The sequence below is a fragment of the Temnothorax americanus genome, unplaced genomic scaffold (assembly GCF_048541705.1).
Source record: "Temnothorax americanus isolate GAGA-0224 unplaced genomic scaffold, ASM4854170v1 Scaffold91, whole genome shotgun sequence".
Classification (NCBI taxonomy): Eukaryota; Metazoa; Arthropoda; class Insecta; order Hymenoptera; family Formicidae; genus Temnothorax; species Temnothorax americanus.
The window spans coordinates 1-288,358 of NW_027509814.1; the positions used below are offsets into that span (position 1 = coordinate 1).

General features: G+C 40.4%; 11 protein-coding genes and 1 long non-coding RNA gene across 91 annotated transcripts in view; 6 read left to right on the forward strand and 6 right to left on the reverse strand.

Moving 5' to 3' along the window:
- Positions 1-11: 11 nt before the first annotated feature.
- LOC143908286 (RNA polymerase-associated protein CTR9 homolog) lies at positions 12-3,003 on the reverse strand. Its single transcript, XM_077425814.1, has 8 exons — positions 2,897-3,003; positions 2,380-2,478; positions 2,067-2,306; positions 1,426-1,998; positions 1,220-1,339; positions 828-1,138; positions 226-751; positions 12-164 (listed from the first exon to the last, which is right to left on the reverse strand). The coding sequence occupies exons 1-8, from the start codon at positions 2,936-2,938 to the stop codon at positions 24-26; spliced, it is 2,052 nt and encodes a 683-aa protein (XP_077281940.1). The 5' UTR covers positions 2,939-3,003; the 3' UTR covers positions 12-23.
- An 817-nt stretch (positions 3,004-3,820) lies between these two features.
- On the forward strand, positions 3,821-9,597 carry LOC143908289 (RNA polymerase-associated protein CTR9 homolog). The gene is given in 15 exon segments (XM_077425843.1): positions 3,821-3,972; positions 4,391-4,489; positions 4,563-4,802; positions 4,871-5,191; positions 5,193-5,444; positions 5,531-5,650; positions 5,732-6,042; positions 6,120-6,645; positions 6,707-6,901; positions 6,981-7,097; positions 7,179-7,489; positions 7,555-7,892; positions 8,011-8,185; positions 8,409-9,035; positions 9,122-9,597. Coding segments are annotated over 15 exon segments (3,735 nt in total). The 5' UTR covers positions 3,821-3,930; the 3' UTR covers positions 9,183-9,597.
- Positions 9,598-10,263: 666 nt separating this feature from the next.
- On the reverse strand, positions 10,264-16,123 carry LOC143908292 (solute carrier family 35 member F2). 3 transcript variants are annotated; one of them, XM_077425846.1, is made up of 9 exons: positions 15,866-16,121; positions 14,816-14,928; positions 14,518-14,711; positions 13,538-13,709; positions 13,292-13,448; positions 13,008-13,218; positions 12,649-12,788; positions 12,361-12,556; positions 10,264-11,790 (listed from the first exon to the last, which is right to left on the reverse strand). In XM_077425846.1, exons 1-9 carry the CDS (start codon positions 15,997-15,999, stop codon positions 11,755-11,757), a joined length of 1,353 nt encoding a protein of 450 aa, XP_077281972.1. In that variant the 5' UTR covers positions 16,000-16,121; the 3' UTR covers positions 10,264-11,754. The 3 variants fall into 3 exon arrangements, with proteins under 3 accessions (XP_077281972.1, XP_077281971.1, XP_077281974.1); XM_077425845.1 differs by having other exon boundaries at positions 10,264-12,556; positions 15,866-16,123; XM_077425848.1 differs by lacking the exon at positions 15,866-16,121 and adding an exon at positions 15,624-15,849 and having other exon boundaries at positions 10,264-12,556.
- Positions 16,124-16,552: 429 nt separating this feature from the next.
- Positions 16,553-57,699, reverse strand: Ryr (Ryanodine receptor). 26 transcript variants are annotated; one of them, XM_077425822.1, is made up of 62 exons: positions 57,138-57,699; positions 54,203-54,605; positions 46,308-46,412; positions 46,131-46,229; positions 45,240-45,254; positions 44,355-44,432; positions 44,196-44,271; positions 43,820-43,932; positions 43,525-43,724; positions 43,212-43,394; positions 42,942-43,113; positions 42,444-42,613; positions 42,161-42,285; positions 41,717-42,087; positions 41,251-41,582; positions 39,943-41,051; positions 39,383-39,591; positions 38,261-38,360; positions 36,465-36,663; positions 36,012-36,385; positions 35,612-35,834; positions 35,501-35,530; positions 35,169-35,307; positions 34,695-34,990; positions 34,068-34,601; positions 33,723-33,955; positions 33,388-33,490; positions 33,158-33,313; positions 32,811-32,926; positions 32,184-32,729; positions 31,260-32,078; positions 31,017-31,171; positions 30,375-30,558; positions 29,909-29,929; positions 29,547-29,824; positions 29,163-29,383; positions 28,929-29,019; positions 28,472-28,794; positions 28,031-28,334; positions 27,803-27,956; positions 26,889-27,683; positions 25,731-26,749; positions 25,252-25,623; positions 24,873-24,985; positions 24,252-24,345; positions 23,913-24,158; positions 23,763-23,780; positions 23,459-23,479; positions 22,821-23,232; positions 22,345-22,749; positions 22,058-22,274; positions 21,103-21,958; positions 20,836-21,032; positions 19,875-20,121; positions 19,518-19,732; positions 19,327-19,390; positions 18,873-19,159; positions 18,729-18,789; positions 18,335-18,619; positions 17,914-18,070; positions 17,674-17,839; positions 16,553-17,551 (listed from the first exon to the last, which is right to left on the reverse strand). In XM_077425822.1, the coding sequence occupies exons 2-62, from the start codon at positions 54,254-54,256 to the stop codon at positions 17,389-17,391; spliced, it is 15,420 nt and encodes a 5,139-aa protein (XP_077281948.1). In that variant the 5' UTR covers positions 54,257-54,605; positions 57,138-57,699; the 3' UTR covers positions 16,553-17,388. The 26 variants fall into 26 exon arrangements, with proteins under 26 accessions (XP_077281948.1, XP_077281944.1, XP_077281943.1 ...); XM_077425818.1 differs by having other exon boundaries at positions 30,375-30,546; positions 33,158-33,328; XM_077425817.1 differs by lacking the exon at positions 24,873-24,985 and adding an exon at positions 24,435-24,544 and having other exon boundaries at positions 33,158-33,328.
- Positions 57,700-58,862: 1,163 nt separating this feature from the next.
- Emc6 (ER membrane protein complex subunit 6) lies at positions 58,863-60,151 on the forward strand. Its single transcript, XM_077425849.1, has 5 exons — positions 58,863-59,024; positions 59,340-59,500; positions 59,562-59,654; positions 59,746-59,765; positions 59,970-60,151. The coding sequence occupies exons 1-5, from the start codon at positions 58,985-58,987 to the stop codon at positions 59,998-60,000; spliced, it is 345 nt and encodes a 114-aa protein (XP_077281975.1). The 5' UTR covers positions 58,863-58,984; the 3' UTR covers positions 60,001-60,151.
- A 471-nt stretch (positions 60,152-60,622) lies between these two features.
- Eaat-2 (excitatory amino acid transporter 2) lies at positions 60,623-65,243 on the reverse strand. Its single transcript, XM_077425844.1, has 9 exons — positions 63,990-65,243; positions 63,828-63,921; positions 63,381-63,579; positions 62,960-63,173; positions 62,603-62,884; positions 62,129-62,362; positions 61,675-61,869; positions 61,386-61,520; positions 60,623-61,306 (listed from the first exon to the last, which is right to left on the reverse strand). The coding sequence occupies exons 1-9, from the start codon at positions 64,070-64,072 to the stop codon at positions 61,102-61,104; spliced, it is 1,641 nt and encodes a 546-aa protein (XP_077281970.1). The 5' UTR covers positions 64,073-65,243; the 3' UTR covers positions 60,623-61,101.
- Positions 65,244-67,112: 1,869 nt separating this feature from the next.
- On the forward strand, positions 67,113-69,986 carry LOC143908297 (U7 snRNA-associated Sm-like protein LSm10). The gene is made up of 3 exons (XM_077425911.1): positions 67,113-67,333; positions 67,584-67,701; positions 69,785-69,986. The coding sequence occupies exons 1-3, from the start codon at positions 67,194-67,196 to the stop codon at positions 69,959-69,961; spliced, it is 435 nt and encodes a 144-aa protein (XP_077282037.1). The 5' UTR covers positions 67,113-67,193; the 3' UTR covers positions 69,962-69,986.
- On the forward strand, positions 67,708-69,712 carry Nt5a (5' nucleotidase A). Of its 5 annotated transcripts, none has more exons than XM_077425906.1 (2): positions 67,708-68,120; positions 68,198-69,712. In XM_077425906.1, exons 1-2 carry the CDS (start codon positions 68,086-68,088, stop codon positions 69,516-69,518), a joined length of 1,356 nt encoding a protein of 451 aa, XP_077282032.1. In that variant the 5' UTR covers positions 67,708-68,085; the 3' UTR covers positions 69,519-69,712. The 5 variants fall into 5 exon arrangements, with proteins under 5 accessions (XP_077282032.1, XP_077282033.1, XP_077282034.1 ...); XM_077425907.1 differs by having other exon boundaries at positions 68,201-69,712; XM_077425908.1 differs by having other exon boundaries at positions 67,708-68,083; positions 68,167-69,712.
- Positions 69,733-73,391, reverse strand: Acat2 (Acetyl-CoA acetyltransferase 2). Of its 2 annotated transcripts, none has more exons than XM_077425909.1 (8): positions 72,729-73,391; positions 71,979-72,100; positions 71,734-71,846; positions 71,412-71,611; positions 71,117-71,346; positions 70,862-71,050; positions 70,621-70,783; positions 69,733-70,553 (listed from the first exon to the last, which is right to left on the reverse strand). In XM_077425909.1, the coding sequence occupies exons 1-8, from the start codon at positions 72,913-72,915 to the stop codon at positions 70,435-70,437; spliced, it is 1,323 nt and encodes a 440-aa protein (XP_077282035.1). In that variant the 5' UTR covers positions 72,916-73,391; the 3' UTR covers positions 69,733-70,434. The 2 variants fall into 2 exon arrangements, with proteins under 2 accessions (XP_077282035.1, XP_077282036.1); XM_077425910.1 differs by lacking the exon at positions 72,729-73,391 and adding an exon at positions 72,565-72,722.
- A 401-nt stretch (positions 73,392-73,792) lies between these two features.
- Positions 73,793-229,535, forward strand: LOC143908294 (uncharacterized). 48 transcript variants are annotated; one of them, XM_077425862.1, is made up of 20 exons: positions 167,488-167,612; positions 169,101-169,702; positions 172,763-172,813; positions 192,366-192,419; positions 206,775-206,843; positions 211,674-211,730; positions 213,729-213,797; positions 214,625-214,814; positions 215,070-215,416; positions 217,756-217,938; positions 219,400-219,858; positions 221,373-221,552; positions 222,027-222,343; positions 222,517-222,751; positions 222,853-222,974; positions 223,052-223,293; positions 223,373-223,496; positions 223,636-223,973; positions 227,113-227,366; positions 227,542-229,535. In XM_077425862.1, the coding sequence occupies exons 2-20, from the start codon at positions 169,510-169,512 to the stop codon at positions 227,553-227,555; spliced, it is 3,498 nt and encodes a 1,165-aa protein (XP_077281988.1). In that variant the 5' UTR covers positions 167,488-167,612; positions 169,101-169,509; the 3' UTR covers positions 227,556-229,535. The 48 variants fall into 48 exon arrangements, with proteins under 48 accessions (XP_077281996.1, XP_077282004.1, XP_077282009.1 ...); XM_077425860.1 differs by lacking the exons at positions 167,488-167,612; positions 169,101-169,702 and adding an exon at positions 73,886-73,946; XM_077425861.1 differs by lacking the exons at positions 167,488-167,612; positions 169,101-169,702 and adding an exon at positions 137,870-139,599.
- Positions 100,868-106,784, reverse strand: LOC143908299 (uncharacterized). Its single transcript, XR_013260096.1, has 3 exons — positions 106,478-106,784; positions 106,291-106,402; positions 100,868-101,354 (listed from the first exon to the last, which is right to left on the reverse strand). It is a non-coding gene; the product is annotated as an uncharacterized LOC143908299 (long non-coding RNA).
- Positions 229,536-239,959: 10,424 nt separating the features above from the next.
- Positions 239,960-288,358, forward strand: part of LOC143908304 (protein Fe65 homolog) — a 171,798-nt gene continuing 123,399 nt past the window's right edge. The window contains exons 1-2 of the mRNA XM_077425922.1: positions 239,960-240,294; positions 273,538-273,926. Of these exons, the coding sequence (XP_077282048.1) occupies positions 273,626-273,926 (301 nt within the window). The 5' untranslated portion in view covers positions 239,960-240,294; positions 273,538-273,625. The remainder of the gene's footprint in view (positions 240,295-273,537; positions 273,927-288,358) is intronic.

The window sequence follows — 288,358 nt, forward strand, 5'->3', positions numbered from 1 at the left end:
CTCCACATAGATGTGCGCAATATTCAGCCAGACATCACAGAATTCTGCGTTGCTTCGCGCACCTGAGCAAATATATCTCTAGCTTCGTTTACGCAGCCCTTGTGCGCGAGTACTGCGCCAATACCATTCGCAGCCCAGATGTTCTTCGGATCGTTTCTCAGAACCTAGCAAATCATATTAATTACAATCACAAGTGTCTCAATCAACTAGACAGTGCTGTATTACCTGCTTGTACATGGCTAATGCTCGATCCTGATGTCGCTTCTCCCTTTCCTTGTCTTTTCCACTCTGATGCAACGTCTGCAGCCAAATGTTTCCCAACGCTATTAAAGAATAAGCATCGGTGCTTGTTGTCGGATTTTTCAGAATTCTCTCGAATTTCTTCTGGCCAGGACCCCATTCCATCTTGGCCAGATGCAAATTACCCAGCAGTGACCATGCGTCCGGATGTTCGTTATTGATTCTCAAGGCGTCCTTGAACCAATCAGACGCCTCGTATATTTGTCCCTTATCTCTAGCCATGCACCCGAGTCTCAAATAACAATCCACATAATTTGGATGCTCCTTCAAAATATCTTTGTACAGTTTCTCCGCTCGGTCGAATACACACAATGCCTCGTTAAGTCGCGCTAAGTTATACGTCGTGGTCACTGCTATCGAATTATAATAGACGGAATCATGCAGGGCGTCTGCTTTTGAACGCGCCAAAGATTCCTCTAGATTCTTCCTGGCTTCCTCTAAGTTACCGAGTCTGAGAAGTAAAAAATAAATTAGTAATATATAAATTAAAAAAAAAAAAAAAAAAATATATATATATATATATGTACCTATAATGTAACGCTCCTACGTTGTTCAAGATTTCCGGCGGTATGTCCGCTTGAACTTTTTCCTTTAAAATCCTGGTTGCGGTTCCGTAAGCATTCAAGGCTGCGTTCAAATCACTTTGCTCCAATATCTGTGCTAATTCGATCCAAGCTTCGACATCATCGGGAAATTGTTCCGTTACTTTTCGCAAATGATTTTTTGCAATGTCGCGTTTTGATTGGGAACTTGAATTAGCATAAAGCGAGCCGAGAATCTTCATGGTTTCGTAATTTCCTGGTTGTGCTTTTAAGACTTTCTCGAAGCATTGAGCTGCCTTTTGTTGGAGATAAATTATTATTTTGCATGTCAATACACAAATAATTAATTTTAGATAACATATATTGCATTTTCTTACATTTTCCGCATCACCGCGATAAACATACATTTGTCCTAGGCCAAAATGTGGCAGTACAAATACAGGCGGAGCAAACTGTGTCGCCTGATAGTAATATTGAAACGCTTGATCGTAATCACCCTGAAATATTTTCACTTGGTTATAATTGAGCAATAACAAAATGTAACGTTGACACAAATAGCATTAATTGCTACTTTATAACTTACTTGGACATGAAATGCTCTAGCTAGTTGATAGCAACTTTCTGCCCGCATGGCTTCGTTTTCCGTGTTGTGAAACGCATGCAGCGCTAAATGTTGAACTTTATTGTAATCTTTTTTGAAGAAGAAATGGTTCGCTAAATGGTTCAGCACCATCGGATTTGTCGAATCGATCGTGTACGCCTTCGACAACATTTGCACGCCAGTTCTTATACTGTCGGGCTGCTGCTGATTTAGTTTCAAGACCGAAAGGCCAACTAGTGCCCCGACGCATTGTCCATCCAAATGTAAAGCTCTCTCAAACGCAAGTCGCGCTTTTTCTTGATTATTCAATTTCATGAAACAATGTCCCATTCCCAGTCTAACAGCGGCTGGACAATTTGGATTAGTTCTAAGAGCTTTCTTATAAAATGCAAGGGCACCTCTGTAGTCTTTTTTGTTAAAAGCGATGCACGCTTTGCCGAGCAGAGAAGGTATATTATTCGGCGACTGATTTAGCACAAAATTAAATTGCGCATCAGCCTGCTCCATTTTGTCGCCTTCGAGCAGGCAGAAATAAGCTCGGCCAAGCAAATGATTCTGGGAAGGAAAAAAAAAATTTAGAAAATCGTGGATATTGTTATTAAAACTCTATGGTAGCTACGTACCTGGTCATACATGATAATCTTGTCGGCTGTTGTATACAATAACGTAGCTTTCGTAAAGAGATCTCTCTTTTTATCTTTATTCTTTTCTTTGTTGGCTTCCTGGACATAATAGGCAGCCAACATGTCAAGAGCTCGCATCTGATCCTTTTCATAGTCACGGTAATCAATATTTGCATCAATACGAGAAGATTCGAGTATCTTAATGAAATCTTCAATCTTTTGCTGCTTATAATACTCAAGCTGAAATGAGAAACAAACTTAGATAGATTCTGTTAACACATAATTTTGAATTAAAGCTGTCTATTCTACATACGGCCAAATTGACCCAAATGGTAAGTTGGGCATGTTCTTGCCGCAGAATCCCCAAAACTTCATCTCCGTCTGGTAACTGGTCTAAATAAAGTTCTATAACCTGTGAAATTAAAAAGAACAATTAAAATTTTATCTTACATGAATATCTTGCACTTTTATCATTTTCCAATGTTAATGTTGATATCTCAATAAAGATTAATACGATTACATTGTGAATAATATCAAATTATCCATAAGATGGACAAATAATATTTGGGTCATAATGTATTGTAGAAATAAGGATAAACAAAAGGAAGTAATCTATTAAATTATGTTTTACATACAAAATCATTACAATTATGTTTGTTATTACCCATGTATAAGATACAATTAACACAGGAAAAGATTATTTAAAAACATGTATAGGTTACGATTAGATTGTATCCTAAATACAAAATCATAGACGTGCAATTATGTCTGATATATGATAAAATTAGCAGAGAAGATAACGATATAATTAGCAGAGAAGATATATTCACCTCGTCTGTGTCGCGGAGTGGTATCTCTATAGAGCCCGCCATTGTAAACGTGTATTTTCACGTTAGCGTTAGGGCGGTCGACTCTCTCCTGCTCTCTCTCCCTCGACCCTTTGGCGATTTCGAGACGAGCTTCGAGCCCGCGCACGCGCACGCCAGCAAATTTCCCCCTCCACTACGCACACAGAGTGACGCGAGAGGAAGAATGGTCGCGTTCAGCAGACAGTCGCTCAATAGCAAACGAACGTGATTGGCTCTTACTTTTAGAACCAACCAATCAACGCGGAGTGTTGATAATGTCCATTTCTATCAACGCAGGTTAATTTTAATCTTGGTTTAACTTACCTGTCATCTTTCCTAGTTCTAAAAGTTATAGCGTTTTTTCTTGGCTGCACTATTGCCCACTAGTGCAACACTAGTGCAACATTAATGCAACGCTATTGGGTAGTGCAGGGCAGTGCAGGGCGATAGTGCAGCCAAGAAAAAACGCTATTAGAAAAAGATAGAAAGTAAGTTAAACCAAGATTCAGGCCGTACAGTAGCGCCACACATCCACTTTCAGGAATTGGAACTACGAGTCACATCCACTTTTCGATGCTGTCGATGAGAATTTGGTTCATGTCCATGCTATGTATACATCCACTTTTCGATATTGTCGGTCTTTGGTGGTTCGTGTTGTCATAAACCACCAAAGACTGACAATGGCGACAATATCGTATTGACACAAACCACCAAAGACCGACAATATCGAAAAGTGGATGTATACATAGCACGGACATGAACCAAATTCTCATCGGCAGCATCGAAAAGTGGATGTGACTCGTAGTTCCAATTTCTGAAAGTGCATGTGTGGCGCTACTGTACGGCCTGCAAAATCCCAATCAAAGTCCCAAGAAAATCGCCGTCATTGCGCCTCTCATCCTTTTCTCTGCTGCATCCTGCATTGCATTGCATTGCATTTTGTGTGAGGGAGTCGAGGGAGAGAGAGCAGGAGAGAGTCGACCGCCCTAACGCTAACGTGAAAATACACGTTTACAATGGCGGGCTCTATAGAGATACCACTCCGCGACACAGACGAGGTGAATATATCTTCTCTGCTAATTATATCGTTATCTTCTCTGCTAATTTTATCATATATCAGACATAATTGCACGTCTATGATTTTGTATTTAGGATACAATCTAATCGTAACCTATACATGTTTTTAAATAATCTTTTCCTGTGTTAATTGTATCTTATACATGGGTAATAACAAACATAATTGTAATGATTTTGTATGTAAAACATAATTTAATAGATTACTTCCTTTTGTTTATCCTTATTTCTACAATACATTATGACCCAAATATTATTTGTCCATCTTATGGATAATTTGATATTATTCACAATGTAATCGTATTAATCTTTATTGAGATATCAACATTAACATTGGAAAATGATAAAAGTGCAAGATATTCATGTAAGATAAAATTTTAATTGTTCTTTTTAATTTCACAGGTTATAGAACTTTATTTAGACCAGTTACCAGACGGAGATGAAGTTTTGGGGATTCTGCGGCAAGAACATGCCCAACTTACCATTTGGGTCAATTTGGCCGTATGTAGAATAGACAGCTTTAATTCAAAATTATGTGTTAACAGAATCTATCTAAGTTTGTTTCTCATTTCAGCTTGAGTATTATAAGCAGCAAAAGATTGAAGATTTCATTAAGATACTCGAATCTTCTCGTATTGATGCAAATATTGATTACCGTGACTATGAAAAGGATCAGATGCGAGCTCTTGACATGTTGGCTGCCTATTATGTCCAGGAAGCCAACAAAGAAAAGAATAAAGATAAAAAGAGAGATCTCTTTACGAAAGCTACGTTATTGTATACAACAGCCGACAAGATTATCATGTATGACCAGGTACGTAGCTACCATAGAGTTTTAATAACAATATCCACGATTTTCTAAATTTTTTTTTTCCTTCCCAGAATCATTTGCTTGGCCGAGCTTATTTCTGCCTGCTCGAAGGCGACAAAATGGAGCAGGCTGATGCGCAATTTAATTTTGTGCTAAATCAGTCGCCGAATAATATACCTTCTCTGCTCGGCAAAGCGTGCATCGCTTTTAACAAAAAAGACTACAGAGGTGCCCTTGCATTTTATAAGAAAGCTCTTAGAACTAATCCAAATTGTCCAGCCGCTGTTAGACTGGGAATGGGACATTGTTTCATGAAATTGAATAATCAAGAAAAAGCGCGACTTGCGTTTGAGAGAGCTTTACATTTGGATGGACAATGCGTCGGGGCACTAGGTTGGCCTTTCGGTCTTGAAACTAAATCAGCAGCAGCCCGACAGTATAAGAACTGGCGTGCAAATGTTGTCGAAGGCGTACACGATCGATTCGACAAATCCGATGGTGCTGAACCATTTAGCGAACCATTTCTTCTTCAAAAAAGATTACAATAAAGTTCAACATTTAGCGCTGCATGCGTTTCACAACACGGAAAACGAAGCCATGCGGGCAGAAAGTTGCTATCAACTAGCTAGAGCATTTCATGTCCAAGTAAGTTATAAAGTAGCAATTAATGCTATTTGTGTCAACGTTACATTTTGTTATTGCTCAATTATAACCAAGTGAAAATATTTCAGGGTGATTACGATCAAGCGTTTCAATATTACTATCAGGCGACACAGTTTGCTCCGCCTGTATTTGTACTGCCACATTTTGGCCTAGGACAAATGTATGTTTATCGCGGTGATGCGGAAAATGTAAGAAAATGCAATATATGTTATCTAAAATTAATTATTTGTGTATTGACATGCAAAATAATAATTTATCTCCAACAAAAGGCAGCTCAATGCTTCGAGAAAGTCTTAAAAGCACAACCAGGAAATTACGAAACCATGAAGATTCTCGGCTCGCTTTATGCTAATTCAAGTTCCCAATCAAAACGCGACATTGCAAAAAATCATTTGCGAAAAGTAACGGAACAATTTCCCGATGATGTCGAAGCTTGGATCGAATTAGCACAGATATTGGAGCAAAGTGATTTGAACGCAGCCTTGAATGCTTACGGAACCGCAACCAGGATTTTAAAGGAAAAAGTTCAAGCGGACATACCGCCGGAAATCTTGAACAACGTAGGAGCGTTACATTATAGGTACATATATATATATATATATATTTTTTTTTTTTTTTTTTAATTTATATATTACTAATTTATTTTTTACTTCTCAGACTCGGTAACTTAGAGGAAGCCAGGAAGAATCTAGAGGAATCTTTGGCGCGTTCAAAAGCAGACGCCCTGCATGATTCCGTCTATTATAATTCGATAGCAGTGACCACGACGTATAACTTAGCGCGACTTAACGAGGCATTGTGTGTATTCGACCGAGCGGAGAAACTGTACAAAGATATTTTGAAGGAGCATCCAAATTATGTGGATTGTTATTTGAGACTCGGGTGCATGGCTAGAGATAAGGGACAAATATACGAGGCGTCTGATTGGTTCAAGGACGCCTTGAGAATCAATAACGAACATCCGGACGCATGGTCACTGCTGGGTAATTTGCATCTGGCCAAGATGGAATGGGGTCCTGGCCAGAAGAAATTCGAGAGAATTCTGAAAAATCCGACAACAAGCACCGATGCTTATTCTTTAATAGCGTTGGGAAACATTTGGCTGCAGACGTTGCATCAGAGTGGAAAAGACAAGGAAAGGGAGAAGCGACATCAGGATCGAGCATTAGCCATGTACAAGCAGGTAATACAGCACTGTCTAGTTGATTGAGACACTTGTGATTGTAATTAATATGATTTGCTAGGTTCTGAGAAACGATCCGAAGAACATCTGGGCTGCGAATGGTATTGGCGCAGTACTCGCGCACAAGGGCTGCGTAAACGAAGCTAGAGATATATTTGCTCAGGTGCGCGAAGCAACGGCAGAATTCTGTGATGTCTGGCTGAATATTGCGCACATCTATGTGGAGCAGAAACAATTCGTCAGCGCTATTCAAATGGTATAAATAATAATATATATAGTTGTCACATGAGACATAATTTTAACTTAACTAATTTATTTAACATTTTACATTGCAGTACGAAAATTGTTTGCGCAAATTTTATAAATTCCATCATGTTGAGGTCTTGCAATATCTTGGAAGAGCTTACTTTAAAGCTGGCAAGTTGAAAGAAGCAAAACTGACGTTATTAAAAGTAATTAACCATATGTGAATATTATTCAGATTATTCTCTTATTTTAATGCTTTAGTACTTAATTTATCGGTATGTTCTTAGGCACGCCGAGTAGCCCCGCAGGATACTGTATTATTGTACAATATTGCTCTCGTACTTCAACGATTGGCCACGCAAATTCTTAAAGATGAAAAATCAACTCTGACAACTGTGCTTCAGGCGGTTAACGAATTAGGTCTTTCGCACAAGTACTTTCAGTATTTGTCAGCGCACGGCGACAGAATGGAACAATTGGCTGAAGCTGAAGCTCGGAGGTGTCAAGATTTGTTATCGCAAGCGCAGTATCATGTTGCTAGAGCTAGAAGATTAGACGAGGAAGAGAAGATGTTGAGGCGGAAACAAGAAGAAGAAAGGTATGCCACTTTTGCCAGAGATATTCTTTTTTATACACTTATCGCTAAATGATCTAAATTTATAGGCAAGCCTTCAAAATGCGTCAGACGGAAGAGAAACGCAAGCTGGAAGAGATGCGTCGCCAGAAAGAAGAGGAGATGTTGCAGAAGCGACAGGAATATGTGGAAAAAACTAAGAACGCGCTGGTATTCGGCGAAATGCCGTCAGAAAAACCTGGAAAGAAGGGCAAAAGGCCTCGAACTGACCAGTATATCAGTGATAGTGGGGGATCCGAAAGAGATGAAGGCAGGGAAGAAATGCCGAAAGAAAAAAAGCGTAAGAGGAAACCTAGCGGTGAAACTAAAGAAAGGAAGAGCAAAGGTAGAGGCAAACGTAGGAAGGACGCCGGAAGTGGCAACAGTGGTAAGAAAATTATTATTTTTTTCCCCATATAGAATACTATAAAATCTCTCATTTTAATTATCGAGCTTAACACTGTCATAAATTTAAAGCAGCAATTTTGAAAATGTGTATTTTACAGGATCGGACAGTGATCAGCCGAAACGCAAGCGTGGTAGGAAGAACGCGAGGACTAGGAAAGAAAAATCGCGTAAGGGCGCGGTTGAGATTCTTAAGGGTAAGCTGGTTAAATCGAAGGAAACTATTTCGACGAGTGAGTCAGATAGTGACACGGGTGGCCTTAAAATCGCTAGCGGGTAAGCATGATATCTTAATATTACACGATTATCTCTAATTTCATAGTCCAATAAATCAAAGATTTAATTTACGAGTCGATATCATATTTACGATTTCTAGACTAGCACTGAATATTAAAACATCTTATTAAATGTATGTGTCTTACTAATTTTTAGTTTGGTCCAAAATCAACAAAATCCAAATTAATCGTGTTAAATTTTGCAATAACTTTTATTGTTACAGCGGCGAAAGCGGCAACGAGAATCAACCACGTAGCAGCAAACGAATTGCGTCTGATTCCGAAGCCTCTCGCGCCTCACGCTCGAGATCTCGTTCAAGATCAAAGTCTGGAAGCCGTTCAAGAAGCAGTTCGCGGTCGCGTTCTGCTTCCCGTTCGCGTTCTCCATCTCGATCACGGTCGCGTTCTCGATCTCGATCCGTCTCGGGATCTAGATCTAGAAGCGTTTCGAGATCAAAAAGTCGCTCGGTATCCAGGTCAAGATCAGGGTCAGCCAAAAGCAGGTCAAGATCGAGGTCAGGTTCGCGTAAAAGTGGCTCGCGATCAAGGTCCAACAGCGGTTCGCGAAGAAGTGGATCAAAGCCAAGATCAAGGTCGAGTTCGAGAAAGAGCGGTTCTAGGTCGAGGTCACCGAGCGGTTCAAGGAAAGGCGTATCACCGTCAAGGTCCCGATCCAAAAGTGGCTCGCGTTCAGGCTCGGAGGGACGCCAGTCGAGAAGCAAGAGCCGATCGCGGTCTAAATCGAAGTCCGTCTCAAGGTCTAAATCAAGATCGAGGAGCGGCAGCAGATCGCGATCGCGCTCCAGATCGAAAAGCGGTTCTCGAAGTCGGAGTCCGAGCGGATCGGCACGGTAAGTTTATTCTTTTTATAATACAATTGTAATATATAAAATTTTTCGTATATATGTGACATTAAACATATTACTTTCTTTCGCAGTTCTGCATCTCCGGTATCAAGAAAATCAGTTTCGGGAAGTGGCGGTAGTGATAGCGAATAAATCGGTTGATCTTGCAACTGTAACACGATCGATGTATCATGGTTAAGAAAGAAAAAAGGTTACACGTGAATAACGTGTATAATTTTTATAAAGATCACTTTATGAAGTTCTTTCAATACAAAACAGGAACCATATTTAATCATCTCCGCTGGATTAATTTCTTTTGTAATTTTTAAAGAATTTTCTAATGTGATGCAGATAACCAAAAGTAGTTACATATTTTGTAATTTGATTTTTCCTCATTAATAATAATAAGGCAACAGAGTTTCGCGTATTATCTGATGTACATATATAATGTATCAGCACTGCGACGGTAACAATGTATGAAAAATACAAGACACAAAAATTTTATCTATGATCAAATAAAATAAGCTTTGTATTATATAATACAGCTAAATAAAACCACGAAATTGCACATTGGATTACTTCCTTTACCTACATCAGGCGGAGAAATTTTTCTTTTAATCTAGTCGCGCTTTTCGAAATAACTAATGATCTCTCACGAGACTAACTGCACTCGATGAGCGATTTGTGAAACGTAAATGTAAAATAGTCAATACTCGCTTAGTCAGACGGTCGACGCTCCTAGGTTTCAACATATTCGTATACGTTATTGTGCAAATATAATTCGCTGTCGTGCGAGGAGCAGTGTGCATATCGATCTCACACAAGCGGTATAAAATAAATTATTAACGCTCATTCTCGAGGTGAGTGACACATTCACATGACCTGCGACGGCACTTTGCGTACAAGTTGCTGGTGACAACTCGATTTCTCTCGCACATTTCGCTCTAATTTTTTTAGCAATAAATTTTGAAACCACCGCCTTAATTAAATTCTTTCTAGAAGCTCGAGCCGCGAAAAATTAAAATCGCAAATTAGCAAAATTATAGAGTAAGTAAGGTAATCGATAGCACTTATAGTTTATAAAAATCGCGATTCCAGGAATTTCTAAAGTTTTAAGAAATTCGAGAAATTATGCTATCGTAAATTAGCGATATTATTTATAGGATGTAATCAGCAAGAAAAATTTAAAAGGATTCTCAACACTTAAAGGTATAATACTAAATTAGAAAGAAAATAAGGTTTCAGGAAAGAATTTTTATTCGTAATAGAGGGAAAAATTGTTATTGAATCATCACACTTTGTCTCCTGATATTTTTAACGTTAATTACGTAAGATTAATTTATTGATTGCATAATAATATAATGAATTAGCATAGTGTAACAACAAGGTAAAGTTGTGTCGAGTTTTGATCTTCTGCACCCTGTAAATGCTCTGTGATTCCGATTAATTTTTTTTAACAAAAAAAATTGATTAATGACGAATATAAGTCATAGATTTAGTCGCTATTATTCGATACTATATTCGCTTCGATACTATATGCGCGCAATAGCGGAATACAAATAAATGTATAATATCATTTTAAGTGTAAGTTCGCACTAGTGATGACAGTTTGTTCATTGCAGCCGCAAATCGCACTATTGTAATAGAAGAATAGTATAGTGTGTAGCATAATTACGTAGTCGACTTACATTGACTGCATTAATTAGATCGATCGAGTTTGTCGGAAATTGAATTATGTAAAGTTTTTTTCTATCTCGATCAGCCCCCATTATCTCAGCGTAACTTTATAAATATTTCTGTATATACTACAGTATATCGATCGTAATAGTCATAACAAACGTCCACGAAAGTGTAATTCGTGTTAATATAAAAAATTTAAGTGAAAATGAATACACGATGTGTATTATACATAAAACGAGTACATGTTTTACATTCGCATTCTCCTAGTTTTACGATCTAAGTGTTAATAGACTTCGACATTTGGCACGTTTCGTTCTTATAGAATTAGTTCACATCTTTATAAACAATTTTTACTGGGAATGGTTTTTGATTAGAAGATAATATCGATACCCAAATCGATATATATATTGATTTTATGGCCGTCTTTAAGTTTAATCCGATCGTTCAGTCGAAAATACGAAATATATATATATATAGTAATCTTAAATATTAAATATATTAAATTATGTATATACAATGTGCATATCGGGAAGAGACCAATAGAGATAAATGATCCTTATGTTCCTTATATACTATAATGAGATGAAATTATCTACAAATGAAATTATTTGTTTTTATCAAACAGTTATTATGCTACCCAAATTTATTTCGTCGCGCGCGAAGACTATATAAAGTTAAATATATATGTGTAATAATTAAAATTATTAGAATAATTAAGTTATGTGCTAACCTAGTAGTATTTTTTCATATATAAATTATACTTATTTCTTAAATAACATCTAAACATATGATCGAATTACAACTCAAAGACAGCCGGATTATTTTACCGTTAAGTACAATTAACACTGCGTAATAATAATTTCACACAGATATCTAAAAGAAGTCTTTAGACTTTGTGCTAACGCTCGTAATTAGGACGTCGATATACAAACATCTTTTTGTGCTTTCTAAGGGCCCCGTTTTGAGAAGTCAAGAAGTTCGCAACGCATTTCGAACGAATGAATTGGACAGTATTCTATTCTAGGCAGTCGTTTCCTTCCGCTTATTAATTATAGGCAGAACCACTGTTCCCGTTCGCAGCCTGAAACCGTCACAGATTTCATTTATACACCTCCAAGAGCAAAGAAAGGAGTACGGGGAGATCACTCGTTATCGGAGGCAGATGGATCATCGCGCGAATGAAAAAGTTTCTTCGTGCAATCATTCAAATTTACGCTATTTAACAGAGAGAGAGAGAGAGAGAGAGAGAGAGAGAGAGAGAGAGAACCAAACCTACCATCAAATATGTAACGATATCTAAAACTTATACATTTATTAATTTTTATTTGTCGTTTGATTTTATTGCCTTCGTACGAGTCAGTTACATTATGCGATTTCTGCATGCTCCGAGGCTATTGTAAAATAAATGTTACAAATTTTGAAGAATCACCGTAATGTCGAGTCTCATATCGCGACGCCGCGACGCGAAGTTGCATTATCGAAAATGGGTAGATTTCGAGAGAACGTTCAATCGCGCGGACTCCATCTGCCTCGGAATATCACGCGAACCCTGCGCTCGCGTTAAGTTCATTCCCGATAGATATCAGGGCGCACCGGTGCTCGAATCGAAATACGAATTGGACGAGACACGCGGCATCGATCTCGATGCTACCTTTAAGTTTGCCTGACTGCCGTAGAAGGAGGTGAAGGCCGTGTCGGAACTGACGCTAAGTGGTAGACTTGTCGCGTCCATCGTTTCTCTCTCGCTGCCGAGGGTGGACGCCCTTATGTCGAGGGTGCCGCTCACGCCGGACATTCCGGAACTCGTGGCCATCTCCACCTCGCCGACGTCGGGATGATATATGTGTCTTGAGATTGAAATAAACGTTACGTTAATGCGTGCTCGATAAATCATTTCGAAAGTCGACTCGCATAACGTTTAATATAGGATTATTTTTACCTATAATCTGGGATTGGCGCGCGCGGATCCGGGGCCATGTGCTGCCTCCGTGAGTTTATCGACATCGGTGTTCTCTTTATTGCGTAAATGTATATACCGGTCATCGTGAGCGTGTACGAAACGAAGTACAATGCGTGAAACTGGAGGAAACGAAGAAAGAGAAATATCAGTATTGATTTTCGTCCAAAAAAGCTAACTTTTATTTTGAAAAATAAAATTATATTTTATCAATTTTCTGAGCGTACTGGATAATACCTTATATTTAATATATTTAAATGTGAAGCGATATCACGATGATCGACGAATGAGAACACGATCGATCGCGTAGCGAATGACGACACTCGTGATCAATGGCCTACCTTATAGTGGTGATTAAGCATTCCGCTCAATGTATTGAAGGAGTCCGAGGTAAGCAGCGCGAGCTGCAAGGCGGTAGCGCCCGATTCAAACAATACTACCGGCAGAAGAGAGAAGAACATGAATTGCATGACGCAGTAGAGCATCAGGATCGTTATTACTGGTACGTTGTCCCAGTGAAACGCTTCTATTTGAAACCTCTGGAGCACGGCGCTGTAACGATCGTTACAAAAATATCACTCATTCACGGCATTTTCCTATGACAGCTCTCAGTATTCGTACTTACGTTTGCATGCAGCTCAATATTGTACCGAAGAAACCGATCATGCCGAGGTATTCGACAATATCGACCGTTTTAACGGCAAATTCCTGCAGAACCGTCGTTACCGAGAACAAGACCGCACCGCCGAGACAAAGCATATCGCCAACAAGTTTGTTCTTTTCTGAAACGTTCAACGTCAATTTTTTTCCTCGCTCTCTTCTATCGCGCGCGCGATAGCCGTCTATCTTCATTCTACTCGTCGATAATTACCAGTAGCCGTGGGATTACCAGTAGGATTATTGTCGTCTATACCAGCCCAGACCAGACATCCGACGCCCATTAAGCAGACGGACACGCCGACGATATGCACCATTCTGTATCTGACGCCCAGTACCAGAAACGAGAGCACCAGGGCGACCGGTATCGCCACTAAATCAAGAAGCTAAAATATTTTATAGCTTTTTATAGTACTTAGTTTATACATCGGTAATGTTTATATATGTATACAAAATATAGTAACGGAGAAGAGAGTTAGGAGCCGCGGGGCGAGCATGTATGGAGCGCGCAATAATGGATAATTTAATTCATAACGCGTCTGCAATGTGTTTGATTAAGAATGGGGGTAGCTCGGACAACGACGGAGTGAGCATTGTTGGGTCGAAGACCCAACATCCTTTTCAGCCTCTTCTCCGCTATGGCCGTGCAGTTACAATGCCTGTTCCGTGCGCCATTCACACAGTTGATACGAGTACTACCACGCTCGCCAGATAATACAAATTCGAACTATTATGCGAGAGCAGGAAAGTTACGTGCTCGAGTAGGAAATCGTACATTAAGCAACGCCAGCAGAACTCGTGGTACTTCAATGGGATTTAAACGCGGATGGATCGACGTAATCGCGAGACATGCAACTTTCTTACGAATCATTTAATGAAGCTTAAAAATCGTAGACGCAGTCAACATAAAAAGTTTACGAAGGGAATAAGTATCGAAAATGCGATGTAAAATAAGAATTACTTAAGTCAATGATGATATATTTAAGATTTCTAGAAATCAGAGATTTACTCTAATCATTAAGTACTTTTACACGCGCGTAATGGGCCACTTTCCACGCACTTGTAATATAAAATAGGATGTGTAACACGTGTGAGGCGAGTGCGATCATTCGCACGTCCAATTTTCAACTTCCCGCACTTGTTACACAAATAACTATACTGCGTTCTCAAAAAGATCTCTGCATATTTATATACCTGTATACTAGCAAGGCTGGTATATTGGTGCGACGATGTAATAAGCGTGCACGCCTCAACGTCGATCAGTGCTAACAACAGATACCTCCAACCACGGGCTCGTATGACGGAAATTAGGCCATTCCCCGCACCCCTGCAGGACATCCACGTCGTGTAGACTAAACACATCATTACGTAGTGCGGAACGTTCTGCCCTGTCTCGCAAAAAAACGATGATAATTAATTAGCCGCGCAAAGTTTCGAACTTGAAATTGCTATAGTTCCAGTCAGCTTAATTTTTTTCAAATGAATAAGTTACCCGTTGGAAGCGAGACCTTGTAGGAACCGGTGTTTATGTAATGATTTAGGAACGTCACGAAGGACAGCATCACCGAAAGGAACTGGCCCATTATTATCGTTCTCCATACCGCCCTATTTTGCAATACATCGACAAGTTGATTTTTATTTCAAGAATGTACAAATGTGTATTAAAATGTATCTAACAATAAGTTACATAATACTATATAGTAGGTATATAATATTATATTTATGACTAAATTGAAATGTCTTAAAAATGTTAATAATTTTGTGCCATATTAATTAATTTTAATGTCAATTAGTGTAAAATTAATGTCATAAAAATTAAATATTTTATTGAAAGTAGATTTATACATTATAAAAATAAGGAATCGATTTTCTCTAAATAGAAATTTATTTAGCTTAAACTTAGAGAGAATATCTCATATTTGGTACCGGAGTACTTTAAGTAGTAACGCCCGGCGCTGGTCAGACTTGCTTTCGAGCCGACTACACGACATTAAGATACAAAAATGCCACATAAATAAACAGCTTAATTTAATATGATAGAAAATACTTTAAATAAATTTTTATATTAGTCAAAAAGATTATTTATATATATATATATATATAAATTATTAAAAATATATAATAAATATATTATTAAAATGCACAAATCTCTCAACATAGAGTCCTACGAATTTTGCACACACAAAAACCGTGCAATAGCTCCACCAACACTAGCGTATTCTGAATTTCCGAAACCGCGGTATTATCACATATATTGATTCGTTATCAATTCTTATTGTTTTAATTTTTAAAACACCAACCGCGATTAAATCATATTGCACCGTGATGACACTCGTCGTCCCAATCGCGAGAAACAATACGACGAAAGCGTATATAGCTAAACACCCGCCACTTTCATCCCTGGGTCGTTCGCCCCCTTTCGCCCGTCCCCAGTCGTCCCCACCGACTCTGCAGGGCGGCACAGGGCGGAAAGCACACCGCACACGCAACGGCTCCTGCGAACGCCTAGGGCGGCCACCTCCACGTTTACTCATGCACGTACCATTGGCCCAGCTCGGATATGTAATTTTCGATTTTGTCGCAGATCCCATTCCTGGCCCGCATCTCCCGCCAGGAAATATCTGGATTTTGAGCGCCGTGACGATCGCCCGCCGATCCTCCCATGCCATGGTGCATTTTCACCCTGAAGGCTCCTCCGCCGGCGACTCCGCGGCGAGCGAATATACTGATCCGAGGCGCTTGCGCGACCTCCTTCCGCTCTTTCGGTGCGGAGGGACACGCCGTTACTCTTGTTGCTCCTTTTTCGTTTTCCCTGGGATGCGTGCTACGATAGGAAATACAAAATTTTACTATGCTGCGATAGACATCAATACGCAGCGTCCGGTAGCGTCATAACGCTGCGTAAAATTCCAATCAGCGTTTCATCGATCTTGAAATCGATCGAAAAAAACTAAATCTCTTCTAATAAAACTCTATTATTTCGATTAAAAAAAAAAATTAGGTAGTTTTCTTTTAAAAGAAATTTAAGATCGATATAGTCTCTAAAATTCTTTCGTTATTTAATCATGTTATTTCATCAAAAAAGACTAAATTGAATAAGAACGTAATGTGTAGATCTTAGACGTTTTTGAAGTCTCTCTTTGAAGTTAAAGCTATTTAAGTTCTAAATTAAATTTGCAAAAATCACACAACAGGGATAAGATTGAGGAGAGATCCTGGGATAACGAAGTAAAGAAGTATGTCTTTATTTATATTACCAGGTAATCCTGCTATAGAATTTTATTTACAATATATTGACATTCTCGAATATACTGTGAGCTCACGATCAGTCGTATACAATGTCCAAAAGGTTCCCACTTTCGTCAGAAAGAGATTTGCACATTATATAAACTTTAAACATCTTTAATTTAACTTACACTATGTCATACATCTCAAATTTGTTATCACTGCGATACAGCATAAAATTACGCACAAGTATAGATTATCCGACGTATGAAAAGAAGGCAATATTGTAACGCTATATGAATATGTAAATTTGTGCAGTCGGTTCCGTCGTTTCCATCGATTCGACGACAATGTACCGCCGGTCGATGGAAATGGAGCTTTTGTCAATGTTTGCCTACATATCTAATAGAGGAAATTGCCGGTTTTGGTGATACAGTTCATTTTTACAAAGTTGGAAAAATATTTTAAATTTCACACATTCCCCCGATATATCAGACGCGAATTTCTCCGTGTTCGAACATCTTCATTACACGCAGTACGCAATTAATGCACTACATTCACACGTCAGAAAGTCTATTAGTTAGTCGGAATAACGATAAATTGTCAAGTGGAAAACGGAGACATAAGTTTACGAGATAAAAATCCTCTCTTCGTCGTTATGAGATAAGACGTAGAATTTGCGAAATTTGATTTTAAACGAGCGCTCACCTCGCGCTCTCGTTCGATGAGCAAAAATTTACGCTAAGATCTATCGAAGACGTTGCTCGATGAGGAAAGTTCTCTTCGTTAAGTAAGATCGATCGTTTCTATTGGTCACTTTAATTAGGATCAGGACTAATTTTACTTCTTCTTGGCCTCTTCTTCCACCGTCTCGTTTTGCTTGCGGAAGCAATCGCCTACCGGAAAGAAGTCCCAACACCTTTGTTGGTACATATTCCACACGTAGGTTTCCTGACCAGTGTATTCGGTGTCTGGTTTGTTAATCAAGTGCATAAGGAAGAACCTGTCGATCGAAAATCACGTAATTGGTAATATAATAAAGTATGTTCTTTTATTAAAAATATTTCAGATATTTTTTCAGATTATTCAGATAATCAAAAGCGTAAAATATTTGTCGATATTTACATGTAATTTGCTAGATTATGCTCCTGTTGCACGTGAGTGTCGAACCCGTGCGGCACCGCGTCAAAATATTCTTTTCCTAAGCCGCATATAAAGCAATTGCTCTCCATATTTGTCTTCACGCTTTCAAGTTGATCTCGAAGTTCGCCAAACGCGTCGATGATCAGACCTGAGGACCAATTGCGACGTAATATCGTAATTCTCTTTCTGCTACAAATCATAGAATCAATCAAGTATACTCACCTTGAATGATAGCCAACAGAATGACAATTACGAAGAAGAAGAATGTGATGTCGAACATTATACGATAAACCTCATAATCGTCGCCGTCGGGTTCACCGATCTCGTCGCCTATGCCGCCGCCGGCTCTTACGCCTTTGTACAAATGAAAAACGAAGCACTGCCAAAAGAAATAAAAATATACGTCAACATATAATGAAATCTAAAGTTATGAAATGCGCTATGACCAGATAACTAAAGATTCTTCACGTATGGCTGAGTTTCTAATAAATTCATTGCCAGCGCTGAACATCTATAGTATACGTTACGTGTACTATAGACTTCCAGTGCCGGAAATCTATAGTACACATAACGTATACTATAGATTTTCAGCGCTGGCAATGAATTAAGGAACTCGGCCTATTTCTGTGTACCGTTAGCATACCGTTAGCATATGGTGACATTTTTTATCCGACTCGTCGCCGTCGTCTTCCTCCTGTATGTAGAACTTTCTGAAGAAATTAAAAGCTATCACGGTATAGATATATACTATGATTGTCAGTAGCATCACTGTCAAGACCAGCTGCTTGCCGTTATGTGTCACCGATTGCAAAATTGTTCGTAAAGTTTTGACGGCGACCGCGACGTCCAGCAGGTGAGCGGCGAAGAAGAAATTGTTGTAGTTGCCGAGAATCGAAAATGTGAAGTACCACAAACTGTATAAAAATGCCTGGAAAATAAAACGGCGCGCGATTATACATAGATATTTAATTTATATAATATACATAGAAATGAATTAGTCTCGCCGAAAATTTATTATTTATTATAAAAGAACTTACGTTATCAGTAATGGTGACTCCGGCCTTCCATACCTGATATCTCCAATCGATGTGTAGAATGCTACAAAAAATTATTTTTTGCATTACAAAATTTCAGTTTTGATAGTAGAAAAAAGTTGAGATACTATCACGATATCTACTTACAAATGTATTAAGCCAGATCCTTCCTCCTCCTGCTGGCTGAAAGAAGTCTTTTCCATTCCGAGTAAATTGCTGATGTAATCGAAATCGTACGTCTCGCTGTATTTTTGCCGAACCTTTTTCTTGACGAATTTGTCCCAGTAATTTACGGGAAAAGTCTTGGCCGATATCACCATTTTATCCCAGTGCGCTTTAATGTCATCCTCTTCCGGCATTTCGGCTATGTACAATCCATCGAATTCTACTCGTCGTGCAATTTCCTTCTCTCGTTTGAAGATGGCCAATGGTACCTGAAACAAACACAAATATTTACATGATTTAAAAATCACGATAATTATATATCCGTCAAATTTATCAAAATATTTTGTATAGAAAAACATTATCGAAAAAATGTTCGATTTTAATAACTGAGATTAAATAATTGTACAGTTATTGTTATCATTCGCGTTTCAAGTACCTTCAAGTGATAATACGCGACCAGCATAGCGAGTGAAACGATGGAATGAAGAGCAGCCAGTAGCCTGAAACAAACACAAATATTTACATGATTTAAAAATCACGATAATTATATATCCGTCAAATTTATCAAAATATTTCGTATAGAGAAAAACATTACCGAAAAAACATACATATATATATATATATTACCTCATAACGTGAGCCATATAATAATAATCCTCAGACACTTCCACGAATTCCTGAGCCTCCTCATCTTCCTCTACCGAACCATTTTCACCGCTACCGCTGCCTAGTTCCATGCCACTACCTGCCAAACCCGATGTCCCTTCGCCTGATATTTCCGTTAACAAATCCGTCATTCGTCCACTACCTTCGTCGTCCGAATCGTCAGCCAAAGAGGAAACCTGGATTTAACGTTAACATGCGTAAGAAAAAACGACACATATACGAAACGTGAATTTATAGAATCTTGGATTTTTATACTTTTTATGTTTGTTATGTATGCTGTGTGTTCATATGGAAAATTATTGCAAAGTTCTCACGTACTTTATAAAATAGCAGCATAATGTTGATACAAAAGGCGAGAACTAGCGCGACGACTTTCAGATTATAAAAATTCCTGGCCAAGAAGGATACCACACGATGACTGTATTCTGACAGATCAATGCTCGATCCTGAGGAAGGTTCGGCGATGATTTCTTGCTTTGCTTCGGCTTCAACTGCTGCCATAGCTGCTTGTTGAGCCGCCGCAGCTTCTGCTGCAGCAGCAGCTTGCGCTCTGGCTTGTTCTCCGCTAAACAAATGTAATTTAATTAACGAAAAAGAAAATAATTTTAGCTAGCTTAAGCCTATTATATTTAAATTCAATTAGCAACATGTGCTATGAAATCAAAATATTCAGTATTTTACTTTTACCAAAAAAAAAAAAAATAATACTCGATTTTGGTATCGTTATAAACAAGACACTGTGCCTTTTTCAATGCAATCTGTTTGAAGAAGTTAAAAAAAACCTTTTCAAGCCGAGATTTAAAGATATATAGTGACATCTGCTTTATTTCAGGATGGTAATCGTCTCAGGTCGAAATCAATTTTATTTTTATTAATTAATCCACGATATCTCTTGTCTCTCGATCTACTTATCCAAAATAAATGACTCTGCGCCCATTAGAAGCGTTAAAGTTTTAGCTTTCCAACGAGGTCAAAGGCATCTCGCTGCGATTCTTCTGTGCAAAGATATTGACGATTATATCGATTATTCGTGATCTGAATATCTGCCTAAGGACGATGCCTCGCTCACCCCCTTCCTCGTCGCGAAACACGATTACTGACAAACGATTACTATTGATCAGCTGCTTATCAGCTGATTGTAGTAGCATAGTAACGCAATACCGTAAGCGTCACACGTACGATACGCACACATACACGCGTCGCGTTTATTCATAATTGGGTGCACGCCCGCCAGATTTTCGAAGCTCCATTTATATAAAGTTTACTGTACTCTACTAACCCGAGCAGATCAGCTAAAGTGACAGGCGGCTCGCCCTCTCCTTCAGCTCTCGCTCCCTCTTCGCCAGCACCTTCGTCGGGTGTACTCTCGCCCGTCTCTTCGATACTAGATTGCGGCGTAGAGGTGGTCGATTCGTGTGGTGCCAACTTTATTTGCCCTCCTTCCTCTTTCGTTATATCCATTCCGAAGGCTTGCACCTATATATACGAATTTATAAAATATTATTTCTCAGTGCCGTGCTAACATAATTTATTGAGAAAATTTTACTTGTAAATTCGACTCATCCGGCGTCGGTGGCAAAGCGGGTAAATGTCTCGACGGTTTCTCTTCCTCCTCCTTGATTACAACGGGTTGCTCCACTTGTGGTCCTCTCATTAACGTTAACAAAAGCTTCATGAAGTATTTGATCACGCAGCCGACACCAAAGCCGGAATAATAGAAGGCGTAGAAAATCATCTTGAAGAAACCGATGAAGAGCTCAGGTATCGTCATCTGTTGCATCTCGGCGATCTTGTTCTTGATATTGGTCGGCGAGAACATGTAGAAGAAGAAGTAAACGCCGTCCTTGATGGCTTGTATACCTCGTCTGATTGGGTCTTTATTTCTCTCTTCATCGTCCTCGGTCATATACGTATACGAGGATTCCCTCGCCTTGCCGATTCCGCTGCTTTCCTCGACGGTCATCAACGCGCTCGCGTGTTGCATTTCAAAAATAGCGTCCTCGCAAAAGTTGATGAAGGTTTCGAGTTTCTCTTTCTCGCCAGCCTCGACCACCGTATTGTAGAAGTAGGTCCTCTTCGACTCCTTGATCTGCGGCTTCTCCCATTGTTCGATATTCGACTCTTTGATCTCAAAGTAAACGCGCTCGATCTTCTTATTGCCACCAAGGATCTCGATTCTGCCTAAGAACGGCTCAAAGTAATTTAGAACTGAGCCAGCCGTTTCGAGGAACTTGGCTAATCTCGGTTCGTTAGGCATGTGCTCGGACAGATTGGTGAGCAACACGGCCAGATTGAAACCAATTTCCTTCGCCGGCTCGTGGAAGCGATCCATGAAAGCGATGTAATTGATCTTGCCGTCGTGATTCGTCTCGCAGCAGGCCAGGAGGAATTCGATTTCCTCGCTGAAAACATTTGGAGAATTAAATTCTGATATTTTAAATTTTAGTTTTTAGATTCAAAGTATTTAATTCGGAGAATAGTTAACGGCAGTGTAAGCGTACTTGGTGTAATTTTTCTGTTGCTCCATCTTCTCCTTGAAATCTTTAGGATACACCCAACCATCACTGTTAAGATCGACTTCCAGGAAACTCGGCGATGCCACAAGATCCTTCAGTTTTAAGAACATATCAAAGTACTTCAAAATCAGTTCCACGTTACTAGCCGACTCGACTAAAGTGTCCACCATCTGCTTTCCAATCGTTCCATTCACGACGTTTCCTTTAAATCGCATGAATATTAATTATAATCTTCTTCGTTTCCTTGAATAAAATAGAAATTAGACACGTACCTTCGAGCATAGAAAGCATCATGGTAATCATGTCCTTTTGCAAGTTAAGCAATTCTTTCAGAAGATCTACCTGACTTGAGTGCTTCGATAGTTTGTCTTGCATATGCGAGAATAAGAAAAGAAAACCTCCTACTGCGTCCCACAATCTAGAATGCGCTAAAGCTTGTTGATTCTGTGCGCATGGGCCTTGAATGACCTCGGTAAGGGTGTTGAAAACTTGGCTGGCAACGCCAATAGCCTTAAAGAAGTTCGCTTTACCGGCGGGGTCGATGAGTTCCTTACTCGAGTAATGCCAATAGAAATCCATGATTGACTCTTGCAATCGCAATAGGTAATCAACGGTGCAAATGACCACGTTCACCGTCGTCGTATTACCAGCCTGTGTCCTCAGGTAGTTTTGCCAATCTGTTGAGCATAGGATAAACTTATTCAATCGAGTCAAACTCATCTTTCAATAGTGATAACATAATACTTGCCGAGATTGTGACCCTCGCAGGTGAGTTGGATAAAGCGGAATAGAACGCAGGTGAATTCAGCGTCGTGCATATTCTTCTCGCCAGCTGCACCCTCGGAACCGACACCGAGACCCTCAGCTTTCGTGTTTCTCTCGAAAGCGTCCAGATCCAGTACGCTGCAAGAGTTCATTAGACCCGCGATGGATGTGAAGAAACCGACGTCTTTCTTCTCCTTCAGATGGTTCAGCATCCCTCGCTGAATTTCGATATTGCCGCCACGCAGGATCGAAATTCCGAGCTCTAAAGTCTTCATCACCATTTCGCTGGGAATGCCCTTGCACGCCGATATGTGCAGGAGGACCATTTCGGCGACGCCGCGATTTGCTAGACGAGCTTGATGGAATAAGAGCTTCTGCTTCTCCATTTCTTGTTCCTATATTGTAGAACGAAATATAAAAATATTATGTTAAAATAAGATGTATATATATATACATATATCTTATTTTATACATTTTATATAAGCATACAGTAATTTATATATTATAACTTATCTAATTAAAAATTTTATGTAATCATTGTCATTTCCGAGATTTAAAATACGATTTATTGATTATTAAAATACGATTATTTAAAAACATTTTCATAATGCAATATCTTACCATTAGTTTATGCATTGGCCTCTTGAGAATTACGTTAAAAGAAAAAAAAGGCACAGATTAATTATATATTGTTAGTAATGGATCGGCGGGAAGAAAATAATTTCGATAGCCTACGATGCTTTGCTTGCTCATGAATAATATTATACACGTCGCTTTGATTTCGATGAATAACACAATGTAGTACAATTCAACGAATTCGGGGTGTCACAACATGGAAAACATATATTATACATATATGGTTGACATCTTGGACTGCGAGCATACATTAAGCGGATGGATTCTCGCACTAACTACTGATTCTTACCGTAAATTTATGTCTCCGCTTTTAGTAAGTTAGAAAAAGATAGGGAATTCGTTAATGCGGTAGACAGATTTTGTGGGAATTTAGTGGATTCGATTTTCTCGCTCGAATTATCATCTATGTACAGACAAGAGCTTATCAATCGGATCTTACATGGATCGAAGCTTGTCCTTCTTCCTCGCCTCCGCCGCCTTCTTCTTCACCTTCCTCCTCTTCCTCTCCACAAGACTTAGATATTATTTGGGCGTAACTCATGTAAAGCGGATCTTCTTGAAGAGCGCCTGATCGTTCAGTCATAGCACCGCGACAGAAAGTCGTTACCAATTGTGTCAACGGATCGGGCTTGCTTTCATCCTCAGCTTTATCCATTTTCTTCAATTCAGCATCCTCGAATGATTGCTGAAAGAAAGAAGTATAATATTATTTCAATATTATTTTAATTTTACGTGAAATTACATTTCAAATAGATGAAGTAATATAGGCTGTAATTACCGTAAGATCCTCGATCATCACTTCTTGACCAACATTTTCATCTTGTAGCCACAGCTCGTAATACGTTCGCGCAAAAATGTTTATCGCTCGATGCCTAAAAGGATAAATTTATACGACTATGTTAATATTACTTCGAAGAAGATTGTATTGAATATAGTAGAGATTAATTTGCGTTATTCGTACCTCCTCAATTTATACAGAGGCTCACTACGCAAACATGCAATCGCCGCTCTTTTTCTAGCAGCGCACAACACACGTTTCCATCCGTCTCGCGATGGCGGTGGCTTTGTCGCCTGTTAGCGTGTACGTAAACAGCAACCGCACTCATTAAATCATTAACAATAATTTTCATTAGTCATTGCAGATAATAATTTATAGTATTAAACACTCAAAATTAATCGATTCTTATCGCCTAATTATTTCTCTCTTTGACTAACAGACAGTAAAATAGCTAATAAATTCCACGCAAATCAATATAACACAAAACACATCGGCGGCACTCAATGTAACTTAAAATAAGAATGATTAGTGATATTAAAAGAATTAATAATGTGTGAGATCACAATTGAAAGATTAACGATCCAATGAAGCGAAAACGTAACTAAATAGCGAGAAGGATACCTGGGCAAAGAATGTAAAGAGAGTTGGCGGAAACAAGCGATTACCGCTCGTTTACGCTGGATCGACACCACTGATCGATACTGACTCTTGCTCTGCTGTTGTGGATGATCTATCTACTCGAGAACAAAAGTACGGAGATGAATACGATGAACATTTCGACGCGACTTAAAGAAACAGAAAAATGATGATGACATGATGAAATGATTTCCAGACGACAATGGCGTTTTCAATTCCAATGATCCCGAAAACATTAATATCAATAGCAAATTAAAAAGAAGGTCACAGAGTTCCGAACATTTTTTTCTTCAATAATTTAAATATCCACAAAATTTTAAAAATTACAGCTGTATTAACAACGTTATACGGTTTTATGACTAACCATGTGTAAACCATATAAAACTTTAGCCATATCGGTGATCCTAGCGATAACATCTTCCAGCTGTTGAGCCTTTACAGGCTCCATCGCGTCCTTCTTCTGACCTAATTGAGAATACAGGTAATGCTGCCAGGACATTTCGTCGGCGGGATCGATCTTGTCCGGCAACGTTAGCTGAGTCTTGGCAAATTCCGATATATCAGATTCCGGCATCTTTTTCAGGAATCTGTCTTTGCAATGCTGCACCAATTCCTGTTCGCGACCAGCGAAGAGATTCAAGCCGACGGGTAGCAATCGCTTCAGGCAAGCGACCATCAAGGATGCTTGCACTTCTTTGTCCTTGTCTCTCTTTTTGTCGCGATGTTTTTTCTTTTTCTGTATACCGAAAAGATACTTAAGCGCTCGATCTTTTGACTTTTGAGACAAATTATGTATATTAATTGACAAGATTAAATAAAAATAAATGAATAGCTTGTACGAACCTTGCCTCCACCGGAAGGCGCGGTGCCATCAGACACTGCAGTAGGTCTTCTCGTTGCGGTGGGCATGATGAGCACCATGTTATCGATCTCATTCGCGGATATAAAATTCTGCTCTTCACGCAAGAAGTACTGCGACTTGGACCAGATGTTAAATATAGCCGCCACGTGATTGTACAGATCCTCGGCTTCGGGAATATTGTTCCTCAGCCAATGATTCCTCTGAAGATCGACGTACTTTATCAACAGGGGATAGAATGAGTAGATATCGCGCACGAGTAGCTGCCAATCTTCTTGAATCTGCGCCTCGACTTGCGAGGTATCCTCGGACGAAGACTTAATGAAGCCCCGAAGAGATTCCTCTTTGTGGAACATGGTGTCCGTTCGTTTTCTGACGCGTTCGGCGAGGGGCAAAAACGGATCCTTCAACAATTCCTCGGACGAGTTGATAATGATTTGCTGTGTGTAAGCGGCGATGCGCGTCATCCACGGTGCATTCTCGTTGCCGATGTTCTTCTTAATTAATTTCAGCACGTTCTTCAGCAACAGATTCATGTGATCGCTGGTTACCATGCTGACGTAGGTACCCTCGGTCGGATTCACGTTGTCAGGACCTTGAGACCACCAGAAAGGCAAATAAGAACAGAGCAGAGGTAGAATTACGTCAACGACGTGAGGAGCGTCGTTGTAAGTCTTCTCGGATTCGACGAACTGATCGACCTCACTAAGAATGGTCTCCAAAGTTGGCATACTTGATTCCATCTTTGTCATGATGTCCTGAGCTTCCAGAGAATGATCCGCGATTCGATTTAGGAGGGAAAACTGATTGTGTTTGTTTAAATGAGGCTCTAAGAAGGCTACCGGGAAGCAGCTCGAAAAGGCACCCAGGCAGGAGCCTAGATTAGGTTTATTTCGCTCGATCTCAGTCTTCAGGTATTTTCTGTCGTGTGTCAAACTGGCGTCTACCCCGAGAGTGTACAGAGACGCCAACATTTTGTACGAGGCTACTTGAATTTCGTCAACTGTGTAAAACAAAGACGAAAATTTTATTAAATCAACGCACAGATGAATTTAATTAAAATAATTAAATATTAATCCTGATTAAATTAAAATAATTAGTTATTTTAATCTTGTCACAATTTTAATACTCTAAATACTTACGTAACAAGTCGCTGCCATATTCGCACGCGGCAAGATGGTCGAACATCGCAGTGAGCACCGGTAGAACTACACTATTAATGTACGATAATGACGTGGAGGTTTTCAAATGAGTGCCTCTGAGATGACTGTATTTCCCTTCCTGAAGGTTCAGGATCGTGTGACCTAGATCATCGGCGGTGTTGTTAAAGAAAGTCAACATGGACGTTCGGATGAACTCAGGACAGTTCTTCACGAGACTCTTGGCGTCTATGCCCTTCACTAGCACTTGCAGGCAACGAACTGTTATCCTCACATCCGCGCCAAAAGCGGCGAGTCTCGATCTCAGCAAACTCGCTAACTTGCAGAAGAGAGCGGCCACCATCTCCTTCTCCTTCAACGATGCTGCACCGACATTGTTCGTAGCAGTAGCCACAGCGATGAAATAGTTTCTATGCGTGCTGAAGTATTTTTCCATTAGCGGGAGGACTACTTTGCTGAAGAACTTGATGTCTCTTGTCGAGGTCTTGAAACTGTTTCTTCGGCTGAACGTGTCGGAGGGTTTCAAAAGCTTCATGTTGATCGTTGCCTTGTCCAGGTAAGCTATCAGTTTCTCTAATAATGAGTAAGCGAATCTTAATTCTACCGCAGCAACTGCGCCAGCCACTTCGGTCTCCGTACCGCCGCGATTTGGTTTGTGAAACTTGTAACCTTGATACTGCAAGTACTTGAGAAATTCTTGCGATCGTTCACGATCCTTTCGTTTCTCCTTATCGGTCAACAGATCGTAGGGTACCAGCTGAGGATGAATGCCACCTCCTGTAGCCATTAAATATGTTACAAAAAAATTATTCAATATATATAAATTAAGTATTAATGCGGAGAGAGAAGGACAAGAGACGAAACATTGAGATTATTAGATAACAATTTATACTAACCGCAAGTAATAAGTTCTTCCTTCTTCTTCTTTGCCCAAATGTCATGCGCATTGTCCGCTAAACGTTCGGCCATGTTTTGCATTTCTCTGCTTAGCGTCAGATTAGTCATGTCCACCGGGTGAGGATTGTAATTAAACGGATTTGCCGAGTCGCTCTAACATATTTAAAAATATGTAAATTAACGTCTGTTTTTAACGAATATCATGAATTTCGCGAATAATTTCTTACTTGACTCTTGGAAGACCTTCTCATGGAACTGCGATTAGTCGACGGCACATCGACCTCCGCGTGTTCCACACTCCAGCCAATCGCCAAGAGAGCTTTCAAGCTCTCTCTGACGGGTTCCTTGTATCGCTCTCGTTCGTAATCACTCAACATGTTATACGGCTTCAATCTGGGATGGGCTTTATTCATATCCGACCATTGCTCGCCGTAAGTCCAACCGTTCTCTAATTTACGGCTAGCCCAAGCATCATGGTAATGCTCCGAGAATTTTTGTACAATTTGATTAAGATCGTTATTGAGCACCACGCTAAAACAAAATTATAACGAAATATTAAAATCAAAGTCACAGAGAGATTTTTCGTATCTTACAATTACTATTAAACTTTTGTTTTTTGTAACTGACATAATTATTGAAATTTCTTATAATAAGATCTAATAATTAACCTGGAGGTGTTGATTGGCTGCGGATTGTAAGGACCGTCGGGTGATTGAGTCGAGGCTGACTTGCTGCCGTACCACTCGTCGTCGTAATTTTTCGAAAGAGAATAATCTGGCGGCAGGGCGCAACCGATGGCCGTCAGGCAAGGCAGCGCTTTTCCGAATAATTCCGGATCGTAATCCATCTTAGACAAGGAGTCGAATATATTGCTGAAGAGAACCATCGTGAGACGTTTCTCTTCGTCGCTTGACGCGCCGTAAGTGCCTTGACCGCTGGAGCCGGTGGAACCGTAATATTTCGCGCAACGATCGTAATGCAACGTTAACAACTAATAACACAAAACATCAATTATGCGGTAATAAAATTGAAAATAGGTTTTCCTTATTAACAAACTACGATTATTAATTTTATTTAATATCTGTATTAAATAAAAAAATAAGTTAAAAATAACAATCGACGCACTCTGAGAGCCACAGTAGTATACTCCGACAATTTGGACACATCGACGGTCAGCTTTCGTAACAACTTCAGCAACATGCTCGGCTGCATTTGACTGTAAAGGGAAATTCGAGTTAATCGCTATTTAAATGATAATATTGAAACTTATGAGACGTTCGACGAATAAACATATTTTTCTTAAAGAATGGCAAAAAGTTTCGGTTAATCGACTTAATATTCGGGAAATTCTTCGCTTACCTAGTCAATGCGACGAGGAAATCAGAGACAGCTTCGCGTTGACCCTTCGTCAGCATCCGGTTCTTGCTCAATCTATAGACCGTGTGCAACGTGGCGTCGAGTAAGCTCGCGTAATTGTCCGCCTCGTTGTAAAATTTGGAATGCTTGATCAGCAGTGGCAGAATGCTGTTTCCTATGTAACGATTCATGGCGAGCGCCATGTCGGATTCGTAGCCGTCGTTCTACGAGAAATTAAATCAGACAACGGTATGAATTCTTAACTGTCTCAATTCGTGGTTTTTCTTCTAATTGTCGCCTTTGTTAAATTAATAAAACAACAGATTTGCGAATAATAAAATTTAAATGATATTACGCGAAGTATATAGAGCATAACGTGATCCGTACTCTGTCGAGCATGGTGGCGGCGCGAAGATCTGGCAGAAAGGCTTCCTCCAAAATCTTGTAGAATAACTCTTGCGTTTCGATGCCGTAAACGCGCTCGAGAAACAGCACAACGCTTTGCTTGTGCCCTGGTATCAAACCAGACGGGGTGTCGCTTTTCGGTCGTTCCTCGCCGGCGGCAGGATTGAGCAGCGTGAACCGCAAGGACAGCACACCCTGTAGATCGTCCAAGGGTACTAACGATCTCAAGATTGCCCGGGCTCGGAGAGACTCGTTCTTTCCTGAAATAATTGTGCGACTTCAGGCAAACGAGCGTTGTTTCTGATACAAATTCTATCAAAACAAAATTTCATTTCGTATATTACCGACAGATTTTGTAGATGCCTCTGTTGCTCATTAAGAAAGAAATAAACGATTGTTATTAGATAATTCGTTGTCGTTCGAATATAGTCAAGTTTTCGAGTGATTTTATGTCGCGGGAAATATACAGACAATGCAATGATAGTGCGAGGTATGAAATATGATTCAAGAATTTAATTATTTTTTTAAGAATCTTATATTTTTTATATTTCTATAAAAAATTCTAATAGTGTGTGTGTTGTCCGACTATTTCATTATCTACCAATCGTTTAGATTTGATGAAAATTATCTACTAAAAACCGTTTAATATTATTTACATTTTTCTTACATTTTATATTGATATCAATTATCTTAAGTAACTGGTATGAGAATTATATACGAGAGTGATCAGTTTTAAACACTATAAGTGCAACAATTTTATTGTGAGTTTTGTATAATGATGATGAATATTAAATTCTTCCATTTTCTTACCTTGCTCTATGACTGATGAATCTGGAGCACAGCGGCCTAACAGGTCAACGAGGGTGCAATAGAAGTTTAATATCGCCGCACCCGTGTCAATGTAATCTTCGTCGTCGTCCGATTCCGGGAGTGGATGCTCGAATTGCATCACCATAGCCGTGCCCTCGGCCTCGTCGTGCACCTGTGCGAGGTACTAAGTTGACACCGTATTAATGGAAGGTAGGGTACATGCTTGCGGAGAATTCACTTTAAGATTGTCGCATAGTCATATTTTATGCCATATTTAGTCATATTTAGCGAACTTGATTTGTTTTCGAAACTTTTATCGCGTGGATTACGAGAAATTAAGTTCAGATTAATTCTAAGATGTTGATAACATATCAAGGTACAAGAAATATGAATCAAATCACACGAATTCTAAGAATTAAAAAAAAGGGAAGACTGAGTAAAAATTATTAAAATAATGAAATTTAAAGGGTATATTTAATAAGAATATGCAGATATCGGTTTGCTAATTTTTGGGAGACATAGGATTGATAATTCACACGCAATCTGTTTTTAAACAACAATAAAAATAAATGGTTTTTTACTTACAAAATAGTTTGCATATAGTCTTTAGCTTTAACTAGATAAAAGAGTGAGATGTCTTACTTTTCGTCTATCGGCAATGCGTTCAGACATCTTGTTAGCTTCTATAATGGCTCTCAATAAACCTTCACCCTCGCCTCGAAGGGCTGGGCCCAAGCATTCTGGTCTTCTGATTAGCAGACGGATTACCAAGTTGGCATTTTCCTCCACGCTTTCGCCTGCGATTAAGATTGCAATGTTTAAATGTTTCTTTCGCAACAGAAAGTTAAATAATAAATCAAATTAAAAAAAGATGGTAAAATTTACCGTTGACCCAGACACAAAATCTCAAGAAATCGAGATAGCGTTCACCCTCGACTGGATCCCAGCCTAAATCAGGATAGCCCTTCTCGACTAATTCCGAATTGGACTGCAGGCCGCATCGCGACAGATAGACAGCGATTTTCTCCAGATAATGTTCTCTCAGGGCCAGAGCTAACTCGGTGTTCTCCATCAGTGAGGAATACGCTACGTCCAATGGCGTCGATCCTCGCAGCGACGGTCTTGCCAGCAGAATATTGCTGTTCTCCAGCAGGAAGTCAAAATGGTCGAACATGGCCTTCTGATTTTGTCTGGATGTCCGACAGAAGTAGCACAAGAATCTGCAGCAAGCCACGACCATCTCGTGAGAGGTGTCCTTCTCCTTCGATGCTGGCTCACCCTCCGCCGCTTGGGCCTGGGTTTGAGCGTCGGACTGTGCCTGGGAACGTCTTCCCAGGGTGTTAATCATAATGGCCATCACGTTCTCGTGGATCCTCAATATTCTAATGAGGTCGGGATGTTGAAAGAAAGTGTGATTGTTCACCAGCTTCCACAGTCGTTCTCGCACCAGCGCTTCCTCTTCCTGAGACATCTGTACTGGCAGCAAGGCACGGATCTGGCTTAAACCGACCCACATCAACGCGACATCGTCCTTCGTCTTGTTGTTAACGACATAAGTTTTCTCCAAGGCTCTGATCAACTCGCCGACAGTGTCGTATTGCCTGACCAATAGGCTGAACATCTCTCGCACGAGTTTCGGTGTCTCGATTTGCGATTCCTCGGCCCAGCTCACGATTGTTGATATTAGCACCTTGCGAAATACCTCTAAACAGAGTCAAATTTAATTGTTTATAAATATATTACATATTAATATCTATTTATTGTAATTGAAGATATAAGATTTAATAACGTGATTGACGAGAGATTTACCTTCCGGAGTTTTTTTCTCGGGTTCAGGTTCAATTTTAGATTCCTCTTCTAGTTCCTTGACAGCATTAATAAAATTGAGGAGACGTTTCATGGCGCCAGGTTTTTGAATTTCCTCAATTGGTTCGTTTGCGGCATTGGCTGCTTCTTGAAGAGCGGTTAGGGACACGTAGGACATTAACTCGCCGTGGAACTCGTTCATCTTGACGATGAGTTCCTCACCGCAGGGACAATTGTCCGGATCTTCCTCGGCGTCCAAATTCTTAAAGCTTAAAATGGCATTCATTTGCTCGCGCGGGGGACACCTGAATTCTCTGGTCTTCTTGGCAGCGACGGCCGACGGCAAATCCGACTGCTTGATTTCGATGTAGCGTCGCAATTGATCGGCCTGCAATTCTCCAACAAAGTCGGAAGCAAAGGCGATGATGGACTCGACGCGATGGCGCAACTGAATGTCGTTTAAATGATGAAGCAGATAGCACATTTGTAATTTTGCTCCCTCGGCCATTTTCATGTGCAGCAAGCCTTTCTTGTGCTCGTCTTTTCCTTCTACAATATTTTGATGACGTTGCATTAAATTATGTTTCTCACTTATTAATATATTTAACGCTACTTTTCTAATCGACTTGCCTTTATCGAAAGTCGGGTCCCAGGTTTCGGGATTTACCATGATGAGCAGCTTGATTATATCCTCATTTCTCAGCATGCCGACTAAGAGCAATCTATCTACCAGCTTTAGAAGAGGTCTGCAATTTTCAAAATCGCACCAAGATGTATTTGATTGGTGATTGAAACATTGTAAGCGAGAAGCAAGAAATTAGAAATCCCTGTTTAAGGAAAAAATGTGAAATAAGCTTGTTTCGCTTTCGCTTAAATATTTGAAAATAGATACGACGATTATCTTTGCTCCGGTAACATTGACGAAGGACATTAGTTGCAGCAGCGGCAGCGGCAACAGGACTTATTATCTTACATACAGAAAGAGATTCTCATTGCTGCCTCCAATTGGATCTCGGTTGTGCACCTGATTCACTTCGACGGCCTCGTTGAGCGCCATCATCACGTAATCCCGCACGACATCGAGCGGAAAGTGCGGGCTATATAGGTTCTTTATGTTCTCAATCGCTTGGTCACTGGAAGGGACATTCCTTGATGGCAACCGATTAGTAAAGGATCTCACATCTACTTGGAGAAAAGTTTCACTTACCTGATCTCTGTCATCTTCATTTGCGGCCGGATAGATTCGGTCTCCAAATACCTGAGGCTATGTCTCATCTCGTAGTCCTCATATAAATCTTTCAATTCTTGACCTACGCAATAAACAGATCATTATCACACCGAAATGCATATACAAAAATGTATTTTGACATGGGCAATAAAAACGTTTTTATTAAACTTTTAATTAATGACATTGAAAAGAATACGGCTGTCATAAATTCTTGAAAAATATAAAAATTAAATACAAGGCAAGCAAAGAATATATTTAAATGATTTTGATAAATTTTTCGTGCGATTTTCTACTTTTAAAATTCAATTTCTTACCAAGCGGTATTATAAATTCGTTTTTGCACACTTCCATCGTCGTCGCATGTGACTCAAGATGTAGGGCGATAAGTAAGTCGTAAAATCCTTGTCGCAGGGGCCCGGACATATACTCGGCTCGTATCGCGTATAACAATTGTTTCTGGTCAACATGTTGACACAGAGCGTGCGCCGCACGATAATTCGATTGATAGCACAGAGCTGCGTACAATGTCAGCGTATGCGCGTGGAAACTGTGCAAGAGAAGCAGATTATTTTATCAATATAAGAGAGAGAAGTTTAGGTAAAAAAGAGGAAAAGATTTTTCAAGTTTTTTTTACTGTAAATTTCTCGACGTTGTCTTACCTGAGCAGCTTGTCCATCTCGATAAGCTCCAATATGTCAATGCATCTGTCTTCTTCGGGTATATGAAGAGCCAGCATCGAGATAGCGTCCTCGCATAGCATCGACCAGCCTCTGATGTCGGACAGTTTCAGGGCGTGTACGTGAAGAGACTGATTCGGCACTCTGGCCCATTGGTGCGGCTTCAGACATTGCACCTTCAATCTTGGCGGAAACTGCGGTATCACGTGTCGTTCGGAATTCTGCAGCACGGCGGCCGATAGTGGAAGAGTCGTTGAGGTCCTGCCAAGTTCGATTTGCAGGATCTCCTTGCTGGTGGCCTCGACGAAGATCGCCGGGAACAGTTTCGTGTCTGGCTCCATCTTGAATTTGTGACTCGTCTCTTTCCCTTCGCAGGTGAAGGACACCCAGCCTGTGGCGGTATCGACGAAGCATCCGACGAACATACCCTGAGATGCACCCTTGCCCGATGCATCTTGAGTGACTTCGTTATACAGTTCATCCGCTCGGACCATATAGCAGCTTTGTCTGTCGACTCTGTAAGGTTGTAATATTGTTTTTTCAAGCGAGCATTTTTTACAATTATGCATTTAGTAAAGATTGTATAATAAGTAAAATACTGAAACGCACTGCTCCATGAGACGATCGTATTCGTCTATGATCGCAACAGAAGATTTTCTCACGCGGGATAGATTGAAGTCCTTCGTGTGCAAGTGATATTGCGAGGTAACCCAGCCAATGTAAACATGAGTCGGATCTTGACCGGGAAATATCCTAACGCCGTAGAAGTATTCGTTCATTAGCTTCATGCACTCAGCGTCGAAGATTTCATTGCCGATCGCTTCGACACCACTTCCGGTTAAAACGGACATCGTTTTGGGAACGTTACGCTCCGGGATTTGTGGCGGGACGACTTTCAAGTCCGTCTACACACAAACAAAATTGTATATATAAATTATTATTAAGTTTTTAGATCAATTTTCTCAAAAGTTACAAAATGTCTGGTAAATTCTAAAATTTTTCTCATGACGTTTTTATAGAAAATATCTTCAAATATTTTTATTTAGATATGTTGCTCGATAATATGTTGCAATATGTACTCACAGTTGAGACACGAATTTGTGGAGTTTTGGCACTTTTGCTTCCGAGTGTTCTCGTACTTTTATCCGAGATATCCGCGCGAACTTGCGGCTCGGGTGTTTTCGACTTTGCGTCCGGTGATTTCGCTTTGCGCGAGAAGAACCTGCATACGCGATAAAAATGAAAATGAAGTATAACTTATTAAAAATAAAAATAAAATCTTAATAAAATAAAAAGTAAAATAAATCCAACAAGCGTCCAATTCATTACTGATATATTGATTAGGTCATTGAATTAAAAATAATACTGAAATTATATTTCATAGTAACGCTGGAAAATATTTAAAAAAAACTTACGGTACATCTTCCATCTCTTTGCTAAGCTTGCTAACAACGTCAAAGTACCGAAGTCAATTTGTCTTTTGCAACATTTATAAGAGACGATAATCATTGACGATTCATGCTTACCGGAAAGGCGAACGGCCGCGTTTCTTCTTGTCGTCCTTTATGTCACCGTTCATCTCGCCATATCCATTCATTTCGGCGTCGCTGATCGCGTTGTCTAAACGCGATCCATAAAGTGAACCTTTCCTGGGCGGTCTGGCAGGTTTACCTCTTTGCATAGGAAGCGGCGATTCCTTCATCATCTCGTCCGCCTCTACCGCGTCTTCCAAATAATTTCTTTGCAGCCCTAACATTATTAGATATTGTAATATTTTGGCAAAAATTGAATGCTTTTATATCTAAAACTTTTCTTAAAATTTTACATCTGGTGGCAAATTGATTTATTTCTTCGTAATTCACATATATATCTTGAATGTAAATTGTAAGATATATTTTTAAAGTAATACTTTTTACATATTATTACCTTTGATATCGCTCATACTGAACCCGGACTGCATGATCTGCTCCATGCGAGCCGACGGTGCTGCCTGTTGCGCTTGCTCAACTTGCTCGGCTAAAAGTCGGTTCTGTCGCATTTTAATCTCCTGCCACCTCCGCAATTTTTCACCCTCCGTTACGAAGCTAGATTGGCAAATCACGGGCAACGATAATCTTAGAAATTCCCAATTAGCCTTCTCCATGGTCTCGAACGTGTTGTGGGAAATTTTTAGACACGGTGGCGTGTCGGAACCAGCTGGTATCCTAGCCACGTCGATTCGCGTATCGGCCATGTCGTCGGTGTTCTCGAAAATAGGCTGATCCTTTGTGTACCAATACGTGACCAAACGATTCATATTTCTGCAAAAATTAATAAGCGACATTGACTTTTCTGTTACTTGCCATATTCCACTTTAATAGAGAAATCGAAATTACTTACACGCAGAATGGTTCGTAGCCTTCCTGCAGACCGCAGGTAGTGAAAAATTTCAGGGTGTTCACATCCTGGCCGAACGTTAATCTTGCCTTTTGACCAACACCAAGGGTGAACGCGGGTACGAAAGAGTCGCCCTGCACGTCAGCGAAAGAAGTCTCACCACCGAGTGCGTCCATCAGCAATTCTCCGTTTAAGGAGAAACCTACGTAATTCGCAGATTTGTATCGCGGTGTATTTGCATCGAGTATCGCGAAAAGTCGAAACAAACAACATAATCAGAAGGTTGTAAATAAATGAGTAACAAATTATATCTTTTACTCGGTAATTTGAACTGTCAAACATTCGTTTCGACTTATTTAAAAAAAAAATCCAATTAGGCAATAAATAATTACTACAATTATTCGAATGTTCGAGTATTATACGACATGTATATGACATGTAAAACACAAACTTATGGTTTCTCTTTATAAAAAACAATCGTGCTAGGAATTTTAATCTTTTTTAATAAGATATTTAAGAAGATTTTCTCTAGTAAAAAATACTTAAAACATTTTGCATATATAATTACAGCAAAGCAGGTGTTGAAACAAGCCATATGAATAAAAGCTTTTGCTTTAGTGTTGTCTATTGCTTAAAAAAAAAGTTGGATGGAAAATATTACAATATTCATCCAAGTTCGAAGATAAAGCATTCGTTTTATTTTTATTCATATGACCTATTAACACAATTCAGACAGAATACGCATGCAAGCGGCGTTATTTGAAGGTGGTGTAATGAAAATAACAAATATATGTATTGTATTATCACACACGGACAATGCATTAGAATAGTAAACCGTACGATAAAAAAAAAACAAAAAAGAATAAAGATTATAACAATTTAAACGGAAAATCTGAGAGATCCCCCTTAATATTTTTTCTTCGATAGCTCAATCTAGACGCTCACGTGCGGTATTTCGCATTAGTTTGAAATTAATAGTTTTGAAAGTATGTTTAGAAAGATGAAGATGCCCCGTTACATTTCCAAAAAACTTCATTGTATTTTGTGTTCGTAAAATACTGTATATTCGGGGATTGTTGTTTCAAAATGTAATATGATACAATTATCCGGGGTCACCCTAGTGTTAGTGATTAGTAGTTATGATTTATGGAAGCACTGTTGTCGCTGACAGTATAAACACTGAGTAGAGTACTGGATACCGGAAAAGACATTGGGCAGACATGTGATTTTCATCGCTCGTGAACATCGTATTATTAATGATGATAGAAACCAGGACTGTTTCTGGTTTTGTAGTTAACTCCATACAGAAAGATATGTTAAAATGACAAGATGAAATATCTTTTGTGTCAGAAATGCATGATTGCTCCTCTTGTTCAAGTCACAACGGAGTTTTCTTATCGAGAAAGCTTAAATGGAATGATTCTTCGTCGAAGTGCGTGACGCGAAAATTTGGCTTGACAAACGTCTATTCAGATTCTAAAGTTATATGGTCGCGTTCTGTATTAAACATTATTTTAATTTTGTACAATGATTATAATTAGTTATTCAATTTTTACACCCCGTTATGTTTTTTTTATTCTATAATATTCTATATAACTCGTATAATGTCTATTCAGTTAATATTATACTAAAGACGCGCAACTATCTAACGAATAAAGTATGCAAAAGGACAATTTGTTTTCAAAATCGCAATGTCTGTATCCAGTAATCTATCACCAGAGATCAAATCAGATCAAATTGTATGTGTATAGCTTGAGATAATAGGCAGCTGAAGCGTTCGCTTAAAAATTCCGTCTTACTAATCGTTCGGTCAATTAGATCCAGGAAAACACCGACAACGTCTCCGACCTGCCATTGTTTGCCGAACGTTTCGGCCGTGCCCGAGTATACTTTTTCCTCCTTTAAAAACAAAATTTTCACCAGTTCAAGGTTACTTTCGCTCGAAATAAGATTGGGACAGACCGGTAAATCGAGACGCGCTTTATTTTTGCAGCGCGGACTAAGATACATCTTGTACACACTTGTCTTCCATCGCTATTAATACGCATATCGATGTTGTGCGACATTAAAAGTTTCGGCATGGTGCACAGTTAAGTAAGATACCTCGAGGAAATTACACGGGTTTTTGTCCTTCCTCGATATCGATCAAGATAAAGCCACACTTTGCCGAATGAAATTTCACCAACGATTTTTTTTTATCTGTCTTGGGTCAAAGATGCAAGATATAAAACCAAGGTCAACATGAAAAGAAACATATAGAGCGAGACAAAGACAATAGTAGTAACGAGAAAACTCAGGAAAAGAGAAAATGATATGTATACGTATAGTGGGGCCTCTAAAAGATCGGCTAATTTGGGAAATGGGACTCTTACTGATCGTTCGGTCTGCCACGTCAATGAAACATCCAACTATGTCGCCCACTTGATATTTGTGACCAAATGACTCGTGGGTGCCAGCGTGCACTTTAGTCACCTGACATTCATGTTCTTATGGATTATTCATGTTTCACAGATCGCGAAGAGCCACGTGGCGCTTAATGTTAATATTCGCATTCGTCTTGCAACACGAGGACTACCTTGTATAGATTGCTTTCTGATTGATATTTTTGTAAAAATAAATTGAGCACGAACATTAAGGTTTTCACCCCTTTCATGGCTATAATACTTCAAAAGTTACCCAAAATAATATTATAATAGATAGTTTTTTTTTTTTATAAAAGGCGAATTTGAATTTAATTTGCACAAAAATTATTTTGTCATTTAATCATTATATTAAAATTAAAAATCTATAATACGGTTTATTGAAAGCTAATGAAAAATACTGAATTATTGTTTCAATAAATTCCATTAAATGTTTTCTGTCGTCCTATTTCGATTTTCTTCGATCGTTAAATTACGAAAAGAGTAATTATATGCACTTACGTTATAACCATCGAATGCCCAAGTACTTTCATCACTGCCCAGCATACTTCCCGGCATGCAATCGACTTTCGCCCAACCGACTCGCATAGGTCCGGCTGTGAGAACTTCGAACTCGAAATACCATTTTCCGCTACTGACCGCGTAATGCTTCTCGACTCTGTAAGTCCTGAAGTATAATTGTCGTAACCTGTTGGCCTCCAAAAGCAACGCTATAAATATAGAAAGTAAATACATTATTATATATTATGTGTAATTCATCGAAATCTCAAAAATATGTTCAAAACAAGTAAAAAATCGCTACAATTATTTTAATTTAATGCACACGCAATTAAAGCTTTATGAATAACCAAATGCAAATTAAAATTTGAGAGTATAAAAATAATTTTTATTACATATGATAAATAATTATTATAAACAGTAACTAATATCAATAATATTTTATATATGCGTTTTGTAATTATTCGAAAATAATGTGCAGCGTTATCTTCAATTATCAGTGAAATAAAAAGATCTTTTTAAAAATAAACGAGTACATTTAGAGCAAGAATTAAAGGTCTCACCCTCGTGCTGTTCTCCAGTAGGTGGATCGAGCATATATCCGTAAACCAACAGGGTCCTAACAGTTTCGCTCGCTGTATCTCGATTGGCTTTTTTGATAGCTTCGTCGACTTTCGGATACGGTACCAAGTGGGGACTTCTCCTCATCTCCGAGTCCTCGTTTAACCCATACGTCCATCCTTGACTGATCCTTTCCTTCGCCCAGAGACAGTGCGTGTTCTCCGCCAGTTGGTCAACGAGCTCCTCCATCTTCGGGGTCAACGTGATCGCAGACAGATCAAGCGGCGCCGGCTTATATCCACTGCTCTGCAGAAACGGTTCATTCGGCAGCCTCAAGGTTTTTATTCTAGACGGCGGCTTGTCCATGGTGATATAATAGCCCAGAGCCAAAATGGTCTTCAAGGTCTGCACAGCCAGCTGAGTGTCGTAGCGCTTTTCCGCGGCTGGAAGTCGCTCAAACTGAACTATACAGGGGTGTATCTTCCTGAGGTCATCCCTAATTTCGCCATAGATCCAACCGGCCTCGATCTTGTTCATCGCCCACATCTCATGAATGTTCTCCGCTAGCTTATCTCTGATCTGCTCGACATAGGCGGGTAGGTTGACCATGGAAGTGTCGACTGGAGCCGGAACGAAGGCGGTGTCGTCCTCGACTGACCACGGACCGGCCAGGACCACCTTGTTCATGTTACCGAAGTAAAAGCACGGATCCAGCGACAGAATTTGTTGCGGCAGCAGACTCTCTACCAGCGGCGAGAATTCTTCCGGCGGCTGGAACTTCAGTCGGCCGTGATCGCCGCCCAGCAGAAATCTGCAGGAGAGTTTGGACGAGCAACTGATAACGGGAAAGAACATGCCGTCCAGATTAAAGTTCCGAAAAGAGCCCATGATGTGAGTGCCATTAAAAGTGAACGTTATCACTGGCACTGTCAAATCCAAAGCGCAACCGATCACGTCGCTCTTTCGTATGAAAGGCTCGGTGGCATTCTGCACCACCTGCGTCTTTCTGCCACCGGTCCATAGATAAGCGCCGTCGAACCCGAACGAGTACAAATCGTCGCCGACGCCATTTCCGCCCCACTTCTCGCCACCCCCAGGATACGGCATGTAACTAGAAAGAAGCAAGTTTTTTTTTTGCATTTGTGCATTATTGAATTTCTCGATAATGCGAAACTTAAAACTTAATAAACGCTAAAGATATATGTAACTACCACCTAATCTAACCTTAAGAAACTATAGCCAACTTTTAACAAATTTTAAGACTCTAATTGTAAATGAAGGCCTAGAAAACGCAATCTAACTTAATTTACCCAGCTGTGTTCGCCCATCCGATTCTCAAATGCGGCATCATGTGGGTCGTCTGTTCAATGTGATCCACTGTCACCTCAAAATACCACTTTTGATAAAGAGCCGAGCCCTCGACTCTGCCGACAAATATATTCGGTCTGACGCTCGCCACGTGATCCACCAGTTGCGTTTGGAGGAGCAAATTTTTTCCAGGCAGTAGAAAGTCGCAAATGTTATTTTGCGAAGAGCGTACCGCGACGCCGTTACCGACGCATAGCGAACACAAGACATCCAGAACCTTCGGATCCCTGCCGTGTTTCTCCAGCAGAGAGATAATTACTTTTATATGCTCGTCCTGAAAAAAATCAAATTTATTTTACAATTTAAAGTTTGATTACAAATTATTCCATAAAATTTTTATTTGCGAGGATATTTTCGTTTGCCAAATAGCTAATCTACGTTGCAGAGATTGCAAAAGATGTCACAAACCCTCATCATGTTCAAAGCCTCCGGTGAATCAATTAGAACGCAGTGAAGTACGTCCAACATTCCAGTTCCCTCGCTGGAAGCCTGCGAGCCCAACCGGCTGAATAGCCAATTGAGACGATTGCTGTTGGCGAACTGGGCGCAGTTGGTGTGATTTCCTTTGATAATGGCCGCCAGTAGTTGATAGAGATACCCGGATATCTGATCCCATGCCTGACCACTCTCGTCGCCGGAGAGAGCGACGAGAAATCCTTGCGAAGTGATCACGTTGATCTTGTCGATAGCTTCGAGAATCAGATTCAGTATACCCTCCTCTTGAAACAGATCCTGACGATTTCTGAGAGCTCGAAACTTGTTCTGTTTCTCTTCGTGTTCTGAAAGAACAAGTATCTATCGTTAGCAAGATAGTCTATAGAGGCTTGTAAGAGAAGAAGAGTATTCTCTTACCCATGTCGTCCTCGGGTTGAGCAAAATAATTAATCAAGTCTTCGAGACACATCACCATCTCGTTGAGGTTCACGTTTTGAAAAAACATGGACGCTCTTCTATTCACCTGCAGTGTTTCTAGGCCTCTAAAACGTATTATATATTTTTAGCCAACTCTTATCCCGTTTTCTCTCTACTGATATCCGATATTTTTTTATCTATCTCTCGTATTGCTATATATAGTTTATAACGTCTTTTTATCTCTTTTTACGTTTTAAAAATATTTTTAATTGCAAAAACTTACGTGATGAATTGAGTAAACAAGCTACTGCACTTCCTGATGACGCGGGCAGTGCGAGATTCCTCTTCTTGGGATCTGGAAAAGTCTAAACCGTCGTCCATTTTACCCTCTTCGTGGAGTACCGCCTGTTTCTCCTCGACTTTCCCGACCCCCTTCTTTTTCGTCTCGTATGACTAAAACAATATCGCGTGATAAATATCGTGAGAATTTCTATCGCAACTTTTACCATATCTAATGACTTAATTATTTAAACGTTTTATTTAAGTCTCAAAGAAGTCAATCAGCTAAAATTCTTTTTCTTATTTTATGTTTTGAGGCGATATTCACAGTCAGATCTTATATTTAAGATCGTCTCAAGTTTATCTTTAGTCGCTGTACGTCTCGTTTCATTGGCTACGGAGTATCTGAAGATGAACTTAAGACGATCTTATATATGTATATATATAAAATCTAACTATAAATACCTTGTTATTTAGAAAAAAAATGTATTCTCTTATTTACTTTATAAGACACCCAGAGGCACGTGGTGGCATGTTGCATAATAACGGTAGAATCACCATATTTGATAATCGGCATTCCGATGACCTCTAGATCCTTGTCCTCGAGAACAATCTTCTGATCGTCCTTCTCTTGCCGCAGCCAGAACGTCGAGGTTTCGATCGTCGCCTCGTTCCTTCGAAAAAGAAAAAAAAATCCCGGATTTAGGAAACATTATCACGAGCCTCTAAGAATCGCCGTGACCCTTGAACTTTTCTAAAAATAAGTATCAACCTATCGACCAGATAGAGCTCGTTGTTCTCCTTTACGCCGAGATAGCGTCCGGTTGTCAAGTGTCTGATCCTCATAGGATGCAGCCAGTTGATGAAGCCGCCCGCCCATTTCGTCCTGGCGAGCTCTAATCTCCATAACGATCTCGCTTGGCTCATTACGCTACCGCCCTCGTAGATTACGAGGCTGTAAAACGACGAAGAAAATATCTGTAAAACGATTACTTCTATCCTCTCTCCTATTTTCAGGATAACGATAATTTAAAAAAAATCTTGTTTTATTGGGACATACACAGCATGCATGATCAAGAGCTTACTTTTGACCGGGTGCTGGACTCCACGTCGACGGTATCGTCAAGCACTCGTCGCCACCGTGGAAGAACCTCAACACGTCGCCGCCGAAAACGTAACCGACGTACTTCATCCTGCTGATACCGGTGCCGTATGGCTGCACCGACCAATGCGTAACGTGAAAAGACGCGTTCACCACCGACAGGTCATTTTCTTTTGTCGTGTGCTGAAACGAGAGAGATATGAATGTATTTTTTTTTCTCATCTCATACGAATTATTCTGCGAAACATTTTTATCTTTCGACAACGTGCTAAATTTACCAAATATCGTTCGGTGGCGACAGACACCAGGATAAGATCGTCACCCACGCGCACCTTCTCACCCTCGGATCTCTGCTTGGAGGCGGGGTGCACGGTCCACCAACACGCCTCACCTTTGAGAATAAAAACTTTAAGAAATTCCGAAGGAATCACAAGGTTCCATTCGTGCTTCTCGACCCGTGAAAAGTTTATCAGCTTTACACGTCAACTTTAAACGTCCAATTTAATTTCAATTTGGTTAAAAGTTATAATTGCATTTAAGAGGTACTTATTCATGAATGTTCAACGCGGTATATTATGTCGGGGTAGAGAAAAATAACGTTAACTTCGATAAAAGAATTTGTTGAGCGTCGAAGCGTAATTGCGTTGCACCGACCATGAGAATGTTCCTGTAGACCGACGTCGAAAGCTAGCTTGTCGTTCGACGAACTCGTGGACAGGCACGCCAGGTACTGCGACACACGATCACAGGATTTACGTAACCATGAAAAATTAATGTAGCATAACAGCGTTGTTATAAAGAAAAGCAATTTACCATGTCGCTGTTTAGATGTCGCAATAATATGGCGTTACCGTATAACAAGGTCCTGTGCCCTGACCCGGTGCCCTTTCCCTGGAAGCATCAAAGGATTGGTCAAAGCCCTTGCAACCCCTCGTGCTCGATAGTATTCCTCACTACGTATATACCGTATACGAGATTTTAATAGTTCGCAAAATAACAGAGTTTCTTAGACAACTTCTACAAGCGTACTGATAAGAGAAGGCCATAAAATGCTGCTACGATGCGAAGCTCACGAGGCGTAAATCGAAGACACAGATCGCTAAACGTGTTTTTAACGTAGACGATTATTACATTAGGCAGCCAAACGAAAGAAAGCGGTTGCTGTTATTAGTCTCAATATGTTCGTTACATTAATATTAACTGTAATTTTCAGGCATGATCGCTTAATCGATCGATGGGTGAAATAATGTCTCGATATTTAGAGAAAAAAATATAGGAGAAACTAAATAATTCTATTAAAAAGAAAGTTATTCTTAAAATGTTATTAAACAAGTCTTTGAATCTTTGCTGTTATTTAAATATAGTTATTTAAATATATATTTAAGTATACAAGCTCGTTATTTAAAAAATTTTGACTATTTAATTTAATTTATAAGTATATATAATGTCTGTATCACGCGTTCGATCTTCATATTGGATAAAACTCAGCCTTGCTCTAAACTAGTAGTAAATACGGCGCTAAATAGAAATATGAGAAGAGACTTGTATATTTTAAAATTTGGCTGAGGCGCGAAGTAAACGGCTCGAATCTTCACCCAAATTCGATCGGATATTACAACGTTCTAGCACACAAACAAATGTCGTTTTACCCAAGAGCACGTTACGGCGCCTCGCAGATGGTATGTAAATTGTACTTACTAAACTGTCTTGTTGCTGCAAAGAGAAACATAAGAGGCAATGAATCTCGTTCGTCAAATGTCGAATTCGATTTGTTGAAAGAGAAAGAGAGCGAGAGATAGAGAGAGAGAGAAAACGATAAAATAATACATCTTGCGATTGATGATAACGGTGAGTTTCGATTAAATTTTTAAATGGTGTTCTGTTCTTTTCATGACTCAAGCGACATGTTTCGAGTGACAAAATCACAGATGAAAATGGGAATGATGAACAAAATGAAGAAACGTGAAATTGAAATCTTTGTACACGACTATGGACACATGCCGCACAATCATATGGATAAGGGGTACGGTGGCGGCAAGGGGGGATTGCGTGCGGATGCATTCAAGAAAAGCTATTCCGATGTATCAGGAACTTTTCGAAAATTATTCGGCGGAGAGATTGAGAGCAGACCTAAAGGTCTAAACAGACTGCGTAAAGATGTCTATAATCCCAATCTTTCTGCATATCAGTGTTGTTCGGGGATTTGTTTTTACATTTTACACAGAAAGGCAATGGGGCGCGTTTTATGGCCCACTCCTATGCAGGTTGAGCGCGTGTAGCAGTCCAATATTTGACGACTAATTTGAAATGTATAAAGAACGTCGTAATCGCGAAACGGATGATTGTACTATTCGCGCGGATTACAATTAGCAAATCGTATGAGTCGAGCTCGGCTGTACGAGCCTTGTAGTTCACAGTCCCGTGTTCGAATTGTTCCCTCCCTTGAAATGAGAGAGTCGCTGTTTCTTTGATGGCACGAATGTTGAACAGAAGCTACAACTATTCCCTGGATCTACGAGTTTCATTGGCGAAGCTGAAGTCATACGAGTGTACGAGATATTAAGCAGATGTTATAATCTTATACTTTACCGTCTCGGAGCCGGCAGCGGTGACCAATTCCTGTAAGGCCCTCACCGAGAGGGCCTGCTCTATCACGAATACGCATTGCGACAGGTCCGGCGGTATGTTCTGTAAGAATTGGATAATTAATGAACACGAGAACGAGATGAGAGAAACTGCCTGCTAAATTCGCGGGATCGCTTTTACCTTATCTGCGATATTTTCGAGGAAGCAATGTCGATTACCGAAACCCTCAGCTGCCAGGCAGACCCTCTCTCCTGTTGCGGTACAGGACAGGCATACCATATCCTCCTGTAAATTTTAGATGATATCTTTACATATATTCTGCATAAGGGCTCATGTACAATGAGAGTCGCAAGATCCAATTATGAATTCTCTCTATGTTTAATTCCTTGTTCCTTATTCCTCTCATTGTGCGTGAGCCCTAATAATAATCTATTTCATTTTTTTAAGAAAATCGATCGTAAAACTCAAAATATTAATTTTAAAATAATTTTATAAAATTCTTAAAAAGAGATGATTTATTATTAGAGTAAATCTCTTTAACAATTACCTTAAGGATGTTCTAAAGGCACCATCCCAACCAAAAGTATGCAGGAAATATTAAAAACACCGATATTAATTCTCCAGGGATCCAAAGACAAAATAATGTATATAAATAGCTAGGGCAAATCTAATAAAATGTAAAAATTTTTGTAAATCGTTTCAAAGTTGCTAAATTTTTGATTGTTGAAGATATCTACTTGTGTGTAAAATATCATTATATCGGTAGAATTGTTTAATGTTTACACTTTTTCTCTATAAAACTCGAATATTCAAAAATTGATAACTTTTTATCTAAATTGTGAATCGATCTGAAATTTAGCCCCAAACTTTGAAAGAGGATACAGAATATAATATTAAATTTTCATCAACTTCGTAGCATTTTTACCAACTATCCAGAACATCCTTAACATTATATGTATAATTTTATATGATTATTTCAAAACGATGTAATTTACAGTAACATTTATATTTTCGATTTATTTTTATCTTGTAATATTTCCATCGCTTTAGCCATTCCGAAATTTATGATCGTAGTGCAGATTAACAAGAGACCTCGGTGCGAATTTCTCTCGTGATTGCATCGTGTAGATACTGTAGATGTTTGCTGTGCTGCAATAGTGCGCAATACTGCTCAACGATTATGCAATCCACAATAGATGGTCCCACGGCGTAACGATGCGTACGCGAGTCTTATGCATCGGAGGGTCGACGAAGATGCAGCCGTCAAACGACCGACGGGCTGATATCATCGATCGAACGATGTCGTTTTGAAAAATGTTCACCGCGGTAGTTATAACACTTTTGCGAAATCGCGTGAATTATGGTGCCGGCCGAACGACAGAACGCGCGGCCGCCGTGCCAAAACCAATTTGGACGACCTCAAGAATGCACGAGGACAGCAGGATATATTATACAAGTATGCCGGCTTCGAGCGTATACCTCGTAATCTTTGGACGCGTTGCGTTTTGCGTTGAGGAGTCGATGGCAACGTTATTTAACGCAGACTCGCAATAACGTCGCGCGACTCGAAAAGCTCGTCGAGTGAGTCACTCGATTTTGCGTCGCTCGATTTTGATCCTTGAATGCAGGAACGTAGATTCTGTTCCTTTATACTGAATTTTATTCCAGAGAAAAGTACTTTACCTTCATCTTATTTGTTCTTCCCTTTTATTGCAATCTCAAAAATGTTAATCTCTTATATTTTTTCTTACACTTAAGCTAGCTACTATAATCAAAGAATTATGTATTCATGCCCTTCAATTTTAAATGAAAATGGAAAAGAAAAGAAAGAAAATGGAGCCAACTGTATATGCATCCGTAAAAAATTTATGAGCGGCTATAGAAACTGAGTTGAAAGTCTCACGGGGAAAAATTGTTTTTTATCTCGTTATTCTGTAATATATGTTTAGGTCGGATGACTTCATCCTTCAATCGGTACACAGTACACACCTATATATAAATTACGTGGTGATGAGTTCCTATAAGATAAGGTCGCGGTTAACAATTTCCAAGCCCAGTTTTAATGATACGTGGAGAAAATTAATACCGGCGGCAATTATCTAAGTGCTCTCTTTTTTAACATTGTTCTAAATAAAGTAATATGCGTAATCCAATTAAAGTTCTCATATGAAATTATTTAACTGTTAATGCAAATATGTAAGACACTATTTTTTAGAATTTTAAATCATTATTTTACTAGAAATTATTATACAGTACGTTATATGGACCGGAAACTAAAATAGATTAAACATGTTACGCGCGTTGTCAGTCTTTGGTTAAAAAAGTGGATAGGACCTGCAAACAATTTATACTCGAGATATTCTCCAATTTGTCACGCTAATCAGCACGATTTATTGGCAATCAAAAGAATGTGACAACAACGCAATTAAGGCAATCAATCGATTATATAGAGTTTTGAAATCGATGGCAGAAGCTGGCGGGTCGTAGGACGCGTTCGTGCAAAATGAAATTGTTTTACACGACCATACTAATTGTATCACCACACCACATCCTCTTTTTCTCTCTATATATATACTCGTATTTTAATAAGAATATAATTTGAATGTTCTCAATTGTCGGATGCAGTTGGCGATGTGCGACGGTGCGCGTAACTGGCTGTGGACGCGCACGCACATCCCCGACTTGCTCAAGTTCGAAAAAATTAAAATGCAACGGAGAGAGAAATGTGGGTGTGCATAAGTAATGTTATAGGACACATTAACATAACTTCCTGCCGGGTTAAACGGAATGGCACGCGATTCGCCATACGTGAGCTCGTATATTTGCTTTTAAGACACGCGACAGACCGAAAGTTTCCGCTGGAAATTTGGCAAGAAGACCGAATCTTGTTTATCGAGATATTAATAAAGTGCAATCGGTTAATTCGCTGACGCGAATAATTTTATAAATTGTCGGATTTTACCAACGTTAATTATGAAGTGTTTATCTCCCCAATTCTCTAGTTCGCGACTATGTTTTCATGTTAATTTACGCGACAAAAAAGTTATAAGTATCTTCTTTTCTATATCATTTTCGTAACTATGTTTACGTATATCTTTCTTTGAAAGTACTATTATAATTTTTTATTGTTTTATGTTAGCAAGTGTAATATCGAGATTATGGAAACATACTTGTAGAATTTTATATTCAATTTTATCTTTTGAAATATAATTGTTTGTAATTTGACGGATAGACGCGCTACGTATGCGTTGATAATTAATGAACACACACCGTTTACTTCCGGCGTCCAGCGGACGATCGAAACTACAATATTGCGGTATAGGTCAAGGATAAACCTTTATTTTACAAGCAGACAACCCCTGCAATTCTATCAAACCGACAAATGATCATAAATCATATTTACCTTTTACACATGTTTATGTTGTCACATATATTTCTAGACTTCTTATTCAAATACATAAAAGAAAAAAACTGCATATGATAGGAGAAAATTTATGCGTGCAGGTTTATCACATTCCACGATTGAAGATATTCAGCGGAATTAAAATCTCGTGATAATCAAAATCCTGAAAATTCGAATTGGCTTGAATTAACCCTTTCGAAGAGTTCGAAGCTTGACTCAATCCTTTCCAATTCAAGTTCACTCAAGTTAATTTAACAATTCGTTGTTTCCTTAATTTGTAAGAAATATCGGCGTGTAAAGTGACGGGGCGTTCGATAAACATATCGCTAAAAAAGCGAGCCTCGTGACGGCACCACTGAACTGGAAGAGGCTTTAGAAAAAGGTGTTCCCGTCGTGCGTGCCGCATGCACTGTATCGTTTGTTGTTCGATAGTCGGTGTGCATCCGACGATCCGACGCACGCTGCATCGCGTTGTATTAATTATAAATTCATCACTTTTTGATGCGACATCACTAATGAGAGCTACGCGAGCCGTATCGATCAGACAGAACAGCGTCGCATTAAATTCTAAAATTAACTAAAAGCGACTAGCTGTATTAAAGAAGCGATTTTAAAGAAGAACCCCGATGTCGGAAACTTCGTTAGATTTCTATGCAAGCGACATGCGCAGCACGTGTCGCAAAGTTCCCCGTCAGCAAACTGCACAATGAATCACTCGACTGTAATTTAAGTCTCCTCGAAGACGTCGAGAGGCGAAATGTAACTAATAAAAAGAAATATCTACAATTTTAATGAAGGAATTCAGATTACATCGTTACACATATTTCTTCAATTTATATATATATCTACAAGAAAATTTAAATAATTTATCTTTCGTAATTCGAAAATCAGTTGTTTTATTCGAACTTTCTACATAAATTAATAAATCACTGTAAATTAAAATTCAGGATGATACTTATTGAGTTCTTATTTTTGTTAGGAAGCAATTCCCGCGACAAAGTTGAAATGATCGCAATTACGAAGTTACATACAAATTTAACTTTGCACGCGGCTAACTTTATCTCCGATGTCGAGCGTATATTCTTTTGATGCTCTGATCTTATTATATCCATTTCTACCAACGCAAATTAACTTTATAATCTCAGTTTAACTTACTTTTCATCCTTTTCTAGTTGTAAGAATTAGAAAAAAAATAAAAAGTAAATTAAATTGAATAAAATAAAGATAAAAAGTAAATTAAAGTTAAATAATCCGCGTTGATAGAAATGGACATTACAAAATTACTGTTATCGCAACGTCGCTGATCGATAGGTCCCGTCGACTATTCTCGATCTCGATTGTGCGAAGTTGAGAGAATTAAGTTCGTGAAACTTCAGATGTTTTCGTGCGGACGACATTTCGCTTTCTTTTCGAAACCAAGTCAAATTATCAAGTGAAAATTGTGACGGCAGACAACGGCGGGAGATGGATGAGCCTAACATTTACGAAAGCAGATCCGACGAAGGCAGGTAAGCGATATTCCGTGCTCCGCTGTCGTGTTCGGTTTCACAATCCGTCCGCAGGAAGGGTGGCCTGTCGAAAGGTGCGCATATGACGTTTTGTGTAAGAACGCGAAATGATCCATTTCCTCGGTTCCTCGGCCGGTTCTGCACGATACGTTATCGCGATGCGAATCTAGCGGAAATGTATTTTCGCACGCAATTTCGCCACAGTCTTTAAGGCCGTTTAAATCCACGAAGACAGGCGCGACCATATCGATGATCGAAGTCATTCTCCTAGAGAACAATCGACTTCTTTGCTCAACGTTCCCGCGTGCTTTATGTATATATCGCGCCAAGTACACGCGGAGCGAGACCGACCGTGACTCTTTTACGCGACGCGACGGATTGCGAGTACTCGAGATGTTGAATACGTATATACCTCGTGGTCGTAAAAGTTTCGCCGCGAGTCATAAAATGAGTCGAACAGCAGTTTGCAAATAACTTCGAAGAATTAAAGACCGAAAGTTTCGCGAAAGTCGATTCCAATCGTCTTAATTGTCCGTAATGCAATATTGCGCTAAATGCATAATACATTAATAATGCATTTTAAGGGGAGATTGTAGATGTCAATTAATTAGGATCTATTATTTATAATGAATTATAAATGAAGTACACAATAAGATAAACCGGCCGAAACTCTTCGCAGACACGTTATTGAAGAAGCGGATAAAGATACGAGCGAGCAGACAAAGCAAACGGATACTGAGAAAGCGCGTTTGGATCGTTGTAGACGAAGAGCCGAAAGAAAAGCGCCGTGCCAATGCGGTCAGGGTTCCAGAAGGAGATCTAGAACTAGATCTAGAAGAAGGAGAATACGGAAAATTCTCTCGCAGAATCCCTTCATCATTTTCTATCTTGAGATGTATTTTAAGAATCCTGAAAAACGCATAACAGAAGTCGCTCGGCAAGCCGGCAAGGAGTGGTGCGCCTTGCCTCAGGAAGCGAGGATGAAGTATATACGTTTGGCAGAAAGAGAACGGAAAAGACGACGGAGGACCGGGAGGATAAGAAGAAGAAGGCGCAGACGCGGCGTCGGTCGTCGTTAGACGCTCCGGAAAGAAATTTCGTCAGTAGCACAAAAGAGAGATATTACACGACAAATATGGAGAACTAGACAATAAGCTATGTTTGATAAAACATAAAACTTCTACTAACAAGCTTGTTGAAATTTAAATTTACATTTTATTAAACAAATTTAAATTTTTATTTCATGTCTAAGCCGTAACACGAAATATTGTCAGTAACATATTCTTATATGTATACCTTACCAAAGGTTATTATGCGTACCAATACATAATTTGTATATTTTAGAATTAATTTTTAAGTATCAAGTTTTTTGGATAGAAATTAAAGAAAATAGCGGAACGGTTGTAACAAACACAAAGACGAAATAGAATACAATTCTGTACAATTTGTGAGCAATTTTGTGTGACGAATTGAATATTTTTGAAACCATGTATTTTGTGATTAGTTTTTAATTTTTATACAAATATATATTTATTTAAAAAATTGAAACTTAAGTGCAATCGCTAGTTGAGTATTAAAAATAAAGCATGATGAGAGATTAATTATGGAAAAAGAATACTTGCATTTGCGACTGACTGGAATATTCCAAATGTCTACATGTAAATTATTCGTAGCAAAATTATTATTTTATTACTCGACTAACTGGCAACAATATAAAGTAAAGGCAATGTAAAGTTGTTGCCAGTTAGTCGAGTAATAAAATAATATTTTTGGTTTTAATCACTGGCGAAGGAAGTTATTTTTTTTTTAATTATTCGTGGTATAATTAACCACAGGTATCGGACAAATAAATTAATATGAACAGAGCATAAATTAAATGTCATGACGCAATGATGAAAGCACAAGGTTGTAATCAACGCGACCAACGTCTGAGCTCTCTAGGTCGAACGAGGTCAAGGTTGTGCTGCACTCTTAAGCGCTTCCACGTTTCTAAAATCACCTATACAGTTTTTTTCTATATAGTCATGAGTTTCCATACAAGAAATTGCATACGAGCGTTTGTAAATCAGAAATGCTCAGGCAGCTTTTAGGTAATTTAGGTTATTCTTAAATTCACTTAAAGTTGAACACGCTGTATCAATACAAGTTACTAAATTATTTATTACAAATTCGTGAATTTAATCGATTTTTAATTTAAAAAAATGCATCGTAATTCAATTTGATTTGAAAATATAACGTGTTATGTAGTCTTAACTAAGATTTCTAGAATTACATATTCCTCACATTATTATTACATATGGCGCGTCTGATCGATATTTTCAATGAGGAGCATAACAGAAATCATAACCGCGGAGCTATGTACCGTAACGTTATCACTGTACTGCATCAATGCAATATGCGTAATGCGCCGGCTCGCCTCGTGCAAATGCGAGTCTGCCCACCGCCCAGCTCACCTCCTGCGATGTGGTGCGAACAAAGTTCCACTAACTGCCATCGGCATTCATTCATTTTCACACGTACACATCGCCGCATCATTGAACGTGAATCACCTCCCCTGTTCACACTTGCGCTTTCAGCGGGCACACTTGCTGGCGTATATATTACACACTCGGCTCATTTTAAATTTATCGATAACCATTACATCTTTTTCATATCACATGCATCTTTCACGTGAACCTTGCGGAGTTCATCAATGAAACTGTGTAATCTACGTCTGGTTTATCGCGGATAGATTCGTTGAAGCAAAAAGACCATCGACCCGTCGGTATCTATTAGCGATTTAAATAGTTTTATTTTGTTAAATAGTAGATTTAAATATAGCTTTATTTCGTTAAATATAGAGATTGGTCGAGAAAAGAAAATAATTTGTAAGTAAGTTGTTAATGAAAAATGCGATAATCTCTTCTCACGCAAACTCGAACGATTTCTCCGCCCTTGATAATAATCTTGACATTTCTGGACCATTAATCACGAGAGATTCTTATTAGCATTGTTTTCCTGAGTTATTATCCTTCGCATGCCAGAAGATAGCAATCTTATATCGTCGCACTGACATTACGCGAGCTTCCTGATCACAATCTCTCCGACACCCCTTTAAACTTCGAAGCCAATGGCTTCATCTATCACGCGATCTCACAGGTCCCACATAGCGAAGTACGACTTACCGTACGGAGGAATGATACGTCGTCCTGCTCGGAACCACCCTCGCTGTCGGCCATCCCTTCGGCGCGCTTTCACGCGACGAGCCTCCTCCGTCTGCGTCGCCCCTGCGCGCTCGTGCGTGCGTACGCGTACGCAGGTGTGCGTGCGTATCTCGCGTGTCACTTCGTGTCCGAGGCACCCTTGTCGATGCTCGAAACGGACGCGGTGGTCATGCACGGTTCTGCGTGGACGGCATGCTCTCCCTGTCACGCTACACACGGACCCCTGGCCTCTTCCGTCTCGTCGAGAGAATCGACGTCGACGACGCGCTGAACCGTCGTAGGGCACCGACGATCACCCACTGCTGATCGGATGGCACCCAGACCGCTCGCCGACGGCGACGTCTCTCGCGCAAGCGCCCGATACCTTCAATCAAATTCCGCATGCTCGAGATTCCGTTAATGCGAAAAATCCCACGGCTGGGTTTACGCGGCTTTCGCGTTACGCAGCCATCCGTCTCACCGCGAAATATCGTTGGACAGTTTTTCCTTCCTTCCTTTTCGAATAAATCTCAATAACGCGATGAGGGTAGTTTTCAAGAATGAAAACGCGCAATCGTGTTGCGGTAACTTAAAGCAGAATGGAATAGTCTTCTATATGAATGGCTTTCTTTTTTGACAATTTAAGTCTTAGAATTTTATATATTTTATTTTTAATTAAGAAGAAAATCTGGAGTCTTTATGTTATTTGGATTCATCAAATCTTCGGAAATGGAGTAGTGTTGTGTACACGTGTCGTAAACAGCCTCGATTATTAATGCTCTCATACGCGTTATTAAAATTCCAAGTAGCACATGACGAGACGGGTGTGTTTCAGCGATTTTGCAGACGTGTAAAAATAGTTTCGAGCAAACACATCTCTTCACTGATGAACGCAAAGGCGAGGGTTCATGAATGAGTCATGTGTGAGTGCTCCGTCAGATTATGTTACAGAATTAGAAAGTATCTCTCGGATTACGAGAGAATAATTGATTCAGTCCGCTTATGTTACGTACAAAGCAGTTGGTAATCGTCGATACTCCAGTTCCGATTTGCATATTAGGGCCAGAAGTACCAGTTATTGATTGACAAACGATATTATTATACATTACACTGAATGCGAGCGATGAAGGAAATACAAGATGTTAACTATAACATTAAGCTATAAGCACTTAAACAGTTTTTAGCCTTTACACAAGTAGTAGGTATAGCACTTCGTTAAATATATGACATTTTAATAAGTACATGTATATATATGACATAACAATCGTTCGCTGTAATTTGAGAATGTTACAAGCCAGATATTATCAAACGATTTATTTGACGCAACAGTTTTTGCGTCAAATTAAATTCTGCTATTTTGATTTAACATAATACATTCACTGGTAAGGCAGCTTAAAATTAGTTCTTAATAATTGTCGTAATTTATGCACAAATTTCTTATGCCTTTCTTTGATTTTCATTACGATAAATAGATCACACGCAATACAGCACGTAGAAAATAATTTTATGATAAATAATAACGTTTTTAAAAGTATGAAAAATCAATATCTGCTATGTATCAGAATGCTTTGCTAAGTTTCATTTATTTTCGAATTTATAATCGAAATCGTTGAAAGTGATGTAAATGACGTCCAAAGATATTGGATGCATTTCGCAATATATTTTAATATATTGTTTATATAAAAAGTTTATATTTCAATTTGAAGTAAAAGTTTTATACTCTCTTTCTCTAACATGGCAAAAAAACTACAGTTTTAGCAGCGACGATGCAATGCATCGACACAGAATTACGCCTGGTTGATTTTACCTTCTCTGAGAGGCTATTTCCAGCAACGCGGCAGAAATAGATACATCCGCGATGGCTTACCGAAATATCTCCATACGCTTAGCGAAGCTCGTCTCCCCGTTGTCGCATTTAATGTGTTAATCAGTTAATCGAAGGTTAAGGATGGTTCTCGAGTAGCACGTGTGAATGTCTATCTTTAGAAAAACTCGCAAATATTCAGTTATAGTAATAAGAATCGCGTTAACTGTGGGTATAATCTACGTCCTACGATGCTCGCGACAAAATAATCGCTTCGGAATGAATGAAATAAAAATTTCATAGAAATCAATGAAATCTCTACCTATATGTCTGACATACGTTCTATAAATATTTCTTGTATCTTTATCGTTCGCGATATTGAACGTTTTATATCGGAAATGACGATTTACTGTTGCTTTCAAATATTATTTCGTAATGATACACAGTATGTGAGATTTAATTAAAAAGATTCTTGAGTCAATTTAAAATTAACAGATTCCAACGATTCCAACTGAGAAATGTCCTTTAAATAATTTTATAATGTCTTTCTGCCGTTTCTGGCGAAGCTATTCTAGAAAGCAGCATTGTATATAAGAATATAAAACGGAGTTTTTAATTTTAAGATTGTCTGCTAAATTTAAAATCGCACGAAAATGTGAAGTATAAAACGCAAAACACATCAAACTTTTTTCAGGTAATTAAGCATCCATTTAACCAAGCCTGTCTCTGAAATTAAATTAATGATTATGTAGCATGCGTTAAAGCTACACGTAAGATCGCTATCGTGAGATGCATGATATTTTTTGGATAATATTCCTAATTTATCGTACAGAAGTCACATTTATAAAACATTTCTAGGAAACTACTCCGGAGAATTTATTAATTAGTTAAGAAAGTTGGATTACCACGCAAAAAAAAAGCACCACGATTTTCGAGAAGCACGTCACATCACACACGCGCGTACACAGTCTCTCACACACACATGCACACCCTTATATGTGTAACAGGGTGCAACCGGTGGTTTCGTTCTCGAAATCCACATGCGCGTGTCCACGAATGAGAACAAATGAGAATTAATCGCGAGTCGCGACGATTCACCGAGAGAGAACTCACCTCGTCACAAATCGGCGAACTCTTAGTCTCGCGACCTCGCGTAGAAATCACGACTTCGCGAACGCAAACGCACCAGGGTCAAGGGATCGTGTTTTTTCACTCTCGGCCGGAGGGATTCTTCGGGGAACCGAGCCTCCTGCTTTCCTGACCGCGCAAGATCGAGCCCCCGCGACGGAATACCTGCCGAAGCTCGCGGAGCTGTGCCGAGCCGAGCGGAGCGACGGCTATTTTCAGCCTCGAGCCGAGCGAACCGCTCCGCGCGTTTCTTATCATCCACCTGCGGAGGAAGCTTCGGGAAATCGCAGTCGCGACGTCGAAATCATCTGAGGGTTGTCAATGATTTTTAAATTAATACGTAAAAAATTGACAATTTTTTTATGGTTTTGAAATTTTATTATTCGATATTATTCTTTGATACCTTATTTTTTTTACAAATTATTTTTTTTTTTTCCATTGTTCTTGAGTAGTTTACATATATCCGCGACAGCGATGCTAATTGTAAGATAAAGCTCTCGGTGTGACCACAAAATTCGTAGTAATAAATAGAACAATAGGAAATTAAATTATTATAACTTGAATTTTCTATATTTCGAAAGTGGTCATTATTGCACTCATTACAATTAATTTTTTGTTCCGTAAGATATTATACTCATTATTGAATTGGTTTCAATTTCTACACAATGTATATCATGTAAGAAATTATTTATATATATAAATATATACATTTAATTTATACATTTTGAAAAAATATGTTATTTTTATATAATATATATTGTGTAAGAAATTATATGCATACATTTTGTCAAAACAATTTATCAAGAACTTATTGATAATTTTATGTATCAGATTCATATATTTTTAACAAACGAACATATTGTATTGAATTAAAATTCAGAATTTAATTTGACGCAAAAGCTATTGCGTTAAATAAATCATTAGGCGATATTCGGTTTATAACATTCTCAAATTTCAGCAAACGACTATTATAATCTTGTAGGAATCTCGCTTTTGTTGCCACCGGATCCTTGCCAAGATTTTCAATGTGATACATCGATACATCATTGTCACAGGGACACGTGGCGGAATGGATTCTTCGGAAAATAAATAAAGCACAATCTACAATGTGCGTGCTCTATAAACCTTTCTTTAACGATAATTATCGAAGAGTATTAATCTGACCCAAGTTCACTACATACTTACTGTGCCATTACAATTGTTAATAATCGACTGATAGTTGATAGACGGTTGACAGGCAATTGTCTATCGTACAGCTGCAGGTTTTAACCTTAGAACAACTTATATACCTGGAAAAGGGAATTGCCTATTGAAAGATCTGTGTTCAAGTTGGGTGCGCGAGAGGGAAAGGTAAATTGATAACCTTTGCTCGCAATACGCAAGCGCAGAGATGACATCACGTCATAATATTTAATCCCATAATTTACTTTACTACTGCTAGGTTTACGCGAGCGTTACTTCTGTAATAACTTACGATACGTCCTTCGCGTAAACGGGATTTTGTAGTAACTTACGATAATTCACTCCGCGTAAACGAGTGATATATCGTAAGTTACTACAGAAGTAACGCTCGCGTAAACGTAGTAATATATTACTTACCTATCGTCTGATAATTGAGTTATATGACGATCTTTGAACTTGCCGCCATGCGTCAATTCCTCGAATGCGCAGAAGCTGACGTGTCTCGAAACTCTCGAGTGGAGCAGCTGATTTGGCTGACTGGACAGACTGGAATGACTGGATTCTGGATTAGCAGGATTGTTGGATTGTTCGTACACTCGTTCCTTTATTTTTTTCGCTGTTAGGTTAACATCCCGCTAATTAACAAAGTAATGTTGAGGAAAATAAAAACGAAGCAGGAAAAAAGCGGCGGTAAGTGAGATAATTACCTTGAAAATTAATGCAACTGCGATAAACGCGAGAAAGTCGAGAAACACCGTGGAAATCTCTTAGAGGTTATGTTTGTTATTTATTTATTTGCCGTTCAGACGCAGGAGCTCATAAATTACTGAAATCAGTCGCAGTTTATCTGATTAGTCCGCGAAGTAACATAATTAGCTCGTCACGGTCGATGAGGCTGAATTGTAGATTAATTTTCGAAGTTCCAGAGAAGTTTCGATAATTTTTTTTTTTATATTTAGTCGAATATTACTGAATAAAGCTATTAAACACGATTACGTGTTGCAGAGATCGTCGCATACAGCGAGGCGGCAGTTGCAAACAATTCCGCGGTTGTGGAATACTGTAAGATCTCAATGGCAGCTTTATCGGGCGGTACAGCTGGACTGCTAGGATTGACCGGGCTGTACGGATTCGGATTTTACGTCTTTGCGGTTTTCGGGCTGTGGGTAAGAGCGCCGTGATGATATTAGAAACTATTTTACATAATGCCACGAGCCATCTTCGTAGGCGATGCTGTTGACGAAGGCCGGCGGCCAGTGGAGGAAGTATTTCATTAGCAGGCGGCATCTCTTAACCAACGGGTTCTTTGGCGGGCTTTGCGTATCCTTTAGAATGATTCCTGAGGAATGATTATTAATTTTCAGAGGCTGGTCTATATTGTTTTCCTTAACTGTTGTAAAATCTTCTACAGACGTACGTGTTATTCTGGACGTATCCTTTTTCACAATACAATTGATACAAGTAATATGTTTTTACAAGCCTGTTCTTTTCAGCTGAACTTCTTGCTCGGTTCATCTTCTCTTTTTTTCTCTCCAACATGAAAACTGAACTGTGCAAGAAGTTCAGCTGAAAAGAACAGGCCTTATATATTGCGCGATACTAGAATGCGGTACATTTCTTAATGATTGCGATTAGATTTTTATATGGGATGGTTCACGTCTATTGAGAAGGGAAAGGACGGATGGCTCGCGGCAATTGTGACATCACGCAGTTATTTAAATATATATAAAGCTACATAATTACTATAATAAGCCAGTCATTGTATTTATATTATTTAAGCCTTTCGGATACTGAGACCAAATAAACGATGAAGCGTTCACGTGATGTTGTACAAATATGTCGATATGTATATAGAATGCACTTTTCACACATCGCGATATTTATTATCCAATATTTGAACGTAAAAGTAGAAAGACAAAATATATAAGCAATGCAATAGAGATATATAGGAGCCATATTGTCTTTATTGGATGTATGATATATATATATATATATATATATATATATATATATATATATATATATATAGACATAAAATATATATATTTGCATAATAAATTATTAATTACTGAATTACAATTATTTGATGAAGATTACTCTGGTAACCATATACAAATGTATACTTATACATGCAACGACTGTGAACACATTCGTGCAAATAGTTCACCATTTTAATCACCGTTATCAACAGCTATTATTTTAATCAATAATTAATATTATCCTTAATCATTGAAATAAAACGCTTAAATTTATTCATGATATAACATTTCTTCTTTATATGTCGTCGATCGCTGAACATCTTAATAATTTATTGCATTTTATATTTTTATTTTACTGTACATGATTATTTTTCTACGTACATTCTTTGATATTCTAAAGTAAAAGAATCTCTCACTCACTAGGGAAAGAAATATGAAGTCGATACACAATTTCCACTAGTTTGTACTCAACATGCTCATTTTCTACTTCAGTGTTTTTAATGTTTTTATCCACTCGCTATTGGCTAACGTTGTCTACAAAAATGGAAATTGATTCATATCATTAAATAAAATCCAAGTCATACCTACGGCATCCTTAATAATGATATGTATAGCTTATTTTAATGGGTGTTAAATTTAACTCACGGGAATAACTCGATTTCGGCAGTGAAAGTCAATTGCATTACACAAATATATACTTAACACAAGGACAAGTATTGGTTCTTGCGAACTGACGGATAAAATTCCTGGCGAAACAGCGCCACTTTGCTGAAATCTGCGGGAAGACCTCAGATTTTCGTTTCGGAGGTTTGCTCGTGTGCTTTTGTTTCTTCTCGACAGATCTCGGTGACGATCTCGAAAGGCCTTCCGGTTTCCAAAGTCTCCACTTTCCTTTCCTCGTCCATCTTATCCAGCTCCGCTTTGCTTAAGTGATAGACTATTCCAGCCCCATAGCCATCGCCCAGAACGTTGATCGAGGTTCTGATCCGATCCCTTAAAACAGAGCGATTAAGTTTACTCTTGACTCTATAATTTTATCGAGGCACTGTAATAGTAGGCATGTAAAACTTACAACATCCAGTCGATAGCGAATAACAGAGAAACGTCGTCCGTAGGGAGACCCAAGGCAGTTAGCACCAACAGCATGGTGACCAAGGCTGCGCTGGGGATGCTTGCGGCTCCAACGCTCGCCAAAGTAGCCGTAAGACTATAAAAAGAGCAAATCTTGAGGCAAAACATTTTTTTAACGATGATCAGATACATCATGATCCTTTTTTCTTCAATTGTATATAGCTTAAAGTGAAATAACTAGCAATTTCAAGAAGAAACGAAATCGTACTCCATTCATGAAATGCGTATACCTGACGGTAATGACTTCAACGAATCCCAATGAGATTCCATTCATTTGTGCGATGAAGATCGCGGCCACGGCTTCGTAAAGAGCTGTGCCGTCCATATTTACGGTGGCACCGACCGCCACAACAAAGCGCGTCACTCGCGTATCGATCTTGTTGTTTTCTTCGAGACAACGGAAAGTTATAGGCAAGGTAGCCGCACTATAAACCCATGTATCGATTATGTCATTGTCATTCATTTAAGAAGTTATAGCCATGCCAGAAAATGGAATTTTATGCACAATTGATTTCATGAATATAAATCCGTGTGAGGCCATTTTTCAATTAACTTTGAGATAATCTCTGGATTAACTAATCATTGAACGAACTTTAAAATGATGATCGCAAAGAGTTTAAATTAATTTTAAAAATGTTTCTATACACGTGTATAAATATGCGTGCTGAGCAAATCAATGATTACCTCGAAGCGGTTCCCAGGGCCGTCACCCAGGCTTGCATCATGCCTCTAAAGAACACCGCTGGATTCTTTCGGGTTATAAACCAGTAGATCAACGGCAGCGTGATGATCGCGTGGATCATCAAGCCTAATACAACTGTCACCATGTACAGACCTAACATCTCGGCGGTTGCCGCTAGATTTGTGATCGACATGATTTTTCCAGCTATCAGACACATAATTCCAAACGGAGAATACCTACAGCGATTACCAATTTCATTGTCATAAAAAGAGAAAAGGGGATTTTATTTCCTTTATATATATAAGCTTCAATATATCTCAATTAATTAAAATATTCAATTAATATTTGAAGTTTTATTGATTTATATATTCCAGAAACTTGCATGAAAATAAAATTGAATAATGTGTGTAATATCAATTGTTCCTCGAACTTGTACGCGATGCTAAGGTGAATTATTTAGTCGTATTGTTTCGTACCAGATGACGACGATCGTGACGAGTTTCATGATAATATCGTTCAACACCACGAAGAAGTCCACCATCAGTTTGCCGCGTGGTCCCAACTGGCCCGCGAGCACGCCAAAGATGATGCAAAACACGATCATGCCCATCACGTTCGTGCCGTCCTTATAAACCAAGGTCGGCTCCAATATGTACTCGCTTTGATTCGCGCTGCCGATCACGAACACTTTCTTCTTCACGTAAGAAGTCTGAACCTGCTGGAAGCACGCTTGCACCAGATTCTCCGGCAGCATGTTTCTGGGAATGAAAGAGAGATTTCGGACGCGTATATTGTGGCCGTCGTGGTGCTACACAGAGGCTGCTTTTCCGTACCGAATTATATCGAGGATCGCGTCTACGGTCGAGACTTTCGTCTCCTCGGCCTTCACCACCGCCGCGACCGTACTTTTGATCTGTGGATTACCCGGATGGATCATCAGCACCATCGCGATGCCCACTATAGCGGCGAGAATGGTCGTTATCGAGTAGTACGTTAACGCTCTGATTCCTATCCTTCCTGATCTTTGAACGTCCAGCTGTGCCATTCCTGAAATAAGCAAGTGATCGCTCGTACCTCGCCAGAAGAGGAAAGACAGAGGCGAGTCGGAAAGTCTCAAGCGTATATATAATATCCCTATTGCAATACGAAATTCAATTTTTCGTTTTTATTAATATTTACGTAATTGAATTTTGTTTTCTTCTTCTTTTCATTCATTGTCCGCTCGAGATCCAATTGTCGTTGAATTATAATTACCGGAAATTAACGACGAGATGATGAGTGGCAGGATAAACATCTTCAGCATCCGCATAAGAAGCTCTCCCGGAAAGCTGGCGAGGGTTATAAATTGCGGCGTGGGATTGGCCAATCGACCCAGAAACCCGAGACCCAGACCCATCAAAACTCCAGCGATGGTCAGTGCCAGAAGCATGTTACTTCCCATCCATTCTATCACCTACATTCCCCATAACGCGCAATGAAATCTTAATAGACTCCTAAACGCACGCTGCGTGACATTTTTCTCCCGTAGAAAATAACGAATTTAATTTTAATCACAATGCACCCTCCTTCGTTCTTTCATCGCTTATTTTGTCGCGAAGATAATTAAAGAATCAAATTAAGAGTACCGAATACTGAGGGTCGACGCACTTAAAATTTTATCAACGCTTACGTAAATTCGATCCTTTAAAAAAGTTTACTGACCATCTGTAACCTGTCGAGCGCCGTCACTTTGTGCTGCGCTTTGGCCTCGATCTCTTCCTCGGACGTCATCTTCTCGATCTCCTCCACGCACGACCTGGAATATATACTCCAGGTGAGAAGCAGCTCGGAATTTTTTCAGTAAAAGCATAAGAAATCTTTTACGTGTGGCCGCCGCCCTCCTTGGCCTCGGTCGTGGCTCCCCGGAGAACCGCAACCGCGCCGGAAATACGTTGCCCCAAAGACATCCTTTTAAACCTTCGAAGATACGTCGCTTCAAGATTTCAGGTGAGACGTAGCACGAGGAATGTCGGGATAGGCCTCGCGAGTCTTCATCCCGCGGCCTTCATAACTGATGCGCTGTGCCTCGTTTAACGATCATCTTGATTTTATTCAGACACTCTGACGATGACGCGTCTACAATTTTTCTGGATTACCAGGTGTAGAGGAAACGTGTATATTATCCCCGTACGATATTTCTCGCACAAGTTTGTCTGTGTGGGGGAATTATTAAGAAATAAAATTATTTTTCTTTAATGCAACTAGATTATCTAAAATTTTACAACGTTAAGAACTAAAGAATCCTATTTTTAGCTTCGCTTCAGAGAGCGAAGTTAAAACGCTTCCACTGATGTCGTAGAAAAATAAGGTGCGTATATGTGAAAATCCGCGATTATCTCTCCCTGGATTATCACGATAATCCTTCGCTTCGCTTTCTTCTCTTGGGGTTCTCTAGAATCCAGAAAATCAAACTCGGCGGGCGAACACCTCTTCTCGCGAACGATTATCGAGGCACGTGCAAAGCGTTTGGTAGCGCATCTCGCGACACACGACGATCCTTTCGCGCGAACCACCGGGAACCATCAGGACGGGCTGCACAAGCGCACGCACGGTGAGCTGAACGCTGGCCCCGACGATGACGGGGGGGATTGGGGGATGAGACGACACGGAGACGGAGTAAGGCCCCGAAGGAGGTCACAACCACCGGTCTATTACGTTCAGGATCATTGCACCGCGCCGGTTGCGGGCAGGAGTGACATCCGCAGAGCTTCCGACGATGCTTTTTCGCGCGCGCGATCGACTTGCCGAGAAGATCGGATAGATCTGCCGCCGCGCGCCGTGCCCGCGCCGCCGCCGGTGGGCTAGGTATATCGCGCCGCGGCGTTGGGATCTGCCTGCAATCAGGCCGATAATGTGCCCCATCCAGGAAGTTGATTAGTGCGCGCGTCGGGGGAGGACCCGGGGAGACGAAAGGCACGCACCGAAAGGGGAGAGAGGGGCGCGTGAGGCAGATGAACGGAGATGTGTCGCGAGGAGAAAGAGAGACCGGTAGATCACAGGAAGGAGGCACTCATCACGGCGGGTCGCACGGCACCGAATAATAAACGCCGAAGGGAGCAAAAATGCCGCTCCTGCTCGATGAGTTTCGCAGAAACCGCCGACTCGAGAGATCGACGCTGCATCATATGCTTATTGATGAACGGCAAGGCACGTTGAACTGGTGGAAGGTAGAGGAAATCGAATGAGAGCGGGATAGGAGGGAAGAGACTTCAGCGGTGATGTTGGAGCAGCGACATCGCGAAGAGTGCTGAATCGTTATCTCATAACGCGTAAGAGCCCGCATCAAATCCGAAACGTGTGACGTAAGGCCAGGGTACGAACATTGATAGACAAAAGATGAATATAATTATATTGATCTATATAATAACAATAAGACTTTGGATGATCCTACTATGTGGGATATGCTCATTTATAAGAAAAATGTTTCGTATTGTTAATACAGGTTTTCGTGTTGCATTTTGAAAAGTTACAAAAAATACGTATTAAGAATAATTATATAAAATTTTCTTTAAATAGATATTGAATTGGATCGTTATCAAAATTATACGTATATTAAATTATTAATTTACCGATTTAAATCAAGCAATTTTTAGCTCTTTTTGTTTACAAATGTATTTTTTTTTTACTGTCTAAACAAGATTATTGAAATTACGTACGTCTATAAAATTCAAATGAGACATCTTAAAGACATCTTAAAACAATTTCTTAAAAGCGTTACAAATTGGGACATTAGATATTTTAAAAACATCTTACAAATGTCTTTGTTTTTTTCGATATTTTCATAAAACGTCTTAAAAATTTTGAGACGACTTAGATGACTTACAATTAGACACCATTCTCTGGAATCATTTTATTTATTGTGAAACGTATGTTATGATCAATTATATTCTACTCGCGGCTTTCGCAAGAAGATTTCAATCGAAATCATATCGGTTTCCAATGTTTCGCGAACGGTGATAATAAGAGGTAACAGTTACACGGAAATATTTGCGCGTGATTGTTTTAGATGCATGTAGGATACGACCATTTACAAGACCCCTTTGTATATCCGTTGGGAAGTAACCTAATTCCTCTAGCAATGACGGCTATATAAGTGACTATATATAGACATCGGGTTCACGGTGGTAGTATAATACGAGGACAAATCGAATCTCCCCACGATAACGCGTTTAACATCCCGTAACTTCTGAACGAAAGAGCGAGATGAGCCATTCGCGATGGAATTAATTAATGCGTTCGAGAAAATTGAGTTACAATTGTCGTCGCTCGTGTATTCCATTTGCATAAATTCAAACTTTGTTTCCTATCTCTGCCTCGTGCACTTCGTATTGCACTTTCGTATGTGTGTGATGAACGTTTCTTTTTCAAGATCCATATCTTGAAGCAAATTGATTGAAGTTATTATAATACGAAGTCGCGTTTTCACAATTATTACATTTTGATTTACTAGATACAGGAGCTAAATGTTTAATAATAATTATGCAGAGTAGAATTCATTTGATTGGTTGCTCGACTCTAATCTAAGCGAGATAAAAATATGAATGATGCTGTGAAATTTATGTGTATGAAGGTGAATTTAACAATTTTCAGATAAAGAAAATATAATTTTATTAAATATAATTCAGATAAAATAAATATAATTTTATTCAGAATACAAAAAACGTTTCGCAGTAAAAATGATCGAGTCGTTTACCACGATTATGTTACATATAACAATGCAACTACGATGAAAGGGATGACAAAGTTAATCAAAAATCAATTAAACCGAATGAAGGGTGCTAAATAATTTTATAACAATACCCTAAACGCGCTACAGTATACGTTCTTATACGAACGCAAAACGCTCGTTCTTAATTAACGCGCGCTTCTGCGCACGATTCACGATGCTCACGTAGTCCGTCACGTGATCCGTCACGTGATCCCAGTTCGCTCCGCCCACCGCGCGCCGGCGGCGACGAAAGTTTCGTGCGTACTGCGTACTACTGCGTGCTGCGTGTCACTCGCTCCGGTTTCACGCTCGCCTCCGCGATGTCCGAGGACTCGAAACGCGAGAAACACTTCTTTTACAACACCCTGGCGATCGTGCTGAAGGCCGTGGAGAGTCACCGAACGACGGTGGACCTGCGGAACGAGGCGACGATCGTCGGCGTCGTCGATCATGCCGACGCGTAAGTAAAAACTGAAGCGCAAACGGGTGAACGTTCTCTTCGCGGTGCGACGTGCGATCGTTCGAGCGATCGTCGTTGTATTTGAAAATCTGCGTCCCGTCGACGGTGGTGCGCGACATTTACGGGCGAAACGGGCATAAAAAAATCGACCGGACCCCTGTGTCCCTCTTTTCTCGAAAATATTCGCGATCCCCCGACGACTCGTCGCACACCACTCTGAACATGCCGTGTTCTCGCTCTCGTTTTGCAGATACATGAACATCGTGATGCGGGACTGCGTGTTCACGGATCCACGCGGCGACTCCTTCAAATTCGACATGTTCTTCGTGCAGGCGAGGAACATCCGCTGCGTCCACATCCCGTTGAACGTGAGTGCACCTCTCATTCGGAGCGTACAGCGATTTGGTTCCCTCCGTTTTGACCTTCGGAGTGGTGGTAAAGCGCGCGGCCGCGAGCAACCGTCCGTTTAGGGTTATGTCGCCGCCTCGTGACTAAAAAAAAAACCGGCTCTCGCTCGCTCGAGGTGTTTAGGACATTTTAGGGGTCAGGGCATCTGGGGCTTAGGTGGTTTTTTTATGTCGGAGTTGCACGGTCTGGCCCTGAAACGTTCTTGCGTCCATTGTCGACTCGCTGTATAGTCTATATTTACGCAAAGCTGCCGGGGTTACTCGACACACGCGATGCCAACACCTGCCCGTCGCGCTTGGAAATGATCAGAGACCTGGGTCTTTACCGTCACACCGTCAGATTGTATGTACGCAGGCACTACTACTCCGTACATAAACGGGTAACTGATAAAGCAGAAGTACCTTCCGGTACGACCGTATGTACAGTTTTTAACAGATACGATTCCACGGCGTCTAGTAGACTCGCCAAGAACGACATGGACGTGTTCAGATTCACGGACTACGACTGCGTCGGCTTCGACCTGGACAACACTCTGCTGCGTTACAACGTCACGAATCTAGTCCGCATGGAGTACGAGATGCTGGCTAGATTCTTGGTGGACAGACGGGGATACGGCGCGAAGCATCTGCTGAAACTACCGCTGACAGACGACGATCTGGACTTTATGCAGAAGGGATTGTTGCTGGACATGGAGAGGGGAAACGTGCTCAGGCTGAGCCCGGACGGTGTTATCCGCAGAGCGTGCCACGGCTCGCGTCTGTTAAACGTGGACCAAATAAGGGAGATATATCCGGAGCAAAGATGGGAGGCCACGGATGTTTTCTGTCGCGACGTACTGGCAGCCTGGAACGGTGCTCTGTCCGAGAAATTGAGGAGCACGCTGGATTACTTCGACATAGTGGCGGGTCTGGCGTTTGCACGGGCTGTAGACACTCTCGACGAGGAACGCGGATCACCCTTGGACAGATATAATATCTGGCCCGACATACTGGCCGGACTGTTTTACATGTTCTCTAGAGAGCATTTCCAATCGAACAAAGGGATCTTTGGCCATGTTAAAAGAGACCCGGAGAAATATTTGCGTAAATGCAGCTCAGACACGATCTCCTGGTTGAGAGAAGTAAAGAAAAAATCCGCGACCTTTCTCATTACCGGATCGAATGCGGACTTTGCGAGTTTCACCGCGAGTTACGCTCTCGGGGAGGACTGGCGATCTCTCTTCGATATTGTAGTGTGTTACGCGAGGAAACCGGGGTTTTTTATTAACAATCGGCCGTTCTTCGACGTCGTAAATAATAACGAAACCGATATCGCGAGCCGAGATTTAAAACGAGGCGAAATGTACAGTCAGGGAAACTGGAATGATCTGTTAGAATTTCTCGCTCGTATAACGGGGAAAATTAATCAGCGATGTTTGTACGTCGGCGATAATCTCGTACAAGATATTTATGTACCAAATGCATTTGCACGTTGCGATACGCTGGCCGTAATCGAGGAACAAATGTCAGAAGGGATGCTCTATCACTCTTTGACACACCCGGACGAGAAGATTTTGAATTCGAAACTTTGGGGGTCTTACTTTTGTCTGAAAGATTCGACGATCAATGTAGACTCTTTATGGGGGCATATAATAAAGAAACACGCGAAGCTGTGCATACCGGATATCAGTTTGGTAACACAGAGACCGTTAGGGGAACCTATCCTTTGTTTTGATAAAGATGGACAGTCATATCGCGGATATTATCCTGCTGTACCACTCAGTTTGTCAGCCATGTAATATAGGAATGCGAATGACAATATTAGAATTTATTGTGTTTACATCGTTTGTAACGAAGAGAAAATCTTACAAGTATTTTAAAAATTGTAGGTGTGACTTTTTAGCTTGTAACTTTTGAATATAAATGTGCTTGTATACATATTTAAAGACATTGAAATTTGCTTAACGTTATTGCTGAAAAACTATCAGTTTCTCTAATAAAATAGAGAAACTCATTTTTATACTTGCCCGTTTTATCATCTAATTTAGGCATGTTATAATTTAAGATACGGATTATCCCAGCTATCAAGGAACAATTAAAACGACTAAGCCGACCTTCGAGGGAAATGACGAGTACAAAAACAACTTACAGAACAAAACGTGCCCAACAGAGACAACAGGAAGGCCTTGCGGCTGTAGAACAGATTTTAGAGAGTAAGAATATAACAAAAACCGAAACGTAAATAAATGAGACTTGTAAAGATCTAATTTGTTTTGTGATTTTAAATTATCCGTCTTACACGAAATCGAATAATATTTAAAATATTATTTGTATAATTTTTATTTTATTATGTACGTCCCAAGATTATCTTTCTTTTTTAATGTTTTATACTTGACAGTTCAACATTATTATATTTCATAATACAATTCACATTTCAGTATCTTTACTTAAAACTCTGTTATGTGAAATACACACATCATAAAAATATTTAAATTATTTCTAAAAAGGGATTGAATAATCAAATACTTGTTGTACGACACAACTAAAATGAATGGACATTGTACAGAACATAGTAATAAATGTCCCTTTATTCAATGTATAACGTAAAAGAAAGGCCATTTTTAGCGAGAAACGTTTTAATAAAAATATAATAAATTTTATATAAGATATATATATATATATATAATATATATATAAATAAGAGGAAGACATTCGTTATGTTCTTTCAATAGCAATGGCAATGCCCATTCCCCCTCCTATACACAAAGATGCGACACCCTTTTTCTTTCCCGTTCTCTCTAAAGTGTGTAACAGAGTGACCAGTATTCTTGTTCCTAAAAAACACAAAATTTTATCATAAAATGAGAATTCTTTAGAGAAAGTCCAAGCATCGATACATACCTGACATGCCAACAGGATGACCTAAGGCAATAGCACCGCCATTTACATTAACTTTCTCGGGATCTAATCCGAGTTCTTGAACACACACTATTGCTTGAGCGGCAAAGGCCTCATTTAGTTCATAGATATCCACTTCCTCTTTAGTCCAGTTCGCTTTTTTTAACTGAAATAAACGTGTATTTTCAATCGTAAGACTTAACATCATATTAAAATTGAAATAATTAAAAACAAATATACTAACGACTTTTTTAACAGCTTCGATAGGTCCAATGCCCATAATTTTAGAGTCAACTCCAACATGTGCGAATGCAACAATACTGGCTAATGGTGAGATTCCTTTACTTTCTGCAGTTTCTTGGGACATGAGAACTACAGCAGCCGCACCATCGTTTACACCGGACGCATTACCAGCAGTAACTGTGCCGTTGTTCTAAATACAAATGCGTTATATTCTTTTCATCTAATTTACATATGGAGATGTATAATATTTACCTACCGGTTTAAACGCCGGTTTTAATTTTGCAAGTTTCTCCGTGGTCGTTCCGAATTTCGGGAATTCATCTTTAGACACAACAACCGATTCCTTTTTGCCTGCAATGGTAACTGGAACTATTTCCTTGTCGAAATATCCAGCGCCGATAGCAACCTCTGCCTTCTGCTGAGATTTGCTCGCGTAATAATCCTGCGCCTCTCTGCTTATCGCATACTTCTCAACAAGATTCTCAGCTGCCAATGATAATAAAAATGTTAAATTTGAATTTTTACAGTGCAAAAACTATGTCCAGTTTTACCTGTGATCGCCATGTGAATATCATGGAAGGCATCTGTTAAACAATCGTCCAACAGTGTATCTATTAAATTGCAACTTCCAAATTTCACACCAGTCCTGAGATAAGTGGCATGCGGCGCTCTACTCATATTTTCCTGACCACCAGCTACAACTATTTCGCTGTCCCCTGTCTTTATAGCAAGGTAACCAGTCATTACAGACCTGTAAGACATGTACGTAACACGTTATATCGACCATTCGAGATCATCTTATTTGCAAATGTGCAATTGCGTATGCACAACGTACATTGGAAATAAATCACGCACGGACCAGAATAGACGTACCTTAGACCGGAGCCACACAACATGTTCTCTAGGTGAGCAGGTACATGAATAGGTATGTCAGCGCGTATCGCTGCTTGTCTGGCAGGATTTTGGCCTTCGGTTGTGGTAAGTACCTGAAAAACGACCAATCAATAAGAATGTATGTTCCACACGTATATAAATCTGATTGGATTTTGAAATATATATATATATATATATATATATATATCATTTGGTTCATTTATTTCTTCCAGAATTATAAATACCTGTCCCATAATGACTTCGGAAACATCTGATCCTTTCAGTCCAGCTCTTATCAGACTCTCCTTAATAACGACACTTCCCAGCTCCGATGCTTTCAATGAAGATAAGGCTCCGCAGTACGACCCTATATTTACAGAATAGTAGATATATAATTTGTTATAAATAATAAATATAAAACAAGTTTTCTATTTACGGCATTTATTATAGAAATAATTATTCTGTAGGAATAATTTAAATATAAGATGTATTCGTTTGTTCAGTGCACAATTCAATTTTTATTATTAATGCATTGTTTTACAAGATATATTTTTTATTCAACACAATTGTGACAGTTTTTCACATACTCGTATTTCTGTGCTGTTCGTAAAAAAATATATATAACCTGAATGAACGCCCGGACGAAGGCTCGCTGAATTTTTATCGCTTACGAGGAAATTGTGCGCAAAATACCTTCGAAATTTACCTCACTGACTCATTCGAATTCAAATTTCGCATTTGTTTAGACCTCGATAATTTAAACATTGCATTGCAACATTGCTACGCGGGATTTTATCAGCCAGCGTCACGTATCGTTCCTCGTTTCATTACCTATGGGTGTCCTAACGGCGGACACTATCACCACGGTGCGATCACTCATTTTGCGAGCCGCGTACAAGCGCAAACCGAACTTGAAGAAAAACACACGAAGACTGCCGCGTCTGGATTGCCTAACGGAATTATATTAGCTCGCGGACGACCGACGTGTACCGTACCAGGAGCGGCTGCATGTGAAAGTGTGTCATGCCGAACGTGTATGTATGTACTTGCGCGGAAGAAAAGCGGAGGATTGAAGGAGGGGAACTTGGCATCCGTTTCCGAGCCTATTTCGTAATTTCCTATTAATTTTTTTTTTTTTTTTTTCCCGGAATTTCGTGGATCGCATATTCGGCTGTGACGCATATTTTATACGCCTGAACGTCAAACATTGCTAAAATTGCGATAACCGAGTGGGGAAAAACGTACATACGTGATACGAAGGATGGGAAGAATGTACGACGCAAAGCGATATTGTTTGGGAAATTTAACGTTGGCTACATTTGGAACGTGGAGAAATGATAACGTGGCGAAGAACGTAATGACGCAACTGCATAAATTTCATCACTTCATACAGCAAGTTAATTTTGTACGATATTCATGTTATAAACGCAGATTAACATAATGAATTAAAATAAATTAAAATATAGCTGATTATCATTATTTTTATACATTTAATCATTTTTAAAGGTATGCATTTCGGTTTTTAAAGAATTTTATCTTAAACTCTGGAGAAATAATTTCTTCCTAAAAACTGAAATATAAACACATTTGTCGTGATCATTTGATTTGTTCATTTCTCAGCCGTAAAATTGACGTTTTCCGCGAAATGCAGTCCTGTGTTACCAAACGTACAAACCGAATACCAACAACGGTTTATTATTACAAAGAATTATACCGCAGTAAGTAGGTGGGTCAAAGATTAGGAATGAGAGGCTGACAAAGGAGCTAAGGCAGCACTGGCAGCGCGGTCAGATCGCGATTGAAACACAATATTCGCGCATTAAGGAAAGTGAGAAAGAAACTAATTTTAATTCAGGATTATCATTGAGAGACGGGGAAAAAACTCGGACAATAAGACAACGCATATAGGAACGGCGATAAATGTTGTCGACCGACGTTCGGACTCTTTCGACGTCAACGACGCACGTGCCGGCCGGAACGACAGGCAAACATGACGTCAACAACACGGTCCACGGTCCTTCGCGAGCCGACTGACAGATGCCTCCGCGTGCGCGCGGCAGGTGGCGCTGGCGCGGCGCGTCCCGGAGCGCCGCGACGGACGACGGACGGCGACGGCGCGTTTGTTTTTACCCAGCGTGCATTGTGGGACAGTGTGACTGGTGCTAAGATGGCCGACAACAGGGAGGAGATTTCGGAGCTCGTCGAGAAACGAGGTATTTGTCGGCGCCCTCGCGCCCCTTGCTCGCCGCGATCGCGCTCGCGCCGCGTACGCTTCGGGACCGGGACGGCGCGTCGCGGCTCCGCGCGACGCGTCGCCGTCGCCGCGACACGTCATCGGTGCGCGAGTGCGCGCACGACGTCGGGCCGCGCGCGTGCCGCGCCGCGCCGCGCCGCGCCGTGCCGTGCCGTGCGCCAGGCCGAGAACCGTCCGCTGGACGATCGCGGGCACGCCGAGCGCCGATCTCGCGGGTGACTCGGATTTCCGGGACGTCGCCGCGACCCCCGCGGCTCCTCGGCGACGGCTGTCATCGTCGCCGTCAACATTCATCACCGTCCTCCAGGCCGCTCGCGTCCAGGCCTCCGCGCGCGCCCGAAGAGTTTGACAGCGCGCGGTGTCTCGCGCGGCTGGCCGCGACCGAACGGGGACGGCTTTTCGCGTAAATAAGGCGATAGTAATTCCGCGGTCGCCAGGCCGATTAGTCATTAAGGTCACGCGTCGACGGCCTTGCAGCTTGCGTCGTCGCGACGACGTCCCGTCCCGTCCCGTACCGTCCCTGGCCAGCCCGCTTGAGATAAACCGTTATCTGTCTCCGTTCTCCGTCTGCCTTCCCTCCTTCCTTCGCGATCTGTGGCTTTCTTTTTTTTCCCGGTTCTCGGCCGCGCGGCGCGTTATCGTGCCCGCGAATTCCGCGACGATTCGTCCTCGCGAATTGAACGCCGGCTGAATTCGCCTTTGTACACCTATACGCGGATACTGCTGCTTGTCCTCGAGGGTGCTGTCGCGCGCGCAGTCCGCAGATCGGCACGTCAACGGCGGCGCGACGCTGCAACGTGCTCTCCGTCGGCCGTTCGCTTCATCGTCGGATTCGTCGGCGTGCGCTATTATTACGCTCCGTGCCGTTTTAACACGTCGAATGCCTCGCCGACGTGGAGCATCTTTTGCGAGAGAAATAAACAGTGTGTACACGCGCCAGATAACCGCGTGCCTTTTCACGAATACACCTGTTACCTCGCCTGTCTGGCGATGACTCATTACTCATTTGACTCCCCGAACACCGTAGATTCTTTTGTCGAGAAGTGTCAAGGAGTGTCGAGATCTCAAGCGTATCCATATTCTCCACTCTTTTTTATTGATAAAAGCGCGCTTTTATTTCTCTAAAATGCTCTAGTATATGTAACGTGAACCAAAGCATCTCAGAAATAAAAGCTTTTATCGATAAAAGACAGTTGAGAATATGGGCCATAGTAAGTATTCAACGTGTTGATTAGGAACATTTGTAGAAATCTGAACAGCTACGAGGTTGATAAGTTTAGAATTTTAATTTGAATTTACATTAATTATTCTTGCCGATTAGTCTCGTATTTTAGTATTTATCCTATAAGAAATCCTATTTTTAATAATATATATATTAAAACTATTGATATTTTATATACATATAGTTGCATATCTTGATTATTATCCGACTGCTCCAATATTTAAGATACTATCCAGGTCATAATGATTCAATTAAACGTTAATTGTAAAGATGTTTAATGTGTTGTATATTGAGGAATGATGACATGTCGCCTCCAAATAAATTTTTATAAAGGAGAACTTGTGGTAGACATCGTTGAAATAATTTTAACGTAATTGGAGGAGGTATAATTCGAGATACATGTATCGAAATAGGCGGAATGCTCGATATCGAGTTTCTTAAAAAGTGTTGATATAAAAGTTCTCGAATTTCGTAGGGATAAATTGGTATTGCGTTTCTTTATTTTTGTTTAGATTACAATAGCTATCGAATCGATTATTTTAAGTGCCATGTGATGTCTATATTTTTTTTTATTCTAAGGATTATATTAAATACTAAACTTCTTTTTTGCTATCCATATTTTTAAAAAATTTTTAACTAAACTGGACAACACACGAAAAATATTGAAAATGAAGTCAATTTAAATGTTCAAATATTTTCAAAAATAGTAATCATATCTAGGAACGAGTCTAGGAATATTGCATGTATTTTTGTCCACATTATTTTTTAATTTCTAAAAAATTCATACGGAAGTACTGAATTATTATTACCCGGATAATATATTGGAGTATTACCAGATATTCGGTAATATCTACAACTAAAATATTAATAGTTCTAATATATACATTATTAGAAATAGAATTTGTCATAAAATAAATATACTAAAGTACGAGATTAATCAGCAAGAATAAGCGAGAATAAGCTAGAAAATCATCGCAAGCGCCGACGATATTAAACGGAGCGAGCGTGTCGAATCGAATGAACATTGCCTAGATCACTTGGTATTTTTGATACAATCCGTTGTATACCTACGCGTAACAAGATTAACTGTAATACGCACGTCCAACGATGCGCCGGCCGGGCATCGTGCGTTCCCGCAACGATGCATGCCTCGCTCATCGGTTCGGTGCACATTCGTGTACGCGATTCATACTCGGATCTCATAGCTTCCTGAGCGAACATCTGCATTCCGCACTCGTCGTACAGACCCGATGTCTAAATTACGCAACCGCGAGTCCTAAGTGATGCTAATCAATTCGCGTGTTTTTGTTGCATTGCCAACAACATTTTCCAGGCAAGTCGAAGACGTCGGATTGATTTTTATCCGCGAATATATGTTGGAAATAGTATTTTTTAAAAAAGCAAGGAACTTTCGAGTATAAGTAGCGCGACGATTCACTTTGGCGGATTTCCTCGATCGAACGAAGGATATATTGACTCAACTTGATTGATACATACATAAATTGTAAGGTTATCGTGCAAGGAGCCGTATACGGTTTTCTTTCGCGTGATCGCAACCCAGATTCCCTTATCGCGCTCTCTGATATCCACACAATCTACTATATCTATTATACACGTTCCGCGAGTTCAGTTTCGTTGCATTATTGCGCGATGTCAATTAATCACTCAGCAGTAACAAACGGTTTCCGGATTCCGCGGAAAATGCTTTGCTACGATATAACCGATGTCTAACAGAAATTTTTTTTATAAGGTATCATATTCACGCACGAGCCTCTCGGAAGTCAAACTATTCGTCTGCACTTTTCGTAAATTTCTTAATTTTAACACTAGAGCATATAGCTTAACTTTATCAATCTTTACTATTTTTTTTATTTCACACGGTTGTTCAGTTCAGCTTCTGAGAGACTTGTATAGGAGAAATAAAATTACTTGAATACAAGCTATATTTATTGATAATATTAATATTACAACTCTCTGGGGGACGAAATTAATGAGAAGAAATAATACCCGATTTTACGAATTCTGTATGAAGTAACCAAACTCGCTTTGCTTTTGCATGCAAAATCAGATAATACAGATTACTTATCTAAAAGTTATCTGCGCATTTAGTGATGTAAACTTTCAGCAATGGTCTTGACGCAGAGCGCATTCAATAATAATTCTGACTTATCAGCTAAAAGTTATCTGCACATTTAGCGGATGTAAATCTTTAGCGATGATCTTGGCGCAGAGCGCATTCAATGATAATTCTGACATCACCCATAATAATGTTCTTAATTGACGTGATGACCATTCAGAAATAATATTAATAATAACACGATCGAAAGACATAGAGAACACCGTGTGCGTGTGGTTTCCGCGTTGTAAGTAAGGCATCGGCCGCATACGTATCCGCCAGATGGTTTCACGTTTGTCGGTATATGGTTCAGCGATTTTTTAACGGAAGGAAGTCGGCTGATCGCGCGTTTTTGTGCGGGTACCGAGCACCGAAATAAATTCAGTAATTCCGTCGAGATATTCTTATCTATAATCCATCTCACTTTTGCAATGTCATAATGATCCTGCAATTCGCGTTCTTGTTAGGTATGTTCGTGACGTTAATGACGTAACTCCGCGTTACATTTCAATTGCTCGAAGTTCACGGTCAGGTTTCAATATTTTCGCGCGAATTCTTCTCTGAATACAAAGGCGTTCGTATATTTTTATGTAAAATAGCACTGACTTGTTTTTTACGTTTATTTTTGTTATCTATTTTTATCTCTCCTCGAAAACATTCCTATTTTTCCGTTATGTATTGTATCAAAGATAGGCGTGTATATTGTATGTATCTTATCGTTAACTGCAATTTTGACAATGATTTGTATCTTGCAAATCCTACAACATTTGCATATTCCCTCCATTGAGAGGGAATATGCAGAGTTCTAATAAACCCATTGAGATGTGAAATGCAGCACTTTGTTAAACTTTTGTACGTAACATGAGGGTGAAAAGGGTAAAAATAACGTTTGAAGAATCTTTTTTACCGCTACTTTGAATCACTGCGAATATCTGTTTTCACAGCATTAACGTTCTTTTAAATTAACGTTGTTTTATCTCCGTGTCCTACATTTCTTTCAAATACGTCGATTAATCTTTGTTCAGAAAGATGAGGTGGTACACGAGAGGATAACATTGACAATGTAGTGTACCTATAAGTACAAAATTTGTAACATAATTATAAGATTTCGACAAATTACGATTCAGAAACATTGGATGTTTTTTTAAATTATTCCAAGACCACAGCGCTTTACATGAATTGTTGTAAAGTATGTTGTGACTATTGGAATACATAATACAAATGGTAAAATATAATACAGCGTGATACAGTATGATACAAATGAAATGAAAGGAAAAATATCTCGGTAGAACGATTCGCGACGACGAACTTTGATTTCCTCAAGCCTCCGCAGTTCATTATACCGAGTATAGCTGACTTCATCTCTTTCGTCGAGACGAGTGCAAGGCTGTCGATTCGATCACTCGTATACACGGAGCACGCGTACGCGCCTGTGTTTCGGATTGATATAGTTCTTTGGCATACGGAGTAGCGGCGTGTAACGAAGGCGCTTAAGTAGGTTGCAGTTATTTATTCTCGTAACACCCGTATGACTGCCTTCTCTCGCGGTAATGGGACGACATTGTTGCTCGCTTCCGTCTCCGAAGCCGCGTTTCAAAATCCGTCCGTTTATTGTTGGCTTTGATAATTCTATCGCGCGTCTCCAACGTTAATCCTTCAATGTCGAATTCCCATGTCGCGTATTAAAAAAAAAGCGATTTTTATTAATGATTACGTATACGCGCGAGAGTAGCCAAAGTATGAGAGTATCGGCTCCATTCTCGTGCCTTTCGTAATCTCGTGCATGCCACGTATATTCTCGGGTATCCAACTTCATTTAGATGAAGAGATTGATACTCGGCTTTAAACGATGCCAAAATAACTCTATTTCTCGTAGCAAGCTTGGAACGTCGTTTCAACATTGTACAATTGCTTCATTCAAGAGACTCGAAGGTATCGCGTGATATATACATACATATAAGGTATCGTGTACATATGCGTGCGCAGGCAACGGCTCTCGCGCGATTCTCTTATTGCCAGGGAAGTACTAATGACAGCCTAATTTTTGGAACGGAGGGGTACATTAGGCTAATTCATAACTAACGAGCGCGATTTCGCGTGATATTCCGCCCTCGTCAGGGTCACGTAACCATTGATCGCGCTGACATTAGGGGCGTAATAAACAGGAAACGATGTGGAACGTTTTAAATTGGCCCGACGTTTGCCGACCACCAGTCGAATCGGCAGCGGGAAGTGGCTCGTGGTGTCGCTTTAACGAATCGTCCGTTTCGTGTCTCGTCGTCCTCGTCGTATCCGATAGGTGCGAGTTCGCGCCGCGAACTCTAGAGTATGCGCTCGCACGCGGATTGCTCAATGTAGGCGGATCGATATTACACACGATGACTCACTGCTCCTCGAATCTCGTTGCCTTGGATATGCAGATATAATGTATAAATTTTCTACACACAGCGCGACTTTATTGTCGGTGACGCTAATCGCGTCACGAAAATCTCCAGCCGCGGAGATTCGTTCTTTTTTTTATCTTCATTTCTCCCGTCGTTCTACCTTATCTCTCAGATATTATATCGGACAGTTTGTAACTGTCTGAGCAACAATAGATAATGTATCGAGTAATAATTTATTTAGTGAAGTAGCTTTCTCGTAAGATTCGATACACCTTTGTGTGTGGTTTTGCTCGTCTTGTCTTATATGTATAAAATTATTTTCATCGCGCCACTGGAATAAATTGAAATTTATTTTATCATTTTATTAAACGAGAGCAGATCCGCGATCGGATCGAAGTAGCAAGCTCGCGAGAAGGCGCGACGAGAAAATTTGTCTTTTACGTTCAAAGTCCATCCGTTTCATCGCGACGCGACGCATATCGTGGGTTCGTAACGTGGCCCGGATTCTCGCCTGCCGACATGCAGCGCTCACCAATTACGACCGCGCGCAGCGCAACGCTACGTAATACGCACTAATTATTTTAACACCGTTACGTAATCGCGTCAGCCGGATGGTAGTTTTCGGTCGGTCGACGCTTCTCACCGCAAAAGAGAGAGAGAGAGAGATGCTTTTCGCTCTCCTCGAGCGTTGACCAACCGAACAGAAGAAAACGAGTAAACGATCGAATGAAGATTCCGCCTCAACTTCGCTTGTCGGTGTAATTAAGCACAAGACTGATCGATCAATCAATGCTTGTTCCCCGATTCTCTTATTTTAACGTTTGTCGGTGCAGGGCTTGAAAGCTCCTTAAACCGGATTCGGACCAAGCAAGCGCGAGTAAACATATACGAATCACGAATGAACAACTTGCTTACGGGAAGCACACGCGACGCCGCACCGTTCGCACTCATTGAATCAAACTTATTCATTCGTGTTTATTCACGCTCGTTTGTTTGGTCTGGATAGAGCGCTTCATCTGCGCCGAGTTATAACAATCATCACAAAATTACGTTACCTTATCAAAAAATGAGTCGCGCTTCAAGTGATCTATTATTACAATTACAAAAAAGAAATGATATCTCTTTTTAAATTACAGCGCCAATTACAGAGAACATACACTGAGAAAAAAAATTTGTCAATCCCAAGAAATATTTAGTCCGATACGTTCAACTAAACATTTTAGTTAGTTAACTAAACATTAGTTGAATTAATTAATTCTTGATTAAAGAAACGAAATAAATTGTTGAAACAACTAATATTTAGTTAACTAACTAAAATGTTTAGTTGAACGTATCAAACTAAATATTTCTTGGGATTAACAATTTTTTTTCTCAGTATATTTTTCGAGATACAAAGATTACGTCTGCCACTTGTTACTTAGGTTTTTTCGAGGTATAATATTACTACTGCTTTTCTTCGATTAGAATAAAAAATTGAATCATGAAGAATTACACAGAGGTAACAGTACAAAATACAAATATTTTATTAAAATATTTAAACCCAACAAGGGAATACAAGGTATTTAAATACAAAGTTTATATATGTATTTTAAAAGATTTAATCGCATCGCAAAGAATTACAGAGGTAACAGTACAAAAAATAAAAATATTTTATTAAAATACATAAATTTTTCTTGTCAAAAAACTTGGCGCTGCTAGACCTTAAAATTAGGTCAGCTTGGTGTGTGTGTGCGAGCGAGTGGGTGTGGGCGATGTGTGTGTGTGTGTGTGTGTGTGTGTGTGTGTGTGTGTGTGTGTGTGTGTGTGTGTGTGTGTGTGTGTGTGTGTGACGGTGAATAATGCGGCTTATTATTAAGTATAGGATAAGTTAGGATAAGTTTAGATTTTTAAAGCGATTAGAATTAAAAGTATAGAATAAGTATAGAATAAGTAATATTTACATTTGTAAAAGGTCTCTCTCTCTCTCTCTCTCTCTCTCTCTCTCTCTCTCTCTCTCTCTCTCTCTCTCTCTCTCTCTAGCAGCGCCAAGTTTTTTGACAAGAAAAATTTATGTATTTTAATAAAATATTTTTATTTTTTGTACTGTTACCTCTGTAATTCTTTGCGATGCGATTAAATCTTTTAAAATACATATATAAACTTTGTATTTAAATACCTTGTATTCCCTTGTTGGGTTTAAATATTTTAATAAAATATTTGTATTTTGTACTGTTACCTCTGTGTAATTCTTCATGATTCAATTTTTTATTCTAATCGAAGAAAAGCAGTAGTAATATTATACCTCGAAAAAACCTAAGTAACAAGTGGCAGACGTAATCTTTGTATCTCGAAAAATATACTGAGAAAAAAAATTGTTAATCCCAAGAAATATTTAGTTTGATACGTTCAACTAAACATTTTAGTTAGTTAACTAAATATTAGTTGTTTCAACAATTTATTTCGTTTCTTTAATCAAGAATTAATTAATTCAACTAATGTTTAGTTAACTAACTAAAATGTTTAGTTGAACGTATCGGACTAAATATTTCTTGGGATTGACAAATTTTTTTTCTCAGTGTATGTTCTCTGTAATTGGCGCTGTAATTTAAAAAGAGATATCATTTCTTTTTTGTAATTGTAATAATAGATCACTTGAAGCGCGACTCATTTTTTGATAAGGTAACGTAATTTTGTGATGAGATTTTTGGAGATACAAAGCTTACGTCCACCACTTGTTACTTAGGTTTTTTCGAGGTATAATACTACTACTTTGTTTTTTTTTAGGTGAAGATACCACTGTTTAGGTTTTTTCGAGATTTTTCAAGATACAAAAATTTCGTCTACCACTTGTTACTTAGATTTTTTTAAGGTATAATACTACCACTGTTTTTTTTTTCGAGGTAACAACATATACACTACTATGCGTGTACTTGGCGCCTTTCTTTACCTTTTTTTTAAAAAAGGTAATTTTGTACAGATATCACGCCTTTTTGTAGTATTACGCATTGTATAAACAGTATGTACAAGGTGTTATTTCGAGGTATAATACTACCACTTTGTTTTTTTCGAGGTAACAACATAATACATATATGTACTACTATGCGTGTACTTGGCGCATTTTTTTACCTTTTTTTTGAAAAAGGTAATTTTGTACGGATATCACGCCTTTTTGTAGTGTTACGCATCTTAATCTTAACAAAAAAAATTACACCTTATAAAGAAATGTGTCTGAAGTTGTAAATATATATATATACACATTGCCGGACATTGCTTTTATGTATAATATGCATGTATATTACGTTGCTTGTATAAATTATTTCTTACCAACTTTTTCCAAAAATTATTTTTACGTCAGACATAATTTTAATTCATCCAATTTTTATTATGTCTAAACATAATTTTTGTCCAATTTTTATTATGTCTAGACATAATTTTAATTCAGCGATTTTTATTATGTCATGACATAATTTTAATTCTGCCGCTAAGGAAATTTTAAGTCGATTTTTATGAATCAAGCTTGAATTCAATGTTTAGGTGTCCCAGGTTGCCGATGACGAGGTCCACATAGCGCGCTCTATAGTTTTCGGTGTCCAGGTGTATTAATACCTTGAATTTGATGGCCACGTGTTCCAAGTTGCCGATGACGAGGTCCACATAGTGCGCTTCGTAGTTTTCGGTGTCTACATGTATTAATACCTCGAATTCGATATCTACGTGTCCTACATTGGGTGCGTTCAGCCGATACTTTGCTAGCCTAGCAATCGTGAGCAGTCGCTCGTTTTCGCTCGTTTCCTCTTTTTTGACTTACTGGATTAAAAAGAGAAGAAACGAGCACAAACGAGCAACTGCTCACGATTGCTAGGCTAGCGGAGTATCGGCTGAACGCACCCATTCAGATTTAAAGTTATTAATACACCTAGACACCAAAAACTATGAAGCGCATTATGTGGACCTCGTCATCAGCAACCTGGGACACCTAGACATCAATTTCAAGGTATTAATACACGTAGACACCAAAAACTACGGAGCGCACTATGTGGACCTCGTCATCGGCAACCTGGGACACCTAGACATCGAATTCAACGTACAATTACACCTGGACACCGAAAACTATGAAGCGCACTATCTGGATCTCGTCATCGGCAACCTGGGACACGTGAACATCAAATTCGAGGTATTATTACACCTAGACACCGAAAAATACGGAGCGCGATATCTGGACCTCGTCATCGGCAACCTGGGACACGTGGACACCGAAAACTACGGAGCGCACTATGTGGACCTTGTCATCGGCAACCTGGGATACCTAGACATCGAATTCAACGTACGATTACACCTGGACACCGAAAACTATGAAGCGCATTATCTGGATCCCGTCATCGGCAACCTGGGACTCGTGGACATCGAATTCAAGATATTAATACACGTAGACACCAAAAACTACGGAGCGCACTATGTGGACCTCGTCATCGGCAACCTGGGACACGTAGACATCGAATTCAACGTATTATTACACCTGGACACCGAAAACTACGAAGCGCACTGTGTGGACCTCGTCATCGGCAACCTGGGACACGTAGACATCGCATTCAACGTATTATTACACCTGGACACCGAAAACTACGAAGCGCACTGTGTGGACCTCGTCATCGGCAACCTGGGACACGTGGACATCGAATTCAAGGTATTAATACACGTAGACACCGAAAACTACGGAGCGCACTATGTGGACCTCGTCATCGGCAACCTGGGACACGTAGACATCGCATTCAACATATTATTACACCTGGACACCGAAAACTACGAAGCGCACTGTGTGGACCTCGTCATCGGCAACCTGGGACACGTGGACATCGAATTCAACGTATTATTACACCTGGACACCCAAAACTATGAAGCGCACTGTGTGGACCTCGTCATCGGCAACCTGGGACACGTGGACATCGAATTCAAGGTATTAATACACGTAGACACCGAAAACTACGGAGCGCACTATGTGGACCTCGTCATCGGCAACCTGGGACACCTAGACATCGAATTCAACGTACGATTACACCTGGACACCGAAAACTACGAAGCGCACTGTGTGGACCTCGTCATCGGCAACCTGAGACACGTGGACATCGAATTCAAGATATTAATACACGTAGACACCAAAAACTACGGAGCGCACTGTGTGGACCTCGTCATCGGCAACCTGGGACACGTAGACATCGCATTCAACGTATTATTACACCTGGACACCGAAAACTACGAAGCGCACTGTGTGGACCTCGTCATCGGCAACCTGGGACACGTGGACATCGAATTCAAGGTATTAATACACGTAGACACCGAAAACTATGGAGCGCACTATGTGGACCTCGTCATCGGCAACCTGGGACACGTAGACATCGCATTCAACATATATTAAACTGAATATTACACCTGGACACCGAAAACTACGAAGCGCACTGTGTGGACCTCGTCATCGGCAACCTGGGACACGTGGACATCGAATTCAACGTATTATTACACCTGGACACCGAAAACTATGAAGCGCACTGTGTGGACCTCGTCATCGGCAACCTGGGACACGTGGACATCGAATTCAAGGTATTAATACACGTAGACACCGAAAACTACGGAGCGCACTATGTGGACCTCGTCATCGGCAACCTGGGACACCTAGACATCGAATTCAACGTACGATTACACCTGGACACCGAAAACTACGAAGCGCACTGTGTGGACCTCGTCATCGGCAACCTGAGACACGTGGACATCGAATTCAAGATATTAATACACGTAGACACCAAAAACTACGGAGCGCACTGTGTGGACCTCGTCATCGGCAACCTGGGACACGTAGACATCGCATTCAACGTATTATTACACCTGGACACTGAAAACTACGAAGCGCACTGTGTGGACCTCGTCATCGGCAACCTGGGACACGTGGACATCGAATTCAACGTATTATTACACCTGGACACCGAAATCTATAAAGCGCATTATCTGGATCCCGTCATCGGCAACCTGGGACACGTGGACATCGAATTCAAGATATTAATACACGTAGACACCAAAAACTACGGAGCGCACTATGTGGACCTCGTCATCGGCAACCTGGGACACGTAGACATCGAATTCAACGTATTATTACACCTGGACACCAAAAACTATGAAGCGCACTATCTGGACCTCGTCATCGGCAACCTGGGATACCTAGACATCGCATTCAAGCTTAATTCATAAGAATCGACTTAAAAATTCCCTAGCGGCATTTTCTGCCAAGCGTAGAGAATCTTCTTTTCCGTTAACTCAATATATATTATTTATATATATACCTAATTTACCTAAATAGAAATCTTCCTTCTGACCGATAAGTCTATCGACCTAATTTCGAAATACGCGCGCGATATCGAAACTAGCGATACCTGCGCCGCCAGCGTCGAAAAAGTGAAAGTAACGTTTCTGATTATGACGTCATCATATCAGACGTCGGCGTTAGTAGAAGAAGAAGTATCTTAAAAATAAATTTTCACATTTGGACTTTGCGTCGCAATATCTCCGCTCGTAGGGCACGTAGCGGAATATTATGAGAGAAACCCCCCCCTAATTGGACCCCAAGCTATCGATCAAGCCTACTTAGAACTTGATCCGTTCACTCGTTATCGAGATCTCAACATCTCGGGTACTCGCAACCCGTCGCGTCGCGTAAAAGAGTCACGGTCGGTCTCGCTCCGCGTGTACTTGGCGCGAGACACTACCGTGTCTCTTGATCCGCGATCTTGTGCTCCCATATTTACATACTCGCTTACTACGCGCAGTTTGTACAGTTTTCTGTCTCTTTCTCCTTTGCCCCCCCTTTTAAACGAGAATCTCTTTAGATTTCAGATTGCTCCTTCGTTCCTCGTGCTTTGAAACCTGTTTTTATTTTGTTAATAACATGCATAATAAGTAAATAATATCGCAAATTACACAGTGTGTACACGTGCTCATGGTACATGTGCTCATCTATATTTTTATTTATATATTCCGAGTTTTAATTTTTGCCTGTCGCGTTTCATAACAATAACTTTTATTAAATATTTTATTTGTTGAGAGAACTTATATCGCTTTTTCTTTTTTTTTCCAGGACATTGCTTTCCGACTTCTTCATTGTCTCACGATAACCTATTCCGAGTGACGTCCCGTCACATGATAACCGTATCTTTTTCGTAGGATTTTTCGTTTCGTCATTATCGCCAGTGTCCGTTGGTTTATTGAACCTCTTTGCGAAATGAAACTACTATCTAGAATAGCACGAAGGTACCGTGTACATTATCGTTAGCATACGTTTTTTTTTTTTACGTTTATATCTTCTGTCTTTATACCGTCTGCCTCCGATATTGGATAATCTTATATTTCACCATTGCGCAACGAACAAAACTCCGAAAACAATTAATGATATAAATATAACACGCAATTTCTTTTCAATATACATATCGCGTTTGAACAGATTGACGTTTATACATATATTCATCCGATATTCGTCAGAAAATTCCTGCCAAAATCTGTCGCGATAGTAATAGTCGTCTCTTTCATGTCCATTTCTATCAATGCAGATTAACTTTAATCTCGGTTCAACTTACTTTTTATCTTTTTCTGGTTTTGAGAATTAGAAAAAAGATAGTTAAATCGAGATCAAAGTTAGTCTACATTGGTAGAAATGGATATCAGATTTCCGCGTTTGCTTGAAAATTGTCGAAAAGTGTCGCGCCGCATCCGTTATGCAAATTGAGAACGATCTCTCGCATCGCTGCCGTCAATGCATTTATATTTATACATCCGACTTAGAAATCGGCTGGAAGGAAAGTCTCTCTCCTGTGCCAGCGCTAACGCGAAGAAACCTCGTCTTGCAGTCACGTTTCCGCACGTCCGTGCGCTAAACGCAACGCGCGATCGCATGACGAACATCGGTTCGATCGACCAGCCCCCCGTTCATCCGATTTCTATACACGCGTCAGGGCACCATCGGTCATTTGTTGTCCGCATCGCCGGGCAATTCTGCCCGTGGCCGGTCTCCGTGAAAGTTGTGCTCTCCGTGCATCGTTCGTTCGCGCGGCATGTGGCACGCTCGTGCAATATGAAATCGTGACTTATGTTCGCGAGCATGCTAATTATCCGCGCAGCGCGCCACGGCGAATTTTTTACTCTTTCCGGCACGGGGACGTGGCACGGGTCATTTCTTTCTTTATCGCAATCACGTCGCGTGGCAAAAGCACGCCTTCTGTTAGCTCGCGTCGAGATAGATGGATAAACGAGTGACTAATTGTTCGATGAAGTAGTCACCAGCGGCGAAGATAAAATTGTTCTTCCATGAATTTTTTGAGTTAATTTAACGTTAATTTTTTGTAATAGAAATTTAATTAACGTTAAGTATTTTAAATAAATTATAGGCTTGCAATATTAAGATCTTAAAATTCATAAAGAGTTAGGGAATAAGTCTCATGATCGTTTCTGGATTTTAGTTCGTGAAAAATTATTTATTTTTAATCCGACAAAGTTTGGAAGAACATGATAAAATTCTTGATGATTTATTCGAGGCATATGCTCGTGTGCCTCTACTGAATTGATTCATTTAGCTTTTTACGTCAAAGTATTATATTTCAAGTGATTTGACTAGGTGTTACACCGTGAAGATAGGATTAAGATTCATCCAGGATTAACATGGATCTCGCGTGCACTCTTGACGCGCTGCTTAACTCAGTCCGTTGGCATGTTGCCTATTTAATGCCGTCACACGTCGTTTCGAACTTGCAGCTGAAAAAGAAAATGTTTAACCAAATGGATGAAGTACAGTCCGCGCGTTCCTCGCCTCTTCCTTGTCTTTCTTTCCGCCACTTCGACAACATTATTCACTGCACCTTCTGAACATCAGGCGCGTGCGAGTTTGAGCAGCGCGCTGCATTTCCTCAAGAATTGGCATAAATCATCGATTCGCTTTAATATTCCGCGAAGTTCTCTCTAATGCTCCGGGTTCTCCCGACTATTTTCAAGTGCTATAGTTATCCAAGATCGTTTTACTATAAATCGCGTATGAATGCTGGAGCGTGTGGCATAATAATTTCGACATCTCCGTCAAGCGAAGCGTGTCTAAAAGCGTTTGATCATGCATTTCGAGATGACATGAATTCTAATATGATCGCGACCAATCTGTTGCATCGTTCGCAACCATATCTGAAAATAGAATTCCCGACGTTTTTCTAACGTCTTCTTCCTAGGAGGCCGTCGCGACGACCGTCATTCGTTACGTTATTTTTCGCCAGGGCAGAAAAAGAGATGCAACGGAAGAGACGGGAGGCGGTATAGGGGGGTGGGAGAGAGAGGGCCGCGGTACGTCGACTCGGGATGAAACGGGGGGCTTGATTCATCGCGGAGGCCGCACACTCGGCTTCACGCAGCCGTGGAGCGAATCTCGTCCGTGTCCCGATCCTGGATTCGAGCGCGCACGAGCCAGCCAGACAAGCCAGTTGGTGCTATGCGTCTTCCGCGCGAAAGTCAAGGACGCGCGAACGAGGTTCCGTAGTTCTCCCCGACCTTCGCGAGCGCGCGCGCACAAGCAATCACAGTCGATCGTGCGATTCGCCGAGGTCAGTGCGCGGTGTTTTCGTTTGACGAGAAAAGAGAATCCCGCGATTGTCGGTCCCTCCCCGTAGAGACTTTCCCAAGTCTAGAAATCTCGACCTTTCCCCCGCGTTTCGGTGCTTCGACCTCTCGATTCTTTCCTCAGCGAGGCACTGGGCAATCTCGCGCGAAAATTCATATCTCTGCCGTTCACACTGCCGAGGGAATGAAAAGTTCGATAGTGTTGTTACAGTGGAACAGTGCGTGCTGTAGAAAATCCGGTCCAAAATATACGTCGCGGAAATAAGAATTGAACGAAGCCTGTGGCGAAGAAGTTTTCGAATAGAAAGTAAATTGATGCTAAAATAGAAGACACGGAGAGAATGAATTTCAATGATCATGTGAATCACGTCCGCGTTGCATTTCAATGTTGCCTACTTGTCAAACTCCATTACATCACCGCATAAAGTGATTATCCATGCGTCACTTCGTGAATTTGCAAACTGCTATAAAGTGAAACGTGATTCTATGTATGTCGCGTGTTCTATTTTACATAACTCTATTCACATAAATTTATTCAGAATTTTACAGTACGTAAATCTCATTTGAAATTCTTCGCCATTTGCTCCGATCGAAAACATATACATCGCACTTCAGTTCTCTTCTTCATATATTTCTTTGCGTCAATTAATATTATTATCATATATAGCAAAACATTTCGATATCACCAATTTTGTCGATATTTTTTTTACATTTTACGTATCGTCAAATGTAAAGCAAAGCATAAACTCTCGTTTGCAGGTTCAGTGTGAGGCTTACGTGAAATCAGTCCTAACACGACGACATAAATTGCTCTCGATCTCTCCGTTAACGAAGTACGTGCCTACACAGTGTCCTAAATTGGTGATTCACCGCGTATACCGAGGGTTTGTAACACTCGGAATCGCATCTCGTTCCGCTCACCTTTCACGGTTGTTCACGATCGAATAATTTCGGGATTCCTCGATCTCGTGATTCCCCCCCCCCCCCGTGAAAACCTTGAACACACCCGTTGTTTCCGGTGGTCAGTGTGAACGACACCGAAACGAGTCACAACTCAGAATGGTAGTCGCAATGGTCGCAAAATATGGACAGTCTGATCTAGGTATGTCTGATTGGTCAATTACAACAAGAAGATACTATAGAATTGCTCACGTGCTTAAATCTTAAGGTCCAATTATTTTTCTGCATCTTGTAAGAGATTTTTATCACATTTATTACACAACTAGTACTAGAATTGCTCGCGTGCTTAAACCTTAAGGTCCAATTACTTTTCTGTATCTTGTAGAGATTTTTATCACATTTATTACATATTTATTACATATGCTTATATCGCTTATATTATAAGTCATATTAATCGTACAATCGCATAAATCATGTAATCTCCTCCTAAGTTTTTAAAATTTCTTATTTAAAAACTTCTTGTTCACTCTCTCGCACGAAACAAACCACGTTCAGATTTATAACCAAGAAGGAGTCGGCAGTTACGCGCGATTAGCACACATGGTGTTAAGTCGAGTCGCATAATTATTGCGCAATGATATTTCGCGTACACATGTGGATAATAATGAGTGGTATACGATACAGCACGCGTAGAGATGCAATTTATCTCGGCCACGCGAAGGAAGCGAGAGATTTGTTCTAATGAATTGTGCACACCGCTAAACAAACTCGAGCGAACGACCTATAATTACGAACGAGTGTATTACGCTGTAAGGCTGCAACGAGCCAGGATGAAAACGCTGGATAAAATAGATCGGCCTTAATACTGTAATCGATTATTACTTCCGCTCGGCGAGATGTTAATATTGATGAAATTTATAAGAAACGTCAAAAATTTAAATTTATCGCTCATAATCCTCAACTAATGATCGAGATAGAATATAATCGTTTATGTGAATACCTATGGATAAAACAGTGCGGATCGAAACGCACTCTCGTTAGTCTCGATGTACAAATAATCTCTTTAGTAAAATTAATTATTCTTCACGGAAAGTTTTAATCGTCGATTATGATATCCTTTAGCCGTAGTTTTATCACGAAACTATAAATTAATCTTGTGCTCTATATATCTTACAATTATTTTACTATAATTACCCATGAGAATTAGGTTTATATACCTAGGTAGGAATCATTATTAAATTAATCGCACGTGTACAGAGAAAATTTCAGAATAATGGTTCAAGTATACGATTCAAGTTTCGTAAGATCATGGTATAATATCCTTCTCATTCATTTATCATCTAATCATCTATACATAGCAGTTCCATGATTTCGGAGCGCAGGATTGTAATTTCCGCGATAATTTCACCATTCGGAGCACGTTTGCCCAGTCTAGCGCGAGGCAGGTTGCTTTATTTGCAGTCGAGTGCCATAATTGCAAGGTACACACATACACACACGTACGGCGTCGCGCGCGTTCGTCGAAAAGTACACTAAAGTCTCCGGAGAGGCCGGCTAGAGTGCTATGCGTTCGCGCGCGGTTGAAAGTTCTCCGCCATCGATCGTTCGAGAGAACTCGATCGTGTTGCGCGATACGTAATCGTTCGACGGCTGAAAAACTGCGGGAGAGAAAGAGAGAGACGACTCTCCCGTGGTACTCGAGATGGAACCGGCTTAATGGCATTCCGCCGGTCTGATGCCCCTGCAAGACTCCGCCTCACGCCGGCCGGACCGAAGGCACGGTGGATTGAAATTCGTCGCGGCGAATTCCGCAATCAGCTTGTCCGGCATCATCACCCGTCGAATCGCGTCATTAACCCCTTACGTCTTGTGGCGTCTCGCCTGCGGCACGAACCAGATTCTTCCGCGATACAAAGTATTCGTATATTCCGCGGCGTAAAAAGATAGGCGCGGTGAAGAGATCACGTCGCAGCTAATGGAAAATCTCGGCTCGGAAATGATCTTGTAAAGAAACGCGTGTTAATTGCACCCCGATGTCAAGGATGCATTTTGTTTCCCAGAAGGCAATTTATTTTATTTGATAAATAGGACAATCGTTTTTATATTGAAGATTTCATATCGGAGTTAACATGTATTGTTCTTTAAATTTACCGTAACAATATTATTAATGTCAGATTTTTGCTCTTTTCGTGATTAACAACCTGATGGCACTGACCGCATTACGGTGTATTTATAGTGAGAAAGCCGCAACGCGAAATATCATCCCGGCCAACGTCTTAATTAAGCGTGCGCTATTCTCGGCGATGTCGGTGATTAGCCACAGGCATTCTTAATTATATTGGGCGTATAGAGTAAATTGGAAAACGCGAGTCCTCGTATATTACCTAACTTCACGCTTTTCACAATGGAACATTGTTCAGGCTGCTTATCAGTAGTTTCTTCAACGACAGATTGTGTTTCTCAAATCTCGGCGCTAGAAGAGTCTCACGCACACACACACACACACACACACACATCTACGTGAGAAATTTAAATAAATAGACATGAGAATTTGACGACAAAGAAATCAATGCTTTTTAATAATATACAGATAATTAACTTCATATTTTATTATATACTTATATATTTATATATATAAAATGTATAGATATGAAATATAAAAAACACAAGATTGAAAAATAATCATGTAAAATATTGCATTTTCATCTTAAAATAGGTAGACGAATTCCGGTACAAACAAATTTTGTAATCAAGTTTTGTAAAAGAATTATTTATTGTTTGTAATAGAATGTTTCTTGATTATTTGAGTTAATTTTTTATCGCTATGTGAAACACGAACGAAATTATAGTACATTTTGTTTCGTCACGAATCGAACGTCATGCTAACGCAAAGGCATTATCCATGGCCTAGGTCAATATGCATTTCAATTTGATATATAGGCTGAATGCGAACAATATGCTTGTTCTCGCTCCTTTCTCTTTCCGGCCACGTGTACGAAAGGGGAGATCTGTAGTGCATTTGCATTGTGCACACCCGCGGCGTGTTCGCGCGATTACTGCCATTGTTTTCGGTTGCTTTTCACAGGCTATTCGGAAAAGCACAGCTGACTTTTCCTTTCAACATTCGTTATAATTAAAAAAATAATTCGCTATTTATATGTTATTATTTGTCTTTTGCCAGTTACAATGAATCCGAATATGTGCTAAAAATACAGCGATAAGTCGCAAAACGGTCCAATTATGTTCGCGTAAATTGCAATAGTAATAACTGATATTGGCATCATTATTATTAAAATCTTATATTTAACTACGATTTAAAATTATGGCATAATAATACATTAAAATATTTTATATTTAAATTACTTTTGCCGCATGTGTGTGTTCTTGTACGCGCACGTCGCGAAATGCACATATTCTTTTGGAAAATCTTGATTTTTTGCGTAATGCGGAGTGGAAACATTAGGTACTTGCTGATTAAAACACTTCGGAGAAGCTACGCATGGATATCGCTGTGGTATTTCGTGTTCCCTGTCATGGGGCAAAAGGTTGAATTGAAGCATTTAAGTCTTCCTCTCGTCGATATAGTCGTCTAAGTTACATCAGGACTTTCTACTCTTGCGACTGGCACGGCAATAATTAACGTGCTTGAAATATCCATGAAAGAATCCAAATAGAATTCTTTTTTGAAATATTTGAAAAGAACGGGAATGCTATTCATTTTATAATCATCGAGCCTCTTTCGGGGGGAATCTTTTGTTACGTGCGAGCAAAATTCAATCTTAAAATAGCCAAGAATGTTAAGAGCGAAGAATCGATATTAATTAATTATCCGATTTCTGATGGGAAGACGGTTCTCAGGCCGCGGTTCACAAGGGATAAAATTACACCTAGTGATAAGACCTTCCTCATCCTCCAAACATAAAGACAAAAGAAGTGGTGAGAAGCTCACGCGGGGGGGGGGTTCTTGCCACTTGAATATAAATAAGAGTAAAAACTAATTTACACTTAAAACCTTTACGTCCACAACCCTTAACTGTCGCTGCCAAATAGCGTGCCAAATCTTTAGATTAATCACACAACCTGGTCCAAATCCCGGGTAAATTACTTAAATGTTTTGACCCAAAAACGGACGAACCAACTAACTTTTGACAGAACGTGACACTTTATTCCATTTCAAGTTTTAATAATACGTCCGTGCTCGTGGAAAGGCATTCCCACTCGCTTTGATTTATTAATGTCTCGAGAGGAAGATGTTCGCGGAAGCCGCCGAGCGCGAAGCACGAGTCTAAAAGCGTGCCGCATTTAGCGCGATTTTTCAGCGTAATGAGTGTAACATAACCGTTAAATGCTGAGTATTCATGATGGATGCAAAATGTAGGGTATACAGCGAGACGACTTGCCGGGGAGCTTGAATGTGTTTTCTTCTATCTTTACCCGCGGATCTACCGCGAATTCTGCTTAGCAGCAGCTTGCGTGCTCGCGCGATATATTATAGCGCGCATAACGAAGTAGGAGGAAGAACGAAGAGTCGCGATAATCGTCGGCTTTGTGGTGAACTTCGGAATTTATCTTCCGCCGTGCGGCGAGGCCGCGCGCAGATATCACAGATCGATATCTCACCGACCATCAATTGCAGCGAAGGCATTAATCGCGGCAGTTTTCGCGGCGACCTTTTGCTACTAGCATACGCTTCCTGCAATAATCGTTGTTAATTAACCTTAAGGTAAAAAAAAACTTAAAAGGAAGGAGAAAAAACACGTGTAATAACATGGAATATTATAGGAAACGTTTTCGCAATATTTGCGCAGCATTTAAATTAATTAATGTATATTTTTTTCTGTTTCAGGTAAGTCGATGCAAATGATATTTTCGAGGCAGAATACCACACTTTCATTCGTCATTGTTATTCGCGCCGAAAAGTGAGTTCATGCTTTTCTGTAACTAACATTGCTTTCTATCGTAATGCTTGCGGAAACGGCGCGTTAGTTTCGATTAATTAACACGTCGATTGAACGACCTGCGCGAGTTATGCGAATTAATTGAAGCGAAACTCTCTTGATATGCGACCGGTTCGAGCGATTAAGATAACGTCGAGAGAATTGCGATAGAGAATCGTAATATAAGAATTTGACACGTTTCTATATGGAAGATCCGTATACAAAATCGAACGTTCAACGAGATTTATCGCCGATTCTTCTCACAACTCAAAATATTATTATTGTCGGAAGAGTGAACGTCGATATGATCATCGTCGATGTAACTATTATTCGAAATAAGAAAAAAAATTCAAAGTGGGCTCCAAACAAGTGCACGCATGCCGCTAGAACGCGTTGCGGGGAAAAATGCAAATTGCATAGTTGCAGCAACCACGCGTGTCTATTTTTACGCTGAGTTATTTAGCATTCAATGCTCAATGAATAGATGTCTGATTCATCGGTGTAAGAAGCATGCGGCGGCGAGAAGCGGGGTTAAAAAGTGGCGGCGACGGGCATACCCGCTTGGGCTCTCTCGCATTCAGGCCTCCGACACGCGGATTAGCGGTGTATGCGTTGCGGGTCAGCAAGAGGCAGGTTCGATCCACGTGATAGATTCCCACGATAGGTGGGTCGAGACGAAGGTGCATTGCGTTTCTCGATCGCCGGATCGAGGAATCCGTGCCAGGGAAACGATCCCGCGGAAAGCGCTCGCTATCACGAGGCGAAATCGTTTCTCGCGGGCGGATTTATACGCGCCCCATACGCACGAATCGTTCGTGTCGCCACAAATCCGCGTATCTTTCCTCGCGGATCTGCTCGAGCTATCCTGCTGCGTTAATTTTCCACGCATGCATGCTACTTTTCACGATTTAGAGGAGAAAGCAACCTGAATATCATTAGGGCCACCCATAGATACAGCGCAAACGTGTCTTACGAGTGCGAATGCTTCTCCTTATTCACCGCCTCGCTTAAGCGGTGAAAAAAAAATATAAAATGATAGATTGTTGTACAAACACACGTTTGTGTATATCACAGTTAATTATATTCGTTAAAAAGAGTTAGGCGGCGAAAGGGATGAGAGATTCTTCCGCTTGATTTTACCCTTTTAAACGAGAAGTTCTGACAGCAAATAATATCGAACAATATTTCGACGTCTTTTCTGTGATTCTATTTTCATATACGGCCTAATAATTGAACTTAGGACCGGTTCTGTTTCAACCTGTTGGTAAACTAACTAATAGTTAAATCATATATATGTCTTTGTTTATCCTTTACATTAGACAAAGATTTAACTATTAGTTAGCTTATCAACAGGTTGGAACAACTGGCCCTTAAGTATTTAACTAATTAACTTATTTAAAGAAATAATTTGGCAGCATATATATAATATTCACATTTTCTCCGTCACTTCATAAGTATGATATCAAATGTGCGGAATCTTCGCGAAAGCGCGCTATTGGTACACGCGGGTATCTTATAGAAAATATAATAACAGTTATTCTCTTGATACCGCTAATTTCGTTTGCCCGCCCTCGCGATCCCGGATCGCGGTGTCACGCCGTCGACCCGGGTGAAATCGAAATTCATCTTTCCCGCCGTATGTGTTTGTGTTAGCCCCGAACCGCTCTCGACGGTGCGGGCGTGCGAATTGGCATCGGCGGCAAGGCGCGCGGATAGGGCCGGCGATAATTGCGGAAGACGCGGACTTTTGTTACGAGGTGCGTCCCTCTCTCTCGCGCGGCGTGGCGCGGCCGAGAAATTCCCGACGGCGAGACGCGCATTAATGCGAGCAGCAAACCGTCTCGCCGGCTTCATTAGCATCCGCGAATCGGACACCGTTAATTATTTCCATTATCCCGTGCCATTCATAATTCAACGGTGCATAATTCAGCGGCGCGTGGCCGCACGCGCTAGCGTGTTCGGTTTGTATGGTTAACGGAAGGAAACTCGTGACCGTTTTTTGCACGTGTCTTTGCGCGCGCATCAAAGATTATCTTTTTCACTTAATAATATATGTGATAGCATTATTAAATGTTATAGTATATAGCGTTGCGATATTAATGGCGAGTTTCTGCGCGTTTTTGCGTAAAAAAACGTCGTCGTTTCTTGCTTAGCTAGTATCCGCGAGTCAAACGTTTAATCTCTTAACGACCACCACCATCTCGCGCGTTATTCATAAATTCAATGGCATTCGGCATGTACAAACGCGAGCAGAACGGTTATATACGAATGAAAGGAGAGAACGGCGAGATCGCCGTGGCGAATTCTTCGATTTCGTGGTAGAAAGAGATTAAGCCCTCGCGCGGAAACGATGAGCTTCCTTGAGCGTGTCCGACTAATTTTCTGAACGGCAAGCCTGGATAACGATAAGAAGCTCGTTAAATTTTCTTTAATTGCATTCCAAGTTCGTTCGTTGACTCGCGTACTTTTTAATCGCTCTCGCGGCCGCGCGGTATTTTATGCTATTCTATATGTATTTTTTCTCTCGATTACCAGGCGCACTGAATTAAGAATAATGTCGTTAATTTCAATGTTAAGAGGAGAATAGCTTCTCAGTTACAAGCGATTGCCAATTAAATTGCTCTCGATCGAGCTTTAAATATAGAAGTTGATTATAAAGTTGATTATAAAATCTTTACTTGAGATATTACTTGCTCACTAACGTGGATTCTTAGCTCGCGTTGCTCTAATTTACGTGTTCATGTTGATTGTGAATCTACGAGATGTAAATTTTATTAATTTATGAAGTTTTATTTAATTTTACACAGTCTATTTTTAAAATTTGATGTGATTGTTTTGTGTTACAATCATCCAAGAGGTTTAAATCTAGTATTTAAAAATTAAAAACGACGAAAATAATATAGCATCTGATGGATAATGGACGGTCGTGGTGGATCTTTATATATTGGAAGCAATTCCGTATTTAGCAGTCTTCGAAAGAATGATATTCTTGGTTCCGTTCCCTTTTCATAATAGATTGATATTTTTATCGAACGATGGACAGATAAACACGGTTTCATTTCCGTATTGGGCGCGGCATAATTTCAGGAAAGTGGATTTTGCCTATAGCAGCCCGACGCTCGAATGAAAACTGATACACATATAGGCTTGGTCGACAGATTTCTTAGCGGCGTGATAAACGATCGTGGAATGTGTTCGCGGTAATTCGTTTCTGGTCGTGATGCTGGTCGAAGATAAATCGTCGGTCGTAACTCTAATAATTGTAGCGAGATAATTCCAAAGGATACACATTTGTCAATATGGAACGCGCTCATATAGTTATATCGGAGCGTAGTTATATCACGTAACTAATTGTGAAAAGTTAAAGAAATCACATTTCGTATATAAGTAGAAAGATGTTTCTTCATATCTTTCTGACTAGGAATTAATTCGAGAGAATTTTAATAAGCAATATCCGCTTCTTTTATTTTTGAAAAGAAATGTATTTACTTTGATTGGAAATAAAGTTCAAACGAGACAAAGGAAGTGCGCATTCTTCTCGAGAAGGATGTTGACAAACGCTCATCGGCGCATGTCGTGGCAAAGGAAACCTCTTCGTTTACGAAATTGCCGGGTCTTTTTTCATTCGAAAACCACCCACGTACCTCCCGTCTCGCCTTGACGTTTTCTTCTCGCGCTGGACCGTTGTGCAATCGTCATAGCGAATCAAACGCCGACAAATGAGGTAATCGTTCGGAACGTTTTGTACACGAGCGCGGATTGTTCGCTACGCTCGTTTTCCCCGTCGACTTTTGTCAAGCTGCACGATTGTTCGCTTCGCAACCTATTGTCCATCAGTATTAAGATAAAAAACTCGGTGAGCAGCGATAACTGCGGACAAAGCCTTAAAACACCTGAGTTAACTTTAGAGCTCAATATAATTTTTATTTAAAGTTTTGCTACTAACAATAAGATATACATATATGAAAAGTTCGCAGCAAATAGCAGATCCAATTTATAATTTATGAGGTCCATTTTAAATATGAAATTTTTAAATAAATTCGATTTCTAGCATTGACTTGTATCCAAATTTTTTCTCAAAAATTGTTGATATTTACTAATTTGTTGCTCGCATACAATTTCTATCACAATTTCTCTATAAAAATTGTTTTTTCTTTTAGTTGCGCGGTAGATTCTTCCAGATTCGCGTATCGTCCCAGAAACGCAAATGAGGAAGAACGAAATAGACGTTCTCGCCCACGTCTCATTACGCGATTACATAAACACGACAGACATAAGTAAGCCTGCACGGTGCGGCTGAAACGAACAAGTTATCCGGCGCGGCCAACGCGCTTGACGTGCGGAGGCCAATGATGTTAAATGCGAAGGCCCACTTAACGTCACTTTAGTCAGTTGGGTGTGACTGCCTTCGCGGTATACTTCTGGCCTCTATACCTCGCTGCGAATTGCGAAAATTGACCGTTGCGTGTTCGAGCGAGATCAATTAATGGAAAGAGGATGTGCCGAAACAGCGTTTTCGAGACCGATTTTTCAAGACTGTTCTGTAGGGGATGTCGTTGAACTTACGTCGCGAAGATTCGGTTCAACGTTAAGATTCTTCACGAATATGGACGTTGGAAAAATTTCCAACGAGAGATAACACTATCGATTGCGTAACATAAAAGTGAAGATCTGACGTAAAGGTGTCATTCGGACACACGTAGAAGATAATGCCGCGTCGCACTGTCGTGTTCTGCGTGGTTGCACTTGCATTTCGTGGGAAGATACATACAATAGTGAGAAAAGATGCAAGTCGGAACACGCAGTTTGCTATACGGAAAGGCGCGATGCGTCGTTCCTTCTTACTCGTCTCGGTCGTCATTAGCGCGAACACGTGCTCTCGGCGATTGATAATATCGCGTGAAACAATAGGAACGCGAAATGGTTTCGCTCGTCACACGGGGAAGATTTTCGTCAAATAAATCGTCGTAGTTGTTGGCCTCCAATCTTTGTATAAGCATCGTAGAAAAACTCGAGATTTATGATAAAAGGTTAACGATTGTTAGTGATTTTTTCAAGATACAAGATCGTGAAAATATGAAAGAAAATTTTGTTGGCATCAAATAATATTTATTCTTTTTTTTTGCTGTCCCTCTAAAATAATTCGTTATACTTTCGAGTTTGATACAGATACGTGGCTTACGCAGCAAACCGGTAAAAATTATGAATTTTTCGTGAAATATTTGCACAAACCGGGTAATATATATATTCTGACCTGTCCGCATCATTAATTATTGCGGTACATATACGATTGAGTTCCCTTTGACTTGTTTGTCCGGTTTTTGCGGGTGGTCTCTTATAATTGCGGCGGAGCGTACGTTCAATTCGCACGACTAATTATACGGTAAAGCTCAATTTTTTGGAAATAAAACGTACGCAAACTGCATACGGCGCGAAAGACGTGTGCTCAGAAAGTGTGACGACTATATTTGCACGATCGTTCTAATGGAGACCACTTTAATAGAGATCGCGCCAACTGACCCGTGAATCATCTTCGTGATTAATGTCCGTTAGAAATTAGATTACCTCGCAAATTTTTCTCTTATCGCGCAATTAATTTTATTAACGGATAAGTAATAATGAATAAGTACCAGATATAATTACATAGAAAGGATTTATCTTTAAAATATTGAGTTTAAAATATTGAGGCTTCATTCATTCTAAGAGTGATAAGAAATAAAATGTTATTCGTCATAATTATTTAGATATAAAAAATAGAATGTATATTTAATGTAATCTCGAGACAAAAATAATTTTATTTGTTAGAAAATTTGATCCCAAGTCGTTACAGCATTTCCAACTGAAGTCAAATAATAACAGGATTCGACATACTGTATGCGTGGAATGTGATTCCGTGCCTGATATTGTTATGCACCGACGTGTCTCGGTATCAGATGAGCGGATAAAATGACGGTGAGATCAGTGCCGATGCCTGGACGTGTCCGCAAGGAAACGTTCGGGCTTACATAAGCTCGGAAATCGTTTATTATTCACCGTGGAACTGGGTGAACTACTCACGTTGTTTAGCACCTCGTCTTTTGTCTGGTTCACTTTTGCTAGGACGATCGGTGCTCTTCAAGGTTAAGGTAAAGACCTCTCGTGAACCTGTCGCTTCCGCCAGATCTAGCTGGTCCAAATCGTGGTTTTATCCTGTTTCCTGCAAAATAATTTTAACGTGTTCGAGATTATTGTCATCAAGAACATATAAATCAAAGTTAAATCGAGATTCTTATTAGTCTAAGTTACGGGATATCCTTTTTATAACTCATCAAATTAGTTCTGATATTTTTTAGGAATAAAAATACAAAGTATAAAAATATTTAAAATATGTAAATCTGTTGGGAAAAATCAAGTCCTGTTCTCGGAAAGATTTTCTGTCTATAATGCTTTCGCAGAGAGCGTACCTATATGAAGCCTGTTTGAATGTTATTTCGGAAGATATACACGAGACAGCTGGAGGAGGCGCGAGCATCCCGACGACAATCCAGTTTCGATATGATCTATACGAGGCGACATTAATCTTGCACCGTTATTACTTCGCACGCATCAGCCTTTATATTGTCTCCGAAACTGTATACTCAATCTTCGCGTTTCCGCGATCGGTTGTCTCACATATTTTATCACACAGTCACTCGGCCCAACTGAACTCGCGCGGACTTCTAGTTAAAGCTCTCGCGTTACTTGATCCCGCGAAGATTGAGATGAGGATATTGCGCGATACAAAGTATACACTTGTGCAGTTTCACGCGCTTTACGGTTATTTTCATTACGTGCGATATAATGGAGAAGCGAGGTGACATTGAAATATTCCCGTCGCTGCGGTGAATCGCGGTTTCTAATGAGTGATAATTCGCGTTTAAGCAACGCCTAAGTTGCATTCATCAGAACGACAGTCAGGGAGCGAAACCGCTAAGTTGCGCATACCGCTTGAACTGTGTTTTATTTCGCGAAACGGAGTAATAATGTAGAATTTATTCGACGCGACCTCGAGTACCGTAAAACATAAATAACATCGCGTCCAAAGGCCTGATAGGATTAATACGTTGCCTGGCGAACACTCCGGAATTTCGCTATTACGTTTCCGAGTTACCGATTCGCTACGCTTAAACATCTCCGATGACTGCGCGTGCTTTTACGGATTAATTACGACGGAAAGCGTTTGTATGAGGCTTGAATAACGTGAAATTTAATCTGGCGCACGCGCCGTCATTAGACCTGTCTGTAAAATATTAATAAGGTGTATTATATTGTGTCGATTTTAATGGGCACATTTTGTGCGCCATGATTATCGATTTAACACGCTTAACGGATGTCTGTCACTGCTAATATCTCCGTATACGATTAAAAAAAAACCTGCTCGATGAAAGTGAGGTTTCTCTTTTCTTGCCTTTTTTTTATATCGATTCAAAGCTGAGATATCTCTCTTCTTATTTTTTCGCGAACGTATTGTCGTATAATTATCCATTCTCCACACTCGCCACCACACCTATCGCGATTCGAAAAAAAAAACCCCGAGATAAACGGCTGGCGTATTTCTCTCGACAAGTTCACCGGACGTGTTGCACCTAATTATCCATTTCCCACGCCAAAGGTACGTTTATTTCCGCCTTGCGTTTCGCGCAAGGATGCGAAAATTCCTGTCGAGGTCACCTGCCTCGTATTAATTTTACTGAACAGCTCCTAGCATAATTATCGATTTTCCTCGCTCGATCCGCCGGCTATCAAGGGACACATATACGTTCAATCGTATGTCGGCTTCGTGCTCGCAGGTGTCGGTTTGTTTGCCATCAGGATCGATGGAACTTGGGCGTACGTTAACCCTACGGGGACGTGGAAACGACCCCATTTACAAACTCGCGGGGAATTCCGACACTAACGGTGATGATTATCGGTCTTCGTCGCAGTTTTTATACGAGCGGCAGCTCGAAACAATTCACCGCCATCTCGCCGCATCGCGCTGCGACATACCATAACTTTCTTGCACAAACGAGTCCATTAGGAAACATATACCTGTCTGCCGTTATGTTGATGCACCTCGATGCCGTCCTTTTTCGCATGCTGCAATTTTCGTTGCTATTTATGCCTCGCGTGCGTCTGCCGGTCCTAATTGACAATTGTTGCGTGTCGCACGGTTTTACTACCAGCTTTAATATCGGCTTGTAAGCATATTATAATAATATAAGTTATAATGAATCCTAGATTGTTGTTGGATGTAAAATTTATTAACTACGGAAGTATTAGATTAACAAAATCTGTTATTAGTTTGACAACACATTTCTAGATTAATTTAAAGTCAATTTTGTTTTATTAAAAAATTTGATTGGTTTCTTCACTCTTTTATTTGAGTTGGATTTAAGCTTTATAAATTCTTGAAATTTTCTGCGAAGGCGAGACGCGAATTTAATCTCGACGTCGTCCGTCCTTTGGTATTTAAAACGATCGGCGAATTAATATCGAGACGTGTGGAATTCGCAGTTCGACGCTTAAATGGAACCCCCTGCCTTGCGTGACCTTTTAGAAACGCATATCCGTGAGTGTAATGTATAGTTATCGCCTCCCTCGGCTAATATTAAAAGATTGTGAGATGCAACTTCGCGGGCCCATACATCGTATGGAGCAGAAGCATGCTGCTTTTTACACAATTCGAAGCCGTCAATGCAATCTTTTGAAGATAAATCTGCCAATTGTTTTTTTTTTTTTAATACTTTTCTCTCTCTTTTTCACAGCACACACAGATAATCGATAATAACTTATATTCTAAACTTAAACTAGTCCCTCATGTTATTTTCGTCCATCGATTTTGGCAAAAGTGAGACAGAACATGTGTTTACTCCTTGACATTTTTATATCAGTTATATGAATTTTCTATATACATTTGTTCTGACAACTTTCACGGTCTGAATCTGAATTCAGATATCATTGAACTCTCCGTCCATCTCGTGCCGGAACACACAAACCCGTTTACCATTATTGATCGACACTAAACTTGCAATTATGCTCGACTAACTCGTAATATCGTGCAGCAAAATGCGCTCGATTCTCTTGCTCCTCCTTTCGCGATCCCTTGCCGGTTTCTCGTCTTTCCAAACGCTCACCAACGTATATTTCCATTTCCGGTTACTCGCCTTGAACTTGCCCCTTTACTTTGGAACCTTGGAACGTCTACTTCAGCATCGCTCTTGAATAAAACCAATTTTGAACTAAAAGTACCGTTTAATTCTGCTGAATTTATATCACATAAAAAAAAATTCAGGTGATTACGATGTTCCTTCAAATAAAATTTTAACATCGTCTGAAGCTTATGCTGAAAATTTATATTAAAAAACATGTTATTCGCGCAAAGGAAGAAATAGAATAAGTGTGATGTGCGAAAATCTTATTTTTATTAATTCGTAAATATTTATTAATTTGATTCAATATATGGACGAGTTGTTACAGAAAATATTGATATTACGAAAAACTTTATTACGTAAAATCGTAAATTGGTATTTGCATTTAATATTTTTATGAATAGAAATATTATCGTTGAACTAAACAATTGTATGGATATTTGTACTTTTTTTTCAATGATGGTGCGGCATGTCCAAAGAAAGGTATTAATAGAGCAGCGAACGGAATGCAACTACGACGAGCTGCTGGGTGTTCTGGAAAGTCTAAGCCAAGCGAAAATAGCTAGTCTGACGTGCGCGACGCGTTATGTTCTTCCGCGATGCTCGTTCCCAATATCCGCTTCGAGAGTCCGGTACAGCAACCTGGTACGAACCACGTGTGCAGTTCTCGCTTTTACGCCAGAGCCCATCGTCTACCTATTTCCAGGCGTACGTGCGAGAAATATAACTGTTCTTTCGCACAGGTAAAGTACCAAAAAAATAAAGAAGCCTTATTAGCTTCTGCAACACGCGAGCTTCCTCAACAGATAGTTCCTTAAATAACTTGCGTTTAATAAATCTTTTAAAGGTTCATTAGCTAATCTAAATGAGAAGAAGCCGTACATGAAAGCTTACAAAGTAATGCTTATGAAAGTAATTTGAGAAAAGTTCAAAGTCACAATTTTTCTAGCCATGCGTTTTAATTTGATTCATAGATTCAAATTCATTCCAGTCTATATATTACGGATTTATATTTTAATGTTTATATATAGTCGCGCGACTTATATTTTAATGCATTCGTATAAGACATTTAGAGACCGATAAAATCGACTTCATAATATAATGCGTGAATGTCAATTTGTCGAGGTTCGCGCTATAATCCACTTGTTAACGTGGCGATCATTAACTGTGGAAAAGAGAAATCCGTGTTCTCTGTCACCGAGTGCGAGTACTAGGCTGCGTCCGACATATCAAGATGCAAAAGTCCTCTTCCGGAGTGATTTGTTCTGCATCTTGACCGCGACAGGCGCCTTCACGAGCTCCTCTTTTACGAGCCTCGTGTTTACTCTTGTGTCGTCCACTGCGGATCCGAGACGAGCTGCGATAAATCATATCCAATGACCGTAATCGAGATACGACCTTATCGCGAAAGTGCGCGCCGCGATCGGGAAAATCCAGTGTAGCGAGACCGGTAGCGGGTTCGCAAGCATGATGACGATTTACGGACGACAACGATCTCGTAACTAAACAGCTTCTCGCCAGCCGCTGCTCGATAGATTAAATCTGTCCGAACCAGCGAAACTCGTCACTCTTAGTGTCTATGGCGTACTTTTCGAATTATTAATGACGGGTGGAGTAATGATAAACGATTTATACGTATGTTCAGTGTTCGGTATAGAATAATTTTTTTTTTAATCGAAGATATATATATATGGCGGTATTTATGCAGTCGATAATAATGTATATTTTCCGAATAATCTATCCATGGACATATTTAGAACGCCTTGCGATTTTGTTTGATTCTATTATTGTCAGTTTCATATTTTTAAAAGTGAGAACGGACATTGCTGTAATTTACAAAGCTTGAAGTATTTCAGATTTATAAATACGCGCCCGATGCGCATCGTTTCGTTTATTGGCAAAAATACTCCAACGCTCATGTTTTCGCTTGTTGGTTCTGATGATATCCTGTAAGTTGTTGAACTTTACGCCTGATATACCTACCGCGAGTGGCAGCGATGTGAGGTAACAGCATAATCAAAATTGCTCCGCCGACGAAATGCGTATCGAAACGCGGTCGCGTTGGTCTTCATTCTGCGAAAACCGGTACGGAGTCCTGGAAAGAAACTACCAATTGCAATTTCACGCATGCTCTCGCTAGGCAAGGGTTAACAGCGGTTAACGGACGAACCTTTTCATTATGGAAATAGCGACGCGCTCTCATGTTTCTTCGTCGCTCGACGTGTACTCGGCAAAGGCTACCGGTTCCATCACACATAGCAGAGGTTCCCAAACATTAGATTAGCCGATCGTAGGATACCTGAAGATATCCTGATGTTGTCGACAATCAAAATTTTCCAACATATAAAATGTTACAAGTTGACGAATAATTTATTGATAAGAATATTATAAAAAACGTTAAGCAATATCGTATTCATTGAATTTACATTATTCATTCATTTACATTATTTGTGTTAACTATACGATGCAGATTTCGGATTTTATATCCGTCAAAGAATTTTCTAAGAATGACATTTATTTTGAAATATGAAAAACTTTTTCTGCTTAATTTTTTTTTGCATATAAAATATTGCATATTAATAACTTATCTTTGAATAATATTTTGCAATAATGCGGTACTGCGCACACCATTTTCTTTCAAAAGATTGATCTTTTTTTTTTTTATACTCAACCTCCTCTTTTACTACTGTATTTCTTCTAATCTGGAAATATATCCTATCTGAGATTGGGAACCTCTTTATGACACGTGTCCCGAGTAGCCAGCAGTACTGGCGTCTCTAATTCGCGCGTTAATTTGTAGCTGCGGCGTGTTTCCGTATTTGATATTCGGTTAATTTGCAGGCGATCTCGCACGGATAAGCGGACACGTGAGAGTCAGGAGTATACATAATATCTTCTTTTCCCGATCGTGATATTCCGCATGGCGCGTCCTGAAGTATATTTAGCTACTACTCAGAATGTGTGCGATTCGAATATCGGACAGTTCTGAATTTCGTGGAAACCCTTATCTAAAGGCTAATTGGAGAATTTTATGCAAGAATTCTTTCCTCATCGAAGAAATACACGGCTTTATTTCGCGAATATTTACGAATCGATTAGTCTCTCGCGAGAATACATCGAATATGTATTTTCGAGTTTGTTTACTAAAGAGTATCTTTCGTTCGCTAAAGAGAAAAGAGAGGCGGTTGGGTCTTATTTAAGAAAATTTATCCGCGATCTCTCCGCACTTTGCGTCGCTCGAATGAGCGCGGGGACACGCGTTCGAGGATTTCGGAATGAGGATAATTACATCGGGGTCCTGGGGATGCAATAAATTCGCCGGGGGCTCCATGTTCGCGTATGCCCGTGGAATTTGCTGGGAGACGTCTTGTCCTCCACTTTCTTTATTTTCGCCGTTCAAACCTCTTCTCTCTCTCTCTCTCTCTCTCTCTCTCTTTCTCTCTCTCTCTCTCTCTCTTTCCCTTTCTCATTCTCCTTCTCCTCTTCGTGGTCCGCCGCAAACCCGTAATTTGCCCGTTTAATCCTGCCGCGATTCCAACGAGCCCACAACCAGCTTCTTCGTGCTCCGCTAGCGCCTGTCTGGTTTCGTGTCAAACATTGGATTCACCCTTCGGGAATGCCAGCGGATTTCCTAGAACCTTAGCGATTCAACCTCGGCGAAATAAAGGGATAAACACTTTAAAACGATCTCGGGAACGAAAAATGTGCTTTCGAGCACAATGTGGGTTCAGAAAACTTCGATTTCTTACACTATTTTATCATATATAAATTAGTTGATATTTATGAGTTACCTACGTTGCAAAAATGCGTTATTTTTAATATATATGATATATGCTTCGTCATTTCTCTTCTTCAAATAGAGAAATGATTCTTCCCATCTACGTGACGCATCATTCAATTATTGATCAATCAATGCAAATCAATGTAAATTCATCGATACCTACTTTCACATTTTTTTAGACGGTATTTCAATGTCGAATTGTACCGTTTGAATACGTTTTATAATCTAATGAAACTGGTACCATACATACATATAAATTGCGGACCGCCAAGACATGTATCAAGTCGTTACAGCCCGCAGCATTCGATAGAGGAAATGTTGATTTTGCTCAATGTTGCTGGTTGTCTCGAGAGTTTACGTGTTCAATTCCTCGCTGTAATCCGCGCGGCCTCGCTCGAGCGGTTCTGCGGATTGAAAAACTTTTCGTTGATTGGATTTCGTCGGAAGTTGTCGGTGAGATTAGGCCAAGAGAGAGAGAGAGAGAGAGAGAGAGAGAGAGAGAGAGAGAGAGAGAGAGAGAGAGAGAGAGAGAGAAACTTTAAGATCGAGCGTGTAACGCTTCGTTTGAATTGCGTTATCTATCGCCCGCGGCCGTGGGATGGGAATCTGAGAGAAATGCACATAAATCGATGGTTTCGTTCGTTCGCCATCCGTGCGAAAGAACATCCGTCTGCGAAGCGCGCGCTAAGTCGAATCCTCGATTAATCGGAGCCTCGTCTGATCTTGGCAGTCTCACGGGATATAGCTTCGAGACTGCCGCGTTCACTTCCGGAAGGTCGGGTCGAGTTTAACTGCTCTTCGGATCTTCATCCGAGATCTTAACGGACCATTACAGCTTGCGCACATCTTCGAATGCATCGCCCTAACGAGCCTTCTTTAAACCGAAGATAATAGTCTTCCGTTAGAGCTTGTTGTAGTCATTAAGTAAAATCATCCTTTATTTTCAGTTTTCTGATCTTATTGATCCGATGTTCTGCAGTGAATATTTCATCCTCACGTTGATTTGATACCTCATTAATTAATTCGGCCCAAAATTCCAGGTTCCATAGAGAGAACTTATATATACGTGCGTTCGATTCCGCGAAACGGAACGCGCTCGGCAGTCGGTAATCGCGCGAATCCGAGGAAAAATCGATGCCTTTTCTGCGTCGGTTCACGCCGCCGCCTCGACGTCATCGTCGACGTCGACGTCGCATTTGATGTGGCGTCTCAAGGTCTTCGTGAGGGAGGCCACGGTGTTCCCCGACAACACCATCTTCTGGTCTAGCCTGTGAACTGCGACCGTGGAAACGGGGGAAAACCATCCGGCGCGTCGCGTCGCGTCTATCGACCACGTACCGTCGGCGCCGCGCAGCGTCGCGACGCCAGCCAGAGAGAGAGCCCAGGGGTTCACTGCGCTTCACCTTTCGGGGCGAGCCCAGGCCGAGCCGAGCCGAGCCGAGCCGAGCGTCTCGAGCCAAAGCCAAAGGAGAGAGTCCGCGTGTCCGGGGGAAAAAAAACTCGACGTCGTCCTCACAGACGTTTTCCTCCTCGCGTCCTCGTATCGTTATCGATATTATTCCCGCGTTGCTTCGGCAATATGTGGTGTTGTAAACGACTAGACGCTTCCGATTGGCCAGTCACGACCGTCGTTCGAGGTAACATTTCCTGTCTGCACGTCGCTGCTACCGCTGCCTCTTACGTTCGAGACGCCAGTCGGTTGTTGTTCTCGAGACTTCTTGTGTTTCTCTTCTCTCTCTTTCTCTATATCTTTCTTTCTCTCTTCCTTCACGGGCGCTTCTTCAGCTTCCTTCAGCCGTTCCGCTCCTCCACCGCTTCTTTGCCGCACCGAGAAAAATCAGACGGAGAGAAAGAGAGAGAAAGAGATTTCGCATACCTGTGTGAGAAGAGACGGGAGGAGATGAAGGTCGAACGGTGTCCACGCGAAACGGGTCGCCAGGCCGTAGACCTTCGCGAGTTGCTCAAATTTTGGCGAGACGTCGGATCGCTTGTGTGTCGAGCCAAAATTTCTTCCCAAATATTTCCTTCTTTGGAAGCTGACGGTCGATTTTACCAACCTCCCGTAGGTTTGCGTTAGCGATCGTTAGGTCGTTGACCTAAAAATATCTAATAGGTCGAATAACGTGGCGCAGAAAATAAAATCGTTTTTTAACAAATTTGTGAACAGAATATGCGATTCACCTCGAAAGAGCTTGGCAAAACCGCTCGCCAATATTTTTACGCTGACAGACAAATCCATCTATCCGTTCGATGAACTAGGTGACGTTCTTGTCATCGGATTCTCTCTCACATTTTCACGCTGTTTCGTTGTAAAGAGGGATTAAAAGCTTTTCGCAATCGATGCTTTTAGCTTTCTCGTTCAGCACTCGTCAAACACTTGGTTCGATATCGCCCGGCTGTTTTTCCTGTGTCAAGGTCGAGTACCGCGAAATGGATTCGTCCCAGTTAGCTTGTTGAGTAGGTGATGAGGGATTATATCAGACAAACTTACACCGTGATATATTACATTTATCATTTCTGATCTTTTAAGCGAGACTTAATTATATCGTATATGCTTGAATCCGGCTACACGCTTCTGCCTTTTTTGTGTATTTTACCGCACCTTTTTTGTGAATTAATTAAAACATTTTCTTGCTACGAGATTTACATGGATGAAGGTTGCTCGTATAGAATTTTGGTATCAATTATTAACGGATAATTCTGTGATGAACGCAATGACGAGGACGTGATATCGATTACCTCTTATCACCTCAAGGCTTCTCAATCGCCATAACGACCGCGCTAAATTTAGCATCGGCAATTTCGCCGCGCAATCGTTTATGAAAACAAATCGCCCGTAACGGACTCGTGACATAATACGACTTTGTTCGATCTATCGGAAGCCGCATATCGACGATCGTTTCCTTAATCGCATTGAACGCTCGGATTGTTTATTCGCGATTTGATTCTCTATTTGTCGGTGACGCAACAAGCGCAACCTCCCTCGCGATCATTGATTTTCCTCTTTATACTTCGAGCGCAGCGTATCGGCGGTTGTCGGCGCTGCGGTTATCCTTGCTGTAATGCGGGTGACGCGACGTGTGCGCGTGCAGTCGCCGCGGCGGTCTGTTCTGGAATTAGTATAGCCTAACAAGCTGCAACTGCGATTGCTTTGGATTGAGGCTGATGCAACGATTAAGGCTGATTAAAGCGATTAAAAATCGGATGGGTCAACCTTAGATGCACCTAGATTTCTAATGACGGTGGCGATCGGCTTACAGGGATAATTTGATTTAATCCTTTTAATTCCATAAAGATTACAAGTTATAGATTTTAATGCGTAGCCTGATTATTTTGTTTGTTTTTTTACCTACGAATTTTTTGTATCTAATTTAGAAAATCGAAATCTTAAAAATCTGGAATGTCTTATCTATCTAAATTGATGTTAAATTGATCATGATTCGCTCTGTCGGAAATATTTTACTTATAAGTAACAACTGAGCTATTTCCTTGTATAATTTTTACAAGTCGTAGCAAGCGGAGTTAATCAAGAGTTTAATGTCTTGTTCTTCTCACTAACGCTCGCGAGCAAGTATTTAAAAAAGAATTTGCGGCACATAACGACCGAGTCGGCAATTGCAATTGCGTTAACACCGGACGTCGTGAAACTGACGTTAATTCCCCAGCCTGCACCAGATTTGGACTCGCTGGGACATCTGGGACATGTATACCTCTGCGTGGAAACAAGAGGTTTCGCGACACGTGGATCTTTGCGCGACGTTTATATTAAGCCTTCGCGTAAAAGGCTGAATCATTCGAACGTGCAGCACATGTTTATTTCATTGCACATGCAACTCATGCGTATAGCACTAATCGTTGCAATGTATAAACAAGTTATTTTTCTCTGCGTCTTATTTTACGGCAACCCTAACACTAGAACATAAAAGCACAGTATTAGATATTCTAATTTTCTCACTTATTCATTGTGTTGTATGCATAATTTGCGCTACTAATGTGAATAAATCATCTCATTGATCCGCGTGAAAGGAAGACCAAGCGGCAAAAATAACACGGCTTCCGTTATATGCGTCGGTAAAAGTATTTGGCACATCCGCCGTCTAAAGGCGTCGACCGTTCACGAGTTATTTCTGTCCACGACGACAGGGCTTTTATAGTTGAAAAAATTACTTCGGTATAATAGAACAGATTGTAACACAACTCGACAGTAAAAAATATTAATGTTTAAAAGTTAAATATTTTGGTAATAAATAATGATATGAAGAAGTAGCTTATATTTAGATTTTTATTTTTGTCGTAAAAGTCATATTTATATTCGATCTTCAAATATTCTCGTAAAAGTACTATTCTCTCCAGAGAGAAAATTATTTAAATCGCAGCCGTCGTTTCACTACGTCGTGCGTCTGATTATCTCGTCGATTATATTTTCTATTAAAGGTTAAACGCCAACGAATCTCGCGTTATCCGATCGAAGCCGTGTTGTTGGAGTTCTGTGAAATTTCATTGAAGAATCGTGACTCGCGAAGCACTACTGCCGCGACGAAACATCGTCGCCGTATACTTACCTTTGGTTTTCATGCACGCGTTGCCACGCGTTATAGTGCGCGTTATTAATATTATTATTTAATGACATTATGTAACCTATTGATTAATTTGTCAAGCTGTCATAAAATAACGTGCCGAAATTTGACTGAAATTAGCCGAATTTAACGGAATTAAACCTTTTTAATTTTAATGCACTGTAACACGCCGTCGCGCGTCAAAAAAGTATATGTATTTGATTGATGAAACGCGTGGAGACGCGCGTTATAACACGTGGCAATGCGTGTATGGAAACCAAGGGTTACGTGATACATGGCGAAATCTCCCTCGCGTATACCAGATATCAATGTGCCCACGTGTGCCAGCAACGACAACCTCTTCGAGAGAACCGACTCCGCAAGGCCCTTATGCAAATTCATGCGCGCGCCCACGTCCGCTATCGCGCCCGTCACATATATGCATTACGTATCGTGCGGTTAAAATAAAAGACGAGAACTGCCATAAGTGGCGATACGGAAATTAATCCGAAGCGCGGATGTTATATTTCATATCTGTTTTAATGATGTTTCGATATCTTATCTATTTCTGTATATTTATCTCTGCATAATTACTGGTTTTATTATACACTTTATGAGGAACTGTTTTTTTTTTTTTTTTTTAGATTTTAATACATAAGTGGTGTTTTTCACGGCGGAAGTTGTTCGATTAACCTATCTCATCGTGCAAGCGACGATGGCGCGAAGAGGCAGTTTCCGACACGAGAGACGTGATTATAGGAAACTATGAAAGCTTATAATTAGTTATAATTGCTATTTACCTGACATCATTACTAGCAAGTGCGACTTTCATCGTCACTCCGAAACTTTCAAAAGTTAAGTATCTCGTTTGATTGCACCGCAGTGAAAACCCGCCTTCGCAATAGAGTCGGAGACCTGATGCCATTCCGGATAATTTCATTTATTCATTATACATTCCTTGATTTTGAACGCGGTCATTAAGCATCGCAACGACTGTCTAGATTTTCTCCGCTCTTCTCTCCATCTATCCAGCGCGAAATTGATGCGACGCTTCGAGCGATCCGAAACGAATTTTGCCGTTACGTTTCCTGTCGACAGTTCCATCCACCTGTCGCGAAGACGAAACCCAAGGAGTCGTCTTGTATAATTCTCACGTGTATATTTCACGTCGAAAACATCAAAGCAAATCCATCATGTTCGTTAAATTCACAGATTCGTGACCGTGACCCGCATATGAAAGCTGTGCAATTAATATTGACCCTCCTTTAAAAACCGCTAATTAATCCTAGTCGGAGACCGAGATATCCGCTCAATTACTCATATGATGCTGTGTCAAAGAACTCTGATTCTTAATTCATTTTTTACCGCGAGATTTGCCGCGACAGAAAAGATTCGACAGATCATTCAACATGGATTTAAGTCGGTTTGACGAATTGCTAGAGTTTTTTTTCTTACAATTCTCTCCAAATTTTTCTAAATATATATTTACGGAAAAAAATTTAGCTAAATTTAGTCGTAAAATATGGATAACTAATATTTTTTGCAGCGAGAGAGCTATAGTTTATAGCAATAGTAGCAAAACCTTTTGTTCTCGCTGCAAAAAATGTTAGTTATCCATATATTACGACTATTTTAGCTATATGTTATAATCTTTTTTTTTCCGTGTACAATCATTTTTAGATTACTGCCGTAATTTTTGCTAGAAAAATTAATTTAAAGTACGCCAAAGAATAAAAAAATAACGTTGTAGAAGTGGGACAGTTCGGTATAACCCTGATCTGATATAAGAGCCTTGAGCGGTATATACGTATCGCGAGTAATAACCGCATAAGACGGATCGCGGCAGCTCTCGCGAACCGTCGAGCCGGATCGAGGAACCGTCGATTATCGAAGCACGGTGGCCCCGGGCATGGCGCATGTTCGATCGAGGGATCGATGGCACTTCAGAAGTCGTCGTTACTATCGGTTAATGCGATCGGATTCGAGACGATGATCGCTAATCAGCGTATTGCGAATCGGTTTCTCCCCGACAGAAAACACAGGGCTGTCTCGTGGTAGGGAGTTCCGTAATCCCGCGCGACGGCCAGCGGATTCCTGAGGATAGTAATTATAGTGCTTAACGAACAACCGCGGGCAGCTGCCACTTATCGACACCGGGTACCAATGAACGCTCGTTTATCAGTCTCTTTCTCTTTCGATCGCGTATCGGATTGTCTCGGAATGAAACGCTTACGCACAGAAACATCTTTGAAATCTTGCGGTACGGAAAGAACATATGTGTATAAGACATTCTCGAGAAAGATTACGTAACGCATTCATAAATAAGATCTTTATTAACTCAATGAAATCTATCTTGGTTTAGCATAGATGAAGATTAAATTTTGTCATGCGAAAAGAATTGAACGAATGCAACTTCAGCGAGTTAGTTTTACTTTGCTAACGTGAAAAAGTTTTAGTTTCTTATGTAATTGCAAGATGAATCATATACTTCCTGATGAAAAGCTGTGAGAATTTTTGACTGCGAGGAAGTTAGCGAACAAGAGAGTACCGGCGCGAGTTAAAGTTCGAAAAGAACGATAACGTGTGGAGATGAGAAATGTTGCTGGCTCGTTGTATCGATATGGTGGATCGCGACACGATCATCGATCACAATCGGCTGCCAGATCGAATCAATAAATAAAAGCATTGCATCTCGCGCGTAATGACGAGATTCATTTCTGTCGCGTCTAACGGGGTCGTTTCTTCCCGGCATAAAGCATCATGCTATTACGGATCGGTGATGGGAATGTTGCGCAGTCGTGTCGTAAATCCAAACGACGGACGGAGAACCGGGAGAACCGTATCGGGAGCCCATAACTCATAGACGACCGTTGCAGCGATTTAAATAAATCCTTTCATAAACATCGTCCGTTCCGCTCGATGCCCCAATTAACAGTTGCCTTTTTCTCGGAGGGGCCCCCCTCGCGCGATTGGGTGTAAAAACGAGCGTTGCGAGACAGATTAAAGGTCACCGTCCTGATTACAAACGCATAATTGCGCCGTTAACGGACGTGTCTTGACCGGTTCGTAATTAGAAAGGTAATGACCAATGCCCTATTGACCCTAACTTTCCGATCGCTTCCTTCCTCTCGCTTAGCGTCGCAATATTTTATTTTATTTTATTTTATTTTATTTTATTTTATTTTATTTTATTTTATTTTATTTTATTTTATTTTATTTTATTTTGTTTTGTTTTGTTTTATTTTCTTTATGAGATCGAACGAGGCGATCGGCCTAGGATCTATAAATTAGAAGTCTGAAAGGACGCTGGAGTAATTTAAAGACGGGATCGTTTTCCATATACAGGTCGACCACATGCTTGTTGCGTGATGCCGACAAAGTTATCGATAAAGGAAAATGCGTTCATTATTGTATCTAGCATTTTAATATCGATGTTATTCGTTATTATTCACGATAGCATCCGGAAATGAACTTTAAATATTGATACGATGTGACAGATGATTATAGATGCACTTTGCGCGATGTACCTATGTTGCTCGCGCGATCGTGGGTTAAAAGACACAGCACACGAGCGCCGATGGATCGATTTATTGCTCGCGAAGGGGGCCGAGCGATAATTATATTATGCAAATGCCGCGGCGAGACTGAAAACGCCAAATAAGCGCATGCACTCGATCCAGCCGCTCACTCTGCATAATCGGCCTCATAATGTGGCAACGGGATTGCAGCTAATTAGCTGACAACAAGAAGTTGTCGTAACGACGCGGAGTCACGCTCCTGAAAATAATTCTAGAGAATCGCCCCAGAGTATTACGTAGCACAAATTCGAGGAAAACCAGATTCCGATTTTTCCCAATATTCTCTCAGAATAATAAACGACGCTTGAGCAGCTCTAATTTAATTCTACGTCTAAATAAGAACCAGTATTATTAATTGACCAACATTAATTAATAACCTGATTTTAATTGCTAAATAACAAAAATGGATTTGAAATCATATATGTAAGTAATTTTAATGATTATCATGAAAAGGATAAGATCTGCCTGGACTGTAATTTCTCGAGTCGACGCATCTACTAATATTTTCTATATAGGTGTAATGAGAAAAGGTCATCTCGTTGCTGGTTAGGATCTTGTCCTGCTCGTGCCCATTTAGCAAGGCGATTTTTATAAACATTAATTAACGCGGTTGCATCCGCATTTCTCCTTTCCCTTTTTCTTTCGTCCTAATCACGGTTCGCCATTTATTTGCATCCAGTTGACCGTTCTTCCTTCAATCCCTGTAATTGCACCTGAATCCCGAGGTCTTTGGAATTCGCTTAGAATCGTTGTTGAGCAACCGCTACGAAAAATCGTAACGAAGCGATAGAGCATCTATACCAACTCCACGGCATGCTACAACGCAAAATGTTTCGCCATACAGCCGTGACATAACTTTCCGAAATTATTGTTTATCTCCTTACAATTTAATGCCTTACATTGTTCGCCCACATTTAGCCGGAATTCAAGTCATTCTAACCATCGCATATTTGTGCTTGTAAGTTTGTCAACTAATGTAAGTTTGGCAATTCAAACTTTGCAATGGAAACACGACTCGAGGATCAGAACTTATTAATTTACTTGATCAAAAGACTACATTACAGATAGGTAGTTGGATCTGTATTAGGAAATTTAAATTTAATTAAAGTTCGATTTAACAATCGTTGATTTAGCTTTAGTTAAAAATAAATTTTTGCGCGATTTCTTTCCGTCTAATCACTCCATCTTTTATTCGAATTAGTTAATAAGTATTTAAAACTATATCGGTGTCATCGATATCGCAAGGCAGACAATTTGAACACGCTAGCACGCAAAGAGGCAATTCTGTGTAACTTCGATCCGCACTGCACTGCTACAAATACACCGATTAAAGGGTAAACAAAAGCGAAACGAGAGGTCTAGGGTGCTCGAACGTGGCTGCAGAAATAGCCGATGGAAAGGCACGCGTCACTACCTCGAAAGTTTTAATTTTATACATGAATTGCTATTAATTACCGACTGACTATGAACGTACGGTATAATCACGACAAATGTATACTCTCGCGTTACATAATTGTTGGCGTTTCATATTTTATTTCGATTCTGCGCGTTTTTCTTGTGAAATTTGATTTGGTTGATTCAAAAATCAACAGGAAATGCGATAACAATTATTGAGACGACTGCTGCGCACGGTAAATATCCAGTGTTTATCGTGATACGGTTTCCGCATATTGCAGCCGCAGAAATAGGATAATATAAATGAGGGGAACGCGAATCGCGCCCGGCACGTCGTGGTTTCTAATTTTACGAACGGGTTGGGTCGATCCTCGCGATACCCGGTCGGCAGGAGGCATCGCTCTAAAAGCGTCTTTTGGAAGCGCGCGCGCGCGCGCTCCACATTTTTCGAGTGTTACCTCTCGCCTCGAGCACCGGTTACTTACCGCCGAAGGCACACGACGCTGATCGCGATTTCCTCGACCACGACGTCTGGCGAGCGGAGCTCGCAGACTGGTTCCTACACTCTCGACGTCGACTATCGGAGCTGCAGATTCCTGCAGACTTTGTCAGCGAAAACAGCGCGTTCTGTCCCGGGCGACGACGGTTTCCCCGATAATACCGTCGCTCGTTAAAAGTTATAATCCAACGAAAAACACGACGGACGTTATTTTTTAACACGCTTTTAGATAAATTCGTAAAGTAATGTTCATTAAACGGATCTCAAAGTAAGAATTCTACCTCGCAATAATTTTTAAATTAGTAACAAAATTGTATCAGTTTCTCTTAAGTGGACCTTACTTATCTTAAATTTGAAGCTCTGCAGTTGTATCCAAAATCTGTGAATGGAAAATAGTAAAATTCTTGCGCAATATACTCCTGCTGATTAAACTTTCTTCTAAGAAAAAAAATTACTTTTTTGGAGAACAGACGAGAGAAAGTGCGCATTACGACACTTTGCATAAAATATATGTTTACGGAAAATATTTTGCTGCATGATTTAACGCGTATCGATACGGTGTCCCGGCGTATTTTAAGCCGGGAGCGAGCAGCTTTTACGACTGTAGGCGACACGTTGCCTAAGGAAATTGTCAACAAATTAATTAAAAGACGGCGATACGAGTCAAGCGCGGTACGTAGTGCGCAACTATAGAGAATTAATAGTTACAGAAGTAACGAATTACAATGTATATACGTATATACATATATTCCAACTTAATAAAGGAAATTGCGCGAACGGCATTTTGCGTTTGATCGTGATTTTTCATGCGACCGCTTTTCCGGTCGGCTCGCTATCGGCGCGTATCGCTATTCAATTAAATTTCCCCATCGGAGTGCAATCGAGCGTCGATCGCCATTTACTACTGTATATATTATCACAAACGTACGTTTCTGCTCCCCTTCTGTTTCTTCTTTTTGTCACATTCCGATGGTTCCGCTACGACTTCGCAAATAACTTTCGAACGAACGATGGAAAATCAATTCGAAGGACAATCAAGATAAACGTCAAAAACGCTGGAAAAAGGGATAGGAAATTGTTTACAGGGAAAATTCTCCCACGTGGGAAACTGTTAATTATCTCTGGTTTCTCGACAGTGGAAGGTATAGATAGATTGTGGTCTCAAGTTAGAACGTTAATTAAAACTTATCGCGTAGATTAATGCAAATTTCCTTCGTCATAAATTAAAGCGACATTTGCATCACGTAACTGGAGGGTCACATATGCTTATTTTTCTTATTAAACGAATATTTGTGTATTTTTAATATCACTTTTTTCATCCAATGTGTAATTTTCTGTTACAGGTGAGTCGTAGATCTGTAAAATTACGTTCGCAGCAGCGTATAAGGATTTGTAATTTCGTCTTTGATTTCGCGAAGCTGTTTGCGCGAAAATGACTGCCCGAAATCCAGGTAAACCTTCATCATTTTTTGATAGCACGAAGATATTGCGTAATAAATGCGATATCTTAAAATAAACCTCTCTCACAGACATTATTTAGATATTATCTTAAGACTAAAAGGATCATAGACTTCACGACATGTCTTTCTGAGATATTTATGACCAATCCTTTCAGTAATTAGCATCAGTATGCAGTTTGCGTCTCATTTAGCGAAAGATCACCTTTCGCAAGAGCTGCTTCAATCGTGCGGAGACGCAAGTAACGATTGAATTTCGAAAATAGACTTGGCCCGATTCGCCCGTAAAATTGCTGTACGACGTTTGCCTCTCCGCACAGTTTCTTTCCGCGTTTTTTTTGCATAGAAAATTACGCGAAAAATCAGAAGAAAGATATATGCGTGCATTGGACAGTAGCGAACGAAGTTCGTGGAAAGTTCCAAAAGAAATTGCTTGAACTTTTGTTCCTCTCTGGATATCATCGATCACATTTGATGCAAAAAGAATATAAGAGAGAATTCGTTGCAAATTTCCAACTTCCAGAAAATTTCTTACCCATTAATATCGCGCGTGTATAAAAGTACAATTATTATTATTGGTCGCGGTTTTACTGCGAAAATGAATTATTGATTAACACGATGACAGTGATATATTTGTACTTTCGTGCCGAAAGAAAGTTTCAACGCAGTGAGCCACTCTGTACCGTACTCTAATCTTTAAATGTATCCCGTTGCCAGTTGGCAATGATTGCATCGATGTTCCAATTCGAGTTGAGATCACGTCAGCTGATAGTGATGCTCCATTTTTTCGAGAAAGAGTTTGATTAAACAAATAAAGATTTTTTACTTTTAAAATTGAATATTGCATACAAGACGTTTAGCTTATCATTTTTAATTACTTGATATAAAGAAGTGTGTTAAAATTTCTACAAGTCCAAAATATATCCATATAAATATATAGTGTTGATAGAATGCGACTATTTTAACAATAAGAATTCTCAAAATCAGATCTGTTAACGCGTAACGGGATCTGTCGGAAATTTAATTGAGTCTTGGAAAATTGAGCGGATATTAACGGATGACGCGGCGGGGATATCGATATGATACGGGTGTTCAATTATTATCAGAAACGCAACGAGAAATGTGCCGACCGTTAATTGTCATTTACCGTCGTTGAATTAAGAGTAATTAAGGTCGGGACAGTATTGCGTGCGAAGTGATAGCGTGACGTGCGGTCTGCCAAAACAAATAAAATCTTAATTATCCGTCGCGGCCGTATTTCTTCGATAATAGAACAATTTTTTAGAAATCGCTAAAATTCCATGTTTCTTTATGAGTTCATTAATATATATATTTTTTTTTATTATCATGGAGAGAGAACATTTTTTAATAGACTACCGGATCCTTTAAAATTAATTCGTAAGTTATATTTTGCTGTACAATCCGTTAATTGGATCTAAGTCAACTGGCAACGGGATACATTTATTTGTAATTATATTTTCAGAGTTTCACGAAATGCCGCTACTTTCGACGTTTTCATAAAATCATAATAATTGCAATATTCGTCATGGCACGATATCAGTTTCACAGCACAGAAACAACTCGCATTTTTACTAAAAGATCGCGGCTAATTACGTGAGAAAGCAAAAAAGAGGACAATTTGTTCGGCAGAGATAACTCATATGTACCGTTAAAATATAGCGTAGACCTTCCTTATACGTATCGTCTCGCTACTGTCATGCTCGCTAGCTATTTGTACTTGTCGCATATAATTGGAGGCTCCTTCAACGCACGTTTCACGTGATCCATTACCAGCTTTCAAGGCCAAAGATTTAAGAACATGACCCTTCTCCTCTCTCTCTCTCTCTCCGACCATTAGAGATAATTGAATTAATCTTACAAATTCTTAAAACAAATAGCTCACCTCTTTTTGGAACTCTGGCCGCAAAAAAATGCCCCGTAATATCGCGATAATATCGCGTAATAAATTTCAATTATACATGTTTCGTTTAGAAAACGCGGAACTCTATTACGAGCGCGTGTTCATTCTTTAATTATAATCTCGCTTGCGCTTTAATTACGAGATTTTCTGTTAGCATTAGCAGTGTCTATACTTGTTAACACTTTGCAGAACTACTAGAAAGCGTATAAAAAATATTCAATATGTACGATTAATTGTTGAATTGATCTCCCGCGGCCGAACAAGTTTCCGGCCGTTGAATCGCGTGTGTGTGTGAAAGCGAATTATTTTTCTAATCCTTTGCCTCGATTTCTGTATTATCTTTCGTCCGGATGGCCGCCGGACATTCGTGCTCCGGATTAAGTGAATCCGATACTATCTGAACTTCACATGTGCTCATCACGTAGAAACAATGTATGAAAAATCGAGCACTTTGTGCTATCTGCGAGTTTCGTGTTGCGTTTCTCGCCATAAACTCGCAGCAACTTTCCTCGCGGCGGGAACGTTGCATCGCGCGACGGAAGACCGATGAGATACATGCCGAATCGCGCGCGATCGAAGATCAGATGGATGTGCGGAGTCGCATGAAGGGAGATCAGGTACACGTCGGTTGCGCTTAGGCGCAAGCAGCCGGACGAAACGATCGACTAACGCGTCGGTCAGGGCCGAAGAAATCTGCACTCGCTAGCAAAGGCCGCTATGCAGGAACGATCTATCGTTTAACGTCTTGTCATAAATTTCGCTCGGGTTAGGGCAACAGCGCGTTAAAGTGTGACAAAAGATCGATTTGACATGCGCGCTCGCGCGCACGCGAAGTTTCTCCCCTATGGCAAAGCGCGTTCAGGCTCGTAAATCACGGTCGAGATCGTAATCGATCGATGCCGAGACTTTAGACGGAACGAATTTGACCCGATTTTGCCGAACGTCCTGTTTCGACGACGGCTGACGCGGAGCCGAGAGAATTTCCGAGGAGAGGAGAAGAGCCAGAAAAATCGGGATGGCGTCCGCACGCGAGTCACTCGCGTCACTCGCGATCGAGAAAAGCGTGGCTTTCGTGAGCAGGTTTTTGGATTTATCATTGTATTCGTTGCGCATGATTGAGACACGTTCGAAGCACGTCAGAATTGTTTCCCCGCGAGAACTCGCGAGTTGCGAATAGAGAGCACTCCCATTCCGTATATATCAATCATATTGTTTACTTTCATTTTGCTCTTTATCGCTCCCGCAATTAATCGAACTCTCCGGCGACGTGCTCGTCGGTTAATTATCGCGTCGATGTAATAATCGTAAGAGAATCCGATCGCGAGACGATCTCATTGTCGAAGGGGACCGCTATTCCGGTCACGGGATGGCGTGTTTGACGGATCGCGTTACCGTTGACCTGAAAGGCAGGTAATAACGACAATCCTTGGGTAAATCATCGTAATGAACGTCCTACATATTCGGCCACAAATAGCATCGTACGATAGTGAGCACGCCGCGATGTTCGCAAGAAGCGAATAAACGGATCGGGAAAATAACGAGAAGCAATAAATAAGTATAATAAGTATAATAACAAAACTATGTCGCGGTAATAAATTTGCTACGATAAGTTGCACGTTATTGATGATAGAGAGAATTCGGAGACTTGATGAAAGTTTACGATATTACAATGTAATAAGCATACATTTGAAGAAATATATAAAAATACATTTACTTTATACATATAACGTTGGAAAATATACGATTATTTTTGTATTTTATATCGAGATTCATGCCGACTGACGTAACAGCCGACGTGACGACACCGATGATATTTTTTTATGCGAAAGTTGGACGTCGATCGACAGTTTCCCACGTCATCATCGTTTAGTCATACGTGCAGCTGCTTAGCTGGTGGTATTATTAATGTGCGTAAGAATTACGGGCGCTACAAAGGTCGTGCGCGAGCTTAACAAGGTACGGAAACACGTGCGTAAAGACTCTGCGCCTGTGTCGCCTCTGTCGCAGGTGCAAGTGCACGTATGTATATGCATACGCAGCCCGCGCCCCGCGCTCGCTTGAGGTTGGTCACGGTTTATGTGGCCGCTTCGCGATATTACGGTTATCCCCTTAGTGCTTGCCGCGTTCAGCATGCATATGTTTCTGAATCACGGCCGTTTCTCCTTAGAGGCCACCCACGCAAATCTGCAATCATCGGACCGCGGCGTTTCGCAATCGCGCTCGTTCGAGCGATGACGACGAATTCGACGCGGCCGCGCCAATGCACATAACGTGAAAACGAGAAATGCAACGAGAAAGCATGAATCGAAGTTCTGCAGCATGACAATTAGATATTGATAAGATTAGATTAAGCTTTTAAATTGAATTTGTGGCTTAAAATATTAATCTGATATATACATGTATTTTACATCGATATTCTTCAAACTTTTCCTCCTCAGAATTTCTCGGAACTTTGTGACTTGATCGTTATATTAGCGTCAGAATAGTCGCTGTTGACTAAAAATAGTTTAAGAGATTCATTCAGAAATCGGTTTCTAACCATATAATTATACAAATCTACATTGTAGACGTTGATTCGACATGAAAAACATTTCTATATTGGAGAGCTCGTTTGTTAATACCGTCACGTACTAGTTTGAAACTTTGTTGGGGACGAGTCTCAAAAACGTCGTTAAAATAACGCTTTTTTTTAGTTTCTGAGACATTAAGAATTCTTGCCAAGAACTGGCATAAAGTCTGAAAATAGGCTGAAATTTCCGTTAGATAAAATGTTATTACGTCCGTTTGCTAGATACTTTTTTGGCTTCCTCCCAAGGCTGTATATTTTATAGATAAAGTTACCAGAAACAGTTCCAATTTTGCACGAAATTCCCGAGCCCTTGAATTCTTTTATAAAGGTCTTAGATACATTCGAACCATGGGTGTAATTCAGAAAGATTTTCAATGTTTTCTTCATATTTAATTATTGTACAAATATACGTCAGAATTTTTTCGCATCGTCGTAGATTATTAATAGAATGTGGATTTTCTCCAGTAATTACGTGTATTAATATCGCGTCTGCGGTAAAGCAACCGAATGAAACACTGTCACGTCAGACTCTGCGGTAACTTTCGAAAGTGTCTAATTAGTTACACTTTCAGACGGCACTTTTAACTGGGCCACCATAGCATGATTGGTAGCCATTAATCAAAACAGTTTATACTTTATATTTGTCCTAACAAGAAAAAAAGTACATACAATTAACGAAAAATAAAAATTGCATAGCGTATTTGAGAGATAAGATCCAATATTTGTTAAACAATATTGTAATCTAAAATTTCTATTCAACATATTTCACGAAGTTCCATTTGCTATATTAGCTTCCAATCAGAAAACCTTTTTAACCGCTTACTCCTGTATTTTTTCTACTTCAATTAAACGTTCGAGAAGTTAGCGTTTGAGCTCGCAGAGCTTACGCGCAAATTCCGCTTTATTTCCCGTTATTAAAAATTTGTATTTGTGTCGCGCGCAGCGAGTTACGTCGTATACCTCTTCCGTCTTCCTTTATTGCGATACTCGGAATTTACCGAGGGTTTCGGGCAGTCTGACTACATTCTGCCGTGACCACTTGCACCGCCGTTTACAAACATCACTGGCGGTCTGCAAACACGTTGCGTACATGCAGATCCTGATATAAACTTCCAGACATCTCCGCTTGAGCCGTGTTTGCCGCTGCGATGCAGTTCGGAATGCATCGAAACCGAACTGGATTGTATTGTTGTGTTCGCATAATCCGCGCGAGCAATCCTCCGAAGCGCGAGGATCTACTCGCTCATCTCCTTATAAGTGGAGAAATTGATGGATTTGCTATTGCATTATTATTTCTCAAAGCTATGCTTTGTTGACTATATTGGAAAGTAATTATTTATTTATTATTACGTATCACGTACGTGGTGGTATGTTTTACTTAAAAAAATGTACATAACTGGATCTGTTGTACGAAGCACAAGGTTAATTTCATGAACTTAAGGGGAGATCTCTGTTGAACGATAGCAGTGCCGTGTATTTAAGGCGTTTCCGGACCGTAAATAGAATACCTTTTATGCGAGAGAGGGTCGCGAACCCGCACCATTACGGTAGGATGATATTTTACGTTGAATTGATCGTTCGATCGTTCAGCACGAGCGAACACCTTCGCGCGCCCGTTGAAGTATTCTTCTCCGTTTTGGCGCTACGAGAAATCGCGGGACGATTTCGTATCTGCGATCAAGGAAGAAGCCGGGCCTTCGAGCTGCTCGCAAGATATCGACGTCGTAAAATTTTACGAACCATATCGCGATCGCGAAGGTTCGGCCGAATTTGTTCGTTAATTCGTTGCGTCCTGATACACATCTCGACAAGAGTTATGTCAAGAAAATTGAAGTAATTAGAGAATCGAAATTAAAACTTATAATATCAGGTATCAGAACTGCAAGAAGATAGTATATCAATTGTGATGACTTTTCGAGTTTAATTAGCAAGAATATACTTTTAGGATTTGTGTTTTATATCTTCCTTTATTCGTGGATTTAGTCTCGGCGGGCCAATTTTACCATCAGAAATATTTCGGTCGCGAGAGACAATTGAAATTGTTTTCTTTGCGTCGGCGAAAGCGTGAAAATGGGATGTGATGTTTTTGCGTTAACGTGACGAACGTGCGTCCATGTATTGTGAATATTACAATGGCAAAAACAGCAGAGAGAGATATGGATCGATGATGCCGGGCGAAGTTAAATGATTATCTTTATATCTTCCACGAAGTCATAACAATGCCATCGCGCGCGCTTTTCTTTCCTTTGTTAGGTAGTTGCGGGTTACTGGAACGCGTACGGTACACGGCGGATCGTAAATTTTGAAACTCTTGCTTATAGTGGAGTAACGGCGTCATCGCCGTTACTTCGTTTGACCACGAGAGTCGTGCGCGACGAGCTCAATTTATTCGGAAAATTAATGTACTTTAAACGCACCGCACGTATTATTTTTATCTTTGGTACGGCTACCTCTGGTTATCTTCGGAATAGCACGCCATTTACGAATTGCGTGGCTTGAAAGTGGCATGTAGTTGCGCATTGCGTTGTTTATTGTACTCTTCTAGGAAGACGAGTTTATTATTCTTTTCGCAATTCATTAAAATGGAATTTTGTCATGAATCAGAACAAATTTTAGATACAGCATACTAATAATAACATTCTTTAAATTTATTGCGGTAATGTAAACTTGTTTGAAAATCTTCTTAATATTTGAAGAGCAAGGAATTTATATTATCACCTTGTCTTTTCATTAACATGACTAGTTTCGCAGTTAACAGTTAGTGAGTGCTTGCATTGATACGTGTCAATTCTATGCTATATTCTTGTTCAGCTTTTAACCAGAAGATTTTGATGGTTGAATATCTTAAATATAATATTAAAGCGGATTATATACCTAAAATACGGCGCGACGATTCTTTTCAAATCACATAATTTTCATCGTTTCTTTATTAAATCGCTTCGCGAAGCGCATCCTTCTCAGGAGTGCGATGCAACAAGAGATAGGGAGGGATGGTCTTCGGAACACGAAGAGCGAATTGGTGACGTTGATGTCGTAGTATCGACCCTCTCAGTCAGGCGCCGGCGGGCCGTCACCCTGGCAACCCTCGCCCATTCCTTTCCTTTCGCATAGACGAGACGTGGTGGTTATGTGCGCCGGCTAGACTGATGGAGGATCCTTTCTCCGTATATACTCTTCATTAGCGTCACGGTCAACGGATGGTTGAGTACACTCGAGAGAGAAAGAGAGCTAGAGAAAAACGGAGACAGCTTTCACCACGTCTTCCACTGGCATCTGAGAAGATTGGCCCCGGCTGTTGTGGACAGCCTCTTATCTCCCGACGAAACTGTTGTGGTTGACGGTTTAGAAGATTACGAGTGAGAAAAGGGGCGACACTAGGATTGCTGAAGAACAGAATCGAACAGACAGCCAGTCGTTTGTTTTTTTTAAATAAAGAAAAAGTGAAGCTAAGTTGTTTATATGGAGCGCGGTGAAAGAAGAGATAATCTGAAACAGATATAGCGGATCTTGATTATTTAGTCCTAGGAATATGTTCTTCATATCCTGTTATACTCTTTAAATATTATATTTAAATCTTGCAACGAGGTGTAGGACATGCTGATCGGATTAATCCATTATCTTAATCCACGCGAGGCAGCTTTATTTTAACAATACGACATGCAATACAGCAGTAATATCATCGTCGATACGTCAGGTTCTACTAATTTGCTTTCATTAACTACGCTTTCCAAACGATGAAAAGAGGGATTATCCATTGGACGGAATTATTCCAGTACGTTAGATGATTGAATAACAAGATTAAGAGCGTGCGAGACGTCGACCATTAATCGGGTGGCCAGTTCGAAATAACTGTTTTTAATCCGCCGATCGATTTCCTGTTAGAACAGCGCGATGTATTGTTTCTCCGCCAATCCCATTGACTCTCTTGACAATGAATAATCAGGATCGCGCGTAACGAACAGGTAGATTACGCCGGTAATAGCGACGTGTGTATATAGTCGCCTGCGATCGTACCCCTTAATTAAGTCGGTATTGGATCGATCTCGCCTCTCCTCTCTCTCTCCTTGCACGCGGATCATCGAACGTATCATTCTATCTCCTATTTATCATCGCCGCGCGCGGGATAACAGGAAGCGTCGGCCGAGGGCTCCACAGCCTCCGGGAAGCCACTCGCCTATGCTCCTGTGCACATCGGCTTTGATATATTATACGCGATATCATATTGATGGCTGATGCATCCCAAGAGGAGAGAGGAGCCTGAATGCGAAGCAATAAACCCGCTAAACCACGGGCGGCTGTAAAAGGTGGTGAATTTTTAACGAGATCCGCTATTCTTCATCGCTGCCTTTGAACTTCATCTTTAATCTGCGAAATATTCGTGCTGTGATTGGCGTTTTAATATACAGTTACCTTTTTTCGCGATTATATGAATAAAGGGCGATCTCGCACGTAGCTTTATTTTTTCCTCCGTCATTACGGATGCTATATGTGTATGCAGATTTTTTAGTCCAATGTAAGAGAAAGCAAATAACGTATGGTAAGCATTGATTTTGTTAGTTTTCTTATTCCGCTTCTGTTTTATCGAAAAGCTGATATGAAAAGAGATTGTACCGTGCGATATTCATCGCATCGGCATATAACAATCTTGAAAGTTCAAAACAAATGATTCTCCCCTCGTTTTGTAATTTAACAGTAGGGGTATCGAGCGGGCAATTTGGCGGATGATGCTAATGGTATCTTCGGGTGCATCCCGAAGACGGCGGCATCGCTATTATGTAGTTATAAGGTATGGGAGCTTGGGAGATACAGGTGCAGCCAGGAAGTTGATAAAGCGCCGCGATTCCCATACACGGTTGTCGTCAAGCGTCTCGCCATTTCTCTCGACTGAAAATTCTACATTGGATTTAGAGATTATATTTTTTTGTTGTAACTTTATCTGATATCTTCTCCCGCGTACAGAATTCTCGTCGATAAACGCACGTAGTAAGAAAAACTAAAATACACACGATGTATATAGTCGTCTCTGGAAACGATTATACTGAAATTTTCTTGTCTGACCTATAAAGCCGATGCTTGTTTTTCTTTGTCTACACGAAGACGCACGTACGCCTGAGCACACACTCGTGCTCGGAACGTACGTTACCCGAGAAAGTTATTGGCTCTTTCGTGGTGGATGCTAGAACGTTAAGACACACGCAGAACGGGGGGCATAAAACCGATAAGGATCGGAGCGTGCAATCAGGGAATCTTATTTGCGAGAATGTTACGCACACGCGGCGGGGTTAATTATCGCAATTGAAATTTTTACGGGCAAACCCCCCCCCCCCCGGGAAACGATGAATTACGACGTCGTTTATGGTCTCGCGATGAAAAGATGATCGATCGATCATAATTGCCTTGAGAATCCGGTAATTTCGCGCGCTTGCGATTTGACGCGCGATTAACGAAGACCAAAGGAAGTGATGGGAATTTTCTCACTTGCCAAGACGGCGACGGTTGATTTTCTTGATGCCTTTGGCAGAAGGGTGTATTTAGGGAAATCCTATCTCTTCAATAACGCCTCGAGCGAAACGACGAGCTGGTCTCAACGTAAATGAAGAAAATTAACGCAAAAATAAAGTAACCCACATTAAATAGTATAATTTTATGCAGTCGAGTTTGAAAAATAAAAAAAATTCTCAACGCCGAGGAATTTATATGAATATCTGTATAACCGAGTTTTCAAAGTTTCATGGGTTAATTTCGTTTTGAATAAAAGTCAACCATCATCCAAGAACCATAAATAATGTTTTACAGTTATATATATACACGTCATTATACAGCTCACAACTGTCACATTTAATTGCATTATAGCCGACGGAAGGGGAGATCACTGCGTTCGCTACCACGCCTATTCCGTCTGCGGACATAAAGTATTTACGAGCGGCTGCTTCCTGCTTGAACGGAAACCTGGATACACCTATGCATTATCTAGGCTGGCAAGAAGACCGGCACGTCACTTTTAGAAAAGGGGAGGATGCAGCATCTCCCACGTAACTCGAGGGATACGGTGTGCTTTAGCCCCACGAGAGAGAGATATAGAGAGATATGCCGGATGCTGCGGATTCCCACGTGTAGAAGTCGAGCCGAAATACTCGGGACTCGGCTAACTATATATACCTACTGCAACTTACGTTGTCTCATGTTAACTTTAATCAGAGCAGGTCTTTCTTATTCCAGTTGTGGGGCTGATACACAACATCCGACATTACCGAGGGACGTGTCTTCTTCGAGTTTGTAGCATTGCGTGCATATGCAGCGAGAGATACTGCACTAAAATATTCTTTTTTCATAGAGATTAATCGTGTGTTAATTGATAAAAAATTTGCGTCATTTTCCATGTCGTGCAATTCTTAGATTGATTAACCGGTATTGTTGTTTCGAAGAAATATCTACAATGCAATTCTTTCGATCTCGAAAGCATCTCGCTCTTATCTCAATAGGTCTTCTTTATTTTAATGTCTCGCGATGCTTACCCTCATCAAAACGATCTTATTTCTTCGTACCGTCCAGGAATCGTTGTTAATCACGCTAAAAAGCGTTCCGGCCATTCGCGCGCTATTATACTTCGTACACGAGCAATTTAATTCGTTCGAGTTAATTTACTCCGCATAATAGAAATCACTTTGCTTCGAAATCTTGGCATGCTGCGAAACGAATTTCAAAACCCGTTTTGAGGCAGAAACGGAGACAGGCATGAAACTGCCGTATCTCCGGCGACGCGAGGAACGTCGCGAGGAGTCACGATGCTGATTAAAAGATCGGTCCTGAAACAGGAGCGACTTCATGCTCGGTGATGCGTATAATCTTCTCCTGTATGAGTAACGTCGATCTCGACAAGCGTATACGAAGGACGAGCCGAGAGAGCGACAAGCGCACCGCTTCTTTTTTAAATTACGCTTGTCGTACTACGCGCGCGATAAAAATTAAGTGAACGTCATTTATTGATCAAACTTTTCATTCGAGTCAGACTCACACTTCACCGTGCATATCCCTTTTATCAATCTCGTTTGCGTCATTACATTCTATATTCTGCGTTTCAGGAATTAAATCGAATTTACATAACGAGTGAACGCATATTAACTGTGTGCGTCATAAGGAGTAAAATTTAATCTCAAGTGACACTAGACGTTGTCATATTATTCTTTATTTTAATTTGATATTATTTTAATTCTTAGTTTGAGAACTGGTAAACTGATTTTCTTGAAGCAAATTGTAATGTTTTTTTGTTTGAAAAATGTCTGAAAAAGATTTTCCGACACGTAATTTGAGCGCTTAAAGATATAAGAGCGTAAGGATTTCTGTCTGCGAAAAATCGACCGCAAGAACCACAGCGATTTAATCAAGACGATGGGGCTAATGGGAACGGCACTCTTGTCCGGTCCTATAATTCTCTCTCCAAAGTACAGACGACTTGACAGCCCAGAAACGTTGTCTTTGTCCGGAATTGAGCGGGTCCGTCCCCCCACAATTGCACGGTTAGCATTTTCTTGCGTCTCGTGCGCCGAGTCTAGAATTAAAGCAAACTTGAGCAATCGGTCTTGAATATTTTTTTTTTTCGATCGGCATTCGTGACCATCTCCATAAAAATTTTCCAAACAATATCACATATACGTGCAAAACATTAACCCTATATTTAAATAAATCGACATTATTTTCACGCTCTAGCTGATCAATGCGTCGGACGTTATAATTATTTTGTAAATTTGAATCGCTAAGTAGGACCACTTTGCTTATTGTTCAACTATTACATTGCCAAGTAATAATTGTCGCTGGGTATTTCGAGGAGACGGCGCATTTTTTGCATTGTTATCAAGCGACGTAGTTGTTATTGTCAATTCGTGGCGCATTGTTTTCGTCGAATGCATCATCAGCACGCGCTGATCTGATGATTCATTTTTCAGCAGTATAAGGTATATGAGATCGAGAGAGCACGCACGATGCGAACGCGATACTCCCGGCTTCCTCGAGAATCGAGATCAAAGACACTGGAACGTCTGACAAATTTGAGTTTCAAGGACATTCGAGCCTCCAAGAAGGAGACATTTTACTATTATGCAGGGCAGTCTCGGTGAACTTTAACATTAGTTTATCCAAGTCGGAGCTAAAACAGTTGAATTTCTTTTTCTCAAGATATAAACGCGGGCTGTTTATTCCGTACGGAGAACAGGCGGAATGTCTCGAGTACCTATGTCACAAAAAGCGTTGAAAGAAATTGCGGAAGCGGGTATAGACCGGTCCTTCGGAACCCTCGCCCCGGCGCGGCGGCCTCCAATTTACTTTCGCGTTTTCCCTCGGACGGTGTTGCTTCGCGAACGATGCTTCTCTTCCTCGCTTTTTCTCCCCTGCCCTGCTCGACTTTCGCCGACCACGCTCGCTCATTTAATTTGCGACCGCGGCAATAAGAAACGGCGGGGCAAGAATCTTCGAAGACGCGGAACCAATGCGGGCTCTCGACATAGGCAAGAAGATCCACGAGGAAGGGGATATTTATTACCGTTGGCTGAGAAATTATCGGCGCCGTCGTTCCGTTCCGTCCTGCGCCACCAGTGGAAACGACGATCCTCGGTACGAAATTATTGGCGTCCCTTTGCGCGTCTTCCGAGAAACGATCGGGCGACCTAATTTCCTCCGCCGTGCCCACCGCGCGCGATTCTCGCGGCGAATAAAGGATTGAAGATCTCTATGCCAATTATGGCGTTCCGTTAGGTTTCCAAGGCAAAGAGGCGAGGTTTGCAAAGCTAGAAATTGCATGGGGCTACGTTTGGAGTTGTAAACTATTTATAACGAACAATAATAACCTTGGAAATTGATTTCGAAACTTTAAAACTATTCGAAACCGCACATTTCTAACTAAATTGAAGATTATCAGGCTGTAAAATGATAGAACATCCAGCTTCGCGAATTCGTCATTCTATAAATCTTTATTTCGGTGTATTCTCATGTATCTCTTGAGATTCACATATTTTTGATTTCATGGATCTTCAAAGTCTTCCTTAATAATCAGCGGAAATAATTTGTCATTTTGTCATTTTGTTATTCAACTTGTTCCGCGAAAAAATCGCAGATTTTTTGCAATTTACTGCAATTTTAAAAGTGGATGGCAACAACACATTGCTCGGTGCGCTTCCAAACACGTAATCTCCGCAGCGCGGCGCCTAGGTGTGTTTCGCATCGGAAATAATCATAATCATCCTCGTATTTACTCGCGATACGAGCGCGAATGCATTGCACGTGTCGGCAGCGGTCGGCCATATGATTCTGGGTCTTCATTACAGTCGCGCGCGCATATCTATACGTTCAGAAATGCGGGCTGGGAAAAGAAAATTCCGAACGAGTATAATGATCGCATGTGCATGCAACAATTATCCAAATATACTGGTATTGAAACAGAAACGAAGCACAATCACGCGAATTAATGGCCGTTAATTATCGCGGATGAAGCATTCATTTATCCGATTTCACGCGGATTTGCAACGCCGAATTTGAACCGCCGCTCTGTCCTCCACCGAACGTTCGTACGTGACTTTCCGAATAGTCTTTCTGAACTCCGCGGTGTGTAACGCACGCGAACGTCAGCGCGACTGAATCGCGACGCAGCTGGAACTTCCGTCGACCGCTCTCGGAAAAGTCGCGTTGTAAAATTCGCGGAAAACTGCTTACGGCGCGTTATAGCAGTTAGGAAACGACGACGAAACGCGGTCGTTTCGTCGCTGGTCGCCAATAGAACGCGCGAATTACAACATTGAGACGCGCGTTTGCCGTTTCCTCGTTGAACAATCATCCGCGGGAGAAAGCACGACGGAGGTGACGCAATTTGTGTGACGCGTCAATCCGACTTCCCGTCACGCGAAGAAAGGCTTATCTTTCACGGAAAGCTGATCCCGACTAACTATATACGTTTATATCGTGACATTTAGCGCGCTTTTACAGCATGCTCCATTGGAAAAAGTTCTCAATATGTCTATATTAATTATAATGTTATTTCAGAACAGCCTCGCGTGTCACTGTGCTGACGAGAGTTTAAAATTGAAAGTATTACGATTGTGAATTACCCCAAGTAATTGAAGAGTAAGCAATTTCCCCTTTTTCTTTTCCATTGGTCTGTTTTATGTGTGATTAATTATCAATTAAGTTGCCGGAATTAACATCGTTATAATCTAATCAACCTTGACCGTGATGATATTGCTATAATTATTTCATACAAGTAATTTACGATGTTGCGTTGTTGAATGATTAATGGAACATTAATATTTCAGTAATCTAATTCATCGATACAATTGTCTCATTATTATTGCCTCATTAAGTCAATTATCTCATTAATACAATTATCTCGTTAAACGTCAGTAATATTTCATGCGTAACGTTAATAAATCCAATAAAAAATAGGGCGATTAGGGGTATTTCAATTAAAATCATTATTTAATTTTTTTCAACGAAACACTAGGAATGTTTCCGAGTTGCGAGTGCCAGGTGGTTTTATAATTAGTATAGGTAAGTGGCACAGATTGTTTTTGGACTATCACGAATTGCTGTCACGTTCCAGTAAACGTCCTTTCTTCCTCCGCATCTTTTCGTGAATCACAAGAATGTTTCGAGGTTCCAAAATAACGGGTTTGGCGATCAGCCATCACCCCTCAAACTTCCGTCGATTTAGACCTACATCTTTTGCGTTGCGTTGCTTCTTTTGCGGCCTGATCTTCCATCTGCATGTTCCGATTCGTACAATGGCAGTTCATATTTAACAAATGCGGCATATCTCCGTATGTTCGAATATGTACAATGATTTCGGTTTAGAATGTTGAAAATATTTTAGAAAAAAAAGTTTCGTTCTACATAAGCTATTGTCAGAGTTACCGTAACAAAAAGTTTGTATCGCGAATCATCCATGCACATCTTTTATTCGCGTGGCTTTTGGCTCGAGCCGTCCTTTCACGAGGCTGATGCGAACACGTATATAGTGATAATCGATGCGACACGAGCCTCTCGCTAGTAACGAGTGATAAGTAATCTCCGTCAATCAACGCCTGCCCTTGGTGCTCGGCGGCGCTTGTACCTAGCAAAGTCAACTGACGGTGAACCTGGCATATCGGTCTTCATACGAGGACATCGATCGTCGTTTGAATGACTTCGTACACGAGGCACGCACGCGGAAGATCAGGCCGCAACGGCTCGCTACGTTCGACGAGTACGTAATGAATAGTGAATCAATAACGAAAACCCGGTCGGAGAAACTTCCTCGAGGTATTATTGATATTTGCCATTGTTAGGAATGTTTTGTATCGAATTACCAATCAAACCGAGCTAAACATGGAACGCGGACGGAAATGAATTAAAATACAATTTACAATTCTCTCACATAAATCCCGGTCTAGCGTACATTTCCCCGTTAACTTAACAGCGTAACTCGGATTTACGACGATTGAGAAGAATAGCTTCGCGTCTTCGACAGTGAGATAAGATTACAACGAGAAAAACAGATTTTTCACACTTTGCGGCGCTAATGTTGACGAACTGCAAATTAACATCATATTCAAGAGACGCAATTATCTAAATGACTTTCCGCAATCTCTCAATAGACTCGAATTTCACGAATTTCAATTACGTGTAATACATGATATCTCAGTGATAAACTTAATAACTATAATTTTCCAGTAATTTTACGACATTATTAAATGAAAGTAGTTATCACGTTAAACGAGTTTGTAACGACTGCTAATTTTATCACTGGCGAAGCATCATGTTGTATTTCCCGTCGCAGTCGATTGACCCTGATTTCTGAATTGCTGCGTAAAACGTCGCGCAAATAAAAATCCGATAGCTCCGTTTATCCGCGTACGTACGGACGCCGCCGTCGAGACGGCGCGCGTCCTCGACGCGTAGCGCGTGCGTGGCAACAGAAAAAAAATGACCCAATAAATCCAAGGGGGAAGTCTGGGCTAACGGAGCAGCCGTTAGATGTAACGACTATTATTTTCCAGCGCTTTTGCAACTCGCTCGTGCCGCCTCGCGTTGTCCCCTGGATATTTTTTTTCCAGCACTTTTATCCTCAGCAAAAATAAAATCCTCTTAAGGGTAGACGATGCCACAATTCGCGTAAAATAAACTTCTGAATGCGCTAAGAAATCACGATGTGAAAATATACGTTATAAAGATTAGAAAATATTAGTTTGTGTAACAGCAAACTTAATTAAAATTTTTTCTACGTAATTATATTTCCCGCTAGCAGCTAATTTTTACTTTATTAAACTAAGGTAAATGTAATGCGTAGACACGTAAGACCTGTGTCTGGACACCTTTATCATTTTTAGTTCTCAAAATAAGTATAATGCGAATTAAAATCAAAGTATTTAATTTTTGATTCTTTGATTTTAATTCGCGTTGTAACTTATTTAAGAACTAAAATGATAAAAAAATGCCCAGACATAGGTATACGTGTCCAGGCATCAGTACATTTATCTGACTAGTTTTCCTCTAGAAGAAGTCGACGTCAGATCTCAAAAGATCTGTCATTAGCGATTAACACAGACGGATATCTCGTATGTACCATCGATTACCCGCGAGAAGTAACCGCATAAAATTCCGCGAGATGTTCTCGGAAACGATTCGTTGTATGCTCGGTAGTTTCGGTGCACATTCGTGGCGCATTTTCCAGCGATAAAAAGGGTCTTGCCGCAAATTACAGTAACCGCAACAAGAGAGCCCGTTTCTTCCGTGTACAACCGCGATATTCTTACAATGCGATTCCGCATTTGTTCGGATCGTACCGCCTACGTTTTCTTTGCGTTTTATGCGAGTTCTTCGCGCACGAATCGTCGGCCGCGTAAGTGGATGATGCGCATATTTAAAGAAAGGAAGGAATTTACTTATGCAATGTAACGACAATTTTTTTTGTACGGCAAAAAATTGCGAAAGGTCTAACAAAACGGTTGAACAACACGACGTGAAACGACGACGTATAGTAGGTAAATTCGATTACAGGGAGAATTAATTGGATGTAAACTTAGATGTCAGAGAGGAGTTATAAGTATAAATGGGAGAATCGCTTTTGAATATAAACTGGTGGAGACTATTCTGTTACCGCGGCCAAATTTATAATCCCCTTTTATGGACGGTTTCCAAGCCGTCTAATTGCGCGGATTATGACCCAGAAAATGGCTATGGCCAAAGCTATTTTAATGGTCGACCGGCCTTCGTCCGACGCCGAAAGGCGTTCGCTTCCTTTTACGTAATCTCGTGCAACCGGAAGAAATCGCGCGAGAATTACGGTACTTCTGGGCGTTATTTTTACGCCGAGTGAAATTATACCTCGAAATTAATTTTTAGAAGATACCTATTATTGCGTAGCATATATTGTTACCAGTAAAATATCTAATTTTGTGTTATTGCCTGTCGTAAAACTATATATACAATCAACATAATCGATGCGGTTTCTAGGGATGCCCGCAAATGCTTATTCGAATGCCTCTCGAGAGTAAATATTTGTGGCATTCGGATGGAATCCCCTCGCGCGATGATGCTGCGAGAGCGATATCGGGCGCTCGCGCGGGCACGCGGGAAAATCGGGATCGGCGAGCTTTTCTGTGCGCGCGCGTGTGGACGTGGGGGACGGATTCCGCGCGAAGAACTCCGTCACTCCCGGCGCGGAAAACGCATCTGTCCGCGCGCTGCATCTCTCTGGCGCCCTGTCGGTCGTTTCCGACGTCCGTCGGTGTCGCTCGTGAACGCGGCGAGACGTACCCACTCAGTCGAACGCTGACCGCCGTGTACGTGAGACCGCTCGTGAGAGAACTTCGTGCCAGCCACGCAGCCACGAGTCCCGCCGGCTGTCGGGGATCCAGCTGTTAAGACCAGCCGCCAGATCGACGCGCGGCGGTCCGCCGCGTGGGAGACGTGTCTCGTGAGGGACGGGTTATTACTCCGCCGCGTTACTTTTTCCTCGTGACGACGAGAGCGGATCGCGACGCCCGGCGTCTTCCCGCGAGAGCTGTTCAACCCCCCCCCCCACGCGAAGGAACACGAGGACCACCGGGACGACCGCGTCGTCGAGACAGCGAGCGTCGAGAAACGTGGGCGGAATTAATGAATAATCTCGCGCGCGCTGCGTAAATAGCGGAAGGCCGCGCCGGCGACGGTGATATCGATAAGTTCGCCTGCTGCGAAATAGAACGCACAGCTGACAGTGGTGTGGGACGTGGGTAAGGTCGGAGTCGCTGAATGCGTTACCCGTGTCTGTCACGAGCTGTCAAATCGCGGAGAGCTGATTCACGTGTCTCGCGCCGAAGGAACTGACGCCTCGATCCCTCCTCTCCGACATCGACGCGCAGCCGAAGGATCGGCCTTACGAAACTCGCTCCGAGCGCGCGGAGGGGCGAGCGGGCGAGCACGCTCGCCGTCTCTTAAACGAATTTAACGAGCGAACCCGTTCGGACAATTCGTGCCACTTTACGCGGGCGAAAGAACGGCCGCGTGTTCCCTCTTTCCCTCTTTCTTTCTCTCTCCGTCGTCGACGCGCGACGTTGAAGAGTTGACTGACCGACGTGACTGACTCACGGGGATCGCGAGTCGTTCTCGGGCTGTGGTGATTGTCACGTCGCGTCGTGTGATCGCGGGCAAGCATTACTCGCGGTCTTATCGCGTCCCAACCGAGAAAAACATCGATCGTACCGATACCGCGTGTTATTAACGCGTCGTCGATCGCGTCTTGCGACAGCCGCCCGGGGATCGAATTACGGGAAGAAGCCCGTCTTCGAAACTGTGAAACTTCGTTGATCGTTGACATCGTCTTTAATTTGAATTAATCGAGATTAATCGGAGCCGGAGAAGAAGGAATTGAAAAAGAGACTATATAAGCTTCCCAGGACGCGTGCGTTGCGACAATCGTCAGAGACTCGGAGCCATTCATATTCTTCCAATTAAACTTCAAAGAGAAGGTTCTCTCACGATGACAGAAGACGGTGATTCCTAGAAGCTGCTACACGTTCAACATTTATGCGACCGATTCATATCGCGAGTCGCATTCATTCAAAGCTCTCGAGGATCTCTTCCGATTTCCGCTTCCTCGACCGGGCCGAGCGACCCAATAAGTTGACTTCGCGTTTCCGACATCAGGATTAAGTGTCCGAAGACGGGGGCTGTCAGGAAAGGCGGTCACGTGCCACCTGTTACGAGCCGATCCGCAGTGCGGAAAGGTCGCGGGTCGCCGTCGCGGATCAGCGTGTCGGGCGTCAAGCGGTCGCAGGAGGATGCGATTTCGCGGTGCGACGACGCGATCCTGGCTGATCCTGGCGGTAGAATGTTGACGGCCCGATCGGGGCCTCTCGGGCTCGGCGTGCCGCGTACCCTGGGGCCCGCGGAGGGCAGCGATCACCTCTTCCTGCTGCCGGAACGCGCCCTCGTCATGGACAGCACCCATCTGCGACAGGACCTGGCCGGTCTGGATTTTAACCTGCACCTGAACCTGCTGCACACCGCGCCCCGCGGCAACGTCTGGCTATGTGAGTTGTCGAGCGGCATTGGCTTGTGCGACGAGGAACGAAGGAGTTGTAATTCTTGAAATGCCTCCGACCTCGATTCTCCCGGTTTTATTTGCCGAGCTCGTTCTTTCTGATTCGCTCGGTTTCTTGAGGAAGAAAATAGTTCCGTCTACCGTGTTACGTGATATTGCTTCTATAGATTCCGATGGTGAAAAGAAGGTGATGAATTGAATGAAAAAGAGAAAAATGCAGATAATTGGGGAGATAAGCTCGAGGAACGGTTGTTTCCATTTTTTTTTATAATTAAAAATGGGAATTTAACTCTTAAATATTTGAAGAGTAAACTTAAAATCTTTTGATGAACAAATAAAGGGAGGATAAATAGAAGATAAGATCACGTTTTTTAATTTATCTTAAATTAATTTAATTTCTCGAAAAGAGAAAGATAATGTTATTTTGCACTATATGAACTGCAGAGTAATCTCTATTGTGCTTAGGTCTCTGTATTCGCCTATTACTCCAATTATAACCGATGCTCCTGAGTAAATCGCAGATAATACGAGCGAATTTGGACATTTATCCGTCAAATTCGCCAGAATGAATACTCGGATAAAGACTTTCTAAATAGCTTATCTATGCGAATAGGGAAAGCGTTTCATCAACTTATCTGAATGGGGAAAGTGCCTCAAATGATAGAGCATCATGCATCTTACGACCCTCTGTGAAACAATGCGTTATATTATTTTTTTTAAGGAACTCAGAACATGTAGATACGCTCAATTTTCCAGTTATTTTGAAGTAAACGGAAAACTACTCGAGTTCGAATGTTGACAATACTAATCTTATCTGCGCCGTAAATTCTTCCTCCGACAAGTAATTTGAAAAATTCGAGGATTCTCGACAACATAAATAAGAAATCCGATTGTTGTATTAAAATATAGTCTAAAATGTGTATCTTCTACAAATCATACCTTCGTGTCATACATACAAAATTTTTATCGCGCGAGAAAATTGTAAACTTTGCTTTGTGACGTCGCGCGAGGATGTTCTCGCATCGGTATTTCTCGGTACTTTATTATCTTTTGGAGGTGTGTATACCACTGCGATTCTAGACGTCGAAACGAGACGCATTGTAAACCGGGTCGCGCTTCTCTTTCGCGTTCTCTCGCGTGCCGTACCAGTAATGGGCCCCCGATCGCGATGGCTCGCGGCGATACCTCTTCCGCAAAAAGCCGCGAATTGCTCTCGTGAGAGATCGTCGCGGGTGCGATTTTCATTGGGAATTCGCGAGGGAGGGGGGGGCGAATTGCGAGCAGAGAAAACTGGGGAAGAATTATTGGCGATCGGTTGTTATTCGTAAACTGTTGCGCGGGAAACTCCTTGCGAGGAGAAACACGGAAGAAGATAAATTACAATAGCGTGCAAAAAGATGTTTGTAGCTGGATGAAAGAAGCTATAGGCTTCGTAACTCGCGAGTCTAGAAAGAGGCAGGAGACACAGGAGAGAGAGTTAACAGGTGCGCCGCGAAATTATCGCCAATTAAGTGCTTTTTTTGCCACCGGTAAAAGCGTAAAAGCCGCGCTCGCGAATGAATGCCGCGCAATTATGATGCCTCGTCATCGTGTTTTTTTTTTGCTTCACGATCATCCCGGCACGAGGAGCGATCGTTAATGTGGCGGATTAAATTTAATTAACGCGAATTGGTGCGTTCGTTTTCGTTGCGCCACGCGCGCCAGGTCGCGCACGATTCTTCGTACAGATGTGTATTTATTAAACACGCCTGCATCTCTCTCCATTACTTCTTACGGTGCCTGACAATTATTACAGCGTATTTATTTCCTCGTAACCGGCGATAATTGGAGCGGGATAAAAGGAATAATTAACCGTGCGAATACACGCTGACTATAAGTTATTACGTCTGGAGGATATTCTCCTCGGTTATTTTGACGTATTAACGGTAAAGTTATACGTTCTGATTGCAAAATGTGAGATTTGACACTGTTAATATACTGATGACTATATGATGATTATATCACGTGTATTTTCACGTTGTCTTAATTCACTCGGAAAAAGCTTCACATTTCCCGACCAGTAGAAGTTATTTGCCGAGTGACAAAGGAGTTATGTCTCTTATTTGCTAAATAACGAGTGAGTTATACCCTAATTTGTCGAGTGACAGTCGTAAATGCGGTGATAGATGGAAAATCATAAAATGCTTAGAGATAACAATGGTCTCTCGGTAACGGATACTTTCCCTAAAAGTGATTTTCCTCAGCTTTTGCAATCGTAATAAAAACATAAATCTGTGCGGTAAATATCGAAGCGTCACTCTCGTAAGCTTCCTGTAAAAGTATAGTAAAAGTCCGCTTTTGTTGAAACATGTTAAACTCCGCGCAAATAAATTTCTTACCATTTTTATCCTCAGATGAAAGTGTTACATAAATATAATAAGACATAAAAATGCATTTCTTATATATATACTTTCTGCGCGATTAGGAAAACGCTTTGATGTAATAATTTTGCATGCGAAAGCTAAGAAATATCAACGAGACTTTCCTCTGCGCGAAACGATTATGCTTTTATCTCAATTGTAACTAAGTAGTTATCGTGTCACAGTGAATGAAAATATACTGCCAATGAAGATTTCATTAAGAAGTCGTGGCTGTATTTGTCCCATATCACATTAACGGTTTACCCCTTACTCGATCCTTAATGCCGAGCGCGAAATGACGCGTGACGCGTGTAATGCTCAGAAGTTCGTGCAAGATATCGGCCTGACGATCGCGTGGAAGTCGCCGTATCCTCGATTGAACATTAATAGGAGCTAGGTATATTAAACTGGAGGAAGGGGAGGAGAGGGGTATTATCGCATCCTCTCTTGTGCGCGATTACGGAAAATCCGGGCAAGAAGATCGTTACGATTTATATTTATCAGCAGCAGCGGTCGACGCGTACCATATTATTATGGTTTTTGCAACGGCGGTCAATTCGCGGCATTAGTGCCCATATTCGCGAAGCTCGTGATAGAGGAGGACGTTACACGATGTCGAAACGTATATGTTCGGCGGCATATTTCCCCACTCGCTCTTTCCTTTTTTTTTCTTTTTAATTACGACAGCTGTCCCCACGCGCGCTCGACAGCGCCGCGAAGATTTATGAAATCATCCGGTATGTGTTTTCATTTGGCGCACCGCGGGCGCCATCGGATTACTCCAATGGCAGACCGTGTCCGATTTGATATACAGAAGTACTTACCGCACTACGCGTTTCCTGGTTTCCTTACTTCGTTAAAATATACGAATCATACGGGAGAGATGCGGCGTTGACGAATAGCAGCTAGGATGAAACCAGAGGGATCTCGGAGAGCGCTGCCGAGTGTCCGGAAATTAACAAAGATCTGAAAGTATTCGTGTACTTCCGTCCAGCCAGATATATATCTAAAAAGAATGCCTGTTATTCAATTCGGAAGTTCGAAAACACGTTGAAAGATCGAATAACGCAACAGTTTCAGAATCTTTAAAAATACGCAGAAATACATAATCTTCCCGAATCTCCCCTCCCCCAAGAATTTAATTTAATAGATTTCGTAATATAATAAGAGTACCGTTTAGAATACCGTTCTGGTACGGTCCCCGCGTGTCTAGAAGGCGGACAGTGGTTACTCGAACGAATTCGCGCAGGTGTCACAAAATTATTTCGCGTGTCTAAGGGGAGTACGTAATATTGCCTTACGCCGCGGCCGGCGAGCGTTACGCTTTCGAATATCAATTTGCTAAACGAAGACAGCACGAACCCTTCATGTGGAACCGCAGGCTCGATTCCGAGCGAATTAAAACGGGCGTAAAACGGGCTTACGAAACTGCGAATTGCCATAATTTGCATTATGGTTTTTCTCACTGGAGCTGTTTTGAAATTTCTCAACCGTAGTTATTTTAGACAAGCAATGTAATGTAGTTGGAAAACTGATAGAATTAATTCGTTCCACCTATATATAACGGCAATTAATTAAGTGTGTCTTAGAAATATGGCTAATGATAATATAAACGTCTTAAAACTATTACAAAGCTAATATTTACCGCGCAAAATGTATGATCGCCAATTCTGCGAAGTCGACAGTAATTTAATAATTATTTCTTGCACAGTATGTAGCGTCGCGTGTGACGGGAGTAACGATGAAACGATGATAGCTATTTACCTTAATATCATGGCTCGATCAAGGCTAATCGAAGAGATTGCTTCTTGCGCTGTACGCACTGTCACATTACGATGATTTACAACTGCAGCGTGTCACGGCACATCTGTCCACGCCACTCGCTTATATACGAAACGCCGTCGGTATCGATATGGAAAGTTAAGGTCATGATAGAAGCACAAGGTATCGTTCCACTGAATGAGACACATTTATATGCAAATCCCACGCGTACAATTGCTGCACGACGCATTACTGAAAAGCAAATCCGCCTCGAGACTAATCTTTTTCGTGCGCGAGATAAAGAATCGTTGAATAATTCAAAGCGCGAGACATTTATGGGAGACTATGGGTTTCATCAAAAAATTAGGTTACTCATTTTTTTGCTCACGTTAATTAACATGCGTGAATCAATATTTTTCGTTTCGTCCTTAATCATGCTAATGTGAGCTCTATTTTCAAAGTAGGTGTTCATGATATGAACATGCGAGTAATTTAATAAAATCTTGTCCCGCCATTATTACTACACACGAGCGCGCGCATGAGGCATCGTTTGCATCATCACGATTACTTCACGCCACAGTCGTAATCTTATTTTACATATTTTGCGACAGACTCGTTTTTAGCGGCAATTTTGTTTAATGTATTTCCTGTGTCAGAATTTTTAATGTTCGTTTGTTTTCAAGAGGATCGAAACTTATCCAAACATACACGGTGTGACCCACTATGTATCTAATTGCAGAATTTGTTATTATTCTAGATCGATTATTGTACTGCCACTTTTTTAGCTCTATATAATTTTTAGATAAGATTTTGAATCTAGTATTTTTATTCATTTACTGATGGCTATAGTCTTAAATGACTTATTTCAAAAGCCACAATTTAAATCAGATGTTAAAATATCCGATAGCAATGTTGTCTGCTGTTATTATTTCGGTGAATAACGTTAATAAAAAATTGACTTCGGCACGGACCTTGGAAATACGCGTCGCTATTCAGCATCAAAGCGCGAGACTCAAGTCGGGGCAGTTCCTTTGTGTGCCTGGCCGTTTATTCCAGTCGATTGAACGTACGGGCCGGACCGGCTTGAAGCTTGATCGACGGTAATCCGATCGCTCCTAGTCTAATTATCCGGGAAAGGCGACTCGTTGCGATGGTATCGTCATCTTTCGCAGGTTCAAGATTAATGTCGCGCCGATAAGCGGCGCAGAATGAAATCACATACCCGGCTCGCTACTTTTTTTCTCCCTTTCGACGCTGTAGGTACGCACGCGAAGGCGTGTATGCTAAAGAGACGATATTCTTTCGCAGTCTAGGCTAGTTCCGCGATCAAGACTAATGGGTTGCGGCTTGGACGCTGTTCGCGATAAGCGGCGCAAGTGTGTCACGGTTATTAAAAGCTTTCGCGGTGAGACGTGGCCAGCTAGAGAGCACTTAGAGCATGCTGGAGCCAAGTCGACGTACCGTCGTGTAATTTCCCGTTTTTCTCGCCCACCTCGACGTTAGCTTTTTCCTTCTTCCTTGTATATTGCACCTCGCTGATGGTTCTTGTCACGTAAATCAGATTTTTGGAACGAAAGTTCTGACTCATCGATTTGACCGCTCCTGCGAAATGCAATCGCTATAAGTTCGGGATTGTTATAGCGGACGTGCTAAGAACGTTGTAAAGCTTGAGATAAAAACAGTGGGCGCAGTCGGGAAGGAAATTTAAAAAGTTCGATCTACACAGCATATATTAATCTTCTAAAGAAAGTAAGGAGCAACAGAAAGTAGAGCCGCAACTGGGCGTTAACACATTGCAAACTTGTATTTATAATAAAATCAAAACTAGTTACATATGTATGCTCTATGCTCCTTACTTTCTTTAGTTGATTTATTAATCGTCTATAAGACTTTAATATTTAAATTTCTTATATGTTCCGTTATGCTCTCTCCGTCGCATACGGAGGAGTGTTTGTAACGGCGACAGCTGCTATAAGCATTGAGCTCGACACTACGCGTATCACGTGCGATATTTACGAAATTAACGCGCCGTTATTGTGCTGATGACGTCTACCGAGTCACGCTTTGGACAATTACGCGGAGTGTTCCCACGTTACATCGGGTTATAGCGATCTTCGTGGGCGTAGGACGAGAATGTAATTCAAACTGAATTTCGTAGCTAATAAGGTGAATCAACGTAACGCACAGGGCCCTAATCACGCCCGTATAGCGAGGTCTTTGCAATTATGCCCGGGGAAATGCGCGGATTGACCGTGCCTCGGTTCTCAAAGCCCGGAAACACGTGTCTCGCGCAATGAGACGTAATCGACGCATGTGTAACAAGGTGAACTCAACGCTGAACTCGTCTTTGTTACACAATCGTATTACGCGTTACCACCCGAGGCTTTTGTCATTATAGCCACTCGGCGAATACGCTGTTTGCGCGAGCTATCGATCAGCTATCGTGCGACGAAAATTCAGTTATCCGAAACGAACGAGCGATTAATTTTATTGTACCGTAAACGTAATTTCGCCGATAACGTTCCTCTTTATCGGATATCATTTAGACATTATTTAGAGCTTGCAGAAGAAGCATGCAGGCGAGACTTGACGAAACCCTGAAATACTCTCCGTCGCCGTGAAGAGATAAGCGTTTTTAAAGTAAAAATCCGATATCGCGAACTTTTTTCATGATTTATTTGCGCTATCGGTAACTGATTGAAACATCACGACACTCAAGTTCACGTGGAATCGCGCCTACCTCGCCACTGTGTAAATACGCTTGTATTTTGACAGTGACGTTTTATGGGGATCATCAAATCGCGAAGAGTTCGTTGCAACCGGTATGAATAGCTGCCTATAGACGTCCAAGTCTCTCGCAGTCAAGTCCGCCTTTCAGCCAAAGGTAATACGCGATGACTCGCGCGGTGATAGAATTATGGAGAGATATTTAACGGGGCCGATAGCTATTGCCAACGGCAGCGGTGACATTAGGTTTCTCTTCTCGATGGTCGTAAAGAGAGGATTCTCGAGGGAGTGTATCGAGAGGCGCCCGATACAAAGGCGCTGTTCATTCTTTGAAAGCCGACCTATCGATTGACGCAACATCGAGGGGGATACGCGTATACGAATGCGCGGAATGTGTAATAATGAAAATGCGTTCGCGTTGCTCCGAAAAAAATCCAAGCTATAATTAACTTTTGAAATAGTCGATGACTAGATCTTTTTTTTTTCTTAATACTTTAATGACGAGTCAAGCCGCGTTCGGTGAAGCTGTCTCACGGATGAATGGTCCACGTACATACAATGTTAAATCGTACCCACTGTGTAATCATCGGGTGAACTTTAAAATCGATATATCGCTTAAAATAGTACAGACGAGTTTCACGCGGATTGTCAGGTTTAATCGTTATCGACAAGCAGAATTAAATTCCTGATGCGAGTCTCTATACATCATCTTAAACCCCTTCACGTATTGTTCAGAACAAATATGATTTGTTATCGACGTTTATATTTATGCCTATCTTTTTATCACAAGATAGCATATAATTATATGATTATACTTATTTTCTGAAGAAGAAATATATGGCGTTTGGCTTAATCGATCATGTTTACGATCTCTCGGTGAAAGTGAAATTTTCCGCTGACAGAAAAACATGGTAATATTTTTATCATAGAATTTCGTGGGAGAAGCCGAGAAGCATAACGCCATTAAAATACCTTTCACACGGCGATTTATCGTTCAATAACACGGACAAGAGCACGGAGAACGAGGAATGTTCATATCTCCAGGAGAGTTGTTTCATAAGAACTTTGTCTTTTCACTTTCAAGTTTCCGGCGGTTCTCGCATGATTTGCAAAAGCGCACTTCGCTTCCTCGTGTCAGTCGTCTTTCTTTCGGCGTCGCGCAATCTCGAAATTGCCGGTAAACACGCCAGCGCAAACTCGCGGAATTTACGCAAATGCGTATACGACTGGCAAGGCCGACCGTTGGCCGAGGGAGTCCCACGATCAATACTATAGACTCTGTCCTCGTTTCGTTAAATTTTTAAACGAAGCTGGCAACATCGTTGTCTTCTGTCGTTAACTGCGTTAACTCTTCTTCAAAGCTTGTAAATTATCCATGTTTTTAATTTTGTTTTAATTATCTTTATAAATGTAATAATGGCAAATTTTTACACGTAAACACAATCTCAGCAATTTTTCTTAATCATTTTTATACTTTAAAATCGACGGTTTGCAGTGTTTGCACGCGAGGGCGCGTCCAGTTGGTTAGACTTTTGGAATTCGCAGTTGTTTGCCAAGCAAATGGCAAACTTTTATGTGACAGCTGTGCATGGTGTAAGATGGCTCTAGTAAGTCCGGGTCTCGCTCTTCGACCGTAAAATTCCATTACCGGGAAGATGGTATTGTTCATTCAACGACCAGTTCCTGAACGGGAACTCGATAGTCTTGTTAAACGCGTCACGTGTGTCCAACCGGCTTGACGACCGTCCATTTTATCTCGATCACTTGACTCTGCTATTATTTTCCATAATACGGCTTTCGCATTTTTCTGAATTATTAACGTCGTTTGCGCACAGGGAGTCTATAAAATAAATCAGTGTTCTTACGATCCTCTGAACGAGGGATTATAATTCTTATCCCCTCATTCAGAGGATCGTAAGAACACTGATTTATCTCAAACCGTCTCAAACTCTCGATTCCTGATATTTGAAAAGATTCTTGAAATGCGCATAATATTTTAGAAACATTTGAAATAAAGTATGTAACATTCACGCATAATGTAATATTGCTAATACTACATAATTGTACACAACATAATTGAGCGTAACAAAATTACCTAAGCGATTACGAACATCATAAAATTTACACAGAACGAGATAAGTAAATACGTAGTTACGTCATAGAATCAGACAGATAAAATGATACGTAGCGAGCATATGTGGAAGGAAGTACGAAAGAAATCACAGAGCAAAGTCGTAGTAATTTCACGCTATCCTGCTCGATAGCCTGCAGATATAGGTATCGATCGCGCGATCAAGCGAAGAATGCGCGATGCCGATCCCATTCGATTGTTACTAGGGGACACGTAACAAAAGTGGATGCAAAATAACATTTGCGCACACCGTCGTTAGCTCGTTACGCCGATTTCTGCCCAACTCCGTACTACCGCAGGTTCGAGTTTAATTAAATCCGCCGAACGCGTTCCATTTCGAAGTCCGGCATACGAACGTTTACGCAACTTTACGATCGCTCGACAGAAATTTCAGCGTGCGCACCGGTCCGTAATCGCCATATCGGTCGGCTAAAGAGCGATCGACAGTATCGCGTGCTAAATGTAATAAAAAGTATATGTAACTGTTTTTCACGTACGCATTAATTTTATAGCATTTTCGCGGCATGTTCATGTTCCATTTATCTTGTCCTATCGTGATTATAATAATTTTATGTGATAAATCGTAGGAAAAACATTCTTTCCATCGAATTTGAGACAGCCAGCTACAGCATTTTACGACGCTACTATCTCTAGCATATAAAACTTTTTTAAGGAAATTATTTTTTCTGGAAAGTTGACATACACATGCATACATCAAGTCCACAGTTAAAAAAAAAATAAATCTTTAATTGAAAGGCGCTATCAAAGTGTTTTGAACCCCGTAGATGGCAAACTTCGTGAAAAACTTGAGAATTTCTTCGCGCGGTTTTTTCGATGGGATGACTCGAGCAACGTGTGATCAAGTTCACGAACCTGTTTTTCGTGAATTCGCAGGTTCTTCGGGCGAATTTTGGCGGGCGAAGGGCGTATCCGGAAATTCGTCGCTCGTGTGCTCGTGGTCAGAGGATCGATCCTTATCGCGATTCATTGTCTCAGGGCAAAGACGGGTCGCGAGTGACGGTTTATCAAGGAGATTATCTCGACTCCGCCCGTTATATCGGCTACCGTGTAATCGACTATTACACCACGAACGAAAAGAAAATCCGGGAGCGCCTGTTTGCCAAACCTGCCGCGTCATGCCGTCTCATTCGCGATAGAAACTTTGCCATCACATTTTAATTCCTGGAAATAACGTTTTTGCACCCTCGAGAAGGGATTGCTATTTGAATTTTTATTAAAGTCTAGAATAACAAGAATAAATAGACCGTACGAGTTTATCAGAACAGCATTCTGAAGTGTAAATTTAATAGAAAAAATATTTTTATTATGATTTTTCAAGAAAAATATTATACTTACGAGAAAGTCGTTTCTAAATTTTACCAAAACCCATGGTCAAAAAAGTCTTAACGATTAATCTGACCAAAACCAATGGTCGATTTGTCACGACATTAGCCAAACGTTGTCGAATGTAAAAATAGAGTTCTTCTCGTTTATTAATTATTGGCGAAACAAATACGTATACTTTCTGTTAAAAATATTACAGTTGTGATTATTGAAATATATTTATTTAAAAACGTGTGCCAATCACATAAAGATTTATAATTAAAATTTTCTTTTTTTCTTTTTTTTTTAGAACGAAAGTGCTGACTTTTCAAATAACGATTGTAAACACAGATCTAAGAATTCCTATTGTTCTTCGTTCAGAGTACGCGTTGAACAACGAAGAGTCGTGCTACAAGACCGGAACTTCGCTTGCGTTCATTTCCTTTCGTTTAATATCACCGCGATTTGTTGTCGTATCGTGCAAGTACTTGACTTGAGTGAATCGCTTAATGAATTACATAAAAGGCCAATGCCTTCCCAAGCATTCTTGGCAATTTCTAGACACAATTCAGAAATGGATGGCTATATTTAACTTGCATTAAGCTAAAGGGCGTTTGCAGAAACTGGACAATAAGTTTCGGTCCAATTATATAGCCAAGGATTTCGTCGCGGGTCGCCTCGTTAAGAGCTCTCCAATTAGCGATGGAGCTTCAGTTATCGTTATCACTAAACAAAAGATATTTATTTCAGTTGCGAATCTTTGAACCAGATTTAAAGCAAAATTCTTTATTAATAAATTGATTTTTCACAAACCGTTTATGACAGACTTATATAAAATTTTATATGTCGGATTGTAAGATGTGTTAACTGGTTAATTAAATTATTAAGATGTTAAAAGTTAACATTTTACGATCTCGTGAAAAGTCCAAGTTAGCCGAGAGCAAATAGTTTTAGAATCCTCGACATTGTCTTGACTTGATGCGGCAAGGAATCTTTGTCCGCAAAGAGGTTGAAAAAGCACGCGGTAAGAGCCTTCTATTAGGAAAACCTACTTCAGGCGGGCGCCCCGCCGCACGCAGCCTCCTCGTCTTCCTTATGTCGCTCTTCCAAGAGAAAGTACGCCAAGCTCAAAGCTCCCCGATGCATGACTAACATCGCCCCGTGGATTGCGTGAAGTTCGATCGATCGCACAGAAGCCATTGGCCGACGCACTTTTTTTCAGTCAGATCCGATTACTCCGCGATTTATGTTTCCTTCATTGTTCCACTCGGCGCGCCTTCGCGCGAATTTATTATCTCCGCGCGCAAATATCGAACTTACATATGTATTGATGCTGTACGATTTCTTCGTCAAAGTCACTGCGTTCTGATTGGCAAATTTGCACACACGTTGAGTCAAAATGGAATAAAAGATTAAAATCGATTTAGAAAAAGGCATATCTACAATCCCACCGATGTTCTCGATGTTCGATCCCTCAAGACTTAAGCTGAACAAAACGAGTTCTCTTCATCTTCTTACACGAATATAGAGAACGAGAATGCCACCTGTCCCGTATGCTGGCTAACGTAGAATCAGTGTTGTACTTAAATCCGTCCGACGACGCTCGGCGTGGTATTTTCTAGCGGAATTCAATTTCCCGGTGTTCCCTTTGTCGTTCGACGACCGGAAATGGTACAATGTTCGTCGGTGTCCTTCCGCCACAGGGAGCCGAGAGACAACGTCCTCGAGATAAACAATTTGAGAATGACTCGTTGCATCGGAATTCTTTGAGCTCTCCGCTGCTTTTCCATTCAAATTGCTACTGCTATAAAAAAGTGCGGCTTTGACTTTGTCACAGAATCAGAATCATGACCGAGAATTCTGGGACACTTCGTAGAGAGCGAAATTCTCGTAATTTTATAGCTTTTATTCTAAAGACTATTATTTTTATATTAATAGACACGATGTGAGATTAGAAAGGAAGAGGAAAATTTTATTTTAAACGAAGTACGTTGTAGTATAATTCATCGTCGTCCTTTCACTTCTTCGCTTTCAACGTTTAATTAAATGTTGTACAAAATTGCGATGCGCGTTACGATCGTATGCATGATTTGCAAATGTGTAATTTGAGAGTTGCACGACGAGTGGAAACGAGCATGCCGCGCGGTATTGTTGGGAATTCTTTTAACTTGTAATTAGATTCTGCCTGTGTGAGACATCGTGAATGTTAAAACTTTCATCTCGATGCCGCGACTTATTACGGCGCGATGATTTATGAATAGCGTACGATAGTGCGTCGCGTACGATATAATTTACAATGGGACCGAGCCTACTTTCGTATACTTAGCTTACGAGCTTCAATCTCGCAGCTTGCCGAGAAGTTTCCGTCAACCATTAATTGGTCCGCAACAACGAACTCCTTTGAGATAGTCCTATTTTCTACCTTTGAAAGGATTCATTTTGAGCCTCCGCGAAAGTAGGCAAACGTCAGCGATAGGAAATCAGCTTCTGAGTTCTGTTATTGGTCGAAAAGTTCGAGAACTACCGTTGTGAAATTTCTCTCGCACGTCTCCTCATTGCTGGTGCTAATTAAATCTTCAACAACAATATAAATATATATCAAAAGAGAGTTTTTTTCCCTCTAGAGAATTTAAAGAAAAAAAAAGTGATATTAATTTTTACCATTATTTCTACTTTTACACTAATTTATTATCATGTATTATTTTATTTATTGGAATATTAAAGTATCTTTCTTTGTGCAATTTTTTTTAGCACAACGCGTGTTGAATATTACAGAATTGACATAATTTTTTTACGATACCCGATTTGTGAGAATTTTTGGGGATTACTCGAAATCCTGTTACTTTAGGAAAAAAACGTTCCCTTCGACACGATAATGCACCGAAATCGATCGTTAAGGTCACCGCGTGGACCGGTAAAAGAACTCCCTCGGTCGGCGATCGGAAGAGAACCGGTTTCTCTTGGCGGTCTAGCACGTGCTCGATGATGAGGCACCATCGTCACGAGGAAGCGAGAGACGTCTCTCCCCAATTTATTTCTTACTTTCTCTGTCTCTCGCTGATCCTTTCACGCCCACGGCGCGGCGTCAGATTTTTATTCGGAACAAACGCTGCGTTTGTCAGACCACTGACGGCGAACTGTCCCGTTTACGACACCCGGTGTCTCGGCAACGTAACAGCTTCACGAACGTACTTTTCGCAGAAATAAAGCCATTTCTCTCGCATGATTGTATCTCGCATGACAAACACTCGAGATGAACAATTTTACAGTAACTACTAATCTTATCGTCGGGAATTTTTATTATGTTATACAATTTATTCGATCACGTTTGAAAAAATTATTTTTTTACGCGAAGAGTTAATTTCGCATCAAAATATGTATAATTTTGAATGTTTAAAGCTACGTTGGATGCTTGATCACCAGCGACCGTAGGTTCGATACGAGGCGAATTGCTGCGGAGTGTAGGAAACAGGGCGGGACATGAAGAAAATGATCACGAAGGGTGCAGCTAAGGAGCACAGCGGTCGGTCGGTTGCCTCGTCTTTCTTTCAGGCGTGTTGTTTGAGCTGCGGGGGCGAGACAATCCGCCCACATCGTTGCATCGAACGAGTCGCGTCGCCGTCTCGCCCAGCATTTGCATTTTCTTCTTACCCTTCGTGATCAACGAGAGCCTCGCGAAACATCAATGCCCGTGATTCAACGGCCGTTGCCGGTACCATTTATACCGATTATATTTAAAGAAATCAATAAGCATGATGTAGCCACGCTTGTCCTCGATACAAGATAGAATTATACGGAGTGTCTCGTCGAACGTTCGCGAATAGCAATTTCACTGACAAAGTCTAGATCGCGTAACCGTGACTTTCGTTGTAACCGGGGTTATAACTTAACTTACTCAACTGGTTGCTTTGTAAATAACTGAAGAGAATAATCAATGTTCATCTCTCACCAATCTTTCTTGGAAAATTGGAAGATTAATTATTTGTAAGGAACGCTACAATGCTCTTGAAATTTTTTTTGGCACGAAAAGATATTTGTGAAATTAAAATATATATCACGTTGATCGTTTGTTCTTTCTTCGAGGACATTACACACATTTGTCAATATATATTTCAGACTATATGGAGAGGTAAAAGTCATAGTGGTATAAGTCAACTTTTTTTAAATTTTTTCTCGTGTGCATAGATGCAATCTATACTATATATAAATTGCATCTATGCACACGAAAAAATATTTTTAAAAATTTTACTTACCGCACTGTGGTTTTTACTCCTCTATATATACTTATATATAGCCATAGCCTGATAAATATATAGCAAATATATCTGTATATATAAAACTTATTATCGTCGGTAATTGCAATACAGGTTCCTGCTGCAGTTGCAATATACAGGTTCCTGCAATGCAGATGGTACAGCAGAAATTCTAGAGCTGCACCAGCGAATGATTAGTCATCCGATCGATGCTAACCGAGCAGTAGTTGGTAACCCAAGCTGTCGGCTTGCTTTACTGTCTACGGATATATATGTATACGCGATATTCACGCGTGATTACAGCACAATTTAATCAACGTTAATCAACAATTTAATATCAAAGTTAATTATTGATGAAATATTAAGAGCATTTTTATTATTTCGAAGGAAGCCGTATCTAAACAATATTACCTACACCATCCATCTTAATTACTACATTGATAACAACATGCGTTCATCAGTTTCATTTCGTGAAGCATTCGCGAAGCTCTGTCATACATCATGATTCGTCATTCCATTTTCCATCTACATCGCCGTAATTAATTAATAATATTATGCGGGAATGACACTGTAGCGTTAATGATGTTAAAAAAAGAGAGAATAATTATACGCGGGGGAATATCACAGACATCGCTTTCGCTCAGTGTCGTGTAATGTTTCTCTCTCTTTCTCTCTACTCCATCTCTGCTCTTAATTATGCATAATCTGCAGCATCGAGCTAATTAACTGCAATTTACGGCCGTCTGACGCGAGCATATCGTGCACTCGGTGGAAAATCTCGCGTCTCTTTAGCGAATTGAGCAGTCACGATGAAAGTCCGCGTTCAACCTTAGCTTTTTCACACTCATTTTAATATCGCTCTCAACGCGGTTTCCGCCGCCTGTTTTAAGAAAATTAATCCACCGACCGTTTTTTGAACCCAACCTGCTTTTGTTAACGAGTCGCTTAAGTGTTACGTGAACCTCGATGATATTAAAATTATATAACCAGAATGTACTTTCCACAGCAATTTTCCCTGTGACATAGAGAAAAAGGTAGGCGTTCTCTTAATGAGATGCTTTTTAATTATTTTGCTCTTTAATTAAAGCGGACCTATTTCCCTGTAATCGTTAACCATTTAGTCTGCACAAAATTGAGGTACACATACGGAATTATTCTCTTTCCTTATTAAAAAATCTGGCCAAATCGATTCTGACGATTAACCCTCAGTTACCTTACGTTTTTACACCCCGATATATTACCTCACCAAGAAGTCTGAGAGACTCCTGCCGTTTTCTCCAGCTTGTATCTTCAAGACAAATGCATCAATTTGAAGTCTTTTTTTTTAAATCGATGCGTCTTTTAAAGATCTACAAGACTGTGCAAGTTAGATTATTCCAAGTTAAAAAATATAAATGTTATTAAAAAAAAAAAGGAAGACGTGTTTTTCTGAAAAAGCGAAAAACTTAGCTTTTTTTTAAATTGATGTAGTACTGACTACAAAAAGATACAAGGGTTTTATGAATGTCTTAAAAACCCTGCACGTTTTAACAATGTGTAGGGTCTCAGACCTAGGTGAGGTAACTGAGGGTTAATAACGGCAAAATAACGGCCACGCATTGTATAACACGCGTTTTTATACAAGTTCGCGTTGTTACATAAATGAACAACGACGCGGAAAAACATTGGCGGTCGGCAATGAAATAAAAATAACCGTCGTTCAGCAACGCACGCGACGTTGGTGACGCTGCTGTTCGTTTTTTAAAAAGCCAGCGAGGAGAGTCGGCGGAGCGAGAAACAAAAGGTTGCCGCGCGTTTGCGACCGAGATTTTTCCGATTCGTGCCGCAGAGCCTCTGACCCACATTTCAAACAGAGGTATTACTCGAGCTCCATCACCAGTCTCCCGCATCCACTTCTTGTACCGGCATCTCCACGGCATCTCGCGCTCGGTTGCAAGGGGATTCGTTTCCTTTGCGAGAAAGAGCAGAAAACTAGAGAATATTATGACGTGTTACGATCGGCGAACGGGAGCGTGAAGAATGAAAAGGAGAGAACTATAATCGCGCGTTGTCGCGGACGGCTAGCGCTCAGCTGTTATCGCGCGCGCGGAATGCCTGCAGGGCTGTCCGTCTAAACCTGGCCTAGTTCCGCAGTCAATCGACTAACTTGCGTCAAGCTATCATTTCCTATCCCCGTATTAATCTGTAACTCGGCGGAGAAATTTCTCGCAAGATTCATCAAGCGCCGATATAATTCCTGCTGCGACCTCATTCGCGATGTTAATGTATTTATGCATATTACCTGCGCGACGAAACCGCGCACTGAATATAGTGTAAATAATCCATTTGCTCCGAATCATTCTTTTTTATCATCGTTATCGTCGATACACCGCGAGATTTATTTCGTTTCTACGTACGTTGCCGTCGAGAAAAGGGCAACGCTGTGACTCGCCGCTCGCGCGCCAAATGAATTTTTATGGAAAATATAAATTCCATTTTGATTCCCCGGTCTCGCCTCCGTCTGCTTTTTCTCCATTCCGGTCGTTATTCCGGTCGGTGGAATGCAAAGAAATATCGATCGATTACCTATATGCATACGAAAGCACGAAAGAAGATATTGCGGGATGCCTTCGAGACCTTTTTACCCCTCCTCGCATATATTATACCTGGTAGTTTGAAGTTATTATTTCACGTGACATTGTTATCAATGAACGACGATTCGTAAAACATTATCCTTCTGAGGTCTTCTATATAGTCATACTCGAAAACAGTTCGCCAATATGCGTATTCTTAAATTTGGAACCAAGGATTTTTCTTAGTTATTCAAATTAAAAATACATTAAATACACTAAATACATTAGATACATTAAAGAACATTGAGACAATTACTCGTAATTTGAAGGAGAATGCGAAAGGCATAAAAGTATGAGGCGCAGGCAAAGGAATTCACTTCCAAGAACTGGCGAGCTCGATTTCTTTGCAGGTGCGTCGAATGATCTCACAATCAGTCTAACGTATTGAGATAACCGCGTGTACTAGTACATATATACATATCCGCGTTGTACGACACGCACACGATTGTGACACAATCGCTACAGATCGCTCAACTGCGCGTCGCAACCGCGCCGGGATTTCTCACGCGATAATTTTTGCTCGCGAATTCTAAAGAAAGTATCAGAAAAATCAGAAAAACGTTACATTGTGTCCTAAATGTTGTGAGAACGAGCGGGCGCATTTTGCGCGCTATACCTTACCGATTGTTTTTCGTGCTAATTAAAGGCGCGACTATACGATATCGCAACAGAGAGGGATCGTGATCGGTTGAAGCGATTTCATTCTTCCGCGTTTAAAGTTAAACAGAAACTCGACACAGTTTATCGTGGTTTTTATTTCCTCTATTGATTCTTCACGATTCTACAAAGCTAAAGGTCTGTAAAATTGTAAAATACAATTGCCTTCTGTTTTTAAAACGCCACGAGATTCGTGACGACAGCACAGAATGCTGGAAGCGGTTTAACTGCGCTTTTCGTCCATCTATTGGTTAACCGGCGCCTTTGGCGAGCGCTGTGAAAAAGGGACGCGTATAACGGCCGTTAACGAGGCTTTTTCTTGCGGCACAAATGTACGTGTGCAACACCTCGTGACAGTGTCTCCACATAACTTCCACAGTAATTTCCACGGTTCTAACTCGGTAAAATTGAGTTTAAATCCCACACGAGCACGAGCGACTTCGAACGAGACGGCACAAATTTAACGGAAATGTAACGCAACCTATCGCTGCGTTACATTACCAGCACAATATTTCAAATTAAGATAATAGATCGCAAGATGAGAAACAACGCAAAAAAAAGCAATCTGAAATTAAAGTAAAGCATTAAGTGCGTTATTGCCATCGAATTCGTGTTACTGGAAAAAAATTGTGCTGCACGCGGTCACGTAAACTCGCGAGTTAAATTTATAAGACCAATAGGATCTTCCTCGAAGTATATCAGGAGTCGTGCCGTTTTTACGTGGCAAGAATCCAAAATTGAAATTATAAAGATTTCCTTGCGTGTCGTTTAAGCGTCCGCGTAGCGATTGGTAATTTTAAATATGAAATTTCAGCATCGATTTACTGTCATTTTCATTTTATCCTATTTTTTTTTCCACGTTGTGGAAAAAAAGTTTGATAATCATAACTTTATTAAAGAAAAATTATTGATAGGAAATCCGTGCAGTTTTTTGCTCGAACAATGCGATAAATTGCAGGACAAATGTTCTTTGTTCGGGCCAAGTGCATTTTCCGTGCAGCTGCGTCACTTATTCTTTAGGCAATCCTTATTACGAGCCAAGCCCGATCTTACTTATGAATCAGGTAGCATAAAGTGTCTCACTTTAGTAAAGGTCTTTATATTCCGCGATGCGGTCGCATAATCGTACTTTTAATTGCTAAAATTTATACAGCGAGAGAGAGAGAGAGAGAGAGAGAGAGAGAGAGAGCGCTTCACTTCACGAAGGAATAATTCATTTCTTTTTTCACCAGCTACGCGACGATTAATTTCCACAAAAAATATTTACGTACTTTTGTCATCTGACATAATACTTTTTAATTTCAATTTATACCGTTGCACTCTTCGATATTCGTTGTAATTTTAATAAACATTTATCAACAAAATGAAACAAAAATAAAATTTAACTTCTCCAAAAACATATTATTTTCATCTATTTACTTTTTTAGCTTTTGAAATATTTTCTGCTCATTCAATATTATTACTGGTATAATATGTGAATTGTAAATTTATAATTTTGCGTGAGTAAAACGTTTATGAAAAATCAAGTTTTGATGGAAGAAAACGATATAATAAATTATACACGAAATATTTAAAGCTTTGTAAGACTACACTTTCTTTTGGATGTGGTACCAGTTAAATAATAAAATTGCAATTCTTTTAATTGCGTCATTCACACATCGAAAGACCGTTAATACGATACGCGCATTCTTAAGACACCGAATTCGTGAAAATTTTCGTAATCGCTCGCTTTTGGATACTGGAAATCTAATTTACAATCGCGATCTTAGGCCTAGAGTCTCGCAAGAACGCCTTAGAAAGAAAAAGAGACCTAGGCCAGGAATGTGGATAATAATCGTCGTGAATCAGATGTCGTCGAACGCACAGACTACGTCAAAGAGAACCTGACCCCTTTACGCGATATTTACATCGCACGTTGATCAACCCGATCTTATACACGTCTTATTTTATCGCATGCAGACGAGTATTTCGTCATCAATCAACTCGAAGGTGGAATTATCAGTTTCCAAAAACGAGGCAGATTACAGAGAAAGTTACGATATGTAACCGGTACGAAAAATAAGTACTTTACTCATACGATTGTAAGAAATAAATATTTTAAAAGAAAAAATAATTTTAATAACAAATAAAACGATAAAGCAGTAACCCACTTCGGACAATTTATAATTTGCGTCAGATTTCAGGGCAGAATTCTGTATCTATAATTTTATTTTAATACATGTTTTATATAAATGTATTTTAATTTTTTAAATGTTTTTCATATTACGTGGTATATAAATTTCGACACAAATCACAAACCGTCTGGAGTGGAGCTTGGAGATAGGTCTCACCGATCTAGTGAATTATTAGGACTCAATCTATTCGGTCCTCATTAATCCTGCGGTCTCGAGTTACATACGTCTCTATTGAAATCTGCGATTCTGCGACAGGGACGAGCTTCGGCAGCTCGTCCATTCGCGCTTTGTTACGTCGCGTCGACTGGATTCGAAGTTGGGAATTAGCTTCCTGCCATCTCCTTTATTGTCCCGGATGGTCTTCGCCGAGTGGGCGGCAAGTTCTATGTTTCTCACCCACGGTATCTCGAGCGTTTCCAGTCACCGCTTCGCTCGCACGCTCTGTATTTCCCCGCAGTCGTCGCGCGCTGCTCGGTGCACCGTTTCGTGCAAACCGTGTAGACGGCCTTGCCCGGAGATACACACGCCGGTCACGTCCCTCCGCCCCTTCACAACCCACATTTTCACATACACCCAGCCCGCGCACGAGTCATTCGCTCATTATCGTCGCGTTTATCCGTCTCTATCTCTTCATTTCGTATAATGTTCCGAAATAATACAATGATTCATAATGTATTTTCATTCATAATGGCTTCGCGTTGGGATTAACATAAGTGAACTTAATAAAATACGTTCGGTTGTGGATGTAACGAAAATTAATTACCTCCTCATTAGTGTTTAAACTAATGAGTTATATTATGTGAAATTCGTTTTTGTTTTGGATCCGATTTCCTTTCGCTTTAATAGAATGAAGTCCGCGAATAATAATAGTATCTAGACCTGGAACTATATTTAGTTTTGTAATTGAATGATCCATCGGCATAGTCTCTAATGTCAAAACAATACTAGTGCAATGCAGTCAACAGGCGGGTCCGGCGTGCAGCCCCCGTAAATAAAAAACTAATCCTTGTAGAGCTTCGGTCTCGATGTCGAGCTACCGTATAATCGTGAGAATACGAGAATTGGCGTGCGATGCCTCTTACTTTTCAGCTCCGCTGATCCGATATCCTTCAAATTCGCAATCGCTTTCTCAACTATCCCATCTCGCATGGATATGCGAATAGCGTAAAGAGCCGAGCGAATAGATTGAATCCGATCGTGTGGATTTCCCGCAAATTGGGATTGTATACGAACGATGATAATTTAATGCTTCTTACGTGATTTGATATGAAAAAAATTAATTTTTAAAGGTAAAATTTATATTAATCTTTTAAACATTGCGGTATCGATAAAAATAATTGTTTCGATATGTAAATGGAGATTTAGTTTATACTTCTTATTTTACAATATTTACGACGAATATTGAAAGTAGGTAAATTATAATTCTGATGGGATTGAAAAACTTTGAAGTTTTTCATGTAACATGTTGCATTTACGAATAGGATGCATAAAACGTAAAAGAGAGAATTTCGAACTTTTTACTTGTACCGGAATGATCTTCGTTTCCGGACAATTATTGAGAAAGTCGACGAAATGAGTTCAATTGTGCGCCATTGCAATCAACCTATTTTATCCGTCATACCGCGAGTGGAATGTAGATGATTTATGTTTATTTTCAGAAAAGTTCTATTTCACGATGGCAATATACCGTATCGTGGCGTGGTTATTGGTTCTCAATAAATGTCGGCGCGCTTACGATATGCGGCGGCCGATGCGGGTCACTTTTTCCACCACATTGCAGTATCAACCGGCTATGTATCGGCCTTTATTTGGCATAACGCGTTCCGCGGAATACATTTCCCGACGATTTAAGAACTGGTCGTTCGACTTTTACGGTCAACGGCGGCACGGCAAAAAGGCACGGAGGAATCGAACGGAACGAGTTTGCATTCGCGTAAAATCGCGCTCTGCCATGTAGAAAGTGTATTCAGATACCTGAGCATAACACACGTTATAACACGAGTGAAGCCGTCGCGTCGACTGTAATAATCGGGAAAACGCCGAGGTTTCGGAAAAGAAAAGGACGCCGTGGATGACGTAAAGGGGATCGAGCGGTCAACTCAAGCTTGAAGGCTTGACATGAGAGGAATTGATCCTGTCAGATCTCCAAAAGGTTTATGTAATATTATTTAGAGATGCACAGCAACTCTCCCGAGATCTATATTTTTCTTTTATAGTTGTTCAACACTTTCTTATATCAATTATCTATTCATAAATTATTCATAGCGTCTTGCTCCTCCGCGTAAAAGTGAGGACGCTTTTATCGCGGATATTTTCACAGCACTTGAAACGGCGCGCGTTGGTGGCCAATAAGAGAAACGGGAAAAGGCATCTCGGTTCTCAGTCGTGTAAAACGTTTTACCGTTTTGTGTTGTCTGGAGGACCGTAACGTCCGGCACGCTGCTGCTTCGAGAGATGCAATTTCACATGTGCCGTTGCATCCTCGATGCATGACGCGCGGCGCAAACTTGGTAGCCATGTCGCCGAGCTCTGTTAAATTGAATGCTTGCGCACACCGGTGACGATCTCGATTATTGCGTTTCCACCTACGCCTCCCGTTTTCTTTGCACGCATCTCGCGTTTCCTGTTGCATTTTTCTTTATCTTCACATTTCAGGAGATAGTCTTCACAGATACAGTCGCTAATGAATATTCGCTTTGATCTCAAAGCTTTCGTAATTCTTCTGACGCAATTTTTCAATCTTTAAATTGTACAATTCGCAATTGGCTTATATCTTGAAAGAGATTGCAACATAGGGCAATCGATAAGAAGCAACGATTTCACGAGTATCGTCACGTAATCCGCGGTGCGTGTCTAAATTGAAAAGCATCGCTCGATTCCTATAGTTCCATTTCGCACTCGAAGATTGCACAAGCGATTTATTAAAATGTACGAAATAACACCTTAGAAACGCGCCTCGTGACTTGCGGCAGTACACGAACTCTCCTAGCGTGCAAAAACTTCGTAATTACTTAACGATCCTGACCAGTAGCGCATTTTTTAAATTGAGGGAAATAAATAAAAAATAAGCTTTAGCTTTCGTTGACCTACTCTACATATATCAAACACGTATACAAGTCTATTTCTTATATTATTTTTGCTATTTTTAAATTAAGTTGCATCTCACTTTCACTTTTCACTCAAGTATTCACTCAAATTATTACACTATTACTTATGAAAACGTGTATGTGTGATGTGCATATGATGTGCAAATGTGTGCGAATGTTCATAGTGTATTGAGTTCGGCCCAAATGTCTGTGTGGATCAGTTGTCCCTGCGAGAGTTTACGCAGTTTCATAACTCCCTCTCTGTAACGCCACTTTTTAATTACGACATTATATTCACCTTTCCGTTTAAAACGAACTCATTCGATAATTAAGTCTTAACGTCTTAACATGCGCTACGTGTAATTTATTTTTTAGTACGTCACTGACTCTCTTATGTATTTTCCGTTTCTTCAAAGTATCTTTTTTTTTACATATTTTACTACTATAACACTGTCCGCCTTACTTCGTCTCTTTTTTCAATAATGATTATAAAAGTTTAAAGATTTTATGCTCTCATATAATGGAGAAAAGCTTCGAGCTAAATTGAAAGGTATAATATCGCGCGCGACAAGCATTCTCTCTATTTTTAAATAGGTCAATATCTCAATATTGGATAATTGGATTCTTTAAGCTTAAAATAAATTTTGGTACTTAAATTAAAATGATGATATATAAATGACATTCTTACTGCTGAGATGGAAATGTTACGACTATCTTAATTAATATTTTTGATAGTTTAGTGACATTCACAGAAATTTAGATATTAAGAGTTAATAACGACGAAAGACACACTGCTTGCATTGTAATTTTGCCCCGATAGACCACAAAGGGACAATCTCGTTCCTTTTTCGCGTTTCAGAGCGACCGGTCCTTCGGCTCGCGAGATAAAAATAACCCCGGTTAGAATTTTAAATGCATAATCCCGTCGACGATTCGCGAGAACGAGGATTAACGATTTGAAGTTTCGCATCGTGACAGGAAAACTTCCTAACGGCTCTTTTACGGACTTGGGTATAACGCGCCGATAGATTTCGTGAAGTTTATACCCGCGCGCGGCCGTTATTTTCCGCGACGACGCTAATTACTCGGTTGCCTTTACGCCGCCCGCCGTCCTTTGATGCCAATCCATTATGAAACGAGATGCGCATCCACCTCGAAAATCGGCGCATATCGCGAAATGGATTCAAGCACGAGCTCGATTTACATTTTATGTAGGACTCCTGATTTAAATTCCGTTCGCGACCTCCGCGAAATCTGTTATCGAGTCGAGAGTCTTTTGGCGCGTGATATCTCACGATTGAAACGATCTGGGGATCTGAGATTAATCACTTTATAAATCGTACGTATCTTACAGCGCGCTCAGAAATGTACAGTTTACATTTTTACATCGACGTGTGCATTATTAATATCGGCAAAGGTCTGCAGGTTACTCCGAAGTATCTTCTCCCAGCGGCGACAAACATCAGGACCGATGCGCTAATGCCGACAACGCTATATGCGCGTCAGTTACATCGCGCCACGGCATTGCAAGGTCGTCCGGCCGCGAAAGACCGCCGCGACGAGAATATCAGCGTTGCATGACGCATAAATCGCACGGCGAAGGCGCGACGCGACGCAACGGTGTGCCATGGGCGCGCTGCGCAAGATGGTGTCGAGCCGAGACAAATCTCTTGCGTAAGCGCCTGGGCGCTATCGTTGGCGCGCAATCCGCGATGCAAATCGGTAGCCAACACCTTAATGGCTCGCGTTGCAACGCGGCCGCAACGCGTAAAATTCTGCTTATCATCGACTCGATACTGACCGTCTCGCAAGAAAACCTGATGCATCTTAAAAATACTGTTATTCGAACGCGGGAAAACGCAGAAGGGGAAACAGGAATTGCCGTCCGTCTAGCGTGTCTCTTATTTTTCCTGTTTCACTCAACGTGTTTAGAATCTTAACGAAACATTCGCTCGATTTGGCTTCCTCGCACGTTTCTCGTCTTCGGCACCTACACACGCGCCACGTGCGTTACCGTCGAAATTAGAACGGCGGCGTGCCGGATTTGGATTACAAACCGGGTTTCCGAACGGCGCACGAAAGAAAGAGCGCCCGTAAAATTTTCCATTCATTGAACAGCCATTCACGCCAGGCACTAACAACTTTTACCTCTCGCACAATACTCTTATTCTTCTCGCAATTGGAACTTACTGAGTCACCGTCTTTGCGGTTTTCTAGCCCCGCGACTCCGTGCCACCTCTGCGAACGGCGTTTTCGCAGAATGGCGAAACACGAAAGGAGGAGGTCGTTTTCCGCCGAGATCGGCCGAAGAAGAAATCGCGTGCTATTTTAGGCGGCTCGTTTTTTCCGAGCTTTTCTAAAATCCGGAGAATACGCGGGCACTTCCTCGCTTTCTCCGTTCACGGTCATTACCGTCGCAGCATGCGAGCGTTGCATTATCGATGCAGATTCGCTCGCCAAGTGTATTATCGGATACACGCGTCGCGACTAATGTAAGCATGTTAATGCTCGTCGTACGTTCCTTTGAAACCCAATCAGAATTCGAGGAATGCGTTTTCTTTCCGACGTAATCTCAAAATTATCTTTATCATAGATAAGAAATTAAAAGTTGCCTTTCTATTTTTCAATGAATTAAATCTTTTAACGTTAAAAAACAATTTGTAGAGAGAAGAGTGCATTATTCTCCGTATCTGCTAGCGACACGGGATTTAAGAGAAGCCCCAGCGAAGGTGGGGGGTTCTCCACGTATTTTGCGAGCAGGACGAGAAGCTGGAGTCCGCGATCGGGGTCGTTACTTACGGTCGATTCGACTTTACGGGTGATTTACGACTGCCACGCTCTAACGCCTCCTCCCGAGAAGGGCCACGGCGAAAAAAGAAATATTGTTGCTACCTTCCCGCGCCGTAAAACATACACTGTTGATCCGATAAAAATGTCCCTTCTTACCCGCTGACAATGTTGTTGCACACAAATTGCTGGGCGTACTCCGCACGTACCGAGCGTAGGTGTTGATTTACAAAATCGATGTCGAAACATTCAAACAAATAATGTACACACGTTACAGCGACCGAATTTGATCCTTTTCCGGCTCATGTCGAAAATGTAACAACGTTTATTTTCTCTCTGATCAATTTCGCAGATAGTGTGTGCGTTATATCCACATTGTGATACGTAAAAACAAATGTAGAGGAATAAAAATGGAACATTGAAAGTTATTATTTTTCGAAATAATAGAAGTCCTGTAAAATAAAAAAATTTAATCAATTGCTTCATCAATGAAAATATAATATTTGCTCTTTTGCCCCAAGAATGGAGCTTGACAACGAAAGATCTGTCATGATTTATTTATGGAGACAGTATAAATCTTCGTTATAGATGGGTCCTTGAACGATTATTACATTAAGGATGATTTACATCAGAGTTTACGGACGACCAACTCTTCGTTCACGATTACAAAGATATCGACAATATACCGACGTGACGCTAAAATGAGTATCATCGAAGTATGATGATTATGCTATCGATATTTTACGAGGAAGATTTGAAGAGAACGATCCCGTTTAGAAATCAATACTTAAACAGTAATGAAACTTTCTAATAAAGAAATTTATTCTTGATTAAAAATTTTGTGTAAAAAATTGGTACATTCTTAGAAACATCTAAGATTTCTATATTTAAAAATTTGAGTTCTTTTGCTTGGACAAGAATTGAATTGTAATAAATTATACAGCAATTGAACAATTGTTTGAAATGAACGAACAATGAAAGATGATTAATTTTTAGTAAAAGGACAAAAATGGTAAGATTTCTATCATACTTGTAATCGAGAGAACGTTTGTTAGCGTTGCCTTTTAAGGCCGTTTTCGTCATTCCCCGATTGCCTTTTATATACGCACCGTTGTGCTTGCAGAGTGAAACTCCAGCATAACCATAAGTGGAGAGTCAACGAACCATCAGCTGACTTTTGATCAGTCTTTAGTTGCTCGATCTTTAATGCGAAATTTTTTATTTAAATTCAATAATAATAAAACGTTTGCGGAGATGCCTTCGGGACTCTTGCTTTTATAGTCTTCTTAATAGAACGCGGTGAAAGTGGAGAAGGGTACTTATACTTGCATTCTAAACGTTACACTCTTCCGCGGCGGTTCCAAATTAGGCGTGAAAGTCTTCGCACTATCTTACCAGCATTCGGTTCTATTATTATCATTGACAAAAAGTAGTTAATAACGTACCATTTCGTTTAGCGTACACGCCAGCATTTCTATGCTTATACGTACTCGTTATTCTAATGCTACGCGAATACATCCGGATGCTGAAAGTATACGGAAATCAGGAAACCCCCGGAGTCGCGAATATAACCTCGGCTGCCTTATTACTCAGAGTCACTCTGAGATAATCTGGATAATACTTGAATTCGAGACGCCACCCCATATTTTGTCTCGGTTGTTGTTACGCGATCCGTTTCGCGACTGTCTCACGTTGCACGGCCACTCGTTTTTCAAGACGTGCATCGGCAGGTATAATATACAGGTGTTCTCCGTCCCCACTCTGCCCGGCGACAAACGGCAATGCGAGGCACCTTACCGAAGGTAATACACCTATCCGCGTGGTACCTGCGGAGCGGGACGTGCCGCGAGTGGGAGAGGAGTGCGAGAACGCGGAGAGAGAAAGAGAAAGAGAGAGAGAGAGAGCAAGAGGCACTCGCGCTAAGGAGGGACCTGTATCTCTTCCAGCGAGTCAGTCACACTCGGGCATGTTTGGGGACGTTTGCGCTTGTTAAACGATATATCGTCGCGACGGTCATGTCTCGACACATCCGCAGGATACACATCGAGTAGGACGTACTCGTGGGATGACGCGATACGTCCTTGAACGAGAGGTACGAGTCGCTCCTGGGAGAGTGGGAGGCGAGGGATTAATTTAGGATCCCTCGAGAACTTGCTCGTGGTGACGTATGCGTCTCTCAGTGAAATCGCCGGTAAATTGGGAGCGCCGGAGTGAGAGTGTGTGTGCGCGCGCTGAGTGCTTTGTTGTATCGAGTGCACTATTGTGCGCGCACCGTGTGGAATGCAACGTGGGCTGCGCGCCACGGCGCGTTGCGTGCCACCGCCGCGGTCCCGGAGTGCGCGATTTGCCGGCAGAAAAGGAAAAGTTGCAATGCACGGGGATTTCTAAATGTGCGAGGTCGTGCCGCGTGGCGAGCGGGTGCTCCGACGAATCCGCGTGTCCGCTCTTTAAGATCGGCCGCTTCACGATATATATACGATCGCGGTAATGTTACGCTCGTGCAAGGGTGCTAATTAAATTTTTCTAACCGGTTAGTCCGGATCGATCGAATACTCGCAATCTTGCCGCTCGCGATACGCGCGATTGAAGGCCCGATTAATTACGTAAAAATGTCACGCGGAGAAATTATATCACTCGAGGAGTTTCGGGATTCGGCTTGCACGCGAGAAGTCCTTTAAAGAAAAAGTTAGCTTTTTCACCGCAATTTTTAATCTGGATGCAAATCGAATGGAGATCTGATTGTCAGAGAGATCGGAGATACGGACAAAATATCCCGACAAGTTTATCTTGGCGCGGTGAAATTTAATCTGTGTGTAAATCGAAAAAGAGATTCTGATCGACAATGTACTTTTAAAACTTCTGCATGTTTTAAAATGGAGTGGAAATCATAGTATATGCAATATGCTAAGTTTTGTTTTGCTTCCCAACATTTTAGATTCAAATATCAATTAGATGAATGAATGAATGAATGAATCGGTAGTTTGTATTCAGGAATTTCGTATCTCGAAATCAGAATACATATTAGGATGTGATAAGATATATTTACCTTCGCTCTTGAATTCTTACCTCGAGAGACTACGGTTCTGTCATCAGCTGCGACTCTTGCCGGACGTATTTATCTGTCTATTAAACAATTATTTAAATAAATCTCATATGTCATTTAGTAATTACGCATAATTCAACGAATAAATTTGTCATCGTGCCATTTGTCATCGAATTTATCAATTTTGATAGGCGCGTAAGCCGAATTCGATGTTAAACGTTAATCGATGATCTTTCGTCGATAATCCCGACTTTCAGAGCAAGTTATCTTTCGTCGAACGCTAGATTAAATTTACACGCTGACGTAATGCGCGATCGCAGGCAAGTCTCTTTTAAAAAAAGCAGTCACGAACTTGAAACGTCACGTGTTGTATTTTTTTTCTCAGCTAGCTCGATTGAAATATCGTGTCACGGCAATGGCATGTGACACCGATCACCGCGTTGCCATAACCGATTGGTAAAAGTGTACGAAAACCTGTCGATCTGAAAATTAATGATCCTAATTAAAATTCTATTTGCAACGGGCGGAATTTTACAGTGGATGATAAATTAAATAATTACACAAGAACGCCAGCAGCAAGTGATTACGCGAGCACCGATCGAATCCTCTTGCTTCGTTCAGACGATACCTTTCGCTTTCAACGGCGACTCGTTCGCAACACATGAGCGTTTAATCAGCCGTTCGCGGGGATTACTTCGTTAGCTCGGACGTTTATCGGCCGTAAACGAGAACGGCGTATAACTTGGTGCAATCGGGAATAAGCCCGGTGTAAGCAGCCGAGTGAAAAACCCGGACTCTTCGGGAATTGTCTACGGTCGTGTTTTATTATTTGTTTCGAGACGCGAATAATATCGTTACGATGTAACGTTGCGGAAATCGCCATGCCGGACGAGGATTGCTTACGTTTCCACCTGGGACATTGCGCCGGCTGCGATCACACGTGTCGATGCTGATGGTGCATGGAGACTCGAATGATATGGGAGCCGGCAAAATGAATAGAGAGATTCCCAGCAGCACCCTCGCGACCTTGAGGGGAATCCTGGTGAGCTCGTTGTCGAGGGAGAACCTCGGCCCGCACGACCTCCCCGTTCACGAGCACACGAGGCATCGACCGCCCAGAAAAGTGCACTTTCACGAAGGTAAACTGGAAGTATAGAAACCATTTCGAGATAAGGGGCGAATACATTTCCGCGAATGAAACGTGCGCTATTTTTTTTCTGGGATTTTTAATCTACAGATTGTAGCGAAGAAGCACGGATATTTAATGAAAATGATGAATTTTTCCGAAACTGCACGGGCATAAAAATTTTGATTAAGTTAAGTAAGAGATCGAAGCAGCAACCGAGTCCAATTTACATACGAGGCGATTCGAAGTTGCGAAGGTAGGACTTGATTGCACGGGAGCGCATCAAGTTCCCAACATTGAATGCATCCTCAGGTTGTGCGTTTTCCCCAATGATCGTGCGTTAATTTAAATATAAATGGAGGAAGCGGCACGCCCACCGATGACATTGTTGATCGATTATGTCGTTTCCCATGCGATTTATATACACCATAATCGTTTATGAGATATAACGGATATATAACGAGCAGATTCCCATCAGTCTCTCACGGTGTCGCTTCATATAAAATTAAAATAATTGCGGAGCGGACAAGCTCGATTCGTGCAATCGGCGAAAAGTACTGATTTATTCCGTTAATAAACAATTATATTTCGTTTGAAACGGAGAGACTCTTAAATTTTTATCAAGCGACTCGATTTAAAAAGAATATAATAAAATTATAATTATCGGAGAGCTTCTTGAGGATCGAAAACTAATTTCCCTCCTCGTTCACATACAACGAGATTCAAATTAATTTTAAAAACTTGGAATTGACTATGCATCGAGCGTTAAATGGTGGCTCGCCTTCGACGTGCGCTTCAAGGATATCCTCCGATTTGCACACGTTTCACTTACGAGTGACATTGCGCGCGTAACTTACTTAGCCAGCGCGCAGTCGACAGAACAACGATACGATGATTTTCTTGGACACAATTGATCCACCCGGCTCTAATAAACGATCATAATGAGAGCATTTCGCGGTTTCGGAACTTCGTTTGATATACACGAGTGAGAGGATGGAGCTAGACTTTATTATGCTGAACCAGCCGAATTTGCGTTAACGAGAATTTTTTAATATTTACCGTGTAATTTAAACGACGATATGTTGCATTGGATTTCTAGTACTGAAATGTGAATATCAATTTAAAATTATTTCAACACGAAGATGTATTCTACATATCATATTTACATTATTCTAACGTAAACAACCGTCCGAAAATTCTTGACCTTTGCTTAAAATTCTGAAAATCGCGGAAAAAGGTCATACGGTCAGCACATATTGCAGGGTGCATCGTGCATACGCGAGCGAACTCTCTCGTCGACGGAAATGCATAAACACCCGACGGGGTGAGTGAGGAGAAACTCGCGGTTTACGGCGTACAGACGGCGACGATAAGAATCTCGCGACGCGCGTTTCTCGTTAAGCGCATTAAATGCCGGTGCTGCTTAGGAAGCGACGTCAGGCACCGCGGTTGCACCGACCGGCTGCACCGCCACTTCATATAGCCGTTCCTTCTGGGAACGATCGTTTCCTCGACGGCGGATCTCTCAGACAATTACCGCGCACGCCCTGCTCCGTGACTAATAGAATCCGTTGATATATCACGCGCTGAAAAGTACGCCGCATTCTCCAAAGGGGCGGACGTCGTATAAAACGTGCGACGAGGTTCCGGCTTGGGTGCTAATGCCGATTGTTGTCTGATCGACAACCCGAGACGCGACGCAATTGGAGTGTCGTCACGCGCTTAGAACTTGCACGTAAAACGCGTTCGAGGAAACGTGACGCATCTACGGAGACGCGTGACGACACGCGTTGATAAGATAGCTGATTGATAACCCGGAGATGAGGAGGTGACTTCTTTTTAGGATTCTACAATATCATCGATTCGACGAAAGGAACGAAATTGCGATTCTCTCGAAAAGTACGCATCATCACTCGCGAATCCATTAAAACCAGTCTGTATGAGCGGGAAGCGCCGCGAGGGCGGGAAACGTCATGGACGGGACTGTTAATTATAGGATAAATCAATTCACACGCCCCAATTAATTGACTCGTCATTCGCGTTTACGCAGGTCTGTCTTCCGTCCGTGAGCTATTTTCGTTCATTTGCACGCGATATAGACACAGCGAAAATCCCCTTTCAATGGCAATTCCAACTCTTCTAACTGGACGGTGGAAACTTCCGACTTTTATGTTTCCAAAAGACTGGAGCTTATCTTATCGTTAACGTCGCCACGTGGATGGCAATGTCATAATAATTAAATATCTTTAGTAAAATTTATCGTTACATGAAAAACGAAAAATGCAAGGTAAATTTCTTTTTGGTGTATAACGGCTTTACCGCATACTGATTACAAATGTTGTTTGATAATATTGAATGGCTGGCTAGTAGAGGAATAAGAATCAGAAAATATTGACGCGTGACATGTCACTCGAATCAATATTTGACGGTAACGAAATTTGGTTATACACGACGACGTGTTGTGTGCTTGCAGCATCAGTTTGCACCGGTTGGGGATCAATATAGTTTCCATCACGGATCATTTATTGTCAACACCTATAGATTATATATCAATATATTAATACCTTGAAACTAGAACAGCCAATATCATCCCGTCTTCTGGAGGCAGAAATATAATAGATACTATGGCATATTTATTATATAAATATATATATATATATATATATATATATATATATATATTATAAAAAGTTTATTATTTTACTTTCAAGCCAAAAACGGGTCGTTCAGATTTCAATATTTTAATATTTTATTATGTCTGTTAAGAAAATATTGGTACAATATCTCGGAAAACTGATATTATATATTGTATTTACCGGCGGCAATATATAATATCTTTGGGAAGAACGCCTCTTTTGTAGTAGACTTATCTTTTTTGTGCTTTTTTTTACGAGAAAGACACTTTTTTATAAAGAAATATAATATCTTACATTCGATACTACTACAGTCGTTCAAGAATATTTTTATCCGCATTGCGCCAAAACATAGAACGCTCACTACTATCCGACATTATATAATGCCTCGTCGTTCAGTAATTGCAATAGGCCTTATGTTTTCTCTTCTTCTGTTTCAGGTGAGTACCCCGCCATAGAAAGCCGCTATACAGGTCATCCAGATAATCGCGGTATGTAGACTTGTCGTGCGAATGCAATTACAGGACACGCCGTGTTCGGCCATTCTGTCGAGCCCGACGTTTTATTTTATCCAACCGCTTCCGACCGAACAGCAGACTGATACAAACGTGAACCGATGTGTTCTCAAGCGGAGATCGACATCAGTAGAATTTGAGTTCAATAACTCACCGCGATATAAGATTCAAATCGAGTTTGAAGCTCCAAGAGTGTTTTTGTCACCCGATGGCATAAAACAAAAATATTGCTTATTCGGGTAGTATCTGAAATTATGAATCGCTTGAGTGTGAATTACGGGTTCTGTACAATATGGTTGGAATAAATCCACGTTACTGATTGCACCGAGCGTGACGACACCGGGAACGACCAAACGGCCTTTCAAAACAGGATGAAATAAATAACGGTCGGATTAATTCCCCGAGATTAAAGGGGGGAATTTACATATCGAGACCCCCGTGGGAAGTCCACGGCCGTCACGCGATATTGCACTTAAGCGCGTTTACGTTCCGCGAGATCTCGGCGCTTGAGGGATGAAGCGCAAATGATCGGTGTGCCATATTTCAGAGTCACTTTATCGGCGAAGTCGCCTTTTTACGACGTCGTTATCGTTCCGAGCTATGGAGAGTGAGTGAGAGAGAGAGAAAGAGAAATTCGCCGAGTCCTTCGAGAATACGTACCTGCTCAAAGAGCTTAATCCGCGCCCAAAGGGCGTATCGTGTGGCAAATTATCCGGGCGAAACTTCGGCGCATCGCGTATATACATTCGTGTTTCGCCGCTTCTCTCTCTCTCTCTCTCTCTCTCTCTCTCTCTCTCTCTTTCTCTCTCTCTCTGATTCTCTTTCTTTTTCTCTCTTGTTATGTAACGTGTCGAGCAGCCTTAGGGCAGCACGGAAGTACCATTAAGAAGGTCCTTTTCCGAAATACTTTTAGCCAGAAGTAATGCTGCCTCGAAAAGGCGCCGGGCGTGACGAGCAATTAATTTCAGACTCTTCCGAGTTTTCAGAGTTTGTGAGAAAGTCTACTGTGTGTGTCAATAGTTATACCAAGGCCTTCTTAATAAGCTCTTGAATGCCAAAGAGGCGAAAGGGGGATATATACGTGACTTTTCATTGATGCTTAATACATTGTTGATAAGCAAGAAAGAAGAAGAGAGTGAGAGAGACTGGGAAAAAGTCGTAAATAAAGCAAGTAGGCAAATTCTGAAAAACGAGGTTTGTTATTGACGCGAATCAATGAAGCGGGACTTAAAATGGTGTCGTTGACGAACGTGTTGCTAAATATTGATTTTGAATCAAGAGCGGCGTTGACCATTGTCAATTTGCACTAGTGGGCAAATATAAACGCGAACGATATGTATATGTCAAAGCGTTCTAGTTTGACCGATTCCAGACAGTTTATTCTCATACGTCGAACGCATTTAAAGAAGATTAATTATTTACGCTCCTAATTTAAGACACTTGACTAATTATCGTACATTACGAAAGTTGGTCAGTATTTGTTCTACTATTTTAGAACGAACTGTTGGTTTGTTAAAATAGCTTTGGTTTCCTTAGCGAGGATAATGCTCGTTTATCAAGTATTCTGAGCGATGCTTTAATTTTCAATGAATTTTTTGATGACGGTAATTATATATCGTTTTCCCCGTAACGAAAGCTAGTTCGTGTTTTAACTTCATGACGCTCGCGATGGTATAAATAGCAAGATTAAGATACTCTTATCGCATAAGCCGCGATATGTCGTAACTACAAATATAATTTCCTTTAACTTCGGCGTATAATTGTGTACCTACAAATTTTTATCATGAAAGCTTTTTTCAATTGATGTTATGAAAATGTTTCAATTCACTTCAAGACTGGTTCTAGTTTATGAAATATTTTAATGAAATATTTTAAGATTAATAAAATATTTTGTAGGAGAATAATTTCGTCGATCATTTCCATTTTCTGTTATCTGTTATCTGTTATCTTGTAAATTCTCATAAAATGACGTGAAATCTGCATTACGTTCGAAGACGTTGTAATTTCCGTGCGCAATCGATGTACGTGTTCGCCACTCGATATTTTGCACGTTGAACTCGTTTGATGCATCCGATCGATGTAAGTATCGTTTAAATTGGTTAACTGATCGACGTCTATCAGAAAGCCGACTTCGCAAATTCACTTCAGACGCGAACGTTATCGACATTCGGATGGAAGACTGCGGTACCCCATCTGTTTCCGTTGCGAATCTTGTCTTCCAATTCTGGCAAGGAGATCTTGAATAAGACAATGTCAGGGATCCAGCTGCTCGATGGCTTTACGAAATAATACCGCGTGATAATGAATGTTCTATCACAGGAGTGTTTCATCGCGTTAAACGATTTAGTGTATATCGTTCATGCGGGAATACATTTGACTTAATACACCTCGTGCAGTCTAATAAAATTGCCGAGAAAGTTCACAATGCTGTTCTTAATAGAACACTTTTATTCTCACGCGATTCATGCGCGCGCATAACTGGCAAACTGCAGTTTTAAATGCAGAGGTATTAACTGTGACTAACGTAGAAGCTGTTCCCGTGAAAAAGGGCATGTAATCCCTTTTCTAGCGAATATTACAGAGAAATATATTTCCCTAGCACTTTTTTTTTGCTGGGCAGCAAAACATGACAGAATTAAGGGTTGCCGATTAAATATATTGTACATCCTAAATAAAATGCATCATAATTTTTCTCTGTTATTATGTTTTTGCTAACTTCCACCTTACTCCTTACTTATTTTTTCCGCCTACCAACGCAATCAATTTCTCACTGATCATTCAAAATGGTGTTAATACTAACGGGATCAAAATTCGAGTTATATAAACGTGTTTAAAAGGAATTCGGGTCGACGATTCAGTATAATAATCTGCCTAATCTACGGCTTTCGATTCGACGTTGACAGATCCGAGGAATATTGCGTTTTCTCCTGTTCGATTCGCGATTCACAAATCCTACGGATGAGTTGACAATGACGGAGGATTTAGACGCACAAACGAACCGCTTCCATTCGATGAACGTGCACTTTACGCCCGCTTCGCCCTCCGCGAATATCCGCCTTTCCACGTGGCTAGAATAGTTATCGGGACACACCGTATTCAGAATAGCGGAGAGTGGTTTCTTATATAGTGAGTCATTGTATTAATTAGAAATTGCTTATAGATGCTGAAACTCTCAGACCCAGAGCTCGATAAGTTAGGTTAGGTATATCGGATGATGAAGAAAAGTTCTTAGTTCGTAATGGGGTTTTGCTGTCGAAGTTATTTAACATTTAGTTATTCCTAGCAACAGTATAATATGTACAGGCCTTTGTCGCGATGTTATTTCGAACTAGATTATCTCGAATGGGATATAAGCGAGAAAATATTTGGCTGGAAATTTATAAGTTTTCAGTTTCTTGTCTCCGAGAAATCTAGATTCAAAATATATATGCTTCTGTTAACTAAATAAAAATGTTATTTTACGAGGTATATTTTTATATATTTTTCTATTATTCAACGAGGAACAACGAGAAAAATTCCGATTTTACGGAAAGTGGATCCGAATAAAGGAAAATATTCTCGCGTACTATATTTCTATATAGGAAGCGATGCGTTCCAAAAACAACTCTTTCTCGAAAACAAAAGAGTTGCCCCAAATATAAGAGCTGCAATCACGAGCGTATCGAAAAAATAATCTTTTCATGCGAAATTGTCATTTACTCTATCCCAGATCTCTAATTTTTTTTTCTTCCGATGATTTTCCATGATTGAAAATTAACTGCATCCTATTAAAACATCAATATATATGTATATTTTCATTTTAATGAATATTATATTTTATGGTAATCTTATTTTTTTCGAATATAGGAAAATCTCATAATTAACGGCGAAAATTAATTTTCGAACAAATAGCAGCACGGGTGTTCCCTCGTTGCTCGCAGCCATTATAATTGAGTTCTCGCTCTGTTTTCTGCTAAATTTACGTCCGTTACGCTTGTCGACGCTGCTGGCGGTAGGTCACCATTGTTATAGCCCCGTTCATTATAAGAACGAGACGAAAATTTAATTGAAAAAGTTACCGCGTATTATTCAAGTAAAAAAATTGAGATAGAAAGACTATTATATGAAAAGCGCAAGAATAGGGCAAAACACTTGACATCGCTGTTAACATTGTCAATATATTATACATATTAATTTTAGTAAAAGACTCAATCTCCAGTTCCAAAATTTACGCGAATATATATCGGGCGATAACAATGTGCATTCTTTGATACCGAAATATGCCGTACGCCTTTGTGGCTCGGAAGCACTCGACAACTCGAGGTGGTCCACCGAAACCGGCTACAATGGCGAGACAAAGGAATCTGTGCGACATCGACCTTATCTCGATCGAATAGAAATGCCCGGAGCTTTCGGTGCACTTGACATAAATCTCGAAAGCGATAAAAGGATCGCGGTAACGACTAGCGATACGGCCGATCGTTAATGCCACGCACAAACCGAAATTTGCAAGGAAGTATTTTTTATCCCACTTCCGACGATTGAAACTTAAGGACTGATATCCCATTTTAAAAACGTCCATTTTAGAAACACGATTGAAAGCAGGAATGTAAGATTATTCTTATCGTATGTTAATGCGATCATTGACACAATGAATTTGCAACATTTCTGTGTTCAAAAATATGCTTTTAAGAAAAATTGCTTATGCTAAAAGTTAATTTTTTCTATTTTTCTTATTAGAAATTAAGTTAAATGAGTGAAAATGTTTCATAACAATATATGAATGATTTTACATGTTCTTCGTTATATGAAATATATAAAATATGTCGAGCAATATAATGCAGGCTGCGTTTATTCCTGTTTCGATATCTTGCCGAATAAATACAAATTCTTTCTCAGGCATCTTATATGAAAAGTATTTTCAAGCACGATAGCATGTTATTACCAGGAAAGTTACCGATATCACTGTTGTATGTACTTGTTCCAGCCCAAGTTTTTGAATAATTCCTCCCTCGTGTGGTGAATACGCGGTGTGCCGATCTGCCTCGCAGAGATCGTCGAGTTTTGCCACATCCATGGCAAAGTTTGCTGAAACTTCCGTCAAATGAGAATTCAAAAACTCAAGTTTTGATTAACGATCTTTTTTGACGAACATGGTTATGACGTTCGATCATTTCTTCCCCATCCGCGAAACAATCTTTGAAAAGAAGTCGTGTGGCTTTTGCGCGACACCATCATCAGTCGTCGACGAATTAGTCGTCGAATCTCGAATCAATCGATTCAAGCATGCACGCCGTAATTTTTGTAAACTTGGCGGATGGGTAAACTGTTCCATCCTCTAAATCGCTTTACGAAAAAGAATCTTCTCACCGCGGGTGAGCTTGTATATCGCGCCACTGCAGCTGGGCGCGAGGAATCGTTTATTATTTACGCAGTCGGGGAGAACGTTCGTCCTACTTCAGCGCGACAGCAGCTGCAACCTCGCAGCATCCGGGCAATTCCTATTTGGCCATTTCCCTCCAATCCACTTCCTCTCACATCGCTCTTCATCCTTTCCCACCGCTCGCGTCATGGGAGATGTCAATTAACCGGCGAAACAGGGAACGACGGCGAAAAAATGTCGCTGCAGTTTATTTTAGTATTTTGACTTAAAGCTTGACGGATATCTTACGTGATACTCTTAAATCCACAGTTGATTTAAAATATGACTTACATAATGCCTTATGCGATCGATCTTTGTCTATCGACGAGATATCATGGTAGCCAATTCTTGGACATTCCCGTGGCGAATGCTACTTTCGAGAACTGAAAAATATATGAGAATAAAATTTTCTCGACTCGAGGAATCTCAGTGCCTTGTGCGCACAACCTGATCCATCGATTTACGTTCGAGTGTAACTCTTAGTGTCCCGATAGGAATCAAATGTTCTTGGACAAAGACTCTCGGACTCCTCGGTATAATTTATAATTCAAGTTGAAAGAGACCCGCCACTAAACTTTTTCGAAAATGTTATTGTATCGAAGACAGCAGGTCCACACGACGACAGTGATTCGTAAAAGAAAAAAGAATCTGATGTCTCAATAGGATATTAAATATGAATTGTTAAAAAAATCATAGTTTAGTTTAAAAAAATAAGATGTAGATATAACAAAGGTAGATCTTCTATTCTATTCTATACCCTCGTCATTTTGACGTCCAAGAATCGGTCGACTAAATCCTGATTTCGTTTAAACAAGGTGCGGGCGAATACGTGCATAGCTATTAGTCGAGAATCCGACTGTATTCGGACAACTCGCAAAAGCAACAGTGCATGTCGCCCCTCGGCCGTGTGAAAAACCGTATGTGTGAGCACAGAATACAGGGGGTAACTTGGCTGCCGCGTAAGTTCGATATGACGAGAATTAACGGAGTGGCGCGACGGCGCGGCAACGTAGATGGACAGGGTGGACGCCATTCGATTGATTTCCATTTAGTGGAAGAATGTGATTTTAAGCGAGGTGGCCGGTGGAATTTAACGAAACTGACAGAAGGGGAAATGCGTGTTTTTAATTCGTTTAGTCACATGGGAATATTGACAAGAGGATAAAGGGTACCTTCGTGCGTTTAATGGAAAATCTGATATTAAAGCACAAAGCGAAAGCGATATATACCTGAACTTATGAAAGGAAAGCGGTCTTATTAACAATAATGTTCTTAGCTATTCGTATAGAACAAATATTTCTCAATATAACATTTTCGTCGCAACTTATTGACGACCGGAATGAACGTAATCGTCGATAAAGCAAGTTTACGAATGCAAAGTGGAACGAGAGATGCGAAAGCACTTTAAGTGCTGCGAAGTGCTCCTTGTTTTCCCGCTTTCCCGCTCTCTCACAGCAGCGATAACGAGGGATTCGAGAGAAATCGCATTCTTCGCCGATGGACATTTTCCCGGCGTTGAAATTAATCTCCCGATAAATAACTTGCTTCACTCTCGAGCGCTCGTCTTCGACCCGGATAATTATGGTACTGCGATAAGGCTCGATGCTACGAACTTCTTCGAGACTCGACGACTAATTCGTTAACGATTGATGATCGTATCGCGCGGCGTCGCAAACTCCCGCAGCTTTTTTCTCCCGCGGGCACGAGAAAACTTTTCCAATTAAATATGTCGAACCGCGAACGCAAGGATGCTTTGGAATTGATTAGGTACCTTGATTAAATGATTCTTATATTATATTTTCTTTGAAAGCTCGGACGATTCTTTCACGAGTTATTAAAACGTTTTAAACGTTTAAAACGTTTAAAACGTTTAAAACGTTTAAAACGACTTATGAAAGTGAGCGTTTTAAGCTTATTTATTTTTTTACTACTAAAAATAATTACTACATTTTATTATACTACTATGTGTGACACAAAAAATGATTAGCATAGAGTTTGATACAAATGCATCACAATACTTTTTATGAGAAAAACTAAGTTTTTTTTATATATATTAGAATGTTTAGATAAGCATCGAAGCGCGAGATCATTTATAGCGACGTTTTAATAAATTATCTTACTAAATTGCCATAATATAAATACAAATCATTTCACATTTGATTCAATATTATCGCTCCAAAATTATGAAATATTTAGTATTGATTGTACTCAGTTTACCCACAACCGCGCGTTTGGGATAAAACTAATCACCCTGAGCAGGGATCGTCATCGGATTAGTTCCGTGTCGGGATGTAATTTTCCAGGCTAAGGTAGGATCGAGAGCAAAAGCCGGGGCCACCCCGGGGAGTCCTCTTCCGAGATCCGTAGAAAAACGAGAGAAGACCGACCACGATGGTGGACGTGCCGCGTCGCGCCGTGCCGTGCCGTCGAGATGTTTCTTGCGCGGAAACACGGATACGCCGGGGCTCCACGCGGCGAGGGATTCCGATTAGTCTGGTTTCTCGAATTGGCCGTCTTTCCATCTCGCCAGACACGCCTGGAATTTCGGTTAGACACATACGCAAGACCGAGCCACGTCGTTCACGTCAACAATGTAAATTTGGGTGCGACGTTTCGGAAACATCGCTCTCTCGAGAAAGTTTCGAAAGGGCGTAATCGCGAAATTTGAGAAAGTAGCAAACACGACTCGAGAGAGAGAAGCCCCTGACAAAATAGTTGCGAAATTCGAAAAGTGGGACAACGCCTCGACAATGTATTGCTTCTCTAAAAGATTTTATGCGCAGGAATATTCCGAAAAACTAACATGTCGAAACGGTATCAGTTTGAGACGTTTGCGATGTTTTGGCACGATGCATGATTCTAAGATTGAGATCAACGTAATTTCGAACCATTATTTTCTTGGCTGAATTCGTATCGCGCTTATGTATAGTAAAATAAGAGGCAGCTCGTAATTCTTTTACTTCTTCGAAGCTATATTCGCTCGTCTCGTTGAGATATCATATCGTAAAAGCGACAATCTAGAAAAGAATTTCATCGCGGCGAGTTTAACGTTGGGGAAGAAATAACGTGATTTCACCGTCGGACAATTCCCCAAAAGGAAAGACGTTTCTGTATTCCCGCATCGTGTTACTCCGTATCGCCATGATCCGTCAGGGGATTCGTAGAGAAACCCTAGAGCACGTTGCTACGGCGTCTTCAAGGTTATCGATCCTCGAGGACGACGCCGTGGACCGAGAGAAAGGCGGATCGACTATGGGAATTGCCTGCCGTTCTCTATCCTAAATCTTCACTTGCGGGACCCTTGAGGATCGACCCTCGACAAAAATCTGTTCGTTTGGTGCTCGATGTTTTGTAATATCTTACGTCAAATTTTTATCTCGAAGCTACTTTCAACTGATCTAAAGATGCAAAAATATTCAAAAACACCTGACGTGATCTCACAATTTCATTATAGGATTATATTTACGATCGCCCGAGTATTAAGGCTCGAGATATCAAATTTTCAGATCGAGGTCACCTGGTTCTCTATCGAATTGCAATGACCACTGTTGGCGCGATTCAAAACGCTAGTTCACGCGAAAGCGCTTGCTGACGGGGCGAAAACTTAAATGGGCAAAATAATAAATCAAGCCCATCGGTCGGTCGGTGGCGAGTAAGATGCTTCGAGGGGGATGATGGGCAGAGAGAAGTCCCCATGTTGAGAAGAGGAGGAGAAAGAGGAGCAGGCTGAAGATCATGATGGAATTAGGCGGCACGGGCTGAATGGATGTGCCGAACGCGCGCCGCTCCACGAGATCGAGGGTTGACCATTTCGGGAGAGGGTTGCAGGTGGTGGCGGCGACGGCTGATCGATGCAACACCAGCGCCAGCGCCGCGTCGTTCAGCACCACGGGCGATGGAGGACGGCCACTACCGCCGGTATTCCCACTCCTCCTTCGCTTCCTCTGTATCTGTGATTCTTCTATCTTTCCGTCTCACGACCGTTCTTCCAGCCTCCTCCTTCTTCCCTCTTTCTTCCACTTTGTCTTCTTTTCTCGTATAACATACCGAATACGCACTAACTGACAGTACCCGCCCCTCTCGTTCCATCCCTCATCTACCCTTCCTCCATTCCTGTTTCTCCACCATATCCCTCCGACTCTTTCCAGCCCTCCGGGATCCTCGCAACGATGTACTACGCACGTACTAACCGAGCGGCGCACGTCGGACCTTCGTGGGAGTCGGTGCGACCCTCTCCGCGTGCGCCACCCTCCAGACGGGGGTCGCCTCGGCGTAGCACCTCGCGCCGTTCTCTCTCCCTCTCGGCAATCTCGCAGCTCGCAGGCTCAGTTCTCGCCTGGAGACCATCCCGTACGCAGGTGGATCCGGGACCATCCACCTTGAACCCCGAGTTGTCGCGATGACACGTCGGCTCGCCACGAGGTGAACGCGTCGGAAACGAGGTGCTTTTCGTCGTGCTTTTCTCGTGCCGCAAAATCTCCCTCCGCTCTTTCGTCCTGATCTCCTACTACTCTGCGGTCCACTGCGGTTGGCTCGTTTTAATGCGGATGAGAACTGATCATGTCTGTCCCTCGACCGCGTCTGTTATTACTTGTTTGCTTATTCCGTTAGTCGAATCTGATAGTTTGACGAGGCTGAGAAGATAACCGGGTGTGGTAAAAGCGATTCAATGTGCATTTTAGAAATAGCTGAAATAGCGTGAACCAATCATTGAAGTTAATAGTTTGGCAATTGAGGAGAATACATCGGCAGATTATTTTATCTATGAAAGATTGCAATTTCAATGTTTAACCTAATTTGTTATTATACGTTCTTTGCTGCAGCCTCAATTATACAACTTGTTTGTATTTGATTTTTTCTTTATGAGGTCTTGGCAGATCTTTCATTAACTAAATGCTGAGAAACGTAGAGTGCTTCAATGAAGATATACAATTTACAAGATTGTGGTCACGTGATTATAATATTGCATCATGCATTTCTGCTTTGTTAAACTTCCATATAGAATTCTAAAACACTTTCGTGCAACAACAACGCAATAAACGAAAGTACAGTTTCTAATTAATCTTCTCAATTGTTTTTAATTTACTAAAGATAATTGATCAACACATTTATGAGCTGCACTTTTTGCCGTCCATAAAAAAGCTTTTCAGTAAATGAACGTACGTACAGATGTGATAGAAGTTATTGAATCATTGCGTTGCATGAGATGTTTGAGATAATCCACTTCGCGAAATGTCGCACGTGGACAGATGGAATCACAAACGTCTCGATCACGTGGCCACTGCGATCTCACCGGGATTACCGCCTGGTATCGATGCAATTTCGCGCATCAACATGGACTTCATTTGAATTTAGGATTAAACTGGCGATCTTGACGGCAGATTGGCTAATTTCAAGATTAATCCATGATTGAACTTTGACCTTATCCGCGTCGTACGATCGGCATATCGATACCTCACGTATTATTAGTTTATTAAGACACTTCAAATCGGATACATAATTGCCATCATTATCATTATTATCAATCTTATCCACAAAGTATAGCTCCTTTTACTTGGTGTTATCTTTTCAGTTTTCAACGTTACGTATTTTAAGATTGTTGGTCCGATTGCCAGCAAAATGCTGCAAAGTGGCACAGAGATGGTAACAGAATTATATCCCCAGCGGCATCGTGGCGTCGTTCTTTCGATGGAACTTTTTGTTTTCCATCCTCGCAGTCTATGTAACTGGCGACCGAACGGAACGCGTCTTGGCAGACACAATTTTCCGGAAAACGACCAAATACCCGGAGCGTTCTAAATAGAGTTCGTAATCAAAGTTCGAGTTTAAACCATCAAAATCAATTTTTACCGACTTCCGCGACGATACGCGTCAATCTATCCGAGAAAACTTTATAGGAGATTGAAATGTCATGTCATCATAAAATGAGAAAATGACTTCTGCACTGAAACTTTTTGCAAAATTCGATAAGGGATTAAGTTGAATAAAATTAATTAGTGTTATTGATTTTCATCATGGAGGGATTTATCAGATAATTACATACTTGATATCAAGATATCCTTTCCTCTCATTAAAGCGCAGTGTCCTATTATGATACTTATACATATTTCTTGCCTAAAATATTGAAAGAAATTCATAATTCTATTTACATTCGAGCTAATGGTTCTATTCCGATTCAAGTTTTATAATTATCTGTTAAACGTATATGTTTAATAATAGCACAAATTTAATTATTTAAATTTCTCCACGTTCATTACGGCAATCTGCAGTTTAGCACAAGAGCCACAGCCGATCATCTACCCCCTACGGAATAAAATTAATTCCGTTGCCTTTGTTTCATTATTCAATTCTTGGCTTATATCCGCCCTCGCCTCAGGGACAGCAATTAACATAATGAATTTCGGTCGCATCACACATGCCTCGCCATTTATCTTTTAGATACGTTCAAAGGCCTAAGTACCGGAATTAAACCGAACGGCGAATTCTCACGAGACTTGCCGAATAGCAGACAATAACGTTAAATTAAGATGACTTGTGTGTGTGTGTGCAATATCTCGGTTCGCAATAACCTGCCAACGTTCAAACGTTTATTTTCACCACTTTGAAGTCGCTCGTTTGTTTCCATCGAATGTATCGCGTCTCTCACAAAGTCTCCCTTTTACTCTCGTCGCTCATTAACGTCGTCAGCCTGAGATGCATCTTCTCTCAACCTTTTCGTGATTCTAGTCACGATTTTATTTTATATTGCAACTATTATTCATATCGCGTAAGTGACTTATCTGGAAAGCACTATTCGTTCTTCTTTTCTCTCGTATTTGCCGCAGTTCTCTCGATGATGTAAAAAAAATGACACGTCTAGCAGATATTATGGACACGTATATGCAAATGATAATGAGGATGTCTCCATGTGTATACTAGATGCCAGGAGAATGACGCGCCATTGTTTCCACGCACGTCTGACTCTGACAGAAGCTCGATGATTCGTTTGCCGATCGGCAAGGCCGACTAGCCGTCGGCGATTGCTTTCACGCATGAACGTGAATAGCCTCACCCGAATGAAAATGCACGACGTTTCTGCATAGTTGTCCGCCACGACTTTCGTCGGCTTCCGGTACTCTCGCGTCACAACTTTGCGCGATCAGGTTTCGAAGGAAGACATTTAGTATTCTGCCGAACTACGACGTAATCTCGTGGGATTTGCATCGAAACCTGGCAACGTATTCCTTGATAATCTTGTAACCGAAGTTAATCTGTTGCTTAAATCTAGATGAAGTTTAATCTAATAGCTAATCTAATCACCGAAAACATCTAAAATGTTGATCTGAAAAAAATGTCCGCAAATAGGCAAGATTTCTTTATGATAAAATTGTTTGGCGCAAAATACGAGCATTAAGTCCTCGAGAACTATTGTTTTCATGTTATTTCATGGACCCGCTTCTCGAAAACGGATGATAAACGGTAAAGAGATACTCATTTCTTCAGTTTCAACGAAAGCGATAAAATTTGCTTTAGCGCGACTGAAAATCGTCGTGTTCGGGTATTCTCATCAATTCTGTTTTCTTCCTAATGACAGATGTGCGGTTGGCAATGGTACAGCGGACGTTTGACGGAATATGTGCATGCTAAGTGTGCGCATACCGAAAGAGTTTTTGCGCGCTGTAACGTCGCATGCAACGATAAATCATAGAGTCCTTCAGGGAGAGAGGGAGAGAGAAAAATAGAAAAGCGCGCCGCATTTCCTTTTCCTCAAAACTTCCCAAATCATTCTCTCGCCGGATCACACTCGAAAATTTATACTTATCGCACTTAGATAGCGCGGATAGCGGATATAAGGAATTTCCTTTCGAAACCCAGTCATCCGCGCAATATTTATCTACGTTCAAATGCGATATCGTGCCGATTACGCGGGAGAGATGGACGATTCCGCACTTATCACTTCCTCATTAACGCGGCGCGTAATCGAATGCTAAATAATAGAATCTATTGTAAGCTCGCGATGCGGAAGACGGGCTGAAATAAACGTGCGTTTCTGCAACGCGTTGACATTCGGCCATCCAGTTTAATAATCGAATGCAATTTTCCCGTTATTGATGGAATCAAATATTAATGCGAGACTATATATAGTGACGATATCATAGTGACGAGCTTCTGTCGATGCAAACTGATTTCGTTATCGACCTGTACCTTGACGAGTATATATAAGAGTGTAATCCTGTAGATGTAGAAATATAGAATTTTCAACAATTGCGGAACGTATATCGTTCTCTGTAAAATCTTTATCGATGATCTCTTCATCGATAGACCTGATTTATAATTAATATCCTTTAGAAAGTTATAATTTTTCTTATCGCGAATCCACGTGTCTAATTCATTCCTTTACGCTCAATTTAGCATTGATTTAATTATTTGATATAGCATCAGCGATCATTAGTTACTAATCGATCAAACATCGTTAACGGGACATCCACGAGCCTAATTTAACGTGACCACACGAGCGGAGTCGTTAAACTCGCTTTGATGATTTTCAATAAGTGACGTGGGAGACGGGAGTGGAATACGCGACATATAAATCGTATAACGGGGCCCGCGATGGAAATACCTCCGCATGCCCACGCGGCGGGAGCTAAATTAACAGCATGCGGTGTAATTTTAGCGTAATGTAAATCGATATCGCTGCGGTGCTCCCCCGCTCTCTGACCCCCTAAACGTGAACGTCACGGAATGCCGCTTTGTACGAGACATTTCGCGTCGCCGGCGGTATCGCGGCCGAGGCTGTGAATTTTTCAAACGGCTGGCAATCAGCCAGACATTTTTGTTACGAGTCATGACCGGCGTAACACTACACACCGTGTCGTGCACCCTACTTTAATGAACACCTTCGCGCTATGCATCCGTGTCATCTGCCCGCGGCGGCGTGCCTACCATGCTTTATGATGCCCGCAAGTTCTCCCGTCTTATGTTACTCGTGTGAATATGTTTACGAGTATATCAAAATCATGTGACGTTTTGCAGAGATATTTCTCTCTCGTCGCTTCTATAATGTAAGATTAGTTTATATTTTCCTTTTATAGACTTCACTGTCTAATATAAGTGTTTATAGAATTGTAATAATATATTTAAAAAGGGAGGTAAGCGTATATAGAAAAATGAAGAAATTTGAGATACCAAACGTAATTTTGATTTGTCAAAGAATCCGGCGCTGTAGGAATTTCTTGAACGATCATCTTCTCCACCACTTCAGTGTCAATTTCTCCCTTCCAATATCGCTAAACGTTGACTGCGAAACACGAGCCAACTTCTACGACGCAAAGGCCGACGACCTGAGCCCAAGTTCGACGTAACCTCACCAATATTCCTTCTCAGATACTCGCCCGAACGAATCCTCCATTCTCGCATCGAATCTGAACAGGCGAGTCGCGACGCGATCGGTTCCCCGCTCGACAATGTGATGTCAATTGTCGTGGTGAAATCGCCGTGCTGACGATCCCCAGGAAAGAAAAGAGGAGACGACGATGAACGGCGAGCGAGATTCGTGACTGTTTCGCGGACAGTAGGAAGAGGACCACGAAGAGCGAACGGAAGAAGGAGGAAGCGGGCCGGTCCGGTGGGGCCCCGGCCATGGGGGAGACAGCATGTTCTCCGAGCTGTGCAGGGAGACCCTGCGGAAGGCAGCAGTGTGTTACTCTGCTCGTGCAGGAAGTCCATCACCATCGCCACCAACGTCTCCGCCGCCATCACCCGCCAAGGAGGCAAAGACTGCTGCCAACGCTGACCTGGCAAATGTCCGTGACGCCAGCCACGAAGGAGCCAGAGACCATCATCAGTACCATCATTCAGGGACCACCGCCGGAAAACGAGCGACACCAACCGGAAACGCCGCCGCCGCCGCCGCTGCCGCCGGCGAGCCCAGAGATCCGGCCTCAGAAAGATCGGCCCCGATCGATCGTCCAAACGACTTCAGGGAGTACGTTTACGTCCGGTGCGCGACTGACATATTAGTTCATTACTCTCACAGTACTCTTCGGGGACAGATCGAGCATCGACCGTCGATTTCTTCATTGTGCTTGAGAACTCGCGTTCTAACACATAAAAAAAGACTTATTTTCTGAGCAAATAGTCCTCCGGAATGGACAGTTCATCTATCGACCCCCATAGAATTAGTTATCTGAATTTCTATGGTGTCTACTTCACTTTGCGAGTTTTTGTTACACAGGTGAAGAATAGAAATAGCAATTGTAATTAATGATTTTTATGAGTAAACGCTTTATATAGAGATACTTTGTATAATTATACGAAAGCGTGAAAAATATTATGGTTATTATTTCACTCCATATAGCTATCATTAATTTTCAGAAAATTGCGTGATTGTCATTTTTACGAAACAATAGCGTCGAACGACATTTTCGCGTCGCGATGGTCGATACTCGTGTTGGATCCATTAGGACGGCTTGACGTTGTCATCCGAGGAAATTGATCGATCACATGCATCATTCGGTGAAGCTCAATGCAGAGTCCGGCTCGCTCACTTCCATTTCACATTCAGATACCCGAGATTAGCTTCAACGTACTGTTGTCGGATAAAATCAACAGGCGTAATATCCCGCGATTTTCAATATGGTGCTCGTACGACGGCGTCATTCACACTTATTAAAACAAGTTGTTCATTTGTATTTGGTCGCGCTTTTTTGTTTGTTGATCTGAATCCAGCTAAACGAGTCGTTATATCCAATCTCGCGATTATCGCTATCGAATTAATAGTTTGCAAGTTTACACAGCTTACACTTTATTTTATTCATTATTATATCGTGAAGTAATGAAAGAAAGCAATTAAAAATTAAATTATGTAACATCGTAAATGAATTATTTTATTAATTAAACTCGCATTAACGAGATATCGCGACGTTTGTTTGTCGTGCCAAAAATCGTCTTGACACGTTTCTCGGATCAATTCTCGCGATATCGAGTCTCATGTCCGAAAAAAAAATTTAGAAAGAATTCTACCCTGGCGCGTAAATCGTGGCGTAAACGTAAACGTACTCCCAGAAAGCGGCCGGCGATGCCCACTGACTTCAGCAAACGATTGCCTGGACTCGAAGCCAGAGAAGGGCGACGTGGCGGCACGTGCGGTGCCGCCGAGTCCAGGGAGTCCCGATCGGTCTCCCCCGAGAAAGGAACAGCACGTCAACGCGAGGACCACCGAGGAGGCGGTGGAAGCGGCGGAGGAAGTGCCGGCAGCGAGTGCGGCCGACCGGACTCGAGAGTCGGCCGACGATCCCCAGGGTCGTCGCCCGAACCCGAGGACAACTCCTCAACTTCTGGCGACGAAGGTACCTTCCCCTGTTGCTCGTATGCACGCTGAATTTTTCACCGGCCGGCTCCGACCAGATCCGTCGGTCTATCCCGCGGGATTGTAAGATAATCGCGTGCCTCTCGCATGTCGACGCGAGTTCAATCGTGTAATTCGTATACGGCACTAAAAATACAAGACTGATCCAGGGTCTCTGAGTAAAGATCCTATTTCTTATTCGTAAATGATATACACCGTCCGGCTAATTTGGAAACGATATCTCTCACGAGAGATATGGGAGAATTTAATCACACACATCTTTGGATGGGAATTAATAATTAAAAAATAATCAATGTAATGTGCCTTCCGTGCAGCTTTTAAAATTATGTGATGAAGATACGCTATGAAATATATTTCTAGTTACATCGAGGTGCAAGTATCTCGTTGCATATCGATCCAAGATGCCTGTAAATGGAAATTGAAAATAAAATTAAAATTAAAATTAAAATTAAATTTCATTTTTTTACAAAACTTCATTAATATTATTTAATATTATATATATTACTAATATTATACTTATATTAATGTATACATCGGATTAAAGAGGATCGAAACGTGAGATTCTTGTCATTTTTAATCATAAATATTTTTATGAACATGAAGAATTAACGAACCAAATAGAACCTTTTAAAAACGGAGTTATTCATGGAAAGAGAGTTATTCATATCAAAATGTTGAATGATAATCCCCTGCGAGTGTTCGGTCGGGATAGTGGAAGTTCGATGGGATCTTCGCGTTCGAGATATATACCTACTCTTGGGGATTGCGGGAGTTGTTGATCGTGGCTCTTTGAGAAATCGAGTTCATGAAGTTGCAGGGAGTATCTCGGCGACGAAGGTGAACTGAAAGATCTTAGATAGCTCAATCGAAAGCAAAGACCGCGCGTGATCGCAGAGCAAGCATCAACGTTTAGCTCCTTCGCGTGCTGTCGCCTTAGTTACATGTCATGTAAATATGTCACTTAGAATTTGAGGATTTGAGATGTGAACGTAACATGCAGTTGGGATTTCATCCTGTATACCATGCTCTTTATCAAGTATCGGATTATAATATTCGTGAATCGAAGAAAGAAATTACTTCTATAATCTGGAGACTGGTATCCATTCTTTAGACTTATCATGCAAATAAAAAATGCAGAAACCTCGTAAGATATTGATGATAACTCGACGGAATTTTAAATCAAGTATGCACTTGCTATACGCTTTCTTTTAAGTATATACTCGCTAAATCGCAGAAAAAATCGACCACAGATTCCTACCGTTCTGACATTTCTGCGCTTCACTTTTTTCATTTCATATTTTAACTCTGCAAAATAAATATGGACCGAGAAATATTTCGTAGTCAGTCGTATATGTATTTTTATTTCGCACATTGCGAGAAAGTGAAGCTTAAAAAGAGAGCAGGCCTTGGAGAGAGAATCCTTCTGACGATGATACTTATTTCATGTCTTCATATAATTCTCCGTGCGCGATGCACCCGGCTCGTTTATCTCTTCACTGCGTAACGTTCCATGCTTTATAGAAAAAGGAAACTCGACTTCAAAGAAGTAACAAGATTGGAACGCGACCGCGCTGCTTTATTCCTAGATAAACAATCTGCGATCGATTGCGAGGGTTCCTTTTGTCGTTCTCTTTCCTATTGTGTCCTGGGACTCTGATCGTCTCTGTAATTGACATGAGTACTCTTTTCTTCCTTTGGATATTTTTATAATCTTTTATATACTCTCCTAAAATACATCCTATTATTATCGCGTCAATCTCTAATAGCCGCAGATTTTTTGATAAATTTGTAATCAGTGTTTAAAAAAAAGCTAATATAATATTTAGACATTACACAATTTAAGTAACTAAGATAATTTCAGTAACTTAAATAGATTCCGCAATCGTTTCATTAAAAAAGATAGTAAAAAGATTCAACAATAGAATTGTCAAATATATTTTATAGTCAAGTTTTATATTTTATTCAAATTATTTTATATAGAATTTGAAATAAAAATGATTCAGTACGTTGTATAATTAAGCGTCACGCGGGTTGAAAATTATACGATTGGATTTTACGAGCTATTGACTTGCTTTGCTATCGCGGCGGATCGTTCTCGCCAAGATCCCTGATAAGAGGCAATACGTTGATACACTCGAGGATGCCCGAATCGCTGCGCTGGCATCTTGACGCGGCACCTTTTCTCGTAATCGAAATTTCCCTTCTTTTCCCGAGACTTTCGCAACTGCATCGACTGCACTCGAAGCCTAAAAGTACCAGAAGCTATCTTGCAATGTGCCAACTCGCGATGCTCGAGGACACTCCTCGGGGTTTGCTTGCGATACCAAGTTTCTTTCCATGTGTCTTCTGACGTATTAGATATACTTTAAATAATTCAACGCGATTGTCTTTTCAACAGATTCTTCGATATTTAGAATTTAAAACTCACAGATTTATAATTTATGTAAGAATTCAATCGAATTTATTATAAATTATAAAGAATATTTATAGCTTTATTTGCCATATAAGAAATATTTAAAAAATTAAAATATACGATATACAAAATTATAAATAGAAATCCATTCTGTAATCTGGATACAGATTATAGAGCTTAAAGTTTTGGGCTTTAATGTTTCAATATTAAATCTGTTGATAATTAAAGCTGAAATGAAATATATGTTAAGATAAAGTTAAGCATGACGATGAAGTCAAGCAAATAAAAGCAGCTTTCTGAGACACTGTCTACAGGATTCGTTAAATCGGACAAAATGTCTAATGTTATGTTTCTTGTTCTTTTCCAGGTGAGTATTCGCCCAAGTTGATGGAAACGTCTTATCTTTCTTCTGCGGCGTCAGGTATTTATAGTGGAAAAGCCATTTGCATAATTAAACCTTAATTTTTACGATTCTACAACTGATACCCATTAAGAATCGAGAATGTGATTTTCTCCGAAACAAAATCTAACAGCATTCAATCTCTGAGAAGAGAAAAGAAATTTCTTTATTATCATTATCGGAGATTATCGTATTTACATCGATTTTCGACTTTACTCCTTTTTACCGCACTGTGCTATTTGAAGGAACTTGAAGGAGTTCGCGATACGATAAACGTTATCGCCGGCAATGAGATTACTGGCTATAAGAAGACTCAATTAATATAACGAACTTTAATTCCAACGAAGTTACTGTTCGATTTAGCTCCATGCAATTCGCGTTCAACCAGCGTTTTTCCCATTGGCACTTGTCCTCTTTTTTTCTGTCACTTTCTGTCGACACAAATGACTTTGCTCATTGTTCGGAAAACGCACTTTGGAACTCTCTCGCAAAGTTGGAACGTTTTCTTCAAATGTTCGCGCACTCTTTGGGAGAGAGAAATATCCTCGGAAATATCTTTGTCGAACTTCAATCAACACTGCCGGCATTCTTCCGAGATGAACGTCATCCCGGTTGAATCGAGAGTTTCGAAACTATCAATCAAACTCACGTTGCGTGATATTATTGCCCGTGTTTCGCATAAACGTCGACGTCGCGTTGAAGTTCAGTAGTAAATCGTTTCTCGGTCATTAATTCGATTACGTCGTTTGCTGGCAACCGTGATTAAACGTAGTTATAAATTATGAAGATTATTGCTTGAAATTTGCAGTGACATGATCTCAACGTGACATGATCTAATAAATTATATAGCTGCTTCACTTGTGCACTCTGACCTTTTGATATTACAAATTAATTATTTCTTCGAGTAAATTAGTTACCATTTTTAATTTTGTAATGGATTTTGGAATTTTATAAATTGTACACATTTTTTTAAACTACTATGAGAACTCTTATTTTAAAATTTGTCATCATATTTCTAATTCATGGCGATTGTTGTATGCACGCTGCCATTCGTACATGACTGTAAAGACACTGTTAAATATTGAAGGATGAAATTTAAACCAGTAACATTTTATTATTTGTAACTACCTAATAATACTGTTTTGTGTTAAAATAATAAATTTTGATACAAAAAGAGCAGTGTAAGTAAGATAAGTAAGTAAGAGCAGTGGCGACTTATATAGAAATAGTTGAAAATGACTCAAATTTAGTATAATTTGACACTGCGAATTTAACAGTGGATAGTGACCGACTCTATTTAGTCACTATTTTGGGGCTAGTGGCAGATGCTTAATTTGTACATTTGTAAGTTTCGGGCGCATTAGTTGTTCTCTTCCGACATCGATCCTCGGTATGCCCCGCGATATTAGTTGCCGGGAAGATATATTTTACTATAATAGCTTTCTTAGTTGGTCGACGATGTTCGAATATCTGGAACGCGTATCTAATAGCGTTTTTCTTTGGCAGAACTGGTGCGCACTCAGTGCACATTAAAGCCGTTGTACACAAATCAACGTAATGTGTATGTTTAATAAACGGGTTAAATCATGAAATCCTCAATATTCTTTATTGCACTATTTGGTAAAATATGTACTAGGTATTTTATCAGTCAAAATATTTGCATTTTACTTTAAATATTAGAGATTAAATCAGTGTACAACGGCCTTAATGTGCACTGAGTACGCACCAGTTCTGCCAATGAAAAACACTATAAATCGTGGAATCCCGGAGTTTCTGGCGAAACTTGGACTTTCGGTATGCCTCGATCCGCGTATTTGCCAAGCTACAGTTATTTACTTTGGAGGAAAAAACAAATTTTAAGTAACTTCTTCCACTGCGTTTTACGACGAAGAAAGGAGTCGAATATTTCATCTCGTGTGAGAGAATTTACTGAACTCGGTATGCCGTTGCATCACATAAAGAAATACATATAACTGTATATTGTTCAGTGTATACGTAACTCTACGTGGATCGCAGAAAACGCTTGTCTCACAAAGACTTTCTTCCTTTCCGATTGAGATCCTCGACACGCTGTCTCCTCTCTTTTCTGATAATCTAATTTCATCACCGATTAAACGTACTTTCGGGATCGTAGGGGAGACAAAGATTTCAATTAACAGCGACGTCGCAGTATACATTAAACGACGTCAAGATTTCATCGCGAGCTGATGGCTTCAAAATTTCACACCAAGTTTACAAGTCTCGCTTACGGCTAAGTTTTCGTAAGCTGTCGACGTCGTGCATCTCGAGCTTAGAGATGCGCGCTTCCTCGGATAGCGAAGCCACCCCCACCGTTGTTTTAATTAAATCCGACCGGGAAGTATCGAAGAATCTCTCAATCGGCGAAATAGGCGGTGATGGGTTCGTGTCGTTCGTTTTGCTCGATACTCGTTGCCCGAATTACTTTGGAATAACCAGACGTTAGCGGAAAGTCCGCTTCGATTCGACGACGTGCAGGATGCATTCGGGAACACCCGGAAGGCAGACATCAAAGCTTCTATCCGAGAAGTTGTCGATTCACCTGCTGTTTCACTCTCGAGCTGTCGTGCTCTTCCGAACATTTATCTCGTCTAAGTTTTTCCTATATACAGATCGCGTGATTTGAATGTGAACTAAATTTTCGAAACGTCCGTCGGGAGGAATTTTCAGCGACGTTTCCTCCAGCCGTAAAATGTGTTTGCTACTATAGAGCCTCGTTGACTTTGATAATTTATTGTTCTTACGTATAGGTGACGTATGTATGTATATTATGCATAGTGAATGTATAAATTTAATCACGATCTAAACGAAGAAAAATCTAATTATTGAAATAATTTTAACCTGATTTGATCGTTAAAAGAGGACAATACTGTTTTTTTAAGTTTGTGAAGCTTTCCAGTGGGAAAATAATCCCGAAGGAAGAATATTGTCCCTTGTTAGTGGCGGATTTAACGGAGGCGGCACAATATGACATCTCCGCCATAACTCATCGGAACCCGCACGGGTCTCGTTGTATAAGCGGAAACGGCGATCGGTTATCTCGCAGCTGGATGCAGTTCCGTTTCGCACGATGCTCGGCAGCAATAATTACGCTCAACGACGCTAATGGGCGATTAATTATTTCCCGGCGCATTTTTGCAAGTTTACGCGCGCGATCGCTGAACTCCTCTTAGCGAGTAAACCGACTTGCGAGTAATTAATTACGGGATATTGTTTACGATTCTCGCGTGCAAAGGCAAAAGCGCGTAATATTACATACAACAGTCGTTTCGAATCGCCGGTATTCCCGGATTTGCGAGATCCGCCTCGTTGTAGCGGCCAAGTCCATCGTTAAAAGCTATTCCTCGCTAACGAGTTTCTTGCGCGCCTCCGGTCCCAACGTCGATAAATCGTTCAATTTAGGGCGCCTATATATGCGAGCTGTAAATTCGCGTTTATTCGGTCCGAGCCATCAAGCCAAGAGGCTTTCTCCGTCTTCGCGAAGGCAATAACCATTTGCCCGTTGCATGGAATTTCATCTGATTCGAAAAATAGCTGAGTATTCGTAGAACGAAAACAACAATTAAGAAAAATATCAACAAATATATTAGAAACCAAAGTATCTCACTATTTAAAGGAACCGTTTCTTTTTTTAATCAACCTTAGAACATTTTTCGGAATAATTACACTTCGATTATTTCTAAAGTTTTCGAATTGACAAGGATATCTTCGCGTTTTACGATGCGTTCAACGATCTCAGATAGACAGATTTGTTGTCAGTTAATGTTGCTAAAAATTTCTCTAAAGATTAGATATCGATAACTTGATAGTAGTGTGTAATAACAGCGCTATAAATTAATGCCACTCGCAGATCCTAGCTCGCTTTTCTGCCCTTTTTTACGACCTCCCGGAAGAACTGAGAATGCATCCTGGTCTTATCTAGTGCTACGACTGCAATTACTCTGTAAAAGGCGGGACAGACGCAGTCGGCGTCGCCCTTTTTTCTCAGGACCTTAGACGACCCAGAAACATCCTATTTTACACGAATAGTAATTATTGCGGCGAAAGTAGTAGCGTTTATCAGTAGCTAGTATCAAACGAATCATTTATTTAAAGCGCGATTCTAATCTCGTAAATTGAAGAGGGCGGTGTGAAAAAGGCTAAGCAGAACTAAACCGTAAAATGTCAGACTGGCAAAGTAAAAAAGAAGTAACACCGTTTCAATGACATTTGATCATCTTTAACCTACGAGAAATGTCATCGTAATGCCACAAACTATGATATATATGCACAGATTACAATATAACAATCGACAATATTTATAACATAATCATAAACGTCATCCGCATCGCACCCGATATCCGGGAGACGATTGAATTGTTTTCTCGTTGAATATCAATAACTCGAAAGCGTGGGCGACTTTCCCGGAGAAAAATGAGTGGAATGAATTGACGATCGACTTCGGCCATTAATCAGATGGTGCGGACAGCAGACGGTACGGCGAGTGAAATGGCTGCGCTCGGCGCAACGGATCGGCCATCGCGTAGACTCAATCGTATAGATGCTAATGACCCGACAAATTTTCCGATTGTTCGCCGGCAGTCAGTAGAACTCGCGCTCGAGTGATAAACGAGCCCGAGATTCCGATGGATTGAGGTCTGGCGCGAAAAAATCGACCGAGGCTTCCGGCGTTCATTCTTGGCGACGCTGCGCTCTAAGGAATGGCGAAAATAGAATTCCCACGTCTTTGTGACGAACGACCCTTTGGCGGCAACGCTTTTTACGATGAACATGAACTTTGAATAAAACAATAGGATTATTTATTCTTCCACGCGCAATGATGATTAATTTCATTGAGTTATTTGATAAAGTTTTAAAAGTTACTCTTTCTTAGATACAAAATAACAAAAATAATTGATAGCGTATTAACTTCGTTAGATATTTTACTTTCCTGCATAATAATTTATATTTTTATCACTTTCTTTTATATTTTATAATTTGCTGCTGTCGGGAGTGAACTTCATTAAAACACGACTGAACAACTATACATGATTAGCTGCATTTTTTTTTTGTTGAAATACACAAAAGATACAGCCGCTAATGCATTTTGATTCGAGGAAATTAAACCATCAGCTTTTTGTTGCTCTCTTAATAGAGTGACCTAATTTACACTTCCGTCCTGTTTCGGTCCATCTTGCCTCCACGATATCGCTGGAAGAGAGAAATTCCTTGCGGCAACGGCTTGCCAATTGAAATCCGCCACAAAAGAAGAAAATGAGAACTTTCCTCTGTGAGGAAGCCGACGGAAGAGGACGCGAGCCATTTTTGTGGGTTAGAATGCGAGCAATCGGACCTCATTGAGCATTCTTTTCTCTCCTTAAGATTCGTTTGAAGATAGAGTCATATCACGGCTTTTATCTCCTTTCTTCGACTAAAGCGCCGCGCAAATGCATAAACGGGGTTCGACAGGATAATCAGATATCTAGCCGAAAGAAATTCTATCGCGCGATTCTGCAAATAGCCTATTGCCCTCCGGCGGAAACATTTTCCGGCACAAAGGCGAAAAATAAATAAAAGTTACTGTGTAATATGTGAATTAAACAATAAAATTGTCTTCTCTTGTTAAATTAATATCTGTAATTCATATGCTCGATACATTTTTTATCAATTCTTTTTTTCTTTTTTTTAGATCACATCGTCGCATTATCCCTGCGTTTTTTATTTATTTCCTTATCTGATAGAAATTTCGTTTAATCTCCAACATTTGTCTTTATTATGTCTCCGAGCGAGCGTTCAGAGCTTTCAGTTACCGAATAAAGATATGACTGTTGTTATCATACTAGCTGCACACTTTCCATACATACGAGAATTTACCTTCGCGACGTTTTGTCGCTGATATACCTTCGTGCTCCGGAATATGCGGTTGCCAGGTGCACGGAATACCTTTCCTTCGTATCCGGAACTTTATTTTTCTTACCTATGCCCCTCGCCGAAACTTTCGGCTCGTTCAAAGATATGTTCCGGCGATATTACCACGCACGTGGCGCGCACGGTGACAGAAAATAGTTTTCCCTCGCACTAGAATATGAACTATGAATATGAACTATATATTCCGTTCCCTCTAAATGCTATTCCGGAATTGGATTCGGCGAAATGGCCAAGAAACACATGGCTGCGTGACGTGGGAATCGATATTTATTCATTCCGGCGTTCAGGGACAGAAAGCGTAAAGTATAGTTAAGTAAATTCCGCTACAGCATTCTCTGTACTAAAGTAACGACAAATCAAAATATAATCAGAAGTAGTAAAACAACAACGCGCGGTGGAAGAGAATAAAGTAAAGATTCCTTGCTGAGATACAAATTACATTTAGATCCTCTCGAGAACGCAGCTACATTTTCGCGGAAATATAATCACGCACCCTTTTGTGCGTCTTTTTAAAGATTATATATATATAGATACGCTGTAAGGTGTGCACTCATATGAGTCAAATGTACGCTCTGCAAAGTTCGGGAAGCGACACTTGGTGAAACAAAATCTAATCTCTTAATTATAAGTTTCCTGCGTGAAGCTTAATCTCAGCTTTTGTCTCAATGAACATGAAACGGTAATCGCTCCGAAATTCTCGCGGCCATTCTCGGTGTTTTATATTTTTGGATACGGCGGTCGATTTTCCTGCATCATCGAGCAGCAGCGCGAAATGAAAACAAGCGCCGAGGTCTGAATTGTCGGCTCGGATAAGCCTGCCTTTGTTTTTCCTGTCCGATACGTGAATATTTTTTTGTGACTTTTCCTCTACCCTTTTATTTCTAGTTTTTCAAACGGCGATGCCGTTTTATATCCGCATACAAAAAATCGTTCTCGATGCGATAGATACGACAAGTAGGCTGCACGAAATTTCGCCCTTGCCTGCACCGAACGTATCTCGCTTTATATCAGATATTTATCGATTATATATTTTAAGAGGTAATGCCTATCTCTCGTGATTTCAAATCTCCGTAAAGTGCCTGTTGAATTTGAATCGATCGTTGGATTTTTTTTTCGTACACGTATATAGATACCTATATACATGCTATCTGGATTCGTGCGGTAATTTAGTAACCATTCAGTCGACGTAGGGACACAAGCCACGTAGGGGAAAGCACGCGTGATTTCGTGAGATGATTCTGCAGATGCAAATGAATCCATATCAAACGTCCAAGCGAGAGTTTCGAATTGAATCAGCTGTGTCCCTTCCGCATGCGGAACGTCGACGCTTGTACGTCAGCGGACGGTCAGAAAATTAAGGCGATTCAGCGCAGGTGGCATTTGACGCGCATCGAATTAAATTATAATTGCATTCCGCGGACGTCAGAACAATTAATTTGTCATGCAAATAATCGTGGAGGCGTCTTTGTCGGAATGCTTTGATAGAATATCCTTATTACTGAATCTGCCATCGTCCAATTTTCATAATGACTAATGACCCCTCGTCTTGGCCTTTCCTTGGCATACGTGGGTCAACGGCGTCCGAGCTAAAATGATATCTGCGCGTATAACTGTAAAACTTGCAAGCCTGCCAGAAAATATTAAATAAACGATGTTTATCAAAATGACTATAAAATCGTCAACTACAATATGTAGACAGATGTTTCATAAATTTTTTCAGATTTTTTAAAATACTTTAAAGTAGGGAAAAACAGCGTTGAACGTGACAGACTCACGTACGCACTTATGTAGTTAGAAGGTACCGAAAAAAGGTATGCACGTTAAGGTTTAACAAAATCGAAATTTTTTTTTAGTTGTATATAGACAGTATTTTTCAAGGGGTCGCATTTATCTCATTTTTATGCAAAAGCTGTTATTTGTGTCACGCACTTTATTCGACCGGGCGTGGATTAAAATGATTAAAACCTTAACATCGCGCTGACATTATTTTATTCGGAACACGCTGACGTCGATGCCTCCGATATTATTCCGACGCGCACGCAACACATACATTTCCTTCTATTTTTTATCCGCCTGCTCCTAGCCGATTCCCGGTGGAACGCATTTTATTAAGGAAAGTAACGTTTCTTTATTCGCTCCGTAAATTACGTAGAAACCCCGATGTTTCGGATTCTGGTAAATAATCGTATGTACATACTCTTAAGATACACACGTGTAAATACTTCATTGTAGTGTTTCAAATCACAATGCGATGCGCAAAGTGCTCACTATGATTAAACTGAAATACAAAAAAGATTGGCAGAGCTCTGACAATATTTCCTTGTTTATTATAGTCTCATATTTTGTACTTGCAATATTTACGATTTCTTCTCACGAAATACATTCTTTATTCTGTATAGAAATTTACTGAGAAAGAAGTTAAATAATATTGTAACATTTTATTTTGCGCATTCAACGCTTTTTACATGTCAAACAATCTTGAGATTGATAGCGAATAATTTGAACTAGCGCCCAACATCGCGACACTGATAAATCGACGAAGTCGCTCCGTGAAGATACAGTCAAGTAAAAATTATCGAAAACACGCAACAAAAAAATTTAGGATGGACAATGAACAATGACACACAAACAATGTCAAAGACAATGAAAATGACACAAACGTCGCCTAGAAATTGGTACCGGGAATTGAACCTCGGTGTAAGTCGACGTGTCTGACCATGTGGATCATTTATCACTGCAAACATTTGTCTCTGACATTTTCAGTATGGATAAATGTCAGTTCGAGCGATATGCGGTCTTTTCACACTTGGCACTGCATTCGAAACTTGGAGTCGTTATGAGTTAAACGACGGTTCAAGGGAAAGAAATAATGTGAATTAAATACAAAATTATACAACGCGAGAAACGAATAGAACTTAACATTCATTCCGAGGAATTCTTATGAAATTCTAATGCGCGGAAGAAAGTAACGTAATTTAAAAATGCTGGATAGATTCCCACTCGGAAGAAGTGGCAACGCGAGCCGCAGCGAAATTTCGGTCTGAAGCAGGTCGGAAGCAAAACGGATTTTTTCTCATCAGTATACAAGAAGGATTACAATTCCTCGAGCGTACAATTTTTTTCCTTGTTTTTCTTCAAGACAATTCCATACTTTTACGATTGCATTTATCTCGGTGCAAAATAGTGGCCGGCGTATATATTACAGATGAAATAATCGCGGCATTCGCGCCGAACAATAGATGTTTCTCTCTTCTTCATATTTGCGGTCGATGTTATTACGGCGAATAACAATCTGGTTTAACGGGGACGATCATAACCGAGAGGAAGCCCGCGTTTATGTTCGTCGCCACCGTAAACGCGAATCATTGCGCCAACCACTGTTGAAATATGCATTTTTTTGAGATGCATAATGAAAGTTTGTTCGAATAATATCGCTTAATGCGTGATCTGTATCCTGTAAAAATTTATAGCGCTTTAACATTATCTCAAAAACATTTATTTCCTGATTTTAGGGTCGAAACCAATTCATCTCTTCTCCTCTCTGTTTCCATTTTACGATTTTAAAGTAATTTCAAAAATTCCCTGACATTTCGAAAAAATTTATGTTTTTCTGCGAACTGTATTATTTAAGACAAGGCAAGTCTTATTGCAATCCTAATATTGTCAGAGGGGATGATTGTCGCGAACGATTAAAGTTCTGGTTTCTCGAGAGCTTATTTTCTACTCGCAGGTCTAATAGATCGCCCTGTTTTTTTGTTAGAGACCACCCAGCCGTTAAATTAATATATCGCTTGATAGCCGTCGCCCTTTCCGTCCATCACTGTTCTCCCTTTTCTTCCTCGTGGCAGCCTCGTACTTTTAAGGCTCTGTGTTGCCTTGACGAGGGAGAAAAACGACTTCGGGCTTTCTCCTTGGCTTTTCGCAAATGCATTGCAACCTTCTTTCTTATAAGAAACAATGAACTACTCTCATGAAAATAGCGATTTTGTGTGATAAGGCTTTTTTAATAAAAATATTCATGACCGGAAATATCGATATTGGCATAACGAAGCTATCAGTTTCGTCAAATTCAATTTTGAAGCCTTTTAATAAACTTCAATCTTAATGCATAAGGATATAATATAATTATAGATACTTTCGGCCCGTTTAGATTAAATACAAAATTTAATAGCACGTAAGAACAGACATATGCAAATTGAGAAAAAAAATCAAGCTATCGCGCATCTCTCGTGAATGCATCGCTTTATTTTACTTCATATTCTTCCCAACTTCTCTCGTTTAATTTCTTATTATCGGATCTTTTCTCACTACCTTAATTTAACACTACTTTAATAAGTTCGATCCTGGAAGTTTCGATCGAGAATAAGATACGCATTTATCTTACACTCTTGCGTTCGTGAAAAGTGTATATTGTACCAGAACATTGCAATTAGCTACACGGTCGATTGACGATTTAATTGCGACGCGAGGGGCGGCGGTTCTCCATTGTCTGATCAAGATATACGCCTCGCTCTCAGGGATTGCACTGCCGGCAATTTAAGCGCCTTTTCAAAGTACCGGCGTGGGGTGTCCTGTCATCGGTGCACGTCGGGATACTCTGACGAGCGAGCACCTGCTAATTCTTCGTCGGCGCCTGGCAGCAATTAACTCTCTTCAGCGTCCGATATAAACCGGTCAATACAAGTTCATTACGTTGACCCGTTCCAATACACGATATGCCCGATTACATCGACGTGACACTGTTGGTACTTCAAAAAAAAAAAAGATACGGCTGAATGATTCCGAATTGTCTGATAATCTTATCAAAATACATATTTCATTCGTAAAATTATGGATGTTGTTAAATCTTGTCAAATAAGATCGATCATATTGTTTGTAACAACGAGAGAAAGGTATGACATTATCTTACTAGACGTGCGATTATAGGATCTAGATATGATCGGGCTATTTCGAATCTACGTTTATTTAAGAGTTGTTCGATGTTTATGTAGAAGAGCTCATTTAACAAAAATTCTCCGCCGATTTTTCGAATTATAGAGATAATGCATCGGGTGCTGCCTCATTCGTAAATTGTCAAACGTTAAAACCGATTTGAAAGCTTTCGATGTAGATTTGCATTTCCGTATTGTTTATCGACCCACTGTGTGTATACACACGGCAATGCCGAATCACCGTCAGTGACCGTCGTGCTAAATGCGTTAGCATGTATTTGCCAACTAGTTAAACGACTGCTAATATTTGCTCCCGGGACCTTGGAGTGCATTTGAATGTACGCAACGCGACGAGGTAATCACCGGTTCTAGTAATGACCTGCAAATGAATCTACTAGTATCAGGCTTATACCAGTATCAGGCGGCCTCAGCAAGGGAGGCGAAGAATTAATTCGTGTCAAGCCAACATTCTTGTTCATAATTTATTAACAATACAGTCCAGAGATTTGTGCAAATTGATTCTGTCGTCTGCGCGCGAATGTCTTACGTAACGCAAGAAACCGAGTTTCCTGTTCACGTAACGCTTCTCGTGGAAATAACGTTGGAAATAACAATCTTTACGCGTATTTTCTGCATACCCGTATTATGTGTGTGCAGTTTCTTCTCTGCGCACAAATTCAAACTCTATCTAATTGCACAGAAAATAATGTTTAAAGCTAATGTAATTTAACAATGCAAAAGGGTTTAAAGTTTTATTAAAGAAAATCTGTTCTGCATCTTCTGAAATTTTTCCATATATTACCATCCCTTAGTTAGTTTTTCCAGGTTATTTTGCATGAGAATGCCCGAAAAGAATACCCGAAAATTTATGGCCGCTAGTGAGCGCGCTTTTTTCCCTAAATAGCTATGTAGAGAGAGCGTAACTCTGACTGGCGAGATGCGATAAGAATTGTTACACACCCAGAAAAGCATCTCCAGGCGAGCTCCAGTTCGTGCGGGAATATAAAAGACTCCATTAAAAAATTGAGACGCCACCGAGTTCCGAGCAATGTAGCAAATGTAATATGCATCACTAACTATAAGTATTAGCTTCCGCATGCTCAGGAATTCCGAATTTTAGGAAATGGATTATTTTTCCGAACAACAAAAAATAGAAAGAACAATTAATTTATATAAGTTCAGCAAAACTGTTTGCTATTGCAACAAAATGTTTTGCTATTATTGCAAAATTAATTAGCTCTCGCAGCAAAAAATGTTAGGTTGTCCCATAAACCTCCTCTAAGCTAAAAATACAGAAGTTTTCGCGGACGAATGCTTTCACGTAACACCGTTTCATATATTGCCAAGTGTAGTCAGATAGCGACTAGTTTTATTCATGATTCTTGCGTCAACAGTTGGTAAATAGCGAAATTATGTAGTATTTGCTATTTGAACCTGGGCCCGCTCGTCGTACAGGTGCAAAAGCTCAGGATATACTCGTGTTTATTGCTTTACTTTTTTCTGAACGCTTCATACATCGCGTATAATTTTCTACCGATTAATTTCGGTCGCAAATCAAGATTAAATCTAGGTTAATGAGAAAATAATTTCGTATTTACTCCCTAGCACAATTAACAAAGTTAGTTAATGCACTTTCGAGAAGTCAACAGCGGTTATTGTACTTTACGTGAGGTCGCACGCCAGCGAGAACGTCGTTAAACGAGCCGGATTCTCTTTTCAGCGAGACCCCTCCAATCCTGACAAATCGTCCGCGACACCTTCCAAAGTACACACACAGACCTCCGGGATCTTTAAACCACAAAAGATCCCGCTCCGGCTTTTCGCCCCGTGCTCCGCGTTTCCTTTCGCGATGCGCGCCGCATTGGAGTTTTTATCTCGTCGTTCATCTCGGCGTCTCACCCTATCCTTCCTTATTATCCGCAAACTGCGACGTCTTAATAGCGCGAATTTAGCGAGAATTTCGAGTGCTGTCCTCGTAAGAGCGGCCATCGATGGTGAACGCCGACGACGCGCGATAAAATGCTTTCTCTTCTCACTATAAACGTCTCGCGTTATCATCATTAGCGTCTTCATCCGTCGTTCCGCGTCATTATCCACCGCCCGATACTTTAAACTACGGCATACCTGCTGTAGGAAGCGAGATCCACCGCCGACTCGGATTAGTCTCTTCCTACTCTCTCTCTCTCTCTCTTTCTCTCTCTATATGCTCTCACTTAAAATCTTATTCTGCTACATTAAGCTAAAAATAGTAATTCGTCTCTCTTACTACGTTAAAAAATCATTCCTTGTTAGCACGCTTTTAAAAAGTTTAAATTAACATTTTAGCGGTATGTAAATTTTTCTAAATTAATTATGAATATAAATGTCCAAATGTACGTTCTTATTCTAATTACATATGTATTTATATTTATACATTTTTACACGTATTCTTTTTTAAAAGGTAACGTGCGTTTATGTTTATAATGTAGATTCTCTAGAATTGGAATTGATCTACATGAATAACTCAATTGGAATCGACTTACATAATAATTGATGTTTGTTAACGATTGTTCTTTGACTGTTGTGAATTATTTGCGAAATTAAGTAGCAATAAGTTCTTCGCAAATAAGAACGAAACTCATTGAACTTCGAAGTGAATTACGCTGGAGATATATACGCTTCATTCAGAAGACATGAGCCTGCATATATCGAACCTTTTCACTAGCACGCCCAAGTTCTACCCAATTGAGTCGGTGAATATCTCCGCGTAATGGAAGGAAAAGACCCTCTCTGTGAAATGTCGAAGTTCAACTACCTTCCCGCATCTACCCTATACACTCGTATAGGATAGATACCCAGATACGCAACTCCTCGTCCTAGCGCGCCTCTAGTTTACATGCCCTTACTCACATGCGTCGCACGATTCGATATACTCATTGGCATAATGCAATTTCTGGCACGTATGAGTATCCCGCCTCGCTCGCTGTCAATATCTCGGTTTTGTTTGCGATTAGAAACGACGTGCGAAACTTCCTCGCGTTTAACGATAGACGTATCTCGGGTTCTCGGGAATCTCCCATCTGCTTAATTTTATCACGCGTACCTAATTTTGAATATTGAGTCGCGAAGCTAATTACAAAGTTGTAAATTATTCTATACTGTAATTAGTCAGTTCCAGGAAATTAAGCCAACTTTAGATAATATAATTCGCATCACATACATGTATTGAAATATATATGTGTTGAAATACACATAATTTGAAATTATAAATAGAATTCTATCCTAAATTTTGAGAAATTATAGATAACAGCTTTAATCAGTAATCCTAAATTAAATTCTCAGAATTTAGGGGTAATGTAACCTAAAATAGTAACTTTAATTAAATTTCTTGTCATCTGTCTTTCACCGGATGACACCAGTTGTTTCACTATGAGGAATTAATGCGGTTACTATAGAATACCGCCGTAATACGCTCGCATATTCAATAACTAACTCCGCTACAAGGAGAGAGTTGTTTTACGCGGAACAATTTATGTTGCAGCTGGAGCCGCTCCTGAGGAAACTAACCAAAGGTCCAGTTCTGCACACAATCGCCACTCTCTCACGAAGGGTAAGTTTGGAACACAATTGTATTCAGGGTATTTTCGTTTGCTGTAATAAAACACTGTAGTCTACCGAGCAGAAAGGATCATTACATTGTATTTCAAAATAGACAATTAAATGATTTGATAGTCTTAGCAACACTAAGAATAGCTATAATTTAATAAATAATTCTTAATTTTTTTAATTTTTCCGCAAAGATATTATTTTAATGAAATACCTTTGTTATATAAATGATGTAAGACGGTGTGCTCGGTAGCTAACGCTGTAGAATTTCATTTAACCAAGCTTTTTTCTCCTTCTCTCATCTATCTTGGATGTATCCTAGCTGGTTTTCGTCGAAACTCTAAAAAGCACCAGCTCGGAAACTTTTCATTACTTCGTAGCGAGTGTGACGCTCGATATGTGATACCTCTCACGGTGGCTTTTTGACATTTACACGGCGGATTTGGATGCACTTTTCAATATCGCACCCCGTGTCTACCGACATTTCCGACATATGCTTGAGGGCACAGCTTGATCATTTATTTGTGATACAAATAGTGACACAGACATACGTACATACAAGTACACAGGTCAGTTTTTATTGGAGAGGCTTGGAAAATATTTGACACTTACAGCACGTTATATTTTCAAAATGCAAAGAATCACGACATAAAATTGCTCAAAGTGTTTAAAAAGGAAATAAGAAACGTCTGCTTATAGTTAGCTTTTTTCTATCGATTCTATTAGTATATAAACGCTCCATGTTTAAGATTCTGCTAATTTTTGTTAAATTATGATGGTATTAAATAATCTATTTTATAAATTTCCTCATTTCGTTCCTTTTAAAAACGAGTGAAATCACTTAGCAAAGTTGCACGAAAACAACCAGTTCGCCAAATATTTAGCGTAAATTTAAAGTCCTTGGCGAATTTTCATAGAAATGTAGGCTTGTACGTCACCGATATTCCAGTCGATAATGATATTAATCTCGTAACTATGGGAAACCGCGTAACTGCTTTTCAATCTGTGGTGGAATTGAAAGCACTATCGAGTCGCTACGAATTCGTAATACGACCTCTGGGTCACGGTAGATAACGAGTGAAATTCTCTCAGTTCGACCTGCGAAACGGTCAAGTGGATTTAATAACGCTTCAATTGCGCTCCGCGCTTTTGTGAGAGATGCCCTTAGTTTAATCAATCGTAAAAAGCACCCGTGAAATTGCTAATAAGTCCTTCGTACAGTCGGAAAAATTGCGCGCATGGTAGCGCATAATAAAAATGGAATTCGAAACGAAGAACGCGATGCGTACTTAATTTATTACACAATTGTATAATTTGATACGTTTCACTGATTGACATAATTAAATCTGGACTAATGAGGTCCATGCGTCGAATATGAGTGTGTGCATTCGTGTAACTCGCGCCAGATAATTTATTAAATATATCACATTAATTTTTATACTTATTTTTATATGTGGTTGAAAGTTTAATCGAAAGTTTAAATTGTCTTTTATTTTAATAACAGGTTTTACACGAGAGAATAATGCAAGAGAATGGGAAAATATTATCTGGGGTGAACATTCGTGTGTATGTCTTTCCTCGAGTTACTTTCTCCAGTTTACTTAAAATCTAACGAAGTACTTGTAAAATATTTAAAATGCCTTTGTTTAACTAATATAAAAGACGGAGAGAGAGAGAGAGAGAATTATCGAGACTTTAAATTCGAAATACAAATATCGTTCGTGCTCAGGAAGCACGTTCGCTCGTTAAATATTAGTAAAACACTAGTGCTCGAGAAATGAGGTCAATTTCGATCATTAACCACGACCTCATTAAAAATTTAGCACGTAAAATTAATTCTGCGATAAATAAAAAATATTCCTACAAATATATTTTAGTCGTATCGTACGATCAATAGACAGAAATCGATCTTGCATAAATTGTAAATTTAATACATGAATATATAAGTAAATATTAACATCATAAAATGTATAATCATAGAAAATAAATGATTTAATATGAAAGTTTTTCTAAAATTTGTTCTTTCACGTAGATTATTCATCTAAAAATAAAAGTATTGTTAACTTATCTCTGTAACGATATATTCCTCTCCAAACATAATTTGTAATAAATATCTTGGCGTCATCACCCGACGCGATAATTATAACACTTCAGCAAACGTCAAAAGCACGATCATCGATGAGAGAATCTCGATCGTTACTCGCGGCAACACCTCGTGGACCATTCGCCTAGCTTAAACCAACCGCGTATCTATTCGCATTCTACACCGCCACTCGAGCAAGGTTGGCGAGATAGAATAGACAAGTGGATGAATAGAGAATTCGAGAGGAAAAGCCGGGGAGATGGAAAGAAGTGAAGGGAGAGCGAATTGAGAAGACAACATCCGTGGCACGGAGACAGCAAGAGATGGAAGCGACGGATATTCCATTGTTTTCCGACCCACTTTCAGACGAAGGGAGATTAACAGAGTCGTGTGTATCCACCGATGGATTTTCCAGCGTTTGAGCCTCCAAGACGATGACGACGCGACGGAGGTTGTGACTGCAGCTGTATGATAGATATCCCACCAGTTCGAACGAGCGCATCTCCCTCCGGGCGACGGCGACGGCGACAGCGACGGCGCGCGTCGCGGTTGTGTCACTTATGTTCGTTAAATTGTCTCGGTTACTGCATTGTCTTTACCTATTGCCTCGAAATTGCGGACACACCGCTGTAAATATCGCCGAGAGAATCGGGATTTTAACGAACCACCTGCCTAAAACAATATCATGTGTTGGAAAGGGCGATTTATTGTACTAAGGCACTTCCATGCATTCATTAACAAGCAGTTTTTATAACTTGACAATCCCGCAGAATACACCTTTTTTCATCGCAAGGATTTACTATTTTATTTTTCTTTTTTATTCTGGAAATATATTATATTTAAGCTCTGTATGTAAAATTCTTTTGAAATACCGCTTCGCAGTCCGTTCTGAAGTATTTCGGTTTCTCATTTAATTCATAATTCTTCGCGCGTTGTATTTAACGCAACCGCATTTGTTATTCCGTTAATTCATTCGTCAAAAGCGGATGAATTAACGGCAATATTGTGTGGAGGACAGCTTTCAGAGAGACGGATGGATCAGGACGCATTGTGCGTTTCCGAATGACTGGAGATTAACAGCTCTAGGGACTGCGTGTATAATACCAATACCAAACGATGGATTTTGCATCTACATCCTCCGAGAGTGCTGCTTCAGCGATTATTATCTTCGCCTCGATGTCTTTGGAAGTTCTTTGTTCTCGACGGTCGAAGAAGAAAAATCTGTTTGATCAGGATAATGGGCAGAGGAGAATAGAACGCGCTTTGTAGTAAACTTTTTCTCTCGCCATTCTTTTATCCGCGAGAATGCGATTACGTGTCATATCCGCACTGGGTTCCGTATATATATTAACGTTGTTTATCCAAACGTAAAATGTTGGTTCTTGATTAAATACGAGAGTGCTGAAGATTGTTTTACTTATATTACACAATCCTCCAAAAAGAGATTTATTGACAAAAGCACGGCGCGATGACGCAGATGTAAATGATAAAAAAGTTCCTATTTTAACAATTCATGATTTTTTGCAAACTTTGCAGTGTATTAGAGTCTGCCAATTTTCCCACAAATGGTTAAGTGAAACAGACACGACGAGATATCAAACTTCCATATATACGGTGATTTTTTTGCCTCGGCTCTTTAGTTTTCTTTACTTTGCGATTTTCGAGCGCTCCACTCAACGTCTTGAGCTGTACCGCTTCAGCAAGTATCGAATATTTCCCTAATGATTCGATACGAATTCGTCTTCCAAATTACATTTGCGAGCAAGTGGCTCTCGGCAATTTCCCATCTTCGATAAAAGGGGAGCGAGTCTTCAATTACTATCCATGTGTTTGAAAAATCCAACGCTGTTTTCATCGTCGAGAATCCTCTTCTGCATGTTACGACGTAACTCGATATTCGAAAATGTCTCCTTTTCACATCATCCCTGCAGTCTTCGGCATTTCATTCCTCCCGTTTTTCGGCATTTTCTCTCTACCTCGTTCCCATTCGATTCCGTGGCCGCATTACTAATGACGCGTCCAATTACCATCGGTGGTAGGTGTATCGTTTCCTCCTTCTTTGTCCCCGCACTCTTTCGTTCCTCCCTCCCGCCTGGTATTTGCAATCAGCGAGCGGAAACAACATTGGCAGCTTGACGGTCGTACCCGTTGACGCTTGTCGAAAAATGGATCGTCGACGAAGAATGAAAATAAGCCGGTCGCGTTGCAATTAGCGAGTGTAGGAGAAAGTGGGGCTTCTATACATCGGATTCATGCAATATCGATGCAAAGTGAACGATTTCGTTGGCACCGATTGTGTGTACGCGGGATAACGAGGTGCCGATCAATACCTCGTCGCTCGACGAAAATGTAATTTCGAATATAGAGATTTATTAATGAATGGCATTCGTTGCGCAGATAGGTTTACAGTATTTATTTATTACAAAATAAACTTCAAAAGATCCGCAACATAATTAGATATTTAATTTAAACGGCTTTCTTTTCAGAAATAATAATATCGTTTAGCAAGCAATATGTGCGTGTATCGTGGTTGAGTAAATCGAAGTGTCATGTAACATGCGCGACACTGTCGTCTTTAGGTAAACAATAAACCACAACCAGTGCTATATCTACAACGCACTTTGATATATCGTTGATCGTTAAACACACGTCTTTTGCCGACACAGCGGCAGCCGCTTATCACACGACGAGTATTGCGAACTTTATAACTCTCTCAGAGAATGTGTATATCTTCGAATTTGTCTTCCGCAGAACAAACGATGCACTGGTTCGCCCAGATTGGTGGTGATGACTCCCTCGCTTTGACAGGTATGCTCGGCGTGAGCTCAACGTGCTTCGATAATGATTGTGTGACTTGTGTGTGAATTTAAACACTCTCTTTACAATATTGACAGAATCGTCGTGTTTGATGTATTTGATGCGATTTCTAATTGTAAGACCAAGAGACTGCATCCCAACCCGTTAAAGAGCGTACTTGTGTGCAGAAACACATCTAATCTTACGGAAGTAATGATTATAAAGAAGAAAATGCTATATGTATCATGATTCTAATTTTGTTACTCAAGAGATTCCATATAATTTGTGCTGCTAACAAAAAATTAATGTACCCCCGCGCGGTAATTTCAATGTGATTTGCAATTTGAAATTGAGATAATTAATATCTGCGCTATAATTAGAAAGGCTAAAGACTGCTGCCTGAATATATTCGTATGTATTCGATTTTATGCAACGAAGAACGTGACAAATCCTGATGCGGATTTCTATTTGCACGAGGATCGAATTTAACTAACTGTAAGCATAAGGAACAATCATGTCTGAGTATTAAAAAAAAAGATAAATATGTTTTATATGAATATGAGTCATGACATATTTGTCCTTTTAACGACAAGCCGCAGAATGATATTACAATTCCCAATCACGTTTATTAGGATCTGTCAAATTGATGTTGCTAGGTGATCATTTAACAAGGCTGATGTTAAACGTTTTCATTGATTTTTCAGTCGGCACGCACTATTTCATGAAAAACGTATTCATGCAACAAATAACAATGATTCTAACGAGTCGTGTAATTTGGCAATTGTGTAACGGAGTGCGTATTCGACGAATAACGTGGTTAACGCTTTCCAGTTTGAATACTAATCCCTTGATATGTTTATAAATTTAATAAACGATATTGAAAAAAGTATATCGCGATATTTACTAATATCGCGAAATGTGTCGTTGCATTCGCGAACGTGAATCCTGTTTAAATATAATATATAGTAAACATATAATAATACACTGTAAAAACGTTTTTTCTCACATGTCCTAATGTAAACGGATTATTTTACAGAGTAAAATATATTTTCTTAAAAAGTAAAAATAGAGTAAATATATTTTATTAAAATATATGTATACGTTGTATTTTTGTAATTAACATTTCTTTCTGAACTGTTAAATTATGCTAGACGCTATGAAATTTTCTACATAATATTATATCTTGATCCATGTATTGGTAATAATAGAGGCTGATTAAATAAGCATATTTTTTCACTAGTACACGATTCTCAGCTTGTCTGGAAAGCTTCTTAGCGAATGCGGCTCACATTTTTAATATCGCATTCAGTGAAAAAGATTTTTTTTCTATATCATAAGAAGCGATCATAAGCCCGTTTTTCATCGTGCTTGTAAAACGAATGTCATCTGCAAAGCAGATTTATTCCGCAGCCTTTTCTTAGAGTCTGATTATCTTTTCCGAAGAAATAAAAGGCAGAGGATTATATGATGGAAATGTCGCTTTGAAAAATGAGAATTGTCATTTTATAAAATGGAGATATCGCAAAAGGGGGCCGAAGATAAGATTACTAGGCAAAGAGCAGCCAATGAAAAGACAATGTATATATTGTACTTTATACATTAATATATATATTAGAATAACTAACTATAATAGAATAAATTTTTGTTATTTTAAATTTTATACATTTCTTTGTTTTTAATTCTTAATTATTTCATTAATGAAGTTTTGTATTTGTGTATACCAAAAGTTATCAGAACCTATCGATATTAATGTCCAACACGATTTGTCCATTACTTTTCTCCGTTGCAACATCTGTCCACAGTCTTGCATTAACAGAGCAACCACGCGCATGTAAATGCCCACTTATTGTTTTAATCGTGCAAGCACACATTTGCATACCATATCACTATACACGGCAGGTGCACACCGTAACCATTTATTCATTCATTCATGCGTTCATTCGTACGTGCTGTAGTCTTAATACTTGAATCTTACGTGCACACGCACATGTCTCGCTTTCTTCTCGGCAGATGTGAAGCGCCCGCGAAGTCTCTACGACGAGGACTCCCTCGACGGCGATCGTCCTTACGAGAATGAAGGTATCAACGTTTTCAAGGGCACTGTACAGACCGTTCCCCTTTTTCCTTCTTCTAGTAGACTTTTCCTCTTTCAGTAACACTTAATAAGCTAACAACGTTTTTTAACACTTTCGATTTACATCAATTTTAACAAATAACAGTGGCAAAAATTATTCGTGTTAATCTCGCATATTTCTGTATTTTGATCCGATAATAAGTAAACTTTATTTATATGTTGGACATTATCTCTCTCTAATCGCGCCTTTTATCATGTGAGATTCTCTGAATGAATATTTTGTTTTGTAAATAGCTATTTTTATTACCATCCCGATGTATTATTTGTCCCATATACATATATACTCTATCTTTCCGTATTGTTAAGAAAAGTGTGAGATAAGATTCCCTTGTAATCAAGATAACTCTTGTTCCTTTACACACATATACACACATTCTTTCAGTTACTTTTAACAATTAATTATTTATGACACTATTTGATAATGTTACTTTCTCTCGATAGGCTCTTATTACATTACATTTACTTCGAAAATTGTTTAAAATTATTTATTTCTAAATTATCTTTTATTTATGACTTAGAACAATCTTTTACAATTTCGATTGTAAATTGTTTTAATGGTAATTAAACCTGCTTAACTTGAAATTTCTATTACTAAATATGTAATTGAGTGAAGAAATGCGATTAAAAACTTTGTATAATATTCTAAAAGAAAATGCGTTGATCTCTAATTGAATTCACTTGTTTGCGAAAAATAATCGATACAAACTCAGCATTTGCATTAGTTGCATTTGGACAGGCAGATACTAATATGTTCGCCTCGCGTTGTTCACAGGACGGGAGTCGACGGGAAGCTCGAAGGAATTGGACAGAGCGAAGCTCGTCCGCGAGAGGCAGAACGAGGAGCGGCAGCGGAAGTTGGAGGAACTCAGGCAGCAGGCTCTCGCCGCGCAACGCTTCCGTGAGCAGCGTGAGGAAGAACGACGAAGACGAATCGATGAGCTCAGATCGCGTGATAACGACAGGTTTGTTAATTCAAAATCCCATAATTAAGAGAATCTAATTAATTAATCCAATTAATCAATTTCATATATACAATTTCAAGAACATAGCTCTAGCTGCTCTATAGCAAATCCTTTTTCCATTGATTATCTGGAAATGTTTGGAAAGAGTTTATGCATCTGCTATACGCAAAAGAAATAAATCTAGGCTCGTTCGACTCTTAAAAGTTTCATCTGAAATTGTTATGTCTTGACATGTTTCGTCGCTTTTTCGCGCAGACGAAATCAAGTCGAGGAGAGAAAACGGCTGATATGCGAGGCGGAGCGAGAGAGACGGGAGGCTATCCTCCGCAAGAATCAGGAGAGGGAGGCGCGCATCGAGGCGAGGAGGAGAAACGAGAGATCGCACATCGTCTTCGCGTTCGGCAGCTCTACACCGCGGATGCTGGAGCCTGCCGACACCGGCGGCTCTACTTTCTGGGGCACCCGCAGAGCCACCTCCACTACCAATGTCATGATGTTCTCTGCTGCGCAGCCTCTCACCAGGAGGTCCTCCGAAAGAGAGCTCGACGGCAGCAAGAAACGGGCCACTTCCGCCGGCGGACTCGACCGGAAGCCGGGCGAAGGTCAGTCGACATATTCCTTCAAATACCGAACGAATTACGCGAATTCACTTATTGAAGATCAATCGGCAAGAAAAGAAGAGCGTCGATGCGAACACGTTAGCTGCACATCGCACATGGAAATTCGATTAACCCTTTCAGCGCGCGACGTTAAACTTGCTACATACTTGAGCGTTCTGTTCTGCGAGAACAATTCTCAATTCTCACTCGGAAACTCTCCAGTAGATTCTCAATAGAATTTGAAATATTTATGAATAGTTCACTTTCGTATTCTATATCGCTCTATACATATACAAGATGCAAATTTGATTCAACCAAATTTTACGCGAGCATTTTATTTTCCAAGCCTCTACATTACGAATGCCGATAAATTTTAGTCTCGATTTAATCAATTTCTCATCATTTTTCGTCCATATGCTTGTAACGAATTGTAAATAATATGAGACGCTTTCTCGATTTATCAAAGATGGAGATTCAAATATATAATTTACAAGGAATAAAATATTCGCGCGTACATAGTATGAAGTAGCCCAGTAGCAGCTGAAAGCGTTAAAGGCTTTTCTGCATCTCGCATACGGCGGGTGAATAATACACGCGTGGTATCTGTTTTGCACCGTGCACCAGTAGAATGCAAATTAGTGTTTACCGTAAATTCAATCGGGCGTCGAATCAACAGCGTTGATGTGAACACGCATGATGAGCGACTCGGAAATGGATTTACCTTAATGTGAGTATAAATCTAGATCGCGACACTTAATTTATGCTACGTATGTATCGTATAATGAGGAAGATCGAGACCGGACGGCGACTGATTAATGACAGTTAAGCCAACTTGCAATTCAATATACGACAGTATTTCGTAAGTTAATCTTTTTGCACTTATCGGTAGTTGTTATTCGAAGCGAGATAAATCTGACGATACGCTCCGAAGGAATAAATCGTGTCGGTGAATTCACGTCCTGCGTTCCCACATTTGCTTGCTCCGCCCTATTTACTTGAACGTATCCGGCGTATGTATCGATGATTGATGTTTGTCGTATGGGCCTACAATCGTTCTTCCCGTCGCCGAGGGATTCATGAGGGATGGTGTCGTTTAATCGCGTCGTCGCTACGAGAATATTTCTATGTCACGTCGGTTTTCAGAGCTAGCCGGATAAACGAGACTCGCGTCTTCGTGCAGCCTATACTTTACGCACGATCGCTTCCGATACCTTTGATAGCGGATATATTTTTCTTAGTGGCAATCGATACTGCCATTTACGAGGTAGGAAGAAACTCCATCGTACGAGATGCGTGATAAACAAAATTTTACGGTGCACTTGCTGTAGAATTCAATCTGCGTTTCGTTGCTCACATATTCGTTGTATTGTTATCACGATGTGAAATGCAAAAAGTAATTGAGATAATCGTGATAAAATATATGAATTATTATGATTAAAGAAATTAATGAATAGATGAAATGATTAAATTACCTCGCTGTAAAATTAAATGTCGAATAATTAAATTGCGTGTTTCAGTTCTTAAATAGCCGATTAAATCAAAAGAAATTGCGATATAAATCATATAGAATCGCCGTCGCACGAAGCACTTTCGCTCACAATTGCTCACGGCGAAGACGACACCGCGAAGCATGAAAGAACGATTGTTCCAGCACTTCTTAGACTCTGTAACGCGATCTTGCCCATAGCGTAAATTTTATTTTTGGTTCTTTACTTTCAGGTTTACACTTTCTATAGCCTATTCTGTGTACACTCTTGTGGCATATCCCTTTAAATGACCGCCGAATTCACGTATTACGTATTTTCAGCTTGAGATTGGTTACACGGCGAGTGTTGAGAACGTCTTGAGCGCGATATGAGTCGCAAGTTTTGCTTTTTACACGACATCATTTGTTTTTACTTTTACACTGCACACAGATTGCTCGGTTGGCATTCACTCTGTAAACGCCGCATCTTCATCCACATTCTTTCCTATCCGAGCATATACTCTCTTTTTTTTTCTTTCTTTAAAGAAATATTATTCTGGAAACCACTGAAAGGAAACGAAAATTAGAATTTTTTTTTTATTTAGGGAACCAAGAAATAATTTTTCTACGTTTTCTCTCTGATATACTTCTTCCCTTGGTTATGATCTGTACCTACTTATCGGTGGTGGTTGTGCATAGCGAGGTGTACGGAAAAAAAATAATGAGAGATAACACGCGTGCGATCGGCACTGTATCTAACTCACGCTGATACTTATGCTTTCCCGTCCTATTTTTCTCATTCCTGCCCCCCCCCCCATTTAAAAGATTTTTCGCGGAACACCTAATATTTGCGTTGCGTTGAATGGTTTGTTCGCAGATATGAGAATGTCCTCGTCTATGTACGAGGTGTTCAATTGGAATTCTAGCCCCGATCCCCCCTTAACTCCTGCCAACCATAAGAGAGCCAGCCTCTCTCTGCCCCCCACAACCGACATCTTTGCCGTCGATGATAAGTCCGATAGCGACACTAGGCGTCCCATGATTCAGCGGGTTGCCAGTGGTGAGTCCTGATGTCTCAGAAGCCTGCAAGAAAACCGGGAGAGATCCGTTTCTGTTCGTCTCAAGAATGAATATTGTCGATCCTTTACCTCTCGTTTTTGTTTCTAGCACTCGCTCTCGTCGGACTCTCTCCCTTTCTCTCTTGTGTTCTACGTCTCATTGCGTTTTTTCATTTACTTCACCATACACTCTATCGACGCATGTCACGTTCGTTTAATATCATGAAAGCATATCCCGCGCGCACTTTTCTCTCATTCCGTAGTTCCCTTCCCGATTGTATGGTATTGGTATCAGGTGGATTTTACGATTTACTGTAGCCACTTGTGGGCGAAACCACGTGGCAACCAATATCACGCAACAGTGTGTCGTTAGTTTGTCTATCCGTATGCAATTCCTTAATCTCGTTACTAACACAAACTAATCACTAGACACTATTAATATTTAGTTGCATTTTGCAAGCCGTATCTTTGCCAGTCAGTAATACGTAGCTCAGTGTTATTTGTTAATGAATTCGTCGCGAATAATAGGACGACTATCAGTCACGACCGATCTTTCATTCATTACATTAAATTATATATGTATCTATTCTATATTATATACATGTGTATCAGTTCAACATTAGACTATCAGTTTACTAGTAATTACATAACTTAAAATTATATGATAATTTACTACGTGATAGAATTTAAACTGTAGTTTAGCAATAAAAGAGTAATATTATTTCACGCTGTAGCAGACTAAGTTAAGAATCTAAACCGTAGTTCGAATTAACCGGTAGTTAATGATTTCGTTAATTTCATGCAGACTTATAATCGTCAGTAGTATAAAGTTTTGTGCTTGCACAGATGGACTTCTGGCTGTATTTTTAGATGTTGTTCAATTGAATGTTATCTTTATTAAATGTTCCTATGTATCCTCTAATGTATCGCTTATACAGAGGATATCGTAATATATTTTCCTTTACACTTAAAATTTATGCAGCATGACTACACTAATTTGAAACTGAAATAGTTACATGCGCTTTAATACATAGCGATTTACGTACATTGAGAGAATATTTTTCATAAAAATTTAAAAAAAAAATATTTTTTTTGCTCTGTAATCTCTTCTTCCTTCAATTATTTATCAAAAAATGCACTAACTCTTTAATACATTAGAATTTTGAGCAAAACACAAATATACTTTACACCCATGCAATTCCGAGTAAAATTTCTCTCGGTGTACTTCTCCGCGTCATCCTCACGTGCCACACAGCATGAAAAGCAAAGCAACACAGCCGCAAGTAGCGAAAAAAAAAGGGAGAAATAAAGATCCGGATGCGACCGAGTTGGCGCGTCAGAGAAACTCTTTACTCGAGTGTGCGTATCTCCATTGAACGAGCCGCGCCGCGTATCCGCACGAATCGACGGACGTTGCTCGTTTCGCAGTACGGGCGGCAAACCCTAAGCGAGACTCTTTGCAGGTGACGATAGCGACGGTGGTGGCACGCCCAGCACTCCGACCTCGGTTTATCTACGTGTCAACAGGAGACGCACCGACCTCATGCCGACGATACCATCCCCGCGCGACGGCCCGCCGTCGACGGCACGCAGTTCCAGCGCCAAGGCCTTCACACGCTCGCCAGGTAGGACTTACTCCATGTCGAGGCTGGACCAGCTGGCGCAGCCTAGGAAACGCACGGCCGAGCAGCAACTCGGCACGTTGACGGAGCAACAGCAAAGCCAGCCTCTGCAGAGCGCTTCTAGCATGAGTCGCAGCATGTCGCACTTGGCCGCGCCCGGCGGAGCCAAGAGCCTAAAACGCTCCGATAACTCGCGCAGCATGGGCACGCTACCGGGCGCGGCGCCTATGCCCAGACCCACCCGCGCCGAAAGACTGCGCCGTAAGGCCCGCGAGCACCAGCAGGCCCAGCAGCAGCAAGGTAAGTGTGTGTGACCGTGCACTCAACTCGACCACCTTCGAATCCTCCACTGAATCAAGCTTCTGTACATAGCGAAAGTATCTCTCGCGCGATTTCCCACGAAATAAACCGGCAATTCTTCCATTGTTTGCACTAAGAGAGCGTAGATCTTATCCTTAATCGTTTATAATTATTATAGATGAAGTAGTTAAGCGATAGCTTAATAATAAATCACGTTGTTTCTACACGTAAATCACAGTTTTGTAAATTTATCTCGTTAAAAAATACTTAATATTCTCTTTGTGCGATATAATGTCGATTTTCTCCGATCAGCTTTTCCCCGAATAATTAATCACCCGTTTCGCTTTGTACTAATTTACTAGTTGACTTTTGTCGCTGTATACAGTCGGACTAATCATCGCTTACAATTAGTGGCAAACTTCGTAAGCTAGATCGACGCATGGTCTTCGACAGAATAAGGAATGATTTCATGAATCGAAGTTAAAGAAAAAAAACAACACATGAATGCACTCACTGTCTAGAGAACTTCAAATCAGAGTTGGGTGCACACATGTATGAATAAGTGTGAAAAGGAGTCTTTGTAAGTCAATCGGTTCGACCAACTTCATCTCGCGGCGTGAAGATAAAAGGAAAAATGTTTTCCTTCTAATTTCAAGCTGCAAAACATTAATTATTCTAGTTCGTCGTTTTGATACACTTTTCTATATTTATTATACTTTCTCATCGGTGACTAACCCATTTTCAAAAGTTTTAATATACTTTTTAATATCATGTTCTGATGGCAGACTCTTTTAACGTCAAGAGCCGGTTGCATCAACGATCTGCATTAATTAAAGAAAGGCTAAATTAATAATGCAGATGAAGATAATTTAATTAAGCATTCTCAGCGCATTGCCGATTTTGATGCAGCCGGCTCTTTAACTTTCGAATTGATTAACAACGCTCCTTAATAAGGAAGATCTCTCAACGGCTTTTCGGTACAACGGGTGAAGGTATGAGCTAATATCTCGGTAAGCTGCACGTTTTTCTTATATCTTATTATATCACTACGTAACTTATCTCGCAATTCACTTAGTATTATACATTATATATATAATATTTGTATTTAGTGTGCAATTTATTCCTAGTTAATTCACTACATTCATTACAAACCCTTTTTATTTTGCGCGATTATGATTTAATTTTTCTCATTCTGTTGGCTTAATTTTTCTTCTTTATATTGGCTCACTTTTTTGTTTCAATTTTTCCAGCTTTATTTTTTTTTATACTCACGGACTGCACTCGGTGGCGGTGCTTGCGTTTCGGTTTCTTACTGTTCGCTTTGCTACACGTTGCGTTCGTCACAACAACGTTACAAGCGCGACACGATCTCGATATGTGAAAAGTACGAGCAGGAAATTTATTATTCGCACCGCCGTGCTTCTCTACCGAGAGATCCGCGCGATCGCGTTCAATCAGTGTGTGTCTCCGGCGAAAAGATCAATAGATTACTTATCTTGGGTGGGTGCGCGTAGGTATCCGCAGCGGCGAAGTGACACCCAACAGCCCGTCCCGACCGCACAGCTCCATGAGCCAGCAGAGTGCCAGCAGCGTGGGCAGCAGTAACGTCAATCTGCGTACCCGCACGGCCGCGTCGCGCCGACCGCGGCCTGCTTCTATTGCCGGTACCGGTGTCTCGGTCACAGAGAAACACAGTGAGCATGCTTATTTTACTTTTCTCCTCCTACCGACCCTTTCAGATCAGATCGCCGAAGATCAGCGAGAGGACCAGGAAAAAAAAGAAAAGAAAGTTGGAGTAGTTAGGTCGAAAAGAAGATTAATATAATCGATGAAAATTATTTTTCTAATCTGTAATCCAAATATCTTGAAAGGATTCAAACATGTATATATACACGCCTGAAAAAATATGACAAGAACTTTAAACACATTTCGACTTCATCCGAAATTTTTTTCCATATATATATTTTCTCTTTTTTTTACTAATTTATATTTTTATTATTTTTTTACGAGATTTCTCTCTTTCAAATTTCTATTATCAGCCTTTTGTATTTGTATATATTATTTTTAATCATTAGATTGCTAATATTGCACATGTAAATACTGTATATACTCAAGAAGACTTGGCGCGTATAGAAAAGAAAATACCCCGATTGTTCTCGTTATCGCAGATCTGGTGGGTGATATGAAATTAACGAAGGATTCAAAGCCACCACTGCCAAAGGTCCATAGCACTCCAAAGAAACCTTCTACACCCAAAGCCGCGGAAGTGAGGAAGCCGACGGAGAAATTAATCAAGAATGCCAAGTCATCACCGCGAATAACTCCGAAAGCGACACCTCTGCAAAGTCCTGGAGTTGAGCACGTACCGCTCATCCGCGAAACTAACGCGGAAATCATAAAGCAGGATGAGGGTAAAGAGACGCAAGATGTGAAATCGGAAGACAAACACGAGGAAAAGAAGGATCAGGGTAGCGAAAAGACGCAGGTAAATTTTACTCTATGTTGATACGTTGGAACATAATTTTATTCTACGTATATCTTAAATATTTAAAGTAAATTAAATATTTCTTTGTTCCAACATTTCAATATATAGATATCTACTTTTTCTTACGCGGTAAAAAACGTATATTTAATTTCTAATTTTTATTTTAACAACAGGAAGCGAATGTTGTCGAATCTATAACCAACGATGTAAAGGTAGCGATGGAACCTGTGTCGGCAAGCAAACAAGTCAAAGACGAAACTAATTTAATGCAAGAGAATCTGTCGGGTGCTATTGCGGAAGAACCGTCGAAAGTTGTTAAAAAGGAAGAGAACAAACAGGAGAAGAAATCGCCAGAGATGACTGAAACCAAGCTTGAAGGTGAAGTGGATGAGCAGGTCGACATGTCAGGTATGATTAATTGAAATTTTATCGAGATTGAACGATCGTTTGTTACAAGCTCTTGACTGTTAATGGCGGATGTCTATTTTTATTAATGATTCGCTCTACAGCTTCGATGATCGCGAAAATCAGAATCACCACTGAAGAGGAAGCAAAGGCCGCTTTGGCTGAGCGTAGGAGATTAGCTCGCGAACAAGCGGAACGAGAAGCGGAATTGGAACGTCAGCGACAGGTACCATCTATAAATCAATTTAATATTAGACCGACTTGGTCTTTACATCTGTTATCTTACGGGGACAATTTCCGCAGGAAGAAGAAGCGCGTCTAGAAGCTGAGAGATTGCGCGCGGAGGAAGAAGAGCAACGTCGTCTGGAGGAAGAAACTATACGCTTAGCTAATGAAGCTCGAGAGGCAGAGGAACAGCGATTGCAATTGGCAATCGAGGAAGCTAAACGTCGCGAGGAAGAGGATAGAAGAAAAAGAGAAGAAGAAGCTCGTCAGAAACAAGAGAAAGAAGAAGCAGAACGCAAAGCGAGAGAAGAAGCAGAAAGGTTGGTCTAAAGAATATTCTTTTTTTCTGTTTTGAACAACTCGTGATAGATTAATAATATCCATACGTTTAAATTACAGACAACGAATCGAAATGGCTGAGAAGCTTAAGAAGGAAGAAGAGGAGCGCAATGCCAGACGCAAACGAGTCGAGGCGATTATGCTTAGGACTAGAGGCAAAAATCAAAGCAATACGTCTGCCAAGGTGCGTCTGCATTAGAGACATCAAATATATCTTTCAATTAAATTAAAACATTTTAATTAATCATATTAGAACAATTTGTCCAGAATTTTACATAAATAAATGCAAAATTAAAAGATAATTTTATGTTGAATATGTACAGGGAGAGGGCGGTGATGGCGACAAGCTAAAAGAAGATAGCCCTACTGACGAGAACAAACCAGTACCGGACGGTAAAGGTGACGACGTCATGACAGCCAGTTTAATTTCCGAGGCGACTCAGCAATTTATCAGCGGCGAGCAGCGGGCGCATCACACGGAAAATAGCGTACCTGCACCGGACATAGTGCACAACGGCACGACACATAGCAACGGCATTAACGAAAGTAAAATTGTATTGGATAATAATCAGGGTAACGTTGAAGGAGAGTTGAACGGTCATCATACGAATCACGGGAACGGTATCAACAGTCAATCGATTACGCTGGACAATGCCACTGTGTAAGTATACCAATTCTAAACCGCGGAATCGTAAACGTGTTATACCGTCGTCGATCGAAAGTCAAAAAAAATCTTACGTCTCTTCTCGTTAGATCGATGGACAATAATACCATAGTAATAGCTTGTTTCGGTAACGCGTATTTAATTAGGCATTGAGACATGTAATTTCCGACGCGATTCTCAAAAGCGCCCAAGATCAATTTTAGATGTGACATATGTATGCTATTAGAATCCGATTACTATACGATCAAAAAATATTAAAATATATTGAAGAATGTAATATCGAGAAGGTTTTTTGCGTAATTGCAAAAATATCTTATAAGCATAATGCAAAAATTAACTCAAACAATCTTCTATTATATTTAATTAATCAGGAATTAATTAAATAATGAATTAAGAAGTAATTATTGACAGATAGGTGAAGTGCAACACGTCGATCACTTACATTTTTACAGGTCACAAGTAATTGCGCAATACTAGCCAATATACTATGTAATTAAACTGAACTGATTATTGATATAATCAAAAGGTTGGCCGTATAGCTACTCGATCGGAAAAAGAACAAGCGTATAAATATCATACACGTAAGATAGCTGACTAACCCGAAATAAGAGGATCAACTTTTAAATATTGCATGTAAAATCTTTAAATATATAAAATTATTATTTACATAACATTTAAAAAGATCTACGCGTTACAGAAAATCAAGAAATCAATATTACTATGGCATCTATTAAAAATATAAATTTCTGTATAAAGATTTCTTGGGTGCCCTGTATAATTTAGTCCACAGAGAATGCGTGCCACGCTGAATGTATTAAATTAAACATATTATACGATTTTATTTGTAAATAGGTGTGATAAAAATTCTAAATCGCAATGAATCATTATCTCACCACAAACAGATCGATTATTTCGAGTTTTAGATTTGTATACGTACGTAAGAGGGATTCTATCAAATTCCGAAAGAGCAATTATTTGAACCTTTATTTGTGGTTGAATGTGAAATTGTTAGATGTATTCGTAAAAACTTTATTATCAAAGGCTTTGTATATAATGAATTACGTTATTTACAATATGTCTTGTAATGTCGGTTAACTATTAAAATGAAATTAAGTTTCAAAGTTATATACATATATATATGTACACATTATTAAACAGTTATTTAGTAAAAAAGTTTATATATATATTGCGCTTTCCTGAGACAGGAAGGAACTGCCTATTAACATTAATTTCACCGACATTTATCGCTTCATGCAAATATTCTGAGTGACCCACGCGTATGTATGTACATTGCAAAAGTAGCCAGAACAACGGTTGACGGACATAATAAGCACGCCATTGCGACTCGCCGTTTACGATATGATCAAGTTGCACAATTAGCAACATATTAATCAATAACAAATTATACGAGACTAACACTACTATCGCGATGATAATGAGATTGCAAGTACGAGAGTGTATATTGTATCACCTATTGTAATAGTTACATATATTTTATAATTGATATTTAGCTATGTACTAACGGCAAATTTACATACTATTTTTAGCTAGGATTATCAAAGATAACGGGAATCGCGTACGTACTCCGATTGTCATTAAGTATTATATGAATGAGTTGGAAGAACGTCATGTAATATCGTACATAAAGCATGAAATCGTTAAGAGAAATATTAACAGAACTGCAGAATATACTTAGTGTTAAATCGTACAGATAAATCTCAGTGTATATAATGTAAAGAGAGACAAGAGCGGCATAAATCTAATGAGTCATCGAAACGTTTCGTTTTATGATTTCACAACATACCAACTCAGCAAGGATGAATAATGTTAACGTGACTTTCACAAAGTGGCGACAATGACGCATCGCAGTTACTTTACGGAAAACGCAACTAATATTTTCGTAGTACAATAAGTACGTAGCGTAATAACTTTTAAATATCATCTTTGCTGAGTATCTCTCTTTGATCTTTCCTCCAATTAGGTACTAAAAAGTGTTCTTCCATTTATTGACCCGTTGTGCGTATATACCGTAAGTGCGATTGATTTTTGTAACAATCTCTTCGTAACAAATCACCAATGCATGTTAACTAACGTTGATATGGTGTGGCTTGTTCTTTTCCTTGCACAATGATTGTCTGCGTTCCTCATGCTTGTGTATTGTACATCATCAAGCGCGGTATATGTCAACTTACTGCCTACTTTTGCTATGTACTATTCCACATATTTTCCGATATAGTATTTTTTCGTGAGAAAACGTCTCTTCATGTGCGCACCACATCCACGAATCCTACACAAAGGTATAGAAAAGATAAAGGAAAGAAGAAGACCAAACGCGGCATGAATTTTCTTCTCTAATATATATCTTAATCCGACGATTCGATCAAATGTGATACAATTTTTTATGTAATTAGATCTGTATTTGCTGTTTTGCTGTAATATGTTCTAGCAAGTTATGATTATTATAGTTATACGGTTGACGTGTCGATTTAATCAACTGGTTCCCATAGTTGTTTAAACAGAAACCTGTTACGATCCATCGACAGAATAATATATGTAATATATTAGATGTATTCCAATTTTTTATTCGGCCAAACGCAGGCGAAAGATTTATATTGGATACCACAAAGGACCGCAAAACTATCTAGTTGTGGACTATCTCGGTTAGTACTGCTACGCATAAAAGCAATTTCTATCCGATTTAATCGCTTATAATAGTTGTTTATATAGTTACATCAAAATAGTTGCCTCTCGAGGCATTCAAAGTCTGCAATTGGAGGAGCAGTCATATGATCGATGATGGCAAAAGAACATCAAAACTGACGCATAAGCGCTTTACATTTACTCGATACGTTATTTAGTTATCTTTATCTAGCTTCGTTCAGTTGACAACATTTTTTAGATGTATATAGAACCGCGAACTTTGTTCCTGTTCGACAAAGTCCGAATCCGTTTCATTTCGTTTTAGTGATTCAACTGTCTGGAGGTATTAACGAATCGCTCGCAATCGGCTTAGCTAATTTAGCGGCGGCGATTTTGTATTAGTGATCATGAATAGTCGCTTAAGTCGTAGTCCCTAATCCATATGTCTGGCTGTCAATTTAGTCTTTGTATGTTTTTCATTTGGCTTGTTTTGTAGCAAGCAAAACAACGTGACCAACAACCTGTTAGACCTGTCGGACTTCGATACTCTGAGTAATAACAGTAGCGGCTACGATACCGGGCCGATACTCGAACTGACGCCCAATCTGGCGAACGAGGATACCCTCAACTCCAATCTGAATCCAGCGGCAATGCCGTTTACCCCAATGGGGTTCGCCGCCGCTAATGTCAATGTCAATCCGTTCCAAGACAATTTCATCAACAAGCCACAGGATAACAACCAAGTACCAGGTATGTAAGCCTGATCTCTATTGTAGCGTTTTTAGAAGAAAAATAGAATTATGATTTTATGTTTGGAAACTCTGCATGCTATAACTAAGTAAACTAATATATCACTTTTTAACTGAAAATACAGGATACGGATAACAGACTCTAGTGTAAATGCTGTCTCTCTTTTTCTCCGCAGATCTACTATCATAAGGTGTCTCTTAAACGTTCCCGGACGAACAGAGAAAGAGCAGTTGGGCAACTGATAACCGAATTGCTCATAGCGAGCAATAGCTATATTCGGAACGAGACGTTGTTGTTTATGATAATGTAAATAACCGCCGTCGCGCGACGTATCATGTGTAAAGGGGATATCTCGGTGAACGAGGACGCAAGGACCATCCCCCAAGCCCCACAATTATGCTGAGCTCTGAGCGTCATCACCGGGAAGAAAAAAGTGTAAAATAATATATAATGTTAATTAATTATTATTGCGTAACAGCAAAGTGTGGACACTCAATCTGTGTGTCGTAGTACGCTATTAGGAAAATAACTTTCTTAAGGAAAGGGGTTGAGGCCTGTGTTTGTAACACATCATTTTCGGATGTTCATACACGGACGTATTTTACGATAACGAATCGACATGAAATTTATTTTCTCTCACATATATACACGAACACACATGTATACACGATTTCGCCCTTACCACACACGTATATGTGTGTAGATTACAAGTAAGATTTTTGAGGCGTTAATCAATAGAGATGAGAGAATTGAAAATTACGCGAAGAGAGTAAATGACGAATAAATATAGCACAAGAAACGAAAGAAGAAGAGGGATAAAATAGAAAGGAGTCAGATCAAACGCTGAGAACGTATCTGCCAAAACGACGGATTAGAGAATGTCCCTAACATATAAGAGATAACGTAGCATGGTACTATCTTATAACAATTTCACAAGCGGATCTAAGCGCGTTATCGTGTTTCAACATAAAAGACATTCTTGCGGATACGAGATGGGGAAAAGTAGCACGGATAGAGAAAAAGAAAACACTTTTCTTCTATACCAGATTTCGGGGCGTGCGCTCACTAGTCAAGCAATCTTACTGTTTTTTTCTTTTCTTCTTTTTATCGTATTTCATTTCGAGGGCCTACTTAACATTGGTATATACTCTAGGTATTCGCTAGACTTCACTATCGTTACGTTTTTTTTTTTCGCGGATCGTGCATAAATTCTCTAGCCTGTGATGATGACGATGACGATAACGCTGGTTGCTTTGTGAGATAGCCGCTGCATAAGTTAACGGTGAGTGACGATCTAGTAACGTTAATTGTAAGAATTGTTACGCGAGAGATACTACAGATGGGATTTAACCGCATTTTATTCGATAAAGGTGAATACGATCGATACTGCAACGTTAATGCATAACGCAAAAGTGAATATTGGTGCAATGTCCAAAAAATGCGAGTTCTACTTGTCATTATTTGCAACATAAAAATATTATGAGACGTGAAATATATCGGTAGCATGCTTTATATATTTTGCGCTCGCCCTATTTCACGATATCACGTAGAGTTCGACGACAGATTATTTATAACGAGGATAGAGAAACGGACATTTCTGTTATCCTAATTTTATTCGGAAAGCACGATCGAGAAAAACGATTATATCGACGTTAGAGGAAAGATAGGATTAGTGTACAGATTGTTTGTTATTGAATTTTTCTCGTATATTTGCGCGAGAAATTTATCCTCCTTTTTTCCCCTCGCTCTTTACTTTATTCGCATTTTATCATAATCGGCGTAGATTTATCGAATTGCATATAATATAAAATTGAAATCTTCTCGTTAACATCGTTTTCTGTTTAAGCTCGAGATTTTTTCCTTATTCGCATTTGCAACTTGTTTTTCGGGCGTCGAGAAAAAGTCTCTCGTCCACATATATAATCAATATATTTTCTTATAAACGATTAATATATATTTTTACCGAGAGTTGTTGGAGCGAGCGTGTTTATACAAAGTTGCATCGCGAGTCACTTGTTCATACGTCCCCGATGACTAAAAATGTCCGATCACTAAAAAGAAAATAAGCAGAAAAAGCGTATACACACCCCGAAACCATGCAAAGTGACAGATTTATTGACACGTTTTATCGCCCGTTCTCACACGAGAATTTGTCTCTGCGTTTGTCCTTGTAAAAATTTCAACGCTGTAACGAACCCGATTCGTTACAACTTGTTGTATGAAACTTATTTATATTAGTTCTTCTTTTTCGACAATATTTATTAATCGTTTGGACACCGTATATTACCCCTGCGTCACGTGTACACTTATACTATTTTTATTAGATTTGGTTGAGATTCTATTAAAAACTATTCTATAATATATCTAATAATAATGGTAATTAAATAGAGTACGAGAGAATGTTTCTAAATATACGATAACGAAGAAAAATGCTAAATATCATCAGTCATGTCTAAAGAACCGGATACTTCATATTGTAAAAAATGCTTGTATGTAATAAATACTTAATACTGAAAAAAAAAAATCCAAAATGTGTGCCGATTTTTTGCCTGCTCCTTCCTCTTTGCTTCATGATACTTGTACATGATTATTCTGTTTAATATATCGCTTCGCACTGGGGAACATCAGTGATTCTACCTAAAGTATATCAACTGCAGTTGTTGCAGCAATTTATAACGGTACTCTGTAGCGCAAACTCTTCTCGCCGCACTATAAACCTTTACCTTACCGAAACTAACAGATCCTCTCCTAGTAATGTCGACTTGCAAACCTCACGCGGTGAAATACGGCACAGCCACCGAGATGCATCGTGGATGCAACTCGTCCCTCGAGTCTCACACTTGCAAAAACTAATGCTTGTACCTTCGTGCCTCTCGTGAATACGATGCTGCTTCTTCCTTTCTAACATAGAAAGTAGTTCCCCTGTGTTAGACGTTTCCTCGCGTGTTTCTGCCCTTTGGAGTCTCTTCCTCCTCAATTATTCATTGTTATCTCGAGAATCGTGTTCAACGGCACAACGGAGACGATTCCTTTGTCTTTCTTATCGCGACAGCTTGAACTCTTTTATTTTGTAAAATCATTTTTATCATTGTTAATAAAATTAACCCATAGTAATTAATGAAGTAATTTATATATAAGATGATTAGAAATCTACCAACTGAATATAAGTATGCGGAAAATCAAGGTAAGATCTTTATTGTTACAAGTTGTTTTCATCTTTTATGTAAAATTAAATTCATTGTTATAATATATCAAGATTTTGTAAAATCAATATTAAATCTTTGTTTATATCGCTAATATGGAAATAAATGGAACTCAGATTTTTCTGCTATGTAACTATATGCTAGATAAAATTTCAATAAATAATTGATAATATAGAAAATAAAACCATTTGGAGAATAATGATGTTATACAAACACAACTTTCAAACAGCACTGAAAAGCCCATTTCGAGGGAGTTAAGACATATCTCCGCGTGAACCGGCAGTAACGCCGTTTAGCAAATTTACACGATGCAATTATCTGCTTGTCTGCGCAACCGTCGTCACGGTTAATGTTAATGCCATTAGGTGTATAACGGCAGCTGGAAAAGCGGACAGAATTATTTGTTTACTTCATTTCTTCGCGAGGGAGCCGAGGCAATGGGAAAGGTTGCAGCCTCGGGGGTTCATAATCCGGCGCTTCATCGGCGTAAATTAATTAATCAAACGACGTAATACGCAGGCTTCTTTTGCCACGTTATTACGGGCCGTGGAGGTGAAAAGGATCGCCTCTGGGCAAAATGAAGATTTCGGATACGAGAGCAGCATCCTGCGGATTCAACGTTCCAGAAAATTAAACCGCGGCACGAAATGAAACTTTTACACACTGTTTATCACTCGTAATTTACAATATATCTACATATATTATGTATACACATATCATTTTGACTTTTAACTTATATAAATGTTAACTAATTTACCATAAATAATAATATCGTTTTCGACAACAATATTTATACAAAAACAAAAAATATTTTATAAGAAATAATTTCCAAATAGGTAACATTAAAAATAGAGTTTATATTTGATTGCTAAAATTTAAAAGGCTTTGACGACAGAATAAATGTACTAATTGATTATATACGGTAACAGTAATTCGAAAGTAAAAGAGTAACGATGTAAAACTTGTGAACCAATTTTCAGCCCGACGCAAATAGTATTGCTCGTGCAATTAAGGCGGACGCGGGACACGCAGTAATTCTTCGTTTAGCAAATCCGCGGTATTAATTTCGTAAATGAATTTCACGTAGCCACCGCGCAACGGGGAACACGCATTCGCTTAACGACGGGGGTAGCTCACGAATATTGTAATTTATGAACGGAAGAAGTATCTCCTCCATCGTGACGTTTAGTTTCCATACGCGATTACGTGTTTTTCTCCTGGCACGCAAATTTTCAACGAATGGGGGCTCAGGTGTCCAATTATTTTTTAATCCTAGCTTGTTATTGCGTTACGAGAATTATATAAGAATATTATAATATTTATTGTATATATATCTTTCTCTTACTTATTATTTATTAGTTGTTAAGAATTATTCTCTCTTTTGGTATAGATATGGTTAAATTAATTGAATTTTATTGTACATATATTTCTTATCAATCCTACCCCGATTCCTATATATACTTTCATACTTTCACAATTGCCGTTTAGGCATTTAATCTCTACTTGTTTTACTAATTGGTTAATTATATTCTTTTTTTTAATATACCCCGGAAATGTGCCAAACGTTTGCACATTCGAGGAGAGAAGTGTGACGAGAGGGGGTGGTTGCGAGCTTCCTTGGACCGGCACATTTGTGTTGCAGTCGGGGAAACGGGCGAGGGGGACGAATGACGGGCCCCGTAATTTGCGGGTTGTAATACCGCGCCCGTCGTTTGTAACCTGTTCGAGACACGTAAGTACAGCCAAGAGAACAGCGCCGGGGAGAGAAGTAACTACGTAACCGCATCGTCTCATTGAGGGGGATGTTTTCCCGGTTCTGAAACGGATGTAACTACTACCGCCCGTCTATGTGGCACCCTCAGAAAACGCATAGGGGTACTCGATCACCGCTTGCTTCATTCTATTTGCGGGACTGCGGCCTTCGGGGTTTCGCTTAAATAATATATTACAAGCGGCTGCTTAACGTTACGCCATCCGGCCCCGGCGAACTGCTCATAGTTATGATCCGTCTGCAATTAATTGCTTCTTAGGTAGCTGCCGTCTTAAAAATGATCGAAGAAGCGTGAATAGAAAAGATATCCTATGCTTTTATAAAACTAAGCTATCTGGACAAAATAAGTTAATTGAATTATTAACTGAATATTAACTGATAATAGTGATAATTAATGTAATCTCTCATTTTTGTAAGATAGCAATTGATCATGAAAATGGGAAATTATTCATTAAAGCCAGATATTTAATACAGAAACACACATTCTAAATAATTCAAGCTTAAAATAAAATTTAATTGATATAATAAATCGTAGCAAGCGTGAATGAGAGTCAGTGGTTTAAAATTTGGCATTTATTCCATGAATTCTGGAAGTTACAGCGAGATATATGCTCATTACCTGTCCGGTTTAGAGAAAATGAAGGTCAGGTAAAGAGAACGGCGAGGTTTGGGACGCGGATCTCAAAAGATTCAATTCCGCGCTTCCGGTTTATGTGCATGCTCGATTTAGCGTGTACCTCGACGAAGGAGGCGAAAAGGATGCAGCTTGGTTCGAACGGGATGCATCCATTTTGCATGGGTCATAAGGCCTTCTTGCACGCGCAATGCAGATGAGAAAGAGAGAGCGAGAGAGAGGGACCCCAGGACTCCTTCGCCAAGGTTACTGCACTTTGGGGACGAGTTATCCTCCCCATCAGCTACCAGAAATTCTCGCTCGAGCGTTCTCCGAGCGAATTCCCAAGAGAGAAGCGCGAGCTCCTTTCGCAAGGAGCGCTTTTGCAGCTGCGAGATAATGCTTCACGACGATTTCTGGATGTGTGCTCATAAATGTATATTCGTAAATAAATTATTAAAAATATTGAACATACTCAATAATTATTAATTTCAGTATCTCTTTCGTAAAATGTCTTGCTAACTAAGAGAAAATAGTAAGCTTATACGTTTTTTATAATCATATGTTTAAAGATTTTTTTTCTTTGACGATAACTAGTTTTGAAATGGACATTCTCTCGCAGGTTACTGTTTGGCGCACCTGCAACATTCTTAGATGCCTGATGTGCACCAATTAGGAAGTAAGAAGAAATTAACTCTGCAGTAAGAAAATAAACTCGTGAAAAACGCAGGCAAAAAATCCACAGTCGCATCCTCGAAGAGAGTGCTCGAAAGCGAAATAGCGAGCGAAAGAAGGGCGAGGTGAGAGAAAAGGTACGACCGAACAAAAGCGAAGGTACCAAAGGGGAAGGAAGAATTGGATTCGTGGATGAAGACGCAAAAGGAAAAGCACCGCTTTATGAAAGCATATTTCTGTCCTGCGCCACGTGGACAACACTTGTCCCGCAACCCTAGAAAAATGTACCTGCTTCCTGCGGGTTGGGAGACAACGACGATTGCAGAATGATTGACCACAAGAAATTACTGGCAGTGATATCGGAACGAAATGTTTCGATCCTATCGTCCGGTCGGGCTACTCCATGCTTTTTAATCGCGCCGCGTCTGAGATGTCTTTTTCTACTGTCTCATCTCTTTTCTCTTTTGGTGTAATAAAGACTCAATGTGCCTTGACTCCGCAATTTCGCAGACGAGGTATTATTTTGCGCTTTATTCGAAAATATTATTATACAGTATAGAATTATAGCTAAGTTATAATTAGCAATCATTGAATTAATTATCAATAACAGTCTGTTATTGATAATTAATTTTTTGTCAGTTTCTCAATTGAATCGCGATTACAAATATGATGTACCTTAATAGATGTCAAATTGATTTTGAAGATTTATTTGTCAAAAATTATATTAATCACATTTTAAAACTTGTTTCAGCATAGTTTTTTCTTTTTGCAGAAAGACGATTATAAATATGAGCTTAACAGATTTGAGAATTGAATGGAAAAATACTAATTTTCAAACCAGACGAAAATGGTGAGAAAGAACTTAGACAGGCATTATACATTCATATCCTTCCGATTCGCGATTGTCTTTCCACCAACCTCGGCACGCTGAAGTACTTTCCCAAGCCCGATATATGAATCCATTTGCACTTATTAATGCCTTTTTATTGGAATTCCGGTGTACCCAAGCGCGTCGCGACGCAGTAAAAATGCACACGTAAAAGCCGGGAAAGTATTATCATTTTTCGTCAAAATCTATCATGCATTATTCAAGCCTCTCGATTGGAATCGCTTTCAAACTACCGTAATTTTCTTACCTACAATAATAATTTACTTTTGCTACTCCTATACGTGTGAATCGGTGTGAATAGTTTGCCCTGCGTATCTATCATTATTAAAATCGGAGGCAGAGAGTTCTGCCAGCAATGGGTTAAAGGAAATTCTCGCGGGATTGTGCCGTGCATTGCTTCGAGATACATTGTCCAAGAGAAGGGAACGAAATACATACCACGAACAGAGGAGAAAGCGAGAATCGGGGTTGAACGGCCGTTTGCAAAATTATCGGGTGGAACGAGGGAAATCGGACGCAATCCGCGTGTGACCGCCAGCCGCAAATGCCGGATGCGACTCGCTCCTTGTCGCGCTCTCGCCGCGGCGATATACGTGCTTCCTGCTTAGTCAGGATCTCCATCTGCTCGGCCCAGCTCATCGGAAATCATTGCCACGCCGCCAATTGTCAGCCGCCAGCACGTCGGATTGGCTCCGATCCCAATACAACCGATTCGCGATTCTGCCCGGCACGATCGCGTTATCCGGATTATCCGCGGTCGCGCCCCTTGAAATACCAGTACGTGGAGAAGTTTCGGATTTCGGGTGCTGACTTTTCGAGTAAACTCGGCGCGGATTCGAGCTCGCGGATTTTCCAAGTTAGAATCGGGAAAAGAACTTGATATATATCCATAGCCCGTAAAAATAAATGCACCGCGGTTAAAAGTGTGTTAACTTTTAAGACTGGAATGTTAATGTTTCAAATTGGTATTTGCTACATACAACTGAAAATTCGGTACATTTATACAGTGACAATCAGCGTCTTGTTTTTAAAAGTTTTGAAATGAAAAATTTTGAAAATAAATCTAGAATTTGTAGCGTCTCGGGATTTCGACGATTGCAGTGGAAATCTTTTATCGCGCGTAATTTATATATAGAGTTCGAAGACCGTACAGAAAATTATCGACAGGAGCGCAACCGCGATAAATCCAGATTTAGAAAATTCAGATTTACAGAGTCGCGGGCGCGGCGGGGATGTAAAGGGCCGCACGAGCTCGCCCCATAAATTCGAAAGAAAAAGGAGAACAATGCGCGCGGGGGAGCGGTGAGCGGCCTCGTCGAAACTTGGGCGAAGTTAGTTTCTCACGATTAAGGCTTACTGCCTCTTATACCGAGCACGCTGTTCCTGTATCTCGCTTCCGGTATCTCTCACCGAGAGACTATCGCACACCCGGAGAGGATCTCGATAGCGCCCGCTCGGTTTGGCCGAATGAAATTTTAATTTTTGATAAGGCACCATCCGCGCCACACACCCGCGCCAGTTCTCTCTGGGCTCTTCCCTCCGCTTTCTTCCCCGCCGCGCGACTCGAGCAACCTGGCGTCGGTTTCGAGATATTAAATATCGCCGGGAACGCGCGGTGCAGCAGCGTGGAGAAATTTCGCGAAACGGCCACACGGACAGCCATTGTGAATCTTTTAAGGCTGCTCGGAGGTCAAGCTGCATGCATACTTATACCAAAAGAGACTAGTTTCCGTAAGGTACGTTACGGTCGGTTACACCGAAAACTCTTCGGTTAATTTCAATTCGAGATCACTTTTTCTTTTCTAGACTACTTCACCTACAACTGAAACGCTTTGATTGCAAGAAGCGACGTAAAAGTAATCTTTGTTAAATGGTTTAAATGTATGTTTTACATATAAGCAATTTTACCTACTTATACGTTTAATTTTTACACGCCCCACATATATATGCAATTCTTTAAATAATTAATGTTTTAAAATGTTTACAATTATGAAGATTGCTATTTAATGAGTAACGTCTTACTACCTGAGATAATTAATCATTTCTACATTAAACCTTCTCCTCTATCTATACGAATTCTAATCAGCTCCAAGCCATCGGATAGCGGTTGACAATACGGTAGGGGTTCCGCTTGTCACGAAACGTGAAGAATGGCAGAGGGTGGCTCGTAACAATAATGCTAAGGTGAGTAAATGGGAGAAGAGAAGGCGAGAGAGAGAGAGAGAAAGAGAGAGACAAGGAAAGACAACGAGGAGCAGAAGTAGGTATTCCATGGCATGTGGTTGCACTCGTACAATCAACGAACGAAGGCAAAACACACGACGCAGGGTGACGGAGAGGGATGGAAGAATACTACCGCGGAAGGCTTCCCGTTGCGGGAGGTAAGCCGAGAGGTGAAGGGTGGCGGGGCAGTGCGTTACGCCATGTGTGAAATTACAATCACCCATCCCTAATGCCCTCGCTTCAAGTCAACTCCGTCCCCGCGCACGTCTCACGGACACATAAAGTATACGGAGTGTTTCGAAACTCGTGCGAGCGTCGAACGCATGCCCGCAATAATTAATTAGTGTCACGTAATGTGGCATATTAATTTTTTCTTATCTATGATTACTGAAACAATCGCGCATTTTCACATTCAAGTAACTTTAACATTCAACATTGATTTATATAAAATTGTTATTTAATTTATATATAATTATACGTAATTTTATGAACAACATATTGTACAAAATACACTCTATATGTATATGCAGCCCGTGGTTTGAATCTCGCTTGTGTATCCGGCGATGCATCTACACAAGCGGCGACGAGAGACGTATATGGCAAAGGTTTGGCGCACCGGCTCTTCTTTTTGAAGTATTTGGTAAACTTTGACGTGTAAACCTGTCGAGGCAACCTTCTCGCTGCGGCCGCTTATGTGGTAGCTCGGAAATATAATCGTTTAATGTCCGCGCAACACGCTCTTGAGATGATCGTTGTGCGGACTAAGAAATTTACACAGCCGCCGCCTTTCACGCCTGCTATTAATTCGCCGCTCGGGCGCACAACGGTTAATCCCGTCTCTTTCTTGACAGGATTGTGCTGTAAACTATAAAATTTCTCTCATGTATCTAAAAGTGGTCGTGTATATATGTTTTTTTTTCGTCAAATATATCGTTCAATATATCTTACTTTTTCGTTTCTCTACGTATATAAGAAAAAAATATGTACCCTTCTCATTTGCTATGGAAAAATTTTGTAGCAAAAATATTTGCGAGAGAAGACAGACTATCTTCTGCTTGATTGACACGGATCATAAATGCGACGTGGACATTAAAGCGGCAATTTTCCGAGCAATTTCATCTCGCAGGTGCGTAACGAAGTGCACATTTTCCTGACAAAAGGCGATGGAAGATCGGAGCGACGAGAGCGAATTTCTGCGCGCGTATGATATTAATGTTGCACGGTCCGATTTCTACCGGGTGAGCAGTTGATGTGTGTACGTTGTGCCGTTGCCGGAAATCGTCAGCGCACGAATGAGATTAATAAATATTAGAGGGAGATAGAGAGAAAGAGAGGCGAGAGGAACGTGCTCCTGGGATGCGCGTGATTTAAAAAGGCGGCCTACGGGAGGCTTTTTTAATAAATAAGCCGGCTACACAAAATTACTTGGGAGATTGTACCTTTTTTTCACGGACCGCTGGGTAATCGTTCCTCCTGGCTCGGTCCACTCGTCACGCGGAATAATTAATAAGCCCGAAACGGACAGATGCGACCGGATGAAAACGATGGAAATGCCGACGCGATGCGACGTGTATTTAAATGTCCAATCTAGCGAGATTCGTCTCAATAAATTTTCCCAGCTCAATCGACCGGCTTTACTTTTTAAAATCCGTCGAACATGCTGAATGGGACGATAAAATGCAATTTCTATCGACAAATGTATACAAAGTTGTCCTAGTATTGGAAAATGTTTTGACAAATTCTTTTGCGTACACACAGTTTTGCACTTAACGAAAGATGTATCTATTATGTAAAAAATATATGCGATAATAAATCAGCATATATATATATGTAACCATTAACTTTTCAATTAACGCAAAGATTAATATTAGATATCGATATTCTATAATCGGCAGTTGAATAAGAAGCAACGCAGCTAAAAAAATCGAGATAAAAGATGCAACAATTTCGAGATAGGCTTCTATTGGTATTGATTTTTGCGTACTTGTCGTAGTAGCGCGTGACACGACCCAGAGCAATTCACTTTTGCACAACCCTCCCTTCTGACAAGTACACAATTACACACGCGGTTCTTGTCACGCTTTCTGAAGCCATTGTCTATTACGATCGTTAACGAGCCTTCGATCACCTGGCAGAACGCCTCGCTAATCCACCGTAAGTTTTTTTTTTTAATTTTTCGATTACTTTGCCTTCCCCAGCCCTCGTTATGCGTCGTCGCTTGGTTTGATGCAATTATTTCTTTTTTCGACGATATTTCCATTTAAATGTTTCGAATTTTATTACGAAACTGTAATAAAGTATTACGGAAAATAATCCAATTTTATTATCAAAAATTTCTATCATTTTATTTAATTGCCGCTAAGTGTAAGTATCTTATTATTAGTGACAAGCGATTTTCTCGATAATTATTCATCGCTGTGCCGGGATATTTAAGTATTCGTTGAGGCATATTCTATTCAGAAACTTTGCAAACGGGCGTCCGCTGAATTTATTATTCAGGAAAGCACAGCGCGGAGAAAACCGGCAACGGATTTGCTATAATTATTGGGTGCGAAAAGTGAAAACGCGTGTACACATTGCGAGCCAGACAGCAATGAGGGGATGCTAAGGCAACTTTCTAGACACTGATTAATCCACAACTCTGCGAAATTTAGAGACTAAATTCGCGGCCGCTTCAAAGGTTACGCAATGGTTATGCAACTTTCTACGGCGTATTTCCTTTGATCCGGGTTTCAGGAGCTTAGCTCGGATTTCATTGCTTTATTTTATAACGTGAAACGTCAGTTCAAAAGCAAAATTAAATCTTAAATTAATTTATACAAACGTAACAGCCAATTTGAATCAATAGAAACGCAAATAATATTATAGTCAAAAAATAAAAATCTAATATTATGCTTTTTAAATTTTACTTTTTTGCACTTTTTATCTTTTTTATTGTAAGAATTAAAAAAAATACAAGAAAAAGCCATATAATAGTCTTACTTTATCGGAATATTTTATCTTGCATTTCTTGCAAAGTGAGGACCGAAAGAAAGATGTTTGGGGGTGCCCACGTGCGCTTCGACGTTCCTGAAAGTTACCCGGTGGGGGACAAGGGGTTGCTGCTGCCGCCGACCAATGGAGGGTGCGCGTGCCCGAGAGAGAGAAAAAGAGAGGGACTCGCAGAGGGGTTGCGGGAACGCGGTGGCGTCGTCGTTTGGTAGCGCCGCGACGCCCTCGACGCGAACTAGACGCTCTCTGTGCACGGCACCCCTAAACTCCATGGTATTTCTAACCTAACCACCCTCGCGCACCACCCCGTTCGTGCTCGCGTGACGTGTGTGTTCCGTGGCGCGCTCCGTTATACCGTTTCCCTTCTCATTCCCCGGCGCAGTACGCGCGTTATCCTTGTTCCGGAAGGTTCGTTGCAACCAGGTGCAAAGGGAGAACAGTGAGAGCTGAGAGGGTGGTGAGAGAAAGAGAAAGAAAGCGAGACAGAGAGGGGAGAGAAGCCAGCTGGCTCCAGGCTGCTCGGCGGGAGTCCTTCGAGGGTGGAAAACGGCTCGGACTTCGTTGTAAGTATTTTTGTCGCTATATACTATTAACTTCGCGAGTAATAATGCTTCTCGAAGAAGAACGGAGCTGTTCAGAAGCTCGTGGAACAACATTGTCTCGAATGACATGGTCTCGCGAGCATCCTTGCGAGAGATGGGACTCGATCAACCCCTTCGATTTCCATGTTACGTGCTGCTATATATGATGTAACGTGATGTTAAAATCTAACGGCGTAGTATGTCGTGCTTTTCTATCGCATCTTTACACGAGAAAATTTATTTTAACCTTTGCGTAAGAATCACTTACTTCTATAAATAAGTAGATATATATACAAATTTAATCAGCAAATATATATTATAAATAAATAGGAATGAATTCAATTAAAAATAATATAAATCTCCTTTTCTTATCGATGCAGAACCTGATCTTGATGATTTTGTTGTGTTGATTCGATAAGTTGATTGCCTATAATTGACATTTTTCTTGTTCAAATATCTTACAACTATATCTAAAGTCGGTCGAGAGCCGTCAGCTGTCTCTTGATAATACAAATTCCACACATTCCTCGTTCACGCTTTTATAGCTGTCGGTGCGAGCTTAAATCTTTTTCTGGCTATAGAGCGATAAGTGTGTTCCGGTTATTGCGAGAGGTAATTCTCGCCTATTGTTCTCGCGCACCGCTGATAAGCACAGAACGCTTTTTCTTTTTCTACGTGATGAGAATTCGCGCCCAACAACCTGCCAGCATTACGATCTGACCTATAAAGGTCTGGCTTTTTACTTCTTTCTGTCGCGTTTTCGAAACGATCGTATAAAAAGTTGCGACCACCACCACCAATATTAAAAAGCATGACGGATATATAACAGTACTATATAGCCAACTGCTGAAGGCCAATGTTCCTGGTTATACGTAAGATATTTACTGATCTATAAAGTCTTGTTTATATGTGTCCTAACTTTCGCTATACGAAAGAATAAAAATAAAATTGGCATCCTATATTTTTAAACGCTTATTTTTATATTATTTAATCGCCATAACTCTTCCTGAAATGTATCGAGAATTTTCTAAAATTCTAAAATTTTTCGGGAAGAGATCCAGAACTCTGTTAATTATATCAAAATTCCGGAAATAAAATGCTAATTGCATAGAAGTGAAATGTCGTTCTACACGAAGGGAGATTGTCACGACTAATCATTCGCAATCTAGTTACCAATTAGTCCTTGACAAGACACTTGTCACGTGTAATTACTGTACGTATAGGTATGCGGGAGGATTGTATGAACGAGAAGTCGAGCGGCGTCGAGGAGGACGTAGAATTTCATATATTTTCGTTGCGGCAGGTCGATACGCCAAAGTTCCTGCAGTGGTCCTCGCGAGTAAGTACTTACCAGCACAGACGAACTCGATACGGGCGGAAATAAATCTCGGGCGCGGGGTCTCGATCCGAAGATCGATTTCGTGTAATATTTAAGGATCGTGCGCGTGAAGGCAGGCAAGAGCGGAAAAAAGACCCCATTGCAGTGCGCAGTTTTCTCCTTTCCTTACGTTTCTCACTTAAAGCTCTGGGATTTCGCGTATCTATCGTTCGTGGACCGAACAATGAAATCGATACGAAACTCATGTCACGTTTCTCTTTCCTCGATGAGCTTTTAATCCTCCGGGCTCGCCTGATAGCACGCGCTATCCTAATATTTAAAGTGGCCTAACTTAGGAAAAAGAATAATGTGAGCGTTTCATAAATCAAGATTTATACTGTCCAGAAAAATAAGCTTCGAAAAAAGGGAGGCTCTCAGTTTAAAAGAACAGTTTACTTTGTACAAGTTGTTATTCTCCTCTTTCTAATAAAATTTTTGCGCGATTCTATACTAATTTTAACGCAATAGTTTTTCAACGAACTTTAAATAAACGATTATTCGTCGCGTTCTCAATTCCGCGATTTACATCCTTCGTGTCTCCTAGCATCAAGCCATTCGAGCCGCCCTCCATTCATATCTCTAAAATTCTTGTTCGTAAAGAGGAGGCTCGCAGCAGCAGGTCGCGAAACCGCAGAGAGAGAAAGAGAGAGCCGAGGTAAATAGATCATTTGCGAAACGACGAGGCGCGAAACCGAGAATAAGCGGCGACAGAAAAGAAACAACAGAGGGAAAGAGGAACGAGAACAAAAGCCGACGAAAAGCGAACCCTCCATTCCCTCCCGGTCTCGCCGGTACTTTTCGTTTTTCTTGTTTTCTTCCGAAGAGTAGAATGCGTGTCTCGCGCAGATACGAAGGTACACACCTGTGCATTATTATTTTCCCTCCGCGTGTTCCGCCGCTGCAGATGGCAGCCTTCACGAATTTTTTTTTTTCTTCACTGTCGTTCCTTCGTTTCTCGCCGACTCGCGTCTACGTTGCTTCTTCCTTTGTCTCCTTGGAAACCTTGCGGTAGTTACGCGACGTTCGGTCCCGCTGCTCGGCAAACGCGAAGGATACCAGTAGCGAAAGAGGGTGCGCAGGGGTTGGGGGGGCGGGTGCGAGAGGATACGGTCCAGGAACGTGACTTGGATGCAATATTTAAAAGCGGCGCAACGTCAATACTCTCTCTCATCTCCGCTTGCTCTTTCTCGCCGTCTACGCGCCTCCGCCGAGCCTCCCTTCGAGGTCGAGAGAAGAGAGAACCGTCGGTTACTCTAATACGGCACTGAATCGGCCCCGTGGTCTGGTCTGACCTTAACCCGGCATCATCCCCTTGTTCGACGGGGAGGGTTTCCCCCGTGCGTCGCGCGCCGTTTCCTGAATTTCGTTTCGGCGCTTCGACGTATGGGGAATTTCGGTGAGGACGAGTTCCGAGGCCGGCATGAACGAAGGGGATTTCCGGGTGTACTTAAGACCACCGTGGATCGTGAATGCGCTCTTTGACTGCCGTTGGTCAAAAGGCTACTTAAACCTAGTCTACTCTACACGGTTGCGTCGCGTGTCGTCAAATGTCTCTTTGAAAGCTCTCTTGCAACTTTACCCTTCGGCTAAATACGTCATTAGCGGATGTAAATGTGGCCGTACAAATAATTCTTGAGATATTCTGTATATGTGCATTATATTAATAAGAAGAGAGTTGACGTTTATTTTTATTGAATTTTTCCTCTTTAAGAAATACGCGGAGCGAACATTTACGCTACGAATTATGCAAAAATTGAGGACATAATACTGCAGCCATCGATGGTATTATAAACGCACGAATATTTTATCATTTCCCGACGTGCCTCTATAATTTATTGCTAATGTCTTCCTGCACTGCCGGAAAGTCATCCTCGCACCCTTCTGTAAGCAGCGAGCAGCGAAAACGAATGAGAAACCAGCAGAGAGAGAGAGAGAGAGAGAGAGAGAGAGAGAGAGAGAGAGAGAGAGAGAGATGTACGAGCGGTGATATAACGGCGAGAAAATGCAGGAAGTTATGACAATTATGAGGAGAGGCGGGGAAGGAAGAGGCGTCTGGTTGTGCGACGGCTCGTGAAATGAAATCGGAGCGGAGGACGATCGTTTATAAGTTCGACAGATGGAATTCCCCCATCGCCGTTTTTACTCCCGCTATCACTCCCGCGGCATTCTTTTTGCAGCAACAAACCCCTCTCTACAATCTAATTAGGATATCTGACAGGAAGATAGAAATGAATATCCGATAAAAATCCCTTTTGACATGTTCGGTCGTCGACGACACATTCGTCTGGCGCTCCACCATTCGATTTAAATCAAATATAACAATATAAATTATTTATACTAATTCAATTTTCTCTCGAAAATAACTGATTTAATATTTAATTTATGTATTCATTGAAAATAGATATTCTATTTATTTCAAAACGCGCGCGCACGTACGAATGTCTTTTTAAAGAATATATACTTTTTGCACCTATTTTTAATTTGAGAAATAAAGGTGGATGGATATTAACTTGGAAGAATCCCAAGGCAATTCTACCCGCTCGCCAGATCTCTCTTTGCACTTCGAACCTTCGGGAGCCTTTGATGCTGCAAGGAAGAACACGTCTCGGCGTGTCCTTCCTTCCTTCTCCAGTAAATTCGCGGGGCAATCCAAAGTGGCGTATGCAGGTCACGAAGAAGATCCACGTTCGTGCACCCAAGGTTGATATACGACCTAATTAAGAGAAAACTATAAAGTTTCTCACGTCATCGCCACTGACTCTCGCGCGCAATACTCTCTTTATTAATTGCATTCTAGTCTCATTCCTCATATAACACTTTTCAATTTAATAGATTTTTTAAATATTTATAATTGTAAGGCGCTTTTAGAGATAAATTCTTATTATTGGACAAGTAAATTTGTCTTTGCCAGAACAGATGTCGGAGTAATTAATTTGTCGTGAGCTTTATTATCGCAATAAATCGTCCCGACGTGAATTAGGAAATCCTTTTATAGCTGATTAGCGTCGATTAAAGTAAATATTTAACTCGCTTTGTGTTAATCGCTAAGTAGGGCTGTAGAAAGGGGGTGCCGTAACGCAACCCCCCCATTGAGTCGCGACGGGAGCTGGATTTATGGTGGCCGTTGCGAGATTCGCCTTTTCGGAATTTCGTAAAATTTACAAGCTTTATTCCTTTAACAAAGACGACGGGCCGAACTAAAAAAAATGCGAAGACAGGAGGTGTTGAAACGCTAATATTTCCTTCTTCCCCAACAACCCGCGACTGTCGGTTGACTTCGAGGGTAATACCTTATCTAACATTTCCGGGAAAGAAACTCTTTATCTTTGACGAGAATCGCGTGTATGTTCTGCGAGTGTCGCTTTCGTTTCGCCTAAAAGATTTGAAATATATGATTTAAATTTTTGATTGATATATGAAATATACGACTCGAATTTCATTAATGTAAAGTGTACATACATTAGAGATTTTTGGGCATTTATCTGATTTACATTTTGAGAAAAGTAACACACACACACACACACACACACACACACACAATGTGTAAAATATATAAATAAATAAAAGAACAATATATGTAATAATTTTTATGGAATTTTATGGTATTTTTATGGATTTGTTAGCGTTAGTACTATCTGCACACAGGTCTCTCTCGAACCACTGTCGCCTAAGTGTCTCGGGCTTATAGCGGCGTCTTAAAGTGATCTCGAAAGTGATGTTTACCAAAGCTCGAAACATCTTGCACCACGATTTGCATGAGTAGACAGAGTACAGGCGGCGACATAAAAAAAGATATACCAGACAGCTGTTCCGCTATTCAAGCGGTAACACGCGCCATGGTCCGTCGGAATTTCCGTCCTCCTTCGTGTCCTCCTTTTCTACTCGGTTTCGCACCCATGCCCTTGCCCTTGACTTTCTCACCCCCTCTGCCACCTTATCCTCGAGCTTAATTTGCAAAGGAAACGGTCGATGAAGGGCGTGCCTGCTGCGCGTGGAAATTCGTCCGGAGAATGACGAGAGAAAGGGGCAGAAACCAGTCGCGCGCAGCATGCGAGACGATTTCAAACGTTACGCGTTGCGATCTTTTAATCAAATCTTTATACCGCACGTTTCGACGCAGATAACATCCGACGAGTTTCATATTCTTAATATACAGGCGGCGTAAATTGTTTTCTTCGATCCTCCAGCCTTTCGCATTCCGCATTTCCGCCCTTCTATCTCATACTCCTCGCAACCCCGCGGTTCTTCGAATATTGGCGCGATGTCTGTCCATTTTTCCCTCTCCTCCATGTCTCGACCCAACCTTGAACCTTGCAAGGTCTTGTCACGAGGGACGGAAATGCCAGAAATCCTCCTTCCTCATCGAATGATGGTATGCTTATATGTTTCATATAATAACGGATATATATTATGCGAATACCATCAGTCATCGTTTATTGCAATTTGTCGAACACATTGATATGTTAAAACAATTTTTTTATAAAATAGACCTTCAGAATTTTCCTGAAATTTTTTCCAGAATATTTTTCGCTTTTATACGGAGCACCGCGCCTTAAAAGTTGTCTGATTGCGAACCTTCCCCGGCGCTATAAATGCACAGTAATTTAATCTCGTTCAGAAACGCCAAGAAGTTTCGTATCATGTTTCCTAGATTTCCTTTCCCCGGATGAAAAGACCATTTTTCTCGCTCTCTGAAGATATTTAATATGCAAAGTTTTTACATCAATTCTGTTCTCAATTCAATTAAGGCCTTGCGATTACTCATTAAAATGCAAAATCTGTTAGTGAAATATGCATTATGCTAATTTTCTCTGATATATATATATAAGTTGCATTTCTCGTAAATGTTGATATTTCGTGATATAACTCTTGAAGCAGATATAACTACTCTATAGAACTCTATAGAATACACTTCTCGCCCACACCCTTATCTCAGAAACATCTATCACTTCCGAGGCAGATAAATACCCATCTGTTCTTATTTGTACAAGTGTAACGTTGTTTCGCGCAATTGCACGGGGAATCGTCGAGGAACGATCGACAATCTCGAACAATAAGCGTAAATGTATATATTCCGGGCAGATATTAACGATTATTGAGCGTAGGGCCACTTGCTTTGAACGCGAGGGTCCTTCGATAACGAGGCCATAAGGATGCCAAAGGACTGGTTGGAGCCATAGGTTCGCGATTAATTCCGCCTGCAACATGCGCGCACTTGGTTAGTTACTCCATCTTTGGAGGACCTAATTTACGGAACGAACTACAGGTCGTGGCGAAACTTGGTGCTCGCAAGAGGCGACGCTCGCTGGTATCGACTTCAGCAAATTGATGACCCTACGGCAGTATCTATGTAAACTGAAATGGGGGTAAATTATACAAATAACTGTGGGAGTGATAAAAAAATTAATGCTAAAGAAAAGAGACAGAGAGGATTTGAAATCATATACTAGACCTCAGCAAGTGATGTGTTACGTATATCAAAATTAGATGTAATTAAATGTGTTGTAATAATACAAAACAAATTGTTGCTGAATAACGAAAACATGTCTTAATAATTATTAGTTCAAATATTTGCGGGAGAGAAATTGAAATTGTCAATCCTAAAATTCCCCAATTATCTCGAAACTAAACTCCTCGTTTGGATGTCAGCTTTGGGTGATCCCTCGCAGCCAAACTTTCCCGGAGCTCGGTGATGTTTCGCAAAAGTCCGCACGCGATGTTGTGTCGCACAAGCGTAGTAACAAAGCGAGTCTCCCGAGAACTTTCGACGTGGAAATTCAATTTCCATCGCCAGGTTCGCGCGACGTCTCGCGACCTTTCCCTTCCCCCCCCCCACGCTCTCTATCTTTCTGTTTCTTTCTCGTGTGTTCGTCGCCAGCTATTCGCCACTTTTTCGTGGATCTTATCTCGCCCGGGAGACGTAAAACGCCGAGACAGGCGATTTCTACCTCTTTTTCTCCTCGCGCGCGAAGGGTAACAAGAAGTACGCGAAGGGCGAGCCGGAAAGAGCGTATCTTCCTCTCTGTATGAATACTTCGCACCCGGAGATCACGCCGATTCTTAGAGAAAACGGTCGTTGCGGCGAATTCTCATGCGAAATGATAAGGTACGAAGAGATGACTTCTATACTACAATAATTTTTCTCATCGCGTTTAGTACATTGCTCACGAATTGAATATATGAAAAAAAAATTATATTTTACGGATAAAATGTCATTTACCATAAACTTTTACTATAACAAAAATATACTAGCTTTACAATTAGTGTCAAGTATTTATTGATGGCATAAATGTTTCATTTAAAAATGTTTTTACTGCAGTGGATCGTTATAGATACTATGTAATTCGTTTAATGAATAAATACTGTTTTGTATTCTTGTCTGGACCGAAACGAGACACATAAATCACCCCTTTGGAGCAGAAGGTCGAACCGAATCTTTCATTTACCGCAATCAATTCTCGTGCGACAACGCCGGTACAAGCACCATATTTCTACGCCCATTTTTGTCCCCCATTTCGCACAGCTTTCACCCTTACCTCGCCTTATTGCGGCTTGCTCGGGCGGTTTGTATTTGCACTTTGCACCGTCCAAGGACGATACTTAAAGACCGTGCTCTTCTATCGCGACGCTGGTATCTTTGCGAGGTACTAGCTAGCAGAAAGGCTCGCAATCGTAAGTGCGAACGTAGATACATGAGTTACACATAGGTAAAAGAAGATATCGACTCTTGGATATATATGTGTGTGTGTGTGTGTGTGTGTATGTACAAGCGCATATAGGGTGTTCTAACTTGCGCTCGATTTTCTACGCGAAATCTTTAACTTTTTCGAAGCCGATTCTTTCCTAACGAGAGTTTCATCAATCGAAATCTTTTCTCAATTTTAATTACATTTTTAATAATTAATGCTCAAATACAAGTTTAATTAAAACAGCGTCTTTTACCTACTTGTACCCTAAAAATAACTTATTTCTCAGAGGAAAAACTATCAATTCTTCAATATCTGGAAAAAAATGTGATACAAATTGCTCGAAAAATCCGAAAATGACAACGCACCCTGTATATTTATACGGATATATGCCATATGTGTACTACATGCACATGCTGTAAGACCGGTTACAGAAGGATAACACCATTTATGTTCCCTGGAGACCGTGAAGATACGGGGGAGAGACGCATCTCTCCATTTCTTAGTCTACCTTCTTTCCTACTCGTTCACCAAAGCCGAACGTGCGTGTACATTTCTCTTCTTCCTCTGCCTTCGCGGGGATCGCGATCGTTTCATTTATTAGTCAGATACGAGAAGCTGGGGGAGAAAATAAGTGGAATTCGCCGGAACCCGAAATAAATCTGCGTCCTTTTGGAAAGGAAAACGTCTCGTCGATACGAGCAAATGGTGCGATTCGATTAACCGACTTTAGAAATATATCGTTAACGCGAGATATTTAATTCAGACATGGTTTCGATAATTGATTTCGAGAGAAAAAAAAGATATATTACTTTGCTATTATATATCATTTGAATAGCGTATTAATCACTATTTAAATAACATCTATTAATTTATTGCGGTCTCTCTCTCAATAACTTCTCGATTAAATTCATTTGTCAAGAACGTAGAAATGTTTCCATAAAAGAACGCCTATTGATACTTTCAATATAATTTCGAGCGATATCCGATAACGTTTTACGAGGGAACACTTCTCGCGAATCGTGGTACAATTAAATCTCGCAATTAAGTTACCAGCTTTTCGTTACCTAAATAACGCGTTTTACACCGCTCGCCGCGCCGTTTCTCTTTCCGTCATAGTGCCGAAGCAATCCGATCTCGCGTGCAGTTTCTAATATCGACGCGCACTCGAACACATTTTTACTGGACGTTTGGAAGACAGGTGGACGACGCTTTATCGGCCAGGAAACACCAGCAAGTCATGTATTGTGACCGGCCGAGATTAGAGCTATTGTTTTCGCGCTCGCTCGACCTGAATAGCGCTCCTCCCGGTCGACGACGCCGGGGGAACGAGAACGTGGGGGACAAGAACACGCGTGAATAGGAGAACTCGTTTCGACGTCGCCCCGGTTCGTTTGCCGCACGTAAAGGACGTTAGACGACTTTATTAATTTCCGGAAATTGAGGGCCGCGTATCTGCCGCCGAACGTCGGATCGACACTGTCGATGTCGCACGATCGAATCGCTTTCTCTCCGCCTCTCGATATGGTGATAACTTCTGTCGCTTGCCCGAAACTGTATACAATAACGTCGCGATCAGAGAAGCTGAATAAACAATAATGCGACCGTACAAATATTCCGTCGTTCCGATAGAAACATCGCGTTTTATTTTTTTAAACGATTACTGAATTTTTTGTGCCGCGATACCCTGAATGTAACATTTCGAAACTATGTCAACGATCGACAGAGCTCTCTTTTATCTTATATAATTCATCGTATCGACATCGTATTGTGTAACTTTTTCCTCCTCGATGACTCGCTATGTTAAATTTATTCGGTACAAATAGCGAAAAAGTCGAAGGAGAAGAAGAAGAGAGGTAAACTCGCAGCGACGAGATATTCAATCGGTGTTGCAGGTCGCGGATGTTTGCTCATCGCTACGAGAACGAATGTGTTTTTCGAAAAGAGTCCAAAGTTTTCGAGGACGAAATGGAATAATAAAAGCCGAAAAGGGGGGGGGACACGAAACGAAATTCTCCTTTACTATACGGACCTGTTTGCGCTCCAGATTCAGCGACGAACAAAGTTCGTTAACCGGCGTTCTATGCCGCGAGGCTTTGTGTACCTCGGGGAGAACGATTTCTAATTTTCTGTTACAATAGCGTGAGCTCCACTGGCGCGGAGAGAAAAGGTCTGCGAGGGGTGTGCGCTTTCATCCCTCGCGGGATTTTCAAGAGAAAGGACCCTCCCTCGATTAAAAAGTAATGTTTCATTAACTCAAATTTTATGAAGAAATTGTTTGTCGAATGCGAGCAGCTTATTCTCATATGTATCAGCCGAGTTCTCTCTCCCTGTTCGGCTCTACACATTCGTACGTTGTTTTAAACTCTACCTATTGTCCTGCGCCTCAAACGAACGGATTTAATTTCCGTTAATTAAACGTTGCTAGCGAAAACAAAGTTTCGTATAAATGCAATGCGATTATTTTAACGACGCTCGAATAAAACTATCATGTAACAGCTTGGAGATGCAAAGCTGCACGTTGGTGCGTATCTCATTGTGTTATAATAATCCTTTTACAGTAACATTTGGTGCCAACCAACAATGCGAAAATTCATGCCGTGAAGTGGTGAGTCACTTTTACGGTATATGATAATAAATTGACGCCTGCATTATAATTATAATTTTCATTAATAATAATATATATTATAAAGATGTAATATATATTTTAATTAGTATCATAATTATATGAATATCGCGATGTAAAATTATCATTATGCGAAAGATCCAATGAAAAAGGATAGCATCAACGAATGTAACGAAAAGAGAGACTCGCATCCGTGTTTGCTTGCTTTCCCCAGCGGAAATCCGCGTCAGAGCACCGAATGGCACTATCTGTTTCACCTCGTCCCGAAAGATTTTTGATACCTTTGTAATGTGTGTGGTCGCGAAACCCTTTTTATCTCTACTTTTTACTGGCACCCGTATATTAATCCCACCTGCCGAGTTTTTCGCGTAAATGACGCTACACACGAGAATGTAAGTTTATATCTGAAAATTGATATTTACGTGCACCGCAGCGCCAATTCTCGATATTCCGAGGATAGCTCACATGTAGTTCGAGGGGCATCGAACTCTTGTCGCTGTTTTTTTTTTTTTGCTTCGTTTCCGGTTTCACTCACGGGAATTTGTCGGCCAGCAGAGACGCCTCGTAAATTGCGTGGTATATACGTTGATAACATTTTATAGGAATAATAGTGATTTATCTAACCGTATAATTCTCAAAATACTCGTTGAGCGCGAGCGCACCGGATGAAGCGGTTTAAACCGTGCGCGATTGTGTCGCGATTTTATGAGATATTTGATAGCGCGATACAAATATGTTTAGAGATGCGCGGATATTATCGACCGTTTGAATAGTGATTCAAGGCACACGTTATACTCGCGCGTCGCTATTTCAGTGACATTTTCATCGCATCGGAATGTATCGCATTTAATCACGCATAAAATGACCAAGTGATTCGAGCTGCGTTAATGATTGTCGTTTGTGACACGAGAATTAATTCACTGGATTATTCGAAAAGACATGAAAATGACTTTGACGTTCAATTTGTCATCCACTATCGTGAAACGTAATCGCATCCACGAGACGAGACTAAACATTCTGCTGTATTTAAAAAAAAATGTTAAGATACTTTAATCTCTCTTTTTCTGAAAATAAAAAATAAAGAATTTATTAAGATGACAAAAAGAACACAGATTCGCGCTAGATCCGAAGTTACAGACTGATACATTTTCTCTTCCAATATGCTTATTCCAATTGTGCGACATAATTCCTTTTCCACACTTTATCCTCTTAATCGCCCTCGAAATTGCGTCACGCTTTCTACGAGAAAAGGAAAAAAATAAAATCCGGGACTTTCAGCGCCCCGGCCTCATTGTCGGTGACACCTTTCTTAGTCACTTTCGTTATCTAAAGCGTGCGTCGAGAACCGGTGACGAGGATTATAGCGAAGAACGCGCGCGTACGTACATGCGCGTTACGCATATATAATATACATTTGTGAAGGACAGGGAAATGTATACGTAATTCTACGCGGAAAAAAAAGCGAGACGAAGAAGAAACGACGCATAAAAATCCTATAGAAGAGAAAGCGGGAAGGGGGAGATGCATTAAGAAGAGAAAGAGAGAGAGGAAGGAATGCTCGCGCAAGAGCGGTGTTACCTCCTAATTGCATGCCAGACGGCGACTGCATTTTCCACCCCCTCTGCCCTCCTTGCCTTTCTCTCTTTCTCTCTCCATCTTTTCCTCCTCTTTACCCGTCGCCATTCCATCCCTCTCCATTTTCCACCGGTATTTCCGAGCTATAACCCATCCGCTCGCAACCTACGGCACGCCAGTCCGGAAACGTGGCGTAAGAAACGTTATTGTGCCACTCCGCGGAGTTTCCCGGTACAAGGCTGTCCTCCTTCTCATCCTCCCGTTCTCATTTCGGCCTCTCTCCGCCGACAACTTACACGTCCGGAAGAGACATCGGACAGAGGGTATATTACGCGCCGGGTTTGTAATACCTTTCCCGTATCGTTTCAGATACAGAACTCGCTTAAAACGTTATCACAAGCGTATCTCTGGTTGGCTCATTTTCAGCCACAAACACATAATATTCATGGACAATAGAACTGGACGATGGATACCGACGTGAAAATTGAACTTTCGACCAGTGGGCAAAAAAGACGCGAAGAATTTAGCTAAAAAGAGATGATTCTTATTCGTTTTTCCTAATAATAGACTTTCGCAATTAATAGATAACAATTCAATTATTCAAATCTTCTGTCAGAGATATCATTTTCGACTTTAATACATCATTAACACGATTTTGACTTTAATGTAGAATAAGATTTTGTGTGTGTGGAAAAGGGAGAACGCAAGTTTTATTTTAATACCTCTCGAGACGCGATCGCGATACGAATCAATTATTTTTTTTTTATCAATAAATAAAGACTCGCCTAAGAAAATCCAAGTTGCACAGGGCAGCGAAGTATCGCTTGCGCAGCCTTTTCGACACGCGAGACGCGAGAACCAACAGCAGCTTCGTCGTTTCGATCCCTGGCGAAGACGCGACGGTGTCGGGAGGACTCCGGCCGAGTCCTGTACCTGTTGATCCCCCGTCGGAGAGAGAGACCCTCTCCTCCGCCCCACGTAGGGCCCGGCGCGCGAGACGGAGGAGGGTAAATAACTGCCGGCGGAACGGCCCGGAATTATGCTGCTGGCCGCTCTCAAAGAGCGATAAAATAAATCATGCTTCGCGAGGACACGCGCGTTGCGGCCGTATCCCTATATATCCCACCTCTCTCATCCACTCGCGCGATATCCGGCGCGGCGCTCCGCGGTGGATAAAGCGTGGCGAAGGCGGCGTCCCTCGGGAAATCAGAGAAAGATGCGCTGTGCAACTCTCGCGAAGATGTCCTCCCTCCCTGCCACTCCCTCCCCTCCACCTCCCCCCTTCATCTTTCGCCCTCTCGCCGCCGCGGCGCGCGCATTCGCGCATCCCCCTTCGATTTTCCCTTGGTCCCTTGTCTTTTCGACGGTCGGACACGAGGTGGATCGGTTCGACAGGGAGCAGCCGAGGAGGCGAGAGGCTGGAGGAAGAAGAATAAAGAGTCTCTGCTGAGGAAGCGAATGCATCGCGCATCGCTCCGTACTTAATGCATTGGCGCCGGGGCGCCACGTTAAAATTGAGTTTAATTCGCTAGAGAGTTGGCTGTTAAGAACTTGGTTATTGAACGCGCGATTGCGATCAGAATACTATGTACCGACTACGGCGAAAAAACGAGACGACGTCTTATATCTCATCTTCCCGAGCCGGAGTCCGTTCTTCTCTCCAGCTAAATAATTATTCTTTACGCCCGTTTCGCGAGTATCAATAATTCGAATCTGATGGTGGAGATTACGGAGAATAATTTTAAACTATAATAAATAATTGCGATATAATGCAATCGCTCGAAACGGAACGTCCGCTCGAGTATTTCGCTTGTTTTATCGTTTGTTAATATTTTTGCAGCGTATATTAATTTCGGCAATAAAATTGTACCCGACGGATTCATGAATTACGGATGGAATCAAGAAGAGGACATCCGAATCCTTTTTATAAGCAAAGCTCCTGTTTACATAAAAGCCAAGCCGGCTCGAAGCCCCGGTTCCGCTCTCAAAAGGGTACGCGACTCAAAAGATTTTTCCCGGCGAATCTTTCAAACGGATCCGCTATTTCCGTAATTAGAGGCGGAGATAAATCAAGAAAATATTCTCAAAGAAAATCGTTCCGATATACATTTCTCGACACCCTTCGTGTCCGCATAATTCGGGAACAAGCGTGACGCAATTGCGAATCGAATCACTCGGCGAAATGTAAAAAAAATGTATATATATGTTAATTCACACTCACCGGTCGATGTATCGCCGCTGCATTTTCCGCATCGCATTCTTGGCTGCATTCGTTGACGGCTGCAAGCTGCATTGTCCCCGCGGATGCAAAACCACCGCAAGCGCGCGAAGGTCCGGACCTTCGTATAACTTTTCACTCGCCGTCCGCGCGAAACTTGCCGACGGCGAAAGATTTTCGAAACGACGCGAAAAAGCGACGAACGCCAATCGACGAATAATCGCGATTTCGGTGACCGAAACGGCACCCCCGACCCGACACACTCGTCCGCTCGCGAAAATTCATTAACAAATTGTCAACAGAGATGCGCGCGACGATGAACGGCGATCGTCCCGAAATTTCGATATATAATACGCGGAGCGACGGGCACTGGACTTTCACTGGAGTCGCGCGACCGACGCCATTAGTGTCGAACGACCACGATTGAACGCTAATCGCCGCAACGCGTTTCGAAATACGCGAAATACGCACCTTTTACGGAAGAATCGTGTATTCACCCATCGTCCACCCTGGCAACGGCGGCAACGGCGGCAACGGCGGCAACGGCGCTGCAATGGAACGCGATGCACTCGCGATGTAATCCCGGTCGATCCTTTTTTCCCGACGCCGCCGAAATACGCACATACCGAACACCGACGACGACCGTTGTTAATCGCGGCGACTAGAGGGAGAGGCGTCTGGGTGCTGGGTGCACTTGTAACGGAATTCGCCCGCCAATCGGGGCGTTCGTCGCCAAGGTTCGCAGCGAAGCGCTAATTCGCCGAATCGATGCGTGAATCGATGAGGCATTGATCATTATATTCTTTGCGAGATATTTCTTTCGGACGATTTATTCACGATCGTCCGATATCTCCCCTTGAATCATGTTAAAAATTGCGTTGTAATTCAGCTCGATATTTTCTCGCGATAATTTTGAGGCGATGCGTCCGTTTTATTTTGATCGTCATTAATTTTCCGTTCGACGAGTCAGTTTCTGTGGGCCGGTATCGCGGTCTCCGATTAAGCGTGATTCTCCGATTAAACTCACTCTGCGTCTCTTTCTAACCATCCCCCTAGAAAGAGACGAAGAGTGAGTTTAATCGGAGACCGTGATACCGGCCCTGTCAAACTTCAAATTCGTTACGACGTACTTAATCGGAGCGACACGGTTCGATGATATTTTACTCGGCACATTTCCCGTTTCTCAGACGTATTCGCGGCAGCTAAACGTCTCAAGAGTGCTGGAGAGCGCGAGAAAATGTTTGGAGATGTTCTCACACGCACGTCGCCGGAGACGCGAGTCGCTTACAAGCTTGACAAGTGCTTGCCAAGTTTCTCTTCGACCGAAACGGGGGTTCGAATTGTTTCGGAAGCGCGATTAAACTCAATTTCTATACTCGTGTGAGAAACTGAAAACGCGTCTTGGATCTTGGCTCAGTTAGATTCCGCGAGGCACATTAAGGCAGATTAAAGTGAGTCGATACATTCGAGGTTGCAGTCGCGATTTATCGAGAGCACATTTGAGCAATTCTAACGTTGAAACAAAGGCGGAGAGAGATAAGAATCTCCGACTATTCAAAAATAATTTGTCGCGCAATATCGCGCGTCTCGATCCGTCTGCTCGTGTGCGACGATCCAATGAGAAAAATTCATTTTCGAAAAAAAAATTCTCTCATTGGACCATCGGCTGCGTTTCGACATCCGACATCCGTCATACGATCGATGATTGTATAGAATCGGCCTTAACGCGCAACGGAGAACAGAGGCGTCTGGTTTCATGCGCAACGGGGTTCACACGCCGCAATCTCGTCAAAGCATTCGTCGCGATCGAGTTTACGGCAAAGCGTCTCCGAATCCGCGAGAAGTTCTCTTTCATTTAAACAACTCGGATCGCGAGAGCGAGAGCTTTGCGGCGAGAGTGATTTTATTTTCCGCGTGCCGAAAATGAAACGCGAAGATGTCGAATATGCGATAGACACGCGTCGGAGATACGGTAAAGCTAAATCGTGCAGCGTTAATTGGCGCGCGCGATTCTACGTTTTCCATATACATTTGTCGAAATACGAGGGAAATCCTTTTAGCATTTCAAAACTAATGGTGCGTAGCCTAACCTGCGAGTAAAAACTCTCGAGAGTGATTTTTAAAGACCGTATAACCGTTGATTTGAGTCGTATAATCTTTAAGAAATTGACCAATCACGGTCGATCGTTCTTCTCACCATTCGAGGCTTAAATCAACGGTTACGGCCTCTATATAAATCAGCCTTTAGGTACTCCAGGAGTATGTCCATGTGTGCGAGATTCACTCTCGAGAGTTTTCACTCGCAGGTGGACACGCACCATAACGTGAGTATTTCGTGGCCGAAGCGCGCGCAAGAATGCCGCGACGGGGCAATTCGGCGGTTCGGCGAAGCGGGGCAACGCGACGATTCTCACGATTCCCGGAATCGTATAGCGAAAGCGAAGTTGTAAACAATTCCGAGAAGCGATACCACAAACCACAGGGGTGAGGCCGCGGCGCCGCGGCTCCTCGGCAACACGAGCGGTGGGGGGATGGAGCGGGGATAGGCTGGCTGGGTACGTCACGCGCGCCGTGCCGGCAGCCTACCCCCGCTCCATCCACCATCTCCGTCACTCGTGTATCGTGCTTCGCGTCGTCGAGTCGAGAAGCAAAAGCAACGGCCGCGCGCCGCGGCCTGCTCGTTCTCTCTCATCCGCTCCCGCTTCGCCGAACTTATACGTAATTTTTCCAATCGAGTGCGATGTCGCGCGTATCCGAAGATATCAAAGTGCCGCTAACGTTTATTCGTCGCGTACTCGTGCGCGACTGAAAATGCGTTTGGACTTTCGAATTCGGGACCGACGCCATTTCGCGACGACATTCGCGAGATCCGCGCGCGACGCGAAGTTGTCCCGCGTGAAACTTGAGATTCTTCGATCGAGTGCGTGTTGCGTTAACTCGCGTTGTTCGCTCGTCCGAAATGTGCCGTGCGTACGCCGGGAGTGCCGTATAGAGAGTGTCGGGTGGTTATCGTACTCTGGATCTTTGAGCTCGACTCGCGCGAACGAGTGCCAGAGAATATCGAGCGAGCGGGCGAACTGGCGACGATAAGATGGCACCGATGGATCTGCAGGTAACTAGATTCTCTCGTTGCATTTGCGCAAGTAATCTGCACCCGTCTGTTTCGCTCGCGATCGATTCGACGGCATCGCCAAATTTATTCGTCATGAAAAAAAATAATCGAATTAATCTAAATATAATAAATAAAAATAGCCGTTGAATAAGATGGATTTTTTGCTCGTCGCTTGACGTAGCAGTTATTCCGTTATCTCGTTTTGCCTCCGCGCTATCGAGCAAGTCGTAAAATCGTGAATTTCGAAATGCGCAGATGGTTGCAATTTATGACGTGGACAGTTTCCCAGATACTCGATCCCCGAACGGGACCTAACGACGTTAAGCGACCGCGCGTGTGTACGTATAACATTTGCGTCGCGAATTTACATCGCCGCGTAATATGCGTCTCGTCAAAGTTTCTCCTCTCGACGAGGGGCACTCGTCTCGTCTGGACTCGTCCTTCTCAGACGCCGCGCCGCGAGAGACACGGTGCGCCGAGCGTGACGAAACCCGCGCGAGAAACTCGGAATTTCGACCGACCCCCGGCGACGGGAGGTTTGAGCGACCAAAGCGAACATTTGCAACTGCTCTCCACGCGAAAACACCCTCGACCACCGCCCGTGCGGTATGTGCGCCCTCCACGTGGCGAGTCCTCCTCCCGAGGATGAGTCTCGAGGACTCTCATCCGTCTGGCGTTTCTACCGGGTGCGCAGTGCGCACGAACGTCGCGAATGTGCAATGTGTCGTCCCGGTCGTCGTGTGCGCGCGACGCCGAACCGCCGAACACGAGAAACCACTCAGGCCAGCCCGTTTGGGGGGTGCGTTTGCAGAGACGACCCCACTCGTACCTCTCTTCCTTTCTCTCGGTCTGTCTCTCCCCGTTTTCCGGATGTGCTCGGATTCGCGTGTGCGGCGTGACGACGAAGGATTGAAATAAAAGAGGACTTCTCGTCCTCGGACTCGCGCCGTCGAGCATCTTAGTTTATCTCGTTTTGTGCCTTTGACTTCGGGGTAACCGACGTCAGGGGAGATCTTCGTGGACCCTTTCCCGACGGAGAACGGTGTTTCGCGGAATATTGGTATGTTTGGACACGGAAGTTCGTTTGCGGGATGTTGTCGTTCGTTTTTACGCCACTTGCAATTTTTTTCACGACTGAATCTCGACGATTATATATACCGTGAAAATATTGTAGTATAAATTACGAAAAATATATTTCTTTTTACATTTTGTAGTAAAGCCGGTGCATGGCGATATTGTAATATTTATTGTTACGAAAATTTGAATAATTAATTATGTATGTTTTTATTTTAATTAATTACGAGGCACATTGTAAAAAATATTTTAAACCGTGGATATATGAAAGCTTACATTGTACGTAACAACTTGTACGTTGTAATTAATTAATTTTCTGTTGCATTTAAAAAATTGCTACATTAATATTGTATATAATTTTTACTCCAAACATAAAAGCAACTGCATTTATATTGTAAAATTTTTTTCTCCAGCAGGATTTAATTCTTAGATTGTAAATTAAAATATTTAAGTAATTACAATAATCTTTGTGTAAAGTGTATAAAACATATAAGCACATCGTTGAATAAAAATATCGTAACTTTGACATCCAGGGTGACAAAGATTTTCTTGTGAATCTTTACTGCAATATTTTCTTCAAAAGATTTTGAATATACGGCATCTAATATATTAAAAAAGTTCTAATTATTAATTTAGAAATTGAGTTATATTTAATTTCAATTATGATGGAATTAAATTCGATTTTATCTCAACTGTTACATTCGGTGCATTTGGGAGAAAATTTCATTTCGCACATTTAGATAATCTTCCATTTATTTTGATAGCGGGCGACAGAAAGTGGCGCGTTGCTTCGAAATAGGGTCTTCAAGAATAGCGTTGATCTCATAATATTTTTTACTAATATACCGAGATAACATACCGAGGTATCCAATAAAGAAGCTACAATTAGCGAGTGATTTATCTCGTCGAGGAGATGAGCGTCGCGATAGTCCGGCTAATTGCCGAGATTTGAGACTCCGCGTAACACTCGAAGTTTCTCTCTGCTAACGTTGTTTCCGCGCGAGTTAATAAAGGTGTTCTTTTCGTTTTATGTTCGAGGTATCTTTTCGTCTAATGCAGTGGCCTCTCCCGCCCGGCGAACTTTATGAAAACTCCGGTAAGTGTAGCGTGGATTCGCAATTTGCCCTCGTTATAGAATGATATACATACCAACAGTTTCGCGCAGACTATAATGGCGAAGTGCTTCCTTCGTTTTCGCGCGCCCCGGGAAACTATCGGGAAACTGTTTTGTTTCCTCGGAAAATGGAGCCTGGTCGCGTCGCGATGCGTCATGCGCGTTATGCAGGAGACAAGGACGAAAGTGGTTTATACAATCCGTGCCCGAACTCCGTTATAGGCGGCTCTCTTACGAGAAACGCATTTTTCTCGACTCTGAGTCGATTTTATGCGACCTGCCTTTTACGCGAGAAAAGAATTCTCTTTTCCGTATATCTCAAGTCCGTGTTTCAAGGCGAACAATTTAACGTTCGGTAATATAGTAATACCCCGGTGACGGTAAATCAGTGAACGCGTTACCGTAATAATAGCTAACGTGATTCATAATCGCTCGAGTATCACTAACAGGGGGTTTAAGAGGCGCGGCCCCGGGATAGCTTCTTAGATTAGATTCCTAGGCATGTCGCCAAATTCGCATTCTTGCGCGGTCGTTAAACGAAGCTCGGGCTATATAGGACGCTTCTGATAAAGCCTCGCCACCCGCCCCTCCTGCCTCCGTCTGCCAAAGGCAGCCTGGTAATTAAGTCGGGCCCACAGCCGACGTCGCTTCCATTGTACCGGGCAAATGGGCTGTTTAGCCCGGATACATGACTCCATCCCCCTTCCGATATTGTGCGTGTACCGGAGCAATCGATCACCGACCCACATCGCTCGGTCCTTCGATCTCTCTTTCTGATCTTTCTCTTCCTCTTCCTCTTGCCCCTTTGCCGTCCCGTGAACCAACTGCTACCTGTTTCTTCGAAACCTCAGTATTATCAAAGTTTTGATAGACGTACGAAACGTTCGCCGCGCCGCGATCCATATAACTTTGATGGATCTTGCGAAAGCATTTGGAGTCCATTTGAGTTGTGATTGTTCTTCAAATTCTTAGCAAAAATTTGGGGGGGGGGCAGTATGGTCTAGTGGACGTCGAAATAATATTTTGAAATAATTTGTAAACGGTACTTTTTCTCACGAATATTTTCCTCGCCTATCTAGGCCTTCGTAACTTTTTAATAATTGCTGCAAAAAATTACTTTTAAAAGCAAAAAATAGCAAATAATTAACAAATTATATTTTATATTTATTTTATTGTGTTCTGAGATAATTTGGCTTAATATAACTACTCGGAGATCATTGACGATCGTGCGAAAATAAAAATCTCGTTTGATCACCGTAACTCGAATGCGATTTCCAATGGATCTTTAACAAAGAGGAGTCAATTCTCTCCCGACGGATGGGAAGTAATTCCGCATTAATAAAAGCAAAGGAATTTCCGTTCGAGTACGAGCGAGTACCTATAGTTGCCGCGAGCGAGAATGCATCACTCGCTCTCAGGCAGTCCCGGAGTGTCTCCGGTGTCAAAGACTCTTCTCGCAGAAAACTCCGGGAAGGCGGACGTCTCCCGACGTCCATTCCCCTGGAGAGAATTTTCGCGAATTCGTTTCGGCTGTATTTTCCATCCTCGAGTCGGATACGTAGGGCGCGCGTAACGTCGCCGAGATGTTTCTTCGTGGAACAATATTTTCGTTTCGTTTCCGCGCGGCCGTTCGCCTCGTAATACGTTGGGGAGAGAAGGGAAGATGTATGTCGACGCTATCGTACACGGCAGATCGAATTTCGGGCGTTCGCTCGTATTTGTAGATCGACGACCTTTATCTGTTCAACGCGATTAGACAACAACGGTCGAAGCCGTGGATTCTGAACGAGTTCCGTATCGAATTTCATTCGAAAAATCGTGCGCTTTTTAGCATCAGAATGTTCTTTGAATTATTTGCTTTCGAGATATCCAGGTCCCGAATTTTTTGCTCGCAAAATAAGTTTATATTTTACCTATTTTATTCTGATAATTTGGCTTAGATAGCTTAATATACATCTTTCTTCGCCAGTGTTGAATTAACTTTTCCTTAAAAACTTTTTTATTTTTGTAAATAAATTTCAAATTGTCTCAACTATAAATATGCAAGAGCAAGAGGCAATATTGCATATTTTCTTTGCATTTTCTCGAAAGATCGATCGATGACTGCAAAATAAAAAATCGAACGCTGTAATAGAATTTCGAGTCAGGTTTTTCTTTATATTTTACAGCATGTAGAGTTCGGATTTCGCAAAGTGAAAAAGTAAATTGAAGGTTTAAGGAAACAGAGTTGGCAAAGAGTTCGTTTCTGCTTTGAGTTTTAGCGCGGCTCGTGACTCGCGCGGCTTTTGATAAATTCATTGAGTGTTCTAATCGGTATCGCGGTTTCTTTCTCGTCAGTAATTACGCGAAGCACCAGTTTTCCAATAACTCCACGTTGAAAAGGATAGAAAACTTGCAGTCGTAGATATTCTCCTCGTATTTATTAACTTCGTCATCGAGAATTTCCGTGCCTCTGATGTCCCCTTCTTGCCGATTCATCCATTATATCAACCGATGACTTTAAATACTGGGCGAACTTCTGTACTCAAGACTTAAGAGAAGCCTCAGAAACGATATTTATTTCTGCTTAATTGTCTGTATCTTCAATAAAATTTTTAATTAATCTTAAGTTATTTTAATATTTTGGGGTATTAACAATTGATTATACAGGCGATTTGGATTGGTTTCTAGGTAAAGGGATATCTAGCGAAAGTAATTTTTGAGCTCTTACATCATTTAATACGGTTTCCAGGTACAAAAAAGTGACTTATCAAATTCGATTTATGTCACTTTCGAAATAAACACCTCATTTAGAGCGAAAGGGATGCTGGGTTTGTCGACAGAATTACTACCGTGGAAATTATCTCGCGAAATTTTCGCAAATCGTCTTGGGACGTAGGCAGAAATCTGATTTCCAAGTTTTGCCGGAAGCTTGGGGATTGTTTCGGAACTTAAATTGGGGTTGGCGCTATTACCGAGATAGATTAAGAGATGCTTGATAAACGTCAGGTAGAGCATCATGACGCAATAATCTTCGTTATATTCTATCGTGTTAACCGTTTTTAAAAAACATTTTACATTCACGTTTATATTGGTTTTGTGTTAAATTTCCTTATTTATTTTTTATCGGCATAAAAAATGGAATTTATATGTTATCAAATCATGCTTACGTCATAATTAAAGTAAATCGAGTTGCCGTTTCGTAATTAATAGTAAATCCTCGTACCCCCCCCCTCCTCCGGGAAAGATGATACGTAATAAAAACTCCATAATCCATAATGCATAAATATATTTGAATAAAGCAATCCAAGTTTCTCCGCCAATTACTAATAAATTAAATCAGTATAAATACATTCAATTTTTTATCTTGGATAAATTTGTATTACATTTAATACGGTATTTAGTCATCAAAAATTATATTATATGACAAATCGGACAACATTAACAAATGAAACAGCAATTTAATAAAATTCTTTAAAAATTAAAAAAAAAATCATGTCTTATGTTACGTTAATACTTATAACATTAAATCTTCTGCTTTACTTTATCTCTATTAGTACTTGCTGTGTCGCAAGCTTCAGTTTGATATTTCACAAATGACAAATGACATTTCACGTAATAATTACATAATGGTAATAAACAGCTGCTGATATTACCGGATATCGATGACGATCGAACGAGCATGAACCGCGAAAAATTTGCGTACTCGCGCGAGAACATCGGGGCAACATGGTGAAAACAATTCGTCTCAATAATGCCACTCGGGGAATATCGATGTTATTTTATTGAAAGGGTAGCTGGGTGCGAATAATACTGCCATAAATCATAGGGACGCCGCGTAGACAAATGTTTCGCTGTACCGATGACGCGGAAGCGGAAGCGCGCGCGCATTGGTGTACCGTATTTTATTTCATACCCTCAGACCACTAAATCTAATATAATAAAATCAAAATCAAATATAAAATTAGATACGTATGGATCAATCTGTACATGTTCGAAACTGGTTTAAATATTGAACGAATTAAATTTGTTATGCAATTTGCTCTACCTTTGAGCAACTTTTCAATCATACATTCGTTGATACTTTCGAATTGACTTTTTCTTAGCAAACAAGTTCTCGCTTCTTGTCACACAGTTCATCATTAAGTATTCTAATAATGAAATGTCAAATGAAAGACCTAAAGAAACTTGGAGAGCCATTTCTCGGTTGAAGTTTTTTCTCTTGGGATAAAAATTTTGAAATCCGATCCTCTCGTCCGCGAGAGACAATTGTCATAAGAACCCAGCCGGGATTTGCGGCGAACAGTTCGGCACATTCTCTGCGCGGGAATGAGAATGGTTACGAGGAGTTTTCGGCCGGCTGGCTGGCCGGATTAATCTGCATATTACCATCCACCGCGGGGCCATTTGCATTCCCGGGACGGAATACCTGCAGTGCCAGCGTCTTCCGTCGCGTGGCGACGACGTGCCAACGATCCCGTAATGATCGCAATGACGGATGCGGTCGCGGTGCGGTCATGTCGCACGTGCGTCGGAGGCCATTGAGAGGCCGTTGAAAGATTTAATTAACGCTTTGGTGACGCCGACAGTCCGTCGGCGTTGCAGAATAATACCCTGTAAGGATAATACGATTTGTTACAGGAGAATAAAAGAAATTAGACATTTTGGGAGTTTTCCAGCAAGCGACACAAGTCGACACAAGTATCGTTTTATCTTTGTTACTCATTGCCAAAAAAGAAAGATAGAACGATGCTTGTGTCGACTTGTGTCGCTTGCTGGAAAGCTTTCCTTTTGCAGTCTCGTAAGTCACATCATGCGCGAGTCCGAGCAACATTCAGATTATTTCGACATATCGGGAAGACTTCTCGAATTTTTTTTCGAAAGCTTTTCTTCGTTCGCGCCCTCAGTCATCCATCTTGTCGCGCACATTTTTCATTCGACATATCAAATCCCTCCGTTCGTCGCGATCTCGTCCACCCTTTGTTCTAGAATCCACCTTTAGTCCCTCTTATATCTCTCGTGACTCTTTCTTTCGCAGTTCTTCAATCTTCCCGGCGGATTAGGAGCTCAAAGCGCACCGTCTTCTTCGGCGTCGTCCGTGTTTGTTTCACGGCGGGACAAACTGTTCGCCGTTTCCTTCGGGCGTAGTAAATTTATGGTCCATCCACGGTAAACTAACCAGAAAACCGACGGTACTAAGAGAGCCGCGAGGAAAACGCTGCGACAAAGATCATTTTATGCACCGATGAATTAACTCTCGGATGCATAATTTCGCAATTAAGGGCTAATACTTAAGAAATTTCATAAAGCTTAATTCATATAAGGTAGGAGGCCCAAATTTTGTCCCCGCGCTTAATTTCGTTCTCTTCAATTTATCGGTCCTGTCGTTAAAAGCGCTATCGGCGCCAGCATATGTGTATATGTATAGAGGGAGGCAAACAGAGCCACTTCTTAAAGTTATAAGTGATCCAGAATGCTTCCGTACTGGTTTTACGAAGATTTTTCGTTTTCTTGGTAACGTGAGTTCTTATATCAATGTCATTATTAATAGTCTTTTACGCCTAATGTGTAAACGTTATTTTTATATTTTTTGTGTATGTCATTGGCTTAAGTACGTTGGCAATAAAAGGATGTGTGAATTGTGTGCCGTCAGGTTAATTTGTTGAGAAGGTAACTAACCGCGATGTTAGTTTGAAGGTTTTTCGTAATTTTGTCCTTCATGATCCTAAATTCGTTCAGGGGACGAGTGAAATTTATTTGTGTTACTTGCTTGGAAGGCTTAAATGCTCATTAAAAAAAATAATGATATAAGGTTATTAATTTTTTTTCAAGTAAACTTATTTTTTTCTGAGTTTTGCTAAATTTATGTTTTTAATTTTTCTTAAGTATAAAATTTTGTATTAATTCACTACAATCAAATTATGTTCATTTTTATAATGACTTAATAAATATGAATAATATTGAAAATTAAACAAATCGTGATTACATTTGTTTCGGAATTTAGTATGGAAACGAAATTGGGAACACTTTTTTCGAGACTTTTTTGGTTTTGCCGAAAGTTGGTACATATACTTTTGAAATTAATTTTTTTAAGTTCTAACAATTGATTATACAGGCGATTTGGCTTGGTTTCCCGGTGAAGGGATATTTAACGAAGGTAACGTCAAATTTTTAAGCTTTTACATCATTTAATACGGTCTTCAAATACGAAAAAGTTACTAGTAGGGGGCGAAATTTGGGCCCCCTACCTTACTTTAAATTAATTTTATAGTATAAATACAACGGACTTATTTTTGCGATGCATACTATTTGTCGCTAATTAACCGAACAAATTTTTTCGTCTGGTCCGGGGTCCCTGGTTTAAATGATAATACATTATATATATATATATATATATATATATATATATATAAAATTTTTAATAATGTTCTTGATACGACAAATGTTTTACGAAGAGGAACGAGGAACATTTCCCGATATTAAAACTTTATAATTATATTATTAACTTGATGCATATGTATTCTATAAATGTATATATATTCTAGTAATTTACGTTGCTTAAGAATTCTTCTAATAGTTCTTTGTTACACGTTGTAATTACTAATTAAGAATCCGTCAGTTACGGTCGTTACATTTATGCGACTGCAATGGAATATCTCACGAACTTGATAGTGCTCGGTCATTAAGTACGCGATTCCCATTCTTGATGAGTAATATTATCTTCGCCCCGCTGTGACAAAGACACGCGGTGTACCGTTACTCACGATCGCGCGGAAAATCCAGTTTTCGGGCGGAAAACTTTCGGCACGGCGAAACACTCGTGACACGTCGTGTATTTTACGTACGTGGCAGGAATGCCGCGCACGTGCTCGGTCACGGCTACGTGGCGGAAAAGTTTCGGATGGGAAAGGCGACATTAATTATTATCGTTTCTCTCTTTCTCCTTCGGATGCGGACGCGGATGCGATCGACATCGCGAGACGGACGTTGAGCAATAACGCCGTCGATCGTCGCCTCGTCATTAAGCCTGTCCTCTCTCTCCTTCGTATATCGATCAGACTCGGTCTCGGAAACCACCTGCCGCCTCCAAAGTCAACCTCGTTCCCGAGGAATTACACGATGTTCGCGGCAGATGCGCCGATGCACCGGTGAATGATAGCCTTCTCTTGGTTGCGGAAAGGGTTGTCACGAAATCTCTAAGCGATAAATCTATTCGAGGGGTTTCGGTCCATTAAAATTACTTAATAAAGGTTTTTGTTTCAATTTTTAGTTAACAAAAGTATCGGTATTGTGCAAGTTAGTTTTTTCGGGTTTTTTAAATTTTCTTATTTTTTAAATTTTTATTGAATTAAATTATTTACATATATGCATACTGCGTGTGTGGATATATACTTTTGAGTTATAAATCTTAATTTTTGATACATGTTTTTATTTTTTATTTTAATTTATTATACAGATTGTATAAAATGTGTATAATAATTAATAATATATTATAATGAATGATATTTTGACGTAGGTGGCATTTTTTATTGTTTTCACTGTTTTCATCTTCTGGTCTTAATTTTTTTTGAAAATATAATGACTTTAATTAATATAAAATCTACTAAAGTAGAGAAACTAATACTTGCAGAAAAAATTAGGGATCTTAGGATAGGATAGGAATATCTCTATCTCAATCGATCTATCTATTAGTCAACCGACAATACTTGTACACATTGTACACAGCGATGTCGGAGATACGCACGTAAAAAAGAAACGCCGCATGTACGTGCCTCTTCTTTTGTGTGCGTACCCTCTCCACCTATAATCTTTCGTAGAAGCTGCGTCTAAAGAACCGAAAAAAAATTGTGGATCGAAAGTAATTTAACAGTGCCGGTTTCGATTTCGGTTCCTATAGGCTTTATAAAATTTTTGTACGGTTTATGGTTCCGGCCCAACAAAAATATCAGTTACGATACGATTTTCGGTTTCGGTCCAGGTCCTTGATTTAAACTTGGCTCTAATTGCCAAGTTTATTAAAGTTATTTGATTATAATTTAAATCTCTGAAATGTCTGGGTAACAAATAGATTTACACTCGGAGAAGGTATATTAAGCTATTTAAGTCAAATTATTAGAACACAAATTATATATGGAATTAATTTGCTAATTATTTGCTAACTTTCGCATACCGCCGTGTACGATTAGAAGATAAATGGCGTCGCGTCGTGAAAATTAAATTCGTGGAAATTCACGCAAATACTTAAGTGTTTGGGGAAGCATTCTTCTCAATTTTATTATATATTGAAAGATGAATTCTTTTAATTAAAACTAGCATGCCCCGCCGGGCTTCGCCCCGGCCCCGGTATTTCTCTATTTATTTATTTATTTATTTATTTTTTTTTTTTAGTTATATTATGCTATTCGGGGCGGAGACGAATCCAACAAATCATAGATCATTAAAATCTGTCTAGCCGTTCTTGAGTTATAAATGGTGTAACTAACCCGACTTTGTTTTATATATATAGATTTATTTTGTCTGAAAATTTTAACTTGCCTCTTCACAGCACATGATGGGGGAGGGAGACACGAATTTCGCGTTTCGAAATAACACGAGAGCCGCGGTTAATTTGGTGACCGCGTCAGAGCGGTCCGCGGCCGCGGGATGTTTCACGTTTTTTGAATCCCGCGAGTCGTGAAGTTTTTAGTAGGAGGAGATACTCGGTGGTTATGAGACCCGCGGCTGCGGCCCATAAATCACGGACCGTTTCGCGGGGTGATTAAGACTGGGTGTTTAAGACTGCGTTATGAATGGCCGCGGCGAGACGGAACGATATCTCGTGCCGAGCGGTCGTACGTTTCATGGCGGGCATTCCGGTAAGGCGGGAGAGGGGTTGTTCCAGTTTCGAATAAGCGAGGGGGTGAACGATAACGAGGGTAGCCATGGCTCCCGTTCGTCTGCCGTCCCTGGTCGATGCTTTTATCCACCGCGCGCCCCCTTCGTCTCTTCTCTACCGTTATCCAGAAAGTTGCCAGTATCGGTATTGCGGTATTCCTAGTCGGTTGTGATTCATTCTAGCCGGTAATAGTGCAATTGCGCGCACTGCTCGCGAGTTTGGCTTGGCGTTTATACGAATCGCGTGCGAGTAACAAGCGAAGAATTTTAATCCAAGTACATCTTTTAACCAGGATAGTAATTAGTACTTCCGCTGTAATATCTATATGTGAATTTATTTCGTGCTCCATCGCGTATTATACTTCACTCGATAGATCGATCAAATTAATTCAAACGAACGTTTTAATACGCAATTGCTTATTTTCTATCAATTGCAACTGAAAGAAAGTCGCGAGATTTAATTCTTAGCATTTGTTATTTTTATTGGTTATTTGAGTTTTTGAAAATCTTATTTTTAATGCTTTTATTTTTTAATGCTCCCCTTTTTTCTATCTTTGCAACATGTATTGTTGCAATAACTTGCAACGAGATTAAATGATTTTATTTTGACTATTTTATTTGGCTACTTTACAATAAAAACTGTATGACAGCGATGTGTCGCGTGAGATGATCGAAAAAAAATCTACGAACATTATAATTGTCATGTGTCGCGTATGGATGCGTTTCCATTTCGATGCAATACGCGCAAATATCACGATGTATAATTGACAAGCGGAAATGTATTGCTAATATTTGCGCTTGCTGCGACGACGCTAACCAATCCGATACTTGTTATCATGTTGGGATCGAAGCGATATTTAATATTGATGATTGAAAGTTCCGGATTTTACGGTTATTATGTTGTACCGGAAAACATGTATTTAGCGGATATTAACAAATATTGAATCGCATATTTGATAAGAATATATAATATATACGGCATCATATCTTTTAGAACTTTCCAATAAAATTTGAAGCGTTTAATATAAATTTTTGTTCGAAAAGAAAGTCTTTTTTGTCGGAAACTTATAAATATGCATTAAGAATGACACACGCGCGTGTCCTCAGTCTGTATCTTTCACTCCGTTAAATCACGCAAATGCAGCATTATCCATGTGCATTTGCGATGCACTTGATGCAATTCGTCAGATCAATCGCCCGATCCGTGAACCAGAAAATTATGCAGCTTCGATTTCGCGCGACGCCGTCCTGGCTGCAATCATTCTCCATGACTCACAGTCGAATCTGAAAAGCAAGAGAATATTGGACTCTTTTCGGGCGGGAATCTACGGACAATTTTTCGTTACATTCCAGGGCAGTCAACGTGACGCTGCAACACTTTTGTAAAATAGATCACGTGTCCGATTAATATAGAAAGAAATCTGTGTTTATATATATATATATATATATATATATATATAATATATTTTTTAAAAGCTCTATTTATGCCACAACTTAAAAAATGCAACTTTAAATCCGCCGCTGCTGTCTGCCGTTATTCTTGTTTATTATATTTTTTCTTGGGGAAAGAAAACCGGATTCCCAAAATATATCACAGGTCATCGCGAGAGAATTCAGAAAAATTCTGGATTACGTTATAATATGTCAAGTAAATTTCTGTCATGCGGATATATGAATGATATTACATGTTTGCTCTGCCCCGAGTAATTTCCACGACGACGATGACGCGCACGGAATCTTCGCAACCTCTCATAAGCTGCGAGCATTATGCCGGTTTCCATAACGAATACTTTCGAAGGATTCCGCGAGATAATTTCGTCGTGTTTATACTGTCCGCGTAGCGCTCGATTTCGCGGAGGACTACGGGGGACGCGAGCGTCGTCGTTCCCCTTGTCGCTACGCCGCTGCGCGATATGCCGCGAATTCCGATCCGGAATTTCAGGGACGCCGAAGTTCCTTGAAATGGAATGTCTCGCGACATAATCTCATGCCGCACGAGATGCGTATTATGTAATCTCGTATACGTGTACTGCGGGAATTCGTGCGTAGGCGATCTGATTAACGGGCGAGATGTTTTCGCTGCGCGTACCTCATTTCTAATCCGCCACGCTCGACTCACAATCAGCGATGATCCGCGCCGCGAGGAAAACGGGTATCTGTATACCCAGGAACGTATCTCCTGATCTGACGCATCGTTGCGTCTTCCTCGGATCGACATGTAGATCTTATATTATTCCAAGACCGTTTTATCGATAAAATCTACTATTGAATTATTTCTTAACTGATCGTGCATTTATCAATAAAGATTAAAATCTCATTAAATTAATTTTAATCAAAACGAATGCTTTTATGTATGATGGATGACTTTCAATAAAGTGACTTTCATGAAAGTGCTAAATTGTATATCTTAAGAATATTCTTTTTCTTCTACAAAATATTGAATAGGTTTGTTATTGCTCCAATTTTAAAGCATCCAACTCATTCATGATTTTTAAATCGCTTTTTTTTTCTAATCGATGAGAATTTTTAATTCATTAACGTATAAAAGCAAGATCGGATTTATTTGCGGAGTGGTCTCCGGCCTTGAAAAATCCGTCAACTCTCGCCTGCTTGCAATTTTTCACTGCGATGTCGGGTGCATCGGGCGCTTATCACAGCCTTGTCGCCATATGAGATCACTCGATGCATTCACACCCGCTCTAAACCTGACGTCATGCATCGCGCCGAGACGTGGTCGGCTCCACGGGAATGTCTCTCCTCCCATTGGATCACTTCCGGTTTTCTGTCTGTCACGCTCCATTTGCGCCTGTTCAGTGCCGCATCGCCGTTGTCCGCAACCGAGTGCGTCCGCGCGTCCTCTCGAAGAATATTCGGAAGTAGCGCGATCTGTGTCGCGTTTCTCTTCGGAAAAATCCGGGTCGTCCATCACGTATCCCTCTTCAGTGTACGCGTGGGAAAATGGTGCGTGAATTTAACTATCTTGGATATTGCATGTGACACTGAAAAGATACGACCGTCGGATGATTTTAAGAATATCTTTCCTCTCGCGATCGATTTAAAGAATGTCTTTCTTTTTTAGATTTTAATATAGAGATTGGCACGCAGCATGTTCATTAGTGGTAAAAAAGTTCGAGTTGATCTTTACTTTGCTGCAAGTTTAAAATATTAAATTTAGTGTATGTTTAACACGGGAATAATTAAAATATTTATTGGAATATTGAATTCTCGGAGTGAATCCAAATATAAAAGTTGCATGAAGAGGCTACAGGCAATTACTCCAGACAGAAATCGATATAAATTTGAAGCAAATCTGCCGTAATTGAATCGGCAAGCTTAGCTCATTTAACTCCATAAACCGTAGTCAATCAAATCGAAATCGTTCGACAGACCGATTCGAAACTTGATTGTCCAAGCGCCTTCGCTTTCGAACACCCGTTATCTCCCGTATCTCGCCGGCACCGCCTTCTCGTTACTCCATTCGGTTCGTGTTTCATCGCCGAGACCTGCCTCGCGTGGATAGGATTAATTTGCGTATATATTTCACGATAATTGTGCGCATTTGCCCGTCTGCGAGAGATCGTATTGTTCCTCAGTTATTTCGCATTCGGCATTACCCGACCCCGGCTCCTTTGTTACCGAGACCGGATTTGAAATTTCGCAACTATTATTATATTCGCGTCGTTCCTCCCGGTTTTCATGCTCGCCCGAGGAATTGTATATTCAATGTCGCTTCGGCGACGACTTCGGCAGCGCTGAATCCTGCATCGAGATACACGCGTATTTACGAAATGGTTGTCCTATGATATTTGTGACACAACGATAAAGGGATATGTTTCTCTATAACAAAGTTTGATTTTATAAAATCTTCACTGTCAAAGTTTTTAAATTTTATAAATTATATCTATTTCACGCATATATGTAATTTTCTTGAGAAAAAAAACTGACTGACGTGAACAAGAGTTTTCTTATCCTTGATTATGTCAGACGTGAAAGTTTGCGAAAATAAATGGGTTAAAAAGCCTTACACGCGTTTGCAAAGTTTATTTAAATGGAAGAAAGATGCGTCCTGCATACGAAGTTACGTTTCATAATATACTAGTGCTGTACTCACATTTTGCGAAACTTTTACTATAAAAAAATATCGATATAAAAGCCGTAAGAAATTTCAGGATTATTTAATACTTGAGATAGCAATCAACATGTTTTTCTATATTATTAACCTATGAAATAATAACGGTTGCAGTTAATTATTTTCTGGAACAGTTGCTGATTCTGAACCTTTTTTTAATCTTCTGCTGCATAATCATCTTTGCTGTTGCAATCTTAACTCACTTCCGTTAGTTAAACACAGCTGCTGACTGTTTTTTAAATCTAAAAACTCGCTCGAGAGGAACTCGTAAAGCTCAGTCTTTCGACTTTTTCAGCGAGAAAAGTCACGAAACACTCTACTTTTGCGCCTGCCCCGTCCCATTTTTTACTCCGTTAACCTTTGAAGAACTCGCTGCACGTTTCGTAATAAATTTCCCTCGTCCTCGCCAGGACGTCCCGCTCTCGCGCGCTAAACTAATCGAAGGCGGTGTGTGAGATAGTCGACATTTTGTCGAGATAGCTTGCAGATAGTCGACATCGAGGCGGTGCCAAGGTCACGAGGGAGGAGCTGAGGTCATCGCGGCATCTATGTTGTGCGGCGAACTCCTGAACGGTGGCTTCGTCAGTGCCGGAGCGGTACCGGTGGTTCCGTACAGCCTCCCAGGACTCTGGTTACCCGGTTGCCTGCGTGCTACCAGTCCGCGTCTATTGACCTCTCCCTACCTGACCCTGCTGGCCGAGCTTCTGGCCGCGGGCCGCCTCGAGCTGCGAGACGATCTCCTGGAGCTGATGGACTTGGTAAAGAGGAGCCATCAGGCTCCCGGTAACAACGGAGCGCCCGAGCTCGACCTTGATCTCCACGCCGACGACATCGACGAAATCTTCTTGGGTAAGTGTTCCTATATTTGTTACTTTTTCACCTAAAGATGGTTGTGACAATCATATCATAGTTGCCACGCCAGCACTGGCATACGGAAAAAAAATTCTTTTTTACCACAGCTAATTTAACAGAAACAACGCTGTTATATAAAATCGAGGTTAAAATTTTCGAGAACATGACGTGTGCGATTAATGATTTTTGACACTAAGATGTCTTATATACGTGTCTAAGCAAGAAAAAATCAGAGCCAGAGAATCGCTGCTAGCTTGTTCGATCATCGAAGTCAAGCAACGTTCGGGCGCGGGGTTACAACCAAGTTGGATGGGTGTAGTTATCCATATGTTACGACTGAATTTAGCTACTTTACAGATTCTTGCTGCTGCAACTAATTCTTTTCCTCCGTGCATCAATCATTCTCTATGGTTGTCCCAATTATAGGTGTAGTGATCTCAACTACGGCAACATGATCACATCAATGTGGGTGTGAGAACCATAGATGTGGCTGCCCCAAATATTATTATTTATTGTGGTTATTATGGCAACCAGAGTTCTGCATCTGGTAACCATATTGTTTTTTCCGTGTACGCCGCGTTTAACTCAGCGGGAGTTGATTGTGCGTAATTTCACAATTTATGTCGTTTATTGTCGCGATTTTTCCCGGGAATTCTCATCGAGATGTAAATTTTTCGCCGTTCTATATATAGAACATCTCGGAAAAAAAATACAAAATGGTTCACTAATATGTAAAGTTAATTTTAATATTAGAGACTGTATTGAAAAAAAAAGTTTGTGTACATAATTAAAAATGTGTATACACTTGATATCTCTCAAAATTTTCTCCGGATTTCGCCATAGGAAAGCACTCATTTTTCATCCCGAGACCTCAGTAAACCGGTACTATGTACCTCGTACATAGACCGACAAATCACTCGTCGTGAAAAACGTGGAATATTACCGGGATTTCAGCCGAGGAGCATATTTACCAGCGGACGTAATCACGGGCTCCGCGCCGCTCACTTCTGCCAACGCACAGCTACTTTCACGATGTCGTCATGATCGCGTGTATTGCCCATTAATGTGAACTACGGCCCGACCATTACGCCAGCATGCTCGCTTTCGTAATAAAAGACAATGGATCGTGTACACCCACGACACGCGCCCGTAAGATCGCGCATTTAAACGCGTGACCTTCGATATATATTTTTAGTTGGACGGACCTTCGACACGGAGAAAAATGTAATAGGTGTGTTCGCTCGCTTTCAATTGTATATTACAGTTTCGACATCCGAGACGTTGAAACATATATCGAATGATTTAATAGCTGTTACGACAGAACTTCGGTTCGACGGACACGGTGCAGAGCTATTATATTTTTCGTTAATCGTCTCGTTAAAGTACACGGAAAAAACGATACGGTTACCAGATGCAGAATTCTGGTTGACACAATCACAATTAATAATATCTGGGGCAGCTATATCTGGTGGTTGTCACACCTACATTGATGTGATCATGTTGCCGTAGTAGAGATCACTACACCTATGGTTGGGACAACTATAGAGAATTGATACACGGAAAAAAAATTAGTTGCAACAGCAAGAATCTGTGCGGTAGCTAAATTTCAGTCGTAACATATGGATAACTACACCTATCCAACTTGGTTGTAACCCCGCGCCCGAACGTTGCTTGTCTTCGATGATCGAACAGGCTATAGCAGCGTTCCTCTGGCTCTGATGCTTTTTTTTGCTTATACACGTATATAACATATTTTAATGTATTAAAGTTATACCGCCGCGGGCTGATTACATGGCGTGAGGGGAAATTTACTCTCTAAATCTGAATCAGAGTGAATAATAGTCATTGATTCATAGTATATTCACTGATTCAGATTGAGAGAGTATTACGTAAAAGCTTAAAGCATGATTTGCTTGAATACAAGGAAATTCGACAAATAATAAAAAAAAAGAAATAAAAATAGATGCATAAAGAGAGTATCAGAGAAGATTACATATAGAAATAGTACAAAAGTTCGATGCTCTTCGTTCTAATTTCACAAAAACTATATCGTAAAGAATATTTTATTTTTAATTTCAGCTTTATTCGTGTCTATCATTCTTTATCCATAGCGTTTTGTGTCGTTATTTGATTCGACTAAAAAATATTTCTACCAAGTCGACTGTCGCGCGTAGGTGTCTTGTCCCTTCCTGAATTACCGTCCATATTTTATTGTCCCTTGAACGATGAAAACCGATCCACGACAGATTGAAACGTTTATTCGAAAGGGTGGGTGCGTGCCGGTTACGATTCATCACGCGTGCCGATGAAATGTACTTTCTCGGCAAGCAAATGAATACGAAAAACTAATTTTCGATGGCCATCCGGCGCGCTGATTCGGCCTCGTTTTTCAATTTTCTGCGCGCTATCGTCACCGTCGCCGCTGTCGCCGCCGCGAAGTGATCGTGAAATATGATTATTCCGTCTCGCGTAGATTATTTTTAACGCCCGGCTCCTCTCCTTCATTCTCGCTTGTAGTCGTTTGTACACCGTCCGGTGATCGACGAACGATCGATCGATATCGAGTCGGGCCGAAGCGATCCAATCACACCGATTTTGGAGCAACGGTATATCGCGCAATCCGGCGAGTTGATTGAAATATCCGGCGTGCGCAGCTTTTCCACGACGAGATTTTCACTATTCGCGGATTTCCGCGTTTCCGCAATTTTCCACGTGTTTCCCGGACGCTCGTGAATATCCCGTTTTTATGATCAACAACAAACATAACTTTTCGCACGCGGCGCGCATTGCTCGCATTGCAGCTATAATCCGATCGAGCTCGAGCGTAATGCATTTCTGTCGACCTGTCCCCTTTTCTATTTTTTTAATCTATGGTATTTTTTGTACAGTATAAATTAAAATAAATTAGATTACTTAATAATAGCGACGAAAGATACACTCAATGCATAAAGGAATAATTGATTTACTGTTATCGCAACGTAATTTAAATATCCGTTCACGAATCCTTTATCGAATTCAGGAAAAGGATTTGGAATAAATAAGAAATTATTATCGTGGTATTCTTTACGTCCCGAAAATTCGTTTGACTCACGCAAAGCACCGCAATTCTTATAAAATCTTCCGTTTTTACTCTCGGTAAAATTTTTTTGGTAAAAGTATGTTTACGGATATGACGTTGCAAGATTTATTTTCATTGCTCTCGAAAGATTCCGCGCTTGAGACTTTGTTTTTCGAAAGAGGGAGAGAGATAGAGATAGAGATAGATAGATAGAGAGAGAGAGAGAGAGAGAGAGAGAGAGAGAGAGAGAGAGAGAGAGAGAGAGAGAGAGAGAAGCCTTGGTCTTGCGGAGCGTTAAGATTTCCCGAGACGAGAGCCGCGCCTTACGGTCATCCTTCTTGGCTACTCTCCCGGTCAGTTCTCCTCGTTCCATCTTCCAGCTCCGGTTTACTTTCTGCCTGGGAGACCGTCGAGGATCTTAATAAATCGCTCTACGGCTCGATCCCGTTTCTTCGTAACGGTCGTCCGGAAAAATGGAGTATCGTCTCACGTACTCGAGAAATCCCTTAGAAATTGGCAGTCGTCTTTTCCGTGTGGACGACGCTCTTAATCTGCGGATAATTTACTCCTCACGTCGTTGGCGTAACGGTTTTTCTTCTATATGAGAATAGGATAAAGAAGCGATGTTTCCATGTTGATAATTTGTCCAGCTTACTATCGATAACTTTCGCAAAATATACATAGGTATATTGTTAGATAGACGTGTCAATGTATTAGAAAAATTAGTCATATTAATTCGTAGACGTTTGTAAAAAATTTAAAAGAATTTAAATTGTAAAAGAAGAAGAATTCTCTCTACAGAACTCTCCATTTAAATTTTTCTAATTAATTTTTTGGGATAACTGGCAACTAATTTATGGATTTAATATGCCTGCTAAATTTTGCTAAGTTTGCGTATTAATCTGTACTTAATAAAAAATTTTTACATTTGGACTTTGCGTCGCAATATCTCCGCTCGTAGGGCACGTAGCGGAATATTATAAGAGAAACACCCCCCCCCCTTAATTGGACTCTAAGCTATCGATCAAGCCCACTTAGAACTTGATCCGTTCACTCGTTAATCGAGATCTCAACATCTCGGGTACTCGCAACCCGTCGCGTCGCGTATAAAAGAGTCACGGTCGGTCTCGCTCCGCGTGTACTTGGCGCGAGACACTACCGCGTGTCTCTTGATATAAATTAAGATGATTTGGCGACGATATAATTATGATATAAGAAACATAGGCATTTTATATATTTTAGTTAGATATTTTAACTTAGGACATCATTGCTTCGTGCAATACGCTATCAAACGGCGTGTCGACTGTCGACCACTCAAAAGTCTATTTCAGTGAGCCAAATTGGTGCGATCGCTTGTCGTCAGGCTGCAAAGTGGTTGAACTCCGTCGACAGTGCTTTCAGAGAGCTGCCAGATCTGGTTGAGAGTTTTGGCAGAATTCTATTAAATTTACGGATTCACGAGCTACCTACGTCGATCACCGTTCTCCGTTACAGCTGTAAACTTCGTTGCGTGCAATACCCTTCACTCTCCTATCTTTATATTATTCGCACCGTTAAATTTCTCCGCGATGTATAGTGCAGTTTTTGTAAAATTAGGACGAAGAGCATCGAACTGTGTTTCATACTATTTCTACATATATATTATCTTCTCTTTATGTGTCTATTATATTTTTATTTCTTTTTTAAATATTTGTCACATTTCTTCGTATTCAAGCAAATCATGCTTTAAGCTTTTACGTAAATTTCTCTCACGTCATGTAATCAGCCCGCGGCGGAATAACTTTAATACATGACGCACACAAATGCGTTTAATAATATAGATAAACGTTGCCTTTCTTTTTGGAATAAACGCTGCAATCTGTCACGATTCTTTCCCTTTAAACCCCGGCTAAAAAATGGGAATACGTATGCCGTTCGTATAGGCGGGAGCAGTAAAACAAAAAAGTGGGTTGGGTGGAGTACTACAGCGATAACGGTAGGGCTGCGGAGGGAAATGAAGAGCGAGAGAAGATTCCTGGCAAAACTCGACAATAGCGCGGATGATTCTACAGTGGCAAAACGCGAATGGCGAGTGGATAAAGCGGGACAGAGGGGGAACAAAATGGGAACAATGCTGCCCGGTATTATTTTCTGTTTGCTGCGTCAGACCAACCACCCGCTCGGAACCACAGTTTTCATCCATCCCTGATCTATCCGGGTATATTCTGCAATGGCGCAGCCATAACTTCAGCGTCCTTATGCGACGCTCATCCGACGGTGGACAGCTCTCTCTATCTTTTGTATTCCGATCCCCTTTTGCACGATCTACACCGTTTACGGACATATCGCTGTTTTACTAGAGAGCCATTCCCCCCCCCTGTGACAAATAATTTACTTTTGCAATCGCGTCTCTGAGATATTCCAAACGCATCAGAAAGTTATGCCACCGATGCAGTCACGCGACGTAATGGCAATGGGGGGATAATCGATTACACGAAGAATTGCTATCGGCGCATTCGAGGGGATCACGAATTTATGCGTTACTATGGTAGCGCGGCTAATGGATTTACTTATCCGTTTATTACAGAGCTCGTCGGAGTTAAATTTGGTTATCGGGTACTTACCCGGCAGAGCTAACGCAAAGCGAATCAATGACCCAGTTCACCCCGGCGCATTAAATTATTTTTCCGTTATCGATCGCGCACTCCGCTGACGTTGACGCTATTATTTCGCGTCAATCAATGACTAATAAAGAGCGTCGCGCGATTAAACACACGTTATCGAGCGCGTTTTTCGTGAAAACTCCGTGAAAACTTTGCTTGTTTCAGATTTCAATTGCTTATGGTAAATTTGCGATAAATATTAGGGAATTGAATGCAAATGTTATATGTTAGATGAAGATGGCATGTCAGAAATGAATTCGATTAACATAATAGCTGCGCCTAATTGCTTTTATGAAATATAAAAATCGAGATAGATCGTACATAACAATTCTTAACGAGCCGTAGTTAAATCGTATATAGCTAAAACTGAAGTCGAAAGGATTATGAAGATTTGATTTATGAACGCTGTAAGAACAAACGAGTCGTTTAACGATAACGAGTATAACGAGGGTGAATCTTTCTTTCTTAGTCGCGCGGAAGAATTTTATCGGGTAATTACCGGCTTCTGGCCGTTTCTTCAGATTCGAGAATTAGTTTCTTTTTCTCGTGCGCCCTCCAAGTCCGTTTCCGGAGATCCAACAGGGGGAGGTCTCCGCTTTTGTCGTTAATCATTTCCGTACTTCTCGTCAGTCTGTCTGACCCGCGATCTGGAAACGAATCTGTTCTTGCAATTAAGCGCATTCAAAGGAAAGACCTCGCTTCCTGCTCGAAGCTGCTCTGGGACACGTGTTTCTTCCGCCGCGCCGTTTCGATTTGCAGCTAATTCTTTGCCATTCCTCCCGCCATTCGCCAAGTACTCGAAACAAGAAATTTCGTTCGCTTGAGTTCTTGTCAGTTCCTTCAGTTCTTGCTGTAATACTTAAGTAGCATTCTCCAGCGTGTCTCGTCCCATCCCTTACGAAGATTTTAACTAGTAGCGTGTAGTTTAATGACGGCCGTTTTAATATACGCGTTTAAAATCAATTTTTTATTCGCGAAAATTTAAGGCGGCTTGCCTTATTCTCGACGTTAAATATTTTAACAATTAATTGAAAGTTTAATACCTTGAAAAATAATCTTTAATAGGACCGATCTCCACTTAGCAAAGGTAACTTTCCTTCCTTCCGGCGTGTAATAGAACAGCGCGAAATATATGTGGATCGGGTATTCGCGATCGTTTGACAAAGTTATGTATAAAAGGCGAAAACTACCAGTGGGCTTCAAAACGGGGACGGCCACATGCAAATTACACCGCGACAGAAATGCAGCTGGAGTTTCTGTCCGTGGTGCGCGCGAATGAAAAGACTGCGCTTTTTCTGCGCGACGATTTTTGCCCTCGAGGCTTTTCGCAAAAATCCCGTTGTAGAATCGAAGAGACGTCGCGCGTTGTGCTTGGGTTTCCCTCGAAAATTCGCGACACGTGAATTTCAAATCCGACGAGGCCGCTGGGAAGGGACACAACGGAGCCCTCGAAGCCAGATTAAACCGTGTCTGTGAAGTTGGCATATCATTTTCCAGCAGATCAAACATAAAAGGGAGTTCTTGTCGCATGCAGTCGAGTTCTATAGTTCCTGATACTTTTTAGTAATAGTTCTGTTGATTTTACCCAAAAAACTCCATTGGAAAAAAATTATCTGCTAGTTTTCCGAAATCTCGGAGTTCCGGTTTATTTAAAATATTTTTCTACCTATTTTTATATTATAATGTGTGTGTATACACACGCGCGCGCGCATATATTGTACATACAGATTGCATCTATGCACACGAGAAAATATTTTTAAAAATTTGACTTGCACCACTATGGTTTTTACTCCTCCATTTGTAGACTTGAGTTTAAAAATCCCACAATTAATTTTTTAATATAATGTTTTATGACAAAAATAATTATTGTTGATATAAAAAGTAAAAGAATTCTAATATAAAAATTTGTATTACATAAATTATATATATATATATATATATTATATAGTTATTTTATAAAAGAACATACAAATAAAATAATTATGAGGCAGTTATTATATCCATTACACCACAAATACTCGTCTGTGAGTATCCTAACAAGCTCTGGTCTAAAGACACCACTAAATTTATTATTAAGATATTTCGAAAACAATTGACCGTTTGCACTTAAATAAGGGTACTATTACATTCAGGGGAACTTTCTCTGTAATCCTGCCAAAATGGGCGGAGTTCAGTTTTAAGTTATGTTCTTTTGTCTGCTTTTCTCTTAATTTTGGAAATAGCCTTTGTTGTAGTTGTTTGCGAATTTCGCAGCCTTTATAACTTGCTGGGTGGTTGGCTCCACAGTTACAGCATATTACTTCATCAAATTTCTGACACTAGTCAAATGTTTTTCCGCACACTTAACGCATCTTGGGCCTCTGAAGCAGTAGTTCTTACACTGAAAAAAAAATTTATTACAATTAACGAAATTTGACTTGTTTTCAAGTAATTGATTTCGTTCATAGTACTAAAGAAATATTTATTTGAATCAAGATACAATTTTTCTTTGGAACAAATAAATATTTCCCTAGAAAATGAAAAATCGTGAACTGAACTGCAATGAATTGTTACTTACTTGTAGTAAATATTTCGTTGATTCAAGATAATCAGATCTTGCCCTCAAGATCTGCATTTTTTAAATCAAATAAATATTAACCTAAATAAAATAAATATTTACTTGAGAATACAAAACCATTTCGATTTATGAATTGAATGCAATGATTGTTACTTACTTGTAGTAAATATTTCGTTGATTCAAGATAATCAGATCTTGCCCTCAAGATCTGCATTTCTCAATCAAAGAAATATTAACCTAAAGAAAATAAATATTTACTGAGAATACAAAAACCATTTCGATTTATGAATTGAAATGCAATGAATTGTTACTTAATTGTAGTAAATATTTCGTTGATTCAAGATAATCAGATCTTGCCCTCAAGATCTGCATTTCTTAAATCAAAGAAATATTAACCTAAAGAAAATAAATATTTACTGAGAATACAAAAACTATTTCGATTATGAATTGGAAATGCAATGAATTGTTACTTAATTGTAGTAAATATTTCGTTGATTCAAGATAATCAGATCTTGCCTCAAGATCTGCATTTCTTAAATCAAATAAATATTAACCTAAATAAAATAAATATTTACTTGAGAATACAAAACCATTTCGATTTATGAATTCAAATTCAGGTGAATTGTTACTTACTTATAGCAAATATTTCGTTGATTCAAGATAATCAGATCTTGCCTCAAGATCTGCATTTCTTAAATCAATAAATATTAACGTAAAAAAAATAAATATTTACTTGAGAATACAAAACCATTTCGATTTATGAATTAAAATTCAGTGAATTATTACTTACTTACAGTTAATATTTCGTTGGTTCCAAGATGTGATTGTCTTGAACCAACGAAATATTAACTGTAAGTAAGTAATAATTCACTGAATTTTAATTCATAAATCGAAATGTTTTGTATTCTCAAGTAAATATTTATTTTCTTTACGTTAATATTATTTGATTTAAGAAATGCCAGATCTTAAGGCAAAATCTGATTGTCCTTGAAACCAACGAAATATTTAACTGTAAGTATAAGTAATTCACTATATATATATATATATATATATATATATATTATATCACAGGTAGAGGGCTTATAAATAAAAACAGATTGAAATATTAACGAACAAGTGTTTGATTTATCAATCGTTTTTTTTAATATATTATAATATTAGAAGGTACATAATGTTTTGAATCGGACATAGTATGCCCATTTTGTACTCGATAATCTACAAGATTGTCTGGCTTACAAATCCCCACTCTTCTGTCTCTGTGATTTCGAAAGCGCTTAATGGAAACAGTGTTCTACAATTTGAAATTTTGACAGTACAAAAAAAAATTTTTTTTTCAAAGCCGATATTATATAAATTTTATTTTACCGTGAGAAACGCCAAATCGTTTTTACTATAATTATAACGTTATTTATTCATAACGCGTCCCATTCATCCTTACCCAAGAGTAGCAGTTATAATCAAAAAAATTATGTGAAGGTCAATATTCTTTAAAACTTTCAAATTGACTTGTTAATCTAACTTTTACAAAAGGAATGCCATGAGAAAGATCATCATCAGAACATCCAATATTACGCACTAGTCTATGAGAAAACTGTAACTGATGCTTTATTTGCTAAGCTGTACCGAAGGGTTTTTTACGACTAGTAATAATTTTACTAGTTTTCTTTTATTTGCTTGTGCTTGGCTTCGAAGCGCATACTGGACATATTTTGAGTGGACCGAATGCACGCATAATTCGGGGATAGTGCAGCAGAATATGATGTTTAAATTTGAAGTTACATTTAAATAATTGTTTATGGATGTTAAGTATTGGGAAAACTAATTTTTCAAAGTTTTTAATGATTCTTCGTTAATAGCTTCTGCTATTGCTATACACACAATTTTACGCATTATTAAATATAATTGCCAATATTTATTATTTACTTTCAATTAAATCACCAACGAACAGACAGAGATTTTTACTAGAGAATGCCATCTCAGATGATGATAATATAATTAGTTCTTTTTTAATTGATTCTGATTGTAAAGGTGGTGGAACATTAGAGTCGGAAACGTGATTAAAACATTTAATTCTTTCGTTAAAACATCTAAAGTAAAAAAGTTCTCTGTATTAATAAAATTATTCAAAATTTTAGCCAAATCGTATCTACATATTCCTTCAAATAAATCGTGCATTGGTGTCCACTGAAAAATTTTGAGTTACGTGATAATTTGATATTACATGAAATACGCAATTTTCTCTAACTCCAAAAGTTTTTTCACTACAATGTGTAGAGTAGTTTGCTCTTGTTTCTTAACATTCTGGTTTTTCTTTTTTTTGTTTTTGTAATTCATCTTTAGGAACTGTACAAACTCGACAACAATGTGAGGACATTAAAACTTTTTGAGAAACCAAGAATTGTATTTAGTCCTAAGTTGTCCACCTACTATGTAAAGTTAAAACAAAAAAAAATGTTCTTTTCCTCTCCATCAATGTTAATAATAATTCCATTATTTTTGAAGATCAATGATTTCCTCTATGAGAAATTAAAAAATTGTTTATTTCCTACAGTGTTGTGATCCTGAGAGTTATGTAATTGCCATAAAAAAATTTTTCCATTTACTAACATATTTCGGGGGCAAAAATTGGATAGAGCAGTACCTGCTCCAATTTTATTGATGGTTCTATGCGTCCCTAAGGATTATTTATTTCGATATCATCAAAATACAAAATTATAGGAAAAATAATTTTTTTGCTTGCTTAGCTACGTTTGTGTTCCAAAAATCACCTTTCATTACCGAATAATAGAGCACACTTTTTATTACATTTTTCTATATGCTTCATTATTACAGAAAAAACCATTGGCATTTCTAAAAAATGTTTTAACATCAATTTTTATAGGTATTATAGTCAATGTACTTTTACAGATTACGAAACGCCTTCTACATTTAATTTGCCATATTTTAAAATGATTTAACAACGATTTTTTTTGGCGGAAAATAATAATTTATTTCACTCAAAAATTTTAACGTCAAATGTGTCTGTTCTAAATGTGTTAAAACCATTTTTCATCACGTCTAGCATATTATGTAATTCAATATTATTTTGAAATTTACATTTTAAAAAATCTAAACAATTATTAATGTACGGTTGTACATATATCAACGATAATTTTATGAATTACTTTTCTATTTAAACTTCCATAGGCATACAAGCTGCGTAACCACGCAAAGAGAAAAATTGAAACTTTACTTTTAAAAGTATCAATAGTGAGTTCTTCGTTATTGCATAAGCTTCGCGTACATCTTTGTCTTTCAATGATTCAGTCGGAATATTTAAATGTTGTAGTACTGCATTTGTTTCTTTAGTTAATCTACAATATCATTATTATTCAAGTTACTTGGTACTTCAGCTATTTCACAGGTAATGATTGTTCGGATAATTTTGCACACAATGTTTATTTTTTATATAGTCTTACTAATGACATGAACACAAGTGTATTTGTAAAAACATCTGCAAAATTGCATTTGCCACCTCATAATTCATTAGTTGCATTATGTTTTAATTTTACGTGGCTCATCAAAGACTCTAATGATAAGATGAATGGGCGCAGAAAAGCAAGAGAACATTTTTTTTATATTAACGCAAACTTAAAATGTAACGTACCAACTTATTTTTCCAATACCAGTAGTTACACCAATTATCGATGTATAATAAATAATTAATGGCTGATGTAGAAAAAATTATTATAGTATCTTTTTTTAATTAAACGCAAACTTAAATCTAGCGCATTACATTATTTTTATATAATAATCGGTAATGACTCATAAATGTGTCAAATTTGATGAACACAAAATAATTATGAAAGAAATAAAATATTATTTGGCAAATGAGAATCCAAATACTAATCAATCTAATCATGAGACTAAATATTCGAACAAAAAACAAGAAATATTTTCTTTTTTTTATTAACGCCAACATAAATCTAGTGTATCAAAGTGTTTTTTAAATAATAATCGTTAAATGATTCATGAATGTGCTAATTGCGATCAACACAAAATAATTATGAAAAAAATAAAATAAAATTTGGCAAATGAGAATCCAAAAACGCAGTTCTAATAAGTAATCAATCTAATCATGAGACTAAATATTTGAACAAAAAACAAGAAAATATTTTCTGTTTTTTATTAACGCCAACATAACATCTAGTGTATCACAGTGTTTTAAAATAATAATGTAACTGCACCTCAGAATGTGCCATATGCTGATCAAACACAAAATAATATGAAAAAAAAAATATTTTCGTGCGTATCAATTAAGTATTAAAAAACAGTATGTAATTCACTAATCAATCTAATCGTAGGAATGAATGCTCACCAAAAACAAGAAAGATTTTTTTATATTAACGCCCTAATTCATAAATGCTAAGATATATATACTTTTTTCAAAATGTTAAAAACTTAATAAATGTAGTCGAAGTATAACGAAACAGAAATTGAATAAAAATAAAAATGTGTCCTAGTGTTATGAAAAACTAAAACACTAGTATACAATACCGCATCAAAAACAGAAAAGATTTACTTTTAATCGCTCCTTGGAGAAATGATGTGAGATATTCCCCTTGCTAGGATCTGACGTTTTCTCCTCTTAGCAGCGATATCCTCTCAGTTGCTGCTTTCGCACATGTTAAAGAGATGTAATATGCGAGACTCGTAGGGTGCGTAAATGATATTGTAGATCCTTATTGAAATTGAATATCCATAAATGCTCACATGCGCCACAGGAATACTTGAGGATATGAAGAATGCAAAGTCTTAAAACAGATATCTATGCCTTGTACAGAACTTCTTCGAACTTTGTACAACTCGTATGTCAATTACAGACATAAATGTCTTGTAAATCGTCAATAGATCTACAATGATCCCCCAAACCGCTGCCAGACTGAAAGTTTAAGTGTCCCTGCAGCCCTCGCTATTTGCTTTCTCGTGCTGAGTCTCATCATGATCTCCAGGAATCTAGTAAAAAATCTATAAATACGCTGTAAATTGGTAATAATACATAAAAAGAAATATAAATTTTATTGAAAATATGCATGAATGAATGTTCAATATACACTTAGTTGAGACATAGTTTAAATAAAATTATAGACTTAGAAATATGATCATAAATCTCAATCCTCAATATTATTAGAACTAAAAGTTCCATTTATAAATTTAGAAAAAATTGTTTTATAAAGATATATATATATATATAAGAATAAGGATAGAGTCAAGAATCACTTTATAGACCGACGTCTCCATTGATGTTCAGGGACTGATTTAACGTTATTTTGAAATGTACAGTCCCGCGATATAAGCATATATATGTAATAAGATTACAAAAAACTGGCCAAAATCGGCCGCTAGGAACATACCATATTGCCAAGGACAGTCCTGGAAACTAGCCAAATGCACCAGGAATTAGTCACCGATATCAAATAAAGTACCCGGACATACTCCAGATCCTACATATACAGGGTGCACCCACAATTGTGGTATCTTTTTCGTATTAGATAGAGGAGGGCAACTGAGTCGAAAAGTCATGTACCAATTTTACAATTCGCAATAGTCTGCACGAGTTATAATGATTAAAAATCGAGCGTATTAGCACGCCACGCCAAATCCAAGCGCGACGAGCCGAAGATGCGACCGCCGCCCCGCGGTCGGCGCGCGGGCCGTTGTTTACTACAAACGGCGAATGATTACGCACGAAAAGGCCGCGTAATAAAACGGCCGCGGCCCTGTCCTAGCGATGAATAGTTTCTTCACCTTTTTAAATAGCAATAAAATTTTTTGTTTGTTGTGTTATAGCAACATAAGAATAATTTGTTTATGCGCACGTATGTACATATGTGCTAGCAACATGCCATACAACCAGAGAAAATATCAATGTCTACTGCTTAAAAAAAGCGATTACCTCAATTTACCTATTATTTTATTTAGTAAGATAAAGGTTCGCTCTTTAAGCAAGAATATTTTTGATAGTAGTCGGCCTATTAAAATGATTATTTAACAAATTTAGAAGAGTCTTCTTAGACATACTCGAAGAAGAATTATTCTTCTTCAAAGAACATAATAAAATTTTATCAAAGAATAGTCAAAATAAGAAAATAAATAATATGAGAGACCTCGAGATAAATCGGAGAAGGCTATG

Coding starts and splice junctions, on each gene's coding strand:
- LOC143908286 (XM_077425814.1), bottom strand. CDS start 2,938: ATGGCGGGCTCTATAGAGATACCACTCCGCGACACAGACGAG. Junction 2,307..2,379: donor CCATTTGGGTCAATTTGGCC/GTATGTAGAATA, acceptor TTCTCATTTCAG/CTTGAGTATTATAAGCAGCA. Junction 752..827: donor GTAGGAGCGTTACATTATAG/GTACATATATAT, acceptor TTTACTTCTCAG/ACTCGGTAACTTAGAGGAAG.
- LOC143908292 (XM_077425845.1), bottom strand. CDS start 15,999: ATGCACCATGGCATGGGAGGATCGGCGGGCGATCGTCACGGCGCTCAA. Junction 13,710..14,517: donor CCAGCCTTGCTAGTATACAG/GTATATAAATAT, acceptor AAAATATTTTAG/CTTCTTGATTTAGTGGCGAT. Junction 12,557..12,648: donor GCGCCAATCCCAGATTATAG/GTAAAAATAATC, acceptor TTCAATCTCAAG/ACACATATATCATCCCGACG.
- Ryr (XM_077425815.1), bottom strand. CDS start 54,256: ATGGCCGACAGCGAGGGTGGTTCCGAGCAGGACGACGTATCATTCCTC. Junction 29,825..29,908: donor GGCATCTACAAAATCTGTCG/GTAATATACGAA, acceptor CAATTATTTCAG/GAAAGAACGAGTCTCTCCGA. Junction 29,020..29,162: donor TTCCTCGTCGCATTGACTAG/GTAAGCGAAGAA, acceptor TTCCCTTTACAG/TCAAATGCAGCCGAGCATGT.
- Emc6 (XM_077425849.1), top strand. CDS start 58,985: ATGTTGAGGAAAATAAAAACGAAGCAGGAAAAAAGCGGCG. Junction 59,025..59,339: donor GAAGCAGGAAAAAAGCGGCG/GTAAGTGAGATA, acceptor TACGTGTTGCAG/AGATCGTCGCATACAGCGAG. Junction 59,766..59,969: donor ACGTACGTGTTATTCTGGAC/GTATCCTTTTTC, acceptor GATTGCGATTAG/ATTTTTATATGGGATGGTTC.
- Eaat-2 (XM_077425844.1), bottom strand. CDS start 64,072: ATGTCTTTGGGGCAACGTATTTCCGGCGCGGTTGCGGTTCTCCGGGGA. Junction 62,363..62,602: donor GTCACGATCGTCGTCATCTG/GTACGAAACAAT, acceptor TAATCGCTGTAG/GTATTCTCCGTTTGGAATTA. Junction 61,307..61,385: donor TTCGCTATCGACTGGATGTT/GTAAGTTTTACA, acceptor CTCTGTTTTAAG/GGATCGGATCAGAACCTCGA.
- LOC143908297 (XM_077425911.1), top strand. CDS start 67,194: ATGTCCGAGGACTCGAAACGCGAGAAACACTTCTTTTACAACACCCTG. Junction 67,334..67,583: donor GTCGTCGATCATGCCGACGC/GTAAGTAAAAAC, acceptor CTCGTTTTGCAG/ATACATGAACATCGTGATGC. Junction 67,702..69,784: donor GCGTCCACATCCCGTTGAAC/GTGAGTGCACCT, acceptor TTATAATTTAAG/ATACGGATTATCCCAGCTAT.
- Nt5a (XM_077425904.1), top strand. CDS start 68,043: ATGATCAGAGACCTGGGTCTTTACCGTCACACCGTCAGATT. Junction 68,084..68,197: donor TACCGTCACACCGTCAGATT/GTATGTACGCAG, acceptor CACGGCGTCTAG/TAGACTCGCCAAGAACGACA.
- Acat2 (XM_077425909.1), bottom strand. CDS start 72,915: ATGCGTCACAGCCGAATATGCGATCCACGAAATTCCGGGAAAAAAAAA. Junction 72,101..72,728: donor TTCACATGCAGCCGCTCCTG/GTACGGTACACG, acceptor CTGTAAATATAG/GGTCGTACTGCGGAGCCTTA. Junction 71,612..71,733: donor TTGTGTGGCTCCGGTCTAAG/GTACGTCTATTC, acceptor CATGTCTTACAG/GTCTGTAATGACTGGTTACC.
- LOC143908294 (XM_077425850.1), top strand. CDS start 187,871: ATGTTCTCCGAGCTGTGCAGGGAGACCCTGCGGAAGGCAGCAGTGTGT. Junction 211,731..213,728: donor TGACTCCCTCGCTTTGACAG/GTATGCTCGGCG, acceptor TCTTCTCGGCAG/ATGTGAAGCGCCCGCGAAGT. Junction 222,752..222,852: donor TGAGCAGGTCGACATGTCAG/GTATGATTAATT, acceptor TTCGCTCTACAG/CTTCGATGATCGCGAAAATC.